We start from the raw sequence: 256,107 nt of genomic DNA on the forward strand, positions 1-256,107 counted from the left end.
TTAGTTCTAAGTGGTGCAGTTTGAGAATGTACAATTGGCCCAGTCTCCTCTGATGTTACACTGCAACCTGCCTGTGAGACAGAGTCCAACCACACATGTCCAACACATAGGCCTAATAATAATAATAATGACACATTAGATGTACAGCCTATAGGCTATTGCGCTCTTCTACAACTCAAAGACGCTTGCACGCTTACACATGTCCTGCAATACACATGCTGCAACCTGCCCAGCTGCTCACTGTTTGTAAAAGTAAATAAATAGTATTTTCATTTCAATAATGTACTTTCTATACCCTGCCAGAGAGAGAGAGAGAGAGAGAGAGAAAGAGAGAGAGAGAGAGAGAGCTGCAGTCCGCTGGGCTCGGCCTCGCCTCCTGTCCTCACAACTCTTATTAATCCCGGTACCGGACAATTGTTATTTGTTCCTACTCGGAACAGAGTTTTGCTTCCCAACCCGGCCACTGTGCTACACTTCCCACCCCGCCCGCCCGCCCCGCCCCCGTCTAACTGTACAGAAAGCGGCGAGATGCATTTAGGAATCGACAAGCAGAACCGAAACTAACACTTCTAAACGAACAATGGCGGATACGTATAATTTGCGAATGAGTTCTGCCTTTTGTAAACTGAATTTATCAATAATTTGTCAATACATGAGGGCGAAAAACGCCACTTGTCCGCCGGACAAGTCAATTGAAAGATCTACTTGTCCGATATTGTAAATAACACGTCCCGGACGGTGGGACGTGTACTTTTTCGCACACTGGTATTGTGTTAGACTAAAAGAGCTGGAATGTTTGTAGCATATAAAAACACTATCCATATGTGTGGAATTTGAGGCTCATTGATTTTTCGTCTCCTTGCTTTTCTCTTCACACAAGCATGAAAGGCATTGCTGTGCAGGCTAGTCATTCTGTAATGTTCTGCTAATTACGTTTGACTAATTATGATCCTTTTATATGGCAATATAAGCTGGGAGTTTCCCCCCTTATTACGATATAGGTCTTCGCCCTGCTTCATTGATCATGATTTGATACAGAGGCCTCCGTTTTCTGTTTATTTTCTAATTAAATATTAGCTTTAACCACTTTGGGGGGAGATAATTAAACTATTACAATACCCCCCACTCCCCTACCCCACTCATTGACCGCTCAAGAATGTGATCAAGTGAGACTCAAGCTTTAATTAGATGCTTGGACATTCGTGTGCTTTTTTTTTCCAGGTTAGGAAAACCAGGCAGGATGCTTTCAACACCAAGCACATTGACTGAGCTCAAATTACATCCGCCTTTAAGTAGCGGATTGATTGGGGAAGGGGAGGCTGTCTTTACGAGCTAAGTGTTTCTGAATAGAGCTGCGGCACATACCTCCTCTTCTGTCCTTTCACGTGCCCCATAAAGAGAGCTCCCCTGGAATGGAGTGTGGACTATGTGAAAAACAGGAGGGATATTTTAACAACACACGTGTAGATGAAAAGGAGGGGGGGGGGGTGAGTGCGCCGTGGCAAAGGATGTCTCAACAGAGAGGAAAAAAGAGAAGTGTGCAGAGAAAGGTGTATGTGTGTGTGTAGGAGGGGGGGGGGGCTGGAGGTGGAAAGCAAAGTGCCACTGCGCTCTCTTTCTCTTTCTCCACACATGATGGATAGCAACAGTAGGGAGAACAAAACCAAGCATTCCTCATGCTGTCACCACAATGAAACAGGGACATAACAGGATTTGGTCACAATGCGAGCGGAGCACTTCAGAGAGATGCCAGGCCATCATGCCACTTCTACTGGAAGTCAAAGACTCCATCCATCACGTATAACGTCCCCTTAGCATTTGACTGGGGCTGGCGCTGCTGTCTTCCCTGGGACTTCCTGCTCCAACACACCAGTCTGCGTGAATTAATTTATTGCACTGGCCATTGTTTTGCTGGTGTTGTTATTTCATTGAGTTGTTAGTTGGAGTGTAGAGCATTTAATTTCCTATCTGAGATGCAATGAAAATGCACTTAAGTACAAGGTTAAGCCTATTTGGATGATTATCAGGATAATACTAATTAACCTGAAAATCATTACATGTAATTTGCATATTGTCCCATGCATAGACTCAACAGCAGCTTAGCTTAGCGTTCACACAGGGAACACAGGAAACATTTATTGTAGATCCATTTGTCCAAAGAAAATAAATCATTAAAATCTTAACCAGAAAAGCAAATACAAGCGTACAATTTGTTGTAAGCCTTCAGACACAAGGAAATTGAATTATTTTGTTATGTTTAAAATGTTCTCAAATAATTGTTGGTACTCTATGCTGACCTTCAGAATAAAACTGAATAGACACATCAGAGGTAGGGACGTATCTGTTTCTGCATCATCAAAACGGCAATGTTAATAATGCAGCCCCTTGCTTTTACCATTACATCTTATTTGATTGGTTAATACCTCTTTATTATGGGCTGTATTCTACATCCAGGGAGCGCAGAGCGAGCAGGTCTTCCTCCTGTTTTCAGTGCAAAAAGATCAGCTCTATCTATAGTGGTGGGCTGTGCTCCTGCCTGTAATGTGAAGCCCACCAAACGACTACCCAATACGAAGACTACGTGGGAGGACCGTGTTTACAATCAGGCTCTTGAATGGCTGGCACCAGGTGATAAACATGATTGTGTAATGCTCCAGAATGTGATCATGTGAATATTGTGCTGTGACGAGCGGTGGTGGGGGCAGGTGGCTGTTGAGGGATTGGAGGAGGGGATTGTTGAAGGGGGAGTTGCATTCTCAAAATTAAAAGTTGTAGCCTATTAGTCTGTGTTTGGTAGCTGAGCACGCGCCCATGCCTAACACGGCTGCTAATAGGAAAAGATGTGTGGAAGTGTATGATTTATGGTTGCACGCAGGCAGGGGTGGAATAATTTGGTGCAGAACGGGTACTTACTGAACGGCAACAACTCGGCTACTTATCCGTACTTTCTGGTGATAAATTAGCTCTTGTTTAAAGTAGCCGGAGACCCATTTTTCATTTTGATTACTACACTTGATATCTCTTTCTTTCTTACTCTCTCTTTGTCAGCAGTGGTTTCTTAGCATTTGTGTGTATGGTTTGGGTTATGTGTTTGTGTGTAGTCAGCCCAGCCGCTGGTCCTGGCCTTAACCCCTCGTTGACTGCGGTGGCCACTGCAGCACTGTCCCATGTAAACACATGGTAACGTTGTTCATTGTGAGGAGACAAAATCTGGCCAGAGTGACATGGCTTTTCTCATTGACCGTGAGCTGTCCTGCTGCCAGCTGGATGCAGGGCTCCTGTCAATCAGCGGCCGACCCCTGCCGGGACCTTCCCCTACTCAGACAAGGTTCCCATTGATCCCTCCGTCGCCCCTCTGACAGGAAGCAGCCTCAGTGGGGGAAATAAGCAGGTGAAATATTAAGTTATAAGTCAGCTTCCAATCAATAAAGAGAGCCAGGAGCGGGAAGGGGCAGGGCCAAGTCCCCACAGCGGGAGCCCTACCAGCCGGGGGGTAATGCGATTGAGGTCTGTGGATCATCCCAAAGACCTGCAGGCAGAGCCCAAACCATCCCTCCACTCCCTGACTGGGGCCATCACACCGAGTCCACTGCCAAGTCCTACAGCGCTGGCTGGCACTCGCTCTTATTGTCCTCTTTTTGGCACTGCCACCCATGCCAGTGCCCAGGCAGAGCTGGACACTCTACAGACGGCATAAATAAAACATATGAAAGCTGTAATGAGAAAAGAGCTTCAGGGCCAGCAGAGCCAAAGAGCAGCGCCTATTGATATACACAGATAGACAGCTCCACAGAGTCCAGTACAATTACAGCGACACAGGGCTTTAGAGCCAACAGCTCCACCCTTAGTTCTCATGGAGAGCTGCAGCGTGACATTGATCACATGTCAGCATGCGTCTCAACTCCATTGTCCTGAGTAGTTTGTTTGAACCGGTGAATCTCTGGCCCCGGGGTTGGATAGCTTGGCAGGTGTCAGCGGTTATCTTGGCCTGTCTTCTGTGGACAGGACAAGTGAGGAGGTGGTGCCGAGCCCCTGTCAGCCCCCTCCCTGTTAGGCCTGGAGGGGGCAGTGGCAGGGGCGTGGGGGCAGCAGGGCAACTCAAAGAAGGCCCTTTTCTCCTGCAGGGCAGCATCTCCGGGGCCAGATCCTACAGCCCCCCCCCCCCCTCCATGCTCGTGCTGCTGACTGACAGCTATCTTCCAGCTGCGGGACATGCACCCCACCAACCCACCGCTGATAAAATGTTAATGTAATTAACAGATAATGGCTGTTGTTTTTAGCTGTCAATACTCAGACTGGGAAGGGATAAAGGATTGGAGCTACACAAAGTCACATTCAGATATCTGCCAGCCATTGTAGAATTCAATTATTTCGGCAACACTACCCCCACCTGTCTTCAGCTACTAACCTCCACCCAGTGCCCCAGACACCTGCCCTTATTGCATAGAGGCAAACATCTGATTGTCTTCATGGGATATTGACAGCATTTCCATCTGGCCTGCTGTTTGAGCCAGCTGTTTAGGGAAGACAAGATTGTTCTCTGGCCATCCATGGTGAACTTTTTTTTTTTATATTCAGCCATGTCTTCCTACTTGCAGCTTTGAGATCATAAATCATGTGACTGAGGCAGGCCGCCTTAGGGCTCCTCTCACCTCGGACAGCGCGTCGGACACAGACGCACCTCGCCACAAGACAAATGTATTTATATTTGTAACCAAAAACACAGCGCCTATCAGGACATGGCCAGCGCTTTTTTGGACATCGGGCTGCCTGACTATTCTGGTATTTTAATAAGTATCAAGCCCAAACAAGATTAGGCGCTTCCAGTTTACGAAATGTCAGTGAAGGCAGCGCTATCACTCATAATAAATGGGCTTATGCAAACACTGGGGTTTTTGCCATGCATAAGAGCTTGTTTGGTGTGCACCACGGTGATGCTGTATGCTGATATGCAATTATTCTAAAGAGTATCAAAGTTCAGGTGTGAGTCTACCATCTTGTAGAGCGGCGGGGGATGCTCTGAGCAGCTACAGATTACCCAAGGAATATTCCATGAATAAAGAGGAAACAACTTGGGACGATAAGGGGGGAGCTTGAGAGTATGATAAAATACATTCCATAATGGATGGTGCTCTGTGTATTCATATTTTGTTTTTGGTCCAGCACTATAGCTGATATGAGTGATTATTCTCAGCCCTACCCTCAGCTGGATTTGGGCTTAACGATGTCAGACTGGAACTTTGATCAGTCCATCTCAAGTGTTTGTGCCCCTGCTCCCTAATTAACCCAGTTTGTATGTGCTAATGACACCTAATTATCATTTGTGTAACAAGATTGCTCTCATTGCCATAATGAGAAAAACTCCTTCAAATGTTGCACCGCTTACAAGCGGGTTTCTGCCGTTATTAGCGGAGTGTTTATGCAATCACATCTAATTGAAGTGTTAATTAAATCAGGAATACCATTTTGCCAAACAAAGAGGCTAAGTAGTGGGAGTTGTGCAAAAAGCTAACACCCGTTTTCCCTACCAACAGTCACTGTAGGTAACCCTAAAAACCACAACGCCTTCAGCCCCACCTGCCCCCCCCCCCCCCCCCCCCCTCCCCTCCCCAGCAGCATCCACACCAGAAGAAGAGCCAATCAGGGTTGATTGGCACTTTGACCGGCTAGTGAGATGAGGCGCCTTGCTCCCACTGCTTCAATGTAATTGCCATGCACAAGAAGGTGGGAGGGCCGTGGGTTGTTGACCTTGTTCACATGTCAATAACAACGTAACTCTGGGCAGGGGTGATCTCAGGTGACCAGATACACACAGGACAAAAGGAATTATCAGTAGTCAGCAGGCAGAGGAAGAACGCATTATAAGCATATTAAGTAGATTGACATGTTTAGATTTTCTCTAGGATAATCAGTGTTGGAAACGTAAATAACTAACAACTAACTACATAGCTGTTCAAATATACAAAACATACATACATTATTATATTTTAATAGTGATTCAAGTGGTGAAATCACATTTTTGACATTTTATTTAAACACTAAAACTAAAGTTTTTCTAAGACTTTTGTGTATTATTATTTGTTATTCTGTATTGTATACATTGTTATTTTGATTTGTTTTTCCAGTAGCTTTAGTTAAAACAACTACATGTTCCTTAATGTGGCTTTGCTGTATTTTAACTTCTTCCAGTGTGAAGATATTGGTAACTTGCAAAGCTAGTCTCATCATATCATGATATATGGCTTTATTATGACTTGCTGTGAAAGAAGCTTCACACACTTGTTTTTGTAGGCTGAGAGGGAACCGTTGCCTACTCCTTTCAAATTATTGCTGAAGTCAGAGTAAGGGAGATTATAGCTTATGAATTCATTATGTATTATCATATTATAAATATTATGAGTCATGGTAAAAGCTTTTAAATAGCGGTTGAAGATAAAATAATGTGTCATGGGTTTGCAAACATCCTATAAAAAGGAAAAATCTATTTTTCCTTTTAGCTATTATGAACAAAGTATGGGAAGAGGGGCTGCAGCTATTGTAAAGATGCTTTTATCAGCTAGATGTAGTCAAATACTGTAACTTCACATATAAAGATAGTGTTTTTCAAAATCCTATTTGAAGCACAAAAGACAAACTATTCTAATGTACTATATCTTTTAAAATAAGTCCAAAGTCTTTGGTTAATATATAAACTGTGCATCTGTGCATAAACTGAGGAAAATAGACAAGCTATTGCTCCTAATATATAAATCATAGAAGCCCATGTTTAAATCAGTTATCTAAAGCTACTCTACCATTTTCATTTGGAAATGAACCCCATCATTGCCCTATTTTGGTTCATTAACTATAAAATTGACATAAATGGTTATGTTTCCTTAACCTTTTGACGTAATAAATGTTAATACATCAAGTATACTGTGGGGCAGAACCTGAATGGTACAAAATATAAAGAATAGTCAATTAACTTTTTGATGCATGTACCAAACAAAGATTACCTAGTTACAACAGTAAATAACCTACATTTAAAAAGGAAATAAATCCATTTGGTCAATCCGAATAAATCTACCAATAAAGGCTAGTTCGATCTGAATATCTCCAACAAAAATTATGAATAAATACCTTTTTTTAAATATATCCGAAACAGTCGAACAATAACATAAAAAATCCTCACTTACATTTCTTCAGTCTTCAACCAGTTATTGACTTAAACATCAACATTTTGTATTAATCTTTACGGGAAAAAAAGATTGTGTTGCATCTACGTTATTAGTTTTGTTTTATTTCAAAGTAATCAAATGAATGTAAAGGTAAAATGCCCTTTATATCAACCCGTATGCCGACATAACATGTAAAGACAGAATAAATGGATTAATCCAGTAAGTGTTGGAGCTACAATCAGTTTGCATACTTATCCCCGCTCTGCTCTCGCCTTTCACTGCCTCAGTAGGATGATCCATTTCTCTCCTCTGTCTTTACGTTCCTATCCCCCTCCTCTCAATCTCATTTCATACCCCAGTCATTATGTCTCTCCCCCTTCTCCCATCCTGCTCCCGAACAGGACCCATTGGCCCTGATTAATCTGCTGCATTTGACTTAATGAGAGGTCATTCACATATCTGATCACAATGGCTACAGGAATCAATGATAGATGGCCACTTGGCAGAAATACTGAGGTGCTGAAAAAAACCAACTGAAAACTATATTACACATTCCTCCTCTGCACTGTGTACCCAAGTGTGTTGTTATAGCCTGTGTAACATATATATATTTCTAACCTTTAAAAAGCTCAGAGATTGCTTCTTTTCACTTCTCTGGTATTATTGTCCATGCCTGCAACTCAACTGTGCTATTTAGATTCTCAGTTCAACACTATTGAGTCGGATAAGGTGAGTGTTGTGACTGAAATATGTGTTTGTGTGTGTTCAGATTAGATACACAATACTGTAGGTCAGTCAATAATATAGTATTGTGATACACACATCTGGAAAGAGAGACATATAGCACGTGCGCACACACGCAGAAAAAACCTTCAGTTAGGAGATTATGAATTGATTTCTTCCGCCCTATAAAGCCCATGTCTTCCTCGCTGAATGCAGTAATGTGTCCACTTGACCTTTCTTGGTGGGCTCCTTTCTGGTGAATTGACTTCTAAGTGTTTGGCCCTGGCCTTTTCAGCACTGTGGGTGTCCTCCGTCTGCAGTGTGGCCTGGCTGGCAGACATCAGCAGCCTGTCAGCACATCACGCTGCCCGTACCAATGCAAACGTACTCGATCTCACACGCACAAACACAACTGCGCCGAACTGCTGATACAGAACGTAGAAGGCCTCAAATGAGAACAATGTGTCCATCTCTGGCCATGACAATGCATGCAGCTTTTTTAGAATTGCACACGTGTTGCATGAGATCACCTCTTGACATTTTACTTAGTTGACCTACAGCATGTAGCCTATTAAACTGTTCGGTATATATATATAGTTCTACACAGCAGACTAGCCTGTCACACACCCATTCCACCACATTATGCAGAGTGAAACATGTGTACAGAGTATTTGCTGCCATTGAATTTCCTGGTCTTTGTCCAAGTGCCATCTCTGGCCCATGGAGTGTGGTGGCAACGAGACTGGTCAGTGACACCGAGGTCCCGGGCATCTGAACTAGCATCTGTTGTGGACGGCAGCAGCACAGCGTCCGCCCTGTCCTCGCTGTTGGCCCGACACCATCCCACACTATCCGCTGTCTGTCACACTCGGCGCCCTGCAAAGTTAATTGTGAACTGGAGTGGCGCGTTGGGGCCCTCTCGCTAAGCAGCCCCTAATGACAGGCAGAGAGACAGCTACACATGTTCGCTGGCTCTCCCTCTGGAGGAGGCTACAGATAGCGCTCCGGCACAGACACTGACCTGTCACAAAGCTGTCAGCAGCCAGCCTGTCAGCCATGCAGCCCAGCACGCAGCCCAGCTATCCCAGGTGCTCGGCTGACAATCTCAACACCCTGTTCTGTCGGCTGCTCTGCCAAGCCTGCTGCCGCTAAGATCTATTAAGGCTTTATTCAAAGCTGTATTGGGCACTTCATTATCAACACACCTAAGAGGGTGTGGGACACACATAAACAGCACTTCCCATGCTTTGAATTGCTGTCCCGAGTCTTCCTGAGTCGCTGTTGTTCAGTCATCTTGTACTCTGGTGTTACATTTTCTGAAAACTCCCGTGTTCCACTTGGTGTCCCTTGTTAAGATGACTCTTGATGTGTGCGTTTTGTGTTTATGAAGGATTCTCCTGGTAGTGTAATGGAGCTCAGTACAGACGTATGGAACACATGTGCTAATATCTCCTCATAGGAGCCCAAATGAGCCATTACAGGAGCTAATCTGACAGGCATACCACATTCAGTTCCCCATCTGCCAGCCGCGGTGCTGAGAGCCACGGTGTGTAACTTCATCCTGAGTGCCGGCCGGGATGGATGGGCCAGATGGAAAACACCCTACTTTAGACGCAAGCCACTGACCATGGATGCAGAGAGATACAGGGAGTAAGAGGACGACTGAGAGCAATGGCACACCACGGACGAATCACCTGGTGAAGTTTGGGAGAATCCACATCCACTTCAGCCCTGTAGTTGTTATGTGAATTACTTTTCCAGAAAGCTGTGGTACCATATCTAATGTTGGCCTTCTGCCTCTACCCCTTCTATACAGTTTCTCGGGTTCTTCCACACGCATAACCCATGGAGAGCAGGAGGGGGAAATGTGGAGGGAACAAAGGGGCAATATAGGCTGCTGCCTACCTCTTGGGGAAGAAGACATATAACATTAATGGTATCCGTTAACATCTCCTTAACCCCAATCCCCCTTGCTTGCAGAGCACCTCCCATTCCCTTCTTTTCCCCCTGCAGCCAACCGCAACCCACTCACAACCCCACCATGGTCCCCTCTACCTCCACCCCCCCCCAGGCTCTGCTCCCTGGGGGCCTGTTTGTTTCCCTGCCAGGGGCACAGGCGGCGGAACACTGATGAGGTGCTCAGGCCACCGTGAAATGTGCCATAACCTGCCAGCGCAGGGGCCTGGTGAGATTGCCGTATTTACTTTTTAATCTGGCCGCCTTAATACATGCGATAAAAACTTTGTCACATTAGATGGTGACAGATGGGCCCGGAGATGTTATTACTGGTCGGGGGAGGCAGAGGGGAGATGGTGTTGGGAGGAGCGGGTGTGGGCTGGGAGCGCAGGGCGGCGGGGTGGAGGAGAGGGAGAGAGGCAATGCCCCCAATCACGATAATTTTTCATCACCCCAATTACTTTGTTGAGTGCGTCTCGGCGGTGGCATGTGCACACCCAGCCTGGTGCTGGGTAAAGAGCGAGGCAGGGAGACATAAATAAAGATAAAATGAGGTGCCCTAGGTCTTCTATCCCGCTGACTACTCCTCTGCCATCTCTCCAAACTGATGGAGGCCCCGTTTAAATGAAGGGTAAATCTTATTTAGATAAGAGAACTGAACTGCTGCCCGGGAACGAGAGCATCATTGTTTGTTACTGATGGCTGGAGAGGTGGAGGGGAGGAGGGGAGAGGGGCTGGTCTTTGCATGTTCTTATGCTGTAAGAGAGATTGAATGTTGTTTGTGTGTTTGCAGGCAACTACACACAGAGAATATCTGTCACGATACAGACAGGTATGGTTTGTGCATGTGAGTCCCCTGGTAATAAAATCAGTATATCCATCCTTATGTCGTTTCCTATCGCGCAGCTCTTTGATCGTGTATTGCATGAAAAACAATATCAAACTGTATCCGTTGTTTATGGCTTTTCTTGATAGCTGAACATCACAATGTGTGTGTTTGTGTTTGTTGCACAAACATTTAGTTTGAGCCATTGAACACACAGCACTCAGCTGCCTCGAGCAGCACAAGTTTAGCAATTGTTTTCCTTTTTTTAATTATAGTGGAAATGAAATAAGTGTGTTTGTGACATGAGTGCTGCAGGTAATGAGAGCCTGAGAGCAGCTGGGAGGCGACGGGTCTGCGTGCGCATCATTAGGAGCTCAGAGGCTCCCAGGCTCCACGCTAGCGTAAGCCACTAATGAAAAGAATGTAGTCACAGATCTCATTTTTCAGGCAATTCTTGTGTAAACTGGAGATTTTCCAGTGTATGCACAGTGGAACAGGGGGCCCCACATAAATCACACAGGCTGGCTGCCTCCAGTAAAGAAAGAGGGGGTTTGAAGCACATGCTAACCACGCAGACATATGCTGCAGGAAACTGGAAATCTGCAGTGGCACAGCCAGAGAGGCAGCCACTCACAGCACCTACACCTGTCTACACCCCCACCCACTTCTCCCCATCTCTTCTAGCTCTCTATTCATCTCCACTGTGCTGTCCAACAGCCCAACCCCCACCCTCCCCCACTCTAACATCCCCCTCCTACCCGCAGGCAAACCAACCAGCAACGCCTGCATGCAAGCCATTGAAATGGGTCATTTTTTAATTAAATACAATATTAATTACTGCGAGCGTCATTACCGATATGTGAGATTTGACTAATTAGTGTAATAGTTTTGGAGTCACGCTCATTAAATATGAAAATTACAGCAGTAGAAAAGATTGCTTCCGTGATCAATCTTGTATGGACAGAGAGGAAATGATTTAGAGAATAGCTTTTATTGTACAATTAACTCCATTATAACCGGCCAGACAAGAATAAAGACGGCAGGGAATTTGGTCGGTGTTAAGAGTGTCAGACAAGTGCTGCCTTTCGCTGCTGGCTCTCCCTCACTTCAAATGCAATCTTTTACCTGTAACTAGATGAGACACTTGCCAAAGCACACAATACCCTCCAGAGGAGCCGTAGCCTCATCACCCACTCAATTAGGACAGCTGCTAAATGGAAGACTTGTTGATCACTTCTAGTTGACACCCTCAGAGCTACTTCTACTTTAGTGTGGCAGATTTGCACTAAAAGAAAAGCCGGCCATCGTCATCCGACAAAACACAATTATTCTAGTGAATTTGACACATTTTGAGCTTCATCTGAGCTGAAAAACCTTTTTTTGTAAATGGTAAGTTGATGCTCTGGCACTGATGTTCACCATCACTACAAGATGAGAGCATTGACATTGAATTTTCACACTGAGTGTAGAAAAGAGAAAATGTAAGTTTTCCAAAAGATATTATTCTACAAAATGAAAATGTCCTCATGCTAGAAATAGAGTATGGACGGTCTCCAAGGTGGCCAGTGGGCTTCACTGTTGTTTGTGTGTATCCGGGTCTCTCTCCACTGCTCTGGTAAACACATGAAATAGGAACACAGCCAGTGCATAGGAGCTGAACAGAGCTCCTCTATGTCCTCACCATGTGTACGACTAAACACTGAGATAGAAATTGGCCCCTTTGCTGGAGTGCGTTTTGTGTGTTTAGCATATCAAAGCTGTGAAAATAACCATGTTTGCATTGCCTCTTCTCTTTCCAGGTGGTCTATCATATCTGGGCCCTCAGACCGGATGGCACGCACTGTGTGTGTTGATCACTGTGGCATCTGGGTAAGGGGAACACCCCTGGCTGGCATGGCAAAGTGTTATAGTTTCAACACAAGTGATGGCAGCCATGACAAAGCAAACAAGACGTGAACTTCATTCAAATGATGCTGCTTTTTCTTTTACAGAAATTACAATAGAAAATGCCATCAGGTACAGTGCAAAGCATGCCCTTGTAATTATTATAAAAAGTAAATACAAAATAAACTATGTATCTGATCTAATATAATTATTTTATAAATTATGAAAACACTAGATGAATTAGCTTTTCTAATAATTATTAAAATAATGTATGTAATGCATTGATTCTACTTAATTGTTACCACCTAATTCTAAATAGGTCGTATTTTTAAAAAGGTATTAAAATAAATGTCTTTTTAATTTAAACGTTTGTAACAATGCACGTTATACACATCACTTCATATCAACTCCGTCATGAAACTCTCCATCGTTTATGACCTTGTGTCGTGAATGTCTTTGTGAACCTCTGCTGGTATACGTATGTACCATAAACATTTCCCCCTCTTTGAATATATGCAATAATCCTATCTCCAGCCACATGAATACCGGCCCTCCATATTATTGTAATGCTAACCTCCAGACTGCATGCCTGATAGCCAATACTTTATCACAGCTTTGCCTTTTTTATGGGTCTGGTGTCTCTTTAAAATGATTGCCCCTGTTTTGATCTGATTAATTTGGTGTGAGCACAAACAATTACTTTTCATCTTTATCTGCTCAAGGAATCACCCCTTTTTATGGGTATCATTTATTACAGGTGGACAGCTACTTGTTTATTAGAATTTCAAGCAGTCTATCACAGCAGAGATCTCCCGCGGTCTATATTTACATTTCAACTTCAGCTAAACAGGCATGACAAACACACATAGCAAAGGGCCAGCCGCGGCCACACTTCATTTTCATATTTCCTCTTCGCATGCCAGACGGACTGGACTTAATGCGAAAGTTCCTGACATGGTGGCAGAAGGTGCTGAGCAGGAGGGAGAAGAGGAAAAGAGAGATGCAGACAGAGAAACTGAGAGAGCGAGGAAGCAAGAGGGAGAGACAGAGAGAAAGGGATGGAGGGAGTAGGTTGACTAAGTATGTGTTTGAGCTTTCAGGTGAGTGTCCATCATTCAGGGAAAGAGGATGGGTTCATGGCCTTTGAAATCCATCCATGGCAAGGGGGTCTTCACAGTGAATATAAATATATGTGTGTGTGCCACGGCCAGGGCCACTCTTGACAAGCCAACAGCTGTTAATTATGAATTGGCCTGCAGAGAGGAAGACAGGCTGGTGAATATGCAGAGCTGAAGGTGCGCGCAGAGCCCATGCAACACAAGTGTCAGACCCCAACTGCACCCGGAGTGGCAGGGGTTGACCTGGGTGTCAATCACTAGCGCCGGCCAAGCAACAGGACAGGGATTGCTTGGAATTGACCCAAAAAACTGCAGTTTGACTCGCATGGAAATTAACTTTCTTATTTAATGGTGGCAATCTAAAGTAAACTATAATCACCTCTTTCTGAAAAACATTGGGATATTGGAAATATATTTTATTATAAGTATTTAGTCTAAACCAAAGCAGACTATAATGCTAAGTAAACAATTTGGTCAGTATAAATGACACAGAGTTTCATTAACACTTCATTACACAACACGCCGGGGAGCCCTTATATCCAATCCAACGATATATCAGATGATATTTGTCTTTTAAATAAAGATGCACTTTGCAGCCTGTGCCCATAACTGACCTCTGTGCAGACTTACATTCACAAGAAAAAAGAGACTCAATTCAGACAATTAAACAAAAAAGCCATGGATAAACAGTCTATAAACAACGCAACGGGTGCAAAAAGAAAAATCAAGCCACATAAATGAAATAACATGACATTTCTTGGAATCAACATCAGAATAGAACATACTCACAGAACACAACACAGAGTAGCCTACAAAATATGCCCTTCATAGCAGCTGAAGGAAAAAACAAACAAATAACATAACATTCTCCTGTGGGGAGCACGTGTGTTGTTGTAGCCTACTCACCTGTCTGAAGGAGAGTCTTGTGCACCATGAAGGTTTAACGTATTCAGTTCCCAAAGTGTAAAATATCCAGTCCACTCAGCCTCTCGGTCCCAGTACTCAGCCTCTCGGTCCCAGTACTCAGTCTCTGTCTGCCAGTGTGTCCCTTAACTTTTTCAAACATGTTGAGCTGAAGTGTCACACACCTCATCACAGGTAAAAGTTCCTCAGTAAACTCAGAAGTTACCGCTGGAGGATCTATCTTGAGCACGTTAGCATAAGCATGTTAACCAGACCACGCACACACCTGTTGGGTGAGTTAGAGTTGTATCACTGGGCTGTGGAATTGTGAATAAGGTAAGTTAAACATTTGTTTTCATTGGTATAACAAATGTATATTGCATCTCTGCAGGCTTACTAGTGCGTACAAACGGATAGCCCTGCCCCGGCACAGGCACAGGTGCGTCTTCGTCCCCCACAACCTGTAGCCTTCAGTCATTGAAGCTAGGCTACTTATGGCGCGTTTCCACTGCAGCGGAAAGCTCGCTTTAAGCGTGCCGAGCCGTGCGTTTTCAGCTATCGCTAGGATATACCGTAGTCCCGGAGTTTGGCCCTATACCCCGACGCACTCACCCATTTCATGGGAGTGGAGAGTCGGAGCCGGAGGCCTCAATATGAAGTACAAACCGTACAATGTAGCCTACCAAATTAGACCGACTGCAGACGTTTCAGAAAAGAACTGCATTGGAATTAATGAATTGGATTAGTGTTGCTTTTTCTTACCTTCGTTTACTTTGAACTAAAGTGTTCGTGTTGGAGCCCTTTACGGCGATGCGGGAAATTATGTTGGATGCTCGGTGCAAGACAGCAACCCAGAGAAAGACCACCGTTGGCTGAGCAACTGGTAATGTCCCTATCATATTAATAGAGTTGAAAATAATGACAAAATAAAAGTGTGGGTAATTAGCTTTTACAACTGAGAGGGGAGCTTATAAGATCCTTTGGGCAACTTAAGTAAAAGTAGGCCTACTAATAACACAGTGAAATTACTCCAATACAACAAGTCCTGAACATCTTTTCTAAAGTGTCACCGGAGTTCTGCCCTCCTGCGGCTACAGAAACCACAGCAGTTCCAGGGCTTTTAAAAACGCCTATGACTTACCCTTGTGAGGATTCGACTGGTGACTGAAGATGGAAAGGTCTCCAGTAACATTTAAATTACAATGTTTTAAAAAAATCACAAGAAACATTGTGTTACAGTCACAACAGTAAACGTAGCCTATTTACAACCTCCACTTTCCACCCCTGTCTGCCATTTAAAGTCTAGGTTATTGTTGCTTTGATGCAGACATGTGCCTAATGAAGAGTTATAAAATGACTAAAGATATTGTATGTGTTCTGAATTTGATTAGATTTGAGTGTTAGAAATCATGTAAACGGAAAACCTGTGTAAATGCAAAGTGTTCCAGCACCCTAAGTAAAATGAGTTATTGTCAAAGCTTATTTATCCTCCCTAAAAACCCATATTTTTTCCCCCAGTCACTCTGAGCCCCTGCATGCACACACTAGCCATTCACAGTAGGATCAGGGTTAACAGGGCCTGTGCCTTTAATGACAGGAATATCTCCAGGAATTTTAATTAATTTTCCACTCTTAGCAGCTGAATCTGCGTTAATTTCCCCCTCAAGGACTTTTATAAATTTCATCATTAATAAAATCAGACATTCAATTAGTCCCAAAATCCAGATTGCCAACTGTTTCGTAACAGTCCGGGTCCGATTTTCCCTTTTTTATTAGGTTGGGTGAAAAAAAAGTTAAAACTAATTTCATTAATCTAATTGTCATAACTTCGAACCATCTCTTAATTAGTTCAAATTAATATGATTAATCACAATAATGACAAAAACTCATTCAATTACAGGTTTCTCAATGCCAAGTGGATGTGTTGGGGGTGATAGGGGCATAAAGGATGAGGGCGGGAAGCAGAGCTGGCTGCGAGAGACGGGATTGGTTGTGATTATTCCGATGACTGACAGGTTATCAATCATGCCGCACTTTTAATAAAGGCTGCTGGAACTTCAGTGGAAGGCCTGGCTCAGTTGTCTTCTTTCGTGTTTTATTTCTTCAAAATCCTTTGGAACTCTCCTTATTCCCGCATGAAATATGATCCTGCTTGGAACGACTTGAGCTGCACATTTTAATGAAGAGAGTGGTGCGCATAAAAACAAAAATGGACTCATCCATATGTAAATAAAATGGTGGCGGTGCACTTGCTCATCTCCACTACCCCATTATTGCAGAAAATTGCATACGTTTATGCGCTGGAAATGATATCACTTTATTTTCATTTGTCTGAGCGTTCGCTAAAGCTGCAGATGAGTCTGCCCCCTCTCTCGTTCCATTCCCTCTGCCGCTCTGCAGACATATGGATCAGTGAGATGCCTTCTGCGTTGCTTTCAATCAGGGCCACCAATCTAACAAAGCAGGGGAGCAGAAGCATGTCACCATTTGTCACATGCCACTGGGGCACAAGCTGAGCAGCAGGCTCACCCTCGGGTGTGTTAGGCCATGAGGGAGTGCTGCAGCTGCCAGTCTCAGGCAGGTTCCCTCTTGTCCCATGCTGTAGCCCTGGGACCAGCCACGCAAATGTCCCCAGTCAGTTGTCTGGGTACGATTTGACCTGCGCTCCACCCATCTGGACTGAAGACTGCATTGAGAGGGCTGCTTAGCTTCCATCACCCTGAGGAAGGAGTCTGATCATCAGAAGGCCCATCTGGGGACAGAGATCCCCCTGGAAACTCCAAACCTTAGAGTCCTAAAGATGCCCTTTCACTGTACCCCTATTGGCTTTTCATGCCCGCCCGTTCTCTCCTCTATACTTCAAACACCGCTTTGATGCTCCCACTCCAGAGCCGTGGCGCTGAGCAGGAGAGTTCACCTGCCACCCCAGGTAAAGTCAACCAAAGCCTGCTGGAGCGTTAAGCAAAGCATAGCATAGATACATATGTTATGTATCTGTGACAGTGCTTATCATGCAGCTCAAGGGCTCCCATCCTTTACCCAATGGTTATATCTCACACAGCATTGGATCCATGTCCGATGTATATCTTGGCTGACAGCATGGTTGAAAGCCTGGAGCATGACAGACATGTAAAAGTATACATTGTATACCCAAGTGTGCATGCACCGGCTTGTAAGTTCCTATACTGTGCGGTGGCATGTGTTTACCAGTGCATTGTCTGTGGAGCCAGTGATTAGAGGCTACTGGAAGTGATGCAGAACCAGACAGTGAGCAGTGCCATACGTCCAGGATGTTGTGACCACATGGGGCAGCATATGGAGCTGTATCCTCTCCCCTCTCCAGGACTTTTTAGACATGTCAGTTGGGCCTTAATCATGCATTTTTCTGCATGAGGGGAGAACTGGAGTATCTGTGCCGAGCTGGCTCCTGTGCCCTGCGGTTCTCAACCAACACGGTCAATCAATAGTGGCCAGCTCCACTGTGTACACAACACAAACATGCACACAAAGGCAGATAGACACAAAGAGTTTACCTCAGTCCCATTTAGGAGCCTGTGCTTATTCTGTCCATTATTCAGGCCAACATGACCGTTTTCTTATTGTCATCATGCTTTTTAATTAGAGGAAAGTGGGAACTGCTGGATGGGGGACAATACCTCAGTAGTTCAGCCTTCCAGGGACTCAGGGATAAAAGGGGCATTTTCAAGGTCTAAACCCACCCTCCCCTCATATGCGCAGCCATCTCTAAGTCCCCAGCCACCCTTGAGAGGGAAGCACAGCCTTCCATGTGCATAAAGTTGAAATAAACTGCAGTCTGTATTTTCATTGGGGAAAGTGAACCCAATTTACACGCTGCTTCATTGGAGATGAGCACTGTAGCGTACCCTAGCTGGTAATCTAGCCCAGATTCCCCCTTTGTGTCCTGCATTATTGTTGAAATAAATAACCTTTCATTGCAATCAGTGTGGGGATCTTCACTTAAATTATCGCCCCACAGATAGCTCACTCATGATCTGCTTCTATATCCATTAACTATCCTCGAAAGTGATTTATTGGTGAAGGGTAAGAAAAAGGGAATGAGGAGGAAAGCAAGGAGTACGTTTGGTTAGACAATTGTGCCCTCTACTGTTGGTGAAGTGGATCACTTTAACAGACTGAAAACTGGTAACACCTTCAACAGTAATGTGATGGTTAAGTTTTGTCTTCTAACCTTAAAAAATAGCTTTTGGATGCGTTTTTTAAATATGGCCATCTTAAAATGGAACGACCAAACTGTAGAATGGATGTGTTAAATACCTGCAGTCACTGAAGGAACCATTCAAGCAATACAAAAGAAATAAAGCTCTCCAAAAAAAAATCCAACACAACCTTCTATGCACTGCAGTTCAGATGGCAGTGTGGGCATAGACATTGTGCCCTCACTTTGTAGCAATTCATGCCAGGGCTCCTGTACCTAGTACCCCCCCCCCACCCCATCCCTCCATCCACTCCTCCGCAGTCCCTTCTTCCCCACACTCCTGTGATGTGTCGTTACACGCTCGGATGGCTCCTCTTTCATGACAGACTGTTACTTCCTGGAGCGGAAACGCATTTGATTGTTAACATCTGGGCCATTACAATTGCAAACTAGGGCTCTGTACATCAATCAGGAAGTGATTTCAAAACAAAGAGACCGTCCTCCAATCAATCTATTGGGAAGCGGGGGCATTACATGCTCCTGTAATCCCGGCTAATTAGCGGGATAATGGGAATGAGATTTATGAATCTGCTGAGGAGAGTGGAGGTACGAGGGCATACTCAAATTAGCAGGGATGCACGCCAGCCAGGGCTGCAATAAGGAGGATGTGCTGTTGGTTTTTATCAACTTCTTGCCGCTGGGCCACCTTTTGGCTCGGTGTCACTGTGAAGGGAGCATCTTGCGCTAATGTGCAGGCACGATGTGAGGCACTGATACAGTACATCAAATCTCTGTTTAAAAGAGATGAACTTTGTCAACATCTAACAGAGGAGCAGTTTCTGTTCTGTGCTTCTGTCAAACATCTGGTGTATCAAGAAAAAAGAGTAAACTCTACTAAATATAGGTAGAGCATTAAAATACTTTAAACGGCAAACACATTAGAGGAATTTTGTATCTGTAGACATTCGGCTTTTGTTTGTTTCCAGTGGCTCCCAATAGTTTTGGACCCTGAAAACCCATTTCTAAGGGTTTTGTCCTCCTCTTTCCCATCCAACACATGCACCCTATACACCTCAAATGACACCATGCATATCTGTTCAAATCTATTTAAATGAACTTGATAAACAAAAAACACCAATGAAAAAATTCAAAATGTAAGAGCCAACATCAATAATGAGTACAGTAAATAAGGACATTTTAAAAAAAATTCAAAAAAGAACTCTGCTGTTTTCTACTATTTAAATAGAATGATTTTAAAACAAAACATAAAGAGGAAAACAGATGGACACAACATTAGCCACATATTGTGAAATCGACTATAGAAACAAGTGGCAAAAATCTGTCATTATTCAAATCTGTACTGTGCCATACAAGCACAATGTCCTGGGCTCGATTCCGGCCTTGGGCGCTTGTCATATCTTTAATTTTCTTTATTCCTCTGTCAAATAAAGATGAAATTGCCCCCCCAAAACAAGTTTACAATGTAGAAAATAGAAATGATACAAATATTGCAGCACTTTTTATTGTACCCCACTTCGGAAACCACTGCTGTTGGTGTCATTCAGATATTAAAGGTCCCATGTCATGCTTTTCCGGTTAATACCCGTCCCATTGTGTGTTATGAAGGTTTTTCTGCATGTAAACGGTCTGCAGAGTCAAAAACCCTCAAAGTACACCCTGTAGCGAATAAAACTCTAACTCAGTCTATGCTGCCCCAAACGCCTTGTTGGAGATTTCTCCTTTTCCATTGTTTACTTCCTGGGACATGGGGATCCCAGAGGCCACACCCTCTGCCAGCCTTTCACGAAACAAAGCTTCCCAAACCTTTCAGCGATTCATGCCGGATATGTACAGCGTAGGGCACTGAAGAACGATGCTGTTCCTACTTTGTTTGGACCAGCGGGAGATTCGGGTACACAACCTGTAAGTATTCATTGTTGTTTGTGTATTTATGATGTTTAAAACAAACAAGGTATCTACCACGACTGTTTAAATGGGTAAACGTTTTTCGGGCTACTAAGTTGGGATCGCGGAGAAATGCTCTCTGCAGACCCATGCTCACAGCGTTATAAACCTTTTTCTTACTCAATATCAAGCCACACTTATTGTTTTTACTTCGGCTGTGAGTGTTTGTGTGTGCTCAGGATGAGTTTCGCTTGTTCCCGCTGTATCGCCGACCCGGAAGCCTGTCCGCTCCTCGCAGCAGATCGCAGCAACTAGCCTCGCCAACGTCCCGACCAATCAGAGCACACTGGGCTCACAGGGAGGGGGGGGGCAGGAGCCCCAACAAGCCGTTTAGGACAGAGAGTGAATACCTGGTGAAGACACATACTTTACAGAGATGCTGTATGAGAAACCAATGTGAGTTTGGAAAATTGCACAGTATAAATCTATTTTACACTGAACAAAAATATAAATGCAACACTTTTGTTTTTGCTCCCATTTTTCATGAGATGAACTCAAAGATCTAAAACATTTCTCTATATACACAAAATAACCATTTCTCTCAAATATTGTTCACAAATCTGAAAAAATCTGTGATAGTGAGCACTTCTCCTTTGTCGAGATAATCCATCCCACCTCACAGGTGTGGCATATCAAGATGCTGATTAGACAGCATGATTATTGCACAGGCGTGCCTTAGGCTGGCCACAATAAAAGGCCACTCTGAAACGTGCAGTTTTGCTTTATTGGGGGGGGTCCGAAAACCAGTCAGTATCTGGTGTGACCACCATTTGCCTCACGCAGTGCAACACATCTCCTTCGCATAGAGTTGATCAGGTTGTTGATTGTGGCCTGTGGAACGTTGGTCCACTCCTCTTCAATGGCTGTGCCAAGTTGCTGGATATTGGCAGGAACTGGAACACGCTGTCGTATACGCCGATCCAGAGCATCCCAAACATGCTCAATGGGTGACATGTCCGGTGAGTATGCTGGCCATGCAAGAACTGGGATGTTTTCAGCCTCCAGGAATTGTGTACAGATCCTTGCAACATGGGGCCGTGCATTATCATGCTGCAACATGAGGTGATGGTCGTGGATGAATGGCACAACAATGGGCCTCAGGATCTCGTCACGGTATCTCTGTGCATTCACAATGCCATCAATAAAATGCACCTGTGTTCGTCGTCCATAACATACGCCTGCCCATACCATACGCCTGCCCATACCATAACCACACCACCACCATGGGCCACTCGATTCACAACATTGACATCAGAAAACCGCTCACCCACACGATGCCACACACGCTGTCTGCCATCTGCCCTGAACAGTGAAAACCGGGATTCATCCGTGAAGAGAACACCTCTCCAACGTGCCAGACGCCATCGAATGTGAGCATTTGCCCACTCAAGTCGGTTACGACGACGAACCGGAGTCAGGTCGGAGACGGTTTCTGACAGTTTGTGCAGAGATTCTTTGGTTATGCAAACCGATTGTTGCAGCAGCTGTCCGAGTGGCTGGTCTCAGACGATCTTGGAGGTGAACATGCTGGATGTGGAGGTCCTGGGCTGGTGTGGGTACACGTGGTCTGCGGTTGTGAGGCCGGTTGGATGTACTGCCAAATTATCTGAAACACCTTTGGAGACGGGTTATGGTAGAGAAATGAACATTCAATTCACGGGCAACAGCTCTGGTGGACATTCCTGCTGTCAGCATGCCAATTGCACGCTCCCTCAAAACTTGCGACATCAAAACTTGCGACATCTGTGGCATTGTGCTGTGTGATAAAACTGAACATTTCAGAGTGGCCTTTTATTGTGGCCAGCCTAAGGCACACCTGTGCAATAATCATGCTGTCTAATCAGCATCTTGATATGCCACACCTGTGAGGTGGGATGGATTATCTCGGCAAAGGAGAAGTGCTCACTATCACAGATTTTTTCAGATTTGTGAACAATATTTGAGAGAAATGGTTATTTTGTGTATATAAACAATGTTTTAGATCTTTGAGTTCATCTCATGAAAAATGGGAGCAAAAACAAAAGTGTTGCATTTATATTTTTGTTCAGTGTAGTATACCTCAACAATGGAATTATGATCAGTAGAAAGATATTATGATTTTGAATGACATGCAGTATCTGTAGCTTGTTGTGTGTGGTGCAATTTGTCTGACCTTAGAGTTTGGAGGTGTTTAGTCCTCGTCTATTTCCCCTAAACTTTCCCATCTTTCTCCAATCTATACATGGCAAGAGAGCGCAAACAGTAGCTATAATCCACACTTTTCCATTCACCCCTTTACCACACGGACTCAGTGAATAAGGGGACGTGTGTGTACAACACTGCCTGTGTGTGAGGCAGTATCCCTGGAGGTGGCTGCCTCAGTGCCACCCTGAAGCCTCTTCCTCCCCAGCGGCCCCGGGCCTGACCTTGCCCGCTGGCGGGGGACATCTCCCATTAAAGCAGTGCATTGTGATAAGGCCATTTCTTTTCCTTCAGCATCCCTTTAATGTCATCCCTGAAATATGAAGTCATTAAGCGATATTAAAACAGTGCTGACAAACTAATTAACAGAAGACATTATACGGGATGGGCTCGATTAATCCGCTTTAATTGCTCTTTTAAATGGGGGCTCCAATTAAAATTAATAAAGATTTACTGGTGATCACACCAAACTACACCAAGAAGTGGTTGTCTGAAGGGCAGCCTAAAGTCAGCGGCCTCCATTCTCAAGTTGCACTCCCTATTGCTCCCTGCGCCCTCCCAGAGTGAGCCTGCCAAAAAAGCCTGTATCTATGAGCAGGAGATTAACCAGAGGGTCTGTCCCAGTGCCCCCGGTCCCCCGGCTGCTTTTGTCTCCAGCTCAGGGGTGTCTGATCCTGCCTTTGTCTTTCCAGGACCCTGCTAAGGAGGCAATTTCCCATTAATTTCACAGCACACAAATACACTCACTGTACGCGATCAGCCGTGCTTTCTTAACCCACAAATATCTCAAATGCAATGTTTGAAATTATAACAAATTTCACAGTGGCTGTTTCCCTGAAGTCCTTGCTGTGAGGATATAACTGAGCAGTGTTGAAGAATCCCTTAGCAGAGGATCAGTTTCTACACAGTGACAAGGGCACCCCTACGTGGACACTTTTGTACACAGAATATGATGAATATTGAATGGCCTAAAATACTGATTTATAGTGAAGATATACTTTATTGATCCTAAATTGGGATTTGTATTTGTTACAGCAGCATGCTAAAACAAGCCATTGCACATAATTTGAAAAGTAGAAAATAAACAAATGTAAAATATAAACATCTCAAAATAATAAATATAGAATATAAAACAGAACCAAAAGGTAATATATTCAAGTTGAACGTAAAAGATAAAAATCTGTTGACTCTTGCAAATACACACTATGAAGAGCCAAATTACAGCTAACACAATTTAAAAGCAGGATATTATTATTTATAATTATTAAATGACTTGTGATTGTGATTGGCTACAATGTAAAACATATATATATATTCTTATGAACACTAAAGAAGACTGTGTGAGAGAGATGAGTGAATTATGTTTGAGGCGAGCTGTGCTGTGTGTATTACAGAAGAGATTCACTAGATGATGCTGTTACTCTTTTCTCTGCATCCATCTCCAAGAACTAAGAGACTGATTGAAATGCTCTTTATTTAGTCTCTCTCAGTGTGAGACTGAGAACACTACCGCTTTATTATCATCAGTATTTTTCTTTAGAAATGTGCCTTTTTATATATTGAAAGCATAGCACAAAGACATCTCTTCCAACAGTGTTTGAATTATGTGACGTCCTGTTGCCTTTTGCTTTTCATTTCCTCTTCATTACACAGAATGCCGCTTTTTATCTGCGCCTCTCTAATACAGAACATAATTTCATATCGCACCGTTTAAGTTGAAGCCTTGTCAGCCAGAGGCAGTTAAACAAACTGAAGGTAGTTTCTTTGTTTTCTTTCATTTTATCAGAGGTTACCAAGTCTTGTTCAGAAAATGTTACACAACAAATTAATTTAAGCGAAGCACTTTAGTTCAACCAGAGGCATTTTAATTCAGTTGATAATGTAAATCAATTTACTGAAGAAGAAGACGGATCTAATTGAAAAGAAATATCTATTAAAAGATTAGTGAGGTTTATTGTCTCCAGTCTTTGTCATCAACCAATTCAACTAATGTTTTAATTTCCTTAATGTTATCATTTTTGATGTAATTGGTGCTTGGGTGCCTAATTGGTTTTCCTATTAAATGTTGGGTTTTGCGCACTGACAATATAATCTCACGCTGTGATAAGAAAAAGTGTAGTTTTATTAAAGTAGTCCTTTCTGTTGTGCAGCCTGCCTTTTATTTTTTTAAAGGCACCTTGTTGCTTTAAAATGAATTAGCTGTAAACATACAATAATCTGTATGGATGTGCCAAATACTTCACCGTTATTCAGAGTAAAATAAACAATTAGTTATGACATTTATTTATCCCATTGTATTCCCTGCTGTGGTTTATATTGAGCCCATGTCATCCAAAATAGCTCATCTGTGATTTTTGGGACATCACCATACTTGCGTGTGCGTGTGCTTTTGCGTGTGTTTGCGGTCGCCGCCGTGCTTTGAGTCGGTGCCTGGAAGAAAAAGTCAACGGGTTTGTGGAATTTTGCTTTGGTGGCACAACTGATATGAGGTCACCTCGGGCGTTAGTCATTAGGAGGGAATGCATTGTGGCTGTTTTTAAGACATGGCCGTTGTCCGCATCCGCAGCGGCCGCACAATGAATGCAGGCCTTAGAAAGTTGACTTGAATTGGCTTCAGTGGACAATGTGAACGGCATAGTTTGGGGGACATTTAACAGCTGGCTGCTGGACGTGGATTAGAGGCACCTTAGGGGCTCGGCAGTGGCTCGCAGTATTGTCATAGGGAGAGTTCAACGTTCACAATGGGAAAACAAAGCATTTACCTGTGTGTCTCTTTTTAAAATATGTGCAATGAAAAGAATCACACAGTTTATATTCTATAATTTAGTGCATTTTTTATTTCAATAATCATCCAGTACATTGTCTGTGAATGAAATATCTGAAAATGATTGTACTTTACATGACCTTTTTATACATAATTAAACCAAAACAGCATTATTTTCACATGCGCATTCTGTCAAGATAAAAGATAACAAAATAATGATATAACAATATGCAACACTCAACTGTAGCGCATGTACATTTACAAAACACACACGGCCAGGAATCAAAAGCAAACTAATACTGACGGTAATTGCCAAAAAGGTCTTCTAGGTCAGCTAAACAGGCTACTATATCGTTTTATAATATTGAAAAAGAATGAAAGCACTCTGTAAACATTTGTACACACACCTACAAATTCCTTAAATGTGTTGAGGCAGATCATACAGAGTAAACACTAAACAATAGAATAAAGAGCCATCATATTTGTAGATTATTTCTTTCTTCTTTTTTTAAAACATACAGCATTACAGACTAAAGCTTATTAATATTTAAAATGATGTGTGTGTTTTTTTAAGATCTACAAAATTATTAATTATTCAACATCTACATTTCACCTCACTAAAATGCACTACAATAAAGGATGAAATAATACTGTCAAGGTGACCAACTCCAATTCTTCCACTTTTCTAATCCCCCACTTCGGCCTATAAATAAGAAGATGTCTTGAACTCTTCCGGGACGTCGCTGTCCAGTTTACAGATCACCTTGTAGATGGCCTTTTTCCATGAGGGGTCTGAATCTTTGGCTGTGGAAATGGCACTGTAAAACTCATGCAAGGTAATCTCAGAAACCTCCATGAATCTGTCTGGAACCTGTAAGAGAGAGGCAAAAAACATATACGTTGAATCAATCTTGTTAAATCTTCTAATAATGAAAAAAGCACTTCATGCAATGAGCATACTGAACAAGCTTTCTTCAGTGCTCTCAAAGTCCAAAACATATCAAATGAAGACCTGTAGTGCAATTCTTCAAACACTCAAAGTGATGAAAGGGATCTGATCTCTTTGTTCTCTGCACACATACAATAAATGCAATGCTGCAATCGTTGGCTTTCATTTGGAGGCCTCTTTGATTAGCTAGTCTTGTTTTCTTGAACTTAAACTGCATTGTGAGATTTCTATCCAGCGCTGTGAGAGCCAGTCAACAAAAGCATTATTTTAAATCCCATCAGAAATATGGTTGAAAATGAAGATTACAAATGTTTTCATTAGGTTAGATTTAGGGCTAAACTTGGGATAATTGTGTTTAATTAAGAATTATATGTGGCTTAAGTTGGTGTAACGACAGCAGGATAAAAAGTGCATCAACCATTGAAGTCTTGATGCAAGGGATGCTGGGAGAAACCCGCCCCGCAGCCCATGTTTCCCATCCACTGACTAGTTATCACAACAGTTGGCATAAGTTATTTTTCTTTCCCCTCATCTCCCGACACAAAAGCATCCCTGGGAAAGGAATGTCTTGGTCCCAAGGTAAAGAAAACGGTCCCGTCCCTTTCCCACCGAACGGCCCTTCTCCCTCGGAATCCACAGCGTCTTTCTCAGCATTCCGCATCAGTAGCAATCTCAGTCTCGCTCAGGCGTACTGGTCCTCTAATCCTGAGTTGTTTTAGTGGGATTTTGCGGCTTCCTCTTCCCACAGTTTGATAACGCATCTCTCTGGAGTTTAGATAATGGCTGTAAAGGCTGGCCAGCCACAGGTGCAGTGTGACACACAGGTCAGATAATACAGTATGACCACAGCTACTTGCTGACAGGAAAGCATACCTCAGCAGGTACTAACCACTGGGATAAATTTTACAAAGTGACAAAGTGTTAAAGGAATAGTTGGACATTCTGGGAAATAAGCATACTCACTTGCTGGTAAAGTTAGATTCATACCGTCAATATGTATGTCTGTTGAATAATAAGCAACAGCAAGCAGCCACTTAGCTTAGCATAAAGCTGTAAACAGGGGGAAGCAGCTAGCCTCGCTATGTCGATACCAAGTAAGCACCCTTTGTTATATATTTTTGTTTTGTCTGTACAGAAACAACGATTCAACAATTTATATTTCATGTCAGTTTGTGAATTTTTGACTTGCTGAAAGGTGGATGTTGTCGTCTTTCAGACATAGGCAAGCTACCCGTTTTGGCTGTTTACAGAGACATCATTACACTATATATCTGTAACATAAGACCAGGAGTGGGTGCGTTGTATTTTTTATCCTTCTAATAATTGGCAATGCAATTGTTTATGCCTTCAAAGCATCACATTGATTGAATATTGAAATATAAATTATTAGAACATATATTTTCCCTTATGTACTATACTGAATTCCATTACCACCATCATCCTTTTAGCTGGGGGATATTAAACAAACAGAATATGCTACCTCTTATCAGATGAAAGTTGACTGAAGGAAACCTTTATCCATCGCACAGAATACTTGCAGAATGAGAGCAGTACCTCTTTTAACCAAACGTTATGAGTTAAAAATCAGACCTTGATGCAAACCATTGAAACCACAACATAAAGGAGAAATGACTGATGAGTGACACTTACGTGGAAGTCATTGGCTTTGTTGTAGTGCATGTTCAGCGCCCGGAACAGCTCTGAGTCCCTGCTAACCGTCATGTCTTTGATATCACTGATGCCGTCGACGATGGCCTGGCGGGCAAACTTCTCCATCTGGATGTAGTAGAACTCCCTGAAGTTACTGAACCACTTGATCAGCTGAGAGGTGATGCAGCGGTTAAACTGGAAACGAAGAGAGAAAATACGTCTCTTAATATCATTGATTAGTTTACAGCCGATTGACAACCGAAGCCTTTGCATCGACAATAAACTATCCGGCTAAAGTGTCCTTGAGCAAAACAATAAAACCCAACGAGTCCAGAAGTGCTTTTCTAACATTTGATGTCTCAGTGAGGAAGCAAATGAAAGCAGAAATCATCCCTTTTCGTGATAAATTAAAATTGTAATTTCAGAACTCCATTTAGACTTCATTGAGAGCATACAGAAATTAAAAAATATGAATCTCCATGCTTTTCAATTAAAAAGTCAAATGGCCGTTTGACGCTTTGGTATTAACCACCCTTTCCATAATTGACTGCACTGGTACCTGTAGGGCAAAATGGCACCAAATGGTCTGTCACTCTACGCAACATTAATTGCTCTGAGCTTTTCCCACCAATGGTGAAAAAACATCTGTCAGGGCTCTGTATTTCTAAACTCAGTCTTGACATTAGTCCTGTTATTCTATCTCCTCATCCAGAAAGACAGAAAAAAATGCCTAAGGGCTGGGCAGGCATCAAAGACGCTTCTTCTCTCTGGTGTGGTGGGTGAGAAAGCGGCAGCATAAGGACAGAAGGAAGCTTCCCTCTCATTGACTCGGGCTGATAGGATGGAATCAGACACTGGGATTAGGTGCTCTTTTGTTCAGTGCCACTTCCCACCACAGGATTGTAAGCAAGGAGGAGACGTTCGCAGGGCTGCAGCAACAGCATCCTCCCCCCTGACCCCGGGGGTCAGAGCAGATTGAGAGGCAGGGGCCCGCACTGGCTCAGAGATCCAGAGAGAGAAGATAGAGATAGAGAGGAGAAGGAACAGAAACTCCAGAGAAAATTGCAAGGCAGGCAGGAGAGGAGTTATGGGTATAAGCTTGTAACATAAGCAGGAAGGATGCTCCGATAGGAAAAGAATGAAAAAGAAGGAAGCAGAGATAAATAGGATGAATGAGAAGAGTTAACAACAGGAGACAGATCAGGAGACAAGAGGGAAGACAAAAAGAGGAGATAGAGGAGGAGGCATGACACGAGCCCAAGGCCAAAACACACAGGATGTTGTGTTTAGGCCCAGCTCATCGCCGCCTGGGTGCTGCCGCACAAGTCTCTAATACCAACTCTCTGTTGACACTCAATAGCAATGCCTTGCCTACAGAGTCCTTTGTCACTCCATTTGCTGACTGGAGTGGCTTTTTTAAAGAGAGAATGCCCCTGTATCTCCCTCTGCCCCCAGGACATACTAGCAGCTCAGTGGCTTTGTTATTTAAACCCTCTGCGTTTTTGTTTCTCTCCTCCGACACACTGCTGATTTTTCTGTCCCAAACACACACTGACAAGTAGATACCGGGGAGTTTAACGCAGGGCAAACAATCCTGCAGCTTGTTTGACACATTATAGTTCAAATGTAATTACCTTGACATCAGGGAAGAAGTTTTTCAGCACATTGGAGCTGGGGTAGCGGGTGTAGAAGAACATCAGCTTGGCCTTCTTCAGATGGCTCGGGGTGAGACCCTCCTGGATGTTCACATTAACGTTAAGGCAAAAAACCTGACAATTAAATACAACACAGCATGCAGTCCTATGCAAAGTGATAGCAGACCAGAGTATTGTGTTGCCTCAATCTTCAGCTAAATTGAATTTCCCTAAAGAACAGCTCGGCATTAACCAGGGAGTCAATAATGACCCTAACATGTGCTTATTGGCAAAACAGAATTACCAATTAGATTAGGGATTTTTAATTAGAGAGCGAAGCACTTCATGCCTGGCAGTAAAGACAGCTTGTTTTGAAATGTTTTGAAAAAAGAAGCCGGTTTTCGGATATAATTAAGTTGATTTAAAAGACGACATATGGTGCTATATTTGTTTTACTTTGGAAAGAAACACGCCAAAAAAAGGGACATTTTTTAAACAAAATTTAAATTACATGTAGTTCAAATTCAAATGTATTTATATAGCCCAATATCACAAATCACATTTAAGTATTTTAGTAGTATGTTTAATAAAAAAAAATTGAGTTTATATGTTAGGCTTTAATTAATACACGTTTTGAATGGTAAAAATTGCAATATATCTATATCAATATATACATTTCCTTTATTTCCTATGATAAATAATTCAATATCTTCTCAAGTATACACCCTATGGCAATGAAGATGGTCAGGAGCATATCCTCTGTAGTCCACCACCACGCCTTAGGACATAATATTTCCTTATCAGGTCACCACACAATACATTTATTAGGGGAACCCTTGCTTTGAAATACGGAAGTTAAGATTAAAGATTTATATGGTATTGTTCAAAGAGAAGCAGAGCTCTTTGCTCTGTAAAGATAAAGCGAATCCTGACCGGCACTACATTATATTCCTCTCTTATTCCGTGCGACAAGACAATCAACAACACTTCTCTGACTATTTTCAAATGATTTACTTTATAAAGACGGATTGTAACGACATTATTTATTTCTTAGGCAAAGGATAATGAAATGTAGGTGTTACATTTCATCATTCATCATTTAGATTGTGGATGTCAGCAAACACATCATTAAAAAAACAATACTCATTTTCCCTGAATTTAACATCTTATCCTAGATGGATTTTCTATGAGTTCCTATAAGGCTAAAAAAAACTGTTATCTTGCACTCTGTTTCAATCATGTACACTCGGACAAAGGTATCCAACAACAAATGCTCAAGACAAGAGCTCAAGTGTGGTGGTTGTGAGGCACTTCTGGTTTCCAGCAGCACTCAGATGTGACCTTTTAGATGCACCCCTATCACTCTGATGATGGAGAAATAGATCCTGCACCTTTTCAAGTCTGAAAAAATGACGCTTCCTGAAACAGAAACCGATGCTTTCTCTGCCTTTGAAAAATTGGCTTTTGTTCCTGGCAATTCTTATCAAAGCCTTGTATTCCTTTTTATTTGTCTTTTTCTAAACTTAAAGTCATTACTCTGCTCAGATTAAAGAAGATGCTGTAATTTTCTATGGGGTTAGCGAGATCAAAGAAAAAATTCTCCTTGAAGTTTGTTACTGGAACTGCCCATGCTGCAATGAACCTCAACCAGCCATTGTTCAAATGGAAGAGCTAACATATAGGAGTTTGTATCAAATGAAGGAGGTAAATACAGTATGAGATAATAACACGCATACCCTGCTGTATGGAGAATGGTACAGAATGATCTGATGTTGCTTTTCATTGTCAATTCTGTCAATTGTTTTAGAATTATTAAATTATTTATAATAAAATGTAATCATTCTAGAATATTTGTTTTGTATTTACCCAATACAATAATCGTTTTTTAAAAAGCCTACCTGCATTAAATATCTGAATTGTGTCTCTTTCTTTTATCTATTGTCTCTTTTTCTATCATCATTATTACACAACAAAGCTCTAAATCCTGCATTTAAAAAAAAATCAAAGCCGCTCTGGCTCCACATATTTATTTAAAAGGATATGTTGAGTGACATGTAGGGGTTTCGGTCGGCCATGCTCTGCAGTTCTCCGCACTCGATCTTGACGTGGGGGAGACACAGATTGTCGACCGTCACTGCCCCCAGGGCGGAGGCACGGGCGTGGTGGGCGAGGTGGCTGGACGTCACCTTGGACCTCATGGCGATGGCGTCCCAGGGCAGGTCCACGGAGTCTGGCGAGTTCCTGTCCATGGATGGGGCCATGCAGGGGTGACCCCCGAAACTGGAATGTGGCCCGTACTTAAGAAGATGCTCCAGGATCTGACTGTCGTGCAGAGGGGTGCTGTAGCTGAACTGAAATGGATTCTGGTGCATGGGGTAGGGCCTCTTCACTGTCGGGTTGACTGAGCTCAGAGGGGTCACAGGCGGCTTGCGGACCACCAGTGACAGCGCCTCCGTCTGGTCCGGTGGGCTGTGAGCCTCGGAGCTTTCATAATACTCCAAAGAGCAGGGCTTCACCGCAGCCTCCTCCGCCTGGGGCTGTTCCTGGGGGGAGCCGGCCTGCTGGCGCTTCCTGTCTGCACCTACGCCGATCTGCAGCTCTGGAGAGGAGAACATGCGCTGCTGAGGGGACAGATCCTGCCCTGTGGAGGACGCTTCCTTCTTGAACACTCTGTCCACACAGTCATTCACAGCCCTGGAGAGCTCCTGCTTCAGGGTGTCCTGCAGGCTCCGACTCTCCCTCTGTTGCACCAGATAACCAACTACTTTCATTCGGTCCTTACACTCCGCAGTCACCCTGCTATTCTTCCTTTCAAAATCATCTTCAGTGCTTACATACCGTGACTCTGTGCTTTCATGCTCCACACCTTCTGTGTCATCCCTGTCGTTGTTTTCAGGGTCCTCCTGGTTGTAAACTTGCAGGAACTTTTCCTGGAGCTGGCGCAGCAGCCTCTGCATGCTGTGCAACTGCTCCTTCAGCTTGTGACACTCCTCATCCTTGTTGCAGTTATCACTATTGCTGCTGCTTCCGGGTCTTCTGTTTGCCGGCCCTCCAACACTGTGTTCCTGATGCTGAGGCAACCGCTGTTTACGTTTGTTCTCCCTGTATGCTTCTCTGGCCTCTCTGGTGTCTCTGGCATCTGTGTCACACCTCTCGCTGTCTCCAGGCTGCCGGCTGTTGGGAGAGCCCGCCATGACCCTGATAATGTTCTCCACTCTGGCCCTCTTGGCCTGCAGGTGGTCAGCCATGGGATGCTCCACCTCCGTGCCGGCTCCTGTGGGAACATGAGCGCCGGGGGAGGCAGCTTCCACAGTGCTGTCTTTTGAGGATATGCTGCACTGGTCCTCCTGGCTGGAGTCAGCCTCAGCAGAGCCTGAAAGGTAGAAATGGCTTTCATCTAGTGCCCTCTTGTTGTGGATTGTCTTGCGAAGGAGTTGAGAGATGATGGATCCGCTGGAGTATGAGGCCAGAGGCTCGTCGTACATGTTTCTGCGGAAGCAAGGCAACATGACATCAGGTTTGTCGTCCTCGAGGCAGCCTTCACTGGAGTTGTGCATGGTCTGGTCGGGGAGACTGAGGTTCATGCTCGATGAGGAAAACTGTCTTCGGCTACACACGTTGCACAACCAGAGTTATTTAAAATGCGATTATCTGAAAAGAGAGAAAAATAGAACATAGTAAAAATCATACATAATGAAAAAACATTTTAATATAAAATGTGCTTTAGCCATTCATTATTCTTAAATCCTGTATGTGCATTCTTATATTGTGTATTTTCTTTTACACTTTTAATAAAACAATCTTTGCATATACATTATTGCATGCCTTTCTGAACAGTGACATTCAATTTAAACAGTAATGTCTCTTTATTCCTTGGATTCATAGCAAAAATAAAGTATATTCATTTGTTAAATTGTTTCAGGTAAATTAATCTATACACAACATTTACAGGTGATTCTGCTTGTTAGAAAATTTCACTTTTGTAACTTAAAATTACTACATTAACAAGCAAATGTAGAATTACTGTTATATATGATAGAAAGTCAATGAATCCTACATTAATCGCAAGTAGCTCTGTTCTGTAAAAAAAAAAAAAAGACGCAGAAGAAATCCTTGATCTTCTGTAATAAGGGAGTGCTTTTTTTTGTATCATTTCATCTTGGGGTTGTAATAATGGATAACACAAAGAATAAAAAGACTGTCTGATACCCATGAAAGGTAAATGATAGCCTCTGACAGCAATAGACCACGCACAACAAACGGCTCTATGTATATATTATTTAAAAAAGAAAATACCATGAAAACCTCTTTATATATTTCTGGTTCTCATCTTCAAGAAATTATTCTCAATGGTAAATATATAAAAAGCTCAATTTACAGATTCTATAATAACTAACTTGATTCCCTTTTGGTGTTTATTTTATAATATGTTCTGTGCTGTAGCCATGTCAAACTAATTCAATACTTAAATGAAACGTATGGACTTGAAACGGGTATTCTACATTTTATTACTAGACGATAGATCCGTCCTTGTGTTTATTTTTCTTACTTTGACATAATTAAGCATTCTTTCAGAAAGATCAACCTGTTTTGTAACTCAGTTACCCCTCATAGCAAAGTTTGAGAGGATTTAATTTTCCTACAATTTGTAGACAGCATTTCAAAGTCACCTTTACTTTTTACAGTTTGACATTTCCTGAAATATAGCAGGCAGATACTGTTTGTGGATAAACTCATTTGTATATATATTAAGCAACACATAATCTCAATAAAAAAAAAAAATATTTTAGTTTACTCAAACATTTCAACAGTCAATAAACACTTCATAATCCAATAATAAATAAAAAACTTACCAATCATATGATTATAATTTCTGTTGTCCTGTAAAAGCCTGCATGAGTTTTTCTAAAGCACTTTTCATTAAAAAAAAAAAAAAGTCAAGCTGAAGTGATGAGACAGGAGGCGGGTGAGCTGCAGGCATGCACTGTGTCACAGGCTGCAGTTTCCCCACGGTGCACAGAGACAGAGAGGCTGTGATGGGACCTTACCTGTTGCCGGGACGTGCTGCCGAGCTGATGGCCTGCGCACACTGGGCTGTGGACAGTAGGAGTGCAGGAGAGGCATCACGCAGCTGGGGCGTGGCCATGTGAAAGCAAATCACCCACATAATGTCAAGAGAAGGAAAGTATTATTAGTGAGGTGATGGAGGAATAGGTGGGTGAAGCCTTATTTATTGTCAATTTGGAAATGTGCACAAGTATTCATAGAGAACAAGTTTAAATATTCATCTATGACTGGAAAATGTAGATGTTGGCCTACTTAAATAAATAAAAGACGTCTTTACTGCTATATCCTTTAATCTCTCAATAATTGTATTTATCTCAAAAGGGCAATTTTGGGACCATGCATTTACGAAAAACAAACAAAGCAGTCGTAAACTCAAAGAATAAATAAGTGAAAACAAAGTATACACTTGAAATTAGATACACTATGCTAATAAAAATCATAACCCTCTATAGACTTACCTTAACTTTTCGCTATTCTATTCTATAAAATCATATGTTTTCTTATACTTACCCGTAGGCCTATGCATTGTCCTATATCATTTGAATATTATCATATATTTTTTCTAGTCGATATTTACGTTGTTACATGTAGGCTGTCTGTAAATACGGTACTCTTACAACTACCTTTACAGAGAGCCTACATGTAACAACGTAAATATAGAGACTATAATAGAAAATATATTTTCCCAGCCCAGACAGGCCTACAGTGGGGGTCAGAGGGGACCACTAGACTCCAGCCTGCCCCCCTCTCGGAGCACTTGGTTTATCCCTCACCACTTCCTCGCTTTTTTGCGCGTCCGGCTTGTCCGTGTTACCGGAGTTCCCTTCCGCTGACAGGCTGCTGTCACACAGCCATCATGTTATCCCATTCCCGGTGTCTCACCAGGAATTTTGGCCGTTCCCTGTCTGCCATCCGCCAGGTAGGCAACACGCAAGTAACCTGTTGTCGTTGCCTCTCTGGGCAGGACTCCTCGCTGTCTCTGTAGTGTGTTCAGAGCTAGCATCTATGGCTAGCATACATTAGCTGCAGGCCACGGTCATGCTGTAACATTGTAAGCCAAGGACAGTTTGACACTTCCCTGCACAACTCTGTATCGTAGTCTGTATTTAAGTGTAAAGCAGTGTCCTCTGTGTTGTGTTTGTCTCGAATTCACATTAATGTTAAAGGTGTTACACAGAGAGTAAAGTGTCCATCTTTAGTTACACAAGTTATCCAATATTGTTTTGGTAGCTAGCAAGAACATGCTAGCCGCGCTAAGCTAAATACACGGGTAGGTTAGCTAGGTCCAAGCTATCATGCTGAGGTCATAGTGTGATTATTGAGAGAAAACCACGCCCCTTTTAGTTAACTTTATGAAGTGTTGTGTTAATGTTTTATTCCTTTATTTTAGCTTTCTGTCGCTGCATGTAAGCAAAGTCAAATGTCAGAAAGTCCTGCTAAGTGTATGTCAGTTTGGCAGTAAGATAAGTAGTATAACATTAGGCAACTGTTCAAGTAACCTGTTAACATATGTATTCATTTGCTGCTGCAGTTCTTATGCAATACCACAAAGCTACCTGTTTGCCTCAAACATTTATTGATTGTGTCAAAGGTCATGTCTAACTTGTAGAAATAACCTTTGACCGGCAGCACTGACTTATCTTGCTCAGGTTGAATCCTTTGTTGGCACTTAAATTCAATCTCAACTATTATCACTGTTGGACATAAGGGGCAAGTCATTGACCTTGATGTCAGTGTTTCAATGTTCCAGACATTGTTGAGTCGTCTTTTCTGCACAATCTCTCCTAAAAAAGTTGCAAATGTGTTTTAAATCCTAACTGTGTTTTGTCACAGGGGAATAATGGACTTGCACGTCGGGCCACGGCAGGTATGTTTGGTTACTGTTCAAGCGATATGTCTTAAATGCCAATCTTTGATTTTGGATATTCCTGCTGCAAGAAGTTAATAACACTTCTCCTTGTCCATTCTCTTACAGCTCTATCAGCTAGCCATTCTATCACTCTGAACAACAATGTGTAAGTAACACAAGTACATTTACTGACAGAATTTAAGTAAAACATTCACACTGTAGATGTTTCCAAGTCAAACAAATTGTTTCGTTTTGGGGATCGCTATTAATTGTTATAATTTTGAATTCATTTATTTTGTTTCTCTCCAGAAAATCTGATCCTCGTTCCAGCGTCTTCCAAATCCAGTACTTCAGGACGTCTGTAGCCCACAGTATGTTTTGAGCCAAATGCTTTTTATTCATACACTTATCTAAATCACTACTACTGATGTGAGGAGTAAATCAATGCATCTCCTATGACTTGTTTTTGTTCTATAGGAGAGGAAGTTGTCACAGTCAATACTCCTGCGTTTGCTGAATCTGTCACAGAGGGAGACGTAAGGTGGGAAAAAGGTAACTTTATTTAAATTGTATTTGCACACATGAATAGCTTCTGACACTGTAAAGAATAATAGGAACAGATACTGGATGGATACATAGACTAACTAAACAAAAGTTAGTCAATCTGCACTCTGTTCCTAAAATAGAGCCTGCTTCTTACAGCTGTTGGAGACACCGTTGCCGAGGATGAGGTGGTGTGTGAAATCGAGACTGATAAGGTAAACTAAGTAAATGTTTTATGAATTGTTGATTGTTCGGTTATGCCTTCAAATGTAAAGGCCATCATTGTTTTGGCACATAAATAGTTAAAGTATTGGGGCAGGTCGTTTTTTTCCCCAAAATAACAAATACAAAATCATGTTTGTTGGAGATTATTTCTAAAGTATTTCAATTTTCTCCTGACTGAATATGAGAATTACGTGAGAATAAAACCATACGGTCATTATTTTGGAAACAAATGTAGGCTATTTTTAAAATAGCATGTCTTATTTAAACCTATGATGATCTCTTTTATGTGTTCCCCTTCCATTAGACATCAGTGCAGGTTCCCTCTCCTGCTGCTGGGGTGATCCTGGAGCTTTTGGTCCCTGATGGAGGGAAAGTCGAGGGAGGAAATGCACTCTTCACGCTTCGAAAAGGAGGTCCGTGTATTGTCATTTTATTATAAAAAAGTACACAGTGCTGATATAAAAAATATATAGACAAAAATGTAAAGTCTGTCTCAAACTAACGGTTCGCTTCTGTCTTTAGCTGGTCCTCCCAAAGCTGCAGAAGCCCCAAAAGCTGAGGCCCCGGCCGCCGCCACCCCTCCACCACCTTCTGCTGCCCCCCCTCCTTCCCGCTCAGCTGTGGGCCCCATTCCCACCACTATGCCCCCTGTGCCACCTGTGCCAGCACATGCTATGGACACCAAACCAGGTTAGTCGTCATGAGACAGACGGTCCGTGTCATGTGAGAACCGTTTTACTTGACATCTGTGCTCTTGACCTCTAGCTTACTTGATTACTCATCGTCGGCAGTGGCTTTCACCAGTGCCACTAAACCCGATGTCTGGAGATACTAAAGGCGTATTTCTGTCTTTCTCACAGTTTCAGCCATCAAGCCCACTGCTCCTGCTGCACCGGCGGCTCAAGCTGAGGGGACGACTAAAGGAGCCAGGACAGAGAGCAGGGTAAAGTGCAAAGATCTCTACAAACACCTCAATAACATTAAGCGGTATCTGATGATATAGTTTGTGAAATGGATCAGTATAGTAGTGCAAGAGTTGAGAACTGAATTTGAAATGTTTTGTTTTAGGTTAAGATGAACCGCATGCGACTGAGAATTGCCCAGAGACTGAAGGAAGCCCAAAACACCTGCGCTATGTTGACTACGTTTAATGAGGTCGACATGAGGTAGGAAACTCTATTAGTTGACCTACATTATAAAGCCATCAGTGTTGTTTTTAGAAATGTTTTCCTGCGTTAACATGAGAACTGAAGCCATTGAGGGAAAAAGACCGTGTCCAAATCTGCTTATAAATTAGCATGTTTGTAAGTGTGCCTGTGTGCAGTACACAGGATACACACTGCCTGTTAAAAGCCAAAACAACACTTGCACAAATGGTTATAGATTGGAATCTGCCCAATAGGAAAAGCTTTTTGAAACCCGATATCCTCTTAAACGCTGGAATGTAAATATTTGGTCGTAATGCCATCTAAAACGAAGATAAGAATTGTTAAAACCGGTTTTATTAATTTACAAGGAAATGTTATTGTCTGCACTTGCCCCCTGTGCTGAAGAGGACACTTTGAGGATTTCTTTTCCCCACAAATGTGCGGTGTCAGCTTTCAGCTATTCAGGGTTTTCTATGTATCCTAATTAGATTGACATTGATGGTCTGGAGGAAGACTTCCCATGCTAGGGCTCATCTGGAGCCGAAGGAGCTAGTCAGAGCAGGAGGCTGGAGCATCTGTAGGGGCCCACAGAGACCTGCGCTCTGAGTGGAAGAGCGGCCTCAACCGATATGGGCTTTTATGACAGCCCAATAAGATTTACAGGCCCTAGAAAGTGAAGATTTTTATCGCTTCTTCTCTCCTTTCTCGGCGAGTCTGTGTCTTGGGAGGGGCTAATTATGTTAGCGGAGAAACCCTAGAGCTTCAACAGGGTTAGAGACAGGAAAACAAACAATTAAAAAGAGAGATACACGAGAAAAATGAGCAATGATGAAACGATTAGAGGGCCAATTTCAATAGCTTTAATTCACCACTATCTGCAACAGCATTTTTTTATAGCCACAAAAAGGAATTGTTTGTTTTTTAGATTGTGACTTTTTTTTTTACTGTTATTTAGGAAAAGATTGTCTTATATTAGCTTATACTTTAGTTTTTCGAAAAATTCACATCATTCATTAATTGCTGCTGTTTGTTGTAAACTCGGCATCAAGGAAGTAACCGACTTAAAAACCTTTCAAGCACAACAAAGAATTATTTTCATAACCTGCGTACCCTTCCTGAAGCCAGTCCGCCCATCAGTTCTCAGAAATGAACACAATTTGCTCAAATATGAAGGGGATGTTAAAGATCACATTTTTGGGGGTTTTTTGTAATAAAAAAGGTTTTAGTCATTCTTTAAACACATTTCACACTGAAAGGCTTCATTTTCTGCTTCAGGCCTGCTTGTTGCCTTAATAACAACTAGTTAATTGATCTTTGCAATTGTTTTTGTCTATTTCCCTGCAGCAACATCTCAGAGATGAGGAAGACGTACAAAGATGCGTACCTGAAAAAGCACAACATCAAGTTGGGCTTCATGTCTGCGTTTGTGAAGGCTGCTGCCTACGCTCTGGCTGACCAACCTTCTGTCAACGGCGGTATGTTTCTAACCTTAAACGACAGTGAAACCTTACCCTGCGGTGACAGCTTGGCTGCGTCTTTGCACGTATGGGTACAAGTCACTCAGAGAGGATGAAAGGAAGAAAACGATTTAAGCTTCAGTAGATTTCTCTTGCAAACCTCAAACCCAACACTCACTTATTTACTGCCTATAGACCACCCTGACCTATTTAGATAGACCACAATGAAGGAGAGGGGGGGGGGTCACTGATGCTGGCTTTTACCAATCTGAGAAAAGTCTGTGGATTTTTACTTGCATGTAACAGAAAATGCCACCCATTAAAAGGAAATGACCTTCGGGAGGGCTGCATAAGAAATGGAAATGTAATCAAAATTGCAATATTCACTTGTGCAATATCCAAATCGCAGTAAGTTCAATACTTGGTCAAGGCAGAATATGTGAAAATATATAAATAAAGTATTGTGGAGCTAGTCCCAGCCTACAAAGAGTATTCTACAGATGTAATACAAATCCATGTTGAGTACAGATCCTCTAAAAAAATCACACCATTTTAATATATTTTCTTAGATTATGTGAATAACGTTAAAACAATGATTCCCTCTAATATTGCTAATTATATTGCAATTACAATACATTATGCAATATGTGTTTTTCAATATGTTAATCATGCAGCCCCGAACGTTGGTGTAAATTGTATTGATGATTTGCAGTTTTAACATGAATTCATATTTCTTTTGTCTACAATGTTAACCAATTCCTCCGTGTTTTCAGTCATTGATGACACAACCAAAGAGATTGTGTACAGGGATTACGTGGACATCAGTGTTGCCGTGGCCACGCCAAAGGTGAGACAAGTGCCTTTTACTGTAATGCTGAGTGTAAGTGCTTCACTTGACTCTAATGTGAAGAGCAGAAAATTGAGTCATATAACTTCTCTCTCAGGGTCTCGTGGTTCCTGTAATCCGAAACGTGGAGGGAATGAATTTTACTGACATCGAGAAGGCTATCAATATGTTGGGAGAAAAGGTGAGATTTTATATTATATTATGACACATTCTTCGATCATTTCTTTTACACTTCACGGGTTTTCATTTGGAGATTTCCTCAGTAATTGACCGATCCTTATTGTTGGCGTGTGTTCGTAGGCCCGTAAGAATGAGCTGGCTGTGGAGGACATGGACGGAGGAACCTTCACCATCAGCAACGGCGGCGTGTTTGGGTCCATGTTCGGCACACCCATAATTAATCCACCACAGTCTGCCATTTTAGGCATGCACGGCATCTTTGACAGGCCCGTAGCAATCGGTGGCAAGGTTGGTATTCTTAACTTTAAACCTTAAAATACATAAAAAAGAGACAATATACCTAGCATGGAGTCGTCATATATGTAAAATGACTGTCCAACATTTTTCATTCTTATCATGAATTTAATAGTTTACTATTTCAGTAGATTAAAGATAGATTTGCTTTTTTTTGTTTAAAGGTCACCTATTATGCAAAATCCACTTTTTCATGTCTTTTATACATCAACATGTGTAAACATGTGTAAAGAGATTCTGAAAGTTTCAGGAAAAAAGATTCACTCACTTTTTGTCCTGATCCATTTATATAATGAAAATGAGCTGATCAGATATTGGCCACTTTATGATGTCATAACGATGTTTTGGCTTGTGTAACCATTAGCCAATCACCAACCAAGGTAAGCGCCCCCCCCCCCTTATCACCTGACTCTCCTCCGAGAGCACCATTGTTCTTTTCAACCAAATATCTCTCAGATGGGCGTGGGGAGGGGCTCCTTATTTTCATCTAAAGTAGCAGACAGAGAATCAGCACTTTTGAAACGTGGCTGAAACAGAGGGGATTATGGGTAATGCTACAATGATCTGTTTGGTGTTTCACTTCAGAGACATGTTTTGTTTATATCTGAGACCTATAATATATTGATGAAAAACATTATAATAAGGGACCTTTAAAAAAACAAACAAAGGGCCTTGTTTGTCAAATGTTCTGTAGATTAAATATTTGTTTTGCCAGTATTCACTAATTTCAGTGTGTCTAACATTGCATGCATTGAATCCTATTCTCTTGTTCAGGTGGAGATCCGTCCCATGATGTATGTTGCCCTGACATACGACCATCGTCTGATAGATGGAAGAGAGGCCGTCACTTTCCTGCGTAAGATCAAGTCAGTGGTGGAGGACCCCAGGATGCTGCTCCTTGACATGTAAACCCCCTCCCCCCACACACAACCAGTGGCTGTCCTCACCTGGTGAACATGACTGCAGTTGTTGTGTTAGAAAAAAAGATTTTGGGGAGAATTCTTTTTTGAGTACTCTGAGGTTTAGTTCTATTGTGGAGAAATGTCCGGGTCTGGGTTTCTATGGTGCTGGTCTTTAGATCAAACAAAACAAAGAGTATCCTAGTACTCATTTGCGCCATGTCATTTTCTACATACAACACAATAAATGTCAACCTACAGTATTGTGTATAAATGTCAAAAATAGAAGAAGTGATTAGTTTAATTTAATTATATTGGGTGAGAGAAGAACAATGAAAACATATTGGGCCAGAAACCAAGAAACACTATGTCTGAAATTGTCCAAAGTGAAAAATATGAGGGAAATTATCTTTATGCTCTGTTAGAAAGACTATTTAAGTAAAAAAGAAAGTTTTAAACAATAAAAGCTTCTCTGACTGTAGGTTTTGTTTCTGAATTTGTGTGTGCTATTATTGACAGGGTAGCTACATTTACAAAATGTGGCCTGGGGCATAGATAGCTTAAAAACAGTTCCATTCCATACATTATACACAGATGCAGTGACGGATCATCATAAGAACCAATTTGAAAGATATTAGTTACTAAGTAAGGTGCTAACTTCTAACCATGCAGTCTACTATGAATGGGAGTATTAACATTGTTTCTCAACACATTTATTTTTACTTATCACTCAATTGTATATTAGTGGGTTGTGGAATCTTAGATGATGACTATTAATATGGGGGCGGAGTCTAACCAATACATAAATGTCCAACCATACAATGATAGATTTGTCATGCTCTTCGAGTCCCTTTTACGGATCATGCAATCCCAAAAAAGCACTGACTCAAAAGCAATTAATCACACAAATTCCTCGACAATGAATGAACTCCCAGGGATAGAGAAGGTAACAATTTATTGCCTAACATCTTTGTTTCTTCACAATATTTAATGGCAGACACTGCAGACATTTGTAATTGTCAGAATTTAGTCGAATGTAATGTCAGTTTTCATGCATCTTTATAATCTGCATGGATACTATAAAACCTAAATGTACCAAAATTGCATCAGGGTATCTAAAATGGCCATCATACATAAAGTTAAAATTGATGTTTCGTAAGGGACATGGTTCACCAGGTTTGTTCATGTTTCAGTATTTACAAGCCATCTGGTGCTGGATCCAGTCGAGATGTGTAGGATTCAGTGTTTTAACTTCAATTCCAGCGCGGGACTTAGGGATCAGGGGTGAAGCACCTGCTAGCAGCTCAGAGCTTTCCATGAGACGCTGCTGAAGAAGGGATGACACTTGATGTCACTGACGCCCCCCCCACCAGAACCCAGGCGATAGCCCGCATCAAACTGAAGCAACTGTGAAGCAGCATAATGGAGAAACACTGTAAGATAAAATCTCAACATGTATTGACACTGAGCATAATGTTCAGAAGAGAAGCCTGAAGTCTGACCTCAGTGAGCAGAGAGGCGGCGGCAGCGCTCAGGTGATTGGGGACGAGCAGCTGGGTGTGGGAGTGGATCCCTGCTGGGTGGAGCTGCCACAGCGGCTGCAGGCACAGAGAGCAGAGGGAGAGGGAAGTCAAGATGCAGAAATAACTGATACTGAAGATGTTTCTAGCGTGTAAGCTTACCATTCCTGTTAGGAGTTCAAACAGCAAAGCCCCAAGACTCCACCAATCACAAGCCTCTGTTATCCTGGACACGCCTCCAATTTCTGTCAACATACAGGGGCTGAGGTAAGTTGTACTCATGCACAAAACGTATGGAAATGTGTTGTGATGTCTTCCTATTACTATTATAATATGCAGTACTTTGCTTCTTATTCAGAGGAAAGTGAACCGACTTAATCTTGCCACTAGGTGGCAGTTAAACACCAAGCCAGAGGTGTGAAAAATATTCCGATTCTTTAGTAAAACTTTTACCTAATTTACCTAAGTGCTAAAACCCCACTGAACAAATCCATCATAAGTTAAAACCTTAATTTAACATATGTAAGTATTATCAGCAAATCAAGTATGACATGTAAAAGCGCTACATAAACATTCCCCCTCTGTGTGGAACAATTATATATCATGTATTAATAATACTGCTACATTAATTTAAATGTTGCATTTTACTGCTTTAGATGTTTAAGGTTGTGTAAATAGTAACACTTTTATATACTGTTGGTTAGTTAAGTCTACAGCATAGATCATACTTTAAAAGACAAAGGTTTGCCGACCTCCTGACCTATCTGTAAAGGTCAACTTTTCATTGGATAACAAAAACAGCCCTGCTTTTACTTTGCATTTTCATGCTGATCCAAGAGAAGTTTTGAATGATTTATTCATCTTTAAAAGTATGAGAATCTACCCATAAATCAACACTGAATCTTTCAGTTTATCACAAAGATTGAACAATGACCACATCTGGAAGAACATGTTAGGCACATGCATTAAAAACAGTACTTTAGTAAATATGCTCAATTACATTCCACCTCTGGGTTGAGCTTACAGTAATACATGTTTACCTGGAGCGCAGTACATCTGTTCCATGGCTTTGGAGCAGATCTCTGACTGAACCTCACTCCACTGTCCGAAAAAAGTCAGACACACTTTCCCTGTGAAGACATTGCGTCTGGTCAAAATCAGAAGTATGTACGTTCTCCACATGCATTCTCTTACTGTAATGATGAACTCACCGTTGCTGGTGAGCAGAACGTTTCTAGGGTTGAGGTCCCGACACAGAATGCCCTGCTGATGCAGACTCTCCAGAGCCAGCAGGACCTGAGCCCCCCAGACGTGGACCTCTGCTTCCGAGAGCCCCCAGCAGGTGTGCATGGCCTTATCTGCAGACCTGGAGGTTTCCACGGGGATCCTGGGCGTGTGGCACCATCCATCCACCTCTATGATATCCTCCTCCCCCTGCCCCCCCGATCCTTCAGATTTAACAGACACATCCTCCCCGTTCCTGTGGGGCGGGGCTTCAGCAGGGCCTGTGGAGAACCAGCTCACAAATGATCGCTTTTTCCCAGGTGCCACCTTCTCTCCGTGACTCAGCACTTCGCAGGCCTCCTCTACACCGTCATTTGAACATGTTTCCCCCAGAAATGTCCCCTGTTTCTCTGCTATGTTGTGGCAGAGGGTAGCCGAGGAGTGACAGGAGCTTTCTGAAGTGTCTGTGTGCTCAGAAAACACTGCTCTGTCTGTGCTCTTGATGACCAACATGCCCTCTGCGGTGGGACTGCTGTGCTCCTGCTTTAAGTCTGAAACTGTATCTGCAGAGCTGCCACTCAAAACTGATCCTTGGTTAGAGCCGTTGGTTTCCCACGATGCCCTGCCACGGATCTGGGTTTGGCAATGGAGAGGAAGATGCAAGATGGCAGGTGAGGAAGTTAGACTGCTATTTTTACATGAGGTCTGGTTTGTACGAGGTGATGTTTGTCCTGGCGTGCTTTTTAAAAGACAGTCAGTCACTGCATAGGGGTTTATGTGCTCAGAGTTGTGAGCTGGATCTGCAGCTTTCCAAGCGACTTCAAACTCTGCACTGCACTCTGTCAGTCCCATTGCAGCCTGTGTTTTGTGGGGATCTGACATGACACCGAGAGCTTGACTGACCCGAGAACAGGAGAGAGGAAGAGAAGGGTGGTCCTGAGTTTCACTGGGGTGCAAACACAAACTGGGAGCTGGTGTGTGGATGCGGGTGTTGGCCTGTGTCCTCTTCAGGCTAGAATTCAGAGTCAGCTGATCGAGCTTGGTATAAAACGAGGCTGCGGAGCGCGTGTTCTGAAGACAACCCGTCTCCTCGATGTAGGAGTGAGTGCCGCAGCTCTCCAGGCGCTGCTGGGTCTCGTCCCAGGACGTGGGGAAGTCTGTGTCTGGGCTCTCATCGCTCAGTTTCTCTGGGATCACGCGTGTGCTGCCTCTGCTGTTGTGCTGGTAGTCTGTGCTGATTGTGGGTGAGGTGAAGCTGGTCTTCAGTTTGATGCTGGGCTGGCCAGAAGCGATGCATTCTGGGTGTTCCTTGGCCTTCTCGTTCCGCAGCTTGTGCAGCTTGGAGAAGAGCTTCCCACCTGGGACGATAAGGGAAGAAAATATAGATCATATAAACATGTAGGAGCAGGTGCACTCCTAAAATAACGAACTAATAAATAGGTCGACATGAAACTTGATTTTTCTCTTTTATAAAACAAGGTTCATCAATGTTTTTTTGTGAGAAAACGACCTTTAAACTTGTGTCAATATGATTGCAAGACACTGCAGGTAAATAAGCCAACAATCTTAAGCGTATAGCCTAGATTTAACTTAAAATGTAACCAATTTAACACTTACACTAAGAAATGTTCTTAGTATTACAAGTTTCTGAAATGTTATGTATCAATATGCAAACCATGCATTAAAGAATGTGAATTTTTTGTGAATTTCTATGAAAACTTAAGTCACGAAATAGTGTGTTTTGTGAATGTTTTCTTCCCACTAGTCTAAAGGAACAAACAACACAGGAGGACAGAGCTATCCGCTCACCTTTGACATGCTCGAGATGCAGGTACACAGCATCCTCACTGACATAATATCTGAGCAGCTTAACCATGTAGGGAACCCCCTGAGGAATGATGGTTGGCTTATCCCTGCTCTCCCAGCTCGACTTGACCAGACTCTGCAAGAACACACACACACACACACACACACACACACACACACACACACACACACACACACACACACACACACACACACACACACACACACACACACACACATTGTCAGATATTTTAAATATGCACTTATTAATATGGAACAACGTGGTATTAAATCAGGCATGGTTACAAGAAAAAGAAAAAAGACTGCTTGGATTGCCCCTTTAGAGTTCAGTGCCTGTGTGTAACCAGGTCTCTATGGTCACTGAAATTGGAGGTGCACTTGCATACGTAGGCTAAAAGGGTGAGAGCTCTCAGGAAGATCAATGCAGGATGATACTGGGGGAGACAGGAGGGAGAGAGCTGGCTCGCCACAGAGGTCTGGCTCGCTGACAGACAACAACCCCCGAAACATATCCGCTAACACCGGATGGATCTTAAAGATGTAAATGTAACAAAGGAATGGCCAATTTTCTTACTCACTTCTGGTTTCCTTAAATATCTAAATATACAAGAAAACTGACTCACCTTCACGACAAACGTCTCCTTGTTGACCATGCTTTGGACAATCAGGACCTTTGAAATGAAAAACAAATCAAGGAGTGTCAATACTCAAATACATCACTCAAATGGAAACAATGGTGGTAAGTGTTTCTGTCTTACCTTATCAGTCACCCCCACCACCTTACACATCTCCAGGTCCTCCACCGGCGAACTCAAGTGTCTGATTGGACGGAATCTCAGACTGCTGTAACCCTGGTGAATAAAGCAACCCAGGAGAAAGAAATATTTGAGTATTTGAGATGAATAAGGCTATTTTGAGCATAACGTTTCAAAGTAGGCTAGGGCGTGCCCTTTATGTTCAACTTACAAGGAGAACAAGCAAACAATGCTGATACGACAATATTAGCCAATACTACGTGACTGCTGTAAATAGCTCAACCCTACATTTAGAGTTTAGCTCGACTTTTTGTGAATGACAGTAAAGGATGACAGTCTTACCCCTAAGTGAGAGCTTCCCTTCCCTAGGTTGTCCTGCAAATGCGTTATGAAGATCTCTTCAGCTCTCTTGAGATATTGGGTTGTTTTCCTCTTGACAGCCTCCCGACGCTCCTTGTTTGGGTCCACTATAAAAAAAAGTGAAGCTCTATTACACAATAATGCAAAGTAAAGTGAAGTAACTGCAGCTGTGTGACCCTGACTGGAGCACACCTCTGCTCCTGGGTTAAGGATTGGTTCCACACAGCTCACAAAGGAAAATCTCTGTTTAACCCTTGGTTTGTGACTTACTGTTTTTATTCTGGTCCACATGTTCCAATCACATGACTTGTGCAAACACTCCTCTTCCAATGGCTCTTTATCACAAAGTCTTAACCAATTGTGTGACAGACCAAATGTTGTCCACTTACGTTGAACCCCATTGAGCAGCAAGTCCACTCCGTTCTTGTAGTAGCTGAAAGCGGCCTCATAGTCCTCATTGACCTCGCTGTCCAGGGCCATGTGGATCTGCTTGGCCGCCTCCACCAGGTAATCTCTCTTCGCCATCGCTGCCTTGTTTTGTACCCGTCAAGGACCGGATGGGCCTGAGCACAACATGGAAAGTTAGAAATGACATTTGATTCAAACATGGTAGAAAGTCAAGTTGTGTCTTGTTGAATAAGAAACTGAAACCTAATTTTGAATGGTCGTAAACAAATCTTACTTGAGTTAACTTGGCACTTACCTTTGCTCCCTTATCTTATCAACAGTACACATCTCTGTCTGTTGTCACTGGGCTCTGTGTGTGTCTGCCCCCAGTGCATCTAAGGTAGAGGTCTCTGTACCAGAGCATGATCATCTGAACCAGTGGAAACAAAGAGTTAACCTCCAGACCAGCACAGGAAGTGAGTACAAGCCTGTGTCCACTATTTCTGAATGATGAATGGAAAGAAGCAGACTAGCAAACGTCCAAGATGACTCAGGTGACTCAGAGCACTGAGGCACATTGTCGTGTGTCTTTATAGGGGAAATAAGGTAGTCATGTATCTCCAACAGGATAACCTAAATGTTACACTGGAGAGGGTGTCCACACAGCAATCTGACTCCAAGAAAGATATGGTACAGTGTGGTCTAAATACATCAACCAAATCACAGGAAGTGGATTATTTCTAATACATGTGCTGACACATCAAATATTATGTAATTAGGTTTTGTTACATACACATGTATTGAAATGTATCAACAGTCAGACAGAGAAGGCTAATGGTGACTATAATAGCTCCCATTGATCTGAAATATAATGTTTCTTTCTCTTGAGGAGGGAATTGGCCTACACACTGAAACACAAACATCACACACCCCATCCTGGTTACAGTCAAGGAGGCGACATCATCTAAGGAGTGTTATGAAACGCACAGCGCCATCCCCAGTCTCCGCATCATCATCTTACTAGCAGCATGCACTCCCACAGCAAAACAACTGGCTATCAACCATGGTAACCATAGCACCGGAAACAGGCAGATACACAGCGTACTGTACCTGATGTGAGTGTGAGGCTTCCATGCCCCGGACCCTCCACCATCCAGCGGCAGCAGCGGCAGCAGCGGCAGCATCAGCAGCGGGCAGCGGCTAGTGCCTCCAGCAGCCTGACGCCCTCCTCTGAGGAGCAGGGAGCTGAGTCAAGGCTTCTGATTGGCTGAGCGTGATGTCACTCAAAGGTCCCATTTCACACAGGGCTCGTGCTTCCGATCCTCCAAACCTGACAGATAGTGGCAAATTTAAAGAGACAGTACTGTTTTTGTGTGCACTGACTGAAGGACATTTTTAACCCTGATTGTTTTACTTCCGAAACGCCACTGTGTTGTCTAATGACACATCCTCTATGAAATGTATAATATTATTGCTGTATTTATTGAATGTGTCCCATCCACTATGAATGGAGGTATCACCCTGCCCAGAATCTATAATCTGCAGGGTCTTGGTGCTCAGTACCAGATGGAGCCAGGCTCCAGTCACAGCACAAAGGAGAGTGGTTTCCTTCCCAAGGGAGGGCCGGTTTACAGGGGGGGGGGGGGTAAAAGCTTCAGCCTCAAGCAGGATGGTAGGAGAGGAGGAGGCCTGTGGTGTATCAGATGCTGTAACCTTATCTAAAAAGAAAGAAGGGGTCGTATTTAGTGTAATGCATATTTTATACCGGATGAACGTTTTTAATATATTAATACCTGCTCTATTATGCTAGAAATTGCCTGATACAGTGCTGTACAGGTTATACTAACACAATCAAATTTCCCTTATTTTTTGCCTTTACAGTTTCCTGATTAGCATCACCATCAGAGGATCAAAAACTACCAGTTACTTTCACTAGACTTGAGATATTTAATTTCAATTTCTCCTTTCAGTCAGTTTTTATTTTGATTAGCTGGGACTGTAGGGTAGGCTGAATCTTCCTGTTCCTCTAAGTTTGAAAAACAACATTACATGGGATGTAGGCCTACTGTGTTTACCTCTATGGTTTTTACAGTACTTGCATCTTTGTATTGTTGTTGTTAAAAATAAACACTGTGTATCTCTACGTGTATGGCACATGGACATCAGCTCTGGAAACCCTCACCCTTGGATCCATATTGCATTTGATTTAAAACCCTTCTAAACAAACTATTCAATTACAAATGTACAGTATGATAAATGGATCTGTCTACTTTCATTCTTATGAAAAAACAGACATGTGAATACTGGATTGAACATACTGGATCTTACTTTTAATGATATATAAGCACTTTTAATTGTTGCTTGTTTTAATTATCTAAAATGAATCTTCAATCGTGCCATTTCTTTTAATGTTGTATATATTAAAACATTGTGTAGCAGCATTATTTATTTGCATAAAAAGTAAAGGCAATTGACCCAATTTGAATGCTTCAGTTAGATTTTATTCAGGAAAAGACAGTCTATGTGATACAGTACACAGTATTCTGGACCTGCAGTGAGGAATTGAGTAAATACAGATTCATCGTATCGATCACTATACGTAGATCACAGAGAGGAGTCATCATTATTTGTCAAACCTCACATTGTAGGACACATAGTACACATAGTAGCCATTGTTGTACATGTAGAGCTTCTGATCGGTAGGATTGTAATGCAGGTTGGTGTATTTCTCCTGGAACTTTGAGAAGTGGATGCTGAGGTGTTTCTCCTCATTGGTCCTGGTGTCGTACGCATAGAAGATCTCCTCTGTGGTCAGATCCACTGACCTGGTGGCGTACATAACTCCACAGGCCATGAAAGCGTTGCCAGCCAACTGCTTGTACGCAGTGGTGCTCCACTCATTCTCAATGCCGAAAGATTTCTCATCTATTTTAGCGATGACAATTTTACCTTTGCTCGCCTCTGTGGCATACATTACCCACAAGCCATTTTCATCTGCTGAAAAGTCCATGTTCTGATGGGGCGAATAACTGTACGAGAAACTTGCACTAGCAGATGGGATCACTCTGTAGTCATATTTGGCAGTGGTCAGGTTCAGTTTGCTCATGCTGAAAGGAGTGTTGTGCTGGTAATATATGGTGTTACTATGTACAATGTAATTGTTACCGGTACCTTCCCACCCACTTGGTAAGTCATGGTGTTTCAATGCTGACCTCAGAATCAGGTTTTCATAGTTGGAGTATAAATAGAAGTCATATATAGAGTAACTGGTGTATGCACCGTAGAAGTACATTGATTCATAGCCTCTTACAGGTTTGGAGTCTTTTCCCCAGCCCCCATATTGATAACCTGCATTCAAATGAGCATTCAGTTGGACCACCATAGGCTTGCCAATGCTCATGATTCCTGTGCGGTTGCAGTTGCCTGGAAAGAAGAAAGAAGTTAAATTATTTTTAACCCTTACAATATAGCTGAAAATAACGGTTATATGCTCTTCCATATCAATTGTTTGGTCTTAAAAATATCAAAAATAGTAAAGAAAGTTCATCCCAATTCCTCCAAGTCCAAGGGGATGTCTCTAAATGTCTTGATACGTCAGTCCGAAACTCAAAGATGTTTAATTTGATACAAAACAGAGAAAAGCAGGACATCTCCATATTTGAGAGGCCAACATTTTTCTGATCTGTTATCCACCATCAGTTGAATAGTTGACTTACCAATATCAGGCTTGATTACATCATGGTCCTTCTGGCACTCCTCCAGCTTCTTCTGCAGCTTAGCGAACTCAAGGCGGATCACCTCCAGGTTGCTCTTGTCGAACGTCTCCAATTGGTTCACAATGAGGGTCATGTTACGGATCTGGGAAAAAACAAAAAAAACAAGTGTAAATGTGTTATTCTAATAAAGAATAAATCTATGTTAATTAAAAGTTATTAAGTAAATAGCTCTTTCACCTCAATATACAGACTGTCAAACATGGGAGAGGTGGAGTTGAGGGAGTCTTTGAGCTGAGACACCAGCACTTCAAACTCTCTGAGCTCAATCCTGAGGAGCTCAAAGTCCAGTTTGATGTATTTGTCAGCACTGCTCTCCAGCATGGACACTCTCACAGTCAAGTCTGACAGTTCCTTCAAGTAGCCCTCCAACGTACCCACATAGCTTATCATCTGAAAGAGTGAAGAATGGGAAATCAGCATGAAGATGTCACCAAAATATATAGAAAATGCTTGGAAGATTACGGTATTAATCAATCTGACTGCACCTTGTTCATCTGAATGTCCACCTCCAGGATCAGATCATGGCTGACTTGCTGCATGTGCTCAACCCGGTCTGCAGGGAAGGTGATTTTGGGCAGATACACGTGACAAACACACTGACCTGACTCATCCACTGAAGCAGTCACATTGCCGGACTCCCAGTCATGCACGGGCTGATAATCAAAAAGTAAAGATATTGCCGTTAAAGTTGATTATAATAAATGACCCATACCTCCTGCAAATGTTAAAGAAAGTTCACTTACAATCCAGGCCGAAGCAGGACTGAGCAGCAGCAGCAGCAGAATTGGAAGCATCTTGTCTCAGTTTACCTCTCAAGTGTCTCCTCTGCAGCCTTATTCCACACTTTTAAGGACAGCTCTTATCACTTCATCACCAACACCTTCTCTCTTCCCATAGTTGTTAATTGAGCTGCCTGGAACTTCAACACAAGACCAGCTGTTCATTCACAAGCAGCCCAGAATTAATGGCCTTATCCTTGTTTGCTCACAATAACATTTGAGGAAGAAGTCAGGTTTGATCAGAACATTGGGGTGTGGATGAGAAAAATGCCATTTGTTGAACCTCATAATCTTTATGGCCTGTTAGGTGAATGTCGCAAGTGTTAGATAGTCATCATATCCTCAGGCACACACTGTGTCAGGCTGTTTAATATAATTGCATCATTTATGATATATCCTGCTTAACAGGTCGTGTTTGTTTGTATAGTCATTACCCTAAAAGTCTGTTCTGTGTTGTGAATGAAATAATTAAATTGCTTCTTTGTATAGTTTACTCCACATTGTAAATTGCATAATCGTATGCATGTGACTTGTGTGGTGCTTTTAATCAGCGTAGTTCATGAGAAGGAGACACTGTGCGATAATGGAAAAACCTTTAGTAAAATGCTGACTTAAACTCCCGGAAAGAGATTCTTTGCAGTTATGACTATTATTATTACACATTATTATTAACACATATGTTGTATAGCTGGCGTTTTTATCCAACATGATACCGTAAAATTGAACCTATCAAGTGCAACAATTTGGAGTCAAAGACGTTTTTTTTTACTTTATTTATTTTTCAAAAAAACATACATCAAGATTTACATATTGTGCAAACATTAAGAACACAATGCAAGGCAAGGCAAGTTTATTTATATAGCACTTTTCAACACAAGGCAATTCAAAGTGCTTTACACAAAATGAAAGACATTAAGAAAATGGCATTTAAAATCAGTCATTAAAAAGAAAAGATAATAAAATAAACATTAAAAGAAAAAATACATGGATAAAAGTGACAGTGCAGTCTAAGATAAGAATAGTTCAGACATTATCATTCCCCCCATCAACAAAATGATCAAACAATACCTGAACTGTTATGTTAGTAAAAACCAGTGTGTTACAAACCAGATGAAACAAGTCTAAGAGAATCAAAGTAAATAAGAAGGAAAATAAAAAAATAAAAATAAAGTGCTGCTGCTAGAGTTCTGGTGTTGCCTGTATTGATGGCGACCACTTTTTTCTTCAAATCTATCGGTTTTCAGCTGTAGTGGAATCAACGGTTTAAATGTTTCAATTAAATTAACAAAGGAATTGAACTATCATGTAATCACAGTGGGTGGTCCCTCCCCAAACACTGAATATTTGCTGCGTGTCCCCCTCAGTCTGCCTCGACAGCACAGGTCTGATTGATTAATTAACTATGGGTGCATTTCCTTCAGGTGTACTTGTCCCTGTTTCAGTGCATGCCGTCTCACTGGAATAGCTCACTGGGCGAATTACAGGTTACAGAGCCATGGTTAATGATTAACATCATTACAATGTAGACTTTTTTATTTCATTGTATCATCCTTGACCAACTTAAGGAAACAAACTAACCTTAACTAACGAGCTGCTGATGCATATTATTTCTGCTGTTCATTGCAGTTTCACCCTCCTATTGGATTGTTGTCATAGTGAGGTGCAAAACATACATGATTAGAGTATTAAATTGTTTTCCTTTATTAATCTTGTTTGGATATTTGTTATTATCTGCTAAAAAGCAGACATTAAAGGTGGGGTAGGTAAGTTTGAGAAACCGGCTCGAGATACACTTTTTGTTATATTCCATGGAATGCTCTTAACATCCCGATAGCAATGAATATCTTAAGTGCTTTGACAAAAAATCCATTAAAAAATGTCATCTGTGGAAGCCATGGTACTGTAAAAAACACGACCAATCACGGCTAAAATAACTGGATGGCCTACCTGCCTGTAAGTCTTCGATCTGTGCACAAACTTATCTCGTGCCCTCATTGGTCATGTGCACGTTCGTGTGTGTTGGAGGAGTTGTTGTTCAAATTCTAGCGCACTCGAGCTGGTTTCTCCAAAATGACCTACCCCACCTTTAACTTGTCATGGTAGAAAATAGACTAGTGTTACTAATAGCAATAACGATGCAGTTGGGACAGTGACCCTGAATTTGAGGCTGCTAAATAATTCAGCCATCAGTAACTTTATTTTGATAATTAATATGATAATTTAAACATCAATGCTTTTACTATATATATATATATATATATATATATATATATATATATGTCTACCTTGCCTGGCTCACTAAAACAGATGTACAGTATTAAAAAAAAGAAGTGAACACAATCAATTGCACAGGTCTGTCACTTCCAAATATGTATGTATAGGTTGCATCACCCATTGAACCAACATTGGTAGTTTGTACACACATTAGAACTACTAAGAAACCTCATTCATTGATCCTGCAATCCAGCATTTCAAATCAAGTGTAATACACAGTATATGCCAAACAAAATCTAATAATAGTGGAAATAGATTCATTCCTTTGTATGTAGTTATTATTTTCTACTGCTTATCAAGTAAATGGGAAAACAGATATATAATGTGTGATGTATCATTATAAATCTGTTGGGCATTTTTACACTCCTTCAGTTTCAAAAAAACAAATATAAAGGACAATAACAACAGTTACAGTAGATGATCCTTCACCTATAATTCAGTTTGAAGGTATAGAATGAGTGGGTGAAGAAAGTATAAATATAAAAAACACTCTACTCATCACATCTGAACAAGGAAACACTTGACACATTTGCAATGCTTGAGATCATTTATTATAAATCAAAAAGTTTAATGAATGCACTTTATGAACTTCAAGAGGAAAACTAGAGATATAATCACAGTCACAGATACAGATTTAGGACAAAAGAACTGGTGGTTCCACTGTGGCTTTAGCGGTGTAGTTAAACCACAGGTTGTAGTTAACATAGTAGCCATCATTGTACATGTACAGCTTCTGGTCAGTGGGATTGAAGTCCAGGTTGGAATACTTATCCTGGAACCGTTCAAAGGGAACACTGACGGAGCTCTCTTGTTTGGTTTTGGTGTCGTACTTGTAAAATATCTCTTCAGTTTTGATATCAACTGTTTTGACTGCATACAGAACGCCACACACCATGAAGGCATTGCTCACGCCTGGTTTATAGACACTAGTCTGCCATTCCTCCTCAACCCCAAAAGAAAGCTCGTTTATTTTTGCAATGACCATACGACCAGCGGACTCCTCATTGGCATAGGTCACCCACAGGCCGCTTTCATCAGCCGCAAAGTCAAAGTTCTGATTGGGGGAGTTGGTGTAGGAGAACCTGCTGCTGGCTCTAGGAATAACCTTGGACTCATATTTCCCTGTGGTGAAATTCAGTTTGGCCAACCCAAACGGGTTGTTGATCTGATAATAGAGAGTGTTGTCACGGAAGATGAAATTGTTCCCTGTGCCATACCAGCTGCTGTGTAAATTGTGATGCTGAAAGTGGTTTCTCAAAAGGAGGTTCTTGTAGTTAGTGTAAAGCCTGATGTCAACAATGGAAGCACTGGAGTACCCGGAGTACCAGTACATAGATTCTCTGTCAGGAACAGGCTTTGAGTCTTTCCCCCAGCCTCCATATTTGTAGCCTGCATTAAGATTGGCATTCAGTTGGCTTACAACGGGCTTGCTGACCTTGATGATACCTGTGTGTGCACAAGAACCTGCAGAGAAAGAGAGGGGGGAAATTAGAGTCCGAAGAAAACTTAGATTTTAGATGTGAATCTCGTAAGGAGTGAGCTTACCAATGTTCGGGTTGAAAAGCTCCTGGTGTCGTCTCTCGCACTCCTCGAGTTGAAGCTGCACCTTGATATACTCCCGACGCGTCACCAGAACCAGGTTCTTGTCGTAGGTCAGCTCCAGCCTAGTCAGGGTCTGCACCATGACTGTGATCTGGGTATAAACACATTTGTTGGCATTGTGGATTGGCATTATACTGGTAATGCGTTGACTCCCATCAAATGTACTTACCTGTATACGCAGAGACTCAAAGACAGTGGTGGAGCCTTTAATGGAGAGGTGCAGCTCTTTAATCAGAGCCTCCGCTTGTTTGATCTCAATCTTTATCTCAACCTTGTCGGCATCATTGTATGCATCAGGGTTCTTTTCCATTTGTTCAATCTGTACTGACAGCTCTATTAGCTCTATTATCTCTATTATCTCTTCATAAGCTGTCAGCTTTATCTCATAGTCCTCCAGCTGAAATAAAATGAAGATTTTACACTCTTTATTGAAGTCTCAAATATGTTATCATATACTTTCATATGCTTCAATATGCCTGTGCACCTTGCCCATCTCCAGCTCCAGTTTGTGTGAGATCTCCACGGCTGTCTGCTCTACCACCACCAGGTCTTTAATAGGAAAGGTAGAACTGGGCAAGAAGGCATCACAGGTGCACCGGTCCCCACTTCCACCTCCGGTCCCATTCCTCACACTGCCCTCGCTCAACAGGCCTAAGCGCTTCAGGCAACAAAAAGAGATGGTCACATGCTGATACAGTAGATCATCCTCAAAGAATAAAGATGAATCAGTGGATCTAAGTCATGCCATACATACCCCCCAGGCCATCGCTGAGCTGAGCAGTGCCAAGAAGTACAGCGTGTCAATCATCCTTGATGCAGTCAGAGTTGTAATGATTGAGATAGCTGGACCTTTGTGCTTTTATAGCCTGTTTCTACATCTCGCAGGTTGAAACACCTGTCCTTGTTCACATCACAATTAGCCAATATGTAAAACTTGATGTCATCGTCAGCAAACAGAAATGAAATACACTTATGTTTGTTTGTTTGATTTATTTATGAGTGGGTGTGCATCAGAATTCAAGGATTAGATGATGGGTGAGTGTACCATCTGACAGAGTTCCCAAGCAATATGAAATGTTTTTCCTGATGGTCTGAACCCTGAATATGCTGTGCAAATATAGAGATTAGATAAAAAATAACACCTGTTTCGGATTTGTAAGCATACCTGTCTGTACCGACTACCCAGGGAAAGGTCAGAGAATTTAAATGAATGAATTTATGTATAATTTGCCAAGACTTGGAAGGAAAGGGGTAATGTATGTGTATGTGAGCAATAACGTGTAGATTGGAGTGGACTGTAAACTGAGGCGGGTGTGATTTTTATGTACATCTCCATGAATGTTATATGTTTGTGGAATAAATAAAAAGTTCTAAAAAAAAAGAAATCCCAGAAATATTAGTTTAAATCGTTTTTTATTCAGACAGTGAGATTTGAAACCAGTACACAGAGTTTTACTATCATTTCACATTTGTATTCTTCAAGTCTTTATCCACACGTTTTGTTGTTTTCTTTTTCTTTACTTTCTTGGTTTTGGCTTTAACCACTGGCTGCTTGGCGTCAAGAGCCGGCCTGGACCTGGTCAGGTGGTTTGCTGTGGGGCTTAGCTTGCTGTGGCCGAACTCTGAATCGGAGCATATACCTTGGGCAGAGACAGATTTCCCTGGAGCAGAGCGGGGGGAGTCATCCAGCAGGTTGGGCTGGGAGTAGGAGCGCATCCCTGGGGAACTGGTGGGACGGTAAGGCGTTGTGCCTCCCAACATGGGCAGATGGACATGCTCATTGCTCAGATTACTGACGGAATAGCGACTGCTGTTGGACATGACAATATGGTGCCAAGAACTGAGCGGGGTGGCAGAGAAGGGCTGCGGGCCACCACTTGAATCATCTCTGGGACCCCCTGGAGATATGACCATTGAGCTGCGTGGTGTCACAGCGTCCACGGCGCTCTGGAAGGTCTTGAGGATGCGGTCGCTCTTCTGCTTCTCCTTCTTCTGACGAGACTCAACCTTCCTCAGCTGGCGGCGGTGATCCCTCATCATCTGTTTCCTTGTATCTGCCAGTCCCCTGCACAGAACATCAGATAACACACACATCCGTTTTTTGTGAGGTCATTCAAGGTGAAGATCTGGACAAGTTCCCAGCTCATAACTAAAACACACACAGTTTAACTGTACCATCAATCAAACAATAATAAGACTGTAAATTGGCAGCAATGTTATCACTTAATGTTTTATATCCATAAACCTTGAGATATCAATCCCTGTGAAGTAATTCAGAAGGCCCACCTGTGAGTGTGATTAAACAATCGAAGACTTGCTTACCTGTAGTCTACCATTCCTGTCCTGTCACGATCAAGTCTCTGAATCAGCTCCTCGATCTGGTATCGATCCAAAGGAATACTTGATTGCTATCATGGTTTCACAAAACAAACAAAAAAAGTCAGTCACTAAGTTTCTTCTTGAAATCATTCACCAGTCCCTTTCAGTAAGCTTGATTCAATTGATTCACAGTGTAAGAAAGACTTGAAGAGCGCTCTTCACGCATGATTTCAGAGGACAATTTCATGGTAGTCTGCCCTGCGAATATGACTAACAACACAGTTAGGAAGATCAGTTTATCTGTACACCTGCACCGCCTTCCTGAAGTCAGCGACAGGGACCCGCATGGTGCCATCTTTGTCAATGTTCCGGAAGAAATCCCACAGGCGTAGCTTGCGTTGATCCAAATAATCCTTTAAAAACATTAAGACATTTTGACAATTAACCAAGCAAAAAGAAAGAGGAATTTGACGGCTTTTTTAAACTAATATGTCTCATTGTGTAAAATAAGATGCTAGGACTACTTATATTCATTTTCGGCTGACACAGACCTGGATGACTTTCATTGGATCAACACGTTTTGGTGGTTTCTTAGCAATAAAACCACCGACCCCTCCGTACTGCACATCCAGGCCGGGATGCTCCTGGCATGTCACCTCCAACAGGTGCACAAATGTCTCAGTTACCAGCACATTCTGCGTGGTAAAAAGGTGACAACATGTAATGTTTGGTACAGACAAGAAACAGGGTATTTATTGTGATTTATTTTATATTGAAAGGTCTATTTGAAAGGTTATGAAATTATATGACAGAACAGTTAGATCAGGGTGCCAAAAAGACAGACAGAGACAGACATTGAACCAAAGAAACTCACACATATGTTAATCTCCTCCAAGGCAGTTCTAGGTGTGTTCTTTACCACATTAACCAGGGTCAGTGCTCCCTCTACTGTTAGAGAGTTGTAAGCCAGCTACAGGACAGTAAGAATAAAATGTCACATTCAAATGTACCTGCACCACACCGATGAGACATGTTAGCATAAAACAACATGTTCCACCCACCAGTAGGACTCGGAGTGTGTCGTTGAACTCGAGGCCCCTGCAAAGCATGCCGACGCCCTCATTGGTGAGGCGGTTGTTGTTAAGGTTGAGGTGCACCAGAGTGTTGTTGAATTTTAGGGCCTCTCCCATGGCGAGGGCACCCTCATTCCCAAATCCGTTCCATGACAAATCGAGGTGTTTCAACATCATATTCACCTAAATATGGGGGATGTGATCAGCTGTTGTATACTGAGACAGTGATCAAATGGATTGATTATACATCCAAACCTTGAGTCCAGCACAAAACGCCACAGCCCCTTTCATTCTGAGATGGTTCCAGCTGAGATCCAGCACCTCAAGACCCTCGTTGTTTGCTGTAGAAATGGAAAGTGGAATCACAAAATAAGGCTTGGCAAGTTTGTAATTTATTTCATGAAGCAAAGCTATGCATTTAGCAACTCAACAAAGACGTTAGAAAATGTTACCATACCCAACAGTTGTCCTAAATGTTCCCCTCCTTTTCCACAAAACTCATTATGGCTCAGGTCTAGTTCCTTTATTTTGGAATTGGTCTAAATATAGAAATATTAGCATCATAATAATGGCAAAAAGTAACCAAATATAACTTCATAATTTAAACGTCATTGCATAAAAATCATTGTTGTCGACTGATCATAAATAATAATAAACTTACCAACAAGGCATCTGCAAAATATTTTGCATCATCATCAGAAAATCCATTTCCTGTTGGAAAAAATAGAAATGTGCTAAACAAGTATAGAAATCACAAATAATAATCTTGAAACGTTTTTCTTTTTTAACTGAATTTAGTGATCTAAATATACAGTGATATCAACTGTATAAAATATTGTATTTAACCTATTATTTTTAATATCCACACTACCTGAAAGTTTTATAGATTTGATTGAAATGTTGTCCAGCAACACTTTAGCCATATACTCAGCTCCTTCAGACTGCAGATAGTTGTTGGACAAATCCTGTAAGCAAAACAGATGATGGTACAATATGCTGCACAGATGTAAAGGAGAAAAGCCTCCTGAAAAGCACTTGTGCCCTCCAGTGGTTACTCTGACATACCAGGTGCTGCAATGTGAAATTAGCCCTCAGCATCTCCACAAGGTATTTGGCTCCTTCAGCTTGAATATGATTGTCTGCCAGTTCGAGAGTATCGATATTCAAATCAGCCTAAATACAAAGATAATATTAGAGATGTTCTATTTTAAAAAGTCACATTCAATAGCATGCCCTTTTAACTTACCACTAGAGCGATAGCAAGTGCCTTGCACCCCAAAGGTCCTAGCCCATGATGATTGAGGGTCATGGTTGTGGAGTCAAGGTTTCGTATAAAATAGGAGACTGGAACTACACCCACCAGCCTGCAGGCCTCGAGGTACACTTCAGAAATAGAAGTCTTATTGTTGCTCTCTTCTTTTTCTGGAAATGAGTGAGTACCACATGGGCCGTTGGTTACAAATACGGTATTTAAGTTGTGTTTCACAGCAACACTTTGTCAAAACAAGCGTTCTATTTTCATTGTTTTCATTAATGTTTTTTATCACAGATTATGAGTTAACCTAACAACTTTACATGAGCAGCAAAATGGCGTATACTATATTTACTCCAACAATTAACCCAAAAATGTATATAATTGACTCACCGTCTGACTCTAAGTCTGTGTCAAACTCATCCTCCGTGCCCTGCTGTTCAGTTGGTGATGGACAATCATCCTCTTTTAAGCAGAGGGACTCAAAAGAGAGCATTGACATTGCTATGCTGTCAAAGCCTATATCCAGATTAAATCAATTTTCAGACTCAAAGGGAATACAGTCCTCTGGTTATTATTTCTCAATTTGTTCATGTGTGTTCTGTATGGGCTTGCACTGTGAAATGAAATAGGCCTGTGCTTTCCCGAGGATAACTCTACCTCTCAGGTAACATCTCGTGTGTAGTGACATCAATAATGTATGCCTTGGTGTGGTAAGCATGCTGTGTTTTTTTTAACATCTCTAAGCAAAACTGTAGGTATGATGATACAGTATATGACACTTTGTGAAATGGTATTGTTCAAAGTAAAATGGTATTTTATAAGATGCTGTACATTCTTACATCAGCTGTACATTCTTACATTTTATTTTATTTAGTTTATACAAAATGATGTGTAAAAGGATGCTATTTCAAACTGTGTTGTATTACATTTATTTCGAATAATTGTAAGAATAACACATTTTGTAATATACTGTATAGTCCAGGAATTCAGTGCAATATAGGAATATGAAAGAGCAGAAAATCAGAGGTAATAGTAAAATAAAAGATAAGGATAACACACATGATGTTAACCCTAACTTTCACAGGTTTAATAGTGAATCGTTTCTCCCTGCCCATTTGTAACACGACCTCATCACCACCAACTTCAAAGCGCGCATGCCCAGACCTCACAACATAAACATGATTGGCAGCATATTGTACTATGCGCTCTACCCGCTGTCACGGTACATAACAAGTCGCCGTCTACACGCAGGTAAATAAAATAGCACATTGCAAAGGTCTCGGTGTAGGAAATTGTCCTTGTCACCACGTGCATTGGGTTACATATTTTTTAGAAGCTATCGGCTAACGTTAGGTTGTGGCTCGCTGCTCACTGGGCAATGTATCCAACATGTGTTGGTGTGACTGAGCGTTGTCTTGGGAGGGTGATTTAAAATAAAACTTGGTGTCACACTTTTCTTGTGCTCCCACAGTATGAGCTAATATTTCCTTCTTTATGATATCGTTAACTTAATGCACATTATGTTTTTGCTATTCCGCTAACTTAGCTCACGTTTTTCTTAGAGCCTGAACTTTCCCAACGTGATGCATGACGTCACGACGTTGCCATGTGGGACTGTTTTGCGTTTGTATTCAATGAGGCTCCTTTTTTGTGTCACATTAGGCGCATTCACACCGCAGTACTTTTCCCACAAAGGTTCATGAGAACTCTTTAGTTCTCATGAACTAAGTTCGACGACACCTCCTCATCTCCACCGCTCCCATGTTTTATTTTGTGTTGCCATAAGTTAGTCTCTCTGCGTTTCTGCGCTGGGCTAATGCTAATAATGCTAATGCGAGGATAATAAAATGGCGGCTTCACAACACTTTTTGGGAGTTTTACGGGGCGTGGTTTGCAATCCGCCCAGCCAATCAGACATAGGAACCTTTTTCTCCCACGAAAGTCCCTGCTCTCTAGCAGGGACTGAAAAGGGGGTAAAAAGGTTCTCATGAACTAATTTGAGAACCGCCTCTTTTTGGTGTGAACGCGACAAAAGAGTTCTCATGAACTAAGTTCTCATGAACCTTTGTGGGAAAAGTACTGCGGTGACGATTTTCGAGGTTCTGAAGCCAGTCCCCAACTCCGGAGACTTTGGGCGGCAGTATACGCCGTGAAGTGGTTTGCGGCCTGCCAGTAAACCCAACGCAGAAGAAGATGAAGTGACGTCAGCGGCTTCATTTGCCTAATCCTCCCCCAGGGACTTATTCCGGTGTGAACGCGATCTGTACATGAGAACTAAAGAGTTCTCATGAACCTTTGTGGGAAAAGTACTGCGGTGTGAATGCGCCTATTTAAGCATGTAACCCTTCTGTTGTGTTCGAAAGCTATTACCGTTCATGGGGTTCGCGGGTACATTTTGACCCATGATTTATCTCAGTCCAAAACACCAAAAAAAAGATTATCATCCAATATTGTTTTAACTACATCATAACTAAGTTATTATGCATTCATAATCTTACAATCCTGGTGTAATTTAATGTTATGGCCTAAAACACGTGACACCACATATTGTGCTTGTGTTCAGGTTCAAGTGTTAGTGTACATATTCTTTGAGAAAGGTCGAGTTCCCGTGGGGGGATGGAGACCAGGTGCATGTTGCGGAAAAGTATTGTTAGGGAGTGGGGCTGGGGTGTCTAAAGTCAAAGATGAATCTTGATTGGTCCAAATTTGACCCTGAGTCACCCAAAACAATTCTTCCGGGTCTTCAAGACCCGAACACCAAATGATACACTTTTTGTTTTAGAGACTTGGCAACAATTGTCAAAATCTGTTTTGTAGTGTTTATATATCTGTTGTGAAGGATATCATGAAGCTTTGTTCCGATAAAAAAACTAGAGCGTAGTTATTATATAATTTGAACTTGAAACAGGTCACGGGAGACCCGAACACAACATAAGGGTTAACACTGCTTATCATTATTTTAGGGCAAAATCAATGACACAAGCTAAATATATCAGTATCTTTCAGCTTAATAAATGTACCAGCGTTCTCTAACACAGAGCTTGTCCTACAGGGGCCTCCAAGAAGGTTCTCCCTCCTTCTATGGATAATGATAAGGCATTGTGTGATGGTGGTGCTGTCACAGCCAGAACCCTGTCCCAAATTGACAAGCTGGACCAGTGGCTCAGCCAAGGCAGTGGGACGAAAGGGGACACGGAAGAAAGGATGAAAGAACCAAGCCCAGAACAGGAATACAACACATTGCAGCTGATGGCTGTCCTGCATGCAACTACAAAGAAGGAGGCTGATTCAAAGATAAGTGAGGGGGAATCTGCAGTGAAGGAAGAAGAAGCAGAGACGAGAAATGGACAGCTACAAGACACAGTGGAAGCTCCTGAACAAGGGGACTGGGAAATAACTGATCACCATGAGGTGTTCAATACGAAGCAAAACACAGAGGGTGGGAGTATTTCTCCAACTGAGGATCTTAATCAAGGGCTAGCTCCTAGCTCACAATTAGCATGCCTGCTAAAAGAGGACAGCACGCAAGAAAGCCCAAGTCCCGAGTCAGTTACTCGAGCTGAGCCAAGAGTACAAGAAACAACTGGTTCAGTACAAGTACAACGTTTGGAAAAGCCAATGCCTCCAGCTGAAGTTACTGAGTGCTGGGATGAATATTTGGCTTCAGTTGCTGAAGGTGGAGAAAGCAGTTCGGAGCTGATATTTTCCTCCCTTCTCTCAAATACTCAACCCCAACTTAAAGTCAGTGGGCAGCATGAAACTCAAGCAGGTTGGCACTTCCCGGCAGGACGTGGCTTGGCAGAGGAATTGCAGTGCCCACTGTGGCAATTTCCCACAGCAAGCTACTATCCTCCAATAGATTCAACAGTGGGATTTGAAGGTGAGAATCTGATTTCTCTTTTAGGTGAAAGATTCATATTTTTCTATTGTAATATCTCCACTGCAGTGAGATTTGCCTGTAAGATACGATAAGATAAGATGTTCTTTATTAATCCCAATTTGCTTATTTTTGTTGTTGCAGCATCATAAAACAAAACAAGGCATTGCACATAATAACAAATGAAAAGAGTTTAAATAAACAATTCGAAAATATAAACATCTCAAAATAGAAATAGGATTAAACCAGCATTAGAGAGTAAGAAAAATATACAGATGACCGTGAAGATAACACATCTATGAACTGTCTGACAAATTAAATACAATAAAATAAATAAATAAAAACACTGTACTCTCCTTGTATGTGTTTGTTTTCTACCCAGTAACATGGAGAGTATGGGAGAAGGTGGATGAGAGTGCCACTGCAGCAGAGCCACTTCCATTCACAAACGCCTCGATGGACTTCACTGTAATGTCCTACAACATCCTTGCTGATGACCTGCTGCAGGCCAACCAGGAGCTGTACACACACTGCCCTCTGGAGGTGCTCGACTGGAGCTACCGCTGCAGCCTACTCCTGGAGGAAATCCAGGAATGGGAACCAGATGTGAGTCAAGTGCCGACTGATTAAAATCAGTCGCTCATAGTTGCAAGATAGATACATTTAATGGTCATTTTGAGGGATCCATTAATGAGTTATGTGTGTTCTCGGTAGATTCTGTGTCTCCAAGAAGTTCAGGAGAACCATTACCATCAACAACTGTATCCAGCTCTGTCTCAGATGGGTAAATCATCTTAGAAAATATGTTGGAACAATCCTTTTGGATGATGTTATCACAAAGACATTACATATACTGTCTCCTCATGTTCCAGGCTACACCTGTGTGTACAAGCGCCGTACAGGGACAAAGAGAGACGGCTGCGCTACATGCTACCGTAGCAGTTGCTTTTCTGAGGTGTCCGTCGCCATGCTGGAGTTCTTCAGGCCCGAGACTGAGCTGCTGGACCGGCACAATGTGGGCATTATTGTGTTGCTTCGGCCAGTGGTAATGAATGGGTCTGTGGTCAAGGCAAAGGGCCCACCGCTCTGTGTGGCCAACACCCACCTGCTGTTCAACCCTAGGAGGGGTGATGTGAAGCTGGCTCAGCTGGCCATAATGCTGGCAGAAATCAACAGCGTGATCAAGTCCTGTAATGCAAAAGGTGAACACTGTAACCTCATCTTGTGTGGAGACTTTAACTCCATCCCTTCAATGCCTCTGTACCAGCTGATCACCACCGGAGAGCTCTACTTCCAGGGTCTACCCGCATGGATGGTGAGTAGAGCGGCAACGAATAGTTGCATAATAGATTACAGTGTTTCCAAGGAATGGAGGATGATTTGCTGTTTCTAATGACACATGACCAAACACACTAGGTTCATTCCCATGCAAAGCCAGCAGTGTTTGTCTTTTATTTCACAACCCAAACATTTGTTTTAACATTGAAAAGGGTTACCCAATTCATCTTAATTTCTTTTAATGTTGTTGTTGAAATTCTGCCGCTTTTGATTGAAAATGGCTTCCATATTATGTCGTGAATGCCAAACCAATCAAAAGCATTGTATTGCTACATTAGAAAAGTAGGCCAGATTTCTTAAAAAGAAAACGTATTCCACCTATTTTATTTTCTATTCTATATGAATATAATAAAAACATATATAGATTTAATCCCAATATTGACATACATACTGTAGAAGGGGGACTAAAATACCTACTCGCTCACTGTAGTGATACAATACTGCATTGATTTGAAGTCACATGACATTGAAGCTATTGGAGACAAATCTAGACTTTCTATAAAAACCAGCAACATATCATAAAAAAGCACTAAATAGTTATATTTGGTTTCAGGTTAGTGCCATGATGCTTATAGGACTTACCTCTGTAACCACCATGTATGTATTCCCCGTGTCCAACAGATATCAGGTCAAGAGAACCTGTCCCACAGAGCCTATGGTCACAGACTGTGCGTCCCCCTGTGGCCCAGCTCTCTGGGAATCACTGACAGATGCCAGCATACTACTGCATCCAAGGAGGAATCAAAGAGCGAGAGCCAGAAAGCAGGTCAGTGTTTGAAGTGACTGCAGGTTTTTGTTATATACCCTTTTTGTAATCTCTATCCATGCAGTAGGTTTCGGTCTTTTGTGTTTAATTTCCTCTTTTTCCTCACTTCCTATTCTGTCTTTGTTCTTCTCGTGTAGGAAAAGGTCAGTACAGCCATGATTTTATGCGCCAGCTGCGCTTCTGTCCGACTGCATGTATCCGTCCTCTGGACTTACATCTGATCCCAGGCGTGACTAACATCACTCCAGGTACGGGATTGCAATACAAAAACCACAACATCACTTCTTACTGAAATGGTTTCAATATCTGGGTCAATATCTTCTTTATTTTCATGCACAGATGCTTCAAGCGTAAATCAGCCTGATAAAAGGTCAGTTTACCCAACGTTTTTTTGTCATATTGCTATTTCTTTATGCATACAATATACTATATGGGAGAGGATGCCAATTCAGTGTCAAAGCATAAAACTGAGCGACTCAAAATAAAAAGCAACTAAAATCAATAAATGGGTAAATTAAATTCTTTATTTATCTCAGTTCATTTTGCATGTCGCCTTTTTACATATTAAAATAGGTTATGTACAAAACAAGATAGGCCAAAAGGTAGAGCAAGCTTAATTGGCTGTAACTGAGATGTGATTTGAGTCATGTTTTGTGACAGTTTCAGCCACACTATCAGCCACCAGTTAGACCTGGAGTCGGTCTACCAACACGTCCTTCCAGGATTTGGCAATCCAGAAGTCACAACCCTGCACTCTGAAGGCGGATCTACAGTCGACTACATCTTCTACAGCCGGAGACGCACGGCAACCTGGGATCCAAGCGGTATGTGGACACGACACAGAGGACACTGTTGCAGATTTGAATCCATTTTTGTAGATCACTTATTAGTTTGTGGTGTCTTTCTTTTTTTTCTCAGCCGGCGCCTTTGCTATTAGGGGTCTGAAGCTGATTGGTTCTCTCTCCCTTCTATCTGAGGACGTCTTATGGTCAATGAAGGGCTTGCCCAATGACATATTTCCCTCCGACCATCTCAGTCTTCTGGCCAGATTCCAGCTGGACCTGAATGCTGCGTAATAGAAGAAAGTGGTGAACTCCGAGAGGTCAGAGTTTGAGTGTATTTCCCTTCACAATGGTTCAGATCTTGCCTTGTACACATCATGGTTTTGTTTTTTGTTCAGATGAACACCAACCCTTTTGGTTCCCTTATGTCATCAAAGGAAGTCTTCTTACTGAGAAGAAGAGAATATTTTTTGTTTAAAAGAGCCAGAAAATATAATGGAGGCCAACAGTCATTCTTGTCCCACGTTGTTTTCATCAGATAATTATACAGAAATAGGAAAAATCGCATTATTGATGCTGTAAAAAACAGTGATTGCTTTAATAATACACTGACCTCTTCTGTTGCGTTTTCATTGATTTTAAATCTAATGTTCTAAAAGCTGTTTCTGATTATGAATGAATGCTATTTGTTCAGATGGTGAAAATATTGAATAAATGTTTTTACAGTTATTTGTGGCTCCCTGAGTTTAGCTTTTTAACACCTTACATAAAATGCAATTATTTGTTATTTATAAGGTAGCAGCACAGTTGAATGTGTCCACCAGCATTACATCCGCCAGATAGGAGTCTCCCTCTCTGTTTACCCTGCCTGGTGTAGTGCTGAGATGTGACCTGAATGTTGGCTCTGCCCCTCCCGTCCCACTACACTGAGGCACTCAGTTTGTCAGGGAGAAGGTGTGTGTGTGTGTGTGTGTGTGTGTGTGTGTGTGTGTGTGTGTGTGTGTGTGTGTGTGTGTGTGTGTGTGTGTGTGTGTGTGTGTGTGTGTGTGTGTGTGTGTGTGTGTGTGTGTGTGTGTGTGTGTGTGTGTGTGTGTGTGTGTGTGTGTGTGTGTGTGTGTGTGTGTGTGTGTGTGTGTGTGTGTGTGTGTGTGTGTGTGTGTGTGTGTGTGTGTGTGTGTGTGTGTGTGTGTGTGTGTGTGTGTGTGTGTGTGTGTGTGTGTGGTGGATCCATGGATGAATAATTCATTAAGATATGTGAGTGTTCATGCATGATGGAGCTCAGTAAGAGGGCTTTGTGTTATGTGTGGGCTATAAAATGTCTGCAGAGGTGATTCCCATCACTCACTCGCTCCTCACTCATTCTTGACGGTGTGCTATATAAATATTTGTCCCCTTCAAAGCAATAACTCATTAGTTGAAAACTTTAATATATAGAGGAATCCGATAGGGTGTGCCTCTCTTTTCCCTTTGGCATCATGCACGTAAGCGAAGTAGGTCAGTAGTAGTTTATTCTCTCATAGGTCATTATATCTTCTGTTTCTTTATCTGACAAACACTGCTGGACAAAGTGTCTGACGTCTGGAAGGTAGGAGAGGGATTTGTTTATCTTCATCATGACTATCTTCTCATAATTCACTGAGGAAACTGCCACAACATTAACTTGTTTTAAAGAGCTCACTGCACCACTCTCACACATGACATTATTTGATCTCACATGCAGCTCTTCCAGAGTTACATTACTGGCCAATGCATGGAAGTGGTTCCTTGCTGACTGGCGTTCATCAGATGCAGCTTCCATTAAGACTTCTTAGCTGATTGCTGTGAGGTGGACTTACATTCATCAACCTGGGACCATTAAACAGCAGGATCCCTGAACATGAGCACACATGCCAGCATACTACACCTTTTCTTAAACGATTTGACAAATATTAGCAAACAAGGGCAGTTGTCTACAACATTTGTTCTCTCGCGATAATCTGAAATCTTATTGGTTAAATTGTCCCACTTAGTCTAACTTAAGTGTGTAAATCCAGTGTCCTGCTGCACACAGAGGCTTATGCTTCCCTTTAATGGAGTTGTTGGCATTACGTTTCCTTTGTGTAAACCTAACGGGAAGTGTTTAGAGATCTCCAGAGTCTGCTTGCGTCATCATTTGCTTTGCTGCCAAAAACTGCCCTTCAACTGAGGACACCCTGTGCTCAGTTTGAACTATTGGTCGACAGGAAACTGGCTCCATTCCCTGCCTGACACCAAGCCTGTCCGACAACTAATTACAGAATACTTAGGGACTAATCACTGAATTCTTGGATAAAAACTGCTTAAAAAGGACTGGCTTATTAAAAACATAACCATGAGTTTATCCCCAAAAACACCTTTTTTAATAATAAAAAATAGAATCAGAAAACAAAGATGGGTTGCCTCTTTATTGTGATCCTGTAAATCTACAGTCTTTTCGTACGAAACAATTGTGTAATAGAGCACTGAAATGAAAATAGACAACACCCACTGTAAACGGAAGGTTTTTGGCTGTGGCAACATATTCAAAACAGTGTGTAGTAAATAGTGTTCTACTGCTGATCACCAACACTGAAGGAAGTATAAAATGACAATTTCCAATGATAATATAAATACAAAATGCAGATAAAAGTGCAGTAAACAAACGTCTTTACACTTCATCTGAAAAGGAAATCGCACCACTTAAGGCTATTGAATTATCGGATAAAGTTGCTACAAATAAAGTTAGAAACAATGTATATATAAAGCAGATATACAGTACATATAAACCAAACTTGTTCTTACTCAACATCTACATTAAATGCAGATAAGGTCCATCAGCTTGATAATCATGGTTGTTGTGACATGTCTTATATTCAGGAGCCAGAACAAATCCTGCTTCTCAGTATCACTACAGATGACTTCATAATCTTGAATATACCATTGTGTATTCAATCCCATATTCAAATTCAATAAGGTGATTAGCATGCTAAACATGCTAGCATCTGGATATTTTTGGAAGAACAGAGATTACACTGCTTTTCTGATTAGTTAGACAATGAGAATAATGGGGTGGATATAAAAAAAGGAATTTCCTTCTTTTGAGTTTCCATACAAGGCACACGGGTAGTGGTTTGCAAACTAGTCACTACACAAGAAATGGCAGCCCAGCAGAGCCTTAGTGGATTTAAAATGACATTACATGTACTTGCACACTTACAGTACGACGATATAGAATGCAGACGAGCCTTAAGAGCTTTTGTTGAACATAACACCACAGAACCTTATGACATGTCCAGTAGCACATTAACACTGAGTGGTGGTCCTGCCCAACGTCAAGGGAAGAGTCACATTTCACATTGTGTTGAGTTTGCAAAAATCTGCAGTTATTTAAAAATGTTTACAAAGCACTGCACTTATGTCCACTTTTTAATTTGGGAGCGTGGCCAGAACCAAGCACAGTACCTGCTCCAGGAGAAACCTTGACCATAGTAGACGTAGAAAAACTGAAAGAGGCATTTGTTTTGAGAAGAAAAGTTGCTGGTGACCTATTCAACATTGTGTCTCCGTGAATAGGCCAATGAGTATAAAAAATGAATCTGCGGCTCTGAAACACGTGTGTGGGACCTTGTATCCTTACAAGCAAGCTAAAATTCTTCTTCAGACTCGAATCTGGTATCCATTAATTTCTGCGGCCGATTTTGGCTCCAGAACCTTCTTATCTCCAGAGGGACTGCAACAAAACAGACACAGAGAAATCAGACAAGGAAACTGTGACTAATTCATGAACTACTTCTTTAGACATCTAGTCCAAATGTGTCCCAGTGACAAAAAGCATGTCACATTAATATTGGCTGAGCACATGATGAATCCTACCGTCTCTCAATGCGGCTGATCCTGCGTATGGGGCTGCCCTGTCCTCTGAGGGGTGACCCCATGCTGTTTCTCCTGTCTTTGGTGGGAGAGGGTGGTGCAGGCTTCCCTATCTGCAAAAACAAGAAGAACACTGTTATCAGAATCAGTTAAAAACACAGCATGAAGAGTCACGTATTCTTATGTCCTTGCTTTCCAGGGCGAGGCTCAGTATGAGTGGTGGAAAAATCTGTCTTTATTAGTGACGTGATTGTGGAGAGCACTCAATGTAAATGATCAGCAATTGATGGATTGTGCCGGCCATGCATGAAGCACAGCAAGGCAGAGTGAAGCCATCACATTTAGTTTTATTACGCGCAGAGCTCAGCATCAAGGCTGTTTTCATTATGTTGGCATGGGAGGTGATGATAGAGCATCATTTGAGGGAAATCACTCTAACAGCCGGGTCAACTCGGTGTCACTGTGCATGAAGAGGCAGCGCGTCAAAAAGAAATCTAATGAGCGGCCCGTCTGCTGAGGACAAAGTAAATCTATCATCATTGTCTGAGCTCCATCAGCTTGTCCTGGTGTCAGCAGTGAGATGAGACTTCTGCACTACCATTCATAATGCTTATCTACAGAGCATCTTTTCTGAATACCGTACTGTACCCAGAGGTGGGAAGTAGTGGAGTACAAATACTTCGTTACTGTACTTAAGTACATTTTTCTGGTATCAGTACTTTACTCCACGACTTTTTACTTTTACTTCTTACATTTTTAACACAAATACCTGTACTCTCTACTTCTTACATTTTCAAAACACGTTAGTTACTTTAGTGGCGTGATCATTATTATTTAAAGTCATTGCATGCCTATTGATTTGAACACAATCGTGTATCCATCATTTCCTGGTCTTCTCTAAAGAAGAGGGACCAATGAAAACGTTGTCATTGTTCAGCATCAAAACATTCATTAGCTAACAATGACATTATTGTTCTATTAATATAAAGGGAGGTCAGTTACTCTTTAAAACGGTTGGTAGGTATGGGTACTTTTTACTTAAGTGCATTTCGAAGTCCATACTTATTTACTTTTAGTTTTAGTATAGTCAGTACTTCTACTTTTACCAGAGTATCTGTACTTCTACTTGAGTAAAGGATGTGTGTACTTTTGCCATCTCTGACTGTACCTTCAGCCTCATGTCCCGAGTGTGTCTCTCCAGCTCTTTCCGTAGCTCCTCCTTGGTCAGCTTGTCTAAGTCTAGTATGGAATGTTTCCATTCTATCTGCTCCACGCTGTGAGCGTCATGGGACACGTACTGGCCGATCCTGACCTTGCGCAGGGTGTGCCAGTAGCCCCTGTAGGCTCCTTCGAACTCTTGCACTAGGTCCATCAGTGTGCGGAACTCCAGGGGCTTGAACATGAGGTCTTCCCTCCGACTCGTGCCCAACGCGCCGAAGCGTCCTCCGCAGTGAACTCCCAGCACGATGTGGTGGAAGTGGTTTCCTGAGAAGTGAGACTGAAAGCTGAGGGGGAAGCGCTCCACACCGGGCATGTTGTTGGTGAGGTAACTGTACGAAGAAGGGTCAAGGAAACGGACAATTGGAAAGACAATTTACAGTAAGTCTGCCAAAAAACACCCCATTAACATAAACATGTATGATGGGGGCACATTACAATGAAACATACAATAATACAATTTGCAACATGCCCTGATTCTCTAAAGATACATCCCCAGGATCACCGCCTCCAGACATTTGATTGGCAGAGCCTCCCGCGTCATCTCTTTAGCAATGTCCATCAACCTGTGCAGGACAATGGAACAGGAGAGAAACACTGTTAATGCTCAACTGTGATATAAGACACTACTGAGTGTAATAGAAATGCACACACAGTTATTGAACAAACACATTTTCCACGAGCCATGGAAATATGATTTGGACCACGAAATCTAATAAAGCAAGGTCAGGGAGATTGTGTTCCAGGCTGAGGAGATACAGCTGATCCACAGGCATCAGACATTAGCAGCACTGGCCAACACCATAAGAAATCAGCTAATATTGTTGCAGACATCCTATGACTGCTGCCATGAATCCATTACTAGTGATTAGTCTTGGGTGAAAGACAAAAAAAGGTGCTTACGCAGTAAGAGGCCGGCTCTTCTTAATTTCAAAAAACTGTGTTCCTGTGTGATTGTACCTGTAGGACACAGTTAAGGTCATACTGTATAACAGAGCAAACCGCAGCATGCATCAGGGAGAAGAGACAACCAGTTATAGGTTGTTGTTTAAATATGGATGAATTACATCTCTGACTGAAATAAAGCTGAATATAGAGTAGAGTTTCCACAATGCTTGCCTACTTCCAAATGTAAAGGGTTAGATAGGATTTTAAAAAGTCAAGATAGATCTAAATATATTTTAACTACAAATGAAATGCTGTGGAAACATTCAAATACACCAAGGTAGTCAAAGGATACTGCAATTCCCTGATGTATTTCTGTATGGCTTCCAAGCGCTGTGGGATAGTGGTGGTAGGTTGAAATGTAGGCACACTCGGTATTGGAATCTGTAGGACAGAGAGCATCCCAACAACTTGATGAACATTGAACAATCAAAGTAGTCTTGTGTGCTTTTCCCTATTCAGCCTGCCGATTGCAAGAGCTTCTTAATTGCTCTAAGCACGAGAAGTGAATGAAAAGTACCATTCTTCTGTGTCTAAAACATCCATAGCATGCAGTGGTACCATGCAGAGTGGACTGGACAAAACATGCATTGTATTTTACTGCTGTGATAAAAAAAGACATTAGTTAAGTTTATCTATCAGTCATGTGGGACAGCATAGTAACACTGTAGCTCAACATTTCCTCAGATCACATGGGTGTTAATTGTTTTCTCCCACAAAGGTTCATGCGAACTTAGTTCATGATCGCGTTCACACCAAAAAGAGCCGGTACTAAAAGTAGTTCATGCGAACCTTTTTACCCCTCGAAAGTCCCTGCTAGAAAGCAGGGACTTTCGAGCGGCTCTTTTTTGAGAAAAGAGCTATATTCCTGATTGGCTGGGCGAATTGCAAACCACGCCCCGTAAAACTCCCAAAAAGTTTTGTGAAGCCGCCATTTTATTATCCTCGCATTATTAGCATTAGCCCAGCGCAGAAACGCAGAGAGACTAACTTATGGCAACACAAAATAAAACATGGGAGCGGTGGAGATGAGGAGGTGTCGGCGTTCTGGCGATTTACTCGGAAGGCTTCAGTAGAAGCTGCTGGGACTCCCAGCAGCTTCTACTGAAGCCAGTCCCCAACTCCGGGGACTTCCGGCCGGGGACTTTGGGCGGCAGTATACGCCGTGAAGTGGGTTGCGGCCTGCCAGTAAACCCAAAGCAGAAGAAGAAGAAGTGACGTCAGCGGCCTCATTTGCCTAATCCACCCCCAGGGACTTTTTCTGGTGTGAACGCGATCTGTACTTAGTTCATGCGAACTAAAGAGTTCGCATGAACCTTTTGTGGGAAAAGTACCGCAGTGTGAACGCGGCTATGTGTAAGTTTCACATGCGGAGTTCAACAGCTGCAACCTTACCTTGGGCAGGTCAGTGGCCCCCCGGGTCTCCTTCCCCAGAGCTTCACCGTTGGGGTGTATTCGAGCCACATGGCGCCACATCCTCTCCCAAGTCTCCTCATCCACCGGGAGGCCTCCTCTGTTCACATAGAAAGGCACCCCTCCGTCCCTTAACTCCTCTTCGGCTTCATCCTCCTGCTCCTCATCCCTCTGCTCCACGGAGCCCGCGGGGGCCCTCAGCATCCTTCCTGCTCCTCCAGCAACAGGAACCCAACTGAGTTCAGGCACAGAAGCCTCCATACTGGACCTTTCACTGGTTAATCTGCTTGTTGCAGGTTTAAGGTTCCCACAACAGATGGCCAACTCATGACATCAAGCAGCATGTGCCAAAAAATATATAAAAATAATAAGTCAATGCAATGTGGAGAAGGTTTAATAAAAATGCACCCCTTTAGTTGAAGACCTAAATGATGATTTCAAACAAAATTAATCTTCTTGCAATAAAAAAATTACTCTTTGGGAAAATCTAGAACCCTAGGCCATTTAATAATCATATGTCCATGTTAATAAATAAACTATGACACTTAGGTAATAAAGCCTTTAGACGTGTTTTAATTACAATAGGTTGACAGTTCAATAAGCCAACAATAGCTGGCCAATGTATCGCTATCACAGTCTGTAGGAGGATTGATCCGCAGACAACAAAGTATTAGAAACGACTAATTCCCTGCACCGTTAGAGGTCATTCATACCACAAATATCCAGAAAAATCAGTGCCGTTTTGCAATCCCATCATCTCGACACTCCTCACGCGTCCTCTTCATCGCTTCTTCACCAAACCATTTCCTTCAGTCAGCCGGTTCATTGTTCATACAGATGCTCCTGGGTTCAGCGGCCGGGAGTGGGATTCACGTCCAACGAGCAGCTCAGACACTCCCAGATCTCCGTCTACCGCGCATGCGCAAGACTGAGCGGATCTCAACCGTGACAAATGCTGCATTCAAGTGCTCCTCCGATCAAGAAGTTAGATCTGCGAATCATTTATTCTACTGCTTGGTGATAATAAAAAACACAATTTGGGTGTTTTCATTTTGTTAATCTTGACACTATATTGTTATGATGCGGTGGAAGGATGAAGGAAAGTAAATTAAAAAAACGTTTTAAGTGAGATATCGTTCAATCAGCCACGCCCTAGATATGTTGGCTGATTTATTTTGTGATTTGTTATTAGTTTTAGTAGTGCAACATTTATATTGCCATTTTCCCGGTTTGCTTGTATACATCTTTATTAACATTGTTGAAGGAAAAATAAAAACAATAAAACACATTTACACCATAATATTTTTCAAATAATAAAGACCTTAAAACATCAAAAGAGAATGTGTGAAATATATGGAATTGATCAAGGTTATCTTTCCAATAGTAAATGAGCATCTTTGCTAATAAAGCAACATTTCCGCAACACATTAGGGATGTTGAAAAAGACTGGAGACCAAAGACATGGAGCATAGCAACATTTCATTTATTTTTTTAACAAAATGCTTCATATGAACAACCAAATGTAAAGTAACTTGCAGTTTAGATCAAACCCACCCCACACCAAACCAAACAAACTACAAAATATACATGAAAGGAAAATCATTTAAAAACAGAAAGTGGTCTATTTACAGGTCCATCCCAGCTGTAGAAGATTAAGACCTTGGAGCACCGTAGTCATCAGGCATCCGTTCAATATTGAACCTGTATGAAAAGAAAGAAAGAAAGAAACATGTCCATAAATCTTTTTCACATTTTATGCAAAAAAACAGATGTATAAAAAGCAGACGTATATTTCAGTCAAAAATGGTGCTACCTGTGGTTTGAGATGTACATGATGGGCACCCCAGGGATCTTCCTGACTCTTCTCTTAAGGTCTCTGTCCACAGTGGCCAGGATGTAACACTTGTGCTGTGGAAATGCATTAATGTTATTTACCTGTGCCAAAAACTTCAGAAAAATGAAATGCGAAAAATTACCTATAATTATTCACTATAATGATATGACACGTTTTAAAGTGAAAATGAAAGCATATTACCTGTGTTACCCTTTGGACCAAACAGTCATCGGCGTATGTTCCCTTGTGTGTGCACGGCAGGCGCTCAAACCTCGGATCTTTGGCTATCCTGCAAAGCAAAACATTAACAAATTAATAAACAAAATAAGTTCAAGCCGTCCATGCAGTTTTATATTTAGCAGCTTGTACCTGAGTGCGACTCTGTACTTCATTCCAAGCTTTTCAATCTCAGCCATCACACAGTCTGTGATACATGGGATACCTGGATTGGATAAAATTGCAGAGGGGAAAAGAATGATTAGGAACGTTTTTGAATCATTGTACTGTATATAAGAATTTGTTGGAGGAACGGGTCCATTATGCACTTGGCAATAGTACTTACATTTTGCATACAGGCAATCCATCATAGACTGAACAATGTCCAGTTTGGCTTTGATGGAAAAATTGATGAAATTGGTGTCGACTATAACGTGGTATGGTGGACCAAGCTGCGTGTTGTACTGGAAGAACAGGCAGGATGGGTACTTTGTCCTGCACAAAAAGTTAAAATAAATCAAGTTAAGGAGCCACCCACCAAAAGTTCTTCATATAGTAATTAAATATGTTATAGCCAACTCACACTTCTCTCTCCTTGAGCGCAGAGGGGTCCTTCTTCTTTTTCTCTTTTGGTTTAGCCCGGTCCTTATCTTTTCTGAAAAAACAACAAGTTATGTTAAATATGTATGCAAACTTGGCTGTATTAATAACATTGTGATGGATGATCAATACGTTTGTTAACTGTGGCTAGAAGACAGACATTATTAAAACTCACATTCTATTATCCTTCAGATTGATCATTCGTTTCATGACAGCAAACTTTTTCGTTTTCTGCTTCCCCTGGGTTAGACAAGTACAAACACAGAAATTGATTAAAATCAAGATATTACAACCAACAGTATAAAGCTTTTACAGCAGCAATTGACTTGTTGTGTATGTGGAGGGTTTGAGTCAACCTCATAACACAGGCACTTTGTTGATTGAACAGCATATCAACAACGTCTCTCAGCGTAACATTTACTTGTATAAACACTTAACTAAACTGTAATGTCATTACTGAAGCAGTTTTTAGACAGCACGTTGACTTGTATAACGAGAGCTAAAGAAGTAACAAAACAAACACTGCATGTGTTAGCTAAACCTTGAACAATTAACTCAGACGTATCATGGTTTTAGGAGAATTAACTAACACTTACATGTATTTAATGTTGTGGCCAAGGTCTTTACATTGATAAAAGTAAATTATATATTTAAACGCTTATTTCTTTCTGCAGCTGGCGTACGTGTTAGCCTACTTTACGTTAGATAGGCTAGGCTAGCTAAACTAGCTCAGGAGCTTGCCTGCTATAAAAGCTTCGACGCCAATGTAGTAATAACACATACAATACTTTGATAGATAAGTATTATGAGTACAGTCTTGATGTTACTGTATAACATATACATATGACATACCATGGTTAAAATGTTAGTCCACAGATCTGAGTGAAATCTTCTCCCCTTCCCCTCGTGTGTTGTCGATGCGTTTACTATAGACGTCATCAGTAATCGACACGTTTTCTGCGCATTTTCCGGTTGCTAGGCTAATGCCCATCAGACGAAGGTAAAGACTGTCTTTATTTACATAAAATGAAAGTTTTCATTAGCCGTTTTTGTTTGTGTTAGAGTACTATTGCATGCAATGTCTTATGAACGTGCTGTGGTGTGCATTTTGATAACCTCCATGGTTTGGCGAGCAGCTTCTGAAATGACGCTGACATTGTTGGCTAACTTGGCTAGTTAGCATTTTGCTGTCGTTTTCTAGTCAACTACTGTAGCAGCTTGTTGGCACAGTGATAACAGTTGTTAGCATTATCCTCCAGCTTTACCTTGCGCTGCAGGTGACAATAGACCAGAGACAATTGATTACATTGCAGTTAGCCTGTGCGTGTTCCGCTCCCGGTGTTTTTTTCCTTTTGTAAGCTACGTTTAAGAAACTGTACGGTACAACTGACCGCTTCGATAGGTTATTTATTACGCTTTGTGGTTGTTTATACCAGTGGCAGCGGATGACACTTGGAAACGTTATGACACCTGAGCTATTACTACCAGGCAGCTCATCGTTACCATCACAAACATCTGGCTGTTGTTGGTTGTGACTGAGACTGTCAATGTTTCTTTGACGTTGACAGTTGGTCCGGGCTATAAGAGGCTGGGGAGAGTTTTATGACCATTCTTTAGCCAAGTTGTTCATGCATATTTCAGTGCTGGGGATTACATGGTATTCTCCCATCAGCCAACACCAAGGTGTCACTTAAATATTCATGCTTTCTTGGCTGAGCATGTTTATTGTAAACCACCTCAGGCATCCTGTCTGTTTGACCAATGTTCCTCTTTAAATCCAATTATTAAAAACCTTTTGTAAATGTATTTCACTCAAACTGGTTTGAGCCTAAGCAGTTTCTCTCCAACTATAGGAACTTGTCAAGTCCCCTGGTGAGTGGCAGTTTTCCCTTGAGCACGGAGGGGTCTGAGTGAAGGCTGAAAGATGGTCTGATGGACCGCCGCTTCTTCCTGACCTTCCTCCTCTGCTCGGTGTTGTGGATCTTCTTCTGGGAAGTGCGCTGGAAGAAAGGAAAAGAGAGTAAAATTGAGGAATGGCTCGAACGACATAGCCTCTCTCAATACAGGCACTTATTTGAAGGTCAGTTGCTTACAGTCATATCTCCATTTGAGATATATTTAGATGGCCATTACAGTTTAGGCCTTTATTTGATGGTCTGACGTTGAAGGTAACCCGCACAAGGTTACTTCTGCAAGACAGATTATGATACTTGAAACTTTGGTTGGAACAGTTTCTCTAACCATTAGCTTTTAGAGCCTCGCAGGAATACCATGAATAAGTGTCATGTCTAATTGGATCCAAACTATGTTTAACGCAAGGAGATAGTGTTGCTTATTGCTTTGACCCTGGTCATTTTTGTTTTAAACATTCAGGCTTACGAGATGCATGTATGCACGGACAATCAGCTCAGGCTTTAATACACTTTATTATAGATTTTATGAGAGAGTATTTAAGCCTGTGCTGGGGCATTACTGATGCTGATTTGTTGGCTGGTATGTGATTGAGTATTTGTATGTGCTGTTCATGTGTCATCCAGATGTACAGTCACTGGAGGAACTGAGCCTGAGTGTACTAAGTCGCCTGGAAGAGGTGGTGAAGGAACAGCAGCGCTGGAGGGAAATTGAGGAGGCACACATCCAGCAGCTCCGAGACTTTGCCTTCCAGGAGTGGCTTTGCTCCCAGAAATTGGAGCACTATTACCATACGTAAGCAATGAAAGGTCTTAACCTTTTACATTTACACTAATCTAGCCAACAATCATGAGAAGCTTTCCTTTTTCAGTAACAATCACTTATTGGCATGTCATGCGTATAGATTTTTCCAGGCGTATTTTAGGTTTGAATTGGTTCTGTGGTTATGATCAGGTGTTATGCCGGTTATCACAGGCCATATCTATGTCTGTCCACTTGAGGGCAGCCTCTCCATTCATGGCTGGCTGAGCTTTGCTGACGCTGAGCTGTGGAGGCTGCAGTGTTTCAGAAGGTCACTGCAGTAAAAAGTACTCTTCACCGGCTGTTTGTGTAAGACCTGCAGCAGTGCAGGTGATGTGTGTGTTGGATCATCTCTATTGATGCAGTCAGAACAGGCTATGCTAAGTAGTCATTGTGTTTTCAAAATAAACTTCCGTTTAAGGAAAGTCAATGTTTCAAAGGTCAACTGTGTCTCTCAACTAATCATTCATTTCAGAAGAAAACGGTTTGGTATTTCTAAAGGGACACTGTCACATTTTTGAATGTCAAGATGACCGTCACACCATTGCTGCCTCTATTGTCATTTTGATAGAATGGAATTTGAACCTTTCTTGGTAATGTAATTCTGGCAGAGCTTCAGTTCAGTGACTGTGTTGTAACAGAAAGTGACCCTTTACAAATATATATTTGACTGTAAATGGGGAAGTAGTGGATTGACATAAGCCACGACTTGTCAGATAAATTGTGTTATTAGGAGTGAGAGGATAAAAAAGATCCAAGTATTTACTTTAAGAAAAAATAATGAGACGATTGTTTTTTATAATTATAACTAAACAATCACAAGGTAGATGATCAACCAGGCCTCACACACTGAACTGGACAAAACAGCATGCTAGAAAATACACATTTAGCATTTTTCTGTACAAAGTTACAATTTGGATTGAAAATGTGCTTTCAAAAGAGAAAAAAGGGTTTTAGTGTGTTTTTAGTCACTAAAGTTTGACTTTGCACATTACACCTTGGTGTTATCAGGCATTGGCACAAGGTTGTACTTTTTGTAGATTTACAATGGGAAGATTATGTTTCAGTTTGACTGGTTTCATTGTCCTCTGCTGTTTATGCTACTCCTTCTCGTGTAATAAAGCTTTACGACGGTAGTATTTTGCTAAGGCAGGATACAATGTGCTGCGCTGTCTCACCTGTTAGGTGATAAGATCCAGGTTGTAATCTATAGCTTGTTTTGTGTGTGGGACAAGCTGTTGTGTGCAGTCAGCACAGCAGACTTGGTCAACGGGGAGTGAGCAGTCAGAGTAGGATATATCTCTAAAGGGTGTACTTTTTAAGAGGTTAATCATCGCTACCACTCCTTTCAATTATCTCCTTTATTCACTTTCACTTATGCTTCCCACCGCAGACTGAAGACCTTGCGTTGTATGAACCTAGATGATCTGTCTCAGTTCGACAATCAGCTGCAACTCTCTTTAGCTGCCTGGGGATACTACTACGAGGACTACATCAAGCTGTCTACTGGCATCAAGATCCTCCAGAACTCCAGGGGGAGTCGTGACCAGGACTACGAGATCCGGCTGGTACACAGCCTGTCTGTGAGGCGTCTGAATGAGAAGTGGACAATTGGTGAGACACAGGTCTTTTGCTGCCTTAGACAGGTTTTTAGTTTGAATTGCTTTCCAAAGCTGCAGGGTTTTAGGAAGCCTTTAGATGTAAGATGTAAACATAAGGTGGATTGTACTGTTGATAAGTGTTGTTTCTGCAAGAGTCATAGCTGTTGAATGTGGCTCACGTGTTGCAATAGAGAAGTTCAGTGTTGCTGTTGTTTAGCCTTAGCTTATGTCATCATTCAACAATATCAATCAAACCTTTGCACCTGTTGGTTTATAACATAAAGTGTGTATTGTTTTCATTTGAATTATTAATTTGTACAATTGTCTTTTCAGAGGGAGCTCTCATATTTGGCTGTACTGTGGCGCTCTGCTTCTTGATAAGGGACCTGATGTTTTACGTGATTGGTGAGTTCACTGTATGCTGTTTGGGCGGTTATACTGGACCTGGAATGGCTGCTACATGACTCATTTAGCTCTTTCTTCAAGCACTTTGAACCAGAGTTACCAGTTTGACAAATTGCTTTATAGTTTGTTTATATATAGCCTAAGGATTTGTTGTCAAGTTTTGATCCCATAAACCTTTGTCAAACTTTAGCCTTTGCCCTGTTTTATTGGTGACCAAATAATTACCTTGCATTTATTGCGCCCCCTTGTTCCAACAACTTTTCTCTTGTGCTTCTTCCCTTCTTGCGACAGGTGGAATTACTGTTTCCATCATAGCGTTTGTCTTCACCATTAAGTTCCTCTGTGAACTTGCAGCGAGGGTCGTCAGCTTCCTGCAGAATGAGGATCCAGGGCGACGCGGTGACCGCAGCATCTACGACTATGTCCGGGGCAACTACCTGGACCCCCGTTCCTGCAAGGTGTCTTGGGATTGGAAGGAACCGCAGGAAGTGGGCCAGACTATGAGCTTTAGAGTCCAGGTGATGATTTATTCCTAATAGTCTTTTAAAGGTTTCCTATCATGCTATTTCTGGGCATTTATTATGGGTCTCGGATATATGAACACATATAAAGAACATGTCTATGATGTGTTTTCCTCAAAATACCAAACAGATCACCCATTCCAGCCATGCCTCATACCCCTCTATTTCAGCCCTGTTACTAAAGTGCTGATTCTGGGTCCTTAGCTTTAAAAAGCTAAGGAGCTAATGCCTGCTCACAATTCTACCGAGAGATTCTCAGCTAAATGCTGCCGTCATTAAACGCCATATCATGTTCAAAACCACATCAAGGAATATTTCTGAAACAGTATGGAGCTCAAATGCTTTTTCTCTTGCGGGTTTCCTACAATGTGAGTTCCTTTCTTTATTTTCTGCTTTTTTACACATACTCTTTCCAGTACAGGTTAGCTCTGAGTGTTAGCGTTGCTTGCTAATGTAAAAAAGACCATGTTACGTCCAAAACACGTCGGGCATTGTTTTCTGATAGCGAAGTTTCTGATAGGGCCGTGGGCGTAAAGCCAGCTCACATTTCCGATATTACGTCATATCGGATCAGCTCCGTTGTACTCCCTTTTTTTAGAGATCTGGGTACGGAGGAAAAGAGAGAGGGTTTTGTTTTCTGACACTTTGTGGGTTCCCTGATACACCGGGGACACACATCTATGTACAAAAGACATCAAAAAGTGAACTTTAATGTCTAGTGTCGTTGACTTAAGTGGCTCATGCATGCAGCAGAATATTTTGGTCTGCAGTTATTCATCTTTTTGTCTTCTCAGCTTTTCTATAAGAATGGCCAGCCTTTTCCCGCCCACCGGCCTGTGGGGCTGAAGGTCAACATCACCCACATCGAATTGGCTCTGGACATCCCTGTGACGCAGGAAGTTCTGCAGGAACCAGAGTCCAACGTAGTCAAAGTTGCCTTCACTGTGCGCAAAGCCGGGCGCTACGAGGTTGCTGTCAAGCTGGGTGGCCTCAACGTGGCCTACAGCCCTTATTACAAGATTTTTCAACCAGGTATTTCTGCTAAACCGTATTTTTCTGTGTTTGGTTATCGATTTGACTAGTATTTATTGTTTATTAAGTTTATTTATATTCTTTTGTCCAAATCAGGTACAGTTGTCCCATCAAAAACCAAGATAGCATACCATTTCTCCACCCTGGTGCTAACTAATGGCCAGCAGCACACTTTGCAAATTGAGCCGAGGGACGAGTATGGAAACCCCACCAGTAACTCCGCATCTCTCACTGATGAAACCAACTACAGCGTCCACGTGGCCTCTGTAAGGGAACACACCCCCTTTCTACTTGATCTACTCATTGATTTGGACTGTAAAAATGAAAGCCAGAATTGTTCAGCCTTCTGTTCCCAATTGCACAGTCCACTAGCTTTACAGCGCAGCAGAACAAGTCTCTGAGCTGGGATTCATTTGCGTTTCCTTGTTTCTCACAGCTGGGCACGGGGGATGACGACAGTCTGGAGGAGTACTACAGTAAGTCAGTGACCCTCAACAAGCAGCAGTGCCAGGTTCTGCTGAAACTCACCCTGAGGAAAACGGGCTGCTTCAGGGCCCGCATCTCCTACACAGACCAGCCGCTCAGCAACGGGGAGTTTGATATTATTGTTCTCAGTGGTGAGCAACCTTTACATGCTTAAGGAATCTACACTACTATAGAAAAAACACAGTGCTCTCTAGTCTGTGTTTCCAATGCATGATACTCATACTCTCTTTGCATATTACAGAGAATGAGAAGGCCTGTGTGGAGAAGAATGTGTCCACTCCAGGCATTAGCATCTACTTTGAAGCGTACCTTTACAGCAATGGGAACTACAGTTCCTCATGGCAGTTGCCCGCCTCCTCTCTGCTGGCCCCCCAGAGGAGGCCCTCCATGGGAGAAGAGGAGGATGAGCATGACTCTCCTGTGGAGGGACAACCTGAGAAGGTCAAGAAACCAAAAAAGGTCTACTGCTACATATCGCCAAAGGTAAGCGTGTCATCATGTATTAGTTGTTTTTCCCCTTAACCTTTTGGTTGTGTGACTGATGTCTTGTATATGAGAGGATAGAACTCAACACGTGTTAATGATCAATGACTTCTTTGTCAAACAGCAATTATCCGTGAAAGAGTTCTACCTGAAAATTATTCCATGGCGCCTTTTCACCTTCCGAGTATGTCCAGGAACAAAGGTAAGCAGCAGTGAGTCGGAAAACCCTGGGACACTTTGGTTTGATTGAATTTACCACGCTAACCATAATATTCTGTTCTTGCTTCAGTTTACCTATTTTGGTCCTGACCCCGTTCACAAGTATCTGACTCTTGTGGTGGATGATGGGATACAGCCTCCTGTGGAGCTCAGCTGCAAAGACAGGAACATCATGGCTGCCACCTTCATTCGCTTCCTGCACAAGAACATCGGTTTGTTTCAGTCTAATGTGATGCATTCGCGTTGAGAAGTACTTAGTAAATACCGTCTTTTAGAGACTGCAGCTATAATCTGATGGTGTTGTCCACAGGTGGATCTGAAACGTTCCAAGACAAGGTGAACTTCTTTCAACGTGAACTCAGGCAAATCCACGCAAAGAGACCTCGCACCAAGACCTGCCTCAAAATCACTCGGCACACTATTCTAGACTCAGTGAGTGCTGCTCGTCAATATAAAAATGGGCTTGTTATCATGTGATTGTTTAGATTCTTATTTGTCTTTTCTCTTGTTGTTGCTCAGTCCCTGAAGGCTACCAGGAACTTCTCTGTGTCCGACTGGAGTAAGAACTTTGAGGTCGCGTTCCAGGATGAGGAAGGTAAACATTTAGCTGCAAGCACTTCAAACCAAAAAGATCATAAAATAACAAAATGACGGTTACAGACATAGTAACTTTGTTAGATGAACACACTGCTAACACCTTTGACACTTCTCTGCAGCTCTGGACTGGGGAGGCCCTCGCAGGGAGTGGTTTGAGCTGGTCTGTAAGACCCTCTTTGACACCTCCAACCAGCTGTTCACTCGCTTCAGTGACAACAACCAGGGCCTGGTAAGTTAGTCTTATTACCCCTGTCCCCTTTCAAAACACCTCACTGAGGCTTAGGTTACATCTACACGAAGTACTGCTTAAGAAATAATATCTGTCTATACTAATATACCTAAAAGCATCCATAGGATTCTATTATTTAAATGTTTAGTTTTAGCTCCATAGTTACCAAACACTCACTCACACAAACACACACTCAAAGAGAAAGGAATGTTGTTCATTTGTCCGCACTCAGTTACAAGGCTGCTACCAGGTTACTATAGCAACATTTTACTATATTTCGTTCAAGAAATGTGGCCAATACACGTCGCAGAACAAAACAAGCATAGATAGCAAAAAGGAAGTCATCAGATTTATATTTATTTCCCTCTTGAAAGCTGCTAACCATGCCTTTAAGCATGTTCTCTGCTAAGGGATGCTAGCATAGAGAACAACAACTGAAATGTGTTTTATGTTTAACTGAAACCTGAATCTGGAAAAGTGTCTTGTGATGTGTCAAATTAGGGAAGCGAAACTAATCAAGAAATATATCCTTTTTTTTAAATGTATTCCATTAATTGGTATTATCTCATTTAAGTATTTGTTGGTGTCATGTTGAAATCTTGAATGTAATGCAATCATACCCCTACTCATCCTGTAAAAAGAACATTATATGAAAGAAAACATCAACTTGACGTCATCTTTTTAAATCGTCTCTGTTTTAGTATTGTGGATTCTTGGCATAAGCAAAGCAAAGATGATGAGATGAAATGTGTGGACGTAGCCTTGCTGTCCTCTAAAAGCGCAATATGTTCAAAAGACAGAAACCCAGATTCCTCTTATTCTCCAGGTGCACCCCAACGCTGAGCGGCAGGCCCACCAGCGTCTGAAGATGTATGAGTTTGCTGGTCGTGTCGTGGGGAAGTGCCTGTATGAGTCCGCTCTGGGGGGGGCCTACAAACAGCTGGTCCGGGCTCGCTTTACCCGCTCCTTCCTGGCCCAGATCATCGGCCTCAGGATGAACTACAAGGTGAGGGACTCAGTGCTGTTCAAGGAAAAAGCCTTTCCTCGGAAGTTAGAAGGTCATGTTGTCATTGTTTACTTCTCGATGTCAGCCGGTCTGTCTCATCACTCTCACATTCCCACAAAGCCAAGAAACCTACGTAAATGATTTTTTGGCGTGTTTTATTTCAGAAAGCAAACCAATGTGTTTTGCTGTTTATCCAACTTCCTAAAGTAAAGCCCAATCATGTTTTTATCCTTCCACGAGGAAGATGAAAAACCATGTTTATTTCAAAATGTCATTACCCTGTGTTTTCCTTTTTATTTTCCAAACGCAGTACTTCGAGACGGATGACCAGGAGTTCTACAAAGCCAAGGTCTGCTTCATCCTAAACAATGACGTGAGCGACATGGACTTGGTGTTTGCAGAGGAGAAGTACAGCAAGTCGGGACAGCTGGAGAAGGTGAGGCGACACGTTGGAAGGGAACTCCCCCCTTTTATCCCTGATGTCATTGCACAGGACAGAGGAGCACAGAAAGAAACCATATTGCTCGTCTGGCAAGCGTTTGTCTTGTTGAGGCTGAGCGCTGAGTTGACATAAAGGTGGATGAGTATTTTAAACTTTGTAGCATAGTTACACACAATAGCCGGCTGTGGGACTCCCCCTACTTCTTTTTAATTAGATACGTATGTATGGCTCCTAACCCTTGTGTTTTTTTACCTTTTTAGAATAATTGCCCTATTATACTAACGATGACAAATGTGTGACAGCCTCTCACAAGTGTTGAACTGTATAAATAGATTTACCGTAAGAAAGGTTTTTCCACCCTCCATCGTTTGCTGCCCACACATTGACAGCTTTTTAAACTGTTTAATATCTTAGGCTCTTTCACTCTCTTATGTATTATGACATGGTTGCTCTCTTACAGGTGGTGGAGCTGATATCCGGGGGATCTCAGATCGCTGTGACCAATGAAAACAAGGTGCATTATCTAAACCTGCTGGCCCAGTACAGACTCGCCAGCCAGGTGAGAGATGAGGTGGAACACTTCCTGAAAGGTGAGGAAACAAGCACAGCTGCCGTTTTCCTTCTTTCTTTTTTAGCCCACACCTGTCATTTCAGATCTCTGGTAATGTGCACGTAGTTAGAGTCAGTTCCTGATCTGTTGCAGGTCTGAATGAACTGGTTCCAGAAAATCTGCTCGCCATATTTGATGAGAATGAGTTGGAGGTGTGTATGATGTTTCTAATAACAAATCAAGTTTTTAAAGAAACTAATACTGCAGGGTAATTATAATAATTTTTTCTTTTAATCTCTTCAGCTTTTGATGTGTGGCACCGGAGACATAAACGTGCTGGACTTCAAGGCCCACGCTGTGATTGTCGGAGGGTCGTGGCACTTCAGAGAGAAAGTATGTCGTTGGAAATCTCTTTTATCCATTTTCACAGCAGGCCACTGATTTTTCTTTTCTTGCCACAGGTGATGAAGTGGTTCTGGGCCGTGGTGTCCAGCTTCACCCAGGAGGAGTTAGCCCGTCTGCTGCAGTTCACCACCGGCTCCTCTCAGCTCCCCCCCGGGGGATTCAACACCCTCTGCCCCTCTTTCCAGATCATCGCTGCCCCCACGCACAGCACCTTGCCCACTGCACACACGTGGTGAGTACGAATTACATGAAGGTCTGAGCCCTTGATGCTTTAGTGATGTCAGTCTGTCAATCGATTGCTTGCTTTAATAGTTTGGTCTCAACATTAATTTGAACAAACTTTCAAAACAATATATCTGACATTCATGGTCCTCAGAGGATGAATCCTACGCTTCATTCAGCCAAACCAACAGGTCAATGTTTTCTGTTTTTCTACTTTTAATATCTTCAAATGCACTAGATGGATTGGCAAGAGAAATTATTCGGACATTTGTAGTTCCCAGAAGATTTATTATAAAGACTTTAGGGAACCCGAGTTTTTTCCAGTGCCATCCTCAAGTCAAAATGTGATCTTTATTGCAGCTCTCTAGCCCGCTTTTGTTTCTCCACTGTTGTAGTCTATTAAAGGCATCATATCTAAATACTCTTTAAAAGGCATTTTCTTTTTCAATTCTTCGGTTATTATCCAACAGTGTAAAACGTGTTATCACCTTCAGCAGTTCTTTGCGTTAAGTGCTAATTAGCACTCATTAATACTTATACGGTTTAATATGACTGTGATCATTATATCTGATTAACATTGTCAAGTTTACATTGTCATTATGGACATGTAAGCAAGCTGACGTTAGCATTTAGCTCAAAGAATCATTGTTCACACTTTTCTATTAATAAAAAAGGCTAATACATTTTCAAAAGAACTGGGCACTGTTTCCTCAAACATCACTCAAAAACACGCAACTAGTGATTTTGTCCAGGGCTAATTTGAGCACATTCTCTCGTGAGTATCTGAATCAGCACATGGGGTATGTTGGATAGACTCAAAAATAAACCATATTTTCTGTGCTTATGTTAATGACGAAACATGACTCCCAGGCCTCATTGATGGGATTTTAATAGTTCTTTAATAACAATAGCACGGAGGAACAAGCTTCATCAGGCTCGGGAATATTTCAAATAAAGTCATGTTCATTTTGTCTTTTCGTTGGATTTGTTAATCATGAAAAAATACAATATCAACACATCTTTAATGTTTAGAGCTCATTACACGTGAGAATGAGCGTGACTTATAAATGTTTTGTAAATGCTTCATCAGGAACTAAACATTCGCTGATTCCCTGTGGTCCAATTTTCTGTCCAGTTTTAACCAGCTGTGCCTCCCGACGTACGACTCTTATGAGGAACTGCACAAGTTGTTGAAGCTGGCCATCAGTGAGGGCAGCGAGGGCTTCGGCATGCTCTGACTCTCCATCCAGAGGACACCACCATGCACACTTCAGTGCAACGGTTTCCTGCTTTCATTTGCATTAACAGTGGGCATCTTGGCAGGGAGTCTGGGTGATGCTCTATCAGTACTCTCTCAGGAGGAGAGGGCATTACAGGAAGTCCCAGAAGGCTTTCCCGAAACTGGAACTCAGTCATTTGAACTCAAGTACTACTTTTATGTATATAAAATATCTGGCTTTTGTAAAAAAGGAAACCAGGACCTGCTGGAAAAGGTCAGGTTTTGGCTAAAGTTTGCTTAGTTTTATATGTTTGAAAGACAAATAATTCTAGTGCAAAGGCCTTGAGTATTACGTCATAAATGCTTCTTTTGCATTTTTCAAACTGAGGAACACTTAAGTGCAACAGCGGGCTACATGTGATGCGGGTGCCGCGTGCACCTACAGCACTTTGGCCTTAATCGATCAGGGACTGATGTGTGTTTGTAAATATATAATATCACTCTTTTATTCCAATACTTGTACATAGTAGTGTGTATACATAGGTTTTCATCTTGTGACCTCTTTGGTTTAAAGTTCAAGGAGAAGGGAATCACTTTTGGTGCACGTGTGATGGGTTGAGAGTTTATTTAATTTCTTTTTTTCATCTGAGAAAGAATGGGTTTTAAAAGAAGCCAAGTAATTTCTATTGTTTATACATGTTTTTAACTTATTGTGTCTTTAAAATAATATTCGGGTTGACCCATTGTTTAAAATATGTTTGCCTGGAGTGGTAAATGTTTGTCTTATGTTTTATAACCTGCCTTATTCATGCCCTTTGCCTCTGATTGTATCCAGAGAGGTGCGTAGGTGAGAGAAGCATAGTGGACAATAGTAAGTGAAAGGTATATCATGGCATTTCTAATACTACATGCAGAGGTCACTGTGTACGTTGGGGAGAGCCCATATCTAACAAACACTTTGTTATATATGTATACTTTTACTTTTTCCTTCACAGCCTTTTTATGGATTTACCTCAGAATCTTCTATGCCACCTGTTCATCCTCTGACTCAGCTGTATATGTGCGCACTTGTGGTAAACAGTCCATATACAGTTTGTTCATAGCTGCCTCCTTCCCGTCCTGTACCTTTAAGGCATATTATCCCACATCCTCAGTAAACTGAAGCATTATATCAGAGGAGAATATGCCCTGTTCTTTGCTATTGTACAATTATTTATTTTGAATACGACGATTGTCAACAATCCTGAGCCAACAGTTTTCTCCTTTCTTCCTCTTCATATTGTGTAGCAAGTTCTAGACTTTACACGTTCAATAGCCATTTTGTACGACTGTGAGCTGCCACTCAGTGTTTGTAGATCATTTAGGAAAATTCATGTTTGGACTGCAAAGTTTAAAAAAAGGGTTATCCTTCACAATAGTACTTTCACCCACAGAGCACTCTGGGTCCAGTTTCACATTATCCTCACAGTATGTTTGACTCAGCCACTAAGAGATTTCCTTATTTTCGAACGGCAAAGATGTCACATTTTGAAGTCAGCAGCAGGTTTGTATTGTGTTGGCTCACCAGAACCAACACAGTGTCCACTTGGGATCTGATGAGCGTTTGCTTGTGCTTTAGCTAGCCTTTTACAGTGTTAAGAGGTTTACAAGTGGGTTGATGGATTTGTGTTTGTTTGGGTTGTGCAATGTTGACCAGAAGTACTAAGAACAGCAAAAAAAAGTGCTTATGAAAATATTTTCAGCACACTATCAATGGCTGATATCATATTACCAGAAGTAAAAGTAGTGTAAGCATTACATGTGTTAGTTGTTCCATTAGAAATGACCGTTATAAGTAAACATGAAGGAGGTCTATGCCGTAGTTTTATGTTCTTGTTTAATGTGTTGCTTTTCAGTAGCATCTACTCGTTTTATTTAGCTATGTTTGGATTGTTTCTGGGCTACATGGCCGAGTGTGACTTTTAGCGATGTAGATATTGTGAAATATTTGCATATGACTTTGAAGCTGGGATACTTCTTTTCTTTCCTTTTTTTAAATGGCAAGTCATTGCTTACGGATGTTTGAGATTCTCTGCACTGCAGGTCCTTTTGTTTATGGGAATAAAAAATGATGGAGTAAATTCTTAACCCTGTATCACACTTTTTGTGCATCTCATGTGGATTGTGCTAAGCATTGTGATTACAGACCATTTTAACATTTTCAAACCTGGATTTGGAGATGGCTTATGGTGCTGTGCATGCCGACCAATGGTTCCTGAAAAGTGCAAAGGTTTTCTGAAACATAATGAAAGTTAGGTATCGAGGTGTTTTTGCATTTATTCATGCTTAAAGATCACCTAATATGCAAAATCCACTTTTTCATGTCTTTTAAACATAAACATGTGTCCCCTCTGTGTAAAGAGATTCTGAAAGTTTCAGGATAAAGATTGTCTCACTTTTTGTCCTGATCCATTTATATAAAAACCTGTCTGAAAATGAGCTGATCAGATTCTGGCCACTGTATGATGACTTAACGATTTTTTTTTACAAACAATCCCCCTCCCCCCCCTTAATCTCCTCTTGAGCACCATTGTGGTGTATCTCTCAGAGGGGCGTGCGGAGTGGCTCCTTATTTTCATCTAAAGTAACAGACAGAGAATCAGCACTTTTGAAACAGGGCTGAAACAGAGGGGTTTATGGGTAATGCTACAATGATCTGTTTGGTGTTTTGAGTCAAACACTTCAGAGACATGTTTTGTATATATCTGAGACCTATAATATATTGATGAAAAACAGTATAATAGGAGACCTTTAAGAACAGCACAGACTTGCAACACCTCCTCACTGGTAGAACCATTTTCCTAATACAGAAGACAACAGCTTTGATTATAGGAGGACTTTATAAACATATATGCATGTAAAGACATCGGCTACACTGATATATATATATAAGTCCCTGGGCCATGCATGTTTCAGACACAAGGGGGCACTGGTTCTACATGTGCCATGATCATCCATGATTGGAGGATGCATGCTTCCTCTGCTGTCTTCCTACAGGACAGCTGAGCAGCAGTGAATGATGAGGTGCTTTCCTGTCTTCAGCTGACCCTCCACACTTTCTGAGTATCCCCTCCATTACAGACATTTCTTATTTCCCCACACACATACAATACATACCTCACAAACCCCAAAAATAAACAAAGTTCATTCAAACCTCCTGGTTTCACGTCCACAAGCTTAATGGAATCAGTCTTTTGAGAGCTTTTCTGTGTATGAAATGTGATCACACCAAACTGGACAACAAAGGCCTTTTCCTTTTACCATATGAAGATGGCATAACTGAGAGCCGTATCGGCACAAGTTGGAAAGACTCTAGCACTGAATGAATGTTTGCTTCCTGAGTCACAGCGTCTGATACTGGACTTTTTTTTAATTGCTTTGCTTGGACATGCTGGCCCTCCACGCTACAGCCACGTGTTCCTGGCGCGTCTCCTCACGTTGTGTTCTGAACACAATCAGGAGCACGATGAAAGGCATCTTGAAGTACTTGGAAGGCAGGACTCCAGTTATTTGGTCTTGGCATGCACCTGTGGATTTGCATAATGGTCTCTCTCAAATTTCCCCCAGGAATGCTTGCTAAAGAGTGACCACAAATCAGAAGTCGTCCGCTGGCGCTCACTAAGAGCAATATACCATGTTGGAGCGCCTTTCCACATCCAGAGAACCTGCGGCAGACCGCTCAACAACTATACTGTGCATTTTAGTGTTAGGTATCTTAAGATATTAATTCCCAGCAAAAACATGTTTTTCTGACAAATTTCCAGTGTATTCCATAAACATCTCCAGATCTGACTGGAGCTTGGTTTTGGGGTTTGGGGTTGCCAAGTTGCTGGTGGAAGCCAATTTATTGGTGGTTCTTCTCAACTAAAGAATACAGTGCCTCATTTCCCATCTCTGAGTCAGACACCCTGCCTTTGAGGAGATCCGTCAGCTACTATGATCAAAGGTAATTGTCCACAGACCGTGATCTTCACAGGGCAGAAGCCCGAAATGTGGCACGCAACTATCTTTAGATCATGACCGCTCTCCCTTCTTTCTGCTAAACTGCCATGGGGTTGTCTGCTTCCCATTCCAACATGCAGGTCCTCATTACCTGATTGGACGCCACTGATTAACTGCCAACTGGATTGGCTGCAGGTATTCATCATCTACATTGATTGGGCCAATCTTAATCAGGGTTGTTGAAGGACAGGAGAGCATCTTTCCAGCAGACGGCCTGGACTAAAGCTCTCCTCAGGAAGATTACCCTTTACTGTATTCTGACTTCATGTTACATGCAAAAGATCCTTCAGGCCTCAGTCCAAAACCCTGGCAAACATCAGTGTTTTGGACTGAAAGACGAGTTCTCTTGCTCCTTTCACTAAAATGACTTTGACTGTTTGGCATTTTTGGGGTGGATTTCAACCTCAATCGTGCCTTCTGAAGTTTCCTAGTGTGAGTCTTAACTACACTGAACAAAAATATAAATGCAACATTTTTGTTTTTGCTCCCATTTTTCATGAGATGAACTCAAAGATCTAAAACATTTTCTATTTACACAAAATAACCATTTCTCTCAAATATTGTTCACAAATCTGAAAAAATCTGTGATAGTGAGCACTTCTCCTTTGCCGAGATAATCCATCCCACCTCACAGGTGTGGCATATCAAGATGCTGATTAGACAGCATGATTATTGCACAGGTGTGCCTTAGGCTGGCCACAATAAAAGGCCACTCTGAAATGTTCAGTTTTATCACACAGCACAATGCCACAGATGTCGCAAGTTTTGAGGGAGCGTGCAATTGGCATGCTGACAGCAGGAATGTCCACCAGAGCTGTTGCCCGTGAATTGAATGTTCATTTCTCTACCATAAGCCGTCTCCAAAGGCGTTTCAGAGAATTTGGCAGCCTCACAACCGCAGACCACGTGTACCCACACCAGCCCAGGACCTCCACATCCAGCATGTTCACCTCCAAGATCGTCTGAGACCAGCCACTCGGACAGCTGCTGCAACAATCGGTTTGCATAACCAAAGAATCTCTGCAGAAACCGTCTCAGGGAAGCTCATCTGCATGCTCGTCGTCCTCATCGGGGTCTCGACCTGACTCCGGTTCGTCGTCGTAACCGACTTGAGTGGGCAAATGCTCACATTCGATGGCGTCTGGCACGTTGGAGAGGTGTTCTCTTCACGGATGAATCCCGGTTTTCACTGTTCAGGGCAGATGGCAGACAGCGTGTGTGGCGTCGTGTGGGTGAGCGGTTTTCTGATGTCAATGTTGTGAATCGAGTGGCCCATGGTGGTGGTGGGTTATGGTATGGGCAGGCGTATGTTATGGACGACGAACACAGGTGCATTTTATTGATGGCATTGTGAATGCACAGAGATACCGTGACGAGATCCTGAGGCCCATTGTTGTGTCATTCATCCACGACCATCACCTCATGTTGCAGCATGATAATGCACGGCCCCATGTTGCAAGGATCTGTACACAATTCCTGGAGGCTGAAAACATCCCAGTTCTTGCATGGCCAGCATACTCGTCACCGGACATGTCACCCATTGAGCATGTTTGGGATGCTCTGGATCGGCGTATACGACAGCGTGTTCCAGTTCCTGCCAATATCCAGCAACTTCGCACAGCCATTGAAGAGGAGTGGACCCGGTTACAACAGATCCAAAACGCTGCAGCCAGATTACTGACTCGGTCCAAAAAAACATGCCACATCACTCCGATCCTTTCTGCCCTGCACTGGCTCCCTGTCCATCTCAGAACCTAATTCAAAGTACTGGTCTTCACATATAGAGCCGTCCATGGCCAAGCCCCAGCCTACATCAATGACCTTATTCACCCGCACATCACAACCCGGGCCCTGAGGTCCTCTGAGCAAGGCCTCCTAAGGGTGCCCCAAACCAGGCTAAAGACTAAGGGTGACCGTGCCTTTGAGGCGGTGGCCCCAAGGCTTTGGAACAAACTCCCCCAAATAATAAAAACCTCGGCCTCAATAGAGATTTTTAAGGGGCAGTTAAAGACCCACCTCTTCCGACAGGCCTTTGGGTCGTCGGAGGAGGTGAGTTAGTGGCTGTCTTCTTTTTTTCTTTTTTTATTATGGGTGTTTTGTCGTATGTTTTATCCTATGTATTACCTGCTGCCGTTTTATGCCTTTTATTCTACATTTTATAGTTGTACTGTGAATTGTGTCCTGTGTACTGTACTGTAAAGCACTTTGTACATCCATGTTGAGAAGGGTGCTATATAAATAAAGTTTTACTTACTTACTTACCAACATTCCACAGGCCACAATTAACAACCTGATCAACTCTATGCGAAGGAGATGTGTTGCACTGCGTGAGGCAAATGGTGGTCACACCAGATACTGACTGGTTGTCGGACCCCCCCAATAAAGCAAAACTGCACGTTTCAGAGTGGCCTTTTATTGTGGCCAGCCTAAGGCACACCTGTGCAATAATCATGCTGTCTAATCAGCATCTTGATATGCCACACCTGTGAGGTGGGATGGATTATCTCGGCAAAGGAGAAGTGCTCACTATCACAGATCTTTTCAAATTTGTGAACAATATTTGAGAGAAATGGTTATTTTGTGTATATAGAAAATGTTTTAGATCTTTGAGTTCATCTCATGAAAAATGGGAGCAAAAACAAAAGTGTTGCATTTATATTTTTGTTCAGTGTAAGTCCCTTTTATGAATGGTGACAGTGTGGCTCTGCAGTCAGCATTGTTGAGGTTTACCCAGAAAACAGCTGTGAGAAATGCAAATCACAGCGATGAAAACGGTTTGGCAACGAAGTGCAGCAAAGGAATGTATCAATGAGATACTGCTGCTGATTAAAGAGAATTTCCACTCATCTCTTGATATTTTACATATTTTCCTCCTATCAATCCCCTGAGATTTAAGTGCTGAGACATGGCTCTCAACACCCGAGCCGAGATGATGCGAGTCCACCACTGAACGACATCCGCGAGCAGCCGACCATAGATGAAACGGCTTCATTAAAATGCATTCCTCTATCAGAAGAAGATCTGCCAACACATGTTTTGGAAATGATATAAACGTCCACGCGTACAGCTGAGGTCAGAGACAAGCAGTAGCTTAGAGCTGCAAGTGCTCTTGAAAAACTGCAAGCGTGGAGATTAAGTGTCCCCTAGCTCATGGCTGTCTGTGTTTTATATGATGTCGGAGAGAGGCTATTGATTCATGGGGTTAGTTGTCCTGCTGGGAAGTGCAGCTGGTTTATATTCGGTGTGTCGGGAAACATTTCAGTCCTCTGTAAAGACAGTGCCTCTAATGCAGACTGTCCCGCTGTTTGACAATCACCTCTGAGCCGCCTCGCCCTTGTTGTCAGTGTGGTTGTTACCATAGCACTTGTGAAAAGGCTATGATGTGACATTCATACTGATGTCCTTCTGTAAGTGCAGAAAAGTGTTTTAGACTAGAATGCGGCATGGCTCATGGGATGGCAATGTAAAGTCATTTTGATCCAGACTGAACATCTCTGTTTCATGCCATGAAAGTTTCTCCAGACATCCCCCGAGTATGAATCCCACTGACTTTGGTAATCCCTTGAACTTTCCTGGAGCACTACCTGCCAATCAAGGCTTTTACCTATCCTCTGAAATGTCTCAACATGTATCAGGTGGGCCAGCCACATTTTGTGCAGACATTCATTGTTCCCAGAGGATGAAGTTTGATCACTTTGGAATCACCCCTTGACTTTTTCTGTAGCACAATGGATTGCCCTGTGTTTTTGTTCCAGATGTGAATGTCTCTTAATGTTTCATCTAGTGTCATCATAAGGTCAGCATTTCAATTTGTCAAATAGGGTGGTTAATGAACAAATATCTTCAAAACATTTGACATCTCAGTTGTACTACATGCTACTTGCTAAATAAGCATGCAGCAGTATGCCTAGTATTTAGTTCAAAACACAGCTGTGCCTGAGCTCACAGAGCAGACGGCATGGCTGTAGACTCTGAGTCTTGTCTGCCTCTCTCCTCATAAACTTCACCAAGTCAAATTAGCCCTTTAACTGTACATGCATGTTCCTGAAGCATGGAGAAGAACAGCATAGTCCTCTTCTGATGTGATTAAAAGCTGCATAGCTATGGGTTAGCGTCACAAGGTCAGCGGCAAAGTCACTGTCATTAATCCTCACCCTCTCAGTTAAACAAATAGAAAAATAAGCAAGACGTGATGGAATGCTTGCCACCCTGAGGGTCTTGAAAAATGCCAAAGCCTTGGCTGGCACTAGTTGGTAATGAGCCTGGCATTGGCCTTCTTTCCGACCACAGCACTGCAAGCCAGCTCTGCATTACCCATGATGCTGGGCAAATCCTGCCTAACAGAGTAGGCATACATGTAAGCATTGACTAAAATTAAATGTATTATGTCAACAATTGACACATCATTTTAAGTTTAAATAAAATATTGGGTTCAACTTAACATTATTGCTTTCCAGTAACCACAATTATGTTCAATTCGTTGACATAATACATTTAATTAAAGTCAGTTTTTCCAGTGCAGTTCACTGAAAATCTGAAACGTTGACTTTTATTAAATGCATTATTTCAGATTTCACATAATTGTATTAGGTTTGTTCGATTAAATAATATTCATATTAAATAAAAAGTATTAGATTAAACTTAATATTATTGCCTTCAACTAACCCAATACAGTTATGTGAAATGTGTATAATACATTTAATTAAAGTCAACGATTCGGTTTTTCAGTGTATGCTGTGTTTGTGGGTCTGTGCAGCCTTAAGTGACCTTAAATGCATGGACATTTCTATAGATTGGCCTTTGTGTTTGTGATTGACATGTACAATGGTTTCTTTCATATGTTTTTGTTTCCAAGTTACCTTCCTGCTTTGCCCAAATCTAACAAAGCTGGACCTAAAGCATCCCACAGCATCCCCCTTACAATACCTAAACCTCAGTATTTGTGAATAAACCACTGTGTTGGTCTGTGGTTTGGGCCACATGCACCGCACTATCTTTTGAACTGAAAGTCATCACACAGTGTGTCACCTCAGTGGGGAATTTACTCACTCATACTTTCTCCAGTTAGATAATGAGGTTTGAAATGAGTTTCACTGACCACAGCCGTGCAACCACAACAATAGTAGCCACATCTGGCCTGCACATTGGCCATCTCCCTTTTGTGTACAGATCAGCAATGGCCAGCTTACAGAGTGTTTACAGAGCAGAGCCACATATTACCTCCACCTTCACTGCGCTGTGAAGTCTGATCTGTTGGGAGGAAAACTGTTTGACAGCAGCATTATAGACGTCGGTGATGTTAATAGGATTTTGAATTCGTGCACGTTTAGCTTGGCTCGAAGACGCTGGTGTGTGAGAGTGTAGGCTGGCACCATACATACTGTTAAATATACTCAAGAGGAACTGCCAGGCACCAATGCGTTAGGGATCTGGATGAAAGAAGGAAAGGTAAAGCACACCTGCTGGAAAGTGCTGATTGAGGGGAAGCATATTCCTGTTTGCTGCCAAGTCATCTCTAATAGAGATGGTCTGCACAGGAGGGACCACCCCGGTGAGAGAGGGGAACAGGGTGAGGCTCTGTTCGGACTGACAGGAAGATTGACTGCATCCTATCAGCCGCTGCTTCCAAAACGTGCCCAGCTCTCAGTTTAGATAATGGCAGACTGCCGCTTAAACCGTTTGAAGAAGAGACTCCATGTTTTCAGCCTGATTTCCTTTCAGCTATGTTCTCAAGAATATCAGATTCACATGATTTCTCTTGACAGGCGTGGCCGCATGTAAAAGTCAGATTCAGTGTATGTAATCATGAGGAATAAGCTATACGACATGATATTTTCCACAAATGGTTTCTCCTGCAGCCCCCTGCCTAATAAAGTTATCAGGTTCCAGGTGCTAGGCAGACCAAAAGGACATGATGTAACTCATCCAGGCGCCCCTCTGCTTTCTGTGTTAGCATTGTGGGTCATGGCAGGAGTCTCTTCCTGTTTGAGGGTGTCAGCCACCCAACGGGATGATGAGGATACCATCCAGGACACCCTGGGGACGACGTTAAAGGCAAAAGACAAGTGAGGACATGAGAGAGGCCACGGACATGACAGAGAGTGTGTGCTTTGCTCAGTGTGAACTATGCGAGGATGTGCCTGTATATTTTTCTTTTCAATGGTGGCCCGTGGAAACGAGGAGCTCCTATCAAGGGTCATCACACTGCTGCAACAAGAATATCAGAAGAGAAACACGTATTTTTAACTGCACTTTAAGGCATGTGACTTTAAAGAGCCTTTGCTTCTTCTCATTTTCTGAACTCATGACTTCACACATTTGTTGACATGATGAGAAATATGACTCATTCTCTTTGAGTACTTTCAGATAAAAAGAGTGTCTGGTTTTATGCTATAAGCGCGAGGAGTTAATGGAGGTCTTTGTGAGCAATTAGGCAAAGATAAGAGTCATGTGGCATTACGAAAACAAAGGATGCATTTATGCTTTACAGTTTACATCAGAAACATCAAAGTAAAACACACTACAGATCGAGATCCAAAAGGGAAATAGCTTGAAAGGCCGACAGGAGGTCAGTCAAAGAAAATAGATATTCATGCTGACATGCAGTGACTTGTTTGCTTCATTTGGACAAACCCAGAGATCTGGGAAGAAGGCCCATTGGGGACACTTTCCGCGCCGTGAAAACACAGCAACCTTTGATATCCGTCGTATCACCTGCCATCACACTGTCATTATAGTCAATGAGATTGGCTGTTAAGATGTTGTGTGTGTCCTCCCCCCTTCCCCTGCTCTTTGTTTCTTTCCCAGCAGCACTCCTGCCAATTAGCCAAACATAATTCACAGATCTGATGGAAACTCCAATCCTAGACCGCCATCATCATTTCAAAGGCCTTTTCCCTTTGCAGAACAGGCCAACTACTCCACAAGGAGGTAAAACATGTCATCTGATGCCCAGTATTGTCCACAGACTGCGGTTGATATAGTTTCCATCCGTTGAATGAATCTGTGATCTTTTTGCAGTCATTCGCGAACGCAACAGCAAGATTTTTGTGGCAAAGTAAACATTACGTCAGCAAAGATTTCCCCCAGAAAGATCTCTCCAAGGAGGCTACACAGGAATACACTTCCAATTTCCAACACTTAAGTTTCCAGTCCATGTATTTATCACCACATAAATATGAAAATCTTCCATTTTCTGTCATTTTGCGAAGTGCAGAAATGACATAACAAAGGCAGTTATGCAACTAGAGGAGTTCCCGGGTGTTTGTGACAAGGAGACGGAGCTATTTGGTGTTTAGCTTGTGATTAACAGCCCCCAGGTTGCTTCCAGATGTGGCTTGGGCTCAGACACAAGCTGAGTGACCCCACACAACACTATCCATCATCTTAAGACTTAAGGGATGACGCAGTGATCTAATAAGTAGATCTGACTCTTGCTTCAAACAGGGAATCATTCTTTAAGCTAAATGGTGGACAGATGGTCGGTCCCTCTGCAAGTCATCTACAAAGAAGGCCTATGATTATTATAATTGCTGAGATCAAAACAATAGGGTGATGGAAAACAGTAGTATGAAATTCCACAATCACAGCCTCTAATATTAGCCAGGCCTTTTATTAATGAAATCACAGACCACTTCTAACTTTGTTGTTTTGTTAGAACACAACAGAATCTGTATATTTCATACAGATGCTGGAAGTATTCTGGATCAATCTATACACAACAAACAAAGGCTTGGTTGTTTATTAGTATCAATTACACCCATCTCCGTTTGCCCATTTTTAAATCCCCTGCAGCCCCGAAGACAATTTCCAAACACAAAAAGACCTGGTACAGAACAAAATGTGCAAGATTTTAAGCCAAATGTTGCTATCTAAACATCCCACGCAGTCCTCATATACAAGCACTGTGATTGATTCCTCTCTGGGTTATCTTATCTCGAGGCCAACGCAGTAAAGTAGAAACAGTTGAAGGACAATTTTATGACGTTATCGTTTTGTTAACAGCCCTCGATAATTGTAATGTCAGTCATCATGTATTTTTCCAGTCAGCTGTCATACTGTTTTTATTCATTTGGTCATTTACCTCTTGCTTAGATAAACACGGGTCTGGACTGTGCCAAGACTGTCCATGAAGAATGGAGGGTGGGTATTACTTTGAGATAACAGGAACAACACCGGGTAAGTTATCAGACTTAATTTCCTCCATAATGACAGAGTGACAACCTTGATATGCTCTTGTGTCTTCATTGTTCATTATTATATATTACTCGAACCTTTCTCCTAACATTTGTCATAGAGAGCAAACCAAAGCTCCCATTGTTGAAACCCTAGACAATAAAGTTGCATTCTGGTTTTAATATATGAAACACAGTAGTGGAAAGTACATTGACTCAAATACCATACTTATGTACAACTTAAAGATATTTCTCTGTTTCCCCTGATTATATGTTACCTGTAGCCTACTACACTACATCTAAAAACAAATGTGGAACTTTTTTCCTCCATTACATCGATTTGACAGCTATATAATAATATAATAGTTTATAATGATATAATAATCATTCAGGAAATATGCTTTTCCCTTCTTGCCAAGAGTGAAATAAAAAGATTGATGCCACGCTCATGTTCAGCATTTCCAGATGAAAAATGTTAAACTTCCACACAAGAGACTCAAAATGATCGTAATTTAAGGAAAATTACAATTCTTTTAGTCAATTTAATATAAAGTGCTTGACCTACAGGTCGCAATTCAATCCATCCAACACCAATTCCACAAGCTAAATGTATTTCACATACGTCTCTCCCCGAACTGATGGTACATGATGTTTAGTGGTCCACCATTGGTTCATCTACCTGGACGCGTTGCTCATGATGCCATGTGAAATCACGAGGATAAGCAGGATAAGTAAACTCACCTCTTCTGGCACTTGAGGCTGTTTAGCAGCATGTCTGTCTGCGGGCTTATTAAAACTTGGCTCCCTAATGAACATTCGCCCTTGAAGCCTGCTGAGTGCTTAGTGCTGCTCAGGAGACGGGGCTCTGGACACACGGGGCCTCTCTTCCTGCTCCCTACGGAGCGCTTGAGTATAAAACTTAGCTGTACCAGCAGGCCGGGTAGAGTCGTATAAACACTTTTACATTACACTGAACTGGAATGTTAACAAAAGACAGTCCACAGAAGATATTCTTCTTCTTTTTCTGTTGCGGAAATGCATTTTTGTGAGCTGATGGAGAGAACAGTTGTATTGGCTTTGTTTTTTGTTTATACTTTTGTCGTTGTCATCTTGTCAATTTTGCCTTGGGTGATATAAACCCCACTGCTGCGGCTTGAGAGAGTGGGAGGAAAAGGCAGTTCCACATGGGCTGAGTGAGACCCTGCATTGCCATGACTTCTCACTCCATTGTCAACTTGCCAATTTACATGTGTGTGTGCAGTGGACCCACTCTGGTGTGGTTTAGGCTTGTATACAGTGTTGCACAATAACACATCCATTCTAACAGCTCCCTCAAGGGTGTGATTTATGAGCGGGGCAGCGAATGGGAGAATTCCAGGAACTAAATCCTTTACTTAACAGACATGGAATTCCAATTTTGGAAAATCTAGACATCCATCTATCCATATTATTTATCTATGACTGTTGAATCTATATATTTCTTTGAACTACTATATAAAAGCAGTTCAAAGAAATTCCACAAAAGTGCCATGATGAATGGAGCACTTTTCCTTGAACATCTGTCAGAGGCCTTGGTGTCTGTCTGCCCGGGGGCTCTCACAGACAGGTCAGCGCAGTTAGAGAAGCGTCCTCCCTGAACCTCACACGCCTTTTTCTTCCCCTCAGTCCTGTCCCATAGATCTCATGGTCATAACAAGGTTTCATTGATGGCCCTCGTAGCAACTGGACTGAAGTTTGGTCTTAGTTATGTGCTGTGTTGGTGTTACCCTATTGACCCTCGCACTGGAGGGATCCCCACCCAACACTGGTGACTGATGATTAGCGAAACCCTGTGGCAGAAAACACTTTGAAGTCATCTCTGCTAATTGTTGTGTCATCCCTTTGCTCCTTAAAGCTCGCTTGCGGTCAGCAGAACGTATGTAATGGCAGGCCAATGGTTTGTTCGGACAAAATGCACTATGGGAAAAAGGTTTAATGGCTTGAAAAATAACACATTTATCATGCTTAATAGGAAGCTACTCAGGTCAAATTGACCTCATGCAGGGGGTTAAATCGCATCATAACTTTCTGGTGTTCAACCATCACTGTTAATTGGGGGAAGTAAAGAAGATTTTTCATTCATCTAACTGTTGCTGAAGGGAACACATGATTCTCGGCTCACAGCTAACCAAGCATGATGCCCATCCAGCAGGACCAGCAGCTATTAAACATGAACGTTACATGAATACTACTTATAGGAAGAGGAACACTGCTTGAAAACATAACTAGCAATGACTTTGACCTAAACCACGGCACCATACCAAATTGATGTGCTGGAAGGCACGTGTCATTAATGAGTCAACCAGCAAAAGGGGCTTATGCATCATCCATTCCCAGCCGCAAAGGTAAACAGACCTTAACCTGTATTACTCAACAGGCTGCAGTCTAATACCAAAACAACTTAGTCAATCTTTCCTTTATCCTGCGAGTGTTTGGACTGTTGAGTGGGGTGGAGGGATGATTTTCAGTGTCAGTTTCTGTGCCACAACACTGTTTAAGAGACACAGAAAGATAAAACACTTCCAGCAGTGAATTGAAGCAGACAGAGTTAATAAAACATTCAAATGTAAATTTCCCGGGGTCATTAGTAAAATATATTTTACTTTCAACATGATCATCATTATATGCTATTTTGTTGTAAGTTATTGGTTAAAAATAAAGGAGTGACCCTCTGTAGTCAATTAAGCAGTTAAGTGAGTTGTATACAGCATTTTCCTTGCAAGTGTGAACAGTATTTTTAAAAGTCCTGGTTCAAGAATAAAAGCACTTCTATAAGATCTGCATGACACTCGTTAAAGTTAGACATAAAACAAGGAAATAGAGCTAATGTGGCCTCTTAACCTGGTAAAAAAAACAACAACTGGGAATTTGTTTTACAATATGACGAGAGAGGCTTCAGTAAATCCTATGGCTCTTTACTGCTCCAGTTGCATGCCTGTAAACTGCACACAGCGGGTTATACGGAAAGTCATTGGCAGTTTGGTGCCAGACAGTTGGCATTAACTCAGAGGCTCCTGTCTCACCTTTGCCCCAATTTATGAAATATCCCTTCTAATATTACCTCTGCATCATTCACTCACATTGTCTCTTATGAAACTGTGCTGAATAGAGCCATCAGTTAGTACTTTTGGGGAGATAAGTGTGTGGAGCCGTTTTTCCCTGTGGTGGACGGAGGGATGTTGGGTAATTGGAGCAGATATCCGTTTCTATCCTCCTGGTAAAGCTGCTAATGTGGAAAATGCTTGACCTTGATTTTCCATGGTCGGTTGGTGGAGACACCGTTAACGGGGATGAAGCTGAACGGGGAGTGTTGCCATCTATCGCTCCATCATGATGAATAGCAGTTAAGATGGTCCAGTGAGCCTTGTGGCAAGGTCACTGCCAGGAGGACCAGGAGCCCACAAGGCCCCAGGCCAAGGGCTAGAGAGGCACACTGAATTGAGGGTGAGGGGCCAGGAAAATTTAAAGGGAAGGGAGGAGAAGAAAGCTCCGGTTATAAAGCCAAGATGATCTATTGCACTCGTTAACCCCTCCTTCTGCTTTTTCTTTTGTCAATTCTTCAAAGAGCCAAAGAAAACATGGCATCTACATACTCAGAATATAAGAGAGCATGTATAAGCGCACAATCTACATCCCACACTTATTTAGACATTACCAGTGTTGATTTATGTTGTGATTGATTTCATGGATTTTTAAATGATTTATTCTAATGACTAGAAGGGCTACATCTTTTGGAAATATTTTTTCTGGAAAGTTATGGCAAGTTATTATTTTACCTAATTGGCTGCCAGCATGATCCACCCCTTGAATCCACTCTAGGGGCATTTATCATGCTGTAGTGTGACATCATCCTGTGTATTGTTAATTGGAGGGTCTTTTAAATCAAACTTCAAGAGACAGAAGTACCGCAACACAACATTTGAGGCTGATGTGGTGGATTTAAAAAGCATTAGCAGAAATGAGCCATATATTTTCAAACCGATCAGAGTTGAAATTGTATTTCAAAAGACCACCAAAGCTGCCATCGACAAACACATTGTAAAGTAATAAATTATAAACCCTAAAATGTAATACAAATCCACAGGACTCTTCCCCTTTCTATCTGAATCAGCTGCCTTGATCCAACACATTTCTCTTTGAGTTGACTGGGGGAGAGAAATGGATGATGATCAAATCTCTTAGTTATACTGCCATGCCGCTTCTCGGATCATATTTCAAATAACACAGATGGTTTACTTTTTGCATTTCTAGTCCCTAGATGGAAGCAGGAGGGTAGCATCTGCCTTTGTATCGATATAGTCCTTAAATTCCTATCTCGGGAACCAGTGTCCGTTCAAATATTCAGGGAGCAGAGCTATTTAGGGAACCAGCTCCACGGGGGTTCATTTGCCACTAAAGTTGCCTTGTTTGTTGCACCAGCAGAAAAAGAATCTGTCCTACGAGCCCCTGCTGACTAACCCAAAACATCAGGAAAAAGACAAGAGAATTCACCCCCATCAAATCAGGCAAAACCTCTCCTTTCTACTTTATCTTAAACCTCTGGAAACCATGCTGATAAAATCCCATACTTGTTCAGTAAATTAACTAAACACAAAATATAGGAAGATTAATTTAGTCTTCTCCAGGATGGCCTCTTAAATAAGGCTTTACTTCATTTGATACAGCTTGCATCAGGTTGGTTATTCTACTGCTAGGAGTCCATCTATATTCGATATATTACATATTACAGTAATGTATGATGTATAATGATCTCTGTACAAAAGTCAAAACCGCTTGATCTCTAGTGAGGCTTTTCAGAGGGGGCTAAAGGGAAATTTGTAAAAAGGAAAGTACTTAATCTAATCTGTGTTACACTTTTCTTGCAAATTTCCTTTAGTGCTGACATCCCAGGGAGCTTAAAGCCTTTGTTAAATTAACTACTCACACCCATAAATGAGTGAGCCGCTCTCTCAGCTGTGAAATAATGCAGAGTGGATGTAATGCCAGCACTAAGACATTCATCGGAAACTTAGCCAATGGTGCTAAAATATGTCTGACTTGAACATGTTTCTGGATGGATCCACTTTTTGAACACGTAGCGTTGGAGTTGATATATGTTCCCCTTTTTTCGACAGTAATGTATAACAAAGACGATCCAGGCTTGCATGTACAGTTTGGCTGAAGCCCTCTTTTTTTCATCCGGCACTCATCACAACACCCATGTAAAGAAAATGTCTGAAGAATATCATGAAAGGCGAAGTGGAAGTGCCTGTCTTAAATAACGCCCATGTGACCTACTTCTATTACCCAGCTGACAGCACCTCATTCATACAAGCTGGGAAAGACCCTGCAGTCCTTGGACTAAGCGCATTACATTTATCCTGTATATCTTCAACTGTTTCCTCTTGTTGCGTGAATGCCTGTTTTATGTACACTGCTCAATAAGCTATGAAGCGTAATGGACTTGCTTTTGCTGTAATATTCCTTCTAAAGAAAAGCTGTCATGTTCAATGAAAAACAACCACATTAATAAAGCACATAATTTCAGCTTTTACAAAGTGGTTTTCTGCCAAATGAACCTCTCTTGCTCAGGTTTTCCCACAGGTTCTCACTGCTGCCCAGTCTGAACAATGTCAGTATTATGTTAGCTGCCGGGCAAAGAGGAAGGAGTGCTGAGGGCTTTGATACAAATGGCAAAAGGTAGCTAACGAAGAGATTGACGTTCCTTGTTGGTGCTCTCCATTGAAATTCATTACAGAGACCGATTCACATAGATCACTTAAAATTCTGGAGGCGAGGCTAAGAATTCTCCGTTGATACTTGCTTTTAATGAGAGCCCTATACAGTCTGAGTGTAATGATACTGTTTGGCTTTCTAATGGGTACACTTGAACTGTGACCCTTCACTCACTCAACAAAGACCATGCAGTGAATGAATGCAAATGTGTCTCTCTTGGGATGTTCACGCTGACAGGTAAGCGTGAAGAATTGGTTCCCATTGGTAGAATTCATTGGAAGTGAGTGTGTGTTCAGTAGCTTCAAAACATGTACCTTGCACGGAAAGCCATCTAGGAAATAGTATGGAGACAAATCAAATCCACCTAGAGTTTTCTTCATTAAACATGCATGCAGGTTGTTTGCGTCAGTGTAATTACAAGGCTTGGATGTTATTATTGTTACTATGACCCTGCTTTGTATAAAACTATGCAGTGTAATGCTGTTATATTTCTGCTCTGCATTTGAACGATGATAGGAGTGGCTTGGTTGTCATGCCAGAGTTTTCAAAGGACTCTTTGTGTAGAAGCGTCGGTTATAGCCAGAGACATCCTCCTGGTATTTATTCTAGAGTTCCTCCAGATGCTGCAAATTGTATCAAATTGGGCCACGTTAAGGCCCACTTTCATAACACAGATAGCTGCTTCACAGACCTTCAGTGGTTCCAAACCAAAGGGTACTTGTGCCCCATGGGGTATTTCTGCAGTTACCAAAGGGTAAGTGACAGATGACTAGCCCAAGTAATTAAGAAAGATATGAGTTAAAAATGCAAGTTCGCCAAACAATCCAATGCTCAATCTCAATCTTTATTTATTTATATAGCACATTTAAAACAACCTTCAGTTGACCAAAGTGCTGTACAGGCAATAACTACAATATTAAATAACACAATGGGAGTACAATAATAAAACAATGCTAACCTTTACAGTTTATTACTGTTTTTTCTTTGCCAGATTACTGACTCGGTCCAAAAAAACATGCCACATCACTCCGATCCTTTCAGATTACTGACTCGGTCCAAAAAAACATGCCACATCACTCCGATCCTTTCTGCCCTGCACTGGCTCCCTGTTCATCTCAGAACCCAATTCAAAGTACTGGTCTTCACATATAGAGCTCTCCATGGCCAAGCCCCAGCCTACATCAATGACCTTATCCACCCTCACAGCACAAACCGGGCCCTGAGGTCCTCTGAGCAAGGCCTCCTAAGGGTGCCCCGAACCAGGCTAAAGACTAAGGGTGACCGTGCCTTTGAGGCGGTGGCCCCAAGGCTTTGGAACAAACTCCCCCAAATAATAAAAACCTCGGCCTCAATAGAGATTTTTAAGGGGCAGTTAAAGACCCACCTCTTCCGACAGGCCTTTGGGTCGTCGGAGGAGGTGAGTTAGTGGCTGTCTTCTTTTTTTCTTTTTTTCTTATTGGTGTTTTGTCGTATGTTTTATCCTACGTATTACCTGCTGCCGTTTTATGCCTTTTATTCTACATTTTATAGTTGTATTGTGAATTGTATCCTGTGTACTGTACTGTAAAGCACTTTGTACATCCGTGTTGAGAAGGGTGCTATATAAATAAAGTTTTACTTACTTACTTACTTCTTTGTAATACTTTAAACTGTTTATTCTCTACTTTATCTAGCTGGTTTAGACCTCTGATCACTTGCTAGTTTTTACAAACTCAAATGCAAACCTCTCGTGTAGGACTGTATCAATCCAGCTAGGTTTGGTTTGAGTTGGCCAATTTTGGAGATCAGCTGAAGACATGTCTTCGAAAAACTAGCAATATGTCTTCCCAGAAAAAAGGACCCGCTTAAAAATATCTTCATTTGATATTCCCAGCACACTGCAACTCACGTCAAAATCAACCTACACTTATGAATAGCACTACAGGTAAGCAGCAAAATATGTATTGTTTTTACCCCATGAGCTGTTTTGATTTTTAGTGGGTGAAAACAAGTTAGCAAGATAGCAGCAAGTTCTGAGGCTACGTGTAGTTAGCTAACAGCAGGGTTGCCCCTGGCCCACTGTATGAATAGGTTAAAAATAAACTAACATTATTTTAATGAATAGCTGAGATAGATATGTTAGCTAGTTGCCTACCCTAATTTATAAACAGTTGAAATAGCCAGCTAGCGTTAAGTATGCTAATGGTTTTCCTGAAAGTTGTTGTGTTCACATTTTGGGTCTTTTTTATGTATCTCTTTGGAGGCGCTACAGTTTGCCGGGCTGTTAAACTGTATTAGCCTACTAGAGAGATGTTGCTGTGTGTTTGCCCACCTGTTAAAGTAATGTATTACAAGGCTGCTGTAGTTTAGCTGATAACACACGCATAGTAACAGTAATGAGCAAATAACTGAGATGTAACAATATAAATTTTTTGGTAACTAATCGTGGTTTTTAACATCCATTTGAACATCTTAAATGTGCTTGTCTTGATGACCCGAGTTGATTTGCCAAGCTACAGCCTTACATCGGCCCACCATTTTTAATAACCACCTACAAAACCTTACAGGAAGATACAAAAACGGATTAAGATGCTGACTGAGGCTTTAGCACTGCTATAACAGTTGGTCTGCAGCCAGCTGCTCACTCACAGAGGTCACTGAGCAGATAGCAACCCACACATTTGTGGATTTCACCTTCTAGGATGCTGGGGTCAACTGGCCACGATCTTTTCTTTGGGGGCCGTCGACACCAGCAGGGAAACCTGACTGGGGGTGGAGTTAGACTTTCGGACAGTCATAAGACAAATGCAGCCTCCTTCTCTAATTAGGTTTCTCATGGGCTGCAAGAGGAGCTGTGGCGCTCAGCCCAAGTATTCACACAGACATGATGTTTCCTTGGTGATCTGACAGGAAAGGAGACAGTCTCTTCTAAGTGTACAATAACCTTTTTCAAAGTTTCAGTGGTAAATCTCAAGAGGTTTGTATGGCCAAGCTATAGAGGAAAGGAGAATGAATGAGCAGACTACAGTCTTTCTTACCACTGCTGTTTGTTTTGGATGGCAGTGCAGTGTGTGGTAATGGTGCTCAGGGACCACTCATGAGAGAGACAGGCGTGCATCTTGTGGGTTGAATGAGAGGAGCGAGACAACTCTTTGGGTTAAGATCTTATGGGAGAAGAGAAATCTGTTGTTTCCAGACAATCGGAGGGAAAGTGATGATGCAGCATGGATGAGAGGGGGAGATGAATGGGATCTGTTACATAACCTGTTTTCCAAGATTTCAGATTGAGTTTGGGATTTCCCATACATTTTACTGCTGGTTTAAAGCATGTCTGTAAACTTGCAAATGGCCACAATGCGCTGTTATTTATAAAAGATGAACCACGGCATTAATTGAACTGTGCACACTGTGTTGTGGCAATGTGATAAATTGACACAATTACTCTACACTCAATCAATTCAAGTCATTATAAAAGTGAATGCATTGACTCAAATAATCCAGCAATCAGTGTTGTGGATTATTCAGGAAAAAAACATTTGGCTTCTGAAGTTTTATGATATTGTAATAGCATGCCAATTCAAATTTAAATGAAAGGTAACGATTAACGCTGCACTCACGATAATTCCAAAAGTCCTGTTCAAAAGGATCACAGGAAAAGACGCTCAGTAACATGATGTAACTTGGCATAGAAAGTGCGTGTGGGCACATGGACCGAGCGGTGCCGTGAGTGAAGCAACAATACAGCCGACAAGGGGGAGTTTCTTCTTGGAAAGCGCATGCAATCCCTACAAAAATTCCCGGTGACTTCAGATCCAAGGAGGTGGTGATATTCATGGGAGCACGATTCAAACTCTCTCACTTGGAGTACAGCTTCAGCAGCCCTGAAGCCAGCACGCTGCTCTCTTTTGAGCCTCTTTCTCTTGTTTAACATAAACTAAAACAGATGGAATAATGTTTGCCTAAAATAATAGTTTTTCACTGCTGGAAGGAAAGCTTAGAGTTTCTCACTTTGGACTGTAGTTAGGTGCTGATTTGACAACCTGAAGACATTACTGCGCAATCTCTTACCTGGGCATTATGAAGAGGTATCCAGGCTTTTTTCATTCCTGGGAGAAGATGTCGTCTTGCTGAACTCGTGTAGATTAATCGCGGGCTTTTATTTCATTTGCTCACATTTTAGTGGCTCTCAATACAATTGTAACGCGATCTGCCTTTTTACGCGGTACTTTCAAAACGTTTCATGCTGAAAATGGACCGCGCAGGATTTGTTGTTTTGATGCTTTTGATTGTTGCGCTGGTGCAAATTAGTGACAGTCACAAGGACACAACAGGTGGGAGGAAAGAGGGTGCAGGGGCAGCCCAGGCGGTGTCGAACAAGCAGCAATCCCGGGTGAGGAGTCAAGGTCACTCGCCAAGGGAACCAGAGGACGATGCATCCCCGGAACCATCCAGTGAAACTTCTCCTGGGACCAGCCGGTCAATGACTCTTGTCCGACTTCCCAGGGGCACATCACCCCACGGGGATGACAGGAACACATCCAAAGCAGGACCGGCTCATGCTGCAGGCGTCTCCCGGGAAGACCCCGTCTCTGCGCCGCGGGATGGTGCGCTGAGCACCGCCAGACACCCGGGCAGCCCGCTGCACAGGAGCGGAGTGAACCGGAGGCAGAGCAGCAAGACCGGCTCTGCCAGCACAAGGAGACTTATTGGGTAAGAACGGAAGCCAAATGCTCATATAAAACATGTTTACTTTGCTTTATCAAGCCATTCACGTTCACTGTATGGGCAGAAGTTTTTTAGGAATCTGTGTGACCTATTTTACTGAGTCCATGTGGTTTACTGTAAAGTGGTTGTGGCCCACTAAAGCAGAATATCTCTTCCTGTAATGCAATCCAAGTAATTATGTAACATATGACCCGCAGAAAAGGGCTTCAAAGTTGTGCTCCATGTCAATACAAAGCTGTGTGGATGGAATGCATTAGGTGAAAGCTGTATACAAATGACTGTAATGTGTGTGTTTAGTTATCAGGGTCATGGCAGGACATGTAATAATAGCTGAGGTTAAACACTGTGCTGATTACTGGGCTGATAGTGGAGGTGTATAATGATGAGCAGCACATGTATATGAATATATGAACTATTTTGACACTAATGCAACACTGCATTATCACCATTTCCTCCCATTACTACACATTACAGCATATTTAAATGAAAGTAGGAGAATGGCATAGACTACTTCAATGTGTGCACCCTTTTATTCTCTTGCCTGTGGCTAGTGGTTCAACCGGAGCCTTGGCTGGTGAACATTTGCAAATTTGCTTAGTGATCAGAAACACCTGTTTCTCAGATGGCCCTCTGTCAAAGCTGCAAATCCCTATTTTGTTGTCTTTGTTAAACTCAGGACGATGGGTTGTTTCCACATTAAAGCTCTTTTCTTTTTGTGAAATGAACCTTCATGTATCCAGTCCTTTTTGTTCCATAGGGACAAAGCGTGATACACACCAGAGGAAAAAGGGTTTACATAATAATCAGAGGGGGATTTGAATGGCTCACCTTGGGTTGCAGACACTGAAAAACAAACAAAATATCTCTTTTGTGTGTCATAAAATGGGCTCTTGCCTTTAGGAAATTGATTATTTATATTGCCAATTAATGCGGAGGATGATTAAGGCAATTGGTGTGCCATCTAGGCATACAAATAATGTGCACTCACCTGCCTTAAACCTAAACATTGATAACATTGGGAATGTTTTCCAGTACCTATATATTGTATTTACTCTGTCCACAAAATAACTGTGTTTTATTGTGCTCTGTCAATATGCCCTGATCCATCACACCTTAAAAATAACATTTCTTAGCCAATCCGTCAACCCGACAGTTGTTCTCATGCATGGTTGAATTGCGTTGCTGTCAATTTAAAGCAATGCATTAAGTAAAGTCCTGCCTGTAGTGTTCAATCAGACATGCTTTATTACCTTGCTTAACATTGCCAAAAAAAAAGCATTCTCAAGTGTTGAATGAATTGGCTTCTTTGAGTTTTATAGAAACATAAAGGTGGCATTACATAACTTCCAGGGAACATTATCTGAACGGTGACACATTGATTCATTCGCTTAAGATGAATCACCCGCCACTTGTTAGAGAAAGTGTTTTCATGACACATTTCCTCTCTGAATTCCCACTCAGATCACTCATTTAGTGGACCCGGAGGCACTGGAAGCACCAGGTTTACTTTTCTCTCCTTTACATACATGTTGACTCAGTATGACTCCCTTATGTGTGCACCTGTCAGTTGTGGAATGATTGAGATATCTCAGTGGTGAAATTATACCCTGTGCCTCATGTTTGAAATACAAATATAACTATGTGTGAACATGGTTTTATCTTCATTTTAACCTGGGGCAGGATCCTAATGATGTTGTATAACGTTCTCCATTACATACATATCCCTTGACGGAATTTGAATGTGATGACTGATGTATTTGGCACGGGCCTGGCCTGATGTGTTTGATTTATGACAAAGTTAAGCCTGCCAGAGGGCCCAAAACAACTGCACGTTATCCCTGTGACGCCCCAGTAAGACTTGCAGTATCTAATGAGCCCAATCCAACTGAGGTCAATGAGTCAATTCCCGTTATCTTCTCAAATCACCATGAGTCAGACATCCACTTACTGTATCCTGGGAAAGGATGACGGGGCACAGATCCTTGCCAGTGGTGACTGTTGCCCTCAAGTTGCTCTTGCGGTCTGGTGCTTTTTCATCTATCTCACTGCGATACATGGACCCGTGCTGAATGTGTGGATTAAAGAGTGCAAAGAATGCAGTTCTTACTGTTTAAAACTTGTCATCTCTCATTTGCTCAGTGATTTATAGAAGATGCAGGGTGCTTTTCATGTCCCGTGTGTCTCTCATAATCCCTTCAAGGCTCCGATAACTGTTTTTGTTTTCACTCGACTCGTGCATTACAGAGGGACTTGTGGATCCTCGTTCAGATAGGGTTTCGTGACTTGCCCTGACATTTTTATCAAATAAAATGCAATTATAGTGTAATCTCTAAAGTGTTCATATCAATAGGAAAGCCACAACGGAATGATCTGTAACTGTAACAGCCTTAGCAACCAGATCAGCTTGTCGTGCAAAGATTTGATGTTATTGCTCCATGGATTATTAAAATGTCCTTGTTATTTATGGAGGCTTGAAGCTGTACCGTCAGAGTCTTAATTCACCTTTTTTTGTATTTGTCTTCCTTTCAGGCCTAATGTCTGTGGAGGTCAGCAGTGCTGCTCAGGCTGGGCTTTGGCACCAGGAACTAATCGCTGCATAAAACGTAAGTAAAAACCTTGATTGTCCTATTTACATTTGAAATAATAATCTTTTATTCAGCTACGAAATATATCTATTTTATTATTTACATACTAAGGACACACATGGTTGTAAGGTCTGCAAGCAGCACACAAGCACACTGACATGCATTATGTATATTAGAGCTTTCTGAACTAGTAAACTTCTCAGACAGAGGCTTTAGAATCTTATTCACACAGACTGAACATATAACTCAGTAAATGGCCACTAATGACTGTCCTGTCAAGTGGAATAGCCCAATGAAAGTTTTCCTAGGGTGTTATTGTCCCCATGCTTTTTCTTTTCATGTTAGATCCCCGCATGGAAATTACCATCATTAGCACTTGGCTCGCTCTATGACAGAAGCCCTTAATTATGGGTGGAACGGCTTCTTCTTTTATTTGACCTCAGCAGTATTGGATATCCTAACTGCCAGATAATTAAAAAGTGGACTAAAAGATACTGTGAGAGAATGAACAATCGACCACATCATACTGCAGGTTTTCCACAGATTTTAAATGAACCCAGCGATGCTGCTTTGTTATCCTAACTTAATATTGTCTATCACATTACAAGTTAAAAAAAAACAATGCAAAATTGCGTAGATTGTTGTTTTGGATCACTGCTGAAAACAAAAAATCTGATTTTGGGTCGGAGGACGGGTTCCAATTCAGCACAGAAATGACTACAGCTTGAACTAAATGTAGTCTTTTATGTGATATTTGAATTTCATGTTTACGACCGCTATTGTTGCTGCAGACTTAAATAACAGCTTTTTTAGAGAGAGTTATCTTTACGTTTTATGAGTAAAGTAAAAGCCACACGGCAGCTGGCATCTATCTATCAATGTAGCAGCTAGCTAGCTATAAGCCTACCTCTCTTTGCTAATTATCCCCCTCACACACACACACACACACACACACACACAGCACACACACACACACACACACACACAGTTGACACACATTTCTGCCGATTACACAACAAGCTGATTGGCCCCATCTCCTTCCCCTCTCTCCAGTGCAAAGCATCCTCCTAATTTTTTTATCAAGTCTCAGCTTAAGGCACACTTACCAAGGTGTAAATTACATCTAGCGTGGAGCTGCGGCTACTCAAATTAAAAGAGCAAATACTTTTAATCTGGTCCAGTCTAACCTGCCTGTGTTAAACAAGGCAATGCATCTTAAGCAGGCCAGGGTCTGTCCAACCATCTGGACCCTCTTACAGCTTGGCCCTCACCCAGGTCTGACTGGAGGCTATGCTATCATCAGCTGAGTGAAGCCTCACGGCCGGCAAGGTGCCAACACAAAGGCCCCAGTCCGGAGCTGGGACTGGAAGCCCCCACGTAGAAGACCTCCATGGAGGAAAACAGGCTCAGGCTATCTTTATTTCGTCCCCACCAGAGACCCAGGCTGCTTTATTAGGCGATGGCAGCATGAGAAAACATGTTCACAGTGGGGGAAAGTAAAAGGAACAAACCTGTTGTCTGGAAGCATAAGTAAAAACATATCATGGCTGAGCTGCTTCTAGGAAATTCTCGCTGAAGGGATTGAAGTCATGTCTAATATTAAAAGTGTCAGCTGCTTGCTGGATTGGGTGTCTCACTTATGGCTTCCAAACAATACCTCCTTGTTCAATTGGGTTAGCTCATAGCAAATATATGGCAGGAATTGGATCACTTGTTGTCCAGGGAGTGCGCTTACATGTCTTTAGAAGTGTGGATATAAAACCATCTACGTCTGATTCTCTGTGGGTCTGGTCGGAGATTGTTGTCTGGCTCTCCGAAGCCTCCATCCTGCCCATGTCCTGGCAGGTTCGGTGCTGACTGTCTCTGTTTTCGGCTTCAGGATGGATGGTTAGCAGACTTGTTTTTGTATTGAAGTGCATTCCATGTGCTCAAAATAGCTAGGGTTTTTAGATACAAAGCTTTGATCGATTAAAAACAGAACATTGCGTTTAGACTGCCGATGTTTATTTATCTTTTAGTTAACTTGATGATTTTAAGTAAAGATGAAACTTCGCAGGTTTTTATGACAGACGTTTTACCCAACTATTATTAATGGTGGCTGAGAATCAAAGGAGTGTGTATGAGCGTTGTGTTTGGCCAAGTGTGAGCTTGGCGTTACTTCCATTTGTTAACTTGAAGACAGGATCGAAGCTCAAGATGAATGGAGCATCTCGTTTTTTGGGTCATACTTTATTGCCCGCTGAGCCCAGGTTCACATCTGTTCCTAAAAAAGTAGTCTTGCTTAGATGAAGAGCAGAGGGAGGCCATATTGTATCCTCACGCAGCCACAGCCCACCAGTAGCCTTGTTTGACTGTCTGTCAGCTGCAATACTGAGGAAGTGTTTGTGCTGAACACTGCAGATGGTCAGCTGAACGTCTGGATCAAAATCCCTTTGGAACATTTTCAACCGGATTTCATGTAATCTTACACCACTTTAGGAAGCTGTGGGAATCTTGTATGTGACAGTAATTGGCACACAAGAGCAAGTTGTTCTATAAAATGTGTATCAGATTGTAGTTACAGAAATCTGTTTACAAAATAGTAAGCTACTTAGACGTGATAATAGGATGAAAGTTTAAATTGCTGGCAAGTTTATGTGTAAATACAGTAACCCCGAATTAGGTGGTAATTCTGTGAAGAATTGCTGTTTTGCCGTTTTGGTTAACCACATTTCTTGGGAAAAAACAATTAAAGTAAGACCTTTAAAAGCCAGTGTTACCGGAGAATAGAGTTGAGTTTAATCTGTCCTCCTTTGTATCGGCTTTCAGAGGCTTCAGTCTTATCTTTGCACCTTTTCAAAGTGGCTTTCACTCATACCTAGCTGTAAATGGATTCTTGGATAGGCTACCAGGAGGCACAGACTGAGGTAACGGATCCCTTTGGCAAGTCAGATACCTCCTAGTTTTACAACAAAGGTCTGTGAGGCTGTCCTTACTTTAGACACAGCTTTCTCTTCGAGCTAAATGTCAATATCTGTTTTGAGCAGATGGAATGTTTACCATGTGAAAGATAATGAGTGCATCTGTCCCATGATTAAGATCCGCTCATCCCTGGCCCGTGCTTCACCATTCCACCAAATGTCATTAACATTTCCGCAGTAGTTTTTCCTTTATTCTGCTGACAAAGTAACCAACCCGAAAACACAACCTCCTTGCCTGAGGAAATTAGCACTAAGAACAAAGGTCAGCTTACAGTGGCATGTGTGTTGCAGGTATTTTGTCATTAACTAAGTATTGAAGAAATTGAAATTCATTCCAAGGGGGACAAGAATGTCTGTATCAAATCTCACTGAAATCCATCCAATGGTTATGTCACCAAAACCACACACGGCTCGCTGAAGAGGAATGCTACAGTAGGTGTCGGCGCCGCTCATACTGCCAGGGTCACTATACATCAGATTGATGTTGTGTTGCTCTGGCTCCTCCAGTTGACATGGCTGTTTTAGTAATTGGATTAATGGCATAGTCTACCACACACAGTGAATGTACGGGACAATATAGAATACTTACAGACTGGGGGCCTTCAGACTCCCTGCAGCACAGACAGGAACTGGCTTTATATTTAACCTGAGCTCATAATGCTCCCTAAAGTGCCGGCGTTAACGGAATTGTTTTCACCACACTATACATCACAATATTTTGGCGAAAGCACGCAACACACATGGCAACTTTCTGCCAGCGGCAGGAGCATGACCCTCTAAAAAAAGCAGATGTCGTTTCATTTAAACCCCTCACTGTCTCAGAGAGTGCAGATGAAAGGTGCATCGTTCACAGGGAGGAATACAGTTGTTTTCAGTCTCTGAAGCAGTTGGTGATTGACAGAGTGAAACGTGGTAGAAAATAGTTTCTTTTTGATTGCCTTCCAGCTTTCTTTGGCCTGCTGTGCATCTCAGGGCCTCACCCAACCCTAAAATAACTCCTCATGCAGAAAGTCTCTCTCTCTCTCTCCCTCTCTCTCTCTCTCTCTCTCTCTCTCTCTCTCTCTCTCTTGCTTACCTCTCTCATGACAAGGTAACTTTCCTTCTCTTTCCAAACTAAATATATCATGTGTAGCATGTTTCCTATTTACCACCTTGTTCCCAGTGTAGTTTAAGTATGATTGAAGCCCTCCAGTGTTGTGAAAGCATGTAAGTCTTATGTTCAGAGATTGAAGCAGCTGTTCACCATGACAGATATCAAACCATCCCAATGTGGGTTTTATGTGAAAAAAATATTCCAAACAGTCATAGCAAAACTATACACATCCACAGTTGCTGTTGTGTGTGAATCCCTTTTACAGTTATGCTCTTCTTTTGCTACAACATGTGTGAAGCAGCTGGAGAAGTATCAAGGACAAACACGTGCGAACGCTTTCTGACCTCCAAAACAGTACGCAAAAATGTAGGTTCACCATCTTCACCTAATAGATACAAGCCGTCTCGCTTTGCTTTTTATTTGCTACACAATAGAATATCCTCCTATATTTGGATTTAGTCTTACAGTGAACTTTGCCCTCTGCATTCAAACTAAGACTTGATCTTCAAAAGGTTGCCTCAAAGGCAAAAGCACCCACATAGCTCTGTGATATTTGCTTTTATTTTAACTTGTCATGTGCTTTGTTTTTAATGGTAGGAAAGACTTTATTATGCATAACAATTGAATGAATGAACTGTACTGTTATGGTTTTATGGCACTTCTTAGGATAGTGACATTCAGCTAGGTCATGAGCTGAAGTGAAGCACATGATGCAGGGTGAACAATGCCCCGCTGAGTCACTAGGATACAATTTTACAGCAATGCTAAATTAATTAGTTATAAGTTGATATCCAATGGAAAATGTGCAGTTTAATACATCAAATGTCATAGGCAGCTTTGTACGATGATGAATATCTCACCTATTTAATAATACATTGTCATCATTCTGCAGCATTGAGGCATTCATATTCCAAAAGAAAAACCTACTTTCCCACAGCAGATGAGAACCAAACCTTGTGAGCGGCGTCCTCTGTTTTACAAGAACAGGAGGAGGTTTTTAAAACGCTGGTGTTTCTGGTGACTTCATTTGAAATGACTGCCGCACATACAGCCACAGAGCCTTCCTCAGCTTTATATGTCGTGTGTGGATTTGTGGGGGTTTAGTTTAGGGGCATGACACTCCCTTGGCAGCCCTGCAGAGAGTTATGGTCCATTGGACATATCCTGTAATCAATACACACCCCATTGGCCCAAACCCCATCATTAACATGCTGGACAGCTCGTTCTTTGCTCTTCTCCACAAACCAGGAGTGCTGCTTTCTCCACTCCAGCTGGTGTGTCTGCTTAAAGGTTGCAATTGCGTTCTGTTTTTTGCCTCCTGCGCCACATGTTTTTCTAATTGCTACCATAGACGAAAGTGTGGTCCAAATGATGTACTGTTCAGCGTCTGGACCGAGACATCTTCCTGTTGAATTTATTTCTTGTTTATTTGCACATTCTTGTTCATGAGCTGCTATATTATGGTAATGAAGAAGTAGAACAAACATGGCTATGTTTAGATGAAAGATATTCTCTAATAACACGCTTTCATGATGCAAAAAGTTGACGACTACCGCCTATCTCTTCGCAGAAAGCCTGAAAAGCAAGAATGGGCTTGATTGACAGTTACAAAGCAACATTAACAACCAGCACCCCTCTCCTTCAGTCACACACACGCTCGCTGAGGCCCCAGTGTTGTTAAGTCAGACTGTAGTCAACCATATATCATGGCACTCTCCTGCTTAAAGACCATATGGAAGTTGTTGCGATGTGATCCCTCAGGAGGATGGGGTTTGTGGCTTTTTGGTGAACACCACGTCTCTCAGAGTCAGCTTTACATGTTGCGGGTGTACGCCCCCAGATCCAGATATCCTTGACAGAGCGCCCCAGCATGTGGCTCATTAGAATCTGAATGTGGGAGTCTGAGGGGTGGAGGCACGATATAGCGCGGCTAAAAGTAATGTACACAGTGTCATGGGTCAAGTGTAGGTTAACAAAATCCCCACACAGAGCTGAGGTGGGTTCGGAGAATAAAAGCTACAACTACTGTATTGGACCAAAACGCCCACACTGATTGAAATATGTGCATCCATGACATAGGCACCTTAATCCGGTGAAATATTACCCTTGTAAGATTTACCACAAAGAGAAAAATAAAGGATTAGTCAAACAGTGTCAGACTCCTTCGTTCTGGTTCTGATTAGGACTGATAGAGAACTTTAGAGTTTCAGTAACAGTTTGGTTAAGTTAGCGTTTGGCAAGCCTGAAGCGATAGCATTTGCAATGGCAACCATGTGGAAATCACATGCTGTAAAGAGATTAACACTCACTTGAAATGATTAGCATTGAGAGGCAATTGTATTAACTGCTCAATAGACCAATTCTTACTCCCTTAGCGGATAGCTAGTCCGGATGAGAGGCAAATCTTAAGCTTGCTTACCCCTGCTGCCTCCCACAATCCTCAACACTTGACCTATTTCATGAGATCTCTCAGGTTCAGTGGTAACTCCTAAAAAGAGGCTCTTGCTGTCATCGCAGGATGTTGAACAGACTACGTTTCAGTGACAAGAGTTTTACAATTGTCTATATACGGTTGCTTTAAATTCAGAGCAAATTTTAGGACCTAATTTAATTGGTAAATGGACTGTACTTTAGCTCCTTATCCAGTCTTCGAGACGCTTCAAAGACCTTTACATACTTCATTCTTCACCTTCATACTTTATCAATCATGCACCCATTCATACATCGCTGAGGCTTAACATTCTTGACCAACATTGCATCCGCATGTATATACACACATTCTTTCTATAGATTTAACACTGTTATTTTATCGTATCTCCTAGAATCAAACCAGAAATGGCTACACTGAAACAGACAGTGCTAGGTAAATTGCTGCAACTGTCATTTTTACTTTCATTGATATTTTCTAACTTCCTCTCTTTAATTACAGTGTTGAAAGGGACTTTAGTCAAGCCTTTTCTCGTATTCTACTAAATTTAAATCTCTGGAGCAGCTCCCAGCCTCTAAATCTCATAATGGCGCTAATGCGCTCAGCCTGGAGAAAGTCCTTCCCAAGATTCTGGCGATTATGCTTTCATTATCAATATTATTTTCAAAAAAGATCAAATTACCTCTGGTAGCACTGCTGACCTGCGTAAAGTGAGGAGATTTCTCTACATGTTTGAGTTATGTCGGATATTGGTTTCAAATGGCCCCTTGCTGAATGAAATGACTGTAAAGGTTTGATGGGTTGTGTTACTCTGAGTCACAGAGTGGGGAACGGTGAATCTCTGGCGGATTGTAATGAACTGGAAACAAGCTCTTAGTTGGAAATTAGAGTCCAGTGAAAGGGGGGAGCGAGAATGGTAATTTTCCTAATATAGGCATGCACATACAATCCGCTTATAACAGGTAACTGTAGCCCACTAGAGAAATGTGAACCATGCTTAGCTCTATAAAGAACCTACGGTTACTTTATTACCTACAGAATTACTGTGCATTTGCCTCTAACTTTGACTACAGAAATACCTTTTAAGGTTTATATTCTTACAGAAGTGATCCCTTTACTCCGAAGTGAACACTATATGCAGAAAGATGGCCGTCAGGCGTTTTCTTTAGGCCTCCTTAAAATATCCTTATGTAGCTTAGGTTTGAGGACTGAAGGGAGAAAAGACCTCAGACCCACCTAAATGTAAAGTTGAAGATATATTTTTAGGGGAAAGAAAGTGCTGTGTCCGCATTAATAATGTGTTTCATACAGATTGTCCTGGATCAGCATGTTTGTTTGAAGGGTTCAAAGCTGCCAACAGTCTCCCCTTTTCAGATGACTGGATCTCAACACAGTCTTGCAAAACTTGGCCAGTCCGTCTTAGTTATAATTGAGGGTGAAGTGGCAATGCCAGGAATGTTTGCCATTTATTTTCTTTTATTTCTGATGGATTCCCATTTTATTATTACTCTCGCAAAGCAATAATTGCTGCACATATTTGTAAAATGGATGGAATGTGAGCCAATTAGTTTTAATGATGTGCAAGACAAATCTGCATGACAGCAATTACTGCGACAATGTGTTCAACAGCCCAGAGGCAGGGCCCAGAGACAACACAGACAGGCAGTGGCAGGATACGCTGCGGCCGGCCAACAGGCTTCATGTGGGGCACATGTCTGGCCCAGAGTCACTGACCTGTCCATTTTACTGTCAGCACAGGCGACATGTTTGTCTGGTGTCATTTCTGTGTGTCCCATGGCTGAAAACGAGCCACATGTCCCATCATCAGCCAGCCGCCTACTTCATTCATTGGATTCTTTTTCTTACCTGCACTGTTTCTCATATTAATTCAGACGGTTTATTTGAAGAACACAGTCTCACACATTACCAAGTTCTCCCCCTGTGGCATAATGTCACTGGAATCTGTGGACTATTGGATCCACCTCTTCATCCCCAAACTTGAGGTTAAACAGACTCCGGACGAGGCGGTGGCAGCCAGCCAGCACGTACTTTAGTTAGATGATTGATTTAACTCCTTGCCAAACAGAGCCCAGGCAATTCCTACTTTATCCCATGATGGAAAATTCGGATCACACACCAAGTTATATATATCCACAACCACATCTCTTTAAATGTGTATGCTTAATCAAAAAAGGGGCTACATTTTCCTCATAGTAGTTAAATCAAAATACTCTAGTGAATTGGTTTCTAAATAAAAACTGGTCAACCTGATTGGCAGAAGAGGGTGGCTTGATATTTAATCTTCAATGTGTTTTCTCACTGTACCACACGCTGATGATGCTTAATGCAGTGCTCTTTCAATAAGTGTGCATCATCTAAGACAACTCAAATGTACTGAAGAGCCTGATGTGGCACTCTTTGTGTTCTGTACGGTTGTTACGCGCTGCTGTCATTTTCCTTGTGTCACTTTAAACCTCATGTCACCAAGAACAGACATTTTTAGGGTCCAGTGTGCCTTCACTTAAAAAAACCCATAAATTATCCCCTTGAGTCTGAGCAGAGTGGCAACAACAGGAAACTCACAGCAGGTAATGCGCTGTTCGCCACCAGTGGGGCCCTTTTTTCCGACTGCCAGCACTCGTCCCTGCCAAGAGCGGTGGCAGTGTTCCTGCCTGCGATCTGTCAGTGTCCACAGCATCTGTGTCAATAGCATTCCTCAGCCCTGTTGACAGAGCGCCGCCGTTTGCTTTAACCACCACCGACCAGTGGCCTGATTTACTGTTTGAGGATAATGTCATAAATCCTCAAGTGCCGTCCACGCGGCCCACGCCATACATTTGTGTCACAAGATCAAGAGGCTGTTTACTTTGCTCTGCGTGCCGCAGGGTTTTTCAGTATCTGGAGTGTGATGCTGGTAGAGTGACACATATTATTTTTCCATGACCATGACATGTTCTTAAGACTGTAAGCTTGAAGACTATTGGTAATATTATGCACGCATTCCTCTTAAAGTAAAGTAAGCCCCTACAGGTTTTGTTTGTTTTTCAAATAAAAGACACAGGCATTTAGTGGATGAAGTGTCAGCTATTTACAGTTGACGTTGAGTTTTTTCCCATTCGCTCATGTTTTTATGGTCTCTTACTTTCATTGGCTTTTTAAGCTTCCTGTGTTACAGTGAAAGCCCTCACTGGATTCTAGATCAGTGAAGAAATATATTTTAAGGAACTCACTTTGTATAGAAATGCTGGCGGCACTTAACTGATGGACCTGAAGTATAGGCTTTACCTCAGCCAGAAATTGGATAAGGATTTAATGTAAGTGATCATATACATTTAGACTAAACAGGGCAGTTAAAGACTCAAGAGAAATTGAACATGACAGCCCCTTCAGGCCCTCTGCTGAAGGAAAGGGACAGAGAAGGTTGAGAAGTGAAACTAATGGCCCCTTGATTGAATCAATTTAAAGTGAGCCCCGGTGTTGAGATCAGGGAAAGTCTTTCTGCTACTGCTCCTTCATACAAGGGGGGCACATGCTCTAACATGACCTGCTGAAAACTTGATCTCCATCTGTGCTCTTTCTTCAGCTGACTGCCAGCCCCCCTGCCAGAACCGTGGCTCCTGCAGCCGGCCACAGACCTGCGTGTGTCGCTCAGGCTTCCAGGGGCCCCGCTGTGAGGAGGTGGCTCCAGAGCAGGTGTACATCCGTGATGGAGGAGCCCTGAGGCGCATTCAACCCGGGACCAACCCTTTCCAGAGAGACCAACCGCGGAGAAGGCCGTCAGAAAGGCAGGCCATCGATACCACGAAGGTCCAGCCCCCACGACCTGCGACCACCAGACTGCCTGTGTGAGTGATGCAGCTGTGCTGCCTAACGCTTCTTATAATAGCCGGGAAGAGTCTCATAGCTTTGCCAAAGAAGGATCGGTCAAAAAATAACCAATAATATGTTTTAATGGTCTTCCATCGACTGTTAATTATGGCCCGGTTACACCAGGGTAGTTGGTGAACTAGTGTAATTGATGAACACACATCTATTACACTAGTGTGTGGTCAATGCCTAACCTTAACCATTTAGAAGGAGTTTCACAAATTGAGGGTAGCCATTCAGACACAATAGGTTTTCCATCATGTTTCTAGATGATTTCATTTAATAAACATATATTGTAAAGGGTAACAAAAAGATGTCATAGCCAAGTAGCTTCCCAAGTAACTAACTAATGCTAGCTTTAACTGTCGGACAGATAGTAAGTTTGGTCATTAATGGGACAATTAGTTCACACAATTTGTTAAAAATATGTATTAATACCATCAATTATTGTATTAAGGCTTTCACTTAACCATTCCTGTTTATGGAGCAGTAAAAAAGAGTTTGATCATTTCTCCTGGATCTTTGATCAAACGTCAATACTACCAGGATAATTTTCAATTGGTCAATGGCACAATTTTGCGTGATAATGTAACGGAGAATAGAACTTACGTAAGCAGGTTTTGTATCTCCTTATTTACAATGTCAGCCCTGCAGACAGAGAAACCAGACTTTTTTGTCTGAAGCCAGACTTCATTTGAGTATATGCAATATTTTTTATTTAATTGGTGAATTTATTATTCTGTGGCTTTTCACTGAGAGATATTTTTTTCAAGCTACCAATACTGTCACACAGGCAGGATCATAGAAAAACAAATGGTACACTGCGCTATAAGAAATGATCAAACACTCTTCAACAAACAGTAGTTCATTACACTGCTGTTCAGCGCTGGTTGTATTTATCTTTGCAATAAATTAAAACCAGATGAACGGGTTTATAAGTTAAATCTTTGATACACTATAAGTAAAACAAATACAGAGTAAAGCAAGTCAGCATTTACTGCCACTTGCTGCCATGCTTGAGAAAGCATTAAGGTAAATCTGTGAAATGTAGGAAAATATTACATGATTTACCAGGCAGGAGTATTACCCGTGCTATGTGCTGTGAAAATAGAGCTGGGAGATTATATTTTCTTTAGGCTTTGACTTTGTTCTTTGATTTGTTGGAATAACGGTGACTATAATGTATCCAACTAATAATTGCTTGGATGAAGGCCTCTTTTAGTGCATTCAGCAAACCCTCCAAAGAACTACTAATCAGACGGGCCTAATCGTTTCTTGGCTTGAACGTCTGACTGTTTTAATTCCAGTAATTCCAATCTTGTTGGAAATAACTTTTTTGTTTGATTCATTGCATAACCATGGCAAGAAGATTCATGGTGGAGGGTGCTGAAAGTAAATAATTGTTTCAGGGAAGAATTTTGACAGGTCTTTATTGCTTACAGGTTTAGACTTATCTTGTCAAATTATGCTCCATTTGGGATTCTCGCCCGGAGCTTTTCTTATCCACTCACAGTCGGTTAAAGTGTCACAATTTGTTTGGGCCCTGCATGACCTCATGAGGTCCACATTCACTTTTTAGCCAGTTTGTCATCTGGGTACTTTCTCTTTACCAAACCACTTAAACATTCTCAATTACATCTGGCACTCATGGTGCTTCTTGTGCTATTTGCGAGGGTCTTTTTTTTGTCATTTTGTGCTTTTGCTGGTGTTATGAACAATGCTGGCTGAGCCCTCCACATGTTTGTGGTAGCTCAGTAAAACTACTAAATGTTTTGGCAGATGGTTCATAAAATACTTTTTTTTGTACATCCTCTTTCCCGAAACGATTATCTTAGAGTTGTAGTAAATCTTCTAATCAATACAAGCCCTTTGAGGACTGCACAGTTGCTGTGCATATGTTGTCTTTGTTCTTGACTCACAGGACATTTTTGCGTCCTGAGTCACAGGTCTGCGACAAATCGCAAGAGACAAGGCTGCAGGTTCAACATTAAGAGGCAGACAGTTTGCCTGAGTCACGAATGCCCCTACTATGACTGTGTCCGTCTTTCATGTTTCTGCAGAAGTTGACTAAGAGGTGCTGTTAAGTTCAAGATGGATCATTTCCCTTTGGTGAAGTGCAAAAATATTCAAGCACGCAGCTCAGACTAATCTAATTATTAGTTCTTTCAACAAACATGTTTTCTGAAATCTGCAGGACAGACTTAAAGCTTCTGCCGAAATATAAAAAAGTCTTCCTTTACACATTAGTACATTTGAATTGGAATACTTTACTTACTTCTTATTTCAGTACTTTTATAATTCACATGTAGAGCCCAAGCCTTGTGAACTGCTGCAAATGTTCTGCATTCTCCCAGTCTAGAATGATCTTTTAGGGGTGGGACAGGTTCCCCCCTGGAAAAGTGGTGGATGCAAGTCTTGGTTTCAAATATCAGGCTGATGTTCCACTGCGTCCAAAGCCAGGAAAGCACGAGCAATGTGAGGTCACAGAGAGTGAGGTTCAGATAGAGACAACATCAGTGCCAAGACTCAATTACGAGTGAGAAAAGAAGCCAGGACAACTGACAGTTAGCTCATGTTGGTCTTGTCCCAACTATGCTGAGGGAGCAAAGGCCAGCCTACACATGAAACACTCAGCCAGTACTTTCTCCCTACTAGAGAAGGTGTGAGGTACTATATATGTCTTTCTTGGAGCAGACTTGGCTTGTTATGTCAGCAGCACCCTGTTACTGACCCAGCCTATCAAGTGGCGCCAAGAACAAGAAATAGAGTGGAGAAGGAATGAGACTTAGAGAGAAATGGATCATATGGTTAATTGAAGCTGCAAACCGCAATGAATGAGTCCTCTCACATTCATGTCTGTCTGTGGCGTGGGGGAGACGCTGCCTGATGCTGCATTTTATTGCAGTGACCCCCAAAACAAAATTGAATGTAAAATGGCCGACTTCCCATAGGTTACTTGACAATGGCCAAATATAAAGGGCCATTAAAATGGCTCAATCCAATGGGCCAGTCACGTGACTCGATCCAATTGGCCAATCAAATGACTAAATTAAATTGGTCAAACAAATGGCTCGATTCAATCGACCAATCAAATGACTTGTTTCAAAGGGCCAATATAAAGGACTTGATGCAATTAGCCAATCAACACATTTTGATAGCTTAACAGTATCCTTTCCAGGCTTGAAGCTAAGCTAGCATCTTCCTATAAGGCCCTGACACATCTACCCGATTTTGGGAGTCAGAGGCCGTCAGAGGCAGTCGGGCATTCGCCGCACCCTACTCAGGTTGGTGTGTCCCACACCATCGTTGCTTTACGGCACATTTTCACACCTCCCGCGTCCGATTCAACATGTTGAATTAACATGTTGAATCGGCCAAAGAAAGTCGGCCAAAGAAAGTCGGCCAAAGAAATCACTCTGATTGGCTGTTGCTTCTTTTGAATGACGAATACACACTACCGCTGCCTGCTGGTAAGGACAGTTATTGCCACTCGCCGACTGAAGTCTTTGCGGTGTGTTCGTAGGCGGGCGGCGTAGGCGGGCGGCGTAGCCGACGCAGACAAGGTAGCGGACGTAAAAGTCGGGACGCCTTCGGTACGCGTTCTTTGGTCTCAGGTTGGTGTGTAGCGGCCTTTAGAGTCATTCATTTGCAGTTTTCTCATAATAAACCTTCAGACAGAAAGCAAAGTCATTTTCACCGTGACAGATCTGTCCACCACATTCAGAGGGAATTCCGCTCTGTCAAATCTAACCACAGCTGCCATGTTGACAGTCCTGTGTGGGCAAACCTGCCTCCTGAAATGTTATCTTAAATAATAAACTGCTTCCTGAATAGTCCTACTGAATGAATGCAACACATTTATCACTGACAGCCTAGAATAAAAGTCTTGTTTGGATGAACAAAACATATGAGGAGCCTTCTGTTCAGTGGGATTCTGGGACATGGGAATACAACTTTTCTTGTACTTCTTTCTCCAGTCCTCCAATTCCTCCTCTGACCATTTAAACTGTCTAAATTGTCCCAGCTGGCTGTTCTGTAGGATTACACCTGTTAGATTTAAAATAGGTACATCCTATATGCATCTGGCAACATATATCAATTCCCTTCTCTGTCTAAATGTCTTTCACTGTTAACCAGTATTTCCTGTGGGCGCTGGGCGCTGTGCTCAGCAGTAGTGAAAGAGCTTGTCCTGTCAGCACGAGATCCTGCATATCACAGCTAGGTCTGTCAACTCCCAGTATGGAGGTCAGGGCCAGTGGTGAACACTTCTGGCTGAGCTGGAACTGTGATAACGCACAGAGGACGTATTCATCACCTCCTATGAGTCCTCCGTATCAACTCTACTGTATACCCCCACCGTTCTCTGACATCAGTCCGCTCAGCAGGAAACAGAGCAGGGCAGAGCAGGATGTGTGCGCAGCGAGCAGGTCGTCTCTCCAAAGGTCATCTCTCTCTCTCGTCTCTGTTACATAATCACACTCAGGATAGCTGGCAGCCGCTACCTGAGAACAGAGATGTATAGTGATAGTGCACACAGTTATTCTTTTTGAACGTTTCACTTTGTTACCTAAGGAATATATTGTCATTCTTCTACACCACTATGATGAATGTGCAATTGACAGAAGGTATTGTCATGTCTTGGGTAGAGTTTGCATTTAGAGTTATTATTTAAGTACTGTCAAAGAACAAAGGTGGCTTTTGTCAAAAGTTTTTAGTGTTAGAAAATGTTGTCATTCACACGATACCTCAGTACAATGTGGAAAACGTAATGCTACTGAGTAAAAATTATTGTACTGAGTTCCATGTGATGATGTATACAGTATTCAAATGTTGGGAAAAGACTGCACTGGTATCGGATTGGTAGTCTGAAGATGCCTGAGTTTTAAGTTATTGACATTTAATCAGTGTTATTACCACTGGTTCTTTATTTAAACTAAATCAAAAATGAATTTCGATACATTATTGTATAAATGTCTTAGCCTGTTAACGTGTTTTCCTTGTGCAATGTTGTAAAGCACACTCTAACTCAGGGATGATTAACAAATTGGGTCCCAAACAGTAACATATTGAGATGTTGAAGAAAAACAAAAACACCCAGTGACATGGAGCAGAACGACCCTTAAGAGGGTGAGGCATGCGGCTTTCTCTGCATTAACTGTTATGCTTATATCAGCCCCACAGCTTGCCTAGTGACTAATATGGCTGGCGGTTATGTGGATTGTTGACTCAAGGCTTTGCGCATAGCCACACAGCCGTTTCTCAGAGGAAACTGTGGTCATAGCGGGAGTTCTCCATGTTAATCATGGATCACTGGTCGCTTTCACTCCCACTCCAGACAGACCACACCACCAGCGCTGACGGGAGCTACCGTCAAAATCCCTTAGGTGAAATGTTGTTTTAATATCATTACCCATGTTCTTGGTAACCGTGATCACCAATGAATCACAGGTATCAAGTGTAACAGACCTTAAAAAAAGAAAAAGGAGAATGGAAATTTGCCTAAAAAGACCACTTTGATAGGGTATGTGTGTAAAACTAAAATGTATATCTAAACATTCAGCCTGGGAAAGTTTTCCTACTATACCACCTGGCAGTCTGCTATATTACTCAAAGAGGACGTGTCCAGAATCGTCCTCTTGTCTCCCTTTTCGGCCGCTGCCAACACAGAGGAGGCCTGCAGATGGGGAGCCGGGGCTGAAGTAGAGAAGAGGAGCGAAGTGCAGGGTAATTCCCACAGGTTGTATGTTCTGCTCTCGTCTGAATAAGCCTCTATTTTGCTTCTAAATCAGGCATATGACAGTGTCTCGAGCTGTGATTTGTATCCCTGCATGGGAAGACTGGAAATGAACTTGAACAGGTTCAGGTTAAATGGTTTTCTCAATTGTGAATTACAGACGTGTGTGTGTGTTGCGTTCTGAAGCTTTAAACTGTACCTTTACCCTGACCTTGGTCCCTGGTGTGTTTTCCCTTGTGATATTTACTTTATTTGGAATCTCTATTAGTTATAATAGCAGTAACAACTATTCTTCAAGTGGTCAAAAGAAAAGAAAATCACATTCTTGACAATCCATAATATCAACAAACACCCCCCCCAAATAACAAAAAGTAAGTACATCTCTGTCATGTATCATTTAAATGTGAAATATATCGTATATATAGTACAATTGTAATATTACGTGTATTCAAATGTGAAATATAGGCACCACCAAAATCATGGATCTTAATAACTGCTGTTCTTAATTTGTTTAAAAAACTGATCCTACTGGTAACATGTAGGTTAAATCGAGCGGTATTTTTCTCCAGTTTGACATGGGACAGGGCTTTCCGTAGCACAATTGGACATCCTCTGCCACGGTTTGTGGTTTTGGTACCTCTGTGCTCCTGTGGGTCAACAGAGTGCAGACTCAGCTGTGGAGGCCTGCTGTCCTCAGGTGACCTTACTACATGCTAAAACAAAGGGGAGGAAATGTTGAATTTTGCACAATATATTATACATTGGTAGTAAATCAACCAAGATTGATGTAGCATATGTTTTGTAATAAGTGTGTCTAAATGTGCTGTGGCGTTTTGAATGTAAGCAAGCTTACCACACAGCAATATTGACAGAGCCAGGCCAGGAAGAGCTGGAGTGTTTATTTCTACAAACACAGAGCCAAACGAGTCCCAGGAGTGTTGGGCTTCCTGCTAGGCCAGAGGGAACAAAGGACCATAGAGAACTCCACACTCCACAGCGTGGGACAGATATGTCTTTCTCACTCCCCATCACCACTCCCCAAAGCCCCATCTGAAACACGTTCCCTGGGCCACAGTGCCAGCGGGCTCAGCATCCAAAGCCAAATCCTTCTCATCAGGAGCCTGTGCAGATGCAGCTGTCGGAGGGACAAATACTGCAGGGCAGTTAGAGGAAGAGGGGCGCCTGTCCCATTATGCACTCCAGCCTCTAGTCCAGGAGCAGATGGAGAGAGCATCCATCAGGCTCCACTCCCAGATATGGGGCATGGTGTTGAAAGCATGAATAAGCAGTATGGCCATGCAAGGAACAATTTACATAATCCAGTCAGATTTTAGGATGTAGGGTTCCTGTGGCGAAGACCTCCAAAAGGGCCAAACATCCACATCCCACACATTTCTCTTCTTTCCTATACGTCAAAACTCAAGTTTCCTTCTTTTTGTCTTCATTTTACCCTTGTGTTCTCTGGGAACCTTTGGTAAAGTTGTTATTGCATTTGAATCCAATGTTAACGACCGGTACATATATTCCCTCAACCACGTCTCTTATTGGAAACCCACTTGACTTTCTTTCAGAGCAGTCTGACACGTGACACTGACCAGCGAAGGCATAGCCTCCGTCAGCACTTTGTAATGGCTCTTCCTGCTGACCGGTCTTGTGGCATTCCACTACTGTAAGTAAATGATCAGAGCAACTACAATTAACCGGAGAGTATTGAATAGCCTCTCAGCTCACCATGTCTCCAGGCATTTTGATTCAGGCCCCTGAACCACTCCAACCACACTGCTTTTCTTCCAGCCAGAGTTAGGCCTTTCTGGATTTCTTAAGAGTTTGAAACCCCCACTTTATACACACTGAGGTGGAAACAGAGAGGCTGGCAGTGCTGCTGGCCCCCTAGAGATGAAAATGAAACTGTTGTGTTCACCGATGTTGGCCTGTGATTGAGTAGACAGCAGCAGTCATATGTTTTGATCACATAGTGTCTATAAACCGCGATGAGGTCAAATTTCCATAGCATAGCTTTATGCAGATGGTAAGGGAAATATAACCTATACAATTAATTGGAACTTCACTTTTTCATTTGTGTGTGCAGCACTTGGGTCTATCGAAATAATACTCTTTTCTGAACACATTTCTCGAGAACCTTTGCTGCTTCCAGTTCTGCAATATATCCAGTTGTTGCTCTAATATAAGCCCTATCCTCTGGGGCAAGAAAACAAAAAAAGCTTTCTGAATCGATCCAACCCGACTGTAATTCATTTCACCCAGGCTCTGGCTGCTACTGGCAGGATTCCTGGAAGGCTGTCCAGACACAGAGAGCATGATTTGATCCAGCCTCAGTGGCTGGAGCGATAAGCCCTCAGACACACCCAGATCTTCACAAGAAGAAATATTCTGCCAGGACCCACAATTATCCAAGTCATAATGACTGGAGATGTTATCAAAATGAGACCGGCTTTAATTGTTCACTGATGTTTGGCCTTATGCAGCCTCATATGAGGAGAACACATCCTCCCTGTTTCGGGAGAAAGGAGCTTATCGTTAAAGCGCTGCAAATGTTTCTGTGACTTTGTGTTTTCCTGTTATTCCTAGTCTTTTCTGTAGTTCTGGAACATAAGACTACTGTCACTACTAGAAATGTTTGGTCAAAATGTCATACTTTTATCTATTTTTTGCGGGTTTTTTTAATTTACCGATCACGAGAAGATTACATCATTCCTATATTAATTAATTTATACTAGAAAACATGATGTCTTTGTGTTTTTGAGCAGACATTTTTTTTATTATTTTACCCATTCATTGTGTGCTTGTGGTGCTGCACGGCTGACAACGGTTGCTCTTATCAACTCTCTAAGGTGGCATTGTAGTACATAGCACCCTCACTAAGGCACAATATCTTTTTCTTCTTACATGCAATCATTTGGCAGGAAGCAAATGCAAGCGCTTTAAGAAATAAATAATTGAAGTGTGGTCCATGACATGTCAAGCTGTTCCTCCACAACAGCATCAACATCAATAGTGCTCCAGTCAGTTTAACAATTAAATGTGATTCAGAGTGTCAAATTCATTTAGAAAACAACTTGTGAGAGCAGCCAGTGGAAGTTAAATATTTACAAGCGGAGATTAAACATTCACAAAAAGCTGTAATTTAGGGTGATTTTAATATGACAGAGGCTTTTGTCAAGTTATTTTTGAATTTCCGGACAAACAAAAACTTCACCACCATGCCATGGCATGACCGTGTTGCTATGAGGGACACAACAACAGCGTAATGAAAATCCCCTTGGGGTTGGATATTATATTTATTGGTGCGCATGCTATGGTTCAGACCTCAGGATTTTATTGAAAGAAACACACAGGGACCTCAGTGGCGAATGATGAATGGCTGAGACGGTTCTGCATGAAGCCAGAGGATTTAGATGTGTGACCACAGTGGGGTTTGACCACTGGTGGTTCAGATGGTTTGGTGCATTGAATGGGTTGGTAAGAAAGAATTAATTCATTCTCAGCCCGCAAAGACTTCTTTCACCTCTTACAATACACCAAAGCTGTTAAGACAGACCAAATTCTGAATTAAGATTTTCTTTTCTTTGCCTGTGTGCCCTGAGTGCTAGATCAAACATGAAAACCACCCTGCCTTCTCATAGTAAGAACAAAATAGTCTTAAAATATCCAATTATGATTCATTTCTTCTCAATATCAGATATAAGAAATCTAACTTTTTGCCAAACCAAATTCTGAAGGCATACTTGGAAAAGGAATCACAATCAACCTATGATAATATATGTTGTGCTAATTGGGAATGTTTTCTCTTTTCCTAGCTACACCATAGTTAATGTCTCGGACGTCACAGAGATTCATAACACTATTGGGCTTTCAATAGCAAAACATGAACAAGAGTCAAGTGTGTATGTCTTTGCTAATGCTCTTGAATAACACCTCCTGGGACTACTCTCAACAGTCTGCACTCTGCTTCCTCGTCTGCAAGCTTTAGTCTGTGAAAAACTGGAGCACCATCTGTTGTTGAGCTTCGTGTGGAAAAACTTCTCTCTCGACAATCTCAAATCTTAAACTCAGCATAAAGAGGTACAGTATGTCTGTCCATTGCAAAGTGTTTGGGCTTTTTAATTGATAGAGAACACTCTAAAGGAAAAGAACAGGGTCAATATGCTTTGTTGCATCAACAATAAGGTTTATACCCCGCACACAGTGCTCTGTACAGCTCACTGGCAAAAGTGCATTTTGCAAATACTCTCATAAATCTCCCCTTCCTTTGTTGCCAACTGTTTGCTGTGGTTCAGCAGTACAACGTTTTCATTGTTTTAGCTGCTGTATGCACACTTTTCTTCAATGTCTAAACTTCCCTCCAGTTAGACTGATGATCTGCAAGTAGCATAAGCTTTGAAATGAACAATGGTCTTCGATGCTTTCTCTGAATGAGGGTAAACTCAGATTCACACTTTGTCTCCGATCATCGTCAATTACTTTTCCATTTACCAAGTAGCCTTCAAATTGCCCTAATTATGTGTAGTTCTAATGTATTAGGGTTTTTTGGCTGCCGCTCCACGTTGGAAAGAGGTAAATGGAACCATTACACATTTTGTTTAAACAAAGAGTAATGACTTGATTTTCCTCATCAGGATAGAGTGATTGGTTGAAACCTGTTGGTGAATGATGAGGTTTGCCCCTCATGACCAGTCCAACTCAAACAGAACGGAGTGAGGACAAAGGGACAAGGCTAAGAGCTACAGGGTTGCACGGTGTGACCCAGACTAGGGTCCCATGCCAGCGACTCTGCCTGCTGTCAGACTGTCTTGTTTAGACAGTCTGTTCAAAACCAAATGACTTCATCCAACAGCCAGACAAGCTCTTCATATCAGTCTATGTTCTGCATTAGCTGCCATGAGCCAACAAACCGAGGCCATTACAGTTTTTCTCGATTACTACAGTAACACACGTTTTTTTTTAAATTGCTTAGTTTCTCAGAACACTAAACACAATTCACAAAACCACACACCAAAAGTGCAAAACTCCTCATTTCTCCTGCTAAATGAAGAACTGCACTCAAAACTACATAAACACTTACCAAATGCAAATTTAGCACCAAATATAACACACTTCATTCATAATACGAGATGGTTTGACCACCCAACTACACACTGCTGAGCATACTCTAAAGCACTTTCATCTGTTATGGGCTGTGCTCTGTACATAGAGGTTTCTGCAGAGAAAGTTGCTTGAGTTTACAGAAATACAGTAAAGGAAGAAATACAAATGAGTTGTTGAAAAAAATCACATTGTATTCAAAGATAACATTGTGCAACATGCATCTCAGCACATAGCTACTATGCTTCGGATCTCTCTAAGTGTGATGGCATTGTTTGCCAACACCCAGTTTGTAACTGCTGCTTCCTGCCTCATTGGAAACCCTTAGCTTTCCACCTGCACCTCTTTGTTTCTCAGTCCTTCAGATAAACAACAAAGATATAGTTGTCGGTCAGTGTCTGTGTTGCATACAAGTACGTTTACCACAGTACATTGTGCAGGATGTGTGTACAGTTATAGTCTGCAACATGCCAACAATTCAATTACAGTAATGAAGTAAATACGTTTCACACAACAGATATAAGCACTGAGAGTATTCTTCTTTGTCCACGTCCTCTCCCTCCAGCTCTACCTCTCATTCTTCCTCCTCTCACCCCACCTCTTCCTCCTCCTCTCACTCTCACCCACCTCTTCCTCTTCCTCTTGCTCTTGCTTCCATGTTGGCTTCCATTGTTGCTGTAAGAAAGTTCTCCCCTGTGGTCTTTTATAGTGCTAACATCCTGATTGATGAGCCAACAATCAGGTGTTTGGTCAGGTGGAACGTGTTTCTTGATCATTGGTCCATGTGTGAGGCATTTTGAATATCAGTGTTTTAAAACAGCTCACACGTGACTTTAGGTCAGATTCCTGTGTCTTACGTGGAGAGACGTGTGCAGTGGTTTGCAAAAAGTGCCATGTTGATTTGCAAACTGTGTGAAAAGCTGAAAACGTGTTTAGAGTTTTGGAGATTTGAGCCGATGTTTTGCTCTTTGAGTGTCAGTTAAAATAATTGTGCTTTATGTATAATTGTAGTGTGTTAGCAATCGAGAAGAATTGTAAATGTTGGTTTGGACTTGGAATTCTCAAACAAATCAAAATGAAAAATGAGATTTATGAAGGTAGACTTAACCTTCATAAAAAGAAAAAACATTACATATCACAATCCTCTCCAACCTACTTAGCATCTTAAGCCCAAGAGAAACTAAACGCTGTCTTGAATAGATTCAGTTAACTGACAAACATGCTATATTTTTTAAATGATGATGTATAGAGAGATAACAAGAGCACCTCAGAGACCAAACTGTTTGTGAATGAATCAGCTGTGGACCTTACGTTACTGTGCCGTGCTTCACATAAACACAGTTCAGAGTGGGCTACAGTGATGGTTTAAGACATAAACACTTCACGATCGGTGTGTGTGTGTGTGTGTGTGTGTGTGTGTGTGTGTGTGTGTGTGTGTGTGTGTGTGTGTGTGTGTGTGTGTGTGTGTGTGTGTGTGTGTGTGTGTGTGTGTGTGTGTGTGTGTGTGTGTGTTTTGGGGGAAAATGCTCATCAGATGAATCCAGATTCGTTCTCTCTGTCTGGCTCTGCCTTTTTCTCGATGGGCAACTCACAAAAACAAAACAGTCACCACTGAGATGATGGGAAGTGGTGTTTTCCAAGCCACCCGCCACCGTGCTTTCCTGGCACTTAAACAAAGCCACCTAACTGAATGTATCCACGTAAACCCACCCCTTCCCCCAATACACTCTCATCAAAACATCAAAGTACACCTAGCATTTAGCTTGGCAGTGTCAATCACTGGGTTGTATGTACAGCATCAGCATAAGCTCAGAGGTCAGAGGGTTTGTAGCTGTGTTGACTGTCATCCAGTTCTTGGTTCTGGCTACACTGTGAACTGCTCCAAAGCTGCCTCCTCTCCAACTCATCTGGGTCAAGAAGAGGCGCGGCTGGAACTGCCATTCAAGCTGCCTGTTGAGCCGTCATCAGATCTTATATTCACATGTTGTAATGCAGCGATAAGTTCAAAGATATTCAAAGATATGTATCAACAAAGTGCCAAAAAAGACTTTTGCAACATATTGGAAGATGTACACTTGTTGGATGAACATCTTATACTCTTCGAGATCACTGTGATTTGTAATTTCCTCTAATTTGAGGAGTTTTAATTGCTTTCTAGTTGTGAAATGAGTGGAAGTGGACAGTGCCAATGGCTTTATGTCTTAGTTGGCGCGCTCTGTTGCTATCAGATATAAACTCAAGCTTTGATCAGATGTTTGGACCAATACTTAAAATAAAATAGTTCTCTTTGAATGTAATTATATCGCACATGTTCTGAACATGAAATACAATGTGTAATGTGCTACACCTTGTTAAAGCCTCGGACTGTATTCAAATGAACTTCTACTAATGCAATCAAAGTGTCTAAATGATTTACCTCATTATTCCAACATCATGGGTGTCCATAATACTTTGTCTTTGGCCATTGCAGTTGTATTTAATTAACAGATTACATCTGCCAGGACGGTTATGTGTTTGTGTTATTGTCAGCCGAATTACAGAACAACTAAATATGCCAGATTTTCATACAACTTGATGGAAGAGTATAGTTTGGACCAAGGAACAACCCATTACATTTTGGAGCAAATCGGAATCACTGGGTGGATACACACATTATTTCTCACCGGCGGAGGTCTGTGCTCTCCATGTGTCCTTTTAGTTCACTTGGACCTGCAGTTGAATGACAGAAAAATATTATGAATTGATTTGCCTCCATTCTGTCTTTACAGTATACCATATGTTCATTCAGCAGCGTTCTTATCAGAACCATTCATTGATTTAATTAAAACTCCATGGCTATCATTTAATAACCAAAACATTTTCCCCATCTGTCTGTGTGCAATCTTGGCAGAGGTCTTCAAAATTGCTTTCAAGTCACCCATAACAAGGCAGGGGAATGGTTCCTCCTTGGATCCCAGAGGCCTTGAAGTTCCTAATGATGACATCAAATGTCTTGAGTGAGTCGTGCTGGCCCTCAGAGGGGGCAGCGGTGAGCTCATTATGGGAGGAAGTCACTTTACCATTGAAAGTGAGAGAGACAGAACGAGCAACATCTGTCTAAGCCTAGGAAGTGAGGCAGGATGCGTGCAGGCCAGGTGTCACTGTCAGCGGTGGAAAACCCCGTTCATTAGTAGGATGGACGATGTAGCTGGGTCAGCCACCTCCTGTAAGTCCTTACCACCTTGAGTCCGGGGGACCTCTTATTTCCCCGTGTCATTTCCTATCCCTGGGACGCGCCCCATAGATTCAGGATCTGGGTCAGCAGCTGTCAGATATACTGTCAATGCTGCCTGTTTTCTTTTGGATAGATGATGTGAGAGGCCATTATCAAATGTCTTTTTCCCCTTTTCATTTACTGTCCTGTTCTCTTGGCAGCAGGAATGTGGTTTGTGGATAAATACATGCATGGGCTTGTGTTGCACCTAGCACAGCTGGAACAGGGTGTGTGTGTGTGTGTGTGTGTGTGTGTGTGTGTGTGTGTGTGTGTGTGTGTGTGTGTGTGTGTGTGTGTGTGTGTGTGTGTGTTTTTATTTGCCCGATTATCGTTGTACGTCTGTGGGTCGACAGAGCTGATTCAGTGTGTAAATACGTGGTGTGTGGCTAAAAACCACATGTAATAAATGTTAATGCGTGATTTATATCCTCATTTGGGATTTGATTACTGCTTTAATTTCGTTGAAGGGCCACAGGTGTGCTTTGTAGAACTTTCTCTCTGATCGGCCCAACATGGTTCCTCTTTGTCTTGCTCTGCTTACTGTCTGTCTGAGCAGATCTGTGGGATCCAGATGTTGTTTTTGCAAGGTTGAATCCCAGCCCTCCTCAAAGCTTAGGCCCTTCTGCCTGTCCATCCGAGAGGCACGCGCCTCCCCCAGGTCGCTCACATGAACTCAGCTTCCAGGTCGTACAACACAGGCTCAGTAATTGACCCAAATCAAATGCGCACCGGTAAAAAAACGTGCCCCGCTCAGCCCTGGACAAGCTTTGTTCTTCGACCCTAGTTTTAATACTTCCTCCAGCCCTGTGCAACACTCAGGATGTTGCCCCCTGGTTGGCCACAGTCAGACAGTACAGGGAGTTCATGATCTAGTCAGGCAGACACAATGTGTGATGGAAGTGTTTTATTAGCTGATGAAGGGATCTAATTTGTTTAATTACTCATTTTGTCCGAGGCAGACCATGCAGCCACAAACAGACGCCAACACAAACTGGGACACCTAAATCCTTTTGGTTGCTGGATCCTTATTTGTTGTTAATCAATGGTGAAAAATCCTCTCTTGCAAAAGTGTAATGTCTGACAGAATCTTTACATTAATTAGGGATCGTCTTGGATCTGTTTACAGCAAATGTGAGTTAAGAAACCCTATGTTCGCTTAAAGAATGATATGGTATTATTAATTTGATTAAAATAAAATGATTTCCAAATCATAGTGTTCCATCAATAAAATCAATGAAGCAAAGCTATGACCTAAGACAGCATGACATATTATTTTCTGTTGCATGCTTTAATGGATTTCACAGTGATGCGCATTGGTTGCAGAAGGTTGTTGCTATGTGTGTACAGTAAATATGTGTGGGCTATTAGCGTTAGCCTGAGGTCATGTATTTATGGTCTTGTGATCATGTTAATGACAGGACTCAAGTGAGACGGGGACCTCCTGACTCCTCCCCTCAGCAGACTGGGACCTCCCGCACTGTGAAACGTTATCCATCATCTTCTGGGCCAATAACCTCCAACGCTCTACCCAATGGCAACGGCTACGCTCATGGCCACGGCAGTGTGCACAGAAACAGGCACGGACACAGGAATGGGCCTAGCAACGGGCACCACAACACTAACAGGCCCACCAGCAACAGCCAGATGCAAGGGCAGTTCAACAATGCACTCTCACCAGCAGGTAAGAACAAAAAACATATATTTTGTACACGTTTAAGATAAAGAACTTGGATCAGCATGCTTAACATTTCCCTTTGCTCGGTCATGTCAAAACAAACATTGTGGCTCAATTAACAGAGGCCAGCATGCACATGTACATATGTATGGTGTCATCGTGGAATGGAACATTAGCCACAAGAAAAAAAATTGGCAGCTTCCCAGGCCGCACTTCCATTCCTCCACTGTCCACCCACCCCACCCCCTTTCTGTGGTCTGCATCCCACCAGACAGTCTTTGATATGAAGGCTGCGTACAGTATGTGTGTGTCTGTTCCACAATCTGCTGGAGAGGAGTGTGAGCAGTGTGTGTGTGTGTTCTCGTGTGCTTTGATATCTTTGGGAATATGCCTTGTCACCTATCCGACATGACAGGCCCTAAAACCTGGCGCCTCTACCCACAACAAAAATAATCATGTCTTTCTTATATTTGTATCCTCTCTTCAATAATTCATCTTCCTCTGATCCCCCATCCAGCACACACAGCTGCCTGCTGTTCAAGCTTGTTGTTTCGCCCTGTACCACAGCAACGGCTGTTGAACAGCTTCCCACCATTACACCATGTTAATTTGCACTCAAGCGCTCTTTGTCTCCTCAACACATACACACATCCAAAACACCTTACCCTCAAGATAAAGGGCTTGGAGACTAGCCCGATGTCTAATAGTATTCTTTCCGCCTATTTGCTGGCCTGTGGAGCAACTGACATTCAGCTACAGCGTGCCACTGCCCAGCCGTCAGCACACACCCTCGCACACTTATAAACCTCCCTTTGCCCAGACGGGGAGTGTGTCACAGTGAGGCTGAAGGAGAAAGGATGCAGCTCGTCTCCAGCCGGTCTCCCCTGCTGCTGCTCCTCCTCACCCAGGTGTCTGTGTGTTTTCCAGGGGCCAACCTCACCTCCAACCTGGACCGCATTAAGATCGTATTCACGCCCATGGTGTGCCGCAGGGTGTGCAGCGGCGGACGATGCTACAACAGCTGTGAGAAGGGAGACATGACCACGGTCTACAGCGAGAACCAGAACCACCAGCAGCAGCAGCAGCAGCGGCAGCAGCCAAAGAACCCGGGCTACCGACTCTGTGAGTGTCAACCTCTGGCCTTCTGTTTATTATTAACTCTTATCTTTCTTGTCCACTTGTCATCCTTCATCTCCCCCTCATCTCTTCCCTTGCTTACTTTCTGATTCTCACACACTTCCCCTGTGCCTCCATCCTACTTTCTCATTCCTTTTTTTATGGGGTGAGCTTGACAAAATGGGTTCCCAGTGGCATGCTGCCTGTTGTGAATACCAGTCTCAAAGAGGAGGTAGAGTGGTGGAGTTTAAAGCTAAGAGCTACGCTACAAACTCTCACTGTCAAAGAGAAAGAGAGACAGGCAAAGCAGGAGTGATGGGGGTGCGCCAGATTTTAAGTGGGCTCTGTAATAGGGGGTTAATCTCCCCCTCGCACACACACGTGGAGCTGGTGGTCCCACGCTCCCCACACTTAGCCTCATCTCTTTGCGGTTTACACCTCGCTGTTGGCCCCGCCGTTAACCATTTTACATGCCCCCTGGGAGAGCAGGAACGAATGAAAGAGGAGAAGGAGAGAAAGAAAGAGAGAAAGAGTAGCAGCATGAACAGGATTTTATAGGGATTACAATAAACCTTCCATTTATCCTGGGGGCTTTGCTCCGAATTCACACAGGAGTGTCCATGGGAAGGGAAGGGGTGGTCAATGCCAAGGGTAGGGTCGTACCCCGGCATGTTTCTTAGTTTTCTCATCAGTTTTAGGGACCTGCTGAGGCTCAGACTAATTACTACTTGTGGATTAGAGCTGCTCATACCACACACATACACATACGAGTCCTTTAGGGTCACAGCTCAAATAAATACAAGGGACACAAACATGTAACCTTCACTTAAGTGCACTCAGCTCTTTGGGGAGGACCTAGCTCGCTTATGAATATATAAACAGGTTGTTGCAGATTTATGTGCCCATTAATGGGGTTTTGGAACATGGCGTAGATATTCTAAACACTTCAGCGTCCTGGCAGAGGCCTTCCCCTAAGATTACATTCCTGGCACCTCCACGTCTTCCTGGGCAGCGGGTTTGTTTTCATGCCCCTTTTTCATTCTCTAGTAATCTCCCTTCATTATGCAAACGCCTAGGTTAAAGTGTGTGTTAAAAAGTGATTGATTTTCCATAAAACGTGCATCCTGTTATTGCTTGGGTGTGCGTGTTCGTCAAGGAATGTCAAGTGGACAGCAAACAGTTATCTCATGCTGTTGTTATGTTCCCTACGCGGCGCTGTAAACTCTGTCTTGATAATTATAACAGGCCCCCTTGATACGCACCCTGTGTTCAACACTTACTTTAAAGCCTGATATTAGATTGAGTAGAAGACTGTTTATTGAGTGAGAAGTGTGTGTGTTTGTTTCTTTCCTTGTTCATGGCCATTTCTACTGATCATAATTCCATTGTTGAGGTATACTAAAATAGATTTATACTGTGCAATTTTCCAAACTCACATTGGTTTCTCATACGTATTCACCGGTATTCACTCTCTGTCCTAAACGGCTTGTTGGAGCTCCTGCCCCCCCCCCCCTCCCTGTGAGCCCAGTGTGCTCTGATTGGTCGCGAAGCTGAGAGGCTCGCAGCTGCAATGGAGCAGACAGGCTTCCGTGTCGGCGATACAGGAGAACAAGCGAAACTCATCCTGAGCACACACAAACACTCACAGCCGAAGTAAAAACAATAAGTGTGGCTTGATATTGAGTAAGAGGTTTATAACACTGTGAGCATGGGTTTTTGACTCTGCAGACCGTTCACATGCAGAAAAACCTTCATAACACACAAGGGGATGGGTATTAACCGGAAAAGCATGACATGGGACCTTTAAAGGTGTTTAAATGGAGAGAAAAAAAGATAGGCAGACAGACTGTGCGCAGTAGACAGTAGGTTGTTGTCTAAGAATAGCTTATGCCCCTGCCTGATACAGACCAGGGCAGACCTGCATCCCACATTGAGAGGATTTAATAGCGTCATCGAGCTGATAATTTAGCCAGCATGTCTAATCACTGGAGGACTTCCTGTTGACAACAATGCTGGACCTCTGTTTCTGTCTGTCTTTCCACATCTTCTTTCTCCCATTGCTTATTCCCTTTCTCTTTCTGTCTCTTTTTTGTTGTCTAATTTCTGTTTTCAATCTATTCACATTCTCCTCTCCTAACCCCCTTCATCCCCTGTCTGTTAATATTCTATTTTTACTCCATTCCTCCCTGTCTACCTCGACTAGTCTCCCTGTTTTTAATGCCATGTGACAGAGGGCTCATTCCCTGTCTGTCTCGAGGAGGCAGAGAAGATACAGCTCGCAGCATGTTTCCATCACTTGCGGCCTCTTTCATCTCATAGCGCAGTATGTTGGCCATCCCGACCTCCAGCTGTCTGGTAGAGCAGTCCTCGTATTTGCAGCTCTTCACTTTTTCATCCTTTATGATGAAAAAGATTGGTTTGTTTCTTATTCGTCACGGTTTGAGAGATTTTTTCTTTGATGTTTTGAGTTAGAAGAGTTCAGGTCAGGGCCAATCTGTGGACAGGAGCATTCCCAGGTATGTGGGTGCTGGGCTGGCACCCATCCCATATGCCAAAAGATAAGGCCGGTGAAAGGGCTGTGAAAGCAATATTGTCAAACAGCATCTGGCCAGTGCCGGCCTTTCCTCTCTTTCTCGTCCCATGATGATTTGAAAACTACATAGCAAACTGTACACTTAAGTTCTGAACATGTTTTTGGATTCAATCAACTTATATGGTGATGAGCCAGTTGGCTGCCTTTGAGATTCTGTCCAAGATTTGACAGTTTTATAGGCAATTTGCGTGGTTTTCCCTCTGCCAGATAAGTGTTCCATACAGGTATTCACGCACTTGTTATTTTTCTTAGATTAACTGCTGGATGATTCATCACTCATCACCACGCACAGGAGTATGTGATCACTTAAAGTGAGGTATAACATGCCAATGAAGGGGGTGCAGCATGAGAGCTAGTTCCATGATTCTGCACTCAAAAGCAAAGTTGAAATATGTGTCTGCTGTAAAGAACAGGCAATGCTAACAAAAAAAACGTTCCAAATAAAGTCTAGGCACATGCCCTTTCTATAAGGACTTCCCTTTTCTGCTTCTTATTACCGCATCCTTCTAACGAGGATGCATACATCTGTGTAATTGAAAGTCTCATGTTGTGTACGCTAACAAATCTTTCACTTCTAAAAACCTCTTCCTCTTTTGCTCTGTTCCTCTTTGCAGTTTTCTGTCAGATTCCCTGTCTAAATGGAGGCCGATGCATTGGCAGGGACATGTGCTGGTGTCCATCAAACTCAACGGGGAAGTTTTGCCACCTGCCAGTCCCACCTCCTGCCAGACCCATCCCTAACAAGGAAGCAAGCCACCATGGACCCAAAACTCCCTCCCGCTCCATGTACACTTTACCGCTGTCCAATCAGCAAGGTAATGCTCCAGCACAATCAGATGGCAGACCTTGTCTTCCCACTGACTTATTCTAAGGTGCTGTTTACACGAGAACGCAAACGGTTGTATCCGCTACTTTTCTCTTTCGTATTGCCCGTTCGTTCACATGAGGCCGTAACGGAAACGCGGAATCGGACCCCGCAAACGATAACGGGTCCCAAGGTGGATAGATCTGCAAACTGAACGCTCTGGGGGTGCAAACGGCTCCGTGTGTACGCCTCTATACGATCATTTCCTGATAACGATGAAGCCATAGCCCCACCTCTGCTGCTCACTGCTACTGCTACTGACCATGCTACTGACCATGCTACAGATGTTAGTGCAAAATCTCCAGCTCGACCATGCTACAGATGTTAGTGCAAAATGTACAGCTCCTCTACTGGTCTCGTGTGAACGGAAGACTTTTTTGATATCGTATTCGGTTCGTTTGCGTTTCGTGTGCGTTTGCAAATGGGGTCTAAGTAAACAGTTTCAAAGAAAACGTTTTTTTTTAAAAACATATTTTTCCTCTATTTATCAATCTAGATTGTTTTGGTGTGATTGAGTGTTGGAGATATTGGCTGTAGAGGTCTGCCTTTTCTCCAATATAATTGAACTAGATGCCACTCTGCTTGTGGTGCTCAAAGTGCCAAGAATATGTTTGAAAGAGTCAGTCAGTGTCAATATATTTGTTCTCAGTACTGTTCTGTTGACACCCCACTGGCATTTGTTTCTGGATTGTACAAATTAAGGAAAGGAAAAATAAGTTCTCTGACTGTCAGTTAATTTGTCTCATGTCGATTTAATCTCAAATCATGTTGCATAAGTGTCTGCAACTCTCCTTCTCTTGGAGGGTGGTTTATGCTCTAACAAAGGAGGGCTAACTAAGGCATGGTGCAACAGAGCTAGCTTGTCCCAATGTGTCTGTGAATACAAATATTTATTCCACTAATTACAACAGTTCAAATTAAATTAATGTAATTCTTAGCTTGGTTTTTCTAATGCTGGTGTGACAGGTGCCTTTATTCTTTGCCAATCGCTTCATTATCACAGTTGTACTGTGTTGCTCTGCCTTTGCTGGCCAGGAGTGAAGGTCACACTCTATTTTGAGCAGAATGAGTAATACATGACTAATGTGGAAGTCCTCAAACTGTTCGCACAATGATGCTTTTATAAAAAAGGTGGTTATTAGAAACAGAGCAAGGCCACATGATGAAGATTAAATGCGAGAGATTTACTCATTTCCATTTTTGCTGATATCCGTTTTGAATTTCCTCCCTTCGTCTCACTCCGTGTATCGCTCTGTCTAACAAGAACCAGAAGCAGAAGCTATGATTTACATAATTTAAATTACACTCAGAAATATTCCATCCTCTGTTTTGAATACAATGAAATAATCATAACTAAATGCCATAAGTCCAATGGCTGTATTGTCTTGTCACGACAAATCAATGATTCCTCCTGTCAGTATATATTCACTCAGTTTCATCTCCAGGACACTTGATAAGGTCAAATTCTTCTCCTTGGACTCTCCTTGCCATCTGTCTGTGCAACTATGATCAGGGCCGGACTGGGACAATAAGTCAGGCCAGGAATTATACACCCAGCCAGGCCACTACCAGTTTTTTGTGCCATTTTGCTGGATTTATTTGTCAATATTTACAGTGTTGCTTCCCATAGTGATAGCCCTCTAGTTTAAATCTACTACCCAAAAATAAACATGGAGATGGGTTACTATTTAAAAAAAATTGCAAATCTATTTAGGAACCTATTCATGTGAACATATTTTAATTGGGGGTGGACCTCAAATCCTATAGGGGGGTCCGGGAGCATGCTCCCCCGGTAAGATTTGTTTTTAAATCCATCCATCCATCTTCTCCCGCTTATCCGTGGTCGGGTCGCGGGGGTAGCAGTTCCAGCAGAGAGCCCCAAACTTTCTTTTCCCTGGCGACATCAACCAGCTCTGACTGGGGGATCCCAAGGCGCTCCCAGGCCAGCGAAGAGATATAATCCCTCCACCTGGTCCTAGGTCTACCCCTTGGTCTCTTCCCAGCTGGACGTGCCTGGAACACCTCCCTAGGGAGGCGCCCAGGTGGCATCCTAACTAGGTGCCCGAACCACCTCAACTGGCTTCTTTCGACGCGAAGGAGGAGCGGCTCAACTCCGAGTCCCTCCCTGATGACCGAACGTCTCACCTTATCTCTAAGGGAGACACCAGCCACCCGGCGGAGGAAACCCATCTCGGCCGCTTGTATCCGCGATCTCGTTCTTTCGGTCATGACCCATCCTTCATGACCATAGGTGAGGGTAGGAACGAAAATGGCCCGGTAGACAGAGAGCTTTGCCTTCCGGCTCAGCTCCCTTTTCGTCACAACGGTGCGGTAAAGCGACTGCAATACCGCTCCCGCTGCTCCGATTCTCCGGCCCATCTCACGCTCCATTGATCCCTCACTCGAGAACAAGACCCCGAGATACTTGAACTCCTTCACTTGGGGTAAGGACTCATTCCCTACTTGGAGTGGACAGTCCATCGGTTTCCTGCTGAGAACCATGGCCTCAGATTTGGAGGTGCTGATCCTCATCCCAGCCGCTTCACACTCGGTTGCGAACCGATCCAGTGAGTGCTGAAGGTCGCAGACCGATGAAGCCATCAGAACCACATCATCTGCAAAAAGCAGTGGTGCAATCCTTAGTCCACCGAACTGCAGACCCCCCCCCCCACGACTACGCCTCGAAATCCGATCCATGTATATTACAAACAGGATTGGTGACAAAGCGCAGCCCTGGCGGAGGCCAACCCTCACCGGAAATGGGTCCGACTTACTGCCGAGGACCCGGACACAGCTCTCGCTTTGGGAGTACAGAGATTGGATGGCCCTGAGTAGAGACCCCCTCACCCCATACTCCCGCAGCACCTCCCACAGTAACTCCCTGGGAACCCGGTCATACGCCTTCTCCAAGTCTACAAAACACATGTAGACCGGATAAGCGTACTCCCAGGCCCCCTCCAGGATCCTTGCGAGAGTAAAAAGCTGATCCGTCGTTCCACGACCAGGACGGAATCCGCATTGTTCCTCCTCAATCTGAGGTTCGACAATCGGCCTGACCCTCCTTTCGAGTACCTTGGAGTAAACTTTCCCGGGGAGGCTGAGTAGTGTGATGCCTCTCTAATTGGCACACACCCTCTGATCCCCCTTTTTGAAAAGGGGGACCACCACCCCGGTCTGCCACTCCTTCGGTACCGTTTCCGACTTCCACGCAACGTTGATGAGACGTGTCAACCATGACAGTCCCTCAACACCCAGAGCCTTCAGCATTTCCGGGCGGATCTCATCCACCCCCGGGGCTTTGCCACTGTGGAGTTGTTTGACGACCTCAGTGACCTCCCCCCGGGAGATTGGCGTTGATCCCCCGTCATACTCCAGCTCTGCCTCTAACATAGAGGGCGGAGTTGTCGGGTTCAGGAGTTCCTCAAAGTGTTCCTTCCAACGTCCCAACACTCCATCAGTTGAGGTCAACAACGTCCCATCCTTACTGTACACAGCTTGGATGGTTCCCTGCTTCCCCCTCCTGAGGTGTCGGACAGTTTTCCAGAACAACTTTGGTGCCGCCCGAAAGTCCTTCTCCATGTCTTCTCCGAACTTCTCCCACACCCGCTGCTTTGCCTCGGCCACGGATGAGGCTGCTGCCCTTCGGGCCTGTCGGTACCTTGCAACTGCTTCGGGAGTCCCCCGGGATAACAAATCCCTGAAGGCCTCCTTCTTCAGTCGGACGGCTTCCCTGACCACCGGTGTCCACCAGGAGGTTCGAGGGTTACCGCCCCTTAAGGCACCTAAGACCTTGAGACCACAGCTCCCCACCGCGGCTTCGGCAATAGAGGCTTTGAACACCGACCACTCTGGTTCAATGTCCCCAACCTCCACAGGAATGCCCGAAAAGCTCCGCCGGAGGTGTGAGTTGAAGGCCTCCTGAACTTGGGCCTCCTCCAGACGTTCCCAGTTCACCGGAACTACACGTTTGGGCTTACCAGGTCTATCCAGAGGCTTCCCCCGCTTTGTTTTTAAATGTTGGACTTAAATGCATCAATCTGGTGCACTTTGAGGGGGAAATAAAGAGACTACACCCATATGAAACAGAACTGTATACATTTAAATAATCCTAAAATCATAAGTACATAAGTACATAACCAATAACATGCCATATCCAATATGAAAAAACATTGAAACTTGTATATTTATTTGTTTTTGGTTCATTTATGTGTGAGTGTGTCCAGGCTCCTGAATCAGCCTCTCCTGTCTCCCTCCTCTCCCTCCTCTTCCCCTGCTCCTCTTTGAGGCAGCAACAAAGACTAGTTTTAGCTCTCAACAAGTTTTAAAAGTGTATCTTACCTTTTTTCACCTAGTTAACATTTTATTTGTATTATTCATGCATATTTTACTAATCACTCCCCCCTCAAATGGAAATATGTGATTACATAAATGGTGACCAAACCGTTTGAGACCCACTAAGATAACTTAGTTAACTATCTAAACACTCAGAGATTCTTTACCTCACCTGAGCTGTAGTTATCAGTCTCTCAGTCTGACAGCAGAGGACTCTTCCCCCAGCTTGTTGTTGAAACAGCTCCTTATATCCGTTAGCGCAGCTAGCTATCACCAGATGCTAACAACAACAATACACCTAACCGGTGCGCGTGCTTTCTCTCACCCGCCTTTCTCCAATCGAGGGCATTAGTGTATGATCTGTATGAAAGTGGCCATGTCGGCAGGCCACATCATGTAGACAGCCAGTCCCCCTCTGTGAGGCAGACGAGTCAGATCCACATTTGCGCAGCGTTGCGTTCACAATACATAGGCCTACGTATAAAAAAAAATCCTCAGACCAGCAGGCCACTTAACAGGCCTGGCCATCGGGAGGACCGGGCCTGATTATGATTCATGAGGGTGGCTTAGGGTTCTGGGAAAAAACCCTGGCACTCCCTGAAGATAGATGTTTCCCTCTGTCAGAAGGACAAAAGAGCTCATTCTCCACATTGCGACATCCCTGCAGCTCCTCAACAAATCTGTTTTTGGTCATTGAGCTTATTTGATTAAACCAAAAAATACAAAGCTCGATGTATTTGTTGTTTTGTCATACTGTCCAGGGCTGCCAACACTCACGCATTGAGCGTGAGAGTCACGCAATTAACCCATATCTCACGCACTCACGCCACACTTGCCTTTCCTCATGCTAAGTTTTCGTCCAAAATAAATGTATATAAATATAAAAATAAAGTGAAGGAACAGCAAACTGAGCGGTCTACGAAATGAGACGGTCTTCTGGCTTAGTTCAGTAAAGTTGGAATGATATTGGGAGATTCTGATTTCACGGATCAATAACTCATGAACAAAACGTTATTCAGACACAAATGACATCTCCTAAGTACCGTGGTAAGGTTGACAACGAACTACAATCACATTTGGATAAAAAAGCCAATACGCGCCGTCCTCCGACCTGGACACATTACATTGGTCTCTATCTGCAGCTGGAGAAGAAACGAGTGCTCAGGGACCGTCTGCAAAGTGCAACCCCGAAAAAAGAGAATACAATAATATTCAATCACTATTACACAGTTTATTAATACCAAACTCACCACACACTACAGCAGAGTTTGGAAGAATATGCTTTTGAATCATTTTGGGGAATATTTATAATGTAAAATCTTCAATAACTTTACTATTATACAGTATATTTCTACCAAACTCACTATTTGCATTGTTGTTGTTAGCATCTGTTTAGCTTAACGGATATTAGAAGCTGTTTCTAAAACAAGGAGAGGGAGAGCTCTGTCCTCAGACTGAGAGAGATAACTACAGCTCAGTGAGGTAAGGGACTCTGTTTAGATAGTTAACTTTAGTCTAGTTATCTCAGTGGGTCTCAAATGGTTTGGTCACCATTTATTAGAATAAATGAAAAACAGTTATGAAATAATATATGACAGTAAAACAAGAATACAGTTTAAAAGAGTGATTTGTAAAATATCCATAAAGAAAAAGAAAATCTGTTTGCCATAAATTCATTTTGCTCTCAAAGTGCACCAGGTTGATGCATTTAACTTCAATATTTAAAAAAACAAATCTTCCCGGGGGAGCATACCCCCGGACCCCCCTAGAGGAGGTGAGGACCCCCCCCACTTATAAAATGGCACTTGATTGTAAGAGTTGCGGGTACACTGTGTGTGTGCGTATTCCACTGTATGCCCGGTACATTAATGGGAAACCCTAGTTTGTGCATGTTCAATACATTTGTAACACTGTACACATGAACGTTTCTTTTTTTCGGTTCACCAAAAAAAAATCTCACTCCAAGCTGAACTCAAATGTTGGCAGCCCTGCTGTATGTATGTGTCTTCGTTGCCGGGAATTCCCCATGTAGATCTCATAAATTGATGATGAAGTGAGTGTTGAAGAAGTGTTCGCTGGATGTTAGCTGATAGCTTGCAAACTGCAGTATGTCTATACAGCTTTTATCCCTGGGCTGAGGATGCTTTCACTAACAATATCCAAAATGTGAAACTATAAACTATCTTGTATAAACTGTGGTTCTTTCCATTCCTCTAGTGTCCCTCCACCCATCCTTGGTGAACGTCCACATTCAGCACCCTGCAGACTCCGAAGTCCATATCCACCAAGTAGCTCGGGTGCAGCCTGGGCAGAGACCGGCCCTCAGCGATGGGGCTCACTCTGTGCAGCAGCGCTCCCAGCCTGGGAATGGACATGAACACACCAGTGAGCATAACAGCAGGCATCCACAAACCAGTGGGAATGGGCATGGCCACGCCAGACAGCATAGCAATCAGAATGGACCAGTTGGAAGATGCTTTCAGGAAACAGTCGATGGACAGGTACTGTGTTAAGTCATTAAAGCATACTATTAGCACTGCTACCACTCATCAATCTAAGTTACCTTGTGTATTCGAGCCTATTAAAGGTCCCCTATTATACTGTTTTTCATCAATATATTATAGGTCTCAGATATATATACAAAACATGTCTCTGAAGTGTTTGGCTCGATATACGAAACAGATCATGATTGTAGCATCCCATAATCGCCTCTGTTTCAGCCCTGTTCCAAAAGTGCTGATTCTCTGTCTTTTACTTTAGATGAAAATAAGGAACCACTCCCAACACCCCTCTGAGAGATATTTGGTTAAAAAAACCACAATGGTGCTCTAGGAGGAGATTCAGGTGATAAGGGGGGGGGGGGGGGGGGGGTGTTACCTTGGTTGGTTATTGGATAATGGTTAGACAAGCCAAAAAATCGTTATGACATCTGATCAGCTCATTTTCAGACAGGTTTTTATATAAATGGATCAGGACAAAAAGTGAGTGAATATCTTTCCTGAAATGTTCAGAATCTCTTAACGCAGAGGGGACACATGTTTATGTATAAAAGACAGGAAAAAGTGGATTTTACACAATAGGTGACCTTTAAAGCATACTATTAGCACTGCTAACACTCATCAATGTAAGTTACCTTGTGTATTCGAGCCAATTAAAGGTGAGTAATAGTGTTTTAGCACAGGTACCATTACGTTATTGTTCCATCCCAGTGCCTGATTGCTGCTGTCTCAAACAGAAAGTGTGCCTGTGGCTCTGATTTATGTCATGTCTAGGATTTACCATCTCGGACCACTTTTGTCATCCATGTTCCACCAGTTCCCAAGCATGTAACAAGTTTGGATGCCTTCAGAGACATCTAATACTAGATCCTCTCTGTCAGTTCTTACCTTTCATAATAAAATCCCTAAACATATGATATCTGTAGAGGTTTTCAGTTGCCTGTTGTTTATTTGTCATGACCCCGATGGCCTTTGACCTGTTGGTTTGCAGTTGCAACAACACATGGGTTGTAGAGTTGGTTTGACAGCATTATTCCTTGAACAATTTTGTTTGTGCTGATCAGTAGCTCTCATTTGATCTACTCCTAGATCATAGAGAGTTTGAAATTAAACCCTCCAGACAGTCACAATGTTTTTTCAGATCCCCAATAGAACTGCCTCTGAGAGACAGCATGCCAAAGCTTTATCTGGTATGTGTACCTCTGCTCCTGCCAGGATGCCAGGTTGGTGTTCTCTAGAAGAATGTCCTCTCTGTTGCATTTTTAGTTTCATAAGTCTCCATTGGCCAACAATTCAATAAGTAAAATCTGATAGCAATCTCTCTTCACAATGAACCATGTGCCTTAACAAGTCATGCCAGAATGGTCCTAGTTTTTCTTGAGACACAGCACTTATGTCCTCTTCCAACTAACTAATCTCAGATGTCTCTAGTTCACTTTGTCCTTGCAGATAGGTATTCACGCAAATGCTGCCCAGCCAACAAACACACACTTGAACACAAACAAGCGTGCATGCACAAACACCCATTCTTAGATTTCATTTCTTAGATTTAATTTGTTAGATTTAACGCAGATGTGTGTTTATTGCAGTGTGGCAAGCCTCTGCCAGGCCTTACCAAACAGGATGATTGCTGTGGAAGTGTGGGCACCTCCTGGGGTCTCAACATGTGCCAAAAGTGTCCAGCAAAACCTGGTAAGCCTTCAAGACTAATTACATTAAATCTGAGTAGATTGTTGTTCCTCTCTTCCCCGTTGCATACTCCAAACTAATCTATTTCTGAATTGGTCTGGTTCTGCTGGTATTATTTTCTGTTGTGCCTCTGGTATGTTGATCTCTTGGTATTTGTGTGCTTTTATCCACATTCAAAACAACAACAACACGCAGCTGGGCTCCACTTTCATAGTTCTGTATAAAAGGGTATTTAGTCAGCGATGTCTGTCATATTCCCCAGCAGCTTGATGAATTTTTACAGCATTTATCCCAGCCCTAAACAACTCTTATGGCTGATGGGGATTAGCATAGCAGTCTTCATTAGAATCCTAAACACCTATGAGGCGGCTGTGTGAACGCACCCAGTTTTAAGAATGAAGCTGGGTTGGTTTCCATAAAAATAAAACCTGGAAGTAAATGAAAACACATTGAGCGTTAAGATGAGAGCCTGGCAGGAGTGCCACCCACTCTGCGGGACACATCGCGCCAACGCAGCCTTCACAGAGGAAATGAACCGCCGCAGTTCAGCTGCTTCCCAACCAGAGCTGCGGTAGGTTTGAGAAACAGCAGCAGGGAGGTAGCATGCCAGTAGGCAGGGTGGGTGGTGACACCATTCACTGTAGATGGAGACTCTGACAGCTATGGGTGTTATTTTGAGGGCGTGGTTATTTTTCTGTGCTGGTGTAGGACTTATATTGGGGCCTCCTGGTAAGCAGCTTCCGTGGCAAGTGGGGACATTTCCCAGCACCAATACTTTCAATCGTATTACAACCATGCCCACAGATGTCAGTTAGCTGTCAAAGTCTTGTACCCTGTTTAATGTCTGACCGGACCTTAATCAGAAGCAGACATCATCCCTCTCCGTCTCCTCCATCTATCATAGATGCCGATCCGTTCTTTTCTCTCGCGCTCTCTATCTACCTCGGCAGGACAGATTCCTAAAGTCTCCGGCACGATCTCTTTTGGCTCCCAGATGTTTTCCTTTGAAGTGTGAGGGGAGAAACAAAGTGAAGACCCCATTCCCTCATTTTTGTAGTTGTTTTGGGGGGCAGCATACTGTTAAGCCTGGGGTCCCGGGTCACACGCAGGCAGGGAGGAAAGGATAGAGAGAATGAAAGAGAGGGAAAATGAAATCATTTAGTCCCAGAAGTCTTAGAGGGAGCTCTAATAAGAGAAATGCTTTGAATTCCTCTCGAGCGTTATTGTTCTGAGTTTAGACTCTTGGCTAGATGTTTCAGCTGCATTCCACTCTTACTGGCCGAGATGTATGTTTTGTGACGTGTTTGACAGACATGATATATAACCTGGAGAAAACAGCCCCTGAACAACGAGGCTGTCCATTTATATTTCATAGTGAATGGGTGAGTTGTGGACTTGCAGTGTGGAGAAAAGTAGTATGGCTTTAAAAAGGTCTCTTGTGCCTCCTGTTAAGTATGTGATAATGATGTCATGAAAGCCCAGTTTGTATTTAGGGCTGTAATGCTACCATTGGTCAGTTTACAGCAGGTTGCAAACTGCCCTGAGATGATGAGTGCTACTTTATATTCTTTATTGCATTTATAGCTGATGCCAACATGACCACACTTTGATGGCATCAGTTCTGTTTAAAGTCTATGCTTCCTAGAATTACTTTATTATATGCCCATTCTGCCTGCTCATCACTGACTGGAATCATATTGATTAATAATCAGCAAAGTGCTTAACAAATGTAGACACATGATGTATTGCTGTTGCAGAGGTCTTTGGATGTTAGCACAACTGACAACATTATATAGGTCTGGGTATTATTTATTAAGATACACCAAGGACACTATGTCACTGCTGTGGCAATATGGGATTGTGTGTGGTGTGTGTGTGTGTGTGTGTGTGTGTGTGTGTGTGTGTGTGTGTGTGCGCGCGCGCGCGTGTGTGTGTGTGTGTGTGTGTGTGTGTGTGTGTGTGTGTGTGTGTGTGTGTGTGTGTGTGTGTGTGTGTGTGTGTGTGTGTGTGTGTGTTTTGGAGGGCTGATGTTATGGAGACACGAATGCCAGTGTGTCCCATCTCAGCGGGAGCCCAAGCTTTCAGGAGCCAGAGCTTTTAAGAGTCGCATGCTGAGGATTCCTGGGTCATAATGAGATCCAGATCAACCAGAAGAAGCTGCAGTCCCTCTGGTTCTGATGAAGAGGAGGCTTAAAAAAGCAAAACAGCTCTACACTTTTCAAGAGCTGCAAACCATGAGGCGACTAATAAATTCATCGATGGTCAGAAAATGAATCGCCAATTAATCTGAAAATCTAGAAAACATGTTGGGATGGGATCACATAGCAACATGATTTGGATTGTCTAGGTTGTACTTTTATTATGCTGTTTATTCTTTAACACGTCCGGCCTTGGTGCTCTCTCAGCTCTCTCTTTTTCCATTATTTCCCCAATTGGGATTTCTTTTTGGGATTTATCTAGGCTCTAATGACAGATGAATGATGCATGTGTAATATGTGATATTGGGCTATAAGAATATTTGATTGATTACTACCAGCCTTGACTGCACATTTGGGCATTAGTTGTGGGGGACAAAAGCCTTAGTTCTGGGAACTGTGCTCTTTCCCCCCACCCATATTCGAAAGCAGTCATAATTTGGATCATAACTAGATATCTGTAAAGTGTTGTCATGCCAAATCAGGCCAATGGAGTAAAGTGTGCTGGAGGGGGACAGTAGTCACTTGGCCCCCTTTGCCCGGGACCACCCCCATTTTGAGCTTGATTTACAGAGTAATTAAATCTAGGGTTGTCATTTCTGATCATGAATGAGATGCTCCAGACTTTCCTCAAGTATAAGAGCTAACCAGTGACATCTTAAGTCAAATGAGGATGAACAATTGGTTGCACAGGTCCCATGAGACCTGAGAGAAACTGCACAGAGCCAGGCTGATGTTAGTCTACATTCCTATTAGTTAATATCCCTCCAGCCCACTGATTGATATTTGCTGTGTCCTGAGTCTGACCCTTAGTGTAGTATTGGCGTGACTCTGTATAATTGTGATGGCAGCCCCTCCCTCACTGTGAGTTTCACAGCGAATGGAATTCCACAGGCTGTTTGTCTTCCCATCTGTCATTGCTGGGCATCTTCCCTGACTGTGACTCTTCTGCGAGGCTCGGAGGATGGGAGGCTTCCCAGATCGGATGGCCCGAGGGCCAAAGGTTACCATCCCACCCACAGGAGCCTCGGCTTCCTCTAACTCTACCTCCCTGGGTCGTCAAGGTCATCATGACGTCCCTGCCCTAACGCTGTCTTTGCCCTGCTTTCTATTCCACGTCTATCTGTGGGAGTCACCTGCTTGTTCCCCCGCCCCCTCCCTTATCTCTGTGTCTTTCTGTATTGAGGACACTATTATTCATGAGGTTTTGATACAAAAGAATGAGTTGAGGCACAGAAAAATCCGGCCTACAAAGCTCCACAGATCTTCCCACATGAACTCATTCCCTCCTAATCCCTATATATTCCCCAGACATGATATCTGACATTCATTGAGGGGCCAAAGCCTGCAGTTATTACTTTTTATTAGGGCTGATCAAACATTAATAATTGTTAATGACCAACAAAACCCAGAGATGCATGACTTGAGTGAGTGAGAGAACAGATGTATTGGAACAAATCCACAGCAGCTTCTCCTGGTGATTATATAGAGACGTCACATTTCTTTGACATAGTTTGATTCATTGATGTTGACTTAGTGTTATCCCCTTCACAACTACAATGATGGAATCTAATAGCTGGGCAGCAGTGTGGCAAATCAGCACAGGGAAACCACCATAAGACATAAATCCCAGTTGGAGGCACATGGGTATGTAATCTGTGCTGCATTTCTTAATTGGATACAAGCTAAGTTAAGCACATTTGTATTGGAAATGTACTGTGGCATGCCTTCTTTTGGAGCTAGCCCAGGTGGTTAATATTCTGCAGTGAATGGGATATTATAGAAGAATGTGGGTCTGTTTTAAATGTGTGTTTAATGCGGGTTCCATTGCCAGCAGCATTTTGGAAAAGGGCGTTAAGCTAAATTGTCAAACTACAAGCAGGGGTGTAAAATGCGTTGTCTAGTGAATAGAAACAGTTAAAGTATGGTTTGAATAAAAATTGTATGTTGCTGAAAAATGAAATAATCTCCTAATCAAAGGAGCATGCTTCACATGTGCCATATGATGGTAATACCAATATGATACGCACACAGTTTGGACTGAGAAAATAATTCGTAGCTTGTACAGTGGTTTTGTTTCCATGTCTATATCAGCAGGAGGATGTTGATATCGGTCCCATGTGTCCTAACTGATTAGCTTTAGCTCCACTGGAAGGGCCTTGTAATTTACAGGGCATTATATTTGGCAAAAGTGGCACGTGCCAAGGAGACATTGTGTTTTGAAAGCAAGCTCCAATCAAGCATTCGCTCAAAGGCCAAGAATAGATGGCTTTTCTCATTTTAGAGACTCATAAAGACCTGAAACCCTACTTAGTGATTAAAGAGCTTCGCTTGCTCCAGGTTTGTTCTCTTGGCGGCACAGGTCTGTCCCATGAGGGCATTTCAGTAGGTAGATTTCTGGAAAAGTTCCTGAGGAGGTCTTGACTTTGGTGTTGGTTGTTTTCCTATAGAATTGCCCACAATAGAGTGGAAAGGAAGACTTCTCCTGTTCACGTCCTGTGGATGGCATCAATCCCTTCTCGATCCTCCGTGTCCCAGGCGCTCTCAAGTTTTCCAGTCAGTTAAGGGGAGAAGTCCAACACTGAGGTTGCCTCCCAGGCAGGTCCATGGGAAGGTGGTGGAGGGCTCTGCGCCCTGTGATTGATGGACCAGACCTCTCAATCATTTTAGAAGAACAGCCCCAGGCCGGGTGGTCTGCGGGCTGATTGTACCAAATTAGCAATTAAAGATCTCTCTACGGCCGAGAAACCCATCTGAATATAAACTCTCTCCGTTCTCAGCCTCCTGCCTCCTTCTCTTTTTACTTTCTCTCTCATTATGCATAAGCTGTGCTGGTCCTTTCATTTTAATACCCTCAGCAGGGCTCTGCATGGAGCAATGTTTACTTTAATGTTTAAAAGAGGGATTTATTCCGATTAAATTTAGGACAGCACCATCTATCAAAAAGCTCAGAGGGATTTGAATTACACTTTCAGGTCAGGGAATTTGAGCAAATATTATTGAACAGTTGCCAGTGGAATTCACATAACCATTGAATGGAGACGGAAAATAAATTAGTAAGGGGTGACAAAGTCTTTTGTTGAACAGGGCTAAATGGATATACAACGAATTGGAAGCTTCTGTCTGTGGATACAGACCACTCTGGGTCTACAGTCGTGGTAACCAAGGGGGACACTAATGATGCAAAGCTTGAGATCACTGTTGCAGGCCACTGCCTACAATAACTGTAGAAACAAGCATGAGAACGTACACATAATTAAATCCTTACCTAATTCATATTTTTTTGTTTTCTTAGATTTGTATTCCTGGTGTTCATTATCTTGTCTTTAGTTGAATGTCTAGAAGACATGGTACTGAGTTGTTGGTACAGGAGTCTTGGAATCAGACACAACTACAGTAAATTATAACACTTTGCATTAAAATAATATAATAAATCAAACAGCCATGATTCTTTGTATCATGTATACATCACACAAAGGGCATCTAGTATTTACTCTGATTTTTAAACCCAACTACAATCGAATTCCCCCGAGGGAACAAAATAAATATCTACTGAACTAAACTCAGATTACACACATTTTTAAATGCATGATGCAAATGAGGAAATATGAAGTAGAATCAGCCAAATGTAATATGTAATGTAAACCTGTCAGGTATATGTGGAAACATGCCAACTTTTCATCACCTATAATTAGGTCTTAAAGACTTTTACAATATCTCAGTGTTTTCTCGCATACAGTTTTGAGGCAAGCAGAGTTTTGAAATGATCTACTTCTCATGTTCATGTTGAAGTTGTTACAGACTGCAGAGGTCCTCACCTCCCTGCTAATAAGCTTTATTGAGACACCCGGACCTCCCCCACTGGGCTTCCCTTGGCATATGCGCACTGCTGTCACTCAGGGCAGACTTTCCCTGATCCCATCGCTGCAGGAGGGCGTGCCCACGTCCCTACCACGACAGCTCATTACTCTGAAAGGGGGATTATGAGGGTGCGGAGGAAGATGAGGAGGTGGGCAGACAGAACAGAGGCGTCACTTTGACACAGTTCCCCCCTTTTTTCCTGTTGCCCCCTTCATGCTGACCCACTTCTGCTTTGACAACCCTCAGGTACATTGACCCTGCCTGGTCCACTAGGTCACAGCAGGACCAAAACATAACTCAGCTTCCAAGACAGCGTTCCCAAAGCCTCCATGTGGCACACATTCCAGTCGCTCCTGGGAAAATGTCACAAACTCATGACTGATTGCCGGGTTGTGCGTTGACGGTAGATGTTTACAGGATTGCTGTGTTGGTATCCTGTACCTATTAAAAGTGCTTTTTTATGGCCTCTGGGTTTGGAACCTCAACCCACATGGTACCTAAGTATTTCCAGTTACCAGCTTCTCAAACAAATAGCAAATACAGATTCAATGTATGTGTTTGGGTGGCGTAGGTGGCTGGTCTTGTCTGGACCTGTTTTTCAGCAGACAGGCATCCAAATAGTCATTTACATCAGCCACAAACGCAGAGCAATTTTTCCCAGCGCACTCTGCCAGGGGAAGAAATCTGTTTTCTTTGCTGGCAGGGCTGTGACCGTATTTCTCGCATGCGTCACCTCTGTTTTCAACTCTTCGTCGCTGTGGCAGCGGGTTCAAAGCATGCTTACCGTGCTACAATACTTTGGTATTATCTTTTTTCTAGCCATGGGGTAAACTCAAGGATTGTCATCACTGTCATTTGTTCCTGTTTTCTGTTAGTGGGAAATGTTGGAAACGAGGACTTTTTTTCTATGTCTGCTTTCATTGGGTTATGATGTAAGTGAAAAATAGATGTGAAGATGTATTGCACCATGATAAACATATTTTTAAATAGTGACCCTTGTTTAACATTTTAAAAAGTTGAATTACTTTTTATTTCATTAATTTGAACATGCTGGAATATACACTGCATATGCAGCCAATTGTATTGTAGCATTTTTTTATAAAATACAATTCTACCATTATCATCGGATGATCATCAGATGATTGTAATGTGAATAGGCTGTAACAGTGAGAAACAGTTCCGTCATGCTATAAAGTATGCTGGTTTTTTTGTAGAGCTTTCTACACCCAAACACATTTTCCACTCCAAAATCAGAGGTTAAATCATCCCCTTTCAACACGATATCAAGCACAATTCTTTACCTCGGTTTAGGTCATGGAAAGATCTGCTCCTAATAATCACCTTGTCTCTGTTTGGAAACGTAGAACCTCGTACACATCCGCTCTATCTCTCTGTCAAACACACAGATACAGACACTCATCACAATTTCTTCTTTGCCATGTAATAGTCACATTGACCTCTCACATACAGTACATGAATGGATCAGGCTGGGGCTTGTATGAGTAATGACAAGGTTTTCAGGCCTCTGTCATTATCGCCGCTCTGTGTTGTTTACTTCTGCATAGCTCTACTACACACACCTGAAGCACACATCATAAGGTTGTATTGCTTTGGCATACCAGGCAGAAAGAAGCATTGAGCCGATCACCTCCCTGCGAGACGTACATCAGTCTTCCTCCTCGTGTGCACAGTTAAAGTATTAGTTTCGTGTTTCCCTAGATCCGCACTGTGGTTGATGATAGAGGTCAGGGCTGTCACGGAGGCTTCCTCAACATATTTATGATGTAAGCACTTCCTTCATCAGTCCCTAGGGGTTGAGGAGAGTAATAGGTAATATGATTATAAATGACGTCAAGTGTTATCCTTACATTCTGCTGGTTGGCAGTGCTGTCTTATAAATGCGGTTGATGGGGATCCATTTCCACACACTCACTCTGGAGTCCCACGAGGTCCAGCTGTGGGTCCCCTCATTTTTCCTCTCGCCAAGATGCTCACATCTGTAAGTTATATGGTCCCCTCCTAAAGCCGAGTTCCTCTTATCCCTTTTCAATGAATGCAATGCTTTGTGACAGAGAGGCTCTGCACTTTAAGATCATTTTGCTCCTCTAAAGCCCTGCTTTCTCTTTCTGTTTGCAGCATCTGCAGTGATTAGAAACGGACAAGTGGAATGTTCCAAAGGATTCAAACAGATGAATCTCACACACTGTCAAGGTAAGCTCTGAAATATGTTGGGCAATGTGTATCTAGTTTAATATATTCTGATTGTTATATGATGTAAGCCACTGCATATTTTAATAAGCAGCTAAGCCATTGCAAAAAACTGAATTAAAAAAAATAAAATGGCATGGATGTGATAAAACGTTACTGCCCATATGTTTCCATGCTTACTTCGGGCCCTGGGGAGCTCTATAAAAGTATGCCTTGCTGTACGTCTGGTCCCTATGAGAACCAGGTCAAGTCAAGGGTACAATTAGCCTCGGTCTAGGGTCAGAGTACAGCAGCCAATAAGCACCTGGGGCTGCTGTTTTAATTGGTCTTTGGGGTTCTGACTGGAGAATGGTACGGCAGGTAGTGATTATGGTAAATGTGGCTCTCTGAGTATTTGGAAAGGAAGCTTTAGTTGCAGACCTGTTTTTCACTAAGCAGCCCTATTTGTGCCAGGGGAATAAAAAAACAGCAGAACTGCCACCTCACCAAGCCTTCTGTGTAAAAACAAAAATATTCCCAGGCAAACACTGCGTTTTCGTCTACGGCAGCATCCCAGAGGTGTCTAATTGTCAGCTGGCTGGTAGTTAATGAAGCCCTTAAACCACCCACAGTGTCAACTCTGTCTCCCACCAGAGAATTCACACTATTTATATTTGTTGCTGGTGTATACAGCACCGGAGTTTGTCGACATGAACAAATAAACATCGGCTGAATGACACTGGACAAATTAACTGCTTAATCTGTGAACTTTGCAACGGACGCTGACACTTTCAACAACCAAATGCTCCTTTCTGACAGTCTACTTGAGCTGGGTCAATGACTTGATTAATGGTGTCATAATCCAAAGGGCAATGCTTACTGAAGCCTAAAGAGCGCAACAGCATAACGGTTCAATGGACAGCTATGACTACATCTATAACAGCCTCACCCGGGGTCAGCGAGTTCAACATGTTTTCTGATTGACACAATACAGTACCGTCAATGTTTTCAGGTAAGGATTGAGCCGGGAGACATATTTTAATAAAAACAAAGACCTGTGGACAAGGACACACTTATTTTCCTAATTGTATGTCAACTAGCCAACACATGTGGAAATGTATCCTTCTATTATTCATGCTTTTCTTTGGTGATTGTTTCAAGATGTTCCTCCCCTTCAGTCGCCAATGCCTTGAGTTCCAAAAAAGCAAAGCTGACAGTTACCCACAATATTTGCTGGAGCGCTTTAACGTTTTTACCCTGTTCAGCTGCCACTCCATTCCCCCAAATTATTTTTTATTTCAGGTCTCGAGCCAACTGCCAAAGAGGCAAAAACCTGCTTTTTCTGGGATGTTGTCATTATTATCAGAGTGGTGTTCAACTAGCGAAGCTAGTGCTCCAAGTCTGAGCTATTTTCAGTGCTTTTTATTGGAACAGAGCGGAGCTTGTCTCATATTCGGTAAGAGGCAGGATTTACTGCCTGCAGTCCCCTGACCCTTCAGTGACGATAAGATGACCGATTATAGCCACACAATGCTCTCTGACTTCAGAGATGATTCCTTATCTTCAGACGCTGCTTCTCAGAAACTCAGTCAGCTGAATTTGACATTTCTAACACACATAGATGCATGTGTAGTCGTTGGGGGGGGAGGGGCAGTAAACCGATGCTGGGATGGGAGCAGATCATGTTACACATACCACTTCAAAGAAGAGATGATGGAAGTCTAACATAGCTCCACTTAATAAAAGCTACTAACAATGACATTTGACATTCGTCTACTTGAAAACTGCCTGGAACAACAAGTTGTGACCTTGTTTTATATTAGGTTATAAAACAAGGAATTTGCCTGTGAAAACACATTTTTCCTAGTAATGGCTTATTTGGCTGTATTTTGAGACTGTTCAATCCCTTTCTTCACAGTTTCTAAATGGATGCATTTTTGGCCCCATGAGTTTTGTCTGGTGTGAGGCTTCCAAAGTAGTCACCACGCACTCCCTTTAGCCATCAGAGCCAATACATATTAAAAGAGTAAGGCTGCTTTACAGTGTCAATAAATATTTCTGCTGGTGTTTATATGAATATTGGTTTTTCCAGGAGTTAAAAGTGGCCAAGGGCCTGTAAGGTCGTAGCAGACTGGCTGACACTTAATGCATCAATGGGGATCACTTACCAATATAAACAACAATCATAAAAGCTGCTGAGCGACACACAAAGACTATTTACCAATGAGTGCAACCAAGCATAGATTCAAAATAGATGTTGAGATTAGTGCTGGTCAAGACAGGTTGTCATGGAAGTCAGGTTAAATTCCAATCAACCCACCAGCCGACTGTAACAATAGCACTAATCTGGGACTCAACTGAACCGTGGATTAAAGACCCCATGTGAGGAAGGCTGAGCCCAACGCTGACCTGAACTCTGACCAGATAGCATGCTGCTTAAACTAAACCGAGCTCCCACAGTACCTGTAGGAGAATATAGTTGTTCTTAGCTTTGTCGAGTGTGTTTATCAGCACAGGCATGCCTGACATCTGTGGTCTGCTTCATTGTCTTCACTTTTACTAGCAGAGACAGGTTTGTTTACATTGTCATAACGTACAGGCTTCTGCATTATACGGCCAGCTTCAGCTTCAAAACCAGAAAAGGACAAATGGAAAAACAAAGAGCAGCAGAGATAGAAAAAGGAAAAACAACTGAAAGAACACTGAGGCATCTTCTGAATTTCCTTCAGTTCACAACATATTAGCCCCGAGCCCTATACACTCACTTTTTCCAGAAGGAAGCAAAACAACAAAACAAGAGCAGATTAATTAAAATTTGGAAAATCTGTGGTGGCAGGCTGTCAGGTTCCAGTCGTCAAAGCAAGGGGGAAAAAGCTAATGATGTACTCTTTGTTTAACACAGTAGAACAACAAACTTTGCCTGGTCCCAGTGTGACCGCATGACTAAGCACCTGAAATATGTCCCCCAATGCTCCTGGCTGGCACATTAACTGGCTTTCTTGCCGTCATTTGGCTTAGTGACTCTGAGCGAGCTGTTGGCACAATAAGCAAACTCCACTGGCCAATGTATCCCTCCAGCACATGGTTCAGGTCAGACAGAGGGAATACAAACTCTTTAACTTTCACTCATTGACGTAGGCGGAGGATGCCTTGGCCTTATTGGACACTGTAAAGGAAAGATACCGGGAAGGAAAATGTAGAACATTCTTCTACTTTCTCAGTGTCAAAGTTAAGGTTACCACATCCACCAGTCAGAAGCTTGTACATGATTAAGTATGTTCTACTTTACAGTGGCCAAATTGTTATATATGTTTCATCACTCCTCCATACTTTCACACAATTATGAAATCTTAAAGTTTCCATATTTCATCACCTCCCTGCCAATGGTCACTACATGACCTATTGCAATAATGTGTCACCTTTGGAAGTGTAAATTACCTCTAAAGTCTTAAATCATCTCAAACATGAAGGTTTTGATAATGTTGAATGCATTACACCAAAACTGTAATCGATACTTGTGCTTGTAAGTTTGGCGGAGGGGTTTATTGTGAGTTTTAAAAAGTGGAAAAACATGACTTCATGATATTTCCATAATGAGAATGTTGTAGATAGTCCATGACTGACGCACTGCATATTTCACAGATGTCAATGAGTGCCTGCTGCCTGGGCTCTGTAAGAACGCTGAATGTCTCAACACCAAGGGAAGCTTCAGGTGCATCTGTAAACCAGGCTTCTTTTTAGACCCCGACAGAAGCCATTGTGTCTGTAAGTATAGCTACACATTATTCAAACATGTGGCCATTCTGTCATGTATTGCATTTGACTTGGATAGATTTTGACTTCTCTCCCCAGCGGACAAGGCTGTGTCTGACCAGAAGGCGTTCTGCTACCGGTCCGTGTCAGCGGGTTCATGCTCTCTGCCGATGGTTCATCACATCACCAAGCAGATCTGCTGCTGCAGCCGCGTGGGCAAGGCCTGGGGCCCCGGGTGTGACCGCTGTCCTCTGCCGGGATCAGGTACAGCACCAACAAGTTACCCTGCTGTCGCATGTGACCCGAATTCACCTCTACAATTGTGCCTGTTTAAAGGCACAATGAGTTCCATTTGCCCCAAAAAACGATTTATAGTCTCTTGTCTGTTCTTAACATTTTTCTGTGTTCTGGATGTTTTTGGGACGGCTTTCAAAACATATAGACCAGGTGCCACATCATAAGCATGTATCTATCCTGGACAGCTATGCAAAAAATGGAGGATCCAACAATTATAAAGAATAAAAAAACGTAGATACAAAGCAAGAGTGCATCGGGTTGGCTTTCACCAGCTGGCCATCACCGTTACCCGTGATTGTTAACACAACTTTAAAACATGTGTTAACAATCACGACAAATTGTTCCCATTTTGCATTTTTAATACAAGACTTATCTCCGTCCATCTGCAAACTAAACCTTCCATTCCTGGATTACTGTTCATGAAAAGTGAGAAAACTACAGAGGAAAATAATTTCTGGGTTAAATGCTTTTGCAGATGTAAAAATGTCACGTGTAATATTATGCAAGTGCTAGCAATGGTAGTAAAAGCCAAGGCAAGGGATATTCACCACTCAGTCACCAGTCTGCTCTTTGCAGGCTTGTAGAGCAGAAACATAACCAAATATGTTTGGGGTGGAAAAGGACCAAAAACATAAACGTTTTCATATTTTGGAGGCTGCACAACAGTGGGAGTGAGTCTTGTGTTATCACTCCAACCCTCACAGAGAAACCCCACTAATAATCCGGCAAAGCTTCACAGCAGAAATAAACAGCTTGGCCAAGCGAAACATGGGAAGTAGTTGTCATCTTTTTTTCCATGCCGATTTAATCTTCAAAGCTTCTGAGAGAAACAGGCTGGTTTTATGGAGTGTCTCTACTGGCCAGTGATTCATTGGGATAGTCACAGATCAGATATCACACACACAGACCTCCATGGTGCTGCTCAGCCAGGACTGACACAGTACACAGACTCACAGCCTCTGATTATTTTGCTGGCTTTTGTATGGCCTGACAAGCTGTTAGAGACATGTTCTGAACCCAGCAGCCAGGCCCATTAATTGTGCCTTGGTAACGGGAGCCCGTTGACTATCATTCCATATTTACTGCCGTTCCTCTGATGTGGCTCCTCATCATATATAAAGCCCCATTTCCCTCCACTTTAAGTTCATCATTCAGTAGCCTATCATATCCACATTTCCTGCATTTACAGCGACCACGTATCTGTCATTACTCATATCTCTATTCCAGACTTTTTTTGGCATAGAGTCGTTGCTTTCAGGTCAGGTAGGGGACACAGTGCTTCTCACTTGTAATGGATTCACCATCGCTGTGGTTTGTTGGGCTCCGACACAAAGAGTTGTAGTCTCCCTCCTTTTATCTAGCCAGCCAATCCTCCATTAGCCTCTCACTCACATGCCTCTACAACCAAAGAGTTCAAAGGTCAGTCAGTATTACATGATCCTCTACTTCCTGTTACTGGCATGGCTGTTGTCTGTTCGCAGATATCCCCACATCTTTCCAAATCCCCTCGCTGGTTGCCCTCTGTGACAGCGAGCTATTCTGCTATCGTAGCCCGAAACCGGAATCCCTCGTTTACAGCACGTTGTAAAGCACAGCATGCTCAACATAACAATATTACACGGATGGGTTATGGCATTGCTTTGACTATCTAGACAGAAATGTGAGCCAAAGTTACTCTCCGGCTCATCGTTTTTGTTCTGCTATGTGTTTCCTACTCTGCAGACCATTTCAAGGAGATCTGCCCAGCGGGTCACGGATACACGTACTCGCTCTCTGATGTGCAGATTGCTGTCACGCGGCTCGGGGAAGATGACCTGCAGAGCACGGGAGTGTCATGGGAGGAGGAGGGCCCCACTTTCTCTCTGCCTCAAGTACCCTTATACCCGGAGAACCCTGAAACGCCACAAGCACCCCGGGACCCTGAGACTCCTCAGCATCCTCTCCATCCCTCTCACCCAGACAGGGAGACACCTAAAGAGCGGGAAGGTGAGGATACCATGTTTGGTACATTCAATCTCTGCCAAGCTGACTATGGTCAGACTAATGGTAGAACGATTAAAGTTGCTGCTGAATATACATCTTATGCCCTAAGGCCTCCTAACATAGTGTTGACCTTTACCCATGACATAAACAATGCGGGGCAGCTGAGTGATTTTCTTTTCTCTACAGGATGCAAACGGATTCGCTTTTTTTTGAGAGAACTCAAACATCAACAGGATGTTTTGAAGTGAACCCCCTTTGAGCATCGGAGCAATGCACACAACTAATCCACACGGGCCATACATCTAAATCCTCTGGATTTTCTTGAAATACATCTTCCTGGTTTAATGCTCGTGAGATTCTTTATTGGCCAAGCTACAGGGTTTTCATTTATATCAGGAGACAATTTTGTAAATATTTAGGGATTTCTGTCTTCATTATCAAAGATTTCTATTTCCATGTCTCTCTTTGCATTTTTTTTCTTGGCCAGTAGTCTACACTACTTTTCTTTACACTTTGACCTTTTTCTGTCTGGCTTTCACAGGATAAATACGCTGTAAGCTTTGTTTTATTAGAAATAAAGACCTCCGGCGCTGCGATTTAACTGCCTAAAGAGATCATGGGTGGTTGTGTATGTTGAGTGCAGTGAGTCATGGTATTTGTATGCAAAAAGAATGGCAACTTTTTGCTACTGATAAACTTGTTGTCTCCTTTCTGTTTTTTTGCAGATACGGAAATTCCGAGCCCGGTAAGTTCTCCCTCCCTGTCAGCCTCTTGGCACGTACTTTTAAAATGTTTATCCTTGAACGATATGCTTTTGCTTTCTCAGCTGGAGGGTTTGTTATGATTATGTAACTTATTCAGATACATAACTAATTAGCGCAGAATATGTCGACAAAAGCAGACATACTGCATGAAGATGAATATGGTGATGAAATGTAACCATAATTTTTGACATGTTTGCTTCTTTTCTAGCCAGCCATTGTGACTGACTCACCGCTGAAAAATCCAGGTATTTGTCTCTTAGATTTACAGATCATAAAACACTACCTCCTCGATGCTGCTGTGTAATGCCTCATCTCAAAGCTCAGGCTCAAAAGTAGTTTCAGTCGGGCACAGACACACAGTGTGTTTTCTATGAATGTATCACTCCGGTGGAGGTCTCAACGCTGCTCCGCCCTCACGCCAGTAAAAACATTGACTTTAAAGTCTAAAGGTTGACTGAATTCAATGAGTCGACTTGATTTATTGAGGTCATTTGACTGTTTTTAGCCCAAGAGGAAAGAGTAGATCATTTTATTATAGCTGCCCAGTGAGTGACAGCCGGGCAGCAGTGGCTGGGAAAACAAGCGGCTCGTAGAGAATGAGAATTTACTATGTGTCGCAGTGTTAGTGGTTCACTGTGTTCGCACTCACCCAGTCTCCGTCTGTCTTCACAGAGACTTCTCCAGACTCCTCCATCATCAACCAGAGGCCGGATTCAGGGGACACGACCCCCACAGTTTCAGCCACAGGTAAAACAATTCATTAGAATTCACATATTAAATACACGGGCTCTCATTGAACTGTCAAAAAAACATGAAAGGGATAGCTGCTGAGCTGGAGGGTGGGTTTATGGAAGGTAAATTACATGCTATCTACTGTAGAATGCACATCATATAGTAATTGGATATTTTCTCACATTACATTCACATTTGTATATGTTTGCTAACATTTGTAATGTAAAAATCTAATATAGAACTTGGTAAAGAAACACTGTATATTAAATCAAAAGTCCTTAATTGCCAGGTGGGTATGGAATTGTAGGACCACGATGCACAATAACTCTTAATTTTTTAGTAGTATCAACTACTGGCAGACAGACATATGTTCAGGCTTACCCAGACTTCAACCGAGAAGAACTTCTATTATGTTTTTATTTGACCTCTTTTTCTCAGAGCCAATTTGGCTTGGAGATGCCGTGCAGCGCAGAGGGTGAGAGGGCGAGAAACCAAGACTGAGTGTGTCTCTTGGAAGGAGAAGCAAAGCTGATCTGAGAGAGGCCAGATTTATGAAAAGTGAAGGACGACAGTGTTTGGGTGTCAGTGAGAGGAAGAGTGATAGCAAGGAGAATTTACAGTAATCCTATAAAGAAAGACATACTGTAGTTGTCCCCTCCTTAACCGGACATCGGGGCCCAGTGTTTAACTGCAGGCCATTTGGACAGACAAAGACAAGAACAACACCAATGTCAGGCTCTACTGTGCGTGACCTGTTTCTCGCTGACCTCTTTGTAAGAGCTCCATACCACCTGCTAGAACACTACAGTGCTGTAAAATCTGTTCTCATCCAAGACCTCACCTATAAAACAGACAGGTTTCCATGGTAAAAACAACATGTGCTAATGGAATGCAGTTTGTTTGACTTTTAACAGTGTCCGTAATGTTACGTAACCTCAGGTCAAAAATATTCCTGTCTGCCCCTTGAGTAATGACTGTGAACATCTCTGTGGCTTCTTGCAGGCATTGACAAGTGTGCCACCACCCCCACCATATGTGGCCGCGGGGAATGTATCCCTGTGCAGACTGGCTACACCTGCCGCTGTGAGTCGGGATTCAATCTCAGCGCACTGCAGACCAACTGCATTGGTAAGCGACGATGAAAGACAGAGAGGGGGAGATAGCATGGGGTAACGGTGGGACACTTGAAGTGAAGTAGGGGTCGCACAAACACACACATGCTGACTCTGCCTGTCATCGTCTCTATGCGAGCGAGTCCTCAACACGTTACGTGGCACAGAAGCCTAGAGAAATGAAGCAAGCCAAAAATGAAAAGGATCCGTTTGTTTATGTTGACCTGTTCCTTGATGCCTGACAACATAGAGCAGGCCTTCCAAAGAGCTGCCACGCTGCTGTGATCCCTTACCTCATGGTGAAGGCCACTTGGCCGCAGACTCTGCTCCACTCGGCTGGGCTCAGGCCAATCGCAGAGGAATGCCGGCACAGGAGAGCAGCTACAAAGTCAGGGCATGAAAAGTGAACAGTCTCTGCCAAAGAAAAGGAACAGCAATGTAATGTTGCATGATGTCTTGTACTCACCTTCCCGGTGTTTTGTCTTTACTTTATTTCTCTGTCTCCCGTTGCAGATGTGAATGAGTGTGACGAGGAGCCATGTGAAGGGAAGGGCCGCTGTATTAACAGCTATGGATCCTATGCCTGTTACTGCCACAGTGGCTACAGCCAGGTGATCACTCAGAACAGGAAGTTCTGTCAAGGTGAGACACAGCCCAAATGCCAGCAGAAGACATCATGTTTCCAATGGATGAAAGCCATTACATCGGCTGCTAGCTTTCTGTCTCTCTATTAGAGCACCACACGTTTTGTCTGTCAGCACTGTTCATTTCAAATGCATCCTGCCCTGATTACCGAAATGCTGTGGAACACAATAGTCACTTTCTTTTCCATTCTCCTTGGTTTTCATTCAAACTGGCAGACATTAACGAGTGCAGCATGCCCAACAAGTGCCAGAATGGTGACTGCGTCAACACAGAAGGATCTTACACCTGTGAATGCAACAGTGGCTACGCCCAGTCTTGGAGAGGCCAATGCGAAGGTGACATGCATGCACACACAGGCGCCTATGCACACATATATTTCACAAAAAAAAAAAACATAAGCCAGGCCTATTCGTTAACGTGTATCCTGGCAACAAAACACATACTCAGTTTATCCAAGCCAGGAAGACTATACGCACAGTCTGTGACAGAGAGAGATTTGGTGTTCGTATATATTAGCATTTGTAACCTCACTCCCCTTTCTTCCATATGTGTGCATATTTTTTTTATAAACAACACATTTAAATCTTTCTTTCTCTCTGAGCAGATATGGATGAGTGCAGGGACCCCAGCTCCTGTCCCAACGGGGTCTGCGTCAACACTCTTGGCTCCTTCGAATGCCAGGACTGCGGCCCCGGGTTCAGGCCCGTCAATGAGAGATGTGTGGGTAAGAATATCCAACGCACCCCATCATAGCAGCAGCACCATCACCACTACCCAAACTCCTCAGGGTGTATCCGACCGCTGCATGGAAAACAGCCGGGTTTCCCTCTGACTCCGTAACAGCTTCCTGTATTAGGTAACATTTACGTAGACAAGAGCTACTGCTCCCAGTTGGCATCAGACAGGCCATACCGTTAATTACTTGCTGACAGCTCATGGTGCAGTACGGTTCACCAAATAGCAACAGATGAAGTAGTTTCTCTGAATTGAGGCTTTTTGCTCAAAGGGAAAAAAATACATTTAATAAATTGTATGTCACGCTTCAAAAGACTTGATACTGGATTTTTATATGTGAAGCGTGGACCACTTTAGGGCCACTTCGGACCCTCCACCCTCTCTCTCTCTCCATTCAGTGTTTCCCCGTATGATATATCAACTACTCCGCCCGGCAGCCTCCGCATATCCCCAATATTATTTAAACACATTCACTGTTATTGCTGATATTTTGATATCACTGGCCCCCGTAAAAAGATTGTTTATAATACTTCAATTTGGGAGAGTCCAAATATTTGTTCTTGGCCACAGCCTTGAACAAACAGCGTAATATTGTTGGAGCGCTCTGGCCACTGTACTGTCGGGCCCAGCGGAGGCTTTATTACCACTGCTGGGCTAACTGAGAGGGCCGAGCTGTCACTGGAGATGTATGAGAAGGTCAAAGGTTTAATTCCCCACGGCACAGAGGTCACGACACGTAAACACATTCCCTCACTCACCCATAGTGTTGACCACGGTCGGCTGTATAAACGTAACAAATGGCCGCCGACTGCATTCGGTGTGGGTTGTGTTTAAGCTATCACGCTCCCAACCTGAAATTAGCCCTGTTACATAAGAGCCTGACTGGTGTGACTTACCACATCCCCTCTCTATGACCTTGCACCCCTCTAATTTGTTTGGAAACCCAAGCTTTCGGAGTGAGTATTCCAGAAATATGAAAAGCCGGAAGACAGAATGAGGTGGAAAATATGGAAATGCACTTAAATTGTAATTTGGAGTTATTTTAAATGGATTTCTCAGGGGGTCCGACGACTGTAGCCCTTGTTTAAAAATCTCCGGATTAACTTGCCTCCAAAGGAAACACCACTTCAGCCACTTTGTGTTTGTGAGTCTACTAATATTATTCATTTTGTGTAAACCCGGTGTGTATAAATAGCAACTGAGAGGAAGCCAGTAAATGGGGGATAACGCTGGAGGTAAATATTTTTACTCCGAATATCCACCAAGGCAGCACTAACGGGCCTGCAGTATACGTCTGCTCACATGAAACAGGCAACATGAGCACCAGGTTTCCAGGGTTGGCTCCAGTCAATTGACAGTAGCACAGTAGTTTGGGCCCAATTGGCCAAATCATGGATAAGCTTAATTGCTGGTGTGATAGAGAAAACAGTTCGGCCTGAGAGATGCCGGATGATTGCAGAAACAAAGCATTGAGCCATACTGACAGACGTATGGCAGTGCCCACCGCTAGGCAAACAAAACCCAGCCTGTAGCTCCCTCGCAGTGTTTTCAGTGTGAGAGCACTCCGTTTCAGCATCTCAATCACGTCCTCGCTACACTTCCTTTTGCAGAGAAATTATTTACCTTCCTCTCCCCTCCTTTCTTTTTCTTCTTTTAATGTCTCTTTCTCACTTACACTCACATAATCAGAAACTCTCCCCGCACCTTGTCCAAAGCTGAAAATGTGCCATTGTTAACACTTGGTAAAATCCACTATAAAACGTTATTTCTGCATGAGGTTTTCCACAAATAATCCCTGGGTTTACTGTTCTGACTCACGATGTGGAAAAGACAGCTACTGCTGCAAGTAGTAAAAGCTCTTTGAATGAGGTTTGGGCACTTATGTAATGTAATGACTGCTATTATTCAGCCATTATCAGCTAATTATGCTGTAATTGTTTCCCTTTTACTAATGCAACGTTGGTTTTGTATACACGTCTTTGTTTTATGTATTGTTTCCTGCTGTGACTGCCTACATTTCATCGGCATTTCATAGTTTATCTAACCCCCCGAATTACAAAAGCAATCATTGTTCTCACTTTGAGCGAGTGTTTTGTAGCATCGCACATGTTTGGTTTTATGTGCCTAGCTTTTGAGACATCTTTCTTTTGGTTTTCTGCATCTCTGCCTAGAGAAATAACTTTTGTTTGACTTTTCCTGCATTGGGAAATTACACTTTATTTCCTTCAACAACTGAAATAGTCTCCAAATAAATAGCAATTGGAGTTACTGCCACATACTGGGAAAGTTAAGCTCCTGTGAAATGCTACAAATGTTATTTTTCATTGCTGTTAGTACCACAACTGACCATTTCATTTCTTTGTATTGGGTGGTCGGCAAAAAACAGGTAGATATCTCAAAAGTCTAGATAGCACTAAAGGTAGATTAACTGAGGATGAACCTTCAGTCACATTATGGCTGAATAAAACCTAAAATCCCCATCTCACATACGTTGTGTCCTCCTGATTTGTTCTGTCCTCAGATGTAAACGAGTGCTTGAACCAAACAGCATGCAGTCATGGAAGGTGTGTCAACATCGAGGGCTCCTATAGGTGCAACTGTTTCCAGGGATACACACTCTCACCGGACAATATATGCCAAGGTAAGGACATTCAGAAGTCAGCAATCATTTACTTTACAGCTCTGTGAATATATCTCTACAGTGCTACTACAGAAGCCTCCAGGCACTAATGACAATAAAAAAGGCTACACAAAAATAAACTTTTGTCTTTATTTTGTATCTTCCTTCTAGATGAGGATGAGTGTGCGCTTCCTGGAGTTTGTCTCAGCGGCCGCTGTGTCAATCTGGACGGCACCTACAAATGTACCTGTAACCATGGTTACCAAGTCACCTCAGACGGCGCAGCCTGCGAAGGTCTGCAAAGGATTATCTAGAGCTGTTGGGCGTAACTCATCACTGCATACTTCTCAGCGTGTGTAGCTCTGTCTGCATCGGTGTAATGTCTGCAAATTGTTTCTTTTTGTTAGATGTCAACGAGTGCGCAACTGGTAATGTGTGCCCTGCGGGAATTTGCATCAACACTGCAGGTTCTTACACTTGCCAGGACTGCAGGCCTGGGTTTGGGCCATCTGCTGATGGACTGAGATGTGAAGGTATGAAATGGGCTGTTTAATAATTTCTCCTAAACAGTGGTTTTTGACACACATCTGTGACGAAGTGTGCGCCAAGTTTAAGCAATTGGATTTTCTGTGTTTTTAGACGTGAATGAGTGTACCCAGGGTGACTTGTGTCTTGATGGGGTGTGTGCCAACACGGAGGGATCCTACACCTGTACCAGATGTAAGGCTGGCTACAGAGTGTCTCAAGACCGGCAGAGGTGTGAAGGTAAACTCCAGCTGTGCTCCTTATTCAGTAAAAAACACTATGACTGTGGAAGACTCACTCATCACATCTGGGCGTTTTGTCACCTCAACAATAAAAACTTCAAGTGAAACCCCTCCACATAGTATTCAGTCTTTATAGTGATCAGTGTCCATGCATGTCTGTGCATATATTTTAACCAGATGTTGACGAGTGCCAGCCCCTGTCTCCCTGTGCCAATGGGATCTGTCTGAACTCGGAAGGCTCTTACACCTGTGAGAACTGCCCCACCGGGTACAGGGTATCATATGACGGAGAGATCTGTCAAGGTAGGATTTTTAAACACCACTTTTAAAAATGGAATCCAGCATGCTGCCATATGTATATTATTAAGCCTGAAAAAACGAGCACTGGTGGGGTTTAATGGTTCTCTTCTTTCATCAGGAATGTAGTCTTTTTTTGGGGCTGTGAGACGCCCCTGTCCCCGCAACATATGTCTAACAGTTTGTGTTGTTTTCACGCCAGATATTAACGAGTGCGCGCTGCCAACCACATGCCCCCAGGGAACATGTACGAACACAGATGGTTCCTTCACGTGTATCGTCTGCCAACCTGGATTCAGAGTCTCTGAGGATGGACAACAGTGTGATGGTGAGGATTGGCTGTGTTTGTGCAGGAATGTAATGTGTTTATTCAGCACAGGTGTGTCTAGCTTCCTCTTCTGTTCAAACATGCCAAACTGTGCCTTAAAGGAATACCTAACCCACAAAATAATAATTTTTTATCAATTACTCATACCGTGATACATTGAATATCCTGATTTTTTGTTGTTGTTTTTCTTAGATTCTTACATTACAAAAAAGTAATTGATGAATAAATCTAAATGTGGTACTTGCATTAAACTGCATGTGTTGCGTCAGTTGGAAAAAGGATGTTGTCATGCTGTTACCACAACCTTACCACAATACATCGTCATTCGTTTTGCTATTCACCTTGGCAACATGCAAGAAAAACAAACTTTTATTTTGATTTGGGTGAGTAATTGATAAACAAAGGATCATTGTGGCGGGTGAAGTAGTCTTTTAGTACACAACAACGCTGCGTTTAAAGTTGAACGTGCAAGCTCTGTGGAACATGTTGCTTCATGTTGTACATGAACAGCATCAGGTGTGACAGCTTGGATCCCAGAGCTCCATCATAAAATCCCAAAATACTCCTTGTAGACATCACATCATAGCTGGACCCTGGAGCCATCCGCCTCTGGTACCGCTCATCTCATCCCCGCTCAACATAGTGAGACACTGGCCCTCAAATAGAACAAGATGATGTCAGGCAAATGTTCTGCAGATAGCTCATCTTAAGAGATAGAGGTGTCAACACTTCTAATTTCTAGTTCCAGTTACCGATCTAGCTGATTACAACTGCCGGGCTTTATTCATTTGAAGCCAGAGATTATAATGATGTGATGTGTCTATGTTTGTGTCCAGATGTGGATGAATGCTTGGTGTCTGACGTGTGCCATGGCCAGCTGTGCTTGAACACCCCAGGTTCCTACTCCTGCAGGGGCTGCGGAGCCGGCCTGCAACTGTCTGAGGATGGTTACGGCTGTGAAGGTAAAACAAAAAACTGCCACAATGGCGAACATGGTACCAAAGTTACGGTAGAGCAGCGTCATACAGGAATGCATTACACCCAGAATATGATTACAGAAAATCTTTGCAGTGCTCTGTCATTTGTCCTGACATGATTTATGAGATCAATGCAGTGAAACGGCTGCTTTGACGAGTCCAGGGAGGTCAGATCTGTCATTACTTCATGGGAAGCAGAACAGGAGTGACTGTTTAGATGTAGTCAAACATGGCCTTACTTAGTCATATATACTGCGGTGTGTTTTTGAATGGAAGTGTGGATGTAGCCCAAGAGGAAGATCCCCTACTGATATGTGTCTCTGCGCTGGGAAAAGGTTTTATAAAACAAGCCCGTGTCCAAGTCGTCCTCTGATAGGATTGTAATGGTTGTCTCTGATGCCATGGAAAATATTAAAGTTTTAATTTGAAATGAAGTCAACCACTCCCCTGCCTTCCACAAAGTGCAGCTAGCTCGCCCTGTTGAACTCTCCATGTTCAGCCAAAGGCAAAACGGAGCCGTCTCCATCACTTAACAACGGCCCACACTCTTTTCTCCGTAAGAAATACAATCTGTACCTCAAGGAATTTTCATATAACAGCGAGCCAGGGACTGTTTGTAGATACAGTAATTATGTGCCACCTGTAATAGCTTGCTGTTTTGGATTCAATGACCGTCCTGCATACTTATCTCTCCACCCTTTTTAATAAAACACTGTCAGTGTGATCTAATAAAGAGTCACACACACACACACACACACACACACACATCATTTTTAAAAGATAAGACAAAAAGTGGGCTCGCTATAAACTAGATCTAACCTTTTCTTCTGCTCCTGTCTCTCAGACATTGATGAGTGTGAGACCCCAGGTGTGTGTCCCGCGGGTGTGTGCACCAACACAGAGGGCTCCTTCTCCTGCATGGCCTGCGACCCGGGCTTCACTGTGGCTCCTAACGGGCTCTCATGTGAAGGTACGGCATATTGGGTGGTTCGCTCTGGTCCCTGAATGTATGATTTCTGCACAATCACTTCCTTAGTCATCTGTTCCAGCCCAGCATGACTTTTTGGAGTTAAGAAGTAAGAAGAAGTCATTACTTGCTGATGATGCATACGTGTTCTTACACTGTGGTCTGGAAGCTCCTCATCCAAATGGCAGAACTTGGGTTGAATTTGAATTGAGACAGAGGGATTTACAGCGGGTGTGAATGTGTCATACTGATGACGTCTGTGTCCTTGTGTGGCTGTACAGATGTGAATGAATGTGAGGACCAAAGTCTGTGTGTAGAAGGCCAGTGTACCAACACCATCGGTTCCTATAGCTGTTTCTGCCCCGATGGTCTGGAGATGGTGGATGGGACGTCCTGCAGAGGTACACACACACACACACACACACACACACACACACACACACACACACACACACACACACACACACACACACACACACACACACACACACACACACACACACACACACACACACACACACACACACACACACACGAACACACACACACACACACACACACACACACACACACACACACACACACACACACACACACACACACACACACACACACACACACACACACACACACACACACACACACACACACACACACACAAACTAAGTCTTCTGACACACAAAACATACCATTAGTGGTTCCCAAAGCTTACCTCATGTTGGCACCCTAACACAGCTGTGTGTGTATATTTCTGACAGATATCAATGAATGTTTAACCGTCATGGGGATCTGTGGTGAAGGAGACTGTGTGAACACTAAGGGCTCCTACACATGCATGTGCCCTGATGGATTCACCACTGTCGATGGGAGGATCGGCTGCCAAGGTATTGTAGGAAACAGTGGGAAATTATTCTCAAATAATTTTAGGGGCTTTTGTGTAATTGGGTGAGGCAGAGTAATAACTTGATAAAGCTGTTTGTAATGTAATAATGATTATACCCCATATTGCTTATGTCATTTTACAGTAACCTTGTTGGCCTGCACAATAGTATGCATTGAGTGCAGGCAGGGTGACAGACAGTATCACTCTCTGTCTGCTGAGGCCAGGCCTAGGACCCTTGACATGGGTGTCTCAGGCCGGCCTGTCTGTTTAATGGGCCGTGGCCTCATCCACTGTCTCAGCTCACTCTCCCTTTCGGACATCAGTTTGAAGTTATTCCAGCCGCACCCAGTCACAGCGTTGGGAGAAGAAGAATGAAGCCTGTTCATCAGCTATGGAAGGCTTTTCTTTTCAGCAAATAACTTTGGTTAGGATTTCAGAATTAGATCAGTGTTTTTTTCTGGTGGGTCTTGCAAGTACAGTAAGAGGTGAAGTTACGTAAACCATCTGGTGGTGAAATACCCTTTTGTGATGTGAAGCAGGTAGGATTGAGTCTCTGGATTCAGGCCCCTTTAAGAAACTCGCTCAATTCTTGATGGTTTAAGTTTGACTTACAATAGAGGAGGGTCAGTCCTTGAACAGGGACATTCTTCCACTGAGGCTTTGGCCTTGGAGCGTCTTAGATATGGTACACAGGCTCGGAGCAAACTAGCCTGCATCAGGTACTTTGGCTGCCCGCCACAACAAAATACTCCACTCTAATGATCCTATAAATCAGCAGTTGTCATATATTTCCTTGCAGCCTGCCATTGTGTGTACAGTGCTGACACAAAGAAAGCCAGACCCCTCTGACATGAGCCTGCAGGGGGAGGAGAAGGGAGGAGGAGGGTATGAGTTTATGGGAATGAAAGATGGGTTGAGTCAGGTGATGCTCGGCAAAATGATGCTTGCCCTTGACCAGGCCAGTCTTTCAGCAGAAACAGAACAAATGTAAGAAAGGCCTGACAGCAGACTGAAACACATCTAAATGTAATCTGATTCAACAGGTTGTGCCATGGCCTTGCTGAGCCTTTAGTACAGGCTTTAAATCAACTCCAAAGCTCTCAGTCTCAGTATTTTATGTGTTTACTTATAGTCTGGGCTATTGTTTTTTCACACTATCTTTGCAAATGGGTGTTTGCCTTGTCGTCTCTGAAAGATTCATCTGATTTATCAAAGGTTGGAAAAGGATGATTGGCTTTAACCCAGCGGTGGATTTCCCCCGATTTCTTGACTTTCCACCTCCTTTTCCTGCAGGCCTACGTGCCTTACAAGTTATGTTGTAATGCCGCAATTATCCACCAATCTACAGCTAATCAAGCAAGTCGCATTTATTATTATTTATTTTATTTTTTACGAATTGGATGGTGAGATATGTTTTTTTCCCTCCTTTGTTTCCTGTTTGCCGGTACACTGTTAAGCTCTCCAAATGGCCAATGCATCTTGTGCTCAGACAAGCGCTTGATTACACATTCTTTTTGTGCTTCTTATGAAAAGGAGTGGTGTTCCCTGTGGATGTAATGAAGACGGAAGATATATGGGGATATTAAGTGATAATTAACATGTAGCAAATCTTGACACACCCTTCCTCCAATTACCTTATCCCACTGTGGACGAATGAAGGTATTCTGATTCTCTCTTAATTTGTCTCCCTCTCTCTGCCTCAGATGTGAATGAATGCGAAAAAGACGATGCGTGCATCCGGGGCGAATGTATCAACACTGACGGCTCGTTCTTGTGCTTGTGTGAGGCTGGCTTTAAGTTTGACACCGACACGGCTGACTGCGAAGGTAAGACAGAATAGAACCCCTTGTGATGCTCTGTTGTTTGTGTCATAGTGATTGTTGAACCCCTAACTCTGTCCTGAGGTTTCTCTGCGCAAACCAATATGTCACCATTAGCTGTTTGATCGTCACGCTACATTTAAGCTCAAGCATAGCACACTTGGCCATGATTGTTTATCTATAGGCAGTTGGGACTAGGCTCCAGGGAAAGTGTCCAAGCCTGGCTTAGAGGCTTTCCTCCAGGGTCCCAGGAGCGAGGGGTGCCTGGATAACATAGCTGGAGCCCTGAAATCCCAGTCCCATGAGGAAAGTATGAATGACCCGATTGTGAACGGGAGGTGTTTCTCCCTCTGGAATGTCTCCCTTTACTGTAGCTCCTTCACAAGTTCTTCGGTTGCTGTGATAATATTGTTCTTGGCCATTCCTGTTGCCTGCTGCGTTTACTGAGGACAGCTACACCACAGGCCTCCTGACTACCTCCTGCCATACAGCCATTACACTGGAAGCAGCGGAGGGAATATCTGTGTGTGTGTCAGTTTCTCATTGCACATGTGGTTGCATTTGTGCCTCTGTTTGTCAGTTACTAACCAACATCTGTCTTGCTCCCTTTTTCGCTGTAGACCAGAATGAGTGCAAGGAGTTTGGGAGCTCAGTGTGTGGTACCTGGCGCTGCGAAAACACCATCGGCTCCTACCGCTGTTTCATGGGCTGCCAGCCTGGCCTCCAGGGAGACGACGCGTCAGACTGTGGTGAGTGGTGACACTGGTAAAGACCAGCACACCCAATTATGTCAGGGGAAAAAGATTTTAAGGCTAACTGTCTTAAAGCATTGCATAGTAAGCATTATGTAGCTCTTAACTATTTGTGTGCCATTTAAATCTTGGGCTGTAGTTGAAATAAAGGCGAGTGTAGCCTCAACTCAACTCTGCATACTCTTCAGGACTGTCCCTCTGTGCAGAGATAATGATATCTGTTTGGCATGCAGACACAGAGAGGCTGATGGGAATCAAAGAGGCCATAAAGGAGATGAGGAGAAGTAGCCCCTTGAAATTGGGACACTCTAGAAAGAGGAGTGCACTGTCGTTAAAGGGGGTGTGAGAGGCCAGCAACTGATAATGGTCTCATCCTCTGGACAACAGAGCTAATGGAGTGTCTCTGGCAGAGGCACACGGTGGAACCTGATCACCTCTGTTCTCCTTTTGAGAGGGGATGCATTTATCCACCGTTACCTATTCTCCTCCCCTTAAGAGGATCCCGGTCACCTGGTTTGACCGGCTAGGCTCATACTTCATCTGGGCCCACAGCTGGCCAACAGCAACAGCAGACACATGAAATCAATCAAATCAAGTTTTATTTATATAGCACATTTATAAACGATTTTTGGTCGAGCCAAAGTGCTGTACATATAATAAAAATAGCCTACAGTAGAGACACTTTACAGCAAATACAATAGCACAGATTGTTCAGAATATCAGTATGAGAAAAAACGACACCCTCTATCCTTAGACCCTCAAATCGTTTAAGGAAAAACTTCCAGAGAAAACCCACAGTTTAAGGGAAAATGGGAGAAACCTCAGGGAGAGCAACAGAGGAGGGATCCCTCTCCCAGAACGGACAGACGAGCAATAGATGCCGTGTGTAAATCGAAGAGATAATACATTTTACAGCATATAGACCGAATGTTAGGAAATGCATGTGTCTGTAATAAGAAGATGAATCCACGAGGATGTCAGCTACAATCCTGTGGAAGCCATCAGGGAAGCAGCATGACGAGACCCAAGGCAGGACCGCAGAGACAGGTTCAGCCACGACCCGAAGTCCACGACTTAATCCAGAACTCAGGATAGAGGATCCAAGACACAGGACTACAGCAAGAGGGTCAGCCTCGACTCCGGATCCCGGCGTAGATATAGATACAAAACAAGAAAAAAGATTTGGCTGGGTTAATCGGAACAAGAGAATACACAGACACAGCCAGAGAGGGATTAGACACCTAGAGATATAAATGTGGTATGTTGCACAACGATTTATGTTTATTTTGTAGCGCAGCATTACTCATCGGTGTTGCTCTCACAGCACCATAAAACAACAAGTCTTGTCTTTTAGAAGAAATATGCCAGACAAAAACAAAAAGACGAATATTTTCCATATAACACGTCAGAATCCAAACAGTCACCGAAGATTGACAGGCGCGGAGGGGGGAAAGCAGACTGAGAGCATCTGAATGGAATGATGTGTTGGACTGCCGATGGAGGCTGTGGGTGTTTGCGGGTGATTGTGTGTGTATGTGTGTGCGCATGTGGTTAGCTGTGTTTTTTTTGTTGCAACTCTGCTTGTATTAGAGAAGGAGAACCAGAGTCTAACCCTCGTATAGATGCACTCGGGGTGCGGTGCGGCTTCACAGACTCTCATGAGCCTTTCGTTTTTATTGGACTGTCAACAGATGGAAATCAAGGGAGAATATGATGATCGGTGACGGATCAGACCCCTCCGTCACCCTGGTCCCCGGCTATGTGTGGCTGCCTCCTCGCTGCACTTTATGGTGTTGCCTGTCTGGCATCAGCTGAACAGTGCCGGGGTCTGGAGTGTGATAAGGGCAGATTGAAAGCAGCTGCTGACCTCCACTCCTTCAGGCCGCTCATATAGGCATAAATCAGTGCCACGTTATGCACTACAGGTCACACATTTCTTACCTGACATGTCCTGTAGAGCATGATGTTATCTTTAGGTGGGATATGATATATCACATTGGAGCCACAGACTCCATTCAGACCAGTTTAATGGTGGGAAAGCAAAGTATAATGAGGAACTGGAGGAACCCAAGCGAGCCCTCATTTCAGGAATGGTTTATAGGGTTGGCAAAAGTGGCATCAAACGAAGAAAAACTCATATTTAAACTGCAAGGACTGAGGAAGATTGATAAATATGTGGCTTAGTGAGGAGACTACCTGAAATACACTGTTAATATCCAACTATGTTAAAGTAAAAATACATAATATTTAGATAAACATCACACGGTATCATGTCTGATAAGATAAGATAAGATGTACTTTATTAATCCCAATTTGGTAAAGGTTTTTGTTGCAGCAGCATAAACAAAACAAGGCATTGCACATAATAACAAATTAAAAGAGTAGAAATAAACAATTCTAAAATAGAAACATCTCAACATAGAAATAGATAGAGACCAGCATTAGAGAGTAAGACAAATATACAGATAATGACTGTGTTGCTTGAAAATTAAATAATGGTGCATATTAATGTTGGAAAAAGCAGCTTTTACTTTTTCAAACTTTATTAAAATATACAAGTTGTTTGATTTGTTAGCCAACATATGACGATGTTTATAAAAAACATTCAATAAAATACTTGTAAAGAAACAAAGAAAAAGCTTCACAATGTCCCCTATGTTTCCACATATCTCACAGTTTACCTAATTCTGTATTTTGCCAAGTTATGACGGGACCATCTTTCCCTCATTGCTATGTTGTGACTCAAGTGGTCCGTGTTTTCACTAGACCCCACAACAAACACTCGTACAGCTCAGCGTTGACTCACAGCCACAGTGTAAGCACCAAGCCCTCTCACCCTCAGAAGCCCAGCGCTGCGCACAATAGTGGCTTGTTTCACCTCACGATTGCAACTTGTGGGAGATGCTTGCCGTCTCCCCAATAAAATTCCAGGGAGGGAGCTCAATTACTCCAGGGCATTTTTGTCTGCTTGTAAAAATCATCAAATATTTAAGAAGAGGCCAGACACTGTAATTTGCCATTTCTATGAGGGGCGTTGTATTATTTTTACTCACCGGCCTTCGAAGGGGCAGCGGTTGTCTTTGGCTCTGCTCACGGTACTCATTTATATTTAGAGGCCATAATACAAAAGGGGAAAACACTTTCTTTTCCACGACTGTGCTGTGGGGGCTGTAGTTCTGCAATGATGCTGTACTCAGGGCCATGAGAAAAAGACAGTATGTGTGTAGTTGCAAGTCATTGTTTTTCATCTTTAAGTCACCATCATGCTCATAAATCCCCTCAAGCTAAGCCTTGTCTTTAATAAGGCTTGCCCGAGGGCGGAAATTGTCTGTGGTCACGCTCTTTAAACGTATAGAAAACCTAAAGACTTTACCGTGTGTGTGTGTGTGTGTGTGTGTGTGTGTGTGTGTGTGTGTGTGTGTGTGTGTGTGTGTGTGTGTGTGTGTGTGTGTGTGTGTGTGTGTGTGTGTGTGTGTGTGTGTGTGTGTGTGTGATCAAGCACACATAGAAGTCCACACATTGTACAACAGTTTGACCTCCGCTGTAGTTAACCCGTGACAGGTTGTAGATGTAATGTCAGGTAAAGCGTACAAACATGCTCCCCTGAAAACAAATACCTCACCTCATCCTCGCCCAGTTGCGTGTGAAATAACCTCTGCATATGGGTCCAATCAGACGAGGGGTTGCCCAGAGAATAAGTGTGTGCTGCGGAGGGTGAGCCAACAGTCACTGATTATTATTGTATTGTTTCCTGCCACCATGTGCTCCAGATTAACACATGGCACAGACTCCCACAGCATTAAACCTTCCTACCCCCCCCCCCCCCTTAAACCGCAGCATCACCGGATCCAGGAAGCAGGTCCTCCTGGGTCAGGCCATAAGGAAAGGTGCCGATTGGGCCGGGGTCTCCCTCCCACCTCAACTGAACTCCTCACCCTCCTCAGTTCTCCCCTCTGGGCAATTTACAGCTCTGCAAGTGTCCTGACGTAACTGATTAGTACATGGAAAGACTACGAAAGCTGACCCCACCTCCTGCTGGTGTGACCGACTCTCGGTTGATCTGATTTCGTATTCTTCCTTTTTTCCCACAACCCATTATTGCTGTGATAATTAAGTTGACCCTCTGCTTGGAAGATCTGAATGACCGGTCCAGTTAAGCTGCCACTCAAACTCAACTGAGTCAGAAACACAGAAAAACAAGATGGATGCTCTCATTCCTCCCCCGGATGATGCTTTGATTGCATCTCATCATCACAACATGTGGTTTGCAACAGATTGTGTTCCATGTTACAGATGAATGAAAATCCGTCTGCAGACACTGATTATTTTATATATTACCGGCGAGATTTCATCGTCTTCCTCCCAGACCACCCTGCTGGCAGCTGCTGTCATTCCATCATTCTCAACTGCACTTAAGCTCTTCACAATGCTCCTCAAACTCTGATATACAATACTTAATATCAGCGGATAACCTTAATTGAGCTCTGGGAAAATCCTTCTTGAAAATGTATTTCTCAATCACTTATTATCTTGTAGGAGCCAAAAAACGTTGCCACTTCCACAGCAGGCTGGCATCTCTATCCTCTGCTGCAGAATGCTAATCCAATGGGGGGGCGATTTTCAGTATGTGTCCATCCATTCTCACTCGATCATCTTGCTGCCATTTGAGCCCACAAGTCTATTCTAGCAATCCTTTTCAGCATTTCTTGTTAGAGGTTTAACAAATGACAAAGGCAATTTTGTCTGTGCAGTTTTATTAGCCCGTGGGAGCCCCTGTCTCTGACCCCAGAGGCATGTTAGAGAAGTGGCCAAGTCAGGACAGAAACACTGGCGGAGGACTTGTCCCCCAGCAAGCCTGACAAAGTAGTTGTCTGTGTTGGAGGGGGAGAGAGGGCCCTGGCCAGGCGCACTGTTCAAATGAAATGGCTTGTGGTTTTTCTGGCCTACTTTCTCACTGTCTTTAGCTGATACAGCCTTTATAGGCGCTCAGAGGATAAATAAAACTGGTTAGACAATATGTGAATGACTGTGCTTTGCACTCCATAAACCTGCCACTGGATTCAACTGTTTGTCCTTACTGACAGTCTTATCCAAAGTAAGCTTTACAAGTATGAGACTGTTACATTTAATGGTTATTTGAGTATTCAATGTGTTGGTATTTTCAGCATTTCATCTTGCATGTGTGATCACTCCGTGGAGTTACTGTTAGTCATGGAAACTTTGAATAAAACGGTCATTAACGGTGGTTATGAAACTTAAAGTCAACAAAAGTTGAAATCCTGCTTCTGATTAAAAAGAAACAGTGGTATGTACTCTAGTAATGTTAGTCATAATGTTACAAACTTAATGAATTGCAGAACAATAAAAGGACAGACTACATTTCATTTTACTGAAAAGTATTTACTTTTTATTTCTTAATTGAAAAGAAACATATGCCGCTTTTAACATTTCTCTTTAAAGGTCAAAAGAGGCCATTACATACCGAAGACAAAAACACATGAACAGTTCAATTTGTATTGACCTTTATGCGACCCTAAAGCAGATCTAAACGTTTACCATTGACCAGTGGCCAATCATACTGACCAGAAAACATATTCACTAAAGTGTGTTCAATAAACTCTCTGATTGTGTTTTAAACTTTGCTTTTTAATGACTGATTTTAAATGCCATTTCTTAATGTCTTTCATTTTTTGTAAAGCACTTTGAATTGCCTTGTGTTGAAAAGTGCTATATAAATAAACTTGCCTTGCCTTAAACAATTATAGTCAGACTTGCTCTTCAGCAGAATCAGACTTTCAAATCAAATCAAGTTTTATTTATATAGCACATTTATAAACGATTTTTGGTCGAGCCAAAGTGCTGTACATATAATAAAAATAGCCTACAGTAGAGACACTTTACTACTATTACTTTGGCCTGATGAGAAACAGCTAACAAATGTTGCCTTTAAATAGCGTGTGATGGGGAATTGGAAGTGCTGTAACATGGTCAAGTATAACAGCCTCAACTTCCAGGTCTCTCTCACACTGATATACAGCATACAGTCTCTCCACTGAATGTACTGATACTTGTACTTTCATATTACCTAGATCCACAGCTGATGTCAAACACATTCAAATGCATTCAAACATGTTGACTGAGAAAGGGAGTCAACTTCAGAATGGGGTCAAAAAGCCTCTTTAAACCTGAACTCTGTCATCTCTGAGGCCACACATTGAAAACTCCTTTGGCTCTTACAGTACATGTTACGAGTTTGAAAACACTTTTAATGGATTGTCTTATCTGTACACTGTTTCTGGTTCTGTTATGATGGGAGTGATTTCTGTTGTTATTGTAAGGTAACAATGGTAGTGATGTTTAGTTTGGAACGACGGCGGCATATTTACAGAGGCGGTCTGAAAGTCTAATGTGCAGAGTGACGTTGTAAATATTAATGTTGTGCTCGCCTCTCTGTGTGCTCTCGCCTCCAGATATTGATGAGTGTGTCAATGGAACCATGTGTGGGAACCACGGCTTCTGCGAGAACACGGATGGCTCCTTCCGCTGCCAGTGTGACCAAGGCTACAAGAACCCCCCCGGAGACATGAGCAAATGTGTCGGTCCGTAACCGCTCTACAATTAATATTACTTGTTCATTATTGCTTAAAAGATATTCCTATATAAACACCAAAACCAACAGTGAATTAATCATATTTATAAGTTTGTGACGTTAAACCCTGATGTATAATTTTCCTCTGTGGAGCTACATTTTTGTTCTCACTAGAGCTCCAAGTGTGTATAAATATGCGTGTGAAAATAGAACCCAATAATTGTTATTTTTGAGAAATGTTTTCTAAAAACTGCCTTGCATAACAAATTTAAGAAACTATTTAGCCTTTTTGGAGATTAGAGTATATCTTTATGATCCATGTTTAAATATATAATCTTCTTTAGGAACCAATAGGCTTGAGGTTGAGTGCTTCTTTACTAAGCACTCAACTACTTGAGTGCTACTACTTACTATCATTAGACTTATATTTGTATTATTGTGTGTGTTCTTTGTCACTTTTATAGAGCAAAACCTCATTATTTTAGTTTAAAGAGAGATTAACTGATTTCTTCCAAAATCTAATTACAACATAAACTCTAATCTCAACATTATACAAATACATTTAGAATCAATATAGAATTAATCACTGCAAATAAAGGTATGATCTATAATGCACAATTTCTTTCTATCAATTGGGTTTGAATTTATCTTCCAGTAACGAGATAATGAAAAATAGTTTGTCTGACCTCCCCATGACCTTGTTGAACGCATGCCTGTGCGTACGTGCCTGAAACCCTTTACTGACCTCACGCCCTCTCTCCTGTCTTTCTCAGACGTGAACGAGTGTGAGATGAGCTTGGCGCTGTGCGGGGAGGCCCTGTGTGAGAACGTCGATGGCAGCTTCCTGTGCATCTGCCCCAACGACAATGAGGAATTTGATCCCCTCACCAGCCAGTGCCGCTCCCTGGGTAATGGAGCAGGACTAGCACTCACAGTGACCCACGGGACTTAATTCTCCATCCCATCATTGGGAGACGAAATTTCCCCTGATTTAATGAGCCGTCTCTCATTATCCAAACAAGGGTGACGAGGTGGACACGGCCCACTCCTCGTCTCTTGACCTGGCTGTTTCCATGTATTTTATAGGCTGGGGTTATGGTTGGGTGGACTATGAAACAATTATATTAGCTTAATCCCTCGAATGAAATGAAGTCACTCCTCCTGTGGAGCCAAGTAGATACCCTGAGGGCTTTGTTAATGATAACCTATATCCTCACCAAGACAAACAGGGATAAGGTGCAGCTTTGTGCAATTAGAGCTGAAGACACATTGCACAAAATCATCTCGAGTGCAGAGGTTACCGATACGCAACATATTGCAATTTCCGAATGACAGTAAAGTGCTTTCCAGCCATGGAAACACCATCACCTCTCCAGCGTGATAGGCGTATGTGTACACGAATTGGGCGTATTTACATTATTAAGCTGCGCGCCCTCAGCGGGGATGTTATTTCTTCTGCCTGGGCACTAAACCCCAGCTATGCCTTTGTGTACCTTTTTGCCACATTCCGCTGTTTGCTTTTGACGTGTGTTAATCAATCATGTGAGAGTGAATGGTGTGTTGACTCACATGCCAGTGTTTCCATTTGGCTAAGCCTGCAGCTTAAGGGTGAAATGCCTGAACCCATGCCTCCAGACAAATGAGCCGGCTCAGCAGTGGCAGGCCAGGGTAATGCACTACTGCTGGAGGCATGTGGCCACTCAATGCCGATACTGAGGATTTCATGTTAATGTATGTCCTTGAAGATCCAATCTCAGTAGAGAGATTTGAGATTAGTTTGCCCTCCTGATGTGCCAAATCCCCACCATGTCGTGAAGAAATGCTTCCTTTGTTCCTCTACAGCTAACTCGACGCCTGCTCCTGGCGTCCCTCCATCAGCTTCCTCAGCCGACGAGAGGAAGGAGTGTTACTACAACTTGAACGACGCCAACTTCTGCGACAACGTCTTGTCTCGCAACAGCACCAAGCAGGAGTGCTGCTGCACAGTGGGGGCCGGCTGGGGGGACAACTGTGAGATCCACGCCTGTCCTCTCCAAGGAAGAGGTACAACAAGAGGCCCAGAAAAAAGCTAACTTAGTCAGTGGATGTTGTAATGTGTGTTTTTATTATCTGCTACCTCACTAATGAATCCAACTCCTATTTTCCAGATGATTTTAACCAGTTGTGCCCTCACGGCACTGGATTATTACCCCAGCCCTTGTCCTCTTCACAAAACCTGGGAGAACACCGCCCTTACATAGGTACGCATAAATACTTACTCGTTTTAATGATATACCCAAGTTTCTATAGCTTCCTTTCTCACAACACTTTAAATTGGCACGCAAAGGTACAATGTCAGCAGACCGTGTTAACCTACACATGCATTACGTTTTAAATCCAGAAAGACAGACATATTGCAGAATGACGTTTACAGCAGGGTGCCAATGTGTTGCCTGTTTTTACTTTTCATCTCGTTTATGTAATACCAAGGTGTGATTCTGTCTCGTCCCTCAGATGCAAATGAGTGTGAGATGTTTGGATCGGACATTTGTAAGAACGGACAATGTTTAAATCTATTTTCCACCTATACCTGCTATTGTCGCTCCGGATTCTACTATGACAACATCCGGCTTGAGTGCGTGGGTAAGGAGATCATCTTTTTTGACATTTGAAAACCAAATCCATATACATGTAACAGCAACAAATAAACTGGAATGTCATTGTACAGGTATTAATCAAATTAAACTGTTTTCAAGATTGTTGGTCACCCATGTCTAATGCCAGTGTTTTAAATAAACGTTAGTGCGTTTAACCCACATGCTGTATCCTCAACCAGTATGCATTACAGTAATCCATTATTTTTGAAACATCTGATGTAGTGGCATTCTATAAAAAATGCTTTCAATAATAACACTAATGCTTTCAAATGTAATTTTTTATTTTTTATTTTAAATACTTACATACTTTCACTTAAAGGTCCCATGTCATGGCCATTTCTACTGATCATAATTCCATTTTTGAGGTCTACTAAAATAGATTTATATTGTGCAATTTTCCAAAATCCTATTGGTTTCTCATACAGCATCTCTGTATGTGTATTCACTCTCTGTCCTAAACGGCTTGTTGGAGCTCCTGCCTCCCCCTCCCTATGAGCCCAGTGGGCGTCTGCGAGACACAGCGAAACCCAGCCCGAAACCCAGCACCGAAACCAGCCCTAACACACACACACACACACACCCGCAGCCTGGCTGGGAGTTTGTGTGTGTGATCACACACCGACTCACAGCCTTGTGTGTGTGTGAGGAAGACTCAACCTAACGGCTCCGCGGACGTAACGTAACGGCTCCATGGATTGGTCCATTTGGACCAATGGGTCCATTTGGGTATGGGCACGTCACTGTACCCAGGAAGAAAACACTGGAAAAAGAGAAATCTACAACGAGGCCTATATAGAGTGCCACAGTGACGCGCCCTAAAACCCGGAAGTAAGCTGCACATGGGTTCCTTCGACATAAAAGCAATGCAATTTCTCCATAGGATTTTGGAAAATAGCTCGAAATAAGCTCTGTGGTTAACACACATTTAAGAGACGGATCAGGTTTTGTCGGATAATATCCACATGTCTACCCTACTTTTATAATTTTCTAATCATCAATCTAATCGATAGATTTATGATCGATAGATTTATGATCGATAGATTTATGATTCGAAAATTGAATTTTTGTCGAAGGAACCCATGCGCAGCTTACTTCCGGGTTTAATGACGCATCACTGTGGCACTCCGGCACACGTCCCAACTATCGTCTCCGTATACAGTCACAGCTGTGTGTCTGTGTATTCAGCAGGATGTAGAGTAAAGTTGTTATATATATATATATATAATACATATAATGACACTGTTCTAGCGGCAAACACTTAAGAAAGAACATGTGCTGTATCAGAAACAATGCGCGGCGTGTTTTGGGAGTAATATGCTGTGTGTTTACATGGTGTTTACATTAGCAAGCACGCTAACACTCAGAGCTAGTCATGGAGCTAACGCTGTAGGCTACTGGAGAGAATGTGTGTAACGTAATGTCCTTGTGGTAAACCCTGCGAGAGAGAGGTTTGAGCTCCATACTGTTTCAGAAATAATGCTTGGTTAGTGGTTAGGAGCATTTACATGACATTTAAAGGTAGGGTAGGTAAGAATGGAGAAACCAGCTCGAGTGCGCTAGAATTTGAAAGTACGCAGCCGAAAAAAAAATCTGCCCCTTCCTTCAGACTTCCTTACAGAGCCCCTCCTCCAACACACACGAACGCGCGCATGACCAATGAGGGCACGAGATAATTTTGTGAACGAGATGGAAGGCTGACAGGCAGGTAGGCCATCCAGTTATTTTTAGCCGGGCCGGCTCAGATGATTGGTCGTGCTTTTTACAGCGCCACATTTTTTATGTATTTATTGTCAAAACATTTAATGTATTCATTGCTATCGGATGTTAAGAGCATTCCATGGAATATAACCAGAAGTGTTTCCACCTTTAATCACCGCAACGTTTAGCTGAGATCTCCCGGTAGCAGGGGGAAGCTGATTGACGCTACAAAGGGGCGTGGCTAGCAGCAGAATCAGCCTTTTTGCAACAGGGCTGCAAAAGATGGGTATGAGCAGTATGAGGCATGGCTACAATGGGTGATCTGTTTGGTATTTTAAGCAAAAAACGTCACAGACATGTTTTGTATAGGTATGGCCCTACAATATATTTTTCCAATATAGCATAATAGGTCCACTTTAAGTAAGGTTTTGAATGAAGGACATAGAAGTGGAGTATTGTGCACTGTTAGTACATTTACTGAATATTTCTCCTACCACGTCTTCAGTTAGCCTATCATGAGGACAAGGAAAGATTGCCTGGGTAAAATAGGAAAATAAAACAGTTAAAATCAAAACAAACTAAAAATGGCAGAATGAAAAAACAAATGTTCTTCATTTGTTCCATCAAGCGATTTATTTAAAATGTTGTGTCTCAATCATTTATAACCACTTTTGCATGATAATGTATTCATATTGTAATTCCTTTGTGCCTTACTTTGTTAATTTTAGATTACGATGAGTGTGGATTTGGGACCGCCTGTGAGAACGGAGCGTGCGTGAACACGGCCGGCTCTTTCAACTGTTTCTGCAGCCCTCCGTTAGTCCTGGACAGCACGAGGCGGCGCTGCATCGGCCTCAACACCACAGAAGGTGTGAAAACACTTCAAAATGCTTACTTGCTTTTATTGATCCGGTAGTACTTAACAAAGAGAAGACCTACAAAGTGGTGGAATGATTGGATGCCTTAAGTTTTTTTTCTCACTACCACCGAATAAAATGTTGGTGGTAAAAGAGCCATATGTATTTTATCTCCCTCCCTATTCTATCTCCCAGAAACCATTGACTCTGACCACGATGTGCACATGGATATTTGCTGGCAGCGTCTGGAGGGGGACAACGTATGCGCAAAGCCCCTGCAGGACCGCAGAACTACATACACTGAATGCTGCTGCCTGTTTGGCATCGCTTGGAGTGAACAGTGTGCCTTCTGTCCCCAAAAAGACTCGGGTGAGAAGCAATTTGCACATAAGAAAGTTTAATAGTTTCTGTTTTTATATTAACACATCATTGTTATCATCCAAAATATAACCCTCCCTGGTGCTGCTCTTTTCAGAGGACTACGCAGTGATGTGCAACCTGCCTCGGGAAGGAGGAAGGGACAGTCTGCGAGAGCGGCCAGGGTATGAGTATGGTATGGAGGGGCCGGAGGATCCTGCGGAGCCTTTTGTTCCTCCGTACTGGGACAGTTATGGCGGCCCCTCAGGACCCTATGACATTCCAGAGGGAGTTCCTCTCTTCAACGACAACGACTACGGCGTGCAACAGCCACCCTCCCGTGTGCCCATTGCAAGACCACGGGAGCAGCAGCCACGGCCTTTGAACCCCTACGCTGGTGGGTTTACACACCCTGAGGTTTTCATTCCCTATGTGTAGCATTTTGTATAACATACACAGTAATATGCCGACTTTTCTAGTGCTATAAATACATTATGAACTTCTGTTTGACAACCGTAACACACATTTGTCCCCTTAAGATGGGTAACCGCTGTCCACTGATGTCATTAAACTCATCAAGATGCAATAGCTTAATGGAAAATTACATGATTTGAGTACAATTTTGTATTCAAATGTTATTTTCTCTATACTATTGTTTTAACAATAGGCATAATCTGCCATACAAAGCTTTATGGTGATTTTCAACTCATTGTGTAGCCGTCTGCCACACCACTTTACTGTTTTCGTCCACTCTCATCTCTCATACTGTCCTTTTCTGCATGTATAGCTATATTTAGTGAAAAAGCTCTGACACCCCACTGTGCATTACCTTCTACATAACGCATCGCATTAGAAAGACAAGATTAGAGACCAGTTTAGGAACATAGCGGAACATTTAACTGCAGAACCAGATATTACCTTCAATACTTGGTAGAGAACTAAACGGGAGCTAATAGAAAGAGAATATTAAACCATTATTTGTCAGGTGGCCAGAAAACAACTCTAAATAAATGATAATGTTGCATCGTAACTGCTCGATGTGTAAACAAGAGGTTCTATCTTAATAACAATATCTCTGCGTCCAATCAGGGCGCTACGATTCCTTTGAGGGTCTCCGAGCGGAGGAGTGTGGAATCCTGAACGGCTGTGAAAATGGCCGCTGTGTTCGTGTGCGAGAAGGTTACACCTGCGACTGCTTTGACGGTTACGAACTTGACCTCAACAAGATGGCCTGTTTAGGTGAGTTATTTCCACGGCATCTTTGATATCTTTTGTCAACGGACCACCCACATGTATATTTCAAAGGGCAAATGTTCATGGACTTCGTAGAATCAATAGGGAATCACAATGTGGTGTTGAATCTCCAAATCAAACCGCAGAGAGGTTCAGGTTAAAGCCTTCTGGAGCCGGGTCTCGGATTAATTTCAGTGAGGTAACCCTTCTTGCTGTAGATCATCAAACTCAAGGAGACCTTTGAATTTAACAACCTTGCATTAAGTTATGTTTTATGGGGAACTAATGAAAGCAGTGTTCTTCTCAAAACCATCGTATGTACCTTTTGGCCAGAAATTCCCTAGTCACACTCTGCCAAGAATAAGGAGTCCTTGAATCTCAGCCACTTGGTGTATTACACGAGATACTATATATTTTAAGTGTACTGTGTTTGTTTTGTGAGAAAGTGAAACCGTCTTGTTGTAATGAAGTGATTACAATATTCTGTCTGCGTACAAGTTTAGCAGCTCCAAGGCCAGACGTTTTCCTGAGAAAAGTGATTGATTCCCAACCAGTGGAAACATGTGGGATCTGTGCAACTCGTGCCATGCCTCCTTTTATAAATATCACCATGAGCATTTCCCCCTAGCAGCACATGACATAAACAGAAGGAGGGTCATTTGAGATGGACTGCTGTGAAATGACAAATCAGACCTCCCGTGTTGAAAAAGGGAAAGACAAATCTGTCGAAGGCCAAAAAGAAACATAATCCAGTGCATTGTTAATTTTACCATCATTCTGAACTGCTCTGCGCTCGAGTGCTCCAATCCAGCCGACACGCAACATGACGGCATGTTTGATTAAAGATATACAAGATGAGATATTATGCAACATATCATACTTCAAATGTGAATTTGTTGTGATGGTAATTTAAACAACCTTGTGTATTGTTAACAAGATTGCGCCCAGGCCCATTTAGCAGCTGAGGAACTGTACAGAGGGCGCAACCAACGATGATTTTGTATTAGCAATGAACTGACAATCATTTTTTCAACTGACAATTTGGTTATGATATTGCCTTGTTTAATCTGAACCACAGTTTAAAACTGCACAATATCAAATGTACTAATGTAAAATGAAGACCAGCAACAAATCCTTGAATTTGAGAAGCTGAAACCAGATGTTTGACATTTGATTTAGACATTAATTTTTGGTGATTAATGGATCATCAAAAAAGTAGAAGATTCAACCAACCTATGCAGCTCAAAGATTACAGACACAGGCGCCATTTCTGCTGTTGGCCCGTAATTAACCGTCTGCAAAAACCATAACCTACATTGGAAAGTAATTATCACTGCCACTAAAACAGTTTTTCTTAAGTTAGAAAACGAAAGGTTGAAAGGAAGGATGAAAGGAGGAGAGAAGGAAGAAAGGAGAGAAGGAAGGAAGAAAGTAGGAAAAGGAAGGAAATAGGATAGAAAGAAAGGAGAGAATCAAGTAAGGAATGAAGGATAGAAAGAAGGAAGAACAAAAAGACACATTTTTTATAAGAACAAAAGACAGACACAACAGTTGACAGAACTGAATTCAAAAGTATGAATTACTTTGACATTCCAGCATCCCATTCCTCATATACCCATAAGGCCACTCAGCAGCAGATGTGGCCCAGGCAGCTGTTTCAGCTGTGAAATCTCTGTGCTGACCTCATGTCTCCTCTTCCTGCAGATATAAACGAGTGTGAGGACATCAGTGACAAGGTGCCCTTGTGTCAGAACGGGCTGTGCAGCAACACAGAGGGCTCGTACAAGTGCACCTGTCTGAGCGGCTACTTGGCCTCTGCAGAGCCGCACAGATGCATCCCAGAGATCCCAGCGTCTGGGCTTCTGGAGACAGGAAACTGAGACAGACTGCTCCCTCAAAGATCCCCTTACACCCCTCTGCCCTTTTCCCCAGGGCCCTGGCACTAAACCTCCAACAGTAACGCTTAGACGTCCAAACTCATTTCCCTACACACACAAACACACACACTCGCATTCAGCACAGAACACATTCATATCCCCCTCACACACATCCAACAGGAGCAGGAATTGTGCAGTGAATGTATAACATGGGATTTAGTATTCACCAGATATCCATTTGCCTTAAAGGGATTTTGTGGACTGATCTATTTGTATTCAGTAACCCCAGGCAGTTTGATATGCAGATATATTTTCCACATTATTTTCTCTGTCACTTTCTTTTGTTGTGTTATTTATTTCATTTACATGACGGGCCTCTGCAAACTAAGAAAGCGACCTTTTTCAGTGGGCATACATGGATTTCTCCTTTTGTATTTGTCTCACCTCAGAGACAGAGTGGGGAGATAATAAATGTGTTTATAAAAGAAGGAATGTTAGAGAGAATCAGCCACTCATAAATCAGCTTGTGCCTCACCATCAAACCTCACACCAGTTTTCTCACTCACTCATTGTAATTAGCATCGACCTTGGACTAAATGGACGCCAGGGTTGATAGACATCTGAAATTAAAGGAAAGAACGTTTCCCCACAACCACCTTTCTCTTCTTCAAGATTAACCACGAGCTGAAGAATCTCTGGACCCAGAAGTGAGGAGTGAACACAGCCAAACTACACATTCAAAACGTCAGCCTTTAAGTGGACCTAGAAAGACTGTAGATGTATATGATGATCTATGTAATGTTTAAAAAAAAAAAAAGGTGCAATAGGTATAACCTGCCTTCCTCTCCCTTTTTATGATCTTAATACCAGCAATGAAGTAGGAAAACATGGACTCGTTTGCTGATCCCGTTTTATTTTTAACAGTATTAACTTGTTTTATATGTCTGTGAAAACCATATGTATATGCATATGTATATGCATATGACCTATAGGCTACATTCTAGCCTTAAACCACAGGAAGGTAAGTTAGTTAAAATTATCCACAAATATCACAGCTTGAAGTGAACGTTTTATGAACCACATCAGATCATTCCCACGTGTGCATCTCGAATGCATGTAAAGACACAGGCTTTGTTGGAGAGGTTTGGTATATTTTGTACAGATCTAGTACTATGTATTATTTTTGTTACATATTCTCTTAATGCATTATAGCACAACCAATATTTTGTTTGACATAAAACGTAAAAATGTAAGAAAAATCTGGCATTATAGCTTTGTAGATTTATACATGTCTGTAAAAATGTTTTTTTGTTTTTTTTATGTATGAGGAGAGTGGCTGACACTGTACCAGAGGAACTGTGTGTATACCCTGCCCTGTGGAGCAGACAATGAAATATATTTTTTTGGAAGTGGCAGCACTGTTCTAAAAGACATTTTGTCTCTTCAAGTTCATTATAAAGACAATGCTTTTGAAATGCAAGCACCAACTCCTGTGCGTCACAACTCTATGGCTAAATATTAGTAATTGTGAACATTATTTCTTTTAGTCTCTGTTTGATCCTTATGTCATGAATGTATCATAGACAGTACCATGTGGTTTCTGAACTCCCACTTATACCTTTTTGTGTTTTATATTCAGGTTTAGAATATAATGGCACTATTTGTCTAATGGACTAAACTTCTTCCAGCAGTGCAGAAACATAAAAGTCTCATTCCAACATGGAGAAGGACTAAAGTTGATGATTATACTCTTAACATGCATTTGTAACCTATAAACCTAGAGTTGTACAAATGTCTCCACTTGATGTCCACTTTTCTGTGCTGTATTCATCAGCTAACCCGGATCGGAAGTCTAACATTTAGGTCAAAGTTGGAATATTTAAAGCCTTTCAAAACTGCAAATAACTTGCAATAAATGTCTTGTTTTAAAGCTGTGGTCATTGGAAATGTATGCTCATTCATTTTGCTTACCTCTTGACTGTAATCACTATCAGTCATCAAAATAAAAACTTGTACAAAACACATGTTTATTAACATTGTACATTTAGTTGTTTATTTCTACCAAAACAATAACAGTAAGTGTGTCAGTTGTGTTTGGCTGCGAAAATAGCTGTATTCAGATCCTTTACTGGAGTAAAAGTAGTAATACCACAAAGTAAAAATACTATTTTACAAGTTCATGAATTTTCGTTACATGAATTGGCATATAAGCAACATTGTAATGGTACAGGTAGTTAAGGCAGAACTCACTTTACCTAATTCATACACTTTTTGGCAGTTTAATTTATCATAATGTGACCCTTCATGTTATATCCGTATTTGTTTTGAGTGTAAAAAGATAATCTAAAATGCTGCTATAAACTGCCAAATAAATGAAGAGCAGAGAGCAATATTATCTTATAATTCCTCTGAAATGTAGTTAAATTGTAGCATTAAGAAGCACAACATTTAAGTTGTATTTACAGAAAATTTGAGCAAAAGCACTTATTTTAATTTATTTAAAAGTGGTCCATCGAAATCAGTCGCATTGACCCGAAGACACATTTTGAGTTGTATACACGGTTGGAAAGAGGAGATTCCTAGCTTTCTAATGATATCAGGATTGTTTTTGTACTCCAAATATTAAGCGAAATATGTCACATTATATAATGACTGTCACAGAGTCCTCATTTTGAGAAAAAGGCCTTTAAAGTTTCCTCTTCTCTGGAATCCATCGATCTGATTGATTATTAGTGGAGCAAATGATCAAAATACTACGGAGGGAAGATATTTTCGTTTGGAGGGGAAGCTCGCGAGTGTGCGTGTGTATACGCGTGTGCGTGTGTGTGTTTGTGTATTTTTGCGTTTGTGTGTATTGTGTTTGTTTCCCGGGGAAAACCCTCACAAGAAACACCGGCTGTTGTTGTGCCTGCTGTGGCGTTAAATGACTCCGTTCCCCGCTTGTAATTATGCCGTTACAAGCTTCAAAGTTATATTTATCATCTGAATTTGCCGAAACAAGTTTAATATTCTGAAAGCCAAGACTCTGTTTAATTTAAATCAGATGAAAACAAACTGTAAAGGATCCTGCCGTGTTATCTATGATTACTTTACTCTTACGTTCATAATGTCAGCCGGAGGGAGGGGGGCGACGCTGCTGGAAGAGCAGAGTGCGAGTGAGAGGTGCCTGTCTTCGTCCCTTCACAAGCTTCAAAAATGTACTTATCGTGTGATTTTGGAAATAAAAGTTTCATATTCTGAAAGCCAAGACTTGGTTTGTTTAAAATCAAACAAAACACCCGAACCCTGAAAAAATAGTTTTTTACGTAAATCCACGTTTATTCTGAAATGAGCCGTTGCGACTTCCGACTGATTTCGATAGAGCGGGTCACAGATATGAACCCATGGCATTTTATCTTTGTGAGTCTAGATAAAGTTAGAATGTGGGACAGGGAATGCCAAGTGGATTAAATTCTACACAACAGAAGAGAGATAAACAAGTTATAAAGCATCTTTGTTAGTATTACAAATATGTATTATACTATATCGCCCTCTTGTGGCCAAATAGCACTGCACACCACTACTTTTCCATCTCTACCATAATATTTATCCCATTGGTTAAACGGGGACGAGAAGATATTCCAGATGGATTCTGGGTAAATGTGTTTACACCTCAACCACCAAGCCAACCTAAATTACGCAGTGGAATACATTTCCCAGAAACCACCTCGCTTAATACGTGTTTGAGTCGAACTGCAACCTCCCGTGCTATCGCTGTGTTGCTAATGTCAATCTTTTAACTATTTGAGCCGATAGAGACCTTTAACAATTATCATATTTTTTTGTGAGGAATGCCGACATTTAACCAGTGGACACTTGGTTAGCAAGCTAGGATAAGTATGCTTTTATCGTTGAAATTGTATCAATAGCATGGCTACACTGTAACAAAATAGTATGTGTGATAATTTGTTGACTAGGAAAGGTGAGACATTCTCTGTCAATATCGCCTTTTTTATTACGTTGCAATGTTGACGACTCACACCTGTTGCTCAAGTATTACATATTGCTAAAAACTAGCTATGCTAAATTTAGATACTCCCAGACAACACAGTTCATCCAGATATCAACTTTAGCTATAATATATAGGTGGGAAGTGGACTCTCCCGGTCTGGAAGTGGATCTGGTCCATTTATTACAGGTTGCATTTCCTCATGGCAAAAGAAGAATGCATAACACAATGGAACAAAACAGGGGACACTTCAACACTACGAAACAGGAAAATATGTCTCACCTCAGAAAAGACTGTCCAAGCCCCATCCACCTCTTTGTCAAAAGACAAACACAGTCACACTGCTGGACATTTGTCCGAAGATGACACCCAGTCTTCAAATGGTGCTCAGTTTTCCACCAGAGGAAATCTCAGTAAGGATCCTCCAAGCAGGGTGCTCCTGATGTTGCTGGTGGGGCTGTCTTTCTCCACACGCCTCTACAAGATAACAGAGCCCCCTCATGTATGGTGAGTTAAAGTCATGCATGTACAAAGATTAAGTAGGATCATAATTTGCAATGTTTAAAACACTGACTCATTTTGGTGTTTCAGCTGGGATGAGACACACTTTGGAAAGATGGGGAGCTACTATATCAACAGGACCTTCTTTTTTGACGTCCATCCTCCTCTTGGAAAGGTGGGATGAGATCTTATCCCTTTTGTGTAGCGTCTTCTGGAAAGCGTCTTTATTATGATTATTGATCTCCATTAATGTGTTGCAGATGCTGATTGGTCTTGCTGGGTACATGACCGGTTATGATGGCTCCTTTCCTTTCATAAAGCCTGGAGATAAATATGATCATCACAACTACTGGGGGATGAGAGGGGTATGTTTCTTTCAACACAAGAAAACCTGCTTTTGTCTCATTGATTAAGAAGGAACTTGAATGTATTCATATTGTTTTGTCCCAACTTTAAAAGGACAAGCCATTAAAGGTAGGGTAGGTAAGAATGGAGAAACCAGCTCGAGTGCGCTAGAATTTGAAAGTACACAGCCCCTTCCTTCAGACTTCCTTACAGAGCCCCTCCTCCAACACACACGAATGCGCACATGACCAATGAGGGCACGAGATAAGTTTGTGCACAGATGGAATGCTGACAGGCAGGTAGGCCATCCAGTTATTTTAGCCGGGCCGGCTCAGATGATTGGTCGTGCTTTTTACAGCGCCACGGCTTCCACAGATGAAAGCATTTAATGTATTCATTGCTATCGGGATGTTAAGAGCATTCCATGGAATATAACAGTGAATGACCTACCCCACCTTTAAGGCTGCTTATTTGTGTGTTCTCCCCCCTGCTTTACAGTTCTGTGCCGTGCTTGGCTCCTGTCTCCCAATCTTTGCCTACCTCATAGTGCTGGAGTTGTCTCAGTCTCAAACTGCTGCCCTCATCACTGCCACCTTGCTCATATTTGGTGAGGAATCTCCTTGTTTAAAAAGTGTACACAAATTCAAAACATGTTAAAGTTGCAATTGACTGACCGTCAAGCTGTTTATAAGCAGTTTCTTTGGACACATGAAGAGTATGTTGTGTACCTTACGAGCATTTATTTTAATATCAAATTACGCTGTTCGAATAAGGAGAATGAATTTGTGATTAATTTACTGCTTTCTACAGACACTGGCTCTATCACCATTTCTCAGTACATCCTGTTAGACCCTATACTCTTGTTCTTCATCATGGCAGCAGTGCTGAGCATGGTCAAGTTCAACCAGCAAAGATACAGGTAGGACACCACTCAGGCTTCTTTTCAATCTAGTCTCATGCAATGCAGTGGTGAAACTATGTCAGTAGTCCATTACTCAATTAGTTGGCACACAGTAAAATCAACGATGATTCCACTGTCTTTCAGGTACAAATGCAATGCTTGTGATAACTTTTTTAACCTATATCAAATAATTTAAATTCAAAACTGCTTACTTTTTTGGCATACAAATAGAAACGACCTGTTGTGGACTCTGCTTGTGTTTTGTTACGGAAATATGGACAATTGTCTTTATTGAGGAAAATGTCTTTACCAACTGGTTACAATAACTACTAAAGCAACACAGAATCTAAATCTAGTTTGAGTTTTAGTTTAGGTTTTCATGGCCAAGGAATTTGCTTTCTTATTTTAATGTAAAACATTAAAATAGTGAGAAAACATTAAAATAGTGAATAAGAAAATCTCAGATTAGGAGAAAACTATAATAAAAATACTTGACATATAGCCAAAATAACTGATGCAGATTTTAAGAAGTTGTCACTTGTGCAGGAATGTGCAAAATTGTCCAAGGAATATGCAAAGGTTCACAGTATGAAGTCTGCACACCAGTGGCGGTTCTAGACCAATTTGACTGGGAGGGCCACTGGGGGACCAGTTATTTTCTGAGGGGGGCACAATAAATGCAGGACGAAAAAGAAAACTAGACAGTATGAAGTAATTGCGTATGAGAAAACAATTTGGTATTTGTTTCAGTACACTTATTTATTTCAGATATATCTTATAGTTATTACTGTTAGCTTCAGCTTAAGTTATAGTACAATTTTTGCACTAACACGATATCATAGTTATATAAAAATAAAGGCAATGAACAGTTACATCTCTACTTTACATCTACAATTACACGGATACAATAGTTTAAATCACCTTCAATTATCGTGGTAGTCTCTCGAAACGTAGGTTTCAATCTTTCTTGGATGCAACAGCCTTTGATGATCCGAGATGAAAAGTGTTTGTTTTTCGTGCGCTTCAGCTGGACAGTGAAAGTGAGTGCACCGCTCTAATGGGTCCTGAGTGCACCGCTCTAATGGGTCCGACTAGAATGACGAATAACGTTAGTTCCGCCTATTCCGTTATTCAATAAATCGTGTAATAAATCATACATTTTTCATTTTTTTCACTTTTCATTTTCAGTGTTAGGGGGGCACTGGCCCCCCCTGCCCCCCCCCCCCCCCCTAGAACCGCCCCTGCTGCACACGTATATGAGATGCATCTTAAAACAATATAGTAATGTTTCCTTGTGTTTTTCCAGTTGTAAGCAGTACATTGATTTTGTTCCTGCTTGCTTGCTGTTGTTCTTAGGCCCTTTGCTGCCTCCTGGTGGCTGTGGTTGGTACTGACGGGTGTAAACCTTGCTGGGGCATTAGGGGTGAAGTTTGTGGGTCTGTTTGTCATTCTGTTGGTGGGACTGAACACAATCTGGGACCTCTGGAGAATTCTGGGAGACCTGAGCCTCTCACTGGTAAACAGCAGAATATTCTGAATGGTACTGTTACAGATATTGTTGATGAGCAGCACCTGAGGTTTGACTGTTTTTGTTTATTTCCTGGCTCCAGGTTGAAATTGCAAAGCACTTCCTGGCTCGGGTTGTTGGTCTCATCCTGTTTCCACTTTTCCTCTACGTTACAATATTTGCAATCCACTTTGTTGTGTTGAACAAAAGGTGCGTCTGATCTCTTAAACTATGGATACAGATTGATATTACCCCTCACCTCACACTCAATAGTGCTCAGTATGTTGTTGGGGTCATCGTGATTTTGTTTTCTGTCACCAGTGGACCAGGAGATGGTTTCTTCAGTTCAGCCTTTCAGTCCCGACTGATCGGGAACAATCTACACAACGCATCCATGCCTGAGTGTGAGTCCTAAACACACCTTTGAATAAGCACATTATGCTGCAGCTGTGTTTACTAAAACACAAATCAAACAATGAAAAGGGGGTTGAAGAAATGTAGGCTTTCCCATAGTAATGTTAACAGGCAGACAGGCTGATGTGTGTACTGCTTACATTTTTGCTGTCTTCACAAAGTGACTATTCTTTATGCTCCGTTCCTTGTGTTGATGGCTCTTTGAAGCCTAAAATTATGATGATTAAAATGTGTTTGTTTCTTTTGTTTTGTAACAATGTGGATGTTGTTCTCCTTATATAGACCTGGCATTTGGCTCCACCATCACAATTAAAAACCTCCGGATTGCTGGAGGATATCTGCACTCTCATTGGCACTTATACCCAGAGGGAGTGGGGTCAAAGCAGCAGCAGGTCAGGCTACAGTGTGAAACATTATCAAATATAATTAACTAGCTATTTCCTTTATAGTTATTGTAAATAAACAGTTTTCCCTGCCATGTCCTTACAGGTGACAGCCTACCTCCATAAAGACTACAACAACTTGTGGCTCGTTCACAGACCGGATGAAAATGAATGTGAGCACATGGGGTTGATTTACTGATACCAATAGCATGTATGTAAGCCATAAGGAAGCAATGTATCAGCGTCTTATTGTTTGTCTCTATTAAGCTCAATCTGGGACACCTGACCTGGTTCGTCATGGAGACATCATTAGACTCGAGCACGTAGAGTACGTACAATGACTCCACAAAGCAGTACAATTAAACCTATTGTTAATTGTCCATCGATTTGAATCCAATGCCATTCTAATCCAAATAATGTGCCTGAATTTACAGAACAACTCGTAACCTTCACAGTCACCTCCATGAGGCCCCTCTGACCAAGAAACACTTCCAGGTTACAGGATATGGCATTGTGAGTACACCCATAACATTACTTTTTTTCACCTTACGGCTCTTTACCTTTGAAGGGTGACATGTAAGAAGACCTCAGGGTGAAGTTTGCTTTTTTGATGCCAAACAGTTAATGGCCTTAGATTCAAGATTCAAGGCTTTATTGTCATGTGCTCAGTAGCCACAGTGTAGATATGGCAATGAAAAAAGTCACAGGCTCCTCCAATAATGCAACATGAATATATATATATAAGGCATAAAACAAATACAATTATGAAAAGCACACAACGAAATGTAAGCAAACACTGAAATGAAACGAAAAAAAGGCAGAGTTGGAGAGGAGCCAAAGACACGGCAGCCATCATCACCGGCACCATATTATCATCATTATAGCGCATTAAAAGTGTATTACATTCTAATTGCATGCCATTATATGCCGTATTTGTATGTCCTCAAGTCTAAAAACACATCATCACCTTTGGCCTCTTTTTAGAATGGCACGGGTGACAAAAACGACCTGTGGCAGGTGGAGGTGTGTGGAGGCCGTAAGGGGGACCTGGTGAAGGTGCTGCGTAGCAAAGTGCGCTTCCTGCACCGAGCTACCGGCTGTGTGCTTTACTCCTCTGGAAAGACTCTCCCAAAGTGGTAAAAAAAACAGTTTGGACTGCTCCTCCTTGTCTATTCAAGATGCCGCATGTGTATAGACAGTCAAGGACACGTTTTCTTTCTGTTCAGGGGCTGGGAACAGGTGGAGGTGACCTGTAGTCCCTACTTAAAGGAGACTCCCAGCTCTCAGTGGAACATTGAAGATCATATCAACCCCAGCTGTAAGAAAAACTCCTATGATCTTTTCTACTCTTCATGGTGTTAAACACTAATCAACTTAATCCTTTTTCCTTCTTTCAGTGCCCAACATTAGTTTGTCTGTGCTGAAGCCCCATTTCCTGGAGATCTTACTGGAGTCCCACATTGTGATGATAAGAGTAAGAAACGGTGACATAACATGTAAATCCATCTGTGAGGTATGATTTTAATCAGAGACACTTTGTTGACATCAAATGTGTCTTTCTTTTCTAGGGTAACAGTGGCCTGAAACCCAAAGACAATGAGATGAACTCAAAACCCTGGCATTGGCCAGTCAACTATCAGGTGCGTTGAATAATCTAGGGTCAAATGTACATTTTTGGAAAACCTTAAAGCTGAATAAAATTAAAATACAAATGTTCTCGGTTCATTTCTGTCAAGGGTCTGAGGTTTTCTGGAGTGAATGACACAGAGTATCGTGTTTACCTGCTGGGCAACCCCGTAAGTCCATCTTAAACATGCCCCATTTCTTTCTGTTGTCACTCTTCCCTTAGAAAATGTTAATACACTCATGATTTTATGCTTTTTTCTTTTAGGTGGTTTGGTGGATACATTTGGCTAGTTTGGGCTTGTATCCTATCATGGCGGCAGTGGCAGCTATAGCCCTCAAAAGAGGTTTCTCATTGAGCCAAAAAAGAATAGGTATGAATACAGAAATACAGATACGTGGTAACTGAAGCATTTAAAAGCAAATATATGTGACAAATAATTGTTGTGTTCTCCACTTTGTCTTTCAGAGCATTCTCATGTTCTCATGAGAGAAGGAGGACTGCTGCTCCTCGCCTGGCTGCTGCACTATGCACCTTTCTATACGATGGGCCGTATCCTCTACTACCACCATTACTTCCCTGCAATGCTCTTCAGCAGCATGCTCACAGGTACCATTCATACTTTATTTTAGCTTCCTCCATTATATAGAACCAGAGGTGTTTTAGGGAGCGAGGAGGGAGAGATGTAAGGCAAAGATAGATCCACTTGGACTTTGGGACACTTTGGGAGTCAAAGTTTAAAGACTGACCACGCAAAACACGTCTGGCCATACCTCTAGAACAGTGTTTCTCAAACTTTTTCATACCAAGGACCACTTAACCAATAAAAAAACACTCGCGGACCACCTAACTCCACAAATATCCCAAAACACATCGTTTTTCTAGAACAGATTATAAATCGCCTGAAAATGGTACAAACAACTTAAGCTCGTTCCATTGCGGAGATACTCCCGCGAGAGTGTGAAAAACTTAAATGTATTTATTTATTTCAAATGTGAAATGTTACCAATATACTCACGGACCACTAGGGGGCGCTCACGGACCACCAGTGGTCCGCGGACCACACTTTGAGAAGCACTGCTCTAGAATACATACTGTTATTATAGCAATCTCACGCAATGTCTTTTGGGATAAATTAATGACGATAATTTTGGACGGACAAAGATTGTGAGTTTCTTTTTGTACACATACAGTATGATTGGTATGATTGATTAATTGTGATCTAATGTCTCAGATATTATTGCAAAAAAAACTACATTTCACTCCAGAACTTAGAATCATAAGGTTTATGTCCGAGTTTTATCCGATGTGGGCCCACACTTTCAGCCTTTCAAAGACCCTTGATTAATGTTGTCATGTCACCGTCATGTTGGGCCGAGGGTTAAAAGCATTGTTTGTTTTTCACAGGAATTACATTTGACATTCTGTTGAAAAGCACCGACCTGCTAATTCGCCGGCCTTATTGTGATTGGCTGCAGAGACTCGGGCAGATGGTTCTTCTCTTCAGTATTCTTTACAGGTGAGATGAATATAGAGAAACTTCATAATCAGATTAGATTCAGTCTGTGATGTCAATGCATTTAACAAGGTTTCTTGTGATTTAAATACTGAACAAAAATATAAACAAAACATCTTTGTGTTTTAAAATCAAGAGATAGATGGGAAGATCTATACCACTCTCATATTTGTCTTTTAAGGCTAAAGCTACATCCAGCAAGTGTTTAGTTTAGCACAAAGATTAGAAGCTAGGAAAACAGCAAGCCAGGTTTAGATTACCTCATAACCTTTTTTTAATTTTTTATGATCGCCTCTTTGACTTTGTATAAATCCCTTTAATCAATCTCTTTGCTTCAGTTTCTACCTGTTTCATCCGCTCTCCTACGGCATGAAGGGTCCTCTGGCACACGAGCCAGGCAGCGCCATGGCCGGCCTGAAGTGGATGGACTCCTGGGAGTTCTAGTCAGCTTTGCACGAAGAAGACAGATTTTATTTTAATGAAGAACTGGTCTGACTGTGAGGGACTTATGGTCTTATTTTACATAATGTACTGACTGCACACACTACCATAGAATCTCTACCAACTCATGTATTATTGAGTGTCCGAACATTTCTTATTGTTGAGTATTAAAGCATGTCATGTGTAAAGAGTGCTTTATGAGAATGATCTGAATCAGTGCAATACAAATGCCAGAGTGTTGTGAAGTATTTAGGAATACAGATCGAGACAATAATGTTCACCAAACTGCCTTAATTAACTCCATATCTTGGACTTGTATGGACTTGTATGTCACAATAATAAGCTCAAGTGCCTGTAAGGAGCTAGTAAAATAACTCTAAAAATGTTTCAAATGCTGCATCTCAGTGTTGGTGACTTTTAACGAAACACTGTTTGGTACGTAGTTATAGGCTATCGGAGACTGTATTTTGTTTGTGTTTGTCTTGATCGTAGTGCCCAGTATTTTTGAATTGTATATAGCGATCAGTGCTATCAAGTACTTGTTTCTGTTTTGACTTTGTAAAACTACTGGTGACTCTGTCATATACATTTCAGTATGATGAATACACTGTGATATTCTTGTAATCTGTGGTTACTTTGGTTCATACACTATCGACAAAAAAGAAACTGCTCCAAATGTGTTTGTTTTTTTCTCCAGACTAAATTATGACTTTTTGTAACTATTATACTTTTTGATTGTTATATTTTATTTAATCTCTCCCAAAAACTGGCTAAAATATTCAGGAATAATAAGTAACATTATCACAAGATATGCCACAAATAAATATATAAATACATGAAATCATTGCTTATAACAATGTACAATTGCAATGGCTCTTTAAAACAACCCAAGACAGACTTAAAACAAAAATAAGACCAACTCTGATCTGAACTCTTTTATCAGTTTGTCTGTGATCATGTATATGCGATCATGAATACCATTACAAATTAGTCCTTGAAATGTAATAACTTAAAGATTTATACATTCCTGCTTACAGTCTAATTCTCAAAAACTATTTTATATTTATAAATATAGGATGTTTCTCAAACGAAAGTAAAAGGTATGTAATTCAGTAGTTCTCAACCTGAAAATAGGGACCATTTGATTATAAATGATAGATTGCTTGGAGCTTTACTTATTCATTTGTCAAGGGGGGCGTTTATTCCTTGAAAGTTAATGTATCAACTGACCTCACCCATTCAAAAACATGTACATAATGTATTTTAATGCATCTTGAATTCACTTTGATGCTATTAAACCTATGTATTCAGTCTTTATACAGTTACGTTGCTCTTCCTGGTGGGAAGTTGGTGAAGAACACCGCTAGACGTCAACTCTGGGGGACGGCTGCTGTGATTGGCTGTCGTTAGTCACGTGTGTGTTTTGAAGATGGCGTCTCCAAATGGAGGTAAATTCTAATTCCTTACCCTGCTATGTTGTGTATAACATTTAAATTAGACGTGTTTAAGGACATTATATCTTTAGCAACTCCTATGCCTACACACAAGGACATACCAAGGCGACAGAAAACACATATTAACGCTGTATTTGTAATGTTTGGAGATGTTTATTACGTTGCCAAAGCCTTCACTAGCCCCAGTGTTGTTGCTGACCAATGTAAAGGGAAGAGACGATAAGCGTGAACCATCGTTCACACTGACCCACAAAACTGCTTCCAGCTACACACATAGCTAATCTCAGAAGCTTGCTGCCCTGCTATTAACAGGCTAAATCTGCTTTGTTTATCATTTGTGTAACGCCCAACTGTTTTCATTCACAATAACGTGATCAGTCATGGGTTTCACTCCAATAGTCAGTCGATGTTCATGCTTTTGTCTTGTTAACACCACTAATGTTTAGGACTGATGTCACTGATGTGATTTACAATTTATTAAAAACATTAAGGTATGACTGTATTTATTTTCCATGTAGTTGTCTTCCATGTTGATCACTTTCGTACACATGTTTGTGTGCTACCCTAAAGTATGGCAATGTATTACATTTCGACATAATTTACATATAATCTATGTATTAAGTATGTAAGCATTTTAATTATGTAGTATTTTAATCAATATATAGGCAATATATTTTCATATCTGATAAAACACACTAACATTGTATGTTATGTTGATATACTTTTATTATTTACAACTTCTGACGTTTTCCTCATTAAAGGCACAACTTTTTCGTTTGAAAATGTAGTTTTAGTCAGATGATACTTTACACAATGTTATATAATGCCAGCTATATTGGTTCAACACAGTAATTGATAATTAAACATACACCGTAACTTTATTATTGTATTATTGTACTTTTATTCTTTCTAAAACTCTTACATTACATTATTGCAGTACAATTAATGCATTTTCCACATAAAGAGTGTGAAAGCAAAACAAGAAGTATATTTTGTGTTCTGATAGGTGACGATTTTGAGGGCTCTTTGCTGAGTTTTGAGAAGTTGGACAGAGCGTCACCAGACCTGTGGCCGGAGCGCTGTAAGTCTACATCCCCTCTCTGTTCCTGTGATTACTGTCCATGAGATTGTGTCCTACGTTGCTATGATCTTAATTATCCTGTAATCTCTCGCACAGTGCCTGGAGTTGCAGAATTTGCTGCATCTTGTAAAAACGTGAGTTTAATTCACTGTGGCTACTTTTGATTTACAAACTAGATAATTAAGTAGGCTTGACATACTATGATATACTGTATAGGCCTCATCTATAAATCTTGTTCACTGAGACATTTGTTGTGTCTTACATCACAGCCTATCAATAATTCACCCCCTAAATGGATGGCTGAACTAGAGAGTGAGGACATTGAAATGTTGAAAGGTAATGTACAACATTTTAGTTTTTTTGTAACAATTTCAATTGTTTTTTGAACAAGGAGAAAGTAGACGGAAATAGTATAATCCTATCAAATGGGATCACATTTTCTGAAACTAGTTACACGTTGAGTTTTCATTATAGCTCCTGTTATCCTTCTGTAGAGCTGGGTAGTCTGACCACAGCCAACCTGATGGAGAAGGTCAAAGGACTTCAGAACCTTGCTTACCAGCTGGGCCTAGAGGAGTGTAAGTACCTGAACATCACACACCTGAAGTTAAAAAGGTTCATATATAAATGTTTGGTTCCATTTTCGCTTGAATACAATTTAAGTGAAAAGTATGCAAATGTCCCATAAACAGATGCAAGTTGGTCCACGTCACCACTAGATGGTGCTCATAGCCTTTCTTGTAGCTAGTTGATTTCACAGCCTCCATATGTGCTTTCACTTTCAAGACCCAAACAGGCTGACTGCACATAGGCTCATATGTTTTAACCCAATAACATAATGGATCAAAATTGGAACCAACCATTTTAAATCAGCTCTCCAGTTCTATGAAATAGCATAAATAGTTTGAATTGAGACCTTTATAAAGGTGTATTTAGGTCAATCTTGTTAGAGTGGAAAAGGTAGGAAAACAGGGGCATGCCCACAACAAGTGCTAAAGCATTTGATTGATGCACAATCTAGTGTTTAATCCATTCTCCACTGCCTCCATTGTCATAATCCATGTGGATTAGAGAGCTAAGTGCTCTAAGAGACAAATGGGAGTTTCCAGTGGAAAAGCAATGAAGAATTGTGATATAGCCTTCCCTCTTAATGGAAAGATATAAATACATGTTAATGTTTTTTCCCCCCTGGGTCATTTACATTCAACTAACATGCAGTCAAGGCAAAATTATGTGATGTAGATAGTAAGGTTTTAAAGTCTTGCACATTTGACTGCTTTGTAAAACTCCATTAAGACAGCTTGTACTTATGAATAAAGTTATGTAGAAAATCATTTGGAAAGGCTTTGAAATGTGAGAGATGCATAAAGGGGGAAAAAAACATCATCAAATGTGTAGGCAAGGGAGTTGACTCCTGAGTGATTGAACTGTGCTCTGCAATGGTATAATGCACACATATCCAAATGAACATACCACAGAAGGCCTAGATAAGAGTAAAACATGATATCAGGCTGTAGATTGTGTAGCATGTGTTGTATTTGCATAGACCATAAGTCACAAATTCATTTAGTTGTAAAAGTGTCTAATCTCCCGCACCAACGCACAGAAGCATGTAATCTGGCTGGTATGAAGACGTTAGCTGTCACAGGTGCAGGCCTGCAGGCTTTGCAATCATGTCATGTTCCCCCGCGATGACGGGACACAATGATGGTTATTATGGGTGTCGGAGCAGCCCTGTAATGGGTGCCTGTTTAATGCTCTGTGGTTTAATTTTCTCCTTTTCCTGGCTGTCAGGGAAGGCCTTGTAAATCTCAGCTACTTTTTCATCATGTTTTGCACTCTTCAGTACCCGTAAACGAGACTCCTCAAACTCAGATTGAGGGCAGGGGGATAGGATTTACTACCCCTCCCCCTTCAACATGTGGACCATTAAAGAGGAAGGTGGTTAATGGGCACAGAACAATCAAGCAGTGAAACTCCCCTACTGCAGTTAGAAAGAGGACCGGGACCAAACATTATTACAAGGACGCCATTTCCCCCCTGTACCTCAAACATACCAAGACAGTGTTGGTTTCTGCCCTTTTTGCACATTTTGCACTCTAAATACTGCTGTACACACATGTTTGTACATAAGTATTAACATGGAAGGGGCGGGGGGTTGTAATACTCCCTTAATCCCCCGCCTCACCCCCTCCTCCACCAGCACCCCCAATGATGTCTGAGTGACGCTTGCCCGCTCTAGTCCCAGAGGGGTTTGACGCGTGCCTCTTCCTCAGGCCACAGCTGCTACCCCACCCCGTGATGAATGCTCCTGTCGTGGGCTGCTGAGCACGGGCATCAAGCCCTGAGTCTCTGGGGAGAGCTGAGGACTCTGATAAGTGCTGTTATTGGAGGTAATTGAAAGCTGAGTGTTCCTTTGGGACGCGCTGGAGGGCCGTGCTGCTGCGCACCACACTGCCAGAGATGGGGCTCTATCACACTTGTGGGCTCAGGGCTACCGACTACCATTTAACTCTTCTCCGTGTAGGGTGGGCTGTTGATTAGGAAATGTTTCCCGGGTAGCCTTCGCTCGTTAACACATTTAAACCAATAACAGAATATTAGAAAGATGTGACTGACATGTGGACTACAGCACTTGTAGGACTGAGTCACGTTTTTGAGTGATTACCTCATTTCTGATAATGGATTATATTTCAAGTGTGGGTCTTTTTAGGAGATGCCTCCACATAGGCTAGTATATGGGCCAGCTCCCAAGTTGTCCCTTGGCAGAAATTGTAGAAAGAAATGTGCATTAAAATGTTAGGGGTTGGATAAAGCGGATAATGTACCCTTTTAAAAATAAATGAAACGCTTAAAAAAAAAAAAATCAAATGTATGAAATCTTGGATATTAACTATGGAATATCAAACGCATTAGAAAAAAACATAAACTATACAAGTACGTTTTAAACTTGTCATCAAGTATAAAGTCCCAAACAAAGAACGGTCACCTGATTTTGTGGAACCACATGTTGTATATACCCAAATTAGCTTCCTTCTGTTGTATTGTTTTCTTTTCTGACCCAGGAAATGTATCCATATACTCGGAACACTTCCCTTGCTGCCTATCTGTGAACACCACATCATTTTGGCCAATTCATTGTCTAGGGAGCGGTACCAGGCTTGAAACGTTATGACATCACACATTTGAGTTGTACAATCCACTCTTGTTCTCTGATCTCGGAAAGAGTTCATTTTACTGATATTCTTGGCCCGCCTTAGGCCACAGGACTATCCTGAATGTTTTTTGTTTTTTTAATGTCCATAGTTCCCACTAATATCTTTAAGGCCAGGAAAAGAAATAACAATATAACAGTGTTTAAAACTGTGATATCTCGGTTAAAACAGCTTCTCACAGTGTGCTCTGTAGACCACCTGTTGGAGCTCTACAGAGCACCTCTCCTCTGATTATGACACATGGCGTAGACCCACCCTGACCCCTGTTGCATCTCCCTATGTGAAGGTGAGACTGAAGGTCGCCCTGCCCTGACAGCTCCTAATGGGCCCGCGTTCACCCCCGTCTCCTCCTCACCCTCAGGATCAATCTCCGGCCTATTAGAAGCAAGCCGCTGCTGAATATGATTGCATTCACCGGGCCCCACCGGTGCTAATGTGCCTCCATCAATCCATCAGGCGGCTGACCGCGGGGCGGCCCGTTATGAAGTGCCTGAGCTGACAGCAGCTGAATGAGGAACAGGGGATGCCTCCTCACCGCCTCTTGCCTTCGTCCTCCTCCTCTTCACCTCTACTACTCCTCTGTGCTCGTTTTTTTAACTCTCTCCTGTGTCTCTTTGGGGCTCATGTTTGCAATGAATGGCAGCATTGTGGCGCATCTATTTGAAGGGGACACAATCTGTGTGAGGAAAGTGAAATAAGCCTCAAGGATGGTTCCGTTTTTGAAGCTCTGGTTTTTATCATCGTAATGTGTAGTAACCTTGAGCCTGTTGGGGCGAGTTTTCTCAAATTGGCTCCCATAGTTATATCTTTTCAAATAATTGGGCGTGCTGACAGAAAAGAGCCGCTACTATAGTGATGAACCATGGTTGGAGAATCTTTAGCGGCTCCACACACATTTTACAACTGGCTGACACGAGTAGCAGGTTGCAGCTGTATAAAGCCTGTCCATATCTCAGGCAGGATCAGTGTTAGAGCTGTGCGAAAGCAGAGGCAGACACACACACACACACACACACACACACACACACACACACACACACACACACACACACACAACGCTCCTCAGTTCTGCCTGCCTGCCGCCTCCATGAGCAGATCGGAAATGACACCTCATTTCCATAAAGGCATTAGGAATTCATTGGATTTTCTCTCCCAGCTAATCATGGCGCGGGTGTAAAACCTTTTAGGCTTTTTAATGAATGATTTTTGACTGATTGCCTATTAATAAGGACACCTCTTGAACAGGCGTCGGCTGGGGTTGGGAGGTGCAGATGTGTTTGTTTTGGTGTGTGAGTGTGTGTGTGGGTGTGTGTCAGCCAGGCGAAAATGCATCAGAGGATGAGGGAGGGGGGGGGGGGGCGCCTCTCGGTTGGGACATAAAGAGGAACCAGTGGCTCCCCTGGGAAATCACAGCTCGTGTCTGCATCTTAAATATCCCTGTGAAGTATCAATAAGTGGGTAATTGAATTTTGAACACAAACATGAGCGTCAGGTGTATGTGTTGCATGGCGGGGGGGTGCTGTGGGGGGGGGTCGTCGGCGGTATGTGTGTGCTTCCGAGTGTTTCTTCGCCTGTGTGTTGGTGTGTGTCATCTCCTCTGTGTCTCCCCTCGTCCCCCCCGGGGAGGACGGCGGTGAAAGAGGATGTTAAATCCATTAAATAAAGCTTACAGCCCGTAATAGCTGAGCAGCACTCGGAGATGGGCAGAGGGGGTCAGATAAGTCCTCTTAACTCTTAATGAAAGTGAATTGGGGCAGTCAGGGCGGGGGTCCAGGACTCCAGTTAACCCAGGTGGTCATCTGTCTTTGGCGCTAACAGGGGTCTAGAGGCTCACCGGGAGCGTGCCATGGGGGGGGGGGGGGTGTTGTGCAGGGGGGTCTTGTGCGGGGGGGCGAAGCGATGATTACTCTCATTTAATACACAGGGGAGTGGTGGGGGGGGGCTGGGAGTGGGCCGTGACAATGACACCCAGATCACTCACCGTAAACCAGGGAAAGTAAGATGTTACACCGCCAAGCATTTACATCTGAGCCACCGGGGATTCGCTCAATGAGAAGGAGGTGCCAGGGCAGAAAATTACAGACATATTTTGTTTACACCACAAAATGTTTGTAGTTTTAATCCTTGCTGTATGGCGAGGTAACATCATAATATGTAAAACAAGATAAACATCTCTACCATACATATGTTTCTGTACATCGCTTCTATTTCGTCATTCAGACTATTTTTCTTATTTTCCCATTGAATTGTCCGAAAAAAGCGTGACTTAATTTTTCATGTATTCATTGTTAGACTCAATCCAAATACTAGAAATATCTCAGTATCAAAAGTTATCAAAATATGGAATGACTTAGTCTATATATGGTGATTTTTAGCCTTTTAGCATAACTCGCTGTTAAAATATTTGCTAAAAGGGCATCATTTTAAATAGCCTCGGGGCATATTTAGCTGTTTGCAGATATAGGTTAATCTCCATTGTTGCATTGTGCCTTAGCAGCATTACCCAGGGTGAAATCTGCAGCCAGAGGATTACTGGTCTGATGTTGGATTTGCAGATATAGGAGCCTTCAGCACGCTCTTCCTTTATCTGCTCTCAGACGTCCTCATTCTTATGATAACCTAAGCTCTGTTTTACATATTGTGTCTATTTACGGATATAAATGATGGAAACAACAACAGCAACCCAGCTCACACTGTCCGCTCCAGAAGCGAGCCGCGCAACGTCCCGCCAACACAGCACCCGGCCCCCACGCAGCATTCTCATCTGTTTGTCATTACTGGTGTCATTTTCTGGTTGCTAATAAACGCCATGGAAACACATAATCACTGATGTTTTGCTGTAACGGTGGTGGACTCATCAGAACAGAGTGGGTGAGCTGACCTGACCAATCAGAGCACAGTGGGCTCATAGGGAGGGGGGGCAGGAGCTCCAACAAGCTCTGTAGGACAGAGTGAATACACATACTATACAGAGATGCTGTATGAGAAACCAATGTGAGTTTGGAAAATTGCAAAATATAAATCTATTTTAGTATACCTCAAGAACGGAATTATGATCAGTAGAAATGGCCATGACATGGGACCTTTAAGATAACGGCAATGTAGATATATATCGAATTGTTATATTCTGTATAATGTGGCTGTGTTGCTAAAGTATCACGGCAGACGGCGATGGAATCTCAGACCAGATCGTGTAGAATGATAATTAGAATCAAACAAATCAACAGGGCCAGGAGATGGCCCTCACAATCCATAAGGTGTCATTTAGTATGGATGGCAGAGGAAACAAGATGCTGATTAACTTAGTGCAAAATTAGTAATTGACCTTTCTAATCAACTAAACAAATCTCTAAAAGGTGTGTGTGTGTGTGTGTGTGTGTGTGTGTGTGGTGTGTGTGTGTGTGTGTGTGTGTGTGTGTGTGTGTGTGTGTGTGTGTGTGTGTGTGTGTGTGTGTGTGTGTGTGTGTGTGTGTGTGTGTGTGTGTGTGTGTGTGTGTGTGTGTGTGTGTGTGTGTGTGTGTGTGTGTGTGTGTGTGTGTGTGTGTGTGTGTGTGTGTGTGTGTGTGTGTGTGTGTGTGTGTGTGTGTGTGTGTGTGTGTGTGTGTGTGTGTGTGCCTTTGTCTGTTTATGTACATTTTACAAATCACTTATAGAATAAATTGTTTATAGATCATATATTCAATAAAATAACATGTAGAACAAGCTAGTGCAGTAAAGTTCAACATTTGAATTGAAATCAATAATTTATCATCAGGTTTTTAAACAAGAGAAGTCTATTTTGACATCTATGCTACCAGTTATTGTCGAGGTCTTTTTCACGGAAGATAATTTGACACGTTACAGTTGTTAATGATTAAACCATTGATGGCTGAATGCCATTTAGCTGCTTCAGTTTCAGTGTACTGGTATAGTATGTTCTCATACGTCATAATAGCTAAGTTCCCTATTCTAATGTAGCATGAATAAATATAATAATAATAATGGATAACACAAATCCAGATCAGCAAAAGAAAGTGAATGAATGCATTGTACCATCCACTATCATTATGAAGATAATTGTCATGTCCGGTGCCAATGAGTTTCAGTCCAACGTCAATTATACAAATACTAGGAAACTTGCGTGATGAAAATCAGGTTCATTCATACATTTCTTTGAGAAGATTACATTTTGTCAAGGCTCCAGACATATTTACCTTTTTTATCCGTCACAATCTTTCGTGTCTTCAGAGGAGATTTAAGTTGCATGCTTCGTGCAAGTTATGATTTATTCACAAAATCCTTTGCACTTTGCCCCGTTAAGCTTTTGTCACCACACAAACTTTTCCACCTCAGTCAAACATAGGAACTTTTTTTGAGTCCCATATTATGAGGTATTGTAATGCGTATATTAGGAAAAAAGTACATTGTTAGTGTTATTAGTAACACCCTTTTTTTGTGAATAACTCCTATTGTAGCTCTTTCGGTGGTCTAACTATGTATGCTTTTGGCTGGAGTTCATCCAGCATGCGTTATTTCATGTTCTGTAATAACCGGCTGAACACCTTCCCCCATATTTCCCTTTCATAAAAAGAGGGGCACACATCATAACTTGAGCACTGATTCATGTTTAATGGGGTCTTTAACGTGATGGTATCAGTAATATTTCTGTCTGAGCGGTGGGAGTCTGAACTGAACCGTAATTAATAAGAAGCTCAGTGAGGCGAGGGGTCTCGGGAGGAGGGGCCCAGCCATCCTGATCCGTTTCACAGTTTGGGCTCATCAAGAGACGGGGAACGTGATGACAAGAGAGAGAGAGGGAAGCATGGTACCTTTTTAAAATGAAAAGTATCCTTTACCGTTCCTAGTGTAACTGCTCCTAATAAGGAAGTGACATCAGAGCACTTGCGGCATGAGGGTCATCCCGAAGTAATTGCTTTCCCTCGCTTTATTTTGATGGCTGTATTTCAATCTAAAGCACCCTATGCATGTCCCGGGGTCCCCTGATGACTTTGTTTAGGGTGATTTGAAGAGACAGCAAAGTGCAGAGTGAATCCATCCCATTCCAATTAGCATCATCTTTAACCTAATGAGGGACACCTCAAGGTGACGTGGCCCCCACGCCCAGATGCACCATTATCATTCCACACTAGGCAACTCATCTAAATTACTAACTGGCCCGGCTTTTTCATTAGCCGCTGTGGGCGGAGGAGGCGGAGAGGGGGGGGCTTCACACAGGCAGACAGCAGCAGCCAGCTGAGATTGTGATCATATTCTTCTTGTAGGCGTCAGGACGGAGGATGACTTTCTGCTAGATGCCCGGTTGATATCCTCCCTCTCTCTGCTGCTCTGTTGTCTTGTATTTGGCTGATGAGCCAGGTTAGTTAGACACTGATCAGAGTCGCTGATGATCTCGGCAGCTCATAAAAACTGTAGAGCAGCCGGGTCCTATTCTTATCTGAACAAAGAGTGATTACTGTACCTGGATGGTGCATCTCAGGGTTTCTAATGATGCTGCAGGGAGGTCTGAGAGCCAGTTATTGCCCTCCCAGTGAAGACCACCCTCACAAAGAGCCTTCAGCAGGGCGGTGTCTGTGTCACGTAGTTGTGTTGTTGTTTACTGAACCAAACATGCCGCTGTGGAGAGCCTTTAGCAATGTGTTGTATTTGCATCACAGATGTCGCACAGACTTTACAAGATGGAGAAAAAGAGTGAAGCTGGAAAATATAATACCAATTGATTTTGTTATAATCATTGGTACATTCATTTACAGAGGTTACTAAAAATGTATGTATTCACCGGATTGTTTTTTCTTCTTAGATTGTTTAATTTTAACTTGGTTTTTTTTATTTGAAGGAATACAATAACCTATCATTAAATAAATAAATAAAATAGCAACAATATGAGAAATGTTTTCACAAAATAACAATGGTATTGTGTAGCATGATGTTTTGCATTATTTCCTAACATGGCCCCTCAAATGTATTCCTTTGGCTTAATAGGCATATTTACTACTTTTTTTAAATTATTTTGCTATTCATTTGTCGCTTATTTTAAACATGTTCACTAGTTGAGGTTAATAGTGATGATAATAATCTCTACGCACTCCTCCTGCAGTCACACGAACACACAGTCTCATGCACTCGTAGGTCTGAGTACTTGTGCCTCACTACATTGAGACAGCGATAAAGCAAATCACAAGACTCTTTGGTGGCTACGCTTCCATCTTATCTTGTTTTCCATGTCCTGAATGAACAGATGTTTGTATAAATTACCCCGCGGTGTGACACCGTAGATATTAAATACATGCTTTGCATTTTTAAACAACAGTTCTGAAGTGGTGAGAGCGGCAGGCAAATGTTGTGGAAGACTGACTGATTTACCCAACTTATGAAGGGTTGTTGGGAGGGTGTGAAGCATACTGGAGTATCTTACCAGCATAATAAATGAAAAATATATCTATTAACCTGAACATTATTTTAATATGTGATGTGTCTTCTTGTTTTCAGCCCGAGAAATGACCAGGGGGAAGTTCCTGAACATATTGGAGAGGCCCAAGAAGTGACGTTTTTCTTTTTCTTTTCTACAAGCATCAACAAATGTGGGCACTGGAAGGTGAATTAGTTCTATACATTAAACAGTATGCTCTGAACATGTTAAGACCTTCACTACACATTTCAAAAACCTTTAATTGAAGCAGAAATGCTCCCTGGTGGCTGAGGTATCTTCCTGCTGTCCTAGACAGATGCCTTTACATCCACAGAAACTCAAAATGATGTACCACCTCTTTCTGACTTTCCTTGATCAAATGTTCCCTATTTATTCTCCCTTCTATTTTAAACATGATTTACATTTTTTTCAATTTCTGAAGTTGTATAATAAAGTTTTAAAATGAAAAGACGATTGCTTTTTTATTTGACGTCCTCTTGAATGATAATGAGTGCAGACAAAGCGGATAACTTTTGTGCTTTTTTGTCCAACTTTTAATTAGGGCAGTTCTTTGACGTACAGAGTGCATCAACTCTCGGCTGCGACATGTAAGCAGCTCTGATGTGGGAGTGTTTTCCCGGCTACCGGGGCACAAAACATTGCGTAAAAATAATATTGCTCATTGTCATCGCCTTTAATGAGAGCTGACATAATTACTAGGACCATTTATTTTCTAATTAGCACACTTCAGTGTTGTCGGAGCTAGTGGCCGGGCAAAGAGGGAATCGGACAGGCATGCCGAGAGGGAAACAAAAAGAAGTCCATCGGCCATAATTAGGTGAGACAATGCCTCGGACTGTTCTCGGCTGGAGATGTCGCAGGGTTTCTGCCCGCTCACTCCCAACACTTCTCCCCGGGCTGCTAATAAGCCCCTAACCTCCTTTCCGATTCACACGGACAGAGGCCGCCAATTCCTCAGCAGCCTCACCCCCTCCCTCTCACGCGGACCCTGGCTCACCCCTTTTTCTTTTTCTTTTTAAATCACTGGTACAGCTTCACATTTCAGAGAGTAGCTTCTTCAGTGTTGCTGCTGGAGTGTGATGGGAGAGGCAGAGAGGCCAGGAAGTACATTTTTATTTAGACTGTGTCCTAATACTCATAGTATTATGTATTTGATATAAGAGCACAATAGAACATCCAAATACAGATGCCTAATCCTATCAATAACCTATAACTGCCAAATTGTACTGTTAAATAGGTAACAAAACCAGCCATCCAAAAAACGAAATATAACTCTTTCTGTTGCCATTAAAGGCTTGTAGAGGTTACATTTATTTATACATCTTTCGTATTTAACGGGGCCTATTGCAATTATTATATGATAACAACATTTCAGTGATTATTGGTGGAATAGTGGCTTTATTAAGGGTTGATAAAGCCCTCCATATAGGCTTTGTATATCAATAATATGTTATCCTCCTCCAGCCATCTAACCTACTGAAAAGAGAGAGCATGTGAAGCAAAGGGATTTTTCAACTAGATTTTACCACAAAACTTTATGAACTACTTATTATGACATTTAATTGCAGACTTGATGGCTTCTCAGAGAGTGAAAACCCCTCCATTTTTGCAAATGCACTGCAAATCTTTAAGTATCATTACCAGAAAGGATAACCATGATCAAGAATTCAGATTTAGCATGAGTAAAAGTAGTGATAGCACACTGGATTTGAAAGTAAAAGTCCATCGTTGAAAATGTTAAGTGCATCAAAAGCTAAATAGTAAAAGTACACTTTCTACAGGAAAATTGATAATGTAATGTTTCCATTCAAGTATGTATGCGACCATGCTGTCACTGGTTGCATGGACACTTGTTGATGCTGACTTGATGAACATGCAGTCTGCTGAGCGCTGACATGGTAAGCGACCTGACATCCCCAATATGGTGCACGCACTGGTGGCTGCCCGTCACCCGCAGCCTTCCTGCAGCCAGACAGCCTATTCAAGAAACAGGTCAGTCCCTGCTGAGCTGGTCATTCGTCTGTGCCCCGACAAACGTCAATCCGATGTGCCCCGAGTCCTTAAATTAGCTGTCAATTAGTGCAAATGAATCAACTCCTCGCCTAATTAAGCAATGCCGACGGGCAGCTAGCAAACATGCCATTGTGGAGGAGCCATGAGAAAGCTGCGGGGCTTGCAAACTCCTTTTGCATGGGGAGGGGAGAGGGAGAGGCAGGTGGGGGCATCGTGTCACATCACGCCCTGCAAGTGCTTTGGGAAAGCATGAGGCTCTGGCTGTGCTTTAGTTTTCCCCCTGACTCTGCTCGACATGCTTGCTGTCATCAGGCTGTCCTGCACCCTGTTTCAACACCGAGGATCAGCTTGATTTAGCAAAAAAGACTGATGAACAGCAGCTTCCTGCATAACAGTTCCTAATTTCTAACGGGAAGCATTTGCTTACAATCTGTTTTGCAGATCATTTTACCACCCTGATCAAAAAACGGAAACAAGTGACTGAGATGATCCTTCATCTGCTGTTGATCATGCATTCAGCTTTATTTCCAGTGGTGCTGTGACCTTCCTGCAAAAGAAAAAGTTGTCTTCTTATTTATTCATTATCACAGATGCATTTCAAGCTTTAGCAGTCACATCAGCAGGATATGATATTCATTATAGTGGGCGGTTTTTGCTTGCAGCTGCTTATCCGTTTTTGACATGCAGCAGAGGTACACCTGTTTGAAGGTTACAGGCTGGCTGCGTTCAGCACTGCTCTTTCACATCTGGGCTGTTAACATCATTTGTGGTAGTTTGAGAACACTTTGTTCCTAATTCTGCATTATAAGCCTTACAATGCCAGAAGTGCAGAAACAGGAGGAGTGAGGGGAGCGGAGAAAGGATGTTGGGTTAAGGGGGTGGGGAGGCAAGAAATGTCTAACAGCTGTTTTCTTTTTAATCTGAAGCCGTCAGATCCTTTAGGTCTTTGATGGGCAACACGAATGACTGAACTAAATCATCCCTTAATCTCGAGCCTTATTAGGGAGCCTCTTTTCTGCATGTAAAACAGCATGCAGGTATTTTCACAAGAGATTATTAAAATCCATACAGAGAGGAGAAGTGTTGCACTAAACAAACGGAAAAGGCCTGTATGGATTGCAGCAGCGTGATGATGGAGTGAGAGGGGCAGTAACTCGCCTGTAATTGACGGGTCATCCTGACTCACACCCTTCCATGTTAATAAATGACTTAATCCCAACAGGCTGATTCGTCATTAGCATACCGTAATAACATTGATTTCTTCATTAATAGAATTTCCACTAACTAGGCCCTAATTATTTTCAACTGGCCAGCCACTAATTGCAGCAGCAATAATTGTCTCCTTCTTCATCAGCAGCTCATTCCAAACTGTTTGATATCAAAAATGACTTTGCTGGGCGAATGTGTTGAGGCTGGGTGTGCCTGCAAATCGTAATTCATGCAGTTTTAGATTACGTTTTTGTGTTGTGCATGTTGTATGTCCATCTTGGCCCAGTTACCCAGTATTTTCTTTTGTTGCTACTTTAGGAAAACAAATGTATTTACTACATTACTTGCGTTATTATTGCATTGTTATTATTGGTTTATACCTTTGTTGATGCAAGCAGTGTGTATCATGTTGGAAGCCATCCACCAATATGCACATCATTGGCCAATATCTTTTTCTAAATGATACCCAAAAAAAACATTGTCACTGTTATCAGCACTACAATTATACCATAGGGAAAAGTGGAAAAAAACATATTCATCCATTTATATGTTTGCACAAATATGTAAAATTAGCTTTATCTCAATGACAGTATTTTCTCTTTTAACTCAACACACTTATTATCTTATTAACCCTAAAAAAACTAAAATAAACTTTTGTATAATTTGAATATTTTAGGGTAAATAAAAAAATGCAATATCCCATAATAAGCATATGATTTGTGTCTTCTCCAATTAAGTCAAATTACACACATTTAAATAAATCACATTCAAAACGAGTGTTAAATAAAAATAAAACATTTTTCTTCAATAACATCATGTTCAACAACTCCCTGACACCAAACATCTGCCATCATTTGTCTAAAGAAAATATTTAAGCCTACTTAACCCTTTCCCTTACCAGACATATCCTTTAGTGTAATGTTTAAAATGACGGTTTATTATTTATTTAGCCCATTAAACCAGTTATTAATATTTGCTTAGTGAATTACAAGAAAATGTGTGGAAGGTCAGGTAATTATGTATTAGTCTTTCTTTTGTGTCCCACATTGAGTCTAATGCTCCCTACTCCGGGGAGATGTCCCTGCTTTAATCTGTTGTATGTGCTGCTGCTGTGGGATTAGCGCGCGCCGGCCCGCAGCTCTGTGCTCCGTTGCGTCCAGCTGTCGCTTTTTGGGAGGGCCTTTGATTTGCGTGTGATGAGTTTCCCATAGCATCTGGAGATCAATTATCCGTCCGTGTGAGCCAGTGGTTGAGCAGAGAGAGCATAGCTGTGTGTGTGTGTGTGTGTGTGTGTGTGTGTGTGTGTGTGTGTGTGTGTGTGTGTGTGTGTGTGTGTGTGTGTGTGTGTGTGTGTGTGTGTGTGTGTGTGTGTGTGTGTGTGTGTGTGTGTGTGTGTGTGTGTGTGTGTGTGTGTGTGTGTGTGTGTGTGTGTGTGTGTGTGTGTGTGTGTGTGTGTGTGTGTGTGTGAACCATTCAGTGAAAGGCAATACCTACTGATTTATTCCAGGAGATTGAGGTAATTTCGCAGCATTTCAAAGGAAATGAGGTGCTAAATAAGATTGAAATAGGCCTGATTTTCTAACGAAAAGGGGAAATATCTGCAGGCAGCAAATGTAGAGTTTAAACATAGTTGTGTGTCTTCTATTTTTGATGTAAAATTGTAGTTTTAATGTTCCTTATTTTTGTCATATTTAATATCTGATTGCAATGATATTCAGGTTTCCATGCAGTTTTTATTCTCTGCAATTCGCCCTGCATATGAAGACAGTCAATTCGTCTTTTTCTTTCTTTAGCCTAACTCTTCCTCGTTTATCTATATAGTCCTGAGGAAAACGCAGATATGTCCGAGAGGGCGTTTAATGCATCCATGATCCACAGGAATCCTGAATCCTTGCAGCTGATTGGCTGCTGGCTCCTGCCTCTTGTTGGGATGGACCTGTTGGATAAAAAGACCATTTTCTAAAGGGCTCTTGGTGTGTTACAGAGGATCATGCACTGGGGACCGTCCTGTGAGACGCTATTGTACACAAAATAGGCCCTTTCAAGTAGCATCTGAATACAGCATGACGGGGAAACAAGGCGCCGTGTTGTCGGAAAGTTTACATTTATCGGAGAAAACCTCTCTGTGTGCAAATGGAGGCAGCCACCAGCCGAAGAGCAGCGCGACCCATCCGCCGCCCAGGTGCACGGGCTTCGGCATCCAGGAGATATTGGGGCTCAATAAAGAGCCGTCCGCGTTGCCGAGGATCCCGCTGAGCTCGCTGCCGGCCGGGGCGCACCTACTGGCCGCCAGGTCCCTGCTGGGCCCCGCCGGCATGGGGATGGGCATGGGCATGGGCATGGGCATGGGTATGGGCATGGGCATGGGCATGGGATTAATCGGCCATGGTGGCATTCCGTCGTTCTACAGACAACCAGCGTTTTTGGAGACGGTGCTTTCGGACGCACGCGACGTTCACCTGCAGCCCCACAGGAGGTCCGCGGGCCCGGACACCAGCCAGTCTGCCAGCTCAGGTCACCTGCTAACATTTTATATCCATTATTCATACTGAATACTAATATTTTTGTTTATTTTCAATATGCACATTTGTGCAACACTGCATTGCTATTCTATTTTTACATTTTATTATTGTATTATTATTTGTTAACGTCGTAGTGGTTTATTATATCGTTATTAGCTATTTGTCTTGTGCCTTTAAATGAAATAGTTATAATTGAATGTCCTGATAAAATATATCAGGGTTGTGTCAATGCAAACGGTTGTTTGTTTATTAGTCATTCAAATATGTTCCTGTTGTTAACTTTAATGTTTTTTTAATGTTTTTTTGTTCAAATACAGACTCAGATGATTTGTCTTCCAATGAACGAAAACTCTCAAAGTCATCAGTAAGTCAGAGCAAGAAACGCAAGAAAAGACGCCACCGGTTAGTGTTGATTTCTGATTAATTAATGGCTAATTTTGTACATTCTTTTTGAAAATAATACATTTTGCAGTAATTCACACGACTGTTTTTTCCCCAGTAAAATTAAGTAGGCCTACCTATTTACAAAAATGATGTGCAATGCGAATTGTGATTTTTTTTGTTATTAGCCATTGAAACTGATTTTTAACAATAAGAAATACTGATAAGAATACTATAAATTGGCCATATTGCTTGTATTCATTATTGACACCCCACAATGTAGCATTAACTATTTGTTTTGCTATGTTTTTCTTTCACCCATTCCCAAAGACTTCGTTTATTGAAATTGGCTCTTATATTTATAGAAATGTGTTCAATGTTGTTTTTCATTTATTTTTATTTTTTGTATTTCCTTTCCTTTTAAAACTCAAACTCAGACTAGCTTACACTTTAAATGTATATCTGTAAGACATATATATTGCATGTGGAAAATGTCCACATGTTTGAAATGGCAACCCGTCTCCACAGGACCATCTTCACCTCCTATCAGCTGGAGGAGCTGGAGAAGGCCTTCAACGAGGCGCACTACCCGGATGTGTATGCCCGAGAGATGTTGGCCATGAAATCAGAGCTACCTGAAGACAGGATACAGGTAATTCTTACACGTGTTTTAATAAAAATGTAACAATGAAGGATTATTCACTTGAATGTTTTACAGTAAATGTTTGAGCAATGACCATCATGTTAGGCTGTTTATTTTCCTTTTTTGCATTGCCAGTTTCTATGGGGTTCATTTTCATTCTTCTATATTAATTAGATACAGCCGTTAAGTTAAAATGCACAATTATATGTTGTAATGTCTCAATTTATAAAGGATGTTATAGGGTGCTGCTTTAGCCAATTTCTTCCCATGAAAATTGCATATTTTGAAGGAATTAGATATAATAAATGTTTGGTTTATATAAAAATGACTAATAAATCCAGGGTTTTTTAAAAGAAAAACATAGTTGTATCATAATCAGATTCAAGTGTATTGCCAGGTAGCCTGGATAGTTCACACATAGGCCTACGAGGAATTCACTTTCGTATCAGGTGTGAACATAAACAATCTAAGAAAATAAGTTGCAATGGTAGGTACAAAAATAAAAAAATAAGGATAATACAAAATAAGTATCTTTATTCCGTTTGGGATGTTTTCTATAAAAATAGCCTATACGAAGCATGTATTTGCTGGTCAAAGATAAGAAATGCACTTATGATGAAGTTAAAGCTAATTTATTTAGCCTACATATTCGTATTTATTTCAATATGTGTATGTATTTATATATTCTATGCAAATGTTACATCGTAGGTCATTACTGTTATAAAACATGGCTTACTATTATTTACTAATTGATTTGTGTGAATATTATAAGGCACATATTATTGTGAATATTCACCTCAGTGCTAATAGCCTCCTGTAACATTTGAGGCCGGCAGATGCTCTAATGTTTAGGGGACGAGGGGCTAGGTAAGCCCCCGTAAATCGATGATCCTGTCCTCCAGCTCCCCTCCTCAGCTCAGATACTCTCTCCAGTTGGATGTGAAACAATGTGTCCTCGGAGAAGCAGCCGCTAACGACCTAATCAAGCTATCAAGGCGGAAGAAGATTGCAGTGTGACCTGGACCATCCATCTGCCAGGAAGCCTTTTAATCTCGTTCTCATTACGGCTGCAACAGCACAGCCGAGAATAAATAATACAAAGAGGAAATAAATAAATAAGCCCGGGCCTGCTCCTACCCTAAATAAAATTAACACCCAATTTTCTCATCGAGTGTAATTAGTTAAATCAGATGAGCTGGGGAGGCTGCTGCTGGAGAGTTCAAATGAAATAACTACATTGAATTTATTAGCACGGGTCAATGGCGCTGCTCCCCGGAGTCCCGGTAGTTTAATTTCCCGTGATATTTGCCCGCCGGCCCGCCATCGATTGAGCCTGAAATTAACTTATTTTTCAATCAGCCTCCGCTTGCCCCTGGGTCACTCCTCCTCGCAGCTTCCACACTGGCGTCTTTTGAGGGACAGAGAAGCAATTTCTCATATAAAATATCTTGTATAATATAAGGGTTATCATCAGAATTACCAGGAAAAAAACATGAAAACGGTTTGATCGTTTTCAATTAAATATCCGTCCCCTCGCCTGAATCTCTTCTCCTCAGAGTTGCCTATAAAGCAGTGTTTAACAGTCCTGTGTTGTGCTATGCTATCAATTCGCCCCCCCTCCCCCCTCTGAGCTGACAGAAAGCCTGCAGACTGCAGAGCCTTAAGCAGTGGAGTGTCATGATATGTCAAAGCATCTGTAATGCGGCCACAGGTATAGCTGGAGATCAGCCCTGACAGCATGCAGGCACAGATCCCTCACCTGTGGCAGCAGCTTATGGCAAATCAATGCACTCAATACAAACGGTGCACTTGTTACCTTAAATTACTCTGAAGCCCATTTCAAAATAGGCCATCTTTAAAATAACTACTGAAATGCTGAAATCGAGTTTTGGTGCACACAATGAATACTAGTATACCATGTAATTGCTAAATAAATAATGTAAGCTAAGGTCAGTTATACCTTTGGGTTGCCAGGTTGGAAAACATGTGTTGGTGTTGTCTTTTCTAAATATGCATTTCTAAATATTTGTAATTTATTTTGTAAACACTTAAAGGTATTAAGTGCTGTCATCAAAAAAGTAAATTGCTCCTATGGACAACAATCTAGGAGAGGCTAAACAGTAGCCACATGGATTTTTCACAAATGAACAACACTAAATGTTTTCTTATTAGAAGATTATCACTGTATATGCAGTAGTGAAGTAATTATTTATTTATCATTAATCATTAATAAAGCCAAAATCACTTTGGGATGCCTCATTAGAACATGGTACCAAAAGTAACATTTTGCACATAGGAAATTGTAAATTACATGCTGCAGTTGGATTGTTTTCAACTCTTTAGAAACCATTAATCTCAGCCATTTTCAAACTATTTATTTGTATCATCATCAATCAAATAAAGCATAAAATGATGTTGTCTCAAGAGCATAAATGTTTTGTAGCAAAACAAACTGAGTAATCTAATACATGCTGCATGTTCCTGGCTGGCAAAATGTGAATTTATTTGTCTCATTCTGAGCTGCTGGTGACTAATAAATGGGTGTTTTGTCACAGGTATGGTTTCAGAACCGCAGAGCCAAGTGGAGGAAGAGGGAGAAATGCTGGGGCCGCAGCACTGTGATGGCAGAGTACGGGCTGTATGGAGCCATGGTGAGGCACTCCATCCCCCTGCCAGAGTCCATCCTCAAGTCTGCCAAGGATGGCATCATGGAGTCTTGTGCCCCCTGGCTGCTGGGTGAGGCTGATGTCTGACTGTCCCTTCATATAGTCATAATCAATATCTCATTGTTTCCAGTTCAAGGTTATTTTATGTTATGAAGAGTATATATTTCCACATTATGCAAAAGTAACAGAATTTATGTGGATTGTTTCGAATTAACCACGGATTGACGGACTGTGTGCAGGCACTGATGCTCTATTAAGCTAAGCCTGACACATTTAAGCAAATAAACTCCCTACACATAGAGAACATGGAACAGATGTTGAATTACATAAAATATGATCATCCACAACGCCGGTCATGAACTGGCACCGTGTGTTCACACATTATATTCTAAACCGCAATTATTGCTTGCTATTTTTGCTTGCTATTTCCAGTCCAAGATGGCTTACCATTCAGCAGACGCTATTCTAAATCTGAATACCCGCAACTCTTTGCAGGGATGCACAAAAAGTCAGCGGACGGAGCGCCCCCCCCGGCGACAGGACCGTGCGATGCGCCCCAGCAGCAGCAGACGAGCTCTCAGAGGCCGGAAGAAGCTGAAGAGGAGGAGAAGAGGTCAGAGGGCAAGGCCACCATTTCTAAAGAGGAACTGAGAGAGAACAGCATAGCTGCACTCAGGGCCAAGGCACAGGAGCACAGTGCCAAAGTGCTGGGGACGGTTTCTCATGACAGACTGCTGGAGGGCAAACAGGAGAGACAGGCGGCCGAGGAGAAAGCTGCTGATCCTCCGAGCCCAGCAGAGGAGGAGAAAAGTCCGTAGAGACTTTCCTGTGGACTGGTATTCTCCTGAGTGAATGCAGTGAGCTGGCTGCACTTACCCAGCAATTTATCCTGCAGGTTTCCATCCCTCATTGACTTATTTTAAACCCGCCTGCATCTGGACTTCTTCAAGAAGGTATCTCGTCTGGCCATCACTGCTGCACACAAGATGCAAAAAGCACTTTTTCTGATTGACTTCCAAACCTACTGTTGTTTTTGCTTATGCAGAGTAGATGAGATCTGACTGAGTGGGAGTAAAGTGTTAATACTGGTGTATATAGATCCCACAGTTATATATAGCGCCAAATGTTATCCAGTACAACTGTTATGTTATACAAGGACTACCGATGACTCATGAGCAGTAAGGTGCATTTCATTCTCGGCATTCAGTTTATTGTTGCTTGTACAGTTACTAAATGGTGATATTTGAAAGAAGATCCACCCCACCGACAGAAAAGTAATTGTGGTCCTATATCGCGCTGTATATACTTGATATATTAATCTCTCTTACTAAGGCACAATTTGACATGTGTTTTTCTTGTAGTCTTTTAAAATGTTTGTGTTTTCATTTCAAAAATATGTATAACTCAAAACACTAAGCATAAAATAGAAAATAACCTTTTATTAAATGTCTTTTTGGTGTCTATTTATTCTGTTTTCCTTTGAAACACGTGGTCAGCTGTCCAGACATTACAGAAGCTTTTAAATGGCACACAGTTATCCTGATGTAGGAGTAGCTACTTGTTGTCACTTGATGCTCCGCTGGCTGGGCTCATTGGGACACGGTCCACGGCTGCATGCTTGGATTAGCCCCTATAATCTGTCGCAGTTGAAAGCCTTCAATTTCAGAATAGTGAAATCACCTTCCAAAGCAGGATGACCCAAGCCTGATTTGAAATCTATTTCAAAAAGACTATTGCCAGCTGACTCTAAAACGGTTTCATCCTCTTATCTAAATACTTGGCCAAAGTCTAACAGCTTTTATGTTGGAACATCTTTATTCCCACCATACAACTTTGTATCTGGCCACTTGAACTCAGCTTTACACAACACGTCTATATGTGTCCGCATTACTCGTAATCCATATCACATTTAACACCTCATCCTCAGTTAGCTAATGGGGCCTCCTAATGAGTTGAACAATTGAGTTCTACTCCAATTAAACAGAGAGCAATTTCAAAGGGCAAGGGACGACTATTATCAGTATGCCGCTGCATGCATCAGCACTGAATGGCCCCCAGATTGGAACCATAATGGCACCTGATGGAGAAAAGGTTGATAATTACGCTGTTGACAGAGATAAGTATATACACAATAATTAATGATGGCCAGGAAATGGACTGGAGTGTGTCAGAGTAATAAGAAACATTGATATAATGCAGTTGGACATTGTATTGATTGGTGCATTTTAAAATGTAGATTAAGGAAGATGATTGAACTCGTAAATAGAGACAATTTACATAATTTCGTAACATTATGTAAGTTGTGCTTTACATTTAAACCTGAAAAGAAAGATAAACAGATGGACTTAAGGCACCATTTATCCTCATCCATTAATAAAACACCCTCTTTTATTTGGAGGTCAGCTATAGAACGTATCCCTGAGCTGACCAAAATGTCCTTATAACACATTGTTTTGAACCTGACATAAAGGCTAATGACAACGTGTTCTCCTTTTACATTTGCAACCAAACTACACATGCAATTTCCATTTTTCTAAAACACACAATGATAGAGATAATTTAAGATTATTCTCAGTTTTCTGTCAAATGAGTATGTCAGTTTGTCTGGACGGATATATCTCAAAAACTGTTGGAAGGCCTGCCATTTAATTTTGTTCTGACATTCATGTGCCTCTCTGGACAAGCTTTTCATATCGTGCCATCATTAATATTTAAATTTTAATTGAACAAATACCTGCCAAACAAATGACAACTAAATGTAATGTAATGACATCAGCCTCAGTTGTACTTTGTGTTAAGTGCAAATTAACCAATGTGAGCATGCTAACAGGCTAACGTGGGGAATATTGAAAATAAAGGAATTGATGATAGTTATGTTAAATAATATAAATGTCTAGCAGCCAAACACCTGCTAAACATATGCATGTTGGCATGTTCACAATATAACAAAAAAAGGATGGCCTTAGAGCATCTAGCATGACTATATGGACATACCTGGCCCCAACTGGACTTATTTGGCCTTAAACATGCAAAACCTTTTTTTACATTTAGGATTTTCTGGCAGTTTTGAAAAGTATCTTCAAACTTGCACCAGTCAGAACATTTGGTTTAGTCTCACATTTCAGGAGAATTGGACTCACATCTTGAGATACAAACATTTATTTTGCAATAGGAGGAGCCCTCACCTCCACAGACCCTCAAACCCAATTTTGTTATTGAGGCCAAGACATATACAGAGTGAGGATTATTCATCTAAAGTGGAAAGCTATTTAATCCCCCGAGAGTGGAATAGAAGGGTATGATGGATCAGATTTGCTGAAGATCAAGCTGCTTGCATTCAATATGAGGAGGTTATTCACAGTATCCCTTGTGATGGACAGGCTGCTTGTTGAAAACCATATCATCTCAATCCATACAAAGTGAGATCAGAGAGAGGTTTATGAAAATATTTCCACTAATGCAACACTAAGATTCAATTTCTTTCTGATGGGGTTGTGAGCAATATGATTCCATTGGTTTTAGAAGGATTAAGTGCATGCCGATCACTTTTGGGAAGACTCTTTACTCCAGATGCTGCTGAATTCAATCAACACAAGATAGTTGAACTGAAGAGGATGGAAATGTGGTGCTGTTCTGCCCTCTGCTGCATCCAATTATAAGTACAACTAAAATCCAAGAATATTTCTCAGAGTCATGAGGCTTCTCAATTCTTAAATTTCCCCTCCTCGACTCCTATCCTCGAGACTTAGTCCCGCCCACAGGAGATGCGAGCAGAGGACTGAGGAGGGGAACCGAGGAGAGAGGAGGGGAAGCAGCAGGCGGTTAGAGAAATGAGAACTCCTCTCCTCTGAGCGGTTATTTTAAAGAGACGTCCATCAATGATGACAGAAGGCACAGCAGCACTCTGTCTGGTGGACAGATGTGTTCATGACGACACAAGAGGCTTCTCAATACTCAAATTTCCCCGTAGAACCGGGCCTGAGCAGATCTAACAGAGATTATAAAATACAGTGCTATGACAAAACACTCGACAGCTGATGCAGCTGTTGCCATGTAATAATGAACGGACGTCGCTTTATTATGACCCTCAGAGGAGAGGAGTTCTCATTTCTTTAAACGGCTGCTGCTTCCCCTCCTCCCTCCTCGGTCCTCCGCTCGCATCTCCTGTGGGCGGGACTAATTCTCGAGGAGGGGAGTTGAGGAGGGGAGTAGAGGAGGGGAAATTTAAGAATTGAGAAGCCTCTTTATACATTTACTTTTAATTAATTGACAGTGCGTTATAATGAGACAATAACAGGCTACAGATGCGGACACACACACACAAATATATTTATATAAATATATACAATTTAAAGTATGAGAGCACTCTCATAATAACGTAACACAATCAGAGACTGGATATATCCCCCCCCTCTTTCTGGTCGCTGAAATGGAGAATTGAAATTACGGGCCAAAAGTTGAATTTACAAGTATTACAATTAAGCATAGGACACCAAACCAACTGAGACCCGTCTGTCCGCCGCATCTACACACTATACCACACACACCTACAGCTCCTAAAGCATAATCAGGCTACAGCCGGTGTGTATTTTATTATGTGAAGCACTAAATGGTCTTAGAAAAATATCGACTCTTTGTTTGTAGATATCTACTAAACTAAAGCAAATAAAGAGAGTAATGTAGGCCTGTTATACTGAGTGATATATATTTTACACACTGCTCTGCTTTCTGCACAGACCTCACAGCTATCGCGTCGCGATGAAAGCAGTTTCTAAAATAATATCCAGGGGATGCATGCAGAGCTGTCGTTGGCTGAGATAAGTCCGGCCGTGCGTAACACCTCCACCGTTCCCGGAAATGCATCCGCGGAGGAGCCGTGGAGGACCCATCAGTGTCTCCTCGGTTATAGCTCCTCCAGAGAGCCAGCTTGATGCTCGATGCTCGATCCTCGAAGTGCATTTAGAGAAATTAGATGTCCTTCAACATGACGCGCTGAAATTCATTTCCGGGTCACTACCGGAGGACCGAGGAGTCGAGGAGTCAAGGAGGGGAAATTAGAGTATTGAGAAACCTCTAGTGAGAACAACTGTGAGGTCCGTGCAGAAAGCAGAGCAGTGTGTAACATATATATCACTCAGTATAACAGGCCTACATTACTGTATTTGTTTGCTTTAGTTTAGTAGATATCTACAAACAAAGAGTTGATATATATATATTTTTTATAGGCTTTAAGCATCCAGTTATTATTCGGAGGGAGGTATTGATAGCCATGTCGACCTTTCTCGCATGAGGGCTTCTGCTCCAGACTGGGGCGCAATATTCCGCTACAGAGAAGACCAGGGCTTGAGTGGATATTCGCAGCATCTTAGCGGAGGCTCCCCAAGTTGTTCCAGCGAGGCGGCGGATCAGTGCGACCCTGGATGTCACCTTGGCCTTCTTCCAGGTGTTTTTTAAAGGATAATGTCCGATCCAGACGCACTCCAAGATACTTCGGGCTTGCTGGACCTCCAGGCATTTGTTGTCGACGCGCACCTCAAGTTCCCTCCTGGCTTCTCTGGTGCTAAGGTGGTATGCCGCGTCAACAAGTAATTAAAAGTAAATATATAAGTCGTCATGAACACATCTGTCCATCAGACAGAGTGCTGCTGTGTCTCCTGTCATCATTAATGGATGTCACTTTAAAATGACTGCTCAGAGGAGAGGATTTCTAATTTTTCCAACGGCCTGCTGCTTCCCCTCCTCTCTCCTCTCTCCTCGCTCGCATCTCCTGTGGGCGGGACTAAGATACGAGGATAGGAGTCGAGGAGAGTAATTAGAGAAATGAGAAAGGGCCACAGAGTCGAAATGTACAAACATACAAAATATAAGTGTTTGTATGATGTATCTATCTAACATGATGTAGCCTGCATCTAGTCATATCCTTTATAATTACTGCCTCCTGTTTAAAGGTCCCATGTCATGCTTTTCCGGTTATTACCCGTCCCCTGGTGTGTTATGAAGGTTTTTATGCATGTAAACGGTCTGCAGAGTCAAAAACCCTCAAAGTACACCCTGTAGCGACTAGCGAGTAATACTCAGTCTATGCTGCCCCAAAACGCCTCGTTGGAGATTTCTCCTTTTCCATTGTTTACTTCCTGGGACATGGGGATCCCAGAGGCCACACCCTCTGCTAGCCTTTCACGAAACAAAGCTTCCCAAACCTTTCAGCGATTCATGCCGGATATGTACAGTGTAGGGCACTGAAGAACGATGCTGTTCCTACTTTGTTTGGACCAGCGGGATATTCGGGTACACAACCTGTAAGTATTCATTGTTGTTTGTGTATTTATGATGTTTAAAACAAACAAGGTATCTACCACGACTGTTTGACCCAGACCCATGCTCACAGCGTTATAAACCTCTTACTCAATATCAAGCCACACTTATTGTTTTTACTTCGGCTGTGAGTGTTTGTGTGTGCTCAGGATGAGTTTCGCTTGTTCCCGCTGTATCGCCGACACGGAAGCCTGTCTGCTCCCCGCAGCAGATCGCAGCAACGAGCCTCTCAACGTCCCAACCAATCAGAGCACACTGGGCTCACAGGGAGGGGGGGGGGGGCAGGAGCTCCAACAAGCCGTTTAGGACAGAGAGCGAATACCGGTGAATACACATACTTTACAGAGATGCTGTATGAGAACCCAATGTGAGTTTGGAAAATTGCACAGTATAAATCTATTTTAGTATACCTCAACAATGGAATTATGATCAGTAAAAATGGCCATGACATGGGACCTTTAATGTCGCTACTTAGCAGGGCCGTTGTTGTGCTGTAGGTTGAAGCCTTGCCGTAGATTGAAGCCCTGTTCACGGGGACGCGCAAAGGTGACGTCATCGCCTGTATTGAGCGTTCGTCTAGTTTAATAAGCTTTTTTCTCTCTTTTGAATGATGTATTTCCCATCAGATTAAACAGCAAACGGCTGAATAAATAATGTGCATGCGAGGAGCAGAGGTCGTGTTAACCGAATATTTTCCGTCTATCATGGATTTTTAACAATGACGGACAAATCTGAAAGCAGTCCGTCATTTTTGACAGATTAGAACAAACTCGGAACAGCGCCAAAGTTTCCCCGCAGCGAGGCTTCGGTGTTATGCCGTGTTATGCATGCCCTCCAAAAAGGAAATCATACCGTTTCCAAACCTAACTGTGCCGTACAAATCATTGAAATGTCTGTGAGTTTTGGCTTACGCTGTGCACGCTCCCGCGAGGTGCAGCAGCCATGCATAACATGTTCACGAGCATGTGAACTGTCCCGTCCCCCCCCCCCCGGATTTGGAACCCCCCCTATATCTTTGTCCAGGATAGCCATAGACTCACCAAAATCACACTGGTGTTGCCTGATCCCCTCTAGTTTATTTTACTCTGGGTCCAGCAGGTAAACAATTATAGTGAGGGTTCCATATCCGGCAGCTAGCCACAACACCTTCTCTGCCGGATATGGAAGCCTCTCTTTAGTTTTTCACCTGCTGGGCCCAGCGTAAAATGCTTTGGTGAGCATAAACTAGAGGGGATCAGGCAACACCAGTGTGATTTTGGTGAGTCTATGACTATCCTGGACAAAAATATAGGGGGGGTTCCAAATCCGGTGCATTAATGGCTGCATCGTTACCAAACATGTGAAGTTTTGTGGCGTTTGGAGCAGTTTCACTGAAGTTATGAGAAAGCCGTGTTTCATGGCAAGCATTGTGTTGCCATGGCAACGGCATTTGAAGAAATCTCAAAACTGTCCCGTAGATGTGTTCACGGCTAGACTGCTAGCACATATGTGAAGTTTGAGCACTTTTTGAACATTTTCATAGGAGTTATAGCGACATCATGTTTTATGGCGAGGGATGGAAACGGCATATGCAAATATCTGCCTGAAATTTCAGTGGGGTTTAATGGAGGAATGTTGAACGTTTTTGTCACTTCATGCCCTCAAGAGGCATTTTGTTTAATTAGTTTTGCTTAATTATTTGTAATTTTTCAAGCTACGAGATGTTTTCCTACGTTTGTCATGAAAAAGTATGTAGGAATGTAGGGTTTGGGAATTATGGCAGTTTAAAAAAAATATATGAAGGCACATTTCAAGATTTTCTACCAGCTGTGACATCACGCACTCTAGTTAATGTTAAAATCTGAAGAAAACCTCTAAAACAAGGTCTGAACAATGTTTAATATCTCTAAAAGTAAGAATCATATTTGTTTTACACGAATAAAGTCAGAAAGATGTGTAACATTTTAAAGTTGGAATGAGGTTTCTGAGTGAAAGTATGAATGAACAGTTAGCAGTTGAAGTCGCATGAAGATTTGTTGAAGTTGAAGAATTTCTCCATTGACTTCAATGGTTAAAAATGTGATGTATTATGGGATGTATCTCTGTAATTATGAAAGTTATGAATGAGAAAAGTAATAGCCATCGATTCCCGACCGAGTTGAACGTTTTGATGTTTGAACAGAGTTTCTGCGATGTTCAATGCGGGAGGAGAAGAGGGCCAAAATCCCGGCGGAATAATTATAATAAACTTTTTGTGCATAGAATAACATATAGTTGGAATGCTGTATCAGACCTGTTAGATAAATGCACATTTTGTTCAGCCGGATAATATCCACATGTCTACCCTACTTTTATAATTTTCGAATCATAAATCTATTGATTAGATTAGATTTATGATAGACTTTTGAAACTACAAGAAGATAAGGAGGACTTTTACAAAAAAGTAATAGCGATTTTTGTCCAGAAGGATAGGCAAATGGACTTCATCTTCATGTCAAGGTAAGACTGCAATTTTATTGAAAATGGGATCTTACTAAGAGAGAACAATTCAATATATAAATGATAAAATTACATTTTTTGAGTATCCTTTTGTTGAACTGTCTGTTTAAAATTAATTGAAGCATCAGACAAAAAAAGCTTTTGAAAATAATATTATATTTTGATTTAGGTCAATTGTGTGTGCCCTGATGAACCCTGGGGGCTGTGTTGTCTGGAACCTTGTCTTCCTGGTAGGGTCTCCCATGGCAAATTGGTCTCAGGCAAGGGGCCAGACTAAGATTGGTTCAAAAGACCTCATGAAAGAAAAACCAAGAAGTGAGGATACCCGGCCCGGAGGAAGCCCGGGGTCCCTTTCTGGAGCCAGGCCCAGAAGGAGGACTCGTCGGCGAGCGTCTGGTGGCCGGGCTTGCCACGCAGCCGGGCCCAGCCCGAAAAGGCAACGTGGGCAACACCTCCACTTCTCCGTCCCGCGGGCCCACCACCTACGATTTCGACCACCCGAAACAACGATGGGGTCGGGTGCGCTGCCAGAAGGGTGGCAGTGAAAGCGGAGGGTCTCGACGGACCAGACCCGGGCGACAGAAGCTGGCTTTGGGGACGTGGAACGTCACCTCTCTGGGGGGGAAGGAGCCGGAGCTTGTGCGGGAGGTGGAGCGTTACCAGTTGGATCTGGTTGGGCTCACCTCTACGCACAGCGTCGGCTCTGGAACCTTACTTCTGGGTAGGGGTTGGACTCTATTCTTCTCCGGAGTTGCTCAAGGTGTGAGGCGCCGGGCCGGTGTGGGGATACTCACAAGTCCCCGGTTAGGTGCTTCGTTGTTGGAGTTTACCTCAGTGGACGAGAGGGTCGCCTCCCTACACCTGCGGGTTATGGGGGGGAAAACTCTGACTGTTGTGTGTGCTTATGCACCCAACAGCAGTTCAGAGTATACGGCCTTCTTGGAGACCCTGGAAAGAGTCCTGTATGGGGCTCCTGAAGGGGACATATTCGAACATAAGGATGCTCATAAGTGTACGTGGTACCAGAGCACCCTAGGCAGAAGGTCCATGATCGATTTCGTTATCGTATCATCGGACCTGAGGCCGTATGTTTTGGACACTCGGGTAAAGAGAGGGGCGGAGTTGTCAAGTGATCACCATCTGGTGGTGAGTTGGGTCGAGTGGCAGGGGGAAGCCTCTGGATAGACCTGGTAAGCCCAAACGTGTAGTTCGGGTGAACTGGGAACGTCTGGAGGAGGCCCAAGTTCAGGAGGCCTTGAACTCGCACCTCCGGCGGAGCTTTTCGGGCATTCCTGTGGAGGTTGGGGACATTGAACCAGAGTGGTCGGTGTTCAAAGCCTCTATTTCCGAAGCCGCGGCGGGGAGCTGTGGTCTCAAGGTCCTAGGTGCCTCAAGAGGCGGTAACCCTCGAACCTCCTGGTGGACACCGGTGGTCAGGGAAGCCGTCCGACTGAAGAAGGAGGCCTTCAGGGATTTGTTATCCCGGGGGACTCCCGAGGCAGTTGCAAGGTACCGACAGGCCCGAAGGGCAGCAGCCTCATCCGTGGCCGAGGCAAAGCAGCGGGTGTGGGAGAAGTTCGGAGAAGACATGGAGAAGGACTTTCGGGCGGCACCAAAGTTGTTCTGGAAAACTGTCCGACACCTCAGGAGGGGGAAGCAGGGGACCATCCAAGCTGTGTACAGTAAGGATGGGACGTTGTTGACCTCAATTGATGGAGTGTTAGGGCGTTGGAAGGAACACTTTGAGGAACTCCTGAACCCGACAACTCCGCCCTCTATGTTAGAGGCAGAGCTGGAGTATGACGGGGGATCAACACCAATCTCCCGGGGGGAGGTCACTGAGGTCGTCAAACAACTCCACAGTGGCAAAGCCCCGGGGGTGGATGAGATCCGCCCGGAAATGCTGAAGGCTCTGGGTGTTGAGGGACTGTCATGGTTGACACGTCTCATCAACGTTGCGTGGAAGTCGGAAACAGTACCGAAGGAGTGGCAGACCGGGGTGGTGGTTCCCCTTTTTAAAAAGGGGGATCAGAGGGTGTGTGCCAATTACAGAGGCATCACACTACTCAGCCTCCCCGGGAAAGTTTACTCCAAGGTACTCGAAAGGAGGGTCAGGCTGATTGTCGAACCTCAGATTGAGGAGGAACAATGCGGATTCCGTCCTGGTCGTGGAACGACGGATCAGCTTTTTACTCTCGCAAGGATCCTGGAGGGGGCCTGGGAGTACGCTTATCCGGTCTACATGTGTTTTGTAGACTTGGAGAAGGCGTATGACCGAGTTCCCAGGGAGTTACTGTGGGAGGTGCTGCGGGAGTATGGGGTGAGGGGGTCTCTACTCAGGGCCATCCAATCTCTGTACTCCCAAAGCGAGAGCTGTGTCCGGGTCCTCGGCAGTAAGTCGGACCCATTTCCGGTGAGGGTTGGCCTCCGCCAGGGCTGCGCTTTGTCACCAATCCTGTTTGTAATATACATGGATCGGATTTCTAGGCGTAGTCGTGGGGGAGGGGGTCTGCAGTTCGGTGGACTAAGGATTGCACCACTGCTTTTTGCAGATGATGTGGTTCTAATGGCTTCATCGGTCTGCGACCTTCAGCACTCACTGGATCGGTTCGCAACCGAGTGTGAAGCGGCTGGGATGAGGATCAGCACCTCCAAATCTGAGGCCATGGTTCTCAGCAGGAAACCGATGGACTGTCCACTCCAAGTAGGGAATGAGTCCTTACCCCAAGTGAAGGAGTTCAAGTATCTCGGGGTCTTGTTCTCGAGTGAGGGAACAATGGAGCGTGAGATGGGCCGGAGAATCGGAGCAGCAGGAGCGGTACTGCAGTCGCTTTACCGCACCGTTGTGACGAAAAGGGAGCTGAGCCAGAAGGCAAAGCTCTCTGTCTACCGGGCCATTTTCGTTCCTACCCTCACCTATGGTTATGAAGGATGGGTCATGACCGAAAGAACGAGATCGCGGATACAAGCGGCCGAGATGGGTTTCCTCCGCCGGGTGGCTGGTGTCTCCCTGGGATAAGGTGAGAAGTTCGGTCATCAGGGAGGGACTCGGAGTTGAGCCGCTCCTCCTTCGCGTCGAAAGGAACCAGTTGAGGTGGTTCGGGCACCTAGTTAGGATGCCACCTGGGCGCCTCCCTAGGGAGGTGTTCCAGGCACGTCCAGCTGGGAAGAGACCAAGGGGTAGACCTAGGACCAGGTGGAGGGATTATATCTCTTCGCTGGCCTGGGAGCGCCTTGGGATCCCCCAGTCAGAGTTGGTTGATGTCGCAAGGGAAAAGGAAGTTTGGGGCTCTCTGCTGGAACTGCTACCCCCGCGACCCGACCACGGATAAGCGGGAGAAGATGGATGGATAGATGGATGGATTTAGGTCAAAATATAATATTTGTAAACCTGAAGAGTCAGTGGCAGTGCCTCACCAGCCATGAACCTCACTGCAGAAGCTTATATATAGACATCTAAGTTTTTTGTACCCCACCACTTTTGTAAATATAGAAACGCCACTGCCTATGGGTGTTGAAATGGAGATCATTGAAATGCAAAACGACATTGAATTGAAGGCCAGAGCAAGAGATCAGGACTTTTGGTCACTCGTGAGTAGAGAGAGGTATCCGCTGATTGTGTCATGTGCGCTTAAACTGAAGGCCTACTTTGGCTCCACATACTTATGTGAAACGGCCTTTTCACAAATGAAAATAATTAAATCCAAGTATAGAACATCTTACTGACTGCCTCCGGCTGGCAATCACTAACTATCAGCCAGATTTCAAAAGGCTTACGGAGCGTCCACACTACAGCTTCAAAAATAGCTTGGAGCTGGGCGTGTCTGGGGCTTGGGGATTTTATTCAAGCAACACGGCCAACAACCAATCACATGAATCTCCCGCCCCCGACATACAAAGCAAAACCCCCCGGGGATTTTATGCGAGCAATATATATATAAACTCCCCAAACAGGCGAAAACCTACCAGTTTCCCCCACTGTCTCTGCCACCTCCCTCCATGCCTGGTTCCTCCGGTTTGTATCCCGGTAGGTGAAGAGGGTCTGGTCATACAAAACCGAGTGATTTGCTACGGCGATAGTTAGTTTCTCCTCCGACTTTTTTTGAAATATAGAAATGAACGGCGGGATATCTCTCCCAGCTTAGACGCGGTTTGATTGGCTACGGCTTCAGCTGTCAGATTTTGGGAAACGGGATTTGATTGGCTGGCGCTGGCTACTCCGGCGTCTCCGGCGTCAGCAGTTGAACATTGTTCAACTTCTGTCGCCGGAGACGCCTGAGACGGACCGCTCTGCTACCCACAATTCAGTTCGGCGAAAAAGCGCGGCTACGTGACGTCACCCCATTGAAAGTGAATGGGCAGATTGGAGCTTTCGACGCTGTCGACGCTGTCGACGCTGTAGTGTAGACGGGCCGTTACAGATAATGTGCAGTCACAGCAGTCTCATTAAAGGCAGGCTGATAGAGCAACCTGAGCATTGGAAATATATTGTGCATTGAACAGAGCAACTTAATATGGATTACATTGAACTGTAGGCTAATATCTGTACATGTGAATATTACTAATTGAACTGAGAAACTAAATATAGTGCATTGAACAGATACTGTAAATATGAATAGTTTGTATTGAACAGATACTGTATGCCTACCGTAAATATGAATATTGTACATTGCACAGATAACTGTGCATAACTGTGTCTTTCTTTGTGTGCATCTTTACACGTACATTGAGCCTGTTGTAACATAAATTGATTGCAATTGATTGATTACTATTTTTCTTAGCGGATGCATGTCAATTTAAATCAATACATTGTAGTGCCACAAAATACAACTATTTTTTAAATCAATAAAAACATTTTCTAAATCCATAAAAGCATTTCAATTAATATTGGGAGTGTTGTTACTTTGTTGAGAATGTGGTCATGTAATAAGCGGGATAATTTGCAGCAACTTGATCCTTATGGGGAAAATAACACCCTTCATCCAGATGAATATGGTTTTGGCCCAAAATACATTCTGCTAAATTATGAAACATCCAGATCTCTCAGGTCTTCAGGGACTGGTCAGCTTTCTGTCCACAGAGTCAGAACTAAACATGGAGAAGCAGCGTTCAGTTATTATGCTCCAAATATCTGGAACAAACTCCCAGAAACCTGCAGGTCCGCTGCAACTCTTACTACTTTTAAATCCAGGCTGAAGACTTTTCTTTTTGTCGCTGCTTTTAATTGAACTATTCATATCTTAGACTGCACTGTAACTTTTATCCATGTATTTTTCTTTTAATGTTTATTTTATTAGCTTTTCTTTTTAATGACTGATTTTAAATGCCATTTTCTTAATGTCTTTCATTTTTTGTAAAGCACTTTGAATTGCCTTGTGTTGAAAAGTGCTATATAAATAAACTTGCCTTGCAAAAATAAATATGACGATGAATAGTCTTACTCCTAAGTGTTTTTTTTGGAAGATATCGGATTGGTAGATCTCGGTTTACATTTTGGAATAAAAAGTGATCTTGGGCTTGAAAAGGTTGGTTACCACTGGTCTAGTGTGTTTCTCAAACTGTATCATCAGAGGAAACTGTATTACAGGAGGCCCAGGTGCTGTCATGGACACAAGGTTAGTGATATTCATTCAAACGAACGTTGTTTTGCAATAAGTGGCTCATTTATTCATGGTCGCATTATTTTTCAGATTTGTTCAACTTTGCTTGTGCACATCGTCTTTAGTTTCGTTTATATCAGGAGACCATGAGTCGAAATCTAGTTATAGGAGTGTTTTGATGTGATGCTCTTACGCTAGATATTTCGATGATAGTTATATTAAATTAAATGTAACAACAATATGACCTGGCCTCACGAGAGCTCTAAGCGAGACTTGAGGGTTCCGTGGTTGCTATGCAGGCTCTCCAGGTTAATGCTCTTAGTTTGAACAAACACAAACTTCCTGACGGTCAGAAACTCAACATTTCTGCTCTCACTCGACGATTTCTCTGAAAACAAACCCATAAACCTGATACGTTTTGCTTCCGGACCTCTCCCTAAACCCTACTGTCAAAACGTACAGGACGTTTTTCGGGTTAGATGTGACATTTATTCACTTTTTTCACCCATGTTGTTTTCAATGCATTTTACCACTGACGCTCTCCAAACCCCGTACAAAATCACCGATATATCTGAAGATATTGACAATTTCTTCTATTTGTATTGTTAATTAATCAAATCAGAGTGTAATAATCCTGTTGTGACAAAATACTGAGCAACCGTTTCACCTGTTGAAAAAGTTAGCATGCTAACGTATGTTGATTTTACCTTTTTCTTTGTAGTGCTACAAACCATAACTGAAACAAGCTTACAAGTTAAAACATTATTTTATCCTTTTTATTGAATATATATGACTGATATTCACGATTGTCCTCGTTTCTTGATCATTACAGAGTAGATTAAGTGAAATAGCTGCAACAGAAATAGATTTATATTTACATGCTATTGTCAATTAGTAGGAGAGCTTAGATTAACATATTGTTGAAGAAATTGTGGTGTAATTTTGCCTCTGTGAAAATTATATAAACCTGCTTAATGTAAACCTCACTGTAAAAAAGCATTGAGACATAGCAGTACAAACTAGGATTAGAAATAACATTTTCTAAATAAATTCTAAATATGTTCTCATAAATTCAGATTTATTGAGACAAAAGTTGGTGCATTCTTGAGTCCTTTATTCAGCCTGAAGCATGCATATTTTTCACAGTTTGCTTTCTTTATGCCTTGTTCCAGCAACATGTTAACATTTGTAATGCAATGTAAAGAAAGTGTGAAACAAATGCATCCATTTGGGACTTTGCTACTATTTTATACTGCAAACACTCTTTACTCTTGCTCGTGTTTAGTTTTCGTACATGTTCTTTACAATAATTGATCCTTAGAATTCAATATGTGGAAGTGATTCTGGTGTAACACTCCATGGTATATTAACCCGATGTGTTGTGTTTATCACCTTCAGTTGGTCCAAGCAAACAAGTGGGCAGCTCATCCTTCGCAGGATCCCAGCAGCACCTGGCTCCTCACCTGGCTCCGCTTCATTCAGTCCACTAAGAACCACGGTAAGAAGGGCGAACACTTTCCAGAAGCTAAACATCACACATTTTACACAATTAATATAAACACATATGGATTTATTGTCCTTGAGAAAAGTAAAGGCAAGACATGTTTTTAAAAAGTTTGCACATTACAGCCATGGCTGTTTCTTGCAAGCTTCCTTTCTTTAGCTCATATTTCAGTAAAATGCTCTCATGTCTGTTTCACTTTCTGCAGCGCTTGTTTGAACAATGTATTATTGCATTGTCCTCCTTTTAATTCAGTATGTGATGAGAGAGTGGTTATTGTGTAACCCTCGCTGGTGTGTCGTCATGACATGGAGCAGTGGTCTGATTGTTGTATTTATTTTGACCTTCAGATGGACCGGCACTACAAGTGGACAGCGGTCCTCCTGCCAGACCCCAGCCGGCCCCGCCTCATCCTGCGCAGGACCCCAGCCCCCCCCTCCCAGAGTGGCTCTTCACCTGGCTCCCCAGGTACAGCTGCCTCTGGATCTAACACTTCTTCTTCTCGCACCCCCTTCAAGGTGGTCTGCAACTCCTCCGCCGGCTCCCACCTTGGCCCCCCAGCTGGCCCAGCACCTGAGCCGAAGTGGAAGAAGAACCTGAGGCTTCTGATGAAGAGGAGGGACCAGGCTGGCAGCAGGGGGAGCAGGAGGAGCAGGAGAGGCCCTGTGGATGAAGGTAAGTCTGACCCTGGCTCCTCCATTAGGAGGTCCTCCTCCTCCTCCTCCTCCTCCTCCTCCTCCTCCTCCTCCTCCTCCTCCTCTTGCTCTTGCTATCACTCTAGCTCTCGTTCTAGCTCTCGTTCTAGCTCTCGTTCTAGCTCTCGTTCTAGCTCTTCCTCCTCCTCTACCTCATCCTCTAGCTCTTCCTCTTGCTTTTCTTCTTGCTCTTGCTTTTCTTGCTCCTCCTCCCCTGTCCTCTCTTGCAGACCCTCCCCACCTGTTCCCGAGGAGGGCTGGTCTCTGGTGCCGTGTGCTCATCCCACTAGGATCGTCCTCCGGTGGCCGCAGCGGTCCGGCTCCTCCCCCCGACCCGAGCCCCCCCGTGAGCCTCTACCGGTGAGGAAGGTCCCGGAGCAGCAGTGGATGAAGAGCGCCCGACTTCTGATGAAGAAGAGGAGCCAGGTGGGCAGCAGGTGGCGCAAGAGAGGAGCCGAGGCTGCAGGTATGTCAGCAGGTAACGGTGCTGCTAAGCGCTTCTGTCCTTCCACTTAATTTCTACATGTTTTTTCCCCCGGCTAAATAGAGTAACATTTGTTTATATTGTTTTCTTAAAATTGAATTGATTTGAATTTGAGTTAATTTGAATTATTTTTAATAGATTTCAATTAAATTACATTTATCTAAATGTAAGCTGTTCAAATTGAATTGAATAATTAAAAAAACTATTTGTTTTTGTTTAAATGATTTGAACGGGTAAGTATTTTCTCATTTAATTGAACTCAATTCAGTCGAAATGATTTGAACCTAAAAATATTTAAATTTGATGAATTCATATTTTTCTAAATTGCACTGCTTTGTCATGAACTATTTTTAAATGTGAACGGTAAGTATTGGATTGAACTGAATTAAATGAAAGTGTATCAGATGTAAGGACCCTGCTCTGGTTAGAATCCTTGTTGCCGGTCCATTACTCAGGCAGGGTGTCTGCACAGAGTGGGGGGGATCTGGGGGGGACAATGTGAACCTCCAACGTGTTTCACCCCCTCAGTGAAGCCCCCCTGTGCAGAGAAGGAAAAGGATGGCGACACCATGTCATAGCGGTCCATATGTCGAGGGCCACCCCAGCCAAGAAGAGTCTGCAGAGACAAGGGCCTCAGGGCAGGGGCCACACTGGGGAAGGGGGGGGGGGAGAGTAACTGTAGTGGTACAAACTGTGATAGTAAGATCAGCAACAAGGTGTTTAAAAATGGTAAAAAAAAACATTGAAAGGGTGTAAAATGGGATAAAGGGGTTATTCAATCAGAAATAGAGGTTTAAAGAGCACAGAGGAGAGATGAAAAGGATCACAGCAGAGAAGAGTAGAGAAGAAACACTAAGGGAAGACGAGGAATACGAGAAGAGAAAATATGAGAGAGGGGCATGTGGAAACCCTCTCAATATTAAAGGTAAATATCATTTTAACATTTTCATTCGTACTACTTGTTTTTAACAGTGTTTGCATGTGTTGTTGTTTTTCCAGAGGGGAGGAAAGAAGCGAAGAGGAGAGGAGGAGGGAGGCAAAATTAAGAGTGACATGTCACAAACAAAATGGTAATAATCAAGATATCCAATATAATTTCTAGATTTCACAAAGTTATTTACGTTTGTAGAGAACTTCACATGCAAAAAAGGTAAAAACCAAGTTATTCAATCTTTTGTTTCTAGATTTCAGGAAGTTCAGTTCATCTGTTCACACCATAGACTGTATATATAAAGGTTCACACGTTATTTTTGAAGATTCTAACATCACTTGTTTTTATTTTTAGAGGAGAGGGTAGGAGAGGAGGTGAAGGGGCAAAACTAGGCATGACTTCTCCTGTAAAGAAGGTCAAATACTGATACTAGATTTCACCAAGTTCTGTTCACGTGTTATTTGAAGATTTTAACATGTTTTCCTTTTATCTTTTAGAGACCTGAGAGGAAATAAGGAGAGGAAGGGAGGAGGCAATAATTAAGTTTGACCTCTCACAAAAAAAGGTATAGATCATTTAATGTTATCACCACGTTTCGTTGAATTGAGTTCATTTGTACGACATTTAAGTTTTTAATTATTATTTTAGTTTTTAGAGGGAGAAAATGAGAGGAGAGGAGGTGGAGGGCAATATGAAGGGCAGTCTTTCCCATGTAAAAAGTAAATAACAATGTATTTCATATTTTATTAAAATTAATGTGGTTGGATAACTCATCTGTTCATTTTTTTCTGGAGATTTTTTTTGTTTTATTTTGTTACAGAATTAAAGGTGTATTCTAAGGAAAAAAACTGGCAGGGAAACGGGGTTCAGGGGGAGTGGCACCCGTAGGATAGAAAAGGGGGAAGTGACGTCTGACTCAGAGGTCGCGCAGCTGTGGAGAAGAACGTGTTGCCCACATTCTGTTACTGAGTTTAGGCTAGTTAGCTAGCAGGTTTATTGTTTTGGGTGCAGTCACTTTTGCCTCCACTTGCTGTTCAAATAAATGTTGAAAGAAAAAGTAAAGCTGTTTACAGTTCTGTTTCATATGGGTGTTGAGAGATGTATCCATAGATTTAGTCCCTAATTTTGCTCTCAAAGTGCACCAGATTGATGCATTAAAAAACCAACATCGATGTGGCTGAGGGTCCGGCGAAAAATAAATCAAAAACGTATTATTTCCACCCGGAATGGGAGCATGAATTTATTTTCACATCAGCGAAAGAGAAGACTGCCTCATATGCCAACAGGCGGTAGCCTTGGCGAAACGAGGCAACCTGGAGCGCCATCATGCGATCACCCATGGTAAATTCAAAGACTCATATCCACACAACAGCGCATTAAGAACCAAAATAATTGATGAACTGAAAAGAGGACTAAAAGCACAGCAGTCGCTTTTCATCGCGCCTACAGCAAAGAGCAATGCAGCTACAGAAACGTCCTTCCGGATTAGCCATATTTTGGCTCAGCACAAAAAACCATTTACGGATGGTGAGATGATTAAAGAAGCAATGAGCGCCACAGCTGACGTCTTGTTTGCGGATTTCAAAAACAAAGAGGACATAAAAGCAAGGATAAAAAGTGTAGCCAGAAGAGTCCAGTCATTGTCCGAAGATGTATCCCAGCAAGTATTAAAAGACTTGTCTCTCTCGGAATACTTTTCAGTTCAATTTGACGAGTCTACCGATGCCACAGACACAGCCCAGCTAGGTGTGTTTGTCCGAATGGTTTTCACGGATGTTACTGTCAAGGAGGCCGTTCTTGCCCTTATCCCATTGAAATAAAGAACCAGGGGTGAGGATGTGTAGAAGGCATTCAAGGACTATGTTCGTGAGTACAAGATTCCCATTCATAAAATAGTGTCCTTCACAACCGATGGGGCACCAGCGATGCTCGGTGTTCGTTCAGGATTTGTTGCGCTGTGCAGAAAAGACCCAGACTTTCCACCATTTGTAAACTATCACTGTGTGCAGGCCCACCTTAACCTGCCATCAGGCCCTGGGGCTGATAGGTTTTGTGGGCCCCCTATTTAAACAACAAATGAAAGTCATGTATAGCCTCGGCAGGCTCTGTGATCGCACTTCTCCACTCTGCTCTACGCGCGCCTGGTCCCCTCCTCCAGATGAGTGACGTATCGGGACTCCCTCATGTATCTGTCCGGTTGCTGTTGGCTCCCCTCCACGTAGCAAGTCCTCGTCGTCCTCCCATCTCCTCCAACAGATAATGTCCCTCCTGTCTGTTTTTCCTCTCCCGCTACTCCATCGCTCTCAGAACCAGACGGCCTACTTGGCTCCGAGGCCCCGCGGCCGGCACCGCTGCCGCTCGGTACAGAAATCATTTGTGCTTCCTCCTCATCCTGGCCTACAGGTTTAAAATAACCTGTAAGCTTCGACATGTTTTGTAATAGCTGCTTGTCTCGAAACTCCTTTCCCCTCAACAATTTCCTTTCCCGAGCGCCACTCTCAAACTTTTTCTTCTCAAACTTTTTCTCCTAAACAACCTTCATCTGTCACTCAATCACTCGCAATTTGAATAAGTCACATGTGAAACATATTCTCATTCTGATTGGCTGTTAAGTGGTGCCCACTGACTGTTACGGAGTGTTTGAGAAACATCTCTGGAATCCATCGATCTGATTGATTAGCGGAACAAATGATCAAAATACTACGGAGGGAAGATATTTTCGTTTGGATTACTGGTCTGGGGGAAGATCACGAGTGTGTGTGTGTGTGTTTGTGTATTTTTGTGTTTGTGTGTATTGTGTTTGTTTCCCGGGGAAAACACTCACGAGAAACACAGGCTGTTGTTATGCCTGCTGTGACGTCAAGTTACTCCGTTTTCCGCTTGTAATTATGCCGAAGCTTCAACGTTGTATTTATCATCTGAATTTGCTGAAACAAGTTTAATATTCTGAAAGCCAAGACAAAAACAAACTGTAACGGACCCTGCCGTGTTATCTATGATTACTATATGCCTTACATTCATAATTTCAGCCGGAGGGAGGGGGAGTGAGTGGCGAGTGAGAGCTGTCATCTTCCCTTTACAAGCTTCACAAATGCATTTATCGTGTGATTTTGGAAATAAAAGTTTCATATTCTGAAAGCCAAGACTTGTTTATTTAAATGTTTTTTAAAAACATTCGGAATAAAAAACATTTTTTTTGTAATCAAATTTTTTTTTTTAACTTTTTTATTGGCTCATGATAGGCCCCTGGTCTCCGTAGGCCCCTGGGCTTCAGCCCAGGTCAGCCCGTGCATTAAGGCGGCCCTGACTGTGTGATACATCAACAGGCATTGGCAGCTACAGCAATTGACATGTCACATGTAATGAATGTTGTTGTTAAGATTGTCAACTCAATTCGCGCAAAAGCACTCCAGCACCGGCTATTTAAGTCTTTATTGGACGAGCTCGACTCTGTGTATGGAGATTTGATCCTTCACGCAGATGTAAGGTGGCTCAGTCGGGGCAAGGTGCTCCAGCGTTTTCTGGATTTGCCACCAGAGATCATCAGTTTTCTGAAGTCGAGGAACGAGGAGTATCAGCAGCTGTCCAACGATACTTGGTTATTGGACTTGGGGTTCCTTACCGATCTGACTGCAAAACTCAATGACCTTAACCGAGAATTGCAAGGGAAAGACTTTGAGCTTGGTCACATGATTAGCGCAGTGGAGGCATTCAAAGTGAAGCTCAGTTTGTGGACCACTCAGTTAAGACATGCGAGGCTGACACACTTCCCAAATCTTGAAAAGGTGTCACAAAACCTCACAGACAAAACTGCTTTCCATCCTGAACAATTCTGCGCCCATTTGAACAAACTGACATCAGAATTTGGTGCTCGATTTGTGGAGCTACAAGACATGGGGCAAGTAGTTGGTTTTGTATCAAACCCTTTCCTCAGCGTTGACATTGAACAGCTGTCAGCTAAAATGCAGGAGGTGTTTACATTACCTATGGGCAATGTGCGAACTATACCACGGTCTCCGGGGGAGCCGGGATTTTTTTTCTTTTTTGCGGGGCGGGGGGAATGCTGATCCGTGCATTAATAGCAACAGCACAGACATAGGCCTATTATAAAGAGAAAATCTGTTGCACACGGGGTGGTGCCACAGGTCTACATTTACATGAAACGTCCCGATGGATCATGTTCATGTCAACAGATTTCCCGAGCATGTATGGGCTACGCAAACTTCAATCAACTTGATAATAAATAATCCACGGACCACCAATGTAACGTTTGACTGTTTAATTAAATCAACTTAAAATGACTCAAAAACAGGCTACATTGTTTCACATGGGCTATAGCCTATTACGGCTGTAGTCTACACAGAGCCGAACACACGCGATAAGAGCAGCCAGCGGCACCAACCATGAACAATATTAATATTAACAATACAGCTATAGCACAACTCAATCCTCTCACTGCCTGGAGAGACGCCACACACACAACACAACGGCTCGTCTTCTTGTGTCTCTTCAGCCCCCAAGTTAACGTTAGCTGTCAAGTTAGCACTAGCACTGACCTTAGCTCCCTCCTCTCTCGGTTCTGTTGTAGCAGCAGTCACAACGTACGATGTGCTACCACCAGCTACATTCGGTTGGTCTTCTTGATCAGGTTGTTTGGCCGTCTTTTTAAAGAAATTGAAAGTTGTTTTTTTCTTTTCGACATGTCAGCAGCAGCAACTATGCCTGGTAAACATGCAGTGCTAACTAAACAAGCTTGTGAGTGAGTGGGTAGTCGGTGGAGCTGCGGTCAGCGTGCAAGCAGGCGACACTTTTTTCATGAATCATAAACTCTAAATATAATTTTATTTCACTTATTTTACACCTTTGAGAAAAAAAAACATGCCCAAATTTATTTGGTCATCATATCAGTATTTTAGAGAGATCCCCCCCAAATTTCACAAACCATGTTCCCAGGGGAGCTCATGTCACCACTAGGGGAGCTATAGCTCCCCCTGCTCCCCTCCAGTTCGCACCCTGCCTATGGGTGTTGACATGGAGATCATTGAAATGCAAAACGACATTGAATTGAAGGCCAGAGCAAGAGATTAGGACTTTTGGTCACTCGTGAGTAGAGAGAGGTATCCACTGATTGTGTCATGTGCGCTTAAACTGAAGGCCTACTTTGGCTCCACATACTTATGTGAAACGGCCTTTTCACAAATGAAAATAATTAAATCCAAGTATAGAACATCTTACTGACTGCCTCCGGCTGGCAATCACTAACTATCAGCCAGATTTCCAAAGGCTTACAGATAATGTGCAGTCACAGCAGTCTCATTAAAGGCAGGCTGATAGAGCAACTTGAGCATTGGAAATATATTGTGCATTGAACAGAGCAACTTAATATGGATTACATTGAACTGTAGGCTAATATCTGTACATGTGAATATTACTAATTGAACTGAGAAACTAAATATAGTGCATTGAACAGATACTGTAAATATGAATAGTTTGTATTGAACAGATACTGTATGCCTACCGTAAATATGAATATTGATATATATCTGATGAAGAAGAGGAGCCAGGTGGGCAGCAGGTGGCGCAAGAGAGGAGCCGAGGCTGCAGGTATGTCAGCAGGTAACGGTGCTGCTAAGCGCTTCTGTCCTTCCACTTAATTTCTACATGTTTTTTTCCCCCGGCTAAATAGAGTAACATTTGTTTATATTGTATTTTTTAAAATTGAATTGATTTGAATTTGAGTTAATTTGAATTATTTTTAATAGATTTCAATTAAATTACATTTATCTAAATGTAAGCTGTTCAAATTGAATTGAATAATTAAAAAAACAATTTGTTTTTGTTTAAATGATTTGAACGGGTAAGTATTTTCTCATTTAATTGAACTCAATTCAGTCGAAATGATTTGAACCTACAAATATTTAAATTTGATGAATTCATATTTTTTTAAATTGCACTGCTTTGTCATGAACTATTTTTAAATGTGAACGGTAAGTATTGGATTGAACTGAATTAAATAAAAGTGTATCAGATGTAAGGACCCTGCTCTGGTTAGAATCCTTGTTGCCGGTCCATTACTCAGGCAGGGTGTCTGCACAGAGTGGGGGGGATCTGGGGGGACAGTGTGAACCTCCAACGTGTTTCACCCCCTCAGTGAAGCCCCCCTGTGCAGAGAAGGAAAAGGATGGCGACACCATGTCATAGCGGTCCATATGTCGAGGGCCACCCCAGCCAAGAAGAGTCTGCAGAGACAAGGGCCTCAGGGCAGGGGCCACACTGGGGAAGGGGGGGGGGAGAGTAACTGTAGTGGTACAAACTGTGATAGTAAGATCAGCAACAAGGTGTTTAAAAATGGTAAAAAAAAACATTGAAAGGGTGTAAAATGGGATAAAAGGGTTATTCAATCAGAAAGAGAGGTTTAAAGAGCACAGAGGAGAGATGAAAAGGATCACAGCAGAGAAGAGTAGAGAAGAAACACTAAGGGAAGACGAGGAATACGAGAAGAGAAAATATGAGAGAGGGGCATGTGAAACCCTCTCATTATTAAAGGTAAATATCATTTTAACATTTTCATTCGTACTACTTGTTTTTAACAGTGTTTGCATGTGTTGTTGTTTTTCCAGAGGGGAGGAAAGTGGGGAGCAAAGAAGCGAAGAGGAGAGGAGGAGGGAGGCAAAATTAAGAGTGACATGTCACAAACAAACTGGTAATAATCAAGATATCCAATACAATTTGTTTTTGTTTAAATGATTTGAACGGGTAAGTATTTTCTCATTTAATTGAACTCAATTCAGTGTTGTTGTTTTTCCAGAGGGGAGGAAAGAAGCAAAGAGGAGAGGAGGAGGGAGGCAAAATTAAGAGTGACATGTCACAAACAAAATGGTAATAATCAAGATATCCAATATAATTTCTAGATTTCACAAAGTTATTTACGTTTGTAGAGAACTTCACATGCAA

The 256,107-nt window shown here is 42.4% G+C and overlaps 14 protein-coding genes across 19 annotated transcripts; 7 read left to right on the plus strand and 7 right to left on the minus strand.

Moving 5' to 3' along the window:
• Window positions 1–25,698: 25,698 nt before the first annotated feature.
• Window positions 25,699–35,645, minus strand: prox2 (prospero homeobox 2). The gene is made up of 5 exons (XM_034111545.2): window positions 34,936–35,645; window positions 31,930–33,538; window positions 29,888–29,995; window positions 28,254–28,448; window positions 25,699–26,525 (listed from the first exon to the last, which is right to left on the minus strand). Exons 2-5 carry the CDS (start codon window positions 33,469–33,471, stop codon window positions 26,358–26,360), a joined length of 2,013 nt encoding a protein of 670 aa, XP_033967436.1. The 5' UTR covers window positions 33,472–33,538; window positions 34,936–35,645; the 3' UTR covers window positions 25,699–26,357.
• A 75-nt stretch (window positions 35,646–35,720) lies between these two features.
• Window positions 35,721–42,877, plus strand: dlst (dihydrolipoamide S-succinyltransferase). Its single transcript, XM_034111548.1, has 15 exons — window positions 35,721–35,873; window positions 36,788–36,821; window positions 36,930–36,969; window positions 37,113–37,174; window positions 37,281–37,355; window positions 37,506–37,561; window positions 37,876–37,984; window positions 38,094–38,261; window positions 38,432–38,514; window positions 38,640–38,737; window positions 40,064–40,194; window positions 40,950–41,023; window positions 41,121–41,204; window positions 41,324–41,491; window positions 42,272–42,877. Exons 1-15 carry the CDS (start codon window positions 35,811–35,813, stop codon window positions 42,404–42,406), a joined length of 1,380 nt encoding a protein of 459 aa, XP_033967439.1. The 5' UTR covers window positions 35,721–35,810; the 3' UTR covers window positions 42,407–42,877.
• A 455-nt stretch (window positions 42,878–43,332) lies between these two features.
• rps6kl1 (ribosomal protein S6 kinase-like 1) lies at window positions 43,333–49,681 on the minus strand. Its single transcript, XM_034111697.1, has 12 exons — window positions 49,580–49,681; window positions 48,786–48,899; window positions 48,472–48,645; window positions 48,065–48,189; window positions 47,726–47,818; window positions 47,591–47,638; window positions 46,950–47,082; window positions 45,128–46,498; window positions 44,957–45,046; window positions 44,079–44,161; window positions 43,899–43,994; window positions 43,333–43,803 (listed from the first exon to the last, which is right to left on the minus strand). Exons 3-12 carry the CDS (start codon window positions 48,605–48,607, stop codon window positions 43,693–43,695), a joined length of 2,286 nt encoding a protein of 761 aa, XP_033967588.1. The 5' UTR covers window positions 48,608–48,645; window positions 48,786–48,899; window positions 49,580–49,681; the 3' UTR covers window positions 43,333–43,692.
• A 1,411-nt stretch (window positions 49,682–51,092) lies between these two features.
• Window positions 51,093–53,039, minus strand: olfm4.2 (olfactomedin 4, tandem duplicate 2). Its single transcript, XM_034111025.1, has 5 exons — window positions 52,989–53,039; window positions 52,731–52,898; window positions 52,423–52,635; window positions 52,186–52,327; window positions 51,093–51,892 (listed from the first exon to the last, which is right to left on the minus strand). Exons 1-5 carry the CDS (start codon window positions 53,037–53,039, stop codon window positions 51,093–51,095), a joined length of 1,374 nt encoding a protein of 457 aa, XP_033966916.1.
• A 2,893-nt stretch (window positions 53,040–55,932) lies between these two features.
• Window positions 55,933–57,708, minus strand: olfm4.1 (olfactomedin 4, tandem duplicate 1). The gene is made up of 5 exons (XM_034111976.1): window positions 57,655–57,708; window positions 57,385–57,558; window positions 57,070–57,297; window positions 56,844–56,991; window positions 55,933–56,762 (listed from the first exon to the last, which is right to left on the minus strand). Exons 1-5 carry the CDS (start codon window positions 57,706–57,708, stop codon window positions 55,933–55,935), a joined length of 1,434 nt encoding a protein of 477 aa, XP_033967867.1.
• Window positions 57,709–58,358: 650 nt separating this feature from the next.
• LOC117468024 (leucine-rich repeat-containing protein 74A) lies at window positions 58,359–62,046 on the minus strand. The gene is made up of 13 exons (XM_034111977.1): window positions 61,938–62,046; window positions 61,539–61,714; window positions 61,358–61,465; window positions 61,164–61,257; window positions 60,954–61,003; window positions 60,750–60,831; window positions 60,548–60,633; window positions 60,281–60,475; window positions 60,094–60,189; window positions 59,771–59,914; window positions 59,528–59,632; window positions 59,223–59,308; window positions 58,359–58,965 (listed from the first exon to the last, which is right to left on the minus strand). The coding sequence occupies exons 1-13, from the start codon at window positions 62,044–62,046 to the stop codon at window positions 58,359–58,361; spliced, it is 1,938 nt and encodes a 645-aa protein (XP_033967868.1).
• Window positions 62,047–62,640: 594 nt separating this feature from the next.
• Window positions 62,641–69,004, plus strand: angel1 (angel homolog 1 (Drosophila)). The gene is made up of 10 exons (XM_034111678.2): window positions 62,641–62,798; window positions 64,600–65,427; window positions 65,807–66,030; window positions 66,139–66,208; window positions 66,297–66,739; window positions 67,384–67,528; window positions 67,666–67,776; window positions 67,868–67,898; window positions 68,189–68,352; window positions 68,447–69,004. Exons 1-10 carry the CDS (start codon window positions 62,702–62,704, stop codon window positions 68,602–68,604), a joined length of 2,271 nt encoding a protein of 756 aa, XP_033967569.1. The 5' UTR covers window positions 62,641–62,701; the 3' UTR covers window positions 68,605–69,004.
• Window positions 69,005–70,719: 1,715 nt separating this feature from the next.
• On the minus strand, window positions 70,720–76,638 carry vash1 (vasohibin 1). 3 transcript variants are annotated; one of them, XM_034110813.1, is made up of 8 exons: window positions 76,467–76,638; window positions 75,736–75,962; window positions 74,636–74,724; window positions 74,299–74,355; window positions 73,887–73,961; window positions 73,346–73,727; window positions 72,181–72,290; window positions 70,720–72,037 (listed from the first exon to the last, which is right to left on the minus strand). In XM_034110813.1, the coding sequence occupies exons 2-8, from the start codon at window positions 75,955–75,957 to the stop codon at window positions 71,965–71,967; spliced, it is 1,008 nt and encodes a 335-aa protein (XP_033966704.1). In that variant the 5' UTR covers window positions 75,958–75,962; window positions 76,467–76,638; the 3' UTR covers window positions 70,720–71,964. The 3 variants fall into 3 exon arrangements, with proteins under 3 accessions (XP_033966704.1, XP_033966702.1, XP_033966701.1); XM_034110811.1 differs by having other exon boundaries at window positions 75,736–75,968; XM_034110810.1 differs by having other exon boundaries at window positions 75,736–76,638.
• Window positions 76,639–77,211: 573 nt separating this feature from the next.
• fcf1 (FCF1 rRNA-processing protein) lies at window positions 77,212–79,356 on the minus strand. Its single transcript, XM_034111492.1, has 8 exons — window positions 79,256–79,356; window positions 78,579–78,643; window positions 78,387–78,458; window positions 78,150–78,298; window positions 77,957–78,029; window positions 77,789–77,876; window positions 77,567–77,661; window positions 77,212–77,454 (listed from the first exon to the last, which is right to left on the minus strand). The coding sequence occupies exons 1-8, from the start codon at window positions 79,340–79,342 to the stop codon at window positions 77,406–77,408; spliced, it is 678 nt and encodes a 225-aa protein (XP_033967383.1). The 5' UTR covers window positions 79,343–79,356; the 3' UTR covers window positions 77,212–77,405.
• Window positions 79,332–92,659, plus strand: arel1 (apoptosis resistant E3 ubiquitin protein ligase 1). Of its 3 annotated transcripts, none has more exons than XM_034111488.1 (22): window positions 79,332–79,403; window positions 80,257–80,483; window positions 80,941–81,109; window positions 82,509–82,729; window positions 83,050–83,121; window positions 83,413–83,639; window positions 84,437–84,674; window positions 84,771–84,940; window positions 85,111–85,291; window positions 85,402–85,643; window positions 85,768–85,845; window positions 85,933–86,074; window positions 86,173–86,294; window positions 86,382–86,457; window positions 86,579–86,688; window positions 87,515–87,694; window positions 88,005–88,130; window positions 88,597–88,726; window positions 88,840–88,898; window positions 88,990–89,079; window positions 89,148–89,323; window positions 90,449–92,659. In XM_034111488.1, the coding sequence occupies exons 2-22, from the start codon at window positions 80,336–80,338 to the stop codon at window positions 90,549–90,551; spliced, it is 3,060 nt and encodes a 1,019-aa protein (XP_033967379.1). In that variant the 5' UTR covers window positions 79,332–79,403; window positions 80,257–80,335; the 3' UTR covers window positions 90,552–92,659. The 3 variants fall into 3 exon arrangements, with proteins under 3 accessions (XP_033967379.1, XP_033967381.1, XP_033967380.1); XM_034111489.1 differs by having other exon boundaries at window positions 79,380–79,403; window positions 80,240–80,483; XM_034111490.2 differs by lacking the exons at window positions 80,257–80,483; window positions 80,941–81,109 and having other exon boundaries at window positions 79,379–79,403.
• Window positions 92,660–112,314: 19,655 nt separating this feature from the next.
• On the plus strand, window positions 112,315–199,948 carry LOC117467679 (latent-transforming growth factor beta-binding protein 2-like). 2 transcript variants are annotated; one of them, XM_034111484.1, is made up of 41 exons: window positions 112,315–113,190; window positions 115,735–115,808; window positions 125,855–126,116; window positions 141,647–141,909; window positions 142,831–143,025; window positions 146,227–146,427; window positions 153,027–153,310; window positions 154,897–154,999; window positions 163,189–163,263; window positions 166,882–167,004; window positions 167,092–167,256; window positions 169,012–169,275; window positions 169,998–170,017; window positions 170,245–170,281; window positions 170,709–170,783; window positions 171,771–171,896; window positions 172,394–172,522; window positions 172,741–172,860; window positions 173,130–173,249; window positions 175,782–175,901; window positions 176,052–176,174; window positions 176,288–176,413; window positions 176,520–176,645; window positions 176,825–176,950; window positions 177,147–177,272; window positions 178,109–178,234; window positions 179,094–179,219; window positions 179,498–179,617; window positions 179,975–180,100; window positions 181,803–181,925; window positions 182,540–182,668; window positions 189,142–189,270; window positions 190,034–190,168; window positions 191,103–191,303; window positions 191,408–191,500; window positions 191,754–191,882; window positions 194,323–194,463; window positions 194,647–194,820; window positions 194,927–195,205; window positions 195,898–196,047; window positions 197,746–199,948. In XM_034111484.1, the coding sequence occupies exons 1-41, from the start codon at window positions 112,721–112,723 to the stop codon at window positions 197,919–197,921; spliced, it is 6,210 nt and encodes a 2,069-aa protein (XP_033967375.1). In that variant the 5' UTR covers window positions 112,315–112,720; the 3' UTR covers window positions 197,922–199,948. The 2 variants fall into 2 exon arrangements, with proteins under 2 accessions (XP_033967375.1, XP_033967378.1); XM_034111487.1 differs by lacking the exon at window positions 179,975–180,100.
• A 1,646-nt stretch (window positions 199,949–201,594) lies between these two features.
• Window positions 201,595–210,204, plus strand: pomt2 (protein-O-mannosyltransferase 2). The gene is made up of 21 exons (XM_034112173.1): window positions 201,595–202,413; window positions 202,498–202,582; window positions 202,668–202,772; window positions 203,251–203,359; window positions 203,563–203,671; window positions 205,010–205,169; window positions 205,264–205,370; window positions 205,482–205,564; window positions 205,857–205,966; window positions 206,064–206,130; window positions 206,225–206,285; window positions 206,392–206,470; window positions 206,942–207,093; window positions 207,184–207,275; window positions 207,355–207,431; window positions 207,526–207,597; window positions 207,694–207,753; window positions 207,849–207,954; window positions 208,050–208,190; window positions 208,989–209,100; window positions 209,436–210,204. The coding sequence occupies exons 1-21, from the start codon at window positions 202,109–202,111 to the stop codon at window positions 209,539–209,541; spliced, it is 2,298 nt and encodes a 765-aa protein (XP_033968064.1). The 5' UTR covers window positions 201,595–202,108; the 3' UTR covers window positions 209,542–210,204.
• Window positions 210,205–210,880: 676 nt separating this feature from the next.
• lin52 (lin-52 DREAM MuvB core complex component) lies at window positions 210,881–222,163 on the plus strand. The gene is made up of 6 exons (XM_034110907.2): window positions 210,881–210,986; window positions 211,999–212,073; window positions 212,170–212,207; window positions 212,343–212,409; window positions 212,568–212,651; window positions 221,775–222,163. Exons 1-6 carry the CDS (start codon window positions 210,968–210,970, stop codon window positions 221,828–221,830), a joined length of 339 nt encoding a protein of 112 aa, XP_033966798.1. The 5' UTR covers window positions 210,881–210,967; the 3' UTR covers window positions 221,831–222,163.
• Window positions 222,164–227,000: 4,837 nt separating this feature from the next.
• vsx2 (visual system homeobox 2) lies at window positions 227,001–231,967 on the plus strand. The gene is made up of 5 exons (XM_034112201.1): window positions 227,001–227,451; window positions 227,777–227,861; window positions 228,369–228,492; window positions 231,039–231,219; window positions 231,582–231,967. Exons 1-5 carry the CDS (start codon window positions 227,001–227,003, stop codon window positions 231,965–231,967), a joined length of 1,227 nt encoding a protein of 408 aa, XP_033968092.1.
• Window positions 231,968–256,107: the final 24,140 nt, after the last annotated feature.

The sequence above is a fragment of the Pseudochaenichthys georgianus genome, chromosome 22 (genome assembly GCF_902827115.2).
Source record: "Pseudochaenichthys georgianus chromosome 22, fPseGeo1.2, whole genome shotgun sequence".
NCBI classification, from domain to species: domain Eukaryota; kingdom Metazoa; phylum Chordata; class Actinopteri; order Perciformes; family Channichthyidae; genus Pseudochaenichthys; species Pseudochaenichthys georgianus.

Bases quoted from the DNA above. Each gene is read 5' to 3' on its own strand.
- angel1 (XM_034111678.2), top strand. From the start codon at position 62,702: ATGCCCAGACCTCACAACATAAACATGATTGGCAGCATATTGTACTAT. The intron at 62,799-64,599 runs GTAAATAAAATA...CTTGTCCTACAG, and splicing joins AAGTCGCCGTCTACACGCAG to GGGCCTCCAAGAAGGTTCTC. The intron at 67,899-68,188 runs GTCAGTTTACCC...GTTTTGTGACAG, and splicing joins GTAAATCAGCCTGATAAAAG to TTTCAGCCACACTATCAGCC.
- pomt2 (XM_034112173.1), top strand. From the start codon at position 202,109: ATGGCAAAAGAAGAATGCATAACACAATGGAACAAAACAGGGGACACT. The intron at 202,583-202,667 runs GTGGGATGAGAT...AATGTGTTGCAG, and splicing joins TCCATCCTCCTCTTGGAAAG to ATGCTGATTGGTCTTGCTGG. The intron at 203,360-203,562 runs GTGAGGAATCTC...TGCTTTCTACAG, and splicing joins TGCCACCTTGCTCATATTTG to ACACTGGCTCTATCACCATT.
- LOC117467679 (XM_034111484.1), top strand. From the start codon at position 112,721: ATGCTGAAAATGGACCGCGCAGGATTTGTTGTTTTGATGCTTTTGATT. The intron at 167,257-169,011 runs GTACAGCACCAA...CCTACTCTGCAG, and splicing joins CTGTCCTCTGCCGGGATCAG to ACCATTTCAAGGAGATCTGC. The intron at 179,220-179,497 runs GTACGGCATATT...GTGGCTGTACAG, and splicing joins TAACGGGCTCTCATGTGAAG to ATGTGAATGAATGTGAGGAC.
- arel1 (XM_034111488.1), top strand. From the start codon at position 80,336: ATGGACCGCCGCTTCTTCCTGACCTTCCTCCTCTGCTCGGTGTTGTGG. The intron at 82,730-83,049 runs GTGAGACACAGG...TTGTCTTTTCAG, and splicing joins GAATGAGAAGTGGACAATTG to AGGGAGCTCTCATATTTGGC. The intron at 88,727-88,839 runs GTGAGGAAACAA...GATCTGTTGCAG, and splicing joins GGTGGAACACTTCCTGAAAG to GTCTGAATGAACTGGTTCCA.
- fcf1 (XM_034111492.1), bottom strand. From the start codon at position 79,342: ATGACGTCTATAGTAAACGCATCGACAACACACGAGGGGAAGGGGAGA. The intron at 78,459-78,578 runs GTGAGTTTTAAT...TTGTTTTTTCAG, and splicing joins AATCTGAAGGATAATAGAAT to AAAAGATAAGGACCGGGCTA. The intron at 78,030-78,149 runs GTAAGTACTATT...TATCCAATCCAG, and splicing joins GGATTGCCTGTATGCAAAAT to GTATCCCATGTATCACAGAC.
- lin52 (XM_034110907.2), top strand. The intron at 212,208-212,342 runs GTGAGTTTAATT...CTTACATCACAG, and splicing joins TTGCTGCATCTTGTAAAAAC to CCTATCAATAATTCACCCCC. The intron at 212,410-212,567 runs GTAATGTACAAC...ATCCTTCTGTAG, and splicing joins GGACATTGAAATGTTGAAAG to AGCTGGGTAGTCTGACCACA.
- olfm4.2 (XM_034111025.1), bottom strand. From the start codon at position 53,039: ATGCTTCCAATTCTGCTGCTGCTGCTGCTCAGTCCTGCTTCGGCCTGG. The intron at 52,899-52,988 runs GTAAGTGAACTT...TTTGATTATCAG, and splicing joins GTCCTGCTTCGGCCTGGATT to CCCGTGCATGACTGGGAGTC. The intron at 51,893-52,185 runs GTAAGTCAACTA...TCTTCTTTCCAG, and splicing joins TGTAATCAAGCCTGATATTG to GCAACTGCAACCGCACAGGA.
- prox2 (XM_034111545.2), bottom strand. From the start codon at position 33,471: ATGAACCTCAGTCTCCCCGACCAGACCATGCACAACTCCAGTGAAGGC. The intron at 28,449-29,887 runs GTAATTACATTT...CTTCGTTTCCAG, and splicing joins ACTTCTTCCCTGATGTCAAG to TTTAACCGCTGCATCACCTC. The intron at 26,526-28,253 runs GTAAGTGTCACT...TCTCTCTTACAG, and splicing joins ACAAAGCCAATGACTTCCAC to GTTCCAGACAGATTCATGGA.
- dlst (XM_034111548.1), top strand. From the start codon at position 35,811: ATGTTATCCCATTCCCGGTGTCTCACCAGGAATTTTGGCCGTTCCCTG. The intron at 41,024-41,120 runs GTGAGACAAGTG...CTTCTCTCTCAG, and splicing joins TTGCCGTGGCCACGCCAAAG to GGTCTCGTGGTTCCTGTAAT. The intron at 41,205-41,323 runs GTGAGATTTTAT...GTGTGTTCGTAG, and splicing joins TCAATATGTTGGGAGAAAAG to GCCCGTAAGAATGAGCTGGC.
- olfm4.1 (XM_034111976.1), bottom strand. From the start codon at position 57,708: ATGATTGACACGCTGTACTTCTTGGCACTGCTCAGCTCAGCGATGGCC. The intron at 57,298-57,384 runs GTGCACAGGCAT...ATTTTATTTCAG, and splicing joins TGGAGCTGGAGATGGGCAAG to CTGGAGGACTATGAGATAAA. The intron at 56,763-56,843 runs GTAAGCTCACTC...CTTTCTCTGCAG, and splicing joins GCTTTTCAACCCGAACATTG to GTTCTTGTGCACACACAGGT.
- rps6kl1 (XM_034111697.1), bottom strand. From the start codon at position 48,607: ATGGCGAAGAGAGATTACCTGGTGGAGGCGGCCAAGCAGATCCACATG. The intron at 48,190-48,471 runs GTAAGTGGACAA...TTTTTTTTATAG, and splicing joins GCTGCTCAATGGGGTTCAAC to TGGACCCAAACAAGGAGCGT. The intron at 43,804-43,898 runs GTCAGACTTCAG...GCTGCTTCACAG, and splicing joins CCGCCTCTCTGCTCACTGAG to TTGCTTCAGTTTGATGCGGG.
- LOC117468024 (XM_034111977.1), bottom strand. From the start codon at position 62,046: ATGTCAATGCTCTCTTTTGAGTCCCTCTGCTTAAAAGAGGATGATTGT. The intron at 60,634-60,749 runs GTATGGTAACAT...CCATTTCTACAG, and splicing joins ACATTTAGGACAACTGTTGG to CAAACAACGAGGGTCTTGAG. The intron at 59,309-59,527 runs GTGTACAGATAA...AAACCATGATAG, and splicing joins ACTTCAGGAAGGCGGTGCAG to CAATCAAGTATTCCTTTGGA.
- vash1 (XM_034110810.1), bottom strand. From the start codon at position 76,014: ATGGAGGCTTCTGTGCCTGAACTCAGTTGGGTTCCTGTTGCTGGAGGA. The intron at 73,728-73,886 runs GTATCTTTAGAG...TTCTTCGTACAG, and splicing joins GAGGCGGTGATCCTGGGGAT to TTACCTCACCAACAACATGC. The intron at 72,291-73,345 runs GTACAGTCAGAG...TTGTTTTTGCAG, and splicing joins CTCGGGACATGAGGCTGAAG to ATAGGGAAGCCTGCACCACC.
- vsx2 (XM_034112201.1), top strand. From the start codon at position 227,001: ATGACGGGGAAACAAGGCGCCGTGTTGTCGGAAAGTTTACATTTATCG. The intron at 227,452-227,776 runs GTCACCTGCTAA...GTTCAAATACAG, and splicing joins CAGCCAGTCTGCCAGCTCAG to ACTCAGATGATTTGTCTTCC. The intron at 227,862-228,368 runs GTTAGTGTTGAT...CCGTCTCCACAG, and splicing joins CGCAAGAAAAGACGCCACCG to GACCATCTTCACCTCCTATC.